Source organism: Hippoglossus hippoglossus, chromosome 8, assembly GCF_009819705.1.
Source record: "Hippoglossus hippoglossus isolate fHipHip1 chromosome 8, fHipHip1.pri, whole genome shotgun sequence".
NCBI classification, from domain to species: Eukaryota; Metazoa; Chordata; class Actinopteri; order Pleuronectiformes; family Pleuronectidae; genus Hippoglossus; species Hippoglossus hippoglossus.
The window spans coordinates 211,817-481,749 of record NC_047158.1 but is presented as its reverse complement, the minus strand read 5'-3'; the positions used below and the strand labels follow the sequence as shown (position 1 = coordinate 481,749).

Genomic DNA, 269,933 nt, shown 5'->3' with positions numbered 1-269,933 from the left:
TTAGTCTGGATATGAAAAAATGAAACCACACCTGACCTCCTGAATGTGGGCCGTGATGAAGTTGCATGTGTTCTACATTGTATCATTATTGTTATTATCATTATTATTATAGGAATATATTCATGACTTGAGTGTCTGTACACACACTTTTATTGTAAATTTACAAGTCATTTATGAACTTCCAAGGTGTCTGACTCACTGTACAGACAGGATATGAGAAAATGATGATTTCACATATGTTTACATATATAATGAATTGAAAATAATGTGTATGTTTCTGTAAATCAGTTTTTTCTTTAAATTCTTTTATATAAAAGCATCTTCAAAAACTAGCTGATGTAACTGTTTGCTATTGTGCTTTTGGTTGAGGTGTTTCTCATTATAGTTAAGATTTTGTCATGTCAGTTTTCAAAGCAGTTTGGTCAACCTTTAAAAAAGATGCAGTCTTAAGCAACAAAGCTTCACATACACCATACACACTGAATTAACATTAAAGGTAGACATCTGTGATGGAAATCTGGAAATACAAGAGGCTGGAAACACCAAAGTTATCTACGTGTATTTTAATAGGGGCTTTCTGCAGAAAGGATCAACACAGAGAGTCACAAGGATCTCAGAGTGAGGATGGAGAACAGTCAAATACAAGGATCTTATATAGGAGGACTAATGCTGTCTCTCAGAACCAGTTCAGACTGGTTCTGTAGGCGCAGTTTGAGACAGGAATTAATGCACAGGAAACTGATTTGCATACATTTCCATTGGGTTCTTTGGACAGTCAATAAGTAATGGAAAGGTCAAACAGGTATATGGAAAGGTCATACAGGTTCCAGGTCATAAACATTTCAGGTCATGGAATCTTAGACAGGTATGCAAAAAGTTACTCTTCAACTATAAAATAGGTTTCAACCACACTTAGTTAATTTTTCCAATACATTTCCCTCCTGTTTGTCATTTATGACAATATAGGAGAATGCACTACTACAGTAAAACATCAAATACATCAATTCACAAGGATTCAAAATGCATCATCATCAATACTGTTGGGCAAAGCAAACTGCCATTGTTGTGGATACAGGTATATCGTCGCAGAAGGGAGTAAGGACTAATAAGAGCAGACTAAACAGCCAATACAACAACATCACATTCTTCATCACTATCAAAAAGGGCTCTGGGGAGGGAACCAGTCAGGGAGGGGAAACACATCTCTGGGCTCATTAGCAAGGTCATCACGGGACAGTTGCATATATGCACCAACGTGGCCGGTCACCGTATCACCAACCCACCTATACATAAGGGCCTTCATGCATGTAAGGGTGCACGAACAAAAGCATAAAATAATGCCAAAGGTAAGTAGTACAGGAATTAACAGTTGAACTAGCATCGCACCCCAGGGTCCAAGTTTGTCAGCCAACCATCTGTTGAATGAAAATCCTGCAGAGTCAGAGGGGTTAAAGGCATCTCATAATCTTCTCTAGTGAATCGATTACAGAGGTGAGGTTGTCAGAGTTATCAGGGATCAAGGTTACACAAGCATCTTTCGTAAAATTTAGACTGGCACAAAGGCCACCTGTTTTGGCCAGAATATAATCAAGTGCCATTTCATGCTTCAAGAGTGTTAGACGATGTGATTTGTAATTTGAAGAAAGATACTTGAAACCCCTAATTGTTTTCGTTTGCGAACATGGATAAAGAATAGTAAATTATGCCATGTCACGTTTAGATCTAGGATTGGAGGATTTTGTGGCCATAACAATAATATTGGAGATTGAGATATTCACTAGGGCACAACAACCTGACCAATATTTAGGCAGATAAGGATATAGTGAGCCTTTCCCACATTGCCATGCAAAATTAGTGAGCACGGAGCTACTGTTGTAATTGATTACCCTTCCATTTGAGGAGACACCTTTATTGTACAAATAAATGTCACAAGAAGCATTTCCTAGGGATTGGCCTGTAGAAACTTGGCAATAACACATCTTGTAATGTCGTGACTGTAGATCTAATTGGTGTGTCATCGGGTATGCGGATACATTTACTGGCTTATCATTAAAAAAGGTGGATCTCGCGGAACAAACTAAAGAGACGCAGCTGGCACGTTCATACGAGCAAACACTCTCTGTAGCTTCTAAGGAAAACAAATCATCATATCGCACAGGATGCCTGAAACCCAACAAAACAGACTGGCCTGGGAGATTGGCTTGAACGGTCCAAAGAAGAAATCCGTACCAAGAGTTATCAGTCAGTGGGAGATCGCTGTCATCATTATTCCAGCTCCAAGGTTCCCAGGGGGTTCTTACGAACAATTCTCTTTTCTTAACATTAGTGGTAAGCGTGCCATTCTCAAGATTACAGAACATGAGCCAAATGATAGGAAGAACAAATATTACAGTCATCAATAAAAGAACAGTTCCTCTACTGCCACTCAGGCCCAGCTGACTGAAGGGATGCCACGGAGGTCGGCGTTCCATCGTCGTCTTCTCGGCGGTATGTGTATTATGTGATTCCCCGAAGCACCTCTTACCAACAGCTGTGCTGGTCAACACTGCCCCCTCTTCACTGATCCTATGTTTTAAATATTCAGTGTGGGTGCAGCAGGTGGATGGTCTGGTTCTGGGACTCTCTTGCAGTGACTGGCATGAATCCACGTTGTCCTTTCAGCGACCTTCACTGCCGTGTGGGTTGTTAACAGGATCTGGAACGGTCCTGTCCAGCGTCTGTGTCGCCAACTTTTCCGCCTTAGGTCTTTCACTGCCACCCAGTCGCCGGGCTTCAGGTTATGAAGTGGTCCAGTCGCTGGGGTAGGGAGTGCGTCTTTAACCCCATCTGTGTATGTGCAGCCGTTTTTCCTCCAATGTGCACGCTCATCCGCTGTTGCTCTAAGTTGGAGTTCCTGCAGGTCAGCCGTGGGGGTGGTGGGGTCGACCTGTAAGAGGATGTGTGAAGCAGGTAGTGGCTGGCGAGCAGCTGCTTTCGCTGCTGCATCCGCCCTGGCATTACCTTGTGATACTGGGTCATTATTAGAAGTGTGAGCATCACATTTACATACTGCAACCTGTTTGGGGAGGAGGACAGCATCAAGCATCTGAGACACTAGAGCATGATGTGCAATTGGTTTGCCTGATGATGTAAGGAATTCTCTGTGTTTCCAAATCGTGCCAAAATCATGGACTACACCAAATGCATATCTACTGTCAGTGTAGATTTTCACCCCTTTCCCCTTAGCCAATTTGCATGCTTCAATGAGAGCAGTGAGCTCTGCTGCTTGTGCAGACAGAGAAGCAGGGAGAGGTCGTGCAATCAATGTATCATGTGCTGTTACCACAGAGAAACCAACTTGATTTGCTCCCGTGTCTGAATTGCGAGACGCTGATCCATCCACAAACAGTTCAAAGTCTGGATTCTGCAAAGGTGTTTCCTGTAAGTCTGGTCTGGGGGAACAAACTTCAGTTATTGTTACTACACAGTTATGTTGTTCACCATCTCCTTCTGTTGGAAGAAGAGTAGCTAACATTACAGCTTTTCACAGTGATGTTAAGCATTTCCAACAGAACAGCATGTTATCGATAGCATCATAGACACAGCATTTGGGGTCAGCAGGGTGAGTGAGGAGTATCCTGCTAAATCCCTGGATGCCATGACAGTCTTATCTGAAGCTCTAAGACAAGTAATGAGGCCTGTATCAACAGGATCAAGTTTTGCTGAGAAAAATGCCACAGGTCTCTGTTTGCCCCCATGGTCTGGGAGTAGCACTGATAGTAGCCCCCCTTCTCGTCAACTGCCTGTGTGAAAGGTCGGTCAGGGTTGGGTAGTCCTAAAGTCGGGGTCGATTGTAAGGTCAGTTTCAAGTCAGTGAAAGCTTTCTCTGTGTCATCAGTCCATGTCACCTTACTATATGCTTGTTTCTTTGTAACAGGTTTAGGAATATTTAAAATTGGTGTTACTCTCTTAGGGGAGAGGGATTTGCCCTCTGCTGTGACCACATGCCCTAAAAATTAAACTTGTACTTTTACAAACTACAGTTTTTCAGGCTTGCCTTATGTCCTTCTGCAGCTAGATGTTTCAATTTGAGCCACAGAATCCTTTTCACATTGTTCTTTAGTTGGAGCACAAATCATTAAATCATCAAATCATGGGCGGCTGTAGCTGAGGGGTAGAGCGGTTGTCCTCCAACCTGAAGGTCGGCAGTTCGATCCCCAGTCTTCCCCATCTGCATGCCGAAGTGTCCTTGGGCAAGATGCTGAACCCCGAATTGCCCCTCATAGAACAACAAAGTGCTGCTAATAGATGCACTGTATGAATGTGTGTGTGAATGGGTGAATGTAAAACTGTACTGTAAAGAGCTTTGAGTGGTCATCAAGACTAGAAAAGCTCTATATAAATACAAAACCATTTACCATCAACATATTGTAAAAGTGCACTTCCTGGTGTTATCTCTAATGATCTTAAGCTTTCTTTTAGTGCCTGGTTGTAAATAGTCGGTGATTCACAATAGCCTTAACGAAGGCATGTGAATGTATAACTTTCTCTGTTAGACTCAACCGCAAACCAGTATTGTCTGTCTTTATCAATTTGAACGCTGAAAAATGCAGTTGCCAGATCAACAACAGAGAACAATTTACTATCCTGCAGAACTTGCTAAAGGATTGTTTAAGAATTTGGAACAGACGGAGCGCTTTGTTGTACTGCGGCGTTGACAACTTACAAATCTCGGATGAATCGCAAATCATCAGGTTGTTTTATCAAAAATATTCTTCACCGGAAAAATCGAAGTGTGCACTAGTGAATCCTTGCAAGGAACAATTACACCTGCCCTCAATAGAGAGTTGAAAACTGGTGTAATACCATCGATGGCTTTCTGTTTCAGTGGATATTGTCAGATCTTGGTCTGACAACCACAGGTTCCATGTTTTAAATTAAACCCACATCATGATTACCTCTGAGCCCTTAAAATGTTGTTTGTATAATGTAAATATACATATGCATATTAGGCATCTGTATGTGTGTCTGGTACCAGTTAAACAGCCTGAATCTGTGAACAACAGATGTAAATCATTTTCTAAACACTTTCAAAAATGGATTATACTGAACCACAGGATCTGATGTCTTTTCCCAAACGTCAGCATTGTTACATTTTTGTATCCACGGTCCCAAGTCTTGCCATTCATCATTTTTGTGTTTTGACAGCAAGACATGTTAGGATGTGTGTCAAACATATCATTCTTGATGACTGAATGTGTTGCTCCTACATCTAAAAGGAATATAATCTCTTTCCCTAGCACTGTGAGTGAGTGCGTTGGCATATTAGCATATACATCTCATTGATATTTAACATATGTTCCTATCAGTAGTTTATCTTTCTTTTCTGAAAAATCTTTTACGTCTGTGACAAGTGTTTGTGTTGGTGTGGTGCATTCACCCTCTAGATGTGTGAGGTTTTCCTCACGGTCCTGTTCTCTGTTCAAAGTTGCTGGTTCCTCCCTCTCCTCCATCCACGCCTCGGTTCAATCAGCCTTGTAAAGTTGCTGTGTCTTCTGCAATTTTTTGCCCAATGTCCCTTCTCTCCACAGTGAAAACAAATGTCCCAATCATCATTCCACACGCGTCTCCCCTCCTTCCTTGAAATCCTCTTCTTTTGCATCCGTGATGTACCTCTGAACATTGTCACTGAGCCTTTATGCAGATCAGTCTCTCTTTTCTTCTTCTTCTTCTTCATGTTTAATTATCTTCTTCGCATCAACGGCATGTGTTTTTATTAAGTTCTTCCCGAGTCCCACTTGATGCCTGTACGTTTTAACAGGCTGGCAACATCAGGTCACTTCAACCATCGCGATTTGGGCTGGATCCTGTCCCAGTCCATATTGCCCGCTTGTCTGGTGTGAGGGAAGAGAGGAGTTGCGGGTCTGGAACTTTATTAGGTGGAAAAGGTTGTTGTGGAGCCTGGGCTCCTGCCTGTGGAACAAACGCTTCTAGTGGAGCTTGGTGTTGTTCTGGTTGTCGTCTTCTCAGCGGGGAAGAGTCGAGGTCAGAAACCTGCATTTTGAGACACTGAGACATTTGTGAGGTGTTATCTGTCCCTGCCAGTGTGTGTTTTCTGTCCCTTTGATGCAATTCTTCTAACCACATTCCACAAATGTAAGATTTACTTTTTCTGGCCTGACTTACTTTTTCTTTCTCCTCTAGCTTCAGTCTCAGCTGCTTTAGCTGCCTTATACTAAAACTCCCCCTAGTTGGAAACCCACATTCTTTCATTCACACTTGTATCAGACTTAGTGCTGTGTCACCATAGTTCCTCCACATGAAGTTCATATTAGGATTACTCAGATCAGTTCCATTATCCAAATCATCCAATTTTTCATTTACCTATGTAAAGAAAAAAAAATATTTTAAGTATTAGTTACCTTAAGTCTTCAATCAATCTCCAAAACGCTTTCGTAAGGTACAAAATAGGAAACTCAGTACTATTAATATCCTCAAAATATTGTAATATCCCCTATATAATATAACCAATAGTAATTTCCTTTTACTTACTTGGTCTTTGGTAATTTCTCAATTTTATCTCTTTTTTTTATTTTTTTTTTTATTTTTTAAAATTTAATACACATTCAAATATCCTGCCTTTATCTGAACATGAACCATAGTGCCTTAAAGAAGTTCTCTACAGTTCTCTGCGCTTTTGGAGTCTTGTTTCAACAATGCAAATACAACTCAGTATTATGTCCTTTTCTGTGGTTGTGCTCTTAACAAACTCTTTAAGGTACCTCGTCAGTCTACCTTCCAGGTTTCTTCTAAACCTTGGTTAAAAATGTACGGGGCTTTCAACCGTCTGGAGATCCAATCCCCTTAGACCAACTTCTTCGTAACACTATGTTTGCTGGTAAAAAATAATAAATAAAAATACACTTGAAATCTCAGATCCTCACCAGATAGATCGCAGCGCTGAGACGATCCGGGCTCGGGTCTCGGTCCCTGCATCTCACCCGTCCTAATGGGGAGGTTAAGGTTGGAAACTTTTTTCCCAAGAAGATCACTCAACCGTAAACACCGAGTCAAGATGCGTCCAGTCGTGCGATCCCACTTCTGACACCAAATTGTGATGGAAATCTGGAAATACAAGAGGCTGGAAACACCAAAGTTATCTACGTGTATTTTAATAGGGGCTTTCTGCAGAAAGGATCAACACAGAGAGTCACAAGGATCTCAGAGTGAGGATGGAGAACAGTCAAATACAAGGATCTTATATAGGAGGACTAAGGCTGTCTCTCAGAACCAGTTCAGACTGGTTCTGTAGGTGCAGTTTGAGACAGGATTTGCTTACATTTCCATTGGGTTCTTTGGATAGTCAATAAGTAATGGAAAGGTCAAACAGGTATATTGAAAGGTCATACAGGTTCCAGGTCATAAACATTTCAGGTCATGGAATCTTAGACAGGTATGCAAAAAGTTACTCTTCAACTATAAAATAGGTTTCAACCACACTTAGTTAATTTTTCCAATACACATCCAAGAAAAATGACAAAAGCAAAGCCGTAAAACAATTATTATATATATTTGAATAGAATGTTTTTGTAATGTTCCAAACAAACAATACTTTCAATACACTCCATTTTAGTTCAGTTGTTTTCCAAAAAATGAGCATTAAGGTCATGGTCCAAAAAGTATATATTTGGGCCATTTACATGTTAACCATTTTAATACAGGGCCAACTAAAAGATTTCCTGCTATAATATTCAAAATTGTCATTGTTAGTTAGTTGTCATTACTATTATAAATAGTCTATTTGCCTATTTTCAGTTTCTGACCCTGTTCAGACCTGGTATAAGGTCCATCCTTGGTGATCTGTAGTGAACAGCTATAAATAAACTGTGAACGCACCCAAGATGTCCTCTGACCCTTTACAGTTTGATGATGAACCAAAAGTATTTTGAAACTTGAGTTTTCATACAATAATTAATTTGCGGACACAGCCACAATATTAACTGGACTGCCACACATTTTTCTATTTTTTTCTTTTCTGTTTTACTGTGAAGCTTCGAGTCGCTCAGACCCTTCTGCCTCCATTCTACATTTCTCTCTCTCTTCTCACACCAACACAGACACATCAGAATAGTCAGACTTGCTAAAAAAACATAATATGGTCTTTGCAAACAGAAATGATGATGTGTTGCGATATAAACCTATTCATACATCTAATCCTCAGAACAGTGTCTCATAACGGATCTGGTGTTGCCCATTTAAATTTATTTTTCATTGCCCTCTTGTGAAGGCAGCAGGTTATTGTCTCTGGAGGCTAGCTTGACTTCAAGCCATTCCATCCATCATTTCTGTCATTTTGAATAGAAAGCTGGTCCAAAACGTGAATTTGTAACACACAACATAACAATGTTTTATTTTAAGATGTTTACAGGTCGATTTTTCATGTGACATAATATGACATGTAATCTCAGATGTAAATTTTGCATGTATTTAAACCATTTGGCCACTTGGCCAGTTTGAATTGGGGATTGGCTCAAGGTCTCATTGGCTGCTGAGGACTCACGTTAAACCATTTTTGTAAGCACAGGGAAACTTCCTTTTTGGTAATCAAACACATTAGGAGATATTCTAGCTTCAACAGCATTCATCAAACAACATCTTTAGTTTAAAAGACTAACAATTTTGAAGCGAAAAATTACAGCAGTAATAGGATATTCATTCAATTATGGTTTAGATGCTTTATTATACAGATCATTGAAAAAATATGAACATGTTGTTACCTTCAACATTAATTGTTTGTAGCTTTTTAAATCTCCAGCAAACTAGCAGAGGGCATACTTGTTAATACTGATGAAACAGCAAAAATAATTCCAGTTTAACAAATGATCAGATTGTAAGTAGGTGCTGGGTAAAATGAAATCCCATGGTCTTACAAATAATTTAGATATTCTTCCCAATTATCAAAACATCTCTTGAAGCTGCTTTCAAGTGCATTTTTCACAACATTCATGGATAGCATGTAACAATAATGCTTTTGTAATAAATTGCATTAATTTAAAGCAGATATTTCTGTTATTTCTGTAAACCAAAGTTAATCTTTCTGGTAATTATTCTATGAATACCCTTATTTAAATAATTGTTTGATTTAAGTTGTTCTGTTTATTAAGCAAAGTTTCAATATATTGACACCAATATTAAAAGAAAAAGTCTATCTTTCTGAATTGTAATTCATTCTTGAAATTTACTGATGTTTTCAAACTTACCTGTCTTGTAGGCAAATATCACATCCAAGTATGAAAATACTTAAATAAAATACTTCAGACCACATGTAATATCCATATATTCTATGATGAACAACAGTATCGTTTTGATGCAGCCTCTAAAATGAATAATAAAAAAAGATATTATTACTTCTCAAATATTCAGAAAAATACTTGGTCATAAAGATAAGTTATAAGTTACCCTTACAACTGTGCATCACAATGATTGCACTAGCGAGTAACCTGGATTGTTACTGACAGTGGCAGCTGGTGATAAAGTGTATTGGGGGGCGGGGGGGACAAACAAATTGAAGCCAGACTCAACAAAAACAACACAACACACAATATGCCAATCATGTAGCCTTCATCAAGCTATTGAGCAATGCTGAGCCTGCCGAAAAAATGTGGCCTAATTGGGCCTCATTAACAAACAGTGCATATGCACAAATCTGTGCTTAAACCGTGCATACGAATGTTTGACAAATCTGGGATTCATCAATATGTTCTCACCTAAATTTATTTGTACTCTGCGAACAAATTTAGAACTTCGTCAGACCATGCGTACACTCAAATGATGAAGGCCCGACTGTCCCAGAAAATGTAAGCACACCCCTTTTTAACTAAATTCATAGTATATTAAAATTCCATTTATTTAAATAAAAAAGATAATAATAGTTTAATTTACTATTACATAGTATAACATAACACAATACATTTCAAGGGAAAATACTGTCTTGATGTAAGTCATTAACTGGGGAAGTTCTGTGGTGATGTTTTAGTAAATGTTTTTATCTTATTCACCGCAGTGACAGTTGGCAAATGTATAGAAATGTGTGCATTTTAATTAGTTAATACCTAATTTGCAGTGAATTAGTGAATGAGGCCCATTGTGTGTAAGTCAATCAATCAATCCAATTTTATTTGTATAGCCCATATTCACAAATCACAATTTGTCTCATAGGGCTTTAACAAGGTGTGACATCCTCTGCCCTTAACCCTCAACAAGAGTAAGGAAAAACTACTAAAAACCCTTTTAACAGGGTAAAAAGAAGGTAGAAACCTCAGAGAGAGCCACATGTGAGGGATCCCTCTCCCAGGACGGACAGAAGTGCAATAGATGTCACGTGTAAAGGAGAACATCAGAAAGATAAGGGTTTTAGCAGCATTGATAAGAATAAACATTTTGAAGCATAACTGAAGGTCAATGAATTGATGGATTATTATATACAATTATATAATAAATATGAGAACTGTTTACAACAGTGGTGTGTGGAGATTATAATCTTATCTAAACTGTCTAATTCACTGTAAATTCCATAACAGGCTAAATAAACAAGGTGGCAATAGTAATGGTGGTTATACCAGCATGTATCACAACATTTGTGAAACATATAGTTACTATCACATGCAACTTACACATGTAGCGTATTGATATTAACTTATTAACTTATTAAAATTAAAATCAAGTCACAACCAAACACACGACTCTGTAGTAGTGTAGTTAATTTGCTTCAATCTGTTCATTACACGTGTTAAATAAACGGTTACTTTTATAACAATTACATATTAAAAACCCCTTGAGGCATGTAAGCATATGGTTATGATAATAGATAAAGCAATGGGTTTTGTTGTTGTGTAGTTTCAAGGTTACTTACCTCTAGTGAGTTCGTTGTAAACATCGCGACCATCGCGGGTAGCATGTAGCCTAGCTCCTTAGCCTGAGCTAACCAGGTAAATTGAGCTCTGCGGGCGTGGCTCAGCTGTCAGTCTTCACTCGCGCTCCTCCTCTTTGCCCATTCATTGGTTAGCCAGGAACTAGGAGGAGTCAGAACCGGCAAGATGGCGCCGGGTGAACGCCTACTACTAGCCTCATTTTCACTCTTCAGAAACCAACGGGTGACGTCACGGACCCTACGTCCATCTATATATACAGTCTATGGTACACACCAGAGAGAACACTGTTGCGTCAAAGAGAACACACACATCCAAGATAACTAAGCAGCTAGTCTGACATCATAGCACCAGGCTTTCCAACAAGCCACGCCCCCAAATATTGACTGTTGCTATAGCAGCGGTAGCTACCTTGGGAAGCCATGGGTTCTTTTGACTTCATGCGACTCTGCACCGCACTGATTTAACGTGATGCATGCTGGTTAGAAATTTTGTCTGACTTTTACCAGCGCTGCAAAACATCACCATGTCACATGACCTTAAAATATTGTGGGAGCGAGTCAGCTGCAATCAGACCGTGCAGTTGTTCTCCTTCAGCTGCAGCACCTGGGTGCATAAAAAAGTACATAAAATGACGGAAACTATCATTGTTAAACTTTATTCAACATTCAACGGCCGCAGTAAACACCAGAACATGTGCAAACTGCATCATCATTATAACATCTGTCAAAACCACGCATGTTCACAGTAAGACAAGCTGGAGGGTTTTACTTTACATTTCTTCTTCACCCCTTTAAAAGTCCTCTCATAATTTCTCATTAGGGTACAGATTTTATTGCTGCAGCCGGAGGAACTGTACTGTGATCACTCTGCAAGGACTCGGCAAGGAGCTGCCTTTGGGCAATCAAAAACACACATTCATTTTTTAACATCTGCTGTGGAGAAAGAGTCACTTTGCTGAAAATCTTTGTTCAAAAGCCTTCAAATGTCGCAGGCAACGACAATTAAAATGGAAATGGGAATCTGTGGGGGACTAAAGACTAAAACTTATCCAAGTTACACACTTTCATTCTGGTAATCTGGTAACAAGATTCTTGATTAAAAAGGTTTGGAGAAGGCGTTGCACAGTCTGGAGAAGAACCTGCTGATGGCGCTGGATCTTGATGGTGGTGTCACAAGCAGATCTTTGACGACAGAGACAATATATTTGTCCAGTGTTGGGTCTTCCATTTCCAATTCTAACAGCACACTTACAACTCCGTGCCACTTTTTGCAGATTTTTTTGAAAACGGCTTTGTCAAGTTGTTTCATCATTTTTGGGGTGATCTCAAAATCGTCATCCTTGATTTCGACCCATATGTTTTCGAGTAGACGCTCGATGATGGTGTTTGGTGATCTGAGAGTGTTCGACAACTTTGCTTTAGCAAAGATCCTCGAAACCAGCTTCAGAACAATTATCCTGATGGGTAATTTCCTTCCTTCCACTGTTGGTTCTTGCTCTTCTCTGTATTCTTCATTGAATTCAGGAGTGGTCACCTTGCTTTCTGAGCCAGACCCTTTACCAGGTGCCGAAGGCAGACTGGCCCCACCGATCGGGCCCTCTGACACAGCTTTTTCTAAACTATGTGTTATCACCGTGGAAGTGAGAGTTTCTGACTGTGTGTGAAGCCACCACCTCATTACTCCAAGGAAACACCACACAATGGCAAGGATGTCAGCTGATATTATAGCACGTGGCGGACAAACCGTTATGCTTGTGCACCGTGGTTGTGAGGCTTTTGGTCGTGAGGTAATCTTAAATCTCATCCGATCTATGTGATTGCTGAGGATATTATTCAGCTCGTTGGTTAACTCGAGGGTTTCACCACTGAAAATATCATCCATCCATTGAGACCCATTCTGCCCCTGCTGTATCTCACCAACTGCTGTTGGAAGCAGAGCGTCAATATCACTCATGACAGATTGCATTGACTGCCTACTTAAAACCTTGTCAAAGGCTGGGTTGTAAAGGCTGTCAAAGTACTTGTTATTCAGTCTGCCCACAATACGACAAATGGACGCTTGGGCAAACTGCTTTGCAGCGATTGTCCTAATCCTTTCAGATACTTTCTTCAGAGAGGGTGTGCTCTGGGCTGTTTCTGGATCATCTTTGTTTTGCGACATGATTTCATCCACAATCACCTCAGCAACGTCATCTGCAACATTCTTAATCTCCAGAGTGGAGCCAGATTCCAACTGATCATAATCATAGTCGGATATTTCATCGTTAGTAGATTCTGTGTATTGAGAGACCTCCTCCTTAATGATCTCCTGGACAGTTGTGGATGTTGCAGACAGAAGACTTTCCCTGTCTTCTGAGATTGTCTTCTGGGATGAGGATGATGACTGACACTTGTCATCTTCATTGACCAGTTGGTAGACCTTCTTTTTGCTCTTAGAAGGTGCACACATACGTTTCAGATTCCTCATGAGTCCCTTGATCATTTTGCCGGCCTGTTGAATCATACCTTGTAGTCTTTTTGGAGGTGTGACACGAGGAGTAGTTGCCTTCACACTGTCCACGCCCATGGAAAGGACAGAGTTGACACACTCTGCAATCTCTTTAGCAGTCAACTGGGTCAAATTCTCTGAACTTACAAGATTGATTTCATCTGGAACGTCAAGAGCCTGAGCAAAAACCTGAGGAAGTGTGTTGCCCAAAGAGCAAATCACACTCTTCTCAGACACAGGCACAGCTGTGCTCTCAAGATCCTTTAGGATGGATTGTGTCATCAAAATGACAATTTCCAGCAGTTTCTCTCCGAGTATGGTCATTGTGGCCACATCAGGTTTGCCTTTTTTCGAAAGATTCCATTGTTCTGATGTCATGCCTTGGAAAAAGGACGTCACAATGGGCAGAATGCTGTCGATGTCCATCTTCATGTTTCTGATATTGTTTTTCAATACTTCTCTTATTGGCTTAGTTTTTAAAAATCGTACTATTCCTGTCGGAAGTGCTCTCTCTGTTATCCGTGTACTACCCCTACCATACACTGATCAACTAGGACAAAGGAGATATCAGAAATGAGATTATAGCACACACCAAAGGGAACACACACACCAAAGAGAACTTGGTGCTAAAGCCTGGTGCTATGATGTCAGACTAGCTGCTCAGTTCTCTTTGGTGTGTGTACACACCATAGACTGTATATATAATGGACGTAGGGTCCGTGACGTCACCCGTTGGTTTCTGAAGAGTGAAAATTAGGCTAGTCCACCCCCATTATCAGATGCCAGCACGATACTGGATCCACCATTACGATCTCTGATACGCGATCCACAGATCATAATCCACGATGTGGCCGCAGCCGCGGCCCTGGATCTGCGGACGATAAGGCAAAGGGACTCCGGGGAAGAAGTCGAGTCAGTAACATGTATTGATGAGATATTAATTTCTTTGATGTGATAAGGAGGGAGAAGAGGAAGGAGAAGCTGGGAAGAGAAGCTCCATGTGTCATGTGTCCCCCGACATTCTAGACCTATAGCAGCATAACTAAGAGCAGGTCTAAGACTGGACCGGCTCTAACTATAAGATTTATCTTAAAGGAAGGTTTTAAGCCTACTCTTAAACATACAGATGGTGTCTGCCTCCCGAACTGGGAGATGATTCCACAGGAGAAATGACCTACTGTCAGTATGAAATGAGACTGATGTGAGTACACTATAAGTGCCTCAAGACTCGACATGAGAGGGAAACATTGCAAAACAGGTGAATATAAAAAATTAATGGATATTATGAATGATTATAATTATACTTCTGCGGCACGGTAAAGCAGTGGTTAAGTATTGTTTCCTCAAATCACGGCAACAATGTTCTGGGTTCAAACCTGATGGCCGACTGGGTCCTTTCTGTGTGGAATTTCTCTGTGTACTACGGTTTCCTCCTACATTCAAAAGGCAAGCAGGTTGATTGGACACTCTGAATGGCTATATCTCTGTGTGTTGGCCCTATATAACCTGCCCAGGGTCTCTGGCCACTCACCCAATGTCGCCTAGGAATGGCTCTACCCCTCCTTTCCGTGGCCCTAAAAGGACAAGTGTGATAGATAATAAATTTGGAATGCTGAATAATCATAGATTTTTATTTTTTATTTATAGCAGCAGACTTCTTTAATTCTCTTAGACTTCTCTTAAACTGTTATTTTTCAACAATAGATGTTTTTGTTAATCAAAAAGGCAGTGGATGAGCATCTATCTTGATGAAAGATGTAGTAAAAGTGCAATCCAATATTTTATTTTGTATCAGCTACACAAAAATGGGCAGAAAGCACAAAGAAATAAGAGGACCCATTATAGGCTATATTTAGTTGAAACTCCTTGGGCTTAAAAAAATGGTTTGACCTTCGTGCTCAGCTACTTATAAGACCATGAGATCATCCCCCATTTAAACTCAGCGAGTCGCCAAATGGCTGAGACACATGTGAAGTTGAAGTCTGACGCTACATACACATAACTACGTTTTCATTTGAAAACACATGCCATGGATATGCCTGGCATCCACACGACTCTGGAGGTTTAGACCTGCAAAAATGGAGATGTTTGGAAACTGTGACAATGATGCAACTGCTTGCATGCGTAGGAGACCAGCTATTATGAGCAATCTGCGACAATTCCTGTGTCCAGTTAGGAACTGAGCAGGAAACGCTTGCCTTCCTGTTGACACCAGCATGCGCATGCCCAGTGTACGCAAGTGGTCATGTGATATGCATTTTCAGGCATGTTAGTATGGATGGGGATTAAAGTTGACACAGATTAAATAATGCTTGTTTAGACGGAGATCGTTTTAGTTTGACAATGCCATTTACAAATTAAAATGTGGTATGGATGTAGTGTGCGATTACATTAATTCATTACTTTACTCTTTTAATGACAGGGACAGTGCATATTAATAAGATTTCTGAAAATATGCCAGAGTAAGCCACAGAGTCTAATTTCATCTGTGGTCCTTATAAAAGGGACTGAACTTATTTTTTTCACTTATAATTGTGATTAAAATGTCTTTTAAATGCATATGTGGCAAATTGGATGGCTTAGAAAGAGATCTTACTTGACTGATTGTTAACCAACACCGACAACGCCACCTTGGTACTTTCACCCAAAGAATAAGCAATACTACCAGGATAAACCTGATTGATCCCCACAATTATACTAATCTCTTACAAGAGGGTTCCCCATAAATACACAGATCAGTCCCTCAGTGAACCCTAACCCTTTCAATACCAGATATACACCTTAAAACACAGATTTTACTGAGCAGAGCTACACCAGCTACTGTATTTCAAAGAAAAACCAATAATAATAACTAATAACCAACTATAAGGCAAGACAGGAGTGGTAGCATTTCATCACACAACTGCTGAACCAAGGCACTCTCAAAGCTCCTTCCCTGGTCAGAATGGATGCGGGCTGGGACCACATAGCAGTAAAACCACTCTCTGACCAGCACCTCTGCCACAGTAGTTGCTCTCTGATCCGGTTGGTATGGCTTGGGTGAACTTCGAAAAGACATCGGTCATGACCAACAAACACTCCTTAGCGTCTAGGGATGGTACCAACAGGGTGAAGTCGATAGCAAGCACTTGGTTTGGCTCTGCAGCCAACAGGTGCCAACATGGGTGCCTGGACCTTGGGTTGAGTACATTTGGCCAGGGTACATCGCTGACACTGCTGACACCAATCTTTTATCTCTTGGTCCACCCTTGGCCAATAGCACCTCTGCCTTACTAACTCAGTAGTCCATTCGATGCCCTGGAGACCATGGTTCTGGTGCAGCTGATGCAGAACTTCCTCCTTCAGAGCCTTTGGAAGGAGCAGTTGGTAGACCTCCTCCCCCCCATCTGGATGGATCAGCTGGTGATAAAGGAGGCCCTTAGCTTGCACGATGCGGTTCCACTGCCGCAGCAACCCATGCACCTGGGGATCCAACTCCAACCTCTCAGCCTGACCTGGCACCCTCTGCTCGTACCAGAAGTGAAGGAAGGTCCCAATAGCCGGATCCGCTTGCTAAAGTGCCTGAAGGTCAGCAGGAGAATGGGATGGGAAGGCAGTTACAGCAGCCTGTACTACAGCTTGGCGCCTACCTCCTCTCATATTCAGCTAAAGAGCTGCAGGTACAGCAGTTCCAGGGAGAACTGGTCCCAAGGTCTGGAGAACTTTCATCATTGACTGTCTGGAAAGGGCATTAGCGTTCTTATTAGTACGGCCTGATCGATACCGGACACTGTACTCAAGGCGAACAATTCCGCAACCCAGCACTGCTCTGTAGCACCCAGCTTGGCAGAGTCCAAATGGCTCAAGGGATTGTTATCAGTCCAAGCGACACATGGTTGGCCCCATAAGAACTTCTCAGTCATTGCCCATTTCATGGCAAGGAACTCCTGCTTCATGGAGCTATAGGTTTTCCCAGCTGGGTGTAAACTGGCTGGCATATGCAACAGGCCTTACTCTTCCATCCTGCTCCTGCGACAGGACTGCTCCCAAGCCGCAATGACTGGCATTGACCTCAAGAATGAAAGGGAGAGAGAAATTAGCAAATGCCAGAGTAGGTGCACTTACTAAGCAGGCCCAACACTGGACCTTGTCCTTTTCTGGGTCTTTCCACCAGCCAGCTCAGCCACCAACCGATGCAGCGGAGCAACCAGTTTAACAAAACCTTCCACGAACCGTTTGTACTAGCTAGCGAAGACTAGGAAAGACCTGAGTTCAGGGACATTAGTGGGATGAGGCAAGTCAGCAACTGCTGCGACCTTATCGGGATCTGTGGAGACACCTTGTAACAATTCACCTTGCTTAGGATGTAAGGGGAAAATTACATACGCTATTTTAAAGGAGCACGGGTGGATCTGTCACACTGTGTACGGGCGGCGCCGCCTGACCATCTTACAATAAATGAATAATACTTCATAGGACCGATAACCTTGTCATCTGGCCCCACCACATATGACATAATATATATAATAACGAAATTAACCCAGAACGTTGCATTCAATTATCTGTATTTTCAATAAACCTAATCATACACACGTAGCACCTGGATGTGTGCCCGCAAACAAAGATGATCTAAGACCACTGAGTGACTTTGAGCTCTTCGGCACCCTCAACGCCGTTGTTCTGTCCCTCAAATGTGTATTCTGTTTAGTTATACAACAGCACCCCCTTGGGGCAGTTCAGGTACATAACATTGCCAGGGATCAAGGTGTGAATCTCCCGGAAGTAATTCAGGGTTAGTTTATTTGCGTTATTTATAGACGTCAGCTCTACACATAAATTGTGTTATTCTTCTGCGGGCTAACGCATCTCCTGTAAGTATTGTTGTTTACAAATTGTGTCTTTACAACCAGAAGGTCATCTTGCCACACAGTATTATGTTTACAGCGGCAGTTTTGCCGAGCGACTACGCTAAGCTAACGGGTATCGCCGTGTCTTTTAAGATACGAGTCGCCGTGTGATGTTTATTATTGAAGTAGCTCTGAGAGCCAGATGGTAATCTGTCATGTCTGTATTGTTTTTACAGTTTCACCAATTCATTAAACTTCGTGAAAGTTGACATCTCTGACGTGGAGTTTTTTGAGAGCGTTAAGCTGGTTGGATAGCTAGCGCCACCCCTCATCAAAGTAAACCACAAATAAACAATAAAGATGATGATGTTAAGCCAACATTGCATTACCCACACAAAGGTTTTTCCCAAACACAAGCTGCTGCTTCTGCCTACACTACGCCTCATCACACATCACAGGCTCCTCAGGATCGTGGATCAGCACCGCAACAGAACATTTATGATCATTCCCTATTTCCTGATCAGAGAACGCCTTATGGATCTAGTTATAATCAGCCCCAAACAACTAACGATCTGGCTAAATATCTTGCACGCAGCAACCTAGTAACCTCAGGCCTCACCACATTTGATGACCAACCAATGAACTATTGGGCGTGGAAAACATCTTTTCTATCTTTGCTATTGCTGGTTTAGACCTATCTGCTGGAGAGGAACTCGACCTGCTATCCAAGTATCTGGGTAAAGAGTCAGCAGAACAGGTGAGAAGAATCAAAGCAGTCAACATCAGACATCCAAATGCTGGACTGTTAATGGCATGGGAGAGACTTGAGGAAATATATGGCTCACCAGAGGCTATTGAACAAGCCCTCTTTTACAAGCTGGAAAGCTTCCCCAAGTTTACCACAAAAGAGCCACAGAGACTCAGAGAACTAGCAGACCTGCTGTTAGAGCTTTCGCTTTCTTTAGACCTTTCTCTGTATTGGTAGACTTTGTTCGTACAGAAGCAAAAGCTCGCACTGATCCCAGCTTTAATCTCTTCACGCCAGTCTCTATGGAGAGAAAGAATAAGTGGGACAGACCTGTGAAAATGCCTGTATCTGTGCACAAGACACAAGTTTCATCTACAGAAAGATCTGAGTTCAGAGAGGATAAGAAATCAGCAGACCCAAACAAATATTGTCCCCTGCATAAAAAACCACATCCTCTAAGGAAATGCAGAGGCTTTAGAGAGAAGAGTCTAGAGGAACGCAAACAGCTTTTGAAGGAACACTCCTTATGCTTCCGCTGCTGCTCCTCTACAGATCATCTCACCAGGAACTGCTCAGCTGAAGTCAAATGTATGGAATGTGGGAGCACCGGTCATGTGACAGCGCTCCACCCAGGACCACCTCTCTGGAAACCTAAGCCGTCCCCTCCCTCTTCAGAGCATGGCGGGGAGGAAGACAAAGCGGACATCCAGGAGGTCACATCAAGGTGCACACAAGTGTGTGGTGAAGGAGTAAGCTCAAGAGCATGCTCCAAGATACAGGGGCGGCTCCTGGCATAGGCGACATAGGCGGTTGCCTAGGGCGCAAAATGCCGAGAGGGCGGCACAAGAGACAGATTTACACCATCATCCTCTAACCCCGGGGACGCACCGGAGGTAGAAGCGCCGCGAAGTGCCACGAAAAGCTGTCCGCCTCCTTTCCGCGCCCATGTTAAATAATTGGGCTGTTCGCACCGGCAGCGTAGTGCCGGGAAGCACCGGGAAGCGCCACGGCCTGCTCGCGATCTGCAGCCATGGTTTCGGGGTCTGTTCTATTTTTTTCGCTCCCGGCGAGCAAAAAACACACTGAAAATCGATTTCTAAATGATATAAGTGATATATTATATATTATATAAATGATTTAAGATGCATCCCATACTTTCGATTTCCCCGCTGTTCTCCTGGAGTTTCAATTTCGAGAACTGGCGCTTCCGCCTCAGGTTCTCCCCGACGTTCAGGCTGCGGTGTTAGACTGCAGTTAGAGGCAAAGATGAGTCAAAAAAGGATTAAATTATCAGGTGCACAATTCAGAAAGCGCCGCAAAGTAGAGGAGGAGAAGAAAGAACAATATAGAGGTAAGAATCACCCCGATTGTGGACATCATTAATGTTTATTTTTGTCGACATGACATGATATGCTGTCAGTACAGCAGATTTCAGACTCTCTTTATATTTTTTTGTATATATTTTTATTATTTTTTATAACCTACAATTTTGTCTGCCTGTGTGTGCATCTGTATACAGTCCAAAAGTTATTGGGGATGCATGACAATTTGCGTGTGTATGTTGGGGGGCGCCAATCTGAAATCTTGCATAGGGCACAAACATCAAGCATCTGCATTTGGGGGGACGAAGGCTGCCAAGATATGCCTCGTAAGCGTGTATCCAGCCGGACACAGAGGGGAGGCCAAGAAAATGTATGCAATGCTGGATGAGCAAAGCAACCGCTCCTTGGCACGCTCCAAGTTCTTTGACTTTTTCAAAATCTCAGGGTCCTCTTACCCATACACATTGAAAACATGTGCTGGACAAATAGAGACAACCGGGAGGAGAGCCTGTGGGTTCACCGTGGAGTCAGCAGACAAGGGAGTGAGCTTTCCTCTACCCACACTTCTAGAGTGCAACCAAATTCCCAATAACCTCTCTGAGATACCTACCCCGACCGCAGCTTGCCATCATACTCACCTGAAGCACATCGCCGACGTAATACCACCCCTCGATCCGGACACCGACATACTCCTTCTACTGGGCAGAGACATTCTCAGGGTCCACAAGGTCTGTGAACAGATAAGTGGTCCAGGAAATGCTCCGTTCGCTCAAAGGCTGGACCTGGGATGGGTTGTTGTTGGTGACGTGTGCCTTGGAGGAGCCCACAGACCACTAGAGGTGAGCAGTTACAAGACATCCATTTTAGAGAATGGTCGTGCCAGCCATCTGCAGCCATGCAACAGCCAAATCAAGGTAAAAGAGATCTTCAGTCAAGCACCTAAGCATTCACATCATGCTGCACTGACCCCCACGTACTGCTCAACGACACATGGTGGTGACAGCTTAGGACAAACGATCTTCACTCGAACTGCTGATGACCATAAACTTGCGCCATCAGTGGAGGACATGATGTTTCTCCAGATCATGGAAGCTGAGTTCCATCAAGACAGCTCGAACAGCTGGGTGGGACCACTACCTTTCAGGTCACCAAGAAAGAGACTGCCTAATAATAAGAAACAGGCGCGTCCACCTCTTTGGATACAGTCCCTCCCCTGCTGTGGCCCTTTATGGTCTACGAAGAGCAGCCAAGGAAGCAGAGGCAGACTATGGCAGCGACGCAAGAAACCTTGTCGACCGTGAGTTTTATGTTGATGATGCTCTAAAGTCCTTCGATACTGAGAAAAAGGCCATCAGTGTTCTCGGGCGAGCACAGAAAATGCTTGCAGCTTCCAACCTCAGGTTGCACAAGATTGCGTCAAATGCGCCTAGGGTCATCGAGGGATTCCCACCTGAGGATCGTTCCAAGGATGTAGAGGGCCTAGACCTCTTTGCTGATGAGCTACCAACTCAACGTAGCCTTGGCTTGTCTTGGAACATGCGCACAGATGCGTTCATGTTTCAGATCGCAGACGATCAGAAGCCGTAGTATTGTCTATGGTAAACAGTCTTTACGACCCCCTTGGATTCCTTGCACCGGTCTCAGTGCGTGGAAGGCTGATACTCAGAGACCTAACCATGCAAGCAGAAGACTGGGACACGCCACTCCCTAAAGACATGGAAATCGACTGGAGTAGGTGGAAAGAGTCACTCCAAGATTTACAGGAAATCCAGATACCACGCCCCTATGCATCTTTTTCTACTGCAGGTCTTCGCAGATGCGTCAGTGAAAGCAATTGCAGCTGTGGCCTACATTAAGGTGACTAGCCATGCAGGACAAACTAAAGTTGGCTTTGTCTTAGGGAAAACAAAGTTGGCTCCCCAGCCTGGACTTACAATCCCGAGACTGGAACTGTGTGCGGCTGTACTCGCAGTGGAGATCTCCGAGCTGATAGTCGCTGAAATGGATGTAGCATTCGACAACATCACATACTACATGGATAGCAAGGTCATGCTAGGATACATCCACAATCAGTCAAGGACGTTTTATGTTTTTGTGCACAATAGGACCCAACGCATCTGTCAGTCACCATGTCCTGGCCAATGGAAGTACATCCATACGGACCTAAACCCAGCGGATGTTGGATCAAGATCTGTGCCACCAGCTCTCTTGAAAAGTACGTCATGGCTCACAGGACCAGCCTTTTTTAAGAACGTGTCCCTAAACCCATCTAAGTCTGAAGAGACTTACGACCTCATCGAACCTGCCTTCGAGGTACAACCTGAAGTGACAACGAGTCTCACACATGTTACCAAGCATGTGGTGCACCCTCAACGCTTCATACGCTTCTCAAAGTATAACATTCTTGTCACAGCAATGGCACACTTGATCCACATAGCTCACTCCTTCTCCAACTCTGTCAACAACAAGTGTCATGGGTGGCACATCTGTCGCCCAACAGAGGAAGAACTGACAAAAGCCAAAGTGTGCATTGTGAGAAGCGTCCAGAACGAGTGTTATACAGAGGAACTCAAATGTGTAACCTTAGGATCCAACATTCCATCCTCAAGCAGCCTGTGGAAGTTGCACCCTGTCATGGGTAATGACGGACTTCTGAGAGTAGGAGGTCGCATAGGTCTCTCAAATCTGAGCACAGATGAAACTCACCCCATCATCATCCCTGCCCGGCACCATCTGGCAACCCTGTTGGTCTATCACCATCACGAGGAAGTGAAACATCAGGGAAGGCATCTCACCGAAGGTGCTATACGAGCTGCAGGATTCTGGTTGGTAGGAGCAAAACGCGGCATCAGCAGTCTGCTCTTCAAATGCGTCACTTGCAGGAAGCTAAGGGGAAAGACAGAACATCAACAGATGTCCGACCTACCAGCAGAACGATTGCAGGTAGCACCTCCCTTCACGTACGTCGGTGTTGATGTCTTCAGACCATGGGAGGTTGTCTCACGACGCACAAGAGGCGGACATTCCAACTCTAAAAGATGGGCAGTAATGTTCTCATGCATGTGTTCAAGGGCAGTGCATATCAAAGTTATTGAGGCAATGAGTGCCAGCAGCTTCATCAATGCCTTCGCAGTCAGGGGTCCAGCGAAACAAATACGGTCAGACTGTGGCACAAACTTTGTATGCGCCTCTCGAGAGTTAGAGATGAACACTACAAATCGGAGCTTCAAGAATGTGGAGAAGTACTTGAGTACGCAGAACTGCACCTGGGTGTTCAACCCGCCACATGCGTCCCACATGGGTGGCGTATGGGAACGGATGATTGGAATCGCCCCTTGCATTCTGAACTGCATGCTGCTTGAACACAAAAAGTCATGTCTGACGTATGAAGTCCTGGTAACACTCATGGCCAAGGTGGCAGCGATCATGAATGCAAGACCACTCATTCCAGTATCATCGGATCCAGAATCACCTCTCATCCTCACCCCAGCAATGCTTCTGACCCTCAAACCGGTCTCTACACCACCTCCTCCAGGTGATTTTAAAGGAGCGGACCTCTTTAAAGAGCAGTGGAAGCAAGTTCAAAAGCTGGCCGACACCTTTTGGAGTAGGTGGAGACGTGAATACCTCAAGACCCTGCAGTTTCATCACAAGTGGCAGTCGGAAAGGTCAAACCTTCAAGACGGGGACGTTGTTCTCTTGAAAGACAATCAGGCTCGGAGAAACGAATGGCCCATGGCCATCGTCACGAAGACTTTTCCAGGCAGGGATGGACTAGTTTGGAGAGTAGAGGTTGAGGTCTTCAAGGTAGGAACTAAAAAGATTTTTTCTCGTCCCGTTACAGAAGTGGTTCTGCTTCTGTCTCCAAAAACGGACTCTTGTTAAATGATATGGGATCTTTAAAGACCCCAGACGGGGAGTGTTCTGTCCCTCAAATGTGTATTCTGTTTAGTTATACAACAGCACCCCCTTGAGGCAGTTCAGATACATAACATTGCCAGGGGTCAAGGTGTGAATCTCCCGGAAGTAATTCAGGGTTAGTTTATTTGCGTTATTTATAGACGTCAGCTCTACACATAAGTTGTGTTATTCTTCTGCGGGCTAACGCATCGTCTGTAAGTATTGTTGTTTATAAATCAGAGCATGCAATCCGATGCTGGCCAGTGGCTTACGTGGCATTGTGTCCACGGTCGACCAGCTGGTTAAGGTGGGGTCCTTGATAGAGAAAGACTGGAGCAACTCCAAAGACTATTGGAACCGCGTACAGCAGTCCAACTCTTCGGACCGTACTTGCAAAAAATCCAGCAGGAAACCTGAACATGGGCAGGGCCATGGACATGGTGCAGATGTGATCATCAATCAAGGGAATATCATGGGAGATCCAATTGGTACAGCCGAGGTCACCCTCAAATGCAGAAAACACTGGCTCATGTTCCAGCAAGAGTGACCTAACCTTAAACTGCTCTGCCTCTGGAAGCACAGATAGATCAAGGGCCCTAATATGCTCCTGCACTGAGCCAACTTCTCCTACTTGGGAGTTAACTGTAACAGTACCACCCTCCTGCTCAGGCCCAACCTCACTAACCCCCATTGGTAGACTGACTACCTCAGCTTGTGACAGGAGTCCTACTGGACAGCGGGGCCTAAGCATTACTGCAGAAGCTCCGACATTAACAACTGGGATGTAAACAGTGCCTTGGGCAACACAAACCAGGGCAGGGGACACCAATAACCCTTCAGGTAGACTATGCTCATAACTCAATGGCTCAACAAAGGCAGACCCAGAAGACCCAAACTGCGCAGAACAGGTAGCAGCAACAATCTTAGTAGTACCTCCTGGTAAATAGTCAGACCTCCTTCCCCGAACTCCTGCCAAGGCTGCCTGAGAACTGGGGGGTTTGATTTCAGCCTGATGGCACAACTGAATTGCTCGCTGCCAGTGCTCTGGAGCCTCCATTACGGCAGGAAGGTCAAACAACTTGGGGCCATACTGGGAAAAGAGCTCATGGTAACAACCCTTAATGATGTTCATACCCAAAATACCTGGTACCTCAGGTGGTGCTGTCTGTTCGGGGGGGTCTCTCACTACCAGAACACCTCGTATACCCATTAGCGGCCTGCAGCTGTAACCAATGACAAGACTTCAACTTAGCCTGAAAGTTTTGCCTGAAAAAACTCTCTAATAGTGGATACCATTGACCCTGTATCGAGCACACACTTGACCTCTACACCTAACAATTTAATGGTTACCTGGGGCAAGGGGCAACTAATCGAGCTGCTACTGTCTCATCCACCAAATGATTGTCTTTTGAGCCTTGAATGTCCCCACCTAATGTTTGACTCTGCACACTACGGGGAACTAGTTTCCCGCCGGCTGACAGGTAGTGGCTTCTGCAACCTGGGGAGCTCAAGCAGGGTGACTGGGCCTAGTAGGGACCCGCTCATTATCACACTCCTGGGCATAATGACCTGTTTGTTGACACCACCTGCATATCACACTACTAGGGCGACTAGGCCTGGGGCATGGGGGTGTCTGCATAGCCATAACAGCACGAGTGAGCTGACCAAGCTGCTCCTGCTGCTTTTGGACCAAGACAGTCAAAGCTGCAAGCTGCTCAGTGGTAGAGCTGTTAGGTGCACAGTCAACCTGACACTGGACACTAGAGCTTTGCATAGCACAAAATGAAGGAACAGAATGGGATTTACTTTTATTAGACGGCCTACCCTCCCGGTCCCATCTGATGGCCTCAGCCCGAACATCAAGGAGGGAGAGCCCGTGGGAGTCACGGACCAACCTCTTTAATTCCCTCCGAAGCTCAGAGTCAAGAACCTTCTCCACAAACTGATCGCGCAACAAGATAGTCATTCGATGTGGGGAGCTTGCAATAACCTTTTCCATTAGGCAATACAGGGCATGATAATATTCCTGCAGTGATTTCCCCTCTAACTGCCTCCTAGAGAAAAAATCATCCTGCAAGGACACATAAGACTTTGGACACCCATATAGCTCCTGCAAAATAGCAAAAACACAGTCTGGGTCTTCCCGCTCTGCGAGGGGTCTGTACTTTATCTCATCCCTGGCTTCCCCCTCTAAATGGTCAAAGATAAAATGTGCTTGATCGTTGGGCCCCAAATGTCTAGCCCTCATGCTAGCCCTTACCTCATCCACCCACTCATCTACACCGATACTATGAGCACCCCTGAACATAGGGCACTTCCTTTCTCTAGGACGGTAGAATATACGTTCAGAGTTTTCAACAACTGGCCAAGAGGTACTAGGACCGGCCTGTCCGCGTGCCTATTCCTGTAGGCGATCCTTTTCTGCCTGCAGCTGTTGCACCCTCTCCCTGAGGTCCTCTAGTTCCTGTTCCATGGTGGATTAGTATTTCCCACATACTGCCAACTCTTGCCTTGCCTTAAATTAATGAAAAAAAAACCTATGTGCTATGCTCAGTGTACAACACTCCGCTCTGCTCAGTAGACAAAGATAACAGAAAAAAACTACAACTTAAAAAGCAAACAACACACGCCTCTGATTGTGGGATCCTGCCGAGAACTCCAGATTATTGTGGCGAATTGGACGACTTATAAAGAGATCTTACTTGACTGATTGTTAACCAACACCGACCACGCCACCTTGGGACTTTCACCCAAAGAATAAGCAATACTGATTGATCCCCACAATTATACTAGGGTTCCCCATAAATTCACAGATCAGTCCACAAGTGAATACAGAGACGTGCGCTTGAATTATAAAATATAACAAAGTTTATTTGGTCAGAAGTTCATTTTTTAAGACAATTCTTTATTAATCCTTTTCTATAAATATAGATATTTCAATACCAGATATTTTGCGTGCATGCAGTTCAACTGCCACACACAACACAAAACAAGATGTGACCCACACAGCCAGGAGAACAGGGTTAAAGTGACTGGAATGATCCGGATTCATGATCCGACACTATTCATTAATAACTAAATACATGTGATGATCAGTATGTATGAAGAGTGACTGAGTCGAGCAGACACACACACACGCAAACACAAACACTCCTGCAGACAGGAGAGAAGTTCTTTCCGCAGATTATGAGGCAATGCTATGTTAACTTCATTTTTACAGAAGAAGCGACGCCTCGTTTATCCAGGAACATAAATATGAATTCAGCAAGTTATTATGTAAGGTACTAGCCTTTATGTGCCACAGGGTAGCGCTGTTGGGCTGTGTACCCTCTAGAGAATCCAGCCTTTTTGCTGCAGGGACAAACAGTGCAAAACTAAAACCACCCATGTTCTTAACCTGGTAGTATATTGTGTTTATAAAGATGTTAGGCCACACTGCACTGTTGTTTTTAATAGTGAACACTCGTGTTTAGCCCTTGAATATTGTGTGTGATTTTGGCTAGTTTGCTGTGTATTGATCGGGCACTGTAAGTGCGCAGGATGTAGCAGTGGTCTGTACAGTTCAGGTGGTATTGTACCGTGACAGTCAATAATTTGTTGAGGTCTCTGCCGTTAATTTAAATGCAGAGTAACCTTTATTTTTGTAAACATATGTTGTATTTTTTTATATATTTTTTTATCATTATGTTCTGTTGCACTGAAATATGTTTTATGTTCTAAAAAGAGTTTACTTTTGCTGTCCTGCAAGGTGTTGGGCAATAAATGGCTAAACAGGTCTCAGCTGCAATTTAGAACCCCTGTGTCCGGTGCTTCCTTCTCCCCACACAACACCCAACCCCCATAAGAAACACAATGCAGAGTCCTGTGCTATGCGGAGAGGTGCCTCCAGGCAGCGGACAGCGAGAGAGGGCGTGGGTTACAATTAGAAAGATCAGTTGAGTGATTAGAAAAGAACAGAGGAGTCACTTGTTGACCAGCAGAGCCACTCGGATACTTCAGCCCCCAATTGCCACTGTGTATTTTGCACACTACTTTCACATTTCTTCTTCCTCTTAAATCTTTTCTTCCTCAGTGTTGAGAGGCAGCAGTGGGTAAACAAGCAAATGGCACTGAGTTATCATCTCAGTGTAAGATCCTGAGAAAGTTTAAAGGGCCCATATTGTGTAAAATACTTTTTCTGGGCTTTTACTATCCGTAATTACTTGAAGGGGGTCAGTAGGTACCCTCAAAGTATGAAAACAGTCACTCCGCTGACTTTTTTACTAGTCCGTTCTAAGAAATATGTTATTGAAACGTCGCGTTTCGTACTTCCTCCCCCGTATGATGTCATTTGGGATCACACTCGTCTCTCAGCCCCACCCAGCCGTTACCAGTCCAGCCTCCGAACCCAACACCCCTGCTCTCCACCACCACCCCTCCACACCAAACGCGACACAAAGCAGACATGTTACTGAGCTAGCAGCTTGTTAGCTACCACAAGCTAACCACAACAAACAACACTGAAGAAACACTGCACGTAGACGTTACTCCGTACTGAAACTCCGTTGTGAAACGCCGTACTGTAACTTGGGACGTTACTCCTACATTGGCCGACTGTCCTGCTAAAATTTGAACAAACATGAAGACGGTGTAACTTACCATTCAGAAACTTCCTGTTGTAACAGACTGTGAATATGTGGCTGGTGTCGTGTTCTTTTGTCCCGAGATATGAGAAGAGCTGGTCTCGGTTTGGTTCAACAAGTATTTATTCAGAAGCAATGAAAAGGTACAGCATAGCTATGTGCACATAGCTATGGGCACTCAATGCACAGCCTCGGCTATCTAGCAGCACGGGGTAGTCAAGAGTCGCGCCGAACGGACGGCGGGTGCAATACTTATAATAGTAGGTAGAACTTCATTGGTCAATAACGAGGGGGAGTCACTGTGGCTTAGCCCTGGCTCTCCCTTGCTGGTGCACAGGCGTGGTCCCAGCCTCTTGGTACTGGAATCCGCCAATGATGAGGAGCCGCTCCCAGTTTCGCCCCTCCTTTGACATTTGTGGGCAAATCTTCACATTTCTGACAGTGTTTGGTTTTGTGTTTTAAAAACAAGATTTGACCCGGCTGAAGCTTTGTGAGTCTTCAGTAGTGTTTTTGTTCATTGGAGTGAGGAACACTGTGTTCCTGCTTTATCGGCTGTATGTTCTGTGTGCGTAAGCATGCGCATTTTTTCAGACAAGACAACGCCTTTCCTATCTGCCCTTCAGAACCTGGGGCAGCTGCTTGAATTCTTTCTAAGGCATAGGTCACAGTTTTTTATGAGCACAGTGCATTCATGTATGTGTGATGTTGAATAAAGCTAAGGGAATACTGTAATATATATATAGGTTAGGTATGAGAACAAGTTAAAATACAGTGTATTGTATGCCACGGATTACAGTCCTAATACTGGTCTTCTATAGCGGTATCCAAACATACCAATGTGACTTTCAGCTGTGTTTACCAGAGTGAATGCGCCAGAATGAGACCGGTGATAGGCCTGGTTGCGTGTCACTCAAAGTGCAGTCAGCCAATCAGAGGAGGGGCTCAAGAGGCAGGCGAAAAACAGCCTGTTCTGTCTGCAGCTCCAGAGAGAGGCAGCAGAGAGGACATGGAAATACACATTGCAGCAGTTTTGTCGACTTTAAACCACTGATATATCATCTTAGGGGTACCAATACCTCAAATTAAATCCCAGAAAGGTGTAAAATATGGGCCCTTTAAGTGTGGAGTTGTGCAGATAGTGTAGTATTGTGTGTAAAAAGTGGGCGATAGGGAGAGACAGCGGGTTTGTGACCTGAGACTATAGCGACTGGAACAGAGAATTAGAAGTTAACAGTTTAGCTGTAAACTTGTTGTGAAATGTACAGTTCTGCCCATTTGTCTATTAATAAATGCTACATCTCCTCAAAACCCAGTACTCTCACTGCTCTCAAACGGTTGAGGAAGAGCTTTCACATACTCTGGTGAACCATCATCAACAAGATGAGAAGTTTCAGTGTATTTCACTCATTTTCTCACTAGCTTTCAACCCATATGATGAAAGCACTTATTTTGAACCACTATCACACACTGGTCGGCCTCACATCTGTGAGATACCCCTGTCAGTAACTGCACTCATGTGGACTGGTCCACCATACAATAGAAAGATAACTCGACTTTGGTGTTTCCTATTTATTACATTTACAAAACAGTGGTTAAAAATAGACAACCCCACCCCCACTAACACATTACATTACATATCATTTAGCTGACGCTTTTATCCAATGCGACTTCAAATAAGTGCATTCAACACATGTGCAAACACAAACACACACACACACACACACACACACACAGATACACACACAGGAGACTGGATTGGAGGGTGTCGCTTTATTGGTGTAAATTTACCAGGTCACACCCAACACTCGCTTGTATCGGACTCCCTGAAGCCAGACGCAGAACAACACAGTCGAAAAACAAGGCCGCTATATCACAAAGACAGTGAGAAAATGGTCAGAGGAGCCTGTGAGGCACTGCAGGCCTGTTTTGAGGTAACTGACTTGGATGCACTCTGTGAGCCGCACGGACAGGACATTGATGGGCTTAGAGTGTTCCTCTAAGTGTTTCTCTAAGAGAAACTAGAGTGCATCACAGATTATATAAACTTCTGTGTGGACTGCACTGTCCCAACAAGGACTGTCTGCTTTTACCCAAATAACAAGCCATAGGTAACCACAGACATCAAAGCCATCCTTAATGAGAAGAAGTGGACTTTCAGAGGTGACAACAGGGAGGAAATGAGGACTATTCAGAGGGACCTGAAAATCAAGATTAAGGATGCAAAAGACAGCTACAGCAGGAAGCTGGAGGGGAAACTCCAGCAGAACAACATGAGGGAGGTCTGGTGTGGAATGAAGACCATCACCGACTTCAGACCAGCTAGCGGCAGAGGAGTGGCTAGTGATGCTGACAACACGAGTGTGTCACCATCAACTTCAGAGAAAGCAAACTCATGTTACTCTGTTCCTCCAATGATTACGGATGTATGCAAGTATGCAAGTATCAGTTTCTCTGTACACATTAGTTAATCACGTACAAATGATTAGTTAATGATCAGTGTATAATTTGTTGATGTATCATTAATGGCTTGTAAGTGTAGTACACCACAAAAATGTGCAATCACTTTTGTGTTTATTTAATTGTATGAGCAGTATTTTTTATATAATGTTTAGGTCTTTATATAATGCCTAATAAAGTGAGAGACTGTCATGTGTTATGGAAAGGAACAAGCTAATTGTAAGCAGCATTCAGGCGGAACTTTTGTCCCAGGAACAGTTGCGCCCAGGAGGTCTTTGGGGGTAACTTCCGCCCACGCCTCCGACGCAACCTGGATGACGAACGGTATAACTCGTCTTCCCACTGCTGCTGCACTTTATTTGTATTTTATAGGACAGTAGTCAGTTAAACTGGTCAACCTCCGACACCCTAACGTTACTGTTACGAGTGTATTAGAGACACTGTAATCGTGTTTTGGGAATATCCGTTGAGGGTTTAAAAACGTAAAAGTCCGCCACTCTCTTGGCAGCAGGTTCAGACAAGTACCCCTGACTGCAGTGTTCACAATGTAGTGTGACGTACTTCCGCTTTCCACACTGCCCGTGGTTAGCTAGTTAGCCTAGCTATGAAGAAAGACACTGTCAAGTTTATGAGGAGGGAAGTCAGCTCTACAGAGCAGCAAGTCTGCAATGAACAGCTATTGCTCAGTCCCTCTTTGCTCTTCATCAGCTAAATTCTCCTCCGTGAGCTTCCACTCTTTTCCAGCTCATGCTGATCTTAGAAAAAATAATTAAGCACCTATAACCCCAGAATGTGTTTAATGTCAATTGCAAAAATTACATTGTTATAATCAGTCCTGATACCAATGGGAGAAGTTTGAAGAGGCCTAATAATAACAATTTTCAATAAAGTGACTTCAATTGCCTTATACAAAAAAAGGTTGATGTCCATTTGAAATACAAAAATTGCTATTTGTACTCTGGTTTGTTTAACATTTTACTTATATCAGAATATTTTCCTCATGAGAAATTGGACAGACTATATAATCTAGAGATACTGACAAGTCCAGTAAAGAGATCAGACAACAATCCGTGTATAATAACAAAAAACAAGGTTATTATTTCACAACTGCTCCTTAAATTAAGCAACGACTCTCAAATTATTTTTGTTACACACAAAACCTCTTAGTCCTTTTGGAACTGAAACGTGAATTTGAAAGGTTCCATGAGGATAGTGGTTACCTCTTCCTCCTGGCCATCATAAGACCGCAGTTGTTGGAGCGTTGTGATGCCATCTTCCCCATTCATCCCAATGAGTCTGGGAAGGGAGAGCCTGCCTCGAAAGGTCTGTGACACCACTCTGCTGCCTTTAGAGTGTCTCTTAAAAGATCATCTGCACTTGTCCAAAATTCTGCAGCACGTGTCCTGACAAGAACCGGGAAAAGAGACCACATTTCTCCTGTATTAGCTTCACTATCAGAAATACTTTATTGATCCCAGGGGGAAATTGTGTTTGTTACAATTGCTCCATGCAAGAGTAGAAATATAAGCATATAAAGATTACATTTTTTTTTTGAATGAAATATGAAATATATATAATATATGAGTTCTGTGGATCGCGTATCAGAAATCGTAATGGTGGATCCAGTATGGCAGATCCTGTATCTAGCTGGCTGATTGTGATAATAATGGCGGATCCTGTATCGTGTTGGCATCTGATAATGGTGGTGGACCACGACCGAGGTGGCAGCTGATGGAAGATCCTAATGGCGGCAGTGGACAATGACTGTGGACTATAGTGGCATCCGATCTTGATGGTGGATCATGATCGTGGTGGCTGCTGACCATAGACTATGATTGCAGCAGGACTGCTCGATACATAGTATTTCTCCTCAGATACTTGACTCAGATACTCATATTACTGACAATAATCCATCAATTCATTGACCTTCAGTTATGCTTCAAAATGTTTATTCTTATCAATGCTCCAAATACCCTTATCTTGATGATGTTCTCCTTTACACTTGACATCTATTGCACTTCTGTCCGTCCTGGGAGAGGGATCCCTCACATGTGGCTCTCTCTGAGGTTTCTACATTCTTTTTACCCTGTTAAAAGGGTTTTTTAGTAGTTTTTCCTTACTCTTGTTGAGGGTTAAGGGCAGAGGATGTCACACCTTGTTATAGCCCTATGAGACAAATTGTGATTTGTGAATATGGGCTATACAAATAAAATGTTATTGTTGACTGAGGTCCTTCAACAACTGCTGGACTATGCTCTCTCCATGACTTGCTGGTCAAACACAGGAGCACGTTCAGTGCAAGACTGAGACCAGCGAAATGCACCACAGCAAGTCATTCCTGCCTCAATGTAGGACCCCCGACGTCGGAACAGGAGTGGCGTCTGCCGGGACCCTCCGGCGCAGAACAGGGACTGGCGTGGTTGCTGCCGGGACCCCCGACGCCGGAACAGGAGTGGTGTCTGCCGGGACCGTCCGGCGCAGAACAGACACCGGAGGAATCAGTACCGGGACCCCCGACGCTGGAACTGGAGCGGCGTCTGCCGGGACCCTCCGGCGCTGGACAGGAGGAGACTGGGGCCCAGCCAGGACTGGGGGCTGGTGCCTGTGAGCCCGCTGCAGAGAAGAGAGGCTCCCGCTGTGGACGCCCCCTCTCCAACCTCCGCCACCCACAGCAGAAACCTTTTGGAGGCTGCGGGGTCCTCCATAAGCCCAACAGCCCCCCAGGTACGGGTCAGTGGATGGGGCTGGAGGGTTGAGGAAGTTCTTCAGCCTGTCCTGCACCGCCACAAGGTGCGGGACAAAATGGCTCACCCAAGGATGGTTCTTCAGCCATGCCTGAAGAACTGAGATCTCTTTCAGGGTCTCAGCTTGGTGCTGGTTGCCCGGTGAACAAAGCTGATAAACCAGGGCATCCAAAGAAAAAACCTGTTTACAAAAAAAACGAATCTCTGCTGGGTCCATATTCTTGGTCGGATTGTTCTGCCAGGATTTGTGAGGCAGATGGATCCAGATGCAGAGTTTGAACTAAAGTATTTTTAATAAACAGTCTTTAACAGAAAAATAAGAATAAACGCAGGAATCTCAAAGTGTAAAACTGAAGAAACAAAAGCACAAAGAAAACACAGGAGGCTTACACAGGTGAACAGGACTGGAGCTCAGGAGACACGGGATACAGAAACACAGGAGGACAGGACATCACAGCACTTAGACAACAATGATAGACAACAATCCAACAAGGACAAAGGGAAGCACAGAGGCTTAAATACAGACACAGGGAAGGCAGGGGCAATGGGACACAGGTGTAACACATGAGGACTGGTGCAGACAATCACAGACAGGAAGTAAAACTAGACACGAGACACGAGAACCCAGACTACAAAATAAAACAGGAAACAGAACCCGGAGTGTGAAACATGAAACACAGGGATGTAAACAGAAAACACAAAAAGAGGTGGAACCCAAACCCTTACAGTAAGCCCCTGTGAGCATTAAATATAAGTTGTATTCAAATTGTATTTGGTTAATTTTTGTCTAAATACATGTACTTATGGGTGTGGGGCAACGGCCAAGTGGATGTGAATGCGGGTCCTGAAGGTTTCGGCAACCATGCGACCTCAGCTTGCTCTTTAATCGGTTGTTTAAATTTTTATTTACAGCCAATAGGTATTGATTTACGTTTTGTAAACCTGATGTGATTGGTCGACCCTCGTTGTCTTAGGTACGTTCGGCATCACTAAGACATTTCCGCTGTGAGCTGACTGATTTCAGGGGAACTGCGGCGAATCCGTTGATTTCTTTACAAAAACACTCCAACAAGAAAAAAAGAGGATAAAGGAGCTTGGTCCAGATCAAACTGATATACAGATTCAGCAGCAAGTGATGAGGATGAACTTAGACCCAGAGCTCCTCCTGCTCTTTTTATGAGAAACAGAGGTGACTGGATGTGGTGTAAGTAATGTCTTTTACTGCTTCACCAGTTTTTTGCGAGACCTAAAACATCTCTCTGAAAAATGCAAATGGAATGAACGTTGCAACAGTCACATTGAGGCTACATTATCGTTGCAGGCTACAGGATTGGCATATTGTGTGTTGTGTTGTTTTTGTTGAGTATGGCTTCAGTTTGTCCCCCCCCCCCCCCCCATACGACACATAACGGAGCCCTGGTGCATTGATATGTTCCTTTATTATTTTGAACATTTATTAATCTCAGCTGATCATCAACAAAGCAAAATCAGTAAATACAGACCTATTCATGGCATAGTTTTACAAAGCTCTTGACGGGTCTATGTTGATCACGAAGAATGAACATGCCAGTCAGTGCAGCTGTATCCTTCTCTATATTTATCCCTTTTTGCTAGTGGCACAGAGAAACAAGCTTCTTTAGGCTGTGGTCATTTTTAAGCCTTACCGCTCTTCCAGAAGTGGTTTATTTTCTTAAATCAACCAAACTGAATAAAACAGCCAATTTAGTTCACAAGAAGACAGGGCCAGCCTAAATCATTCCACTGCTAGGAAGTGTCAATCCATTCTGGCTATTTTTTGTCATTGTGCCACGCACCGTCATGCACATTTTGAACAGGCATGCAACATCGTTACTAGTCTATAATACAATACTACTGCCATATCTGGCTGTTGAGCCTTAACAGATAATCTATATGTATATGCTCCAATGAAAAATATAAGGTTCGATAGACTTATATGGTAAATACGGACAATAAAGGATAATGGTTAGATAAATTAGATTGAAATAAGAGTGGCTGTAGAGTCACTAAAGCAGACACATTCAAAGTGCATAAGATGCAAGGCCTGAAATTATTAACAAAGTGCTCCATAAACTATTTTCTCTTCTTTCAGTGTTTTCTCTCTGTCTGTTTTGTTTTACAGTGGTGCCTGCTTTTCAAAAAGCATTTCCCCCATCATAATGCTTGCCCTAACACACAACCAGATGATTCAGGTTTACTCTCTTTCACTCTTGACATCCGGTTGGGGTTAATGATTAGGTTAATCTTATTGCATGTCCTAAAAAAGAAACAAGATGCTGTAAAACAAGAAGAGGCAGATATTTGTTTTGTTAAGTATTAAGAGGACATTGGAGCCGCGTTTCCCTGGAGGAGCAATGCATTTAGGTAATTGTGACTTGTTATGGCTGGCAGCTGAAGGATGACACAGATAAAACAAAACATCATTGTTGAGCTGTGGTGAGGTGCATGATATTAAATTCATATGACTGGTATAAAGACAACCAGCATTGCTCATCATTTTCTGTCAACTCTTCTTCCTCAGTCTGTTGCTGGCTTTGTTTATACTGCCCCATGTCTATTACGTGTTTTGAGGGGATTTGAGGGGAATCCTACAGGGAATTTGTAACCCAAATTTAGATCCTTGAGGAGATTGTGATAATACAGGAGAGCGAACATCTGGTCTGCACTTAGTCCAAGTGCTTCTCTGCACACAGAATTTGACAGTACATCAGCATGGAGAACCCCAGAGCCAATATCTGACAAGAGAAAAGGAGGTTTAGGGCAAATAAAATTTGAATCTTTGTCCACACAATCAGAGATCATAAAATTAAAAACACAAACACACACATGCACGCACACAAATAGGACAGCTCTGGGGTTAATTTTGCATCCTTGTCAAACAAATACTACAGAATGTAATGTGTGTGAATAAATGTGTTGAGCTTAATAAAATATGTTTATATTATAATTTGCTGCATTTGAGGTTTTATGGGCCTACGAGATGGAAAAACAATAACTTTCAGAAGAAATACAAGGTTTTCAATTGACAATTACATGAATATGTGGAAAACTTTAAAAAATATAAAATAAAGTAAGTATTGGTGACAAGTACCTGTACAACACCAATACAGACTCCAAACACCAGGACTGAGGGGATGTTAATAAGCAGCCACTGCCTGGCCTTCTGATAGCACGGCTGCAGGGGACAAACAGAGATTGAGTGCATGAGGGAGGTGAGCCACAAGGCAAGGAAGCTCACACAGAAAGGAATAGGTATTGCAGAAGAAGAATAACATGAACAGATGAAATGCACAGATAAGTGAGGGGTAGAATGATTGCAAGTAATCATAGAAAATCATAGTAAAGGATAACAGGTTGACGCACTGAGGGACTCTTTAAATTCAATTCAATAAGCTTTATTGGCATGACATTTACAAAACACAAATACAATATTGAAGACAATCAAAGAGTCATACTAAAACAACAAAGGCACTTTGCATAGTAAGGTCGAGACCTTACAATATTAGAGAAACCCAACAGATCCCACAATGAGCAAGCATTAGCAACTGTGGGGAGGAAGAACGACCTTTTAACATGAGTGGTACTTATAGATGTAATGATATATGATTATATATGATAATAATAATTCCTAATAAGTAGTTGTAGTAGTGACAGATCTGTATCCTGCTGCTCTAGAATCAGAGATACCTGCAGAATGAGGGGGGGACAATGTTAGTGACATGACATGATGGTAAATGATGGTAGGGCTCTGGGGAAGAGTTGCTGGAGGGGTAAGACAGCCATTCCTTTTATCCAGGCTGATAGTCCAGGGCCGGGGGTGCGGGTCCGGTCAGTGAGGCGCTGATTATGGGCCGTGGAGTGGAGCAAGGCAGCCTGTACCTCTTTCCAGACACCGCCACTTCTTCTTTCTGGGCTGGGAAAAGGGATGGTTGATATCCCAAAGAAGCCATGAATGAGTTGATGAGGGAGTTATGGACATACTCTATCCATGGTAGGTTGATGTGATGTGTGTGGGTGATTCAGCTCAAAGCCGCCTCAAGGTCCTGGTAAGCCCGCTCCGTCTGCCCATTTGTTTGCGGGTGGTATCCAGAGGAGAGGCTGGCTGTGAACCCCAGTGTCTCTGTCCAAAATAATAACCAGAGGGATGCGGTGGAGTTTGAACACATGTAATACCAGCTGCTTGGGGAGAGGGACAAAATACACAGCCTTGTGTATTGTGTATGAACAGTCAGTTTTGTGGTTCTTAGCAGTTCTCATTTTTCTACATTATAGTTTCGCTCCGCTGGTGAAAGGCACTTGGAGAAAAAGGCGCAGGGATGCAGTTTCTGATCCTGGGGAGACCCAGATAGGGCCAGATAGGATGGCCCCCACTCACGAATCTGAGTCACCTCCACCACAAACTGCAGCAAGGGGTCAGGATGCCGGAGCACAGGTGCTAAGAGCTGCTTAAGCGTGGTGAAGGCTGAGTTGGCCTCAGGAGTCCATGTAAAAGAGGTGGTGGTGGAGGTGAGCTGCATGAGAGGAGCCGCTACCTTGTTGTAGTCCCAAATGAAGCACTGCTAGAAATTGGTGAAGCCAAGGAAACATTGCAACTGCTTATGGATTGTGGCCACTCTGGCTGGATCTTTCTTAACCTGCCCCTGCTCAATGATAAAACCCAGGAAACTCACAGAAGACATGTTGAACTCACATTTTTCAGTTTTAACAAATAATTTGTTTTCTAGTAGTCGATGCAGCACTAACTTCACATGTTAAATGTGAATAAGGATGAGGATGTCATCCAGGTACACAAAGATGAACCAGTTCAGCATGTCCCGGAGGACATCGTTAAACAAGGCCTGGAAAATGGCTGGGGCCTGATGAGGTACCCAGGGGAGTATTGAACACCACTTTCTACTCATCCCCTTTACGGATCCTGATGAGGTGGTAGGCTTTATGGAGGTCCAGTTTAGAAAACATTGTAGCCTTATGTAGGGGCTCAAAGGCAGAGTCCATTAAAGGGATGAGGATTTATTTTTTATTGAATGTCGTTCACACCACAGAATTCAATACAGGGGCGAAGAGTGTGGTCTTTCTTGTCTACAAAGAAGAAACCCGCCGCCACAGGTGAAGAGGATGGTTGAATAATATTTTTTTCCATGTCCTCTTTCAGGCCAGAAGAGGTTGTAGAGGTGAGTAGAGGGAAGAGGGGCGCCGGGAAGCAGATCTATGGCACAGTCATAGGGTCTATGTGGAGGGAGACTGAGGGCTTGCTGTTTGTTAAACACTTCTCCCAAGTCATGGTACACAGGGGACTGAAGAAAGTTCGGGATGTTCAGGTGGGGGGTTATTAGTGACTTTCCTGAGAGTTAAAGCAAACTGGAGACAGTGAGAGTGATAGAATACACTTCAACTGACTATAGAGGTGGAGGACTTATTTATATGGGGGTTGTGGCATCAAAGTCAAGTCATCCCCAAGACCAGGGGGATCTGGGGTGGCAAGATGACATACAGAGTAATGGATTCCTGATGATTGCCAGATAGAATGAGATCTAGAGGGACGGTGTGGCGAGTTATGTGGGCCCACCACTTACCATCTACTGTGTTGACCAATTTAGGTTGGAAGGGGCTCAGTTGGGATCCCAGCTTGATACACGAAGGAAGAATCAATGTCATCATCCCCCAAGTCCACCAGGGCTTGCAGGGGAATGGAACTGTTGAATCCAGGGAGAGGTGCGTGAAACTGCATTCGTAGGTGAGGGGCTGATGAAGAGGAGGTGCGGCTCCTCACGGCCACCTCAGTCACTGACGAGCCTGATCTTTTGGCAGGTGGGGACAGGAGCCGAGGAAATGGCCGGCTAGTAAATCAAAAATAAGCAAAGGAATTCCACATAAAAACCTTAAAAATTAAATCAAGTTCTGCAAACATACAACAAAACAGGTACTGTAAACGTGGACTAACCCTGTAAAATGTAAGATCTCTCTTATCCAAGGCTGTCTAAGTAAATGAATTAACCTTTAAAGACAGAGGAGTCCTTTAAAACCTTAATTCAACTGAGATTGATGATCTTTTCAATAGTACTGCAGACTCAATACGAATAACACTAGCTCCTCTAAAAAAAAAGCTTCTAAAAGATAGGAAATTAGCTGCTTGGTACATGAATGAAATCTCATGCACAGAAATCTCAGAAGCAGCAAAGAAACCTATTGTATATCTATACAGCTTCTCTCAGATCAACCTTTATAAGCAAACTTGAATTATCTCATCTTCTAAACCAGCAACTTGTATTTTACCGATATGTAACATATTTCTAAAATCATTCTGAAATTTGTCACTTATCAGCTGTGGGACTCTCTCCAGAAGAATTGTTATGAGTGGTCCAGGAATTGGAACCAGATGATATCTCCAGTGACATAGACTGTTTCTGGTCCAATCCTTCTCTGCAAAGCACAAGTGATTGTGAATCAATTTCACCTGGTTCTACATGTGGTGGCCACAGACAATTGTTCTCTCCTTATCCTTCTTGACGGATTCTTCTCCAGTTTTGTGTTCTGCTAGTTTCCTTGTCACTACTAGTAACATGAGGCGGTACCTGCAGCCAAATCAGGTTGCACAGGTAGTCCAGGTCCTCTAGGATGGCACATCCATACGTGTGGTCACAAGAAGCTTTACTGTGTCTCCCAGCACAGTGTCAAGAGCATGGACGAGATACCAGGAGACTGGCTGTTACACAAGGAGAGCTGAACAGGGCCGTAGAAGGGCATCAACCCAGCAGCAGGACCGGTATCTGCTTCTCTGTGTGAGAAGGAACAGGGGCACTGCCAATGCCCTACAAAATGAACTCCAGCAGGCTACTGGTGTGCATGCTTCTGACCAAACTGTCAGAAACAGACTCCATTAGGTTGGTATGAGTGTCCGACGTTCTCTAGTGGGACCTTTGCTCACAGACTAGAGAACACCAGAATTGGCTGGGGCACCAATGGCACCCCATTCGCTTCACAGATAAGACCAGGTTCACACTGAGCACATGTTACAGGCGTGAAAGAGTCTGGAGATGCCGTAGTGAATGTTATGCTGCCTGTAACATCATCCAACATGACCGGTTTGGTTATGGGTCAGTGATGGTCCCTAACCCTACCCTGGATATTTCATTGTACAATACCAATTTTGCCTGGATATGAAAGAAATTCTCAAAGAACTAAAGCTGTAAATGGTGCAAAGAAACCTCTAAGTTGGTGCATTATTAAAAATATTAAGATAGGCCTGTCACAATAACAAATTTCGTTGGACAATATTTTGTGCCAGAAATTATTGTGATAAATTATATTATTGTCATAATTTTTAAAGCACTGATATAATGATAATATTATACTATAATCATGCAAGTACAACCTTTCAACAAGCAATGAACTTAATTCTGAAGAATATTTAGTCTGTCATCTGAATTAGAATTAAAAATATTAAAATAGCCTGAATAAATAAAACATAAATAAAACTAGACTTGCGAGCAAGTACATTGCGGTTAGGGGCGCTATGGAGACATTTTTGGATGCACAATCCCGAAGATTAAAATACGTTCATTTTCACCTGCAAATTTGGTGAGTTTTCAAGTATGTTAAGGCACCCAAAAAGGCACTTCTTTTGTCAGAATAAAAATAAAAATAAAAAATTTTGCGAAAAACAATAGGTCCTTGGGCTTGGGACCTAAAAAACCACACACAACTAAAACAATAAATAAAATAGAGTCTCTGGCTTTGTTCACAAAAATTGCTCTTGAATAAATATTAAACATTTGGAACAGAACATGTTACCAGCTCAGTAAACTGGATGGAATGGTTATGATTTAGATGAGCTTTTAGGTTTGTATTCCAGCTTTTCCTAGTGCTTTCCTAGATTTCATGTGTGTGTGTGTGTTTGTGTGTACACACACACAAACACACACACACACATGAAATCTAGGTACACACTTGGACCACTTTGAGCATAGACCTAATGGAGTGAGGACATTTTTGCAAAGTGAGGACATTTTGGCCGGTCCTCACTTTTTCAAAGGCTTGTTTGAGGGTTAAGACTTGGTTTAAGGGTTAGAATTAGGTTTAGGTTAGGATAAGGTTTAGGGTAAGGCATTTAATTGTGATGGTTAAGTTTAGGGTAAGGGGCTGGCAAATGCATTATGCCAGTGTCCTCACTGAGAGTGAAGTACAAGAATGTGTGTGTGTAAATTGTCTGTGGTAAATGGTCTGTATTTATATAGCGCTGTCCTAGTCTTGATGACCACTCAAAGTGCTTTACAGTACAGTTTATTGCCATTCACTCATTCACACACACATTCATAATGTGCATCTATGGGCAAGTCTTTTTCTCTGAGGGGTTCTTGCCCAAGGACACTTTGTCATGCAGATGGGGAAGACTGGGATCGAACTGCCGACCTTCTGGTTATAGAACGACCGCTCCACCCCTTCTACAGCCACCCTGTGTGTGTGTGTGTCTGCTTGTCTCTGTCACTCTTCACACACAAACAGACAATCTGTTGTAGTCTGGGCTACAGCTGTCCCTTCTCCCTGGTGTTCCTCCCTCCCTTGAGTTTCTTTTGTGTCCTGTCTGTTTGTGTGGGCAGAGCGACGAGGATCTCCCTGGCTGACGATCACACCATCTGCAACCTGCCACCCATTCACAATCAAGGTCCTGCAATATTTATACCCGGGCTCAACCTTCCAGTCTGCGCCAGTTCGTTCAGTTTACCTCAGCGGTCCAATCCTCACCAGCTTTCAGTGTTTTTTGCCTTGCCTTGTCTTGCTTTGTTTTTTGGTCCTCAGGTCCACTCCTAACCAGCCGGCCTCGTCCTCGCAACTTCATTTAACCAGCAAAGATTCAGAAAACCTGTCCAACCACCTGCCTTGCTCTCCACCAGCCTGACTCGCCACATCTACCTTAATTCCATCTGAGTTTGTAATAAATCACTTTAAATGACAAACTGTCTGTCTCTGAGTTCTGCCTTGAGTTCCATTATTCTGTGGAACCCAACAGAACGAACTGGCCACAGAATAGACTCGGAAGACTCAGATCCAGATCCATCATGCAAAAGCCTATCACCAATCAAGGAATATTGTTAGGACTTCACAAACAAATTCTCCGTACACTCTCGGACAGCAATCAAGCTATGATACACCAAGTCTCTCTGCATAATTATTGAATTAACTTGCTCTACCAACCACTCAACTATCCCCACCAGGAGAGACCAATAAAGGAATCTTAATCTGAATCTTAATCTTAATCAGCCGTTCAGTCTAGCCCTCCTACTCCAGCGGCCCCACTGCCTGTGCCACATCCAGTCAGAGAATCCTATGCTCCGGATCCCGAACCTTTCACCGGAGAATTGGATAAGTGCAGAGGCTTCTTTTTCAATGCTTTCTAGTGTTTTGTCAGCGCTCGCTGACTTTCCCCTCTGATTTGTCTCGGGTTCATTATGTTATGGGGTTATTAAGGGGTAGAGCTTCCTCAGTTATGATGAATTTGCTGCTAAAAGGAGTGTTTTTGATCATCCTGACCACTATGCAACTGCCTCTAAACATCTGATAAACAAACATCAAGGCTCTAGGAGTGCTGCTGATTTCTCTGTGGAGTTCAGAACTCTGGGTCCAGATGCTGGATTCAACGATAAGGCTCTAAAAACAGCATTTCTGAATGGAGTTAATGAACAGTTGAAAGATGAATTGGCCTCACGTGATGAACCTACTAATTTGAATTCTCTTGTCTCCCTAAATATCGGGTTAGATAACCGCCTGCGCGTACAACGTAGAGAGAGGTTTGGTAGTTCACCTTATTCTTGTTCTTCACCCACACTCGCTAGAGTGGCAGCTCAGATGCTAACAGGAGCCCACGCTTTGTCTCCTCCTCCCCCCACCAACTCTGAAGAGGAGCCTATGCAGTTAGGTCGGACTCGCCTTTCCCCTTCTGAGCAGTTCCACAGGAAGAGAGCGAGTGAGTGTCTGTATTTTGGACAATCAGGACACTTTGTAGCTGCATGCCCAGTTCGGTCAAAAGATTAGGCTCATCAGTAACAGTGAGCTGAACTTTGCCCGTCTTCCTCCCCTGCAGGAGCCGGGTTTTTCTTTGATTCTAAGAAAGACCAGTCTCTGCATCCCTGTGAAAACCAAGGACCCTTTGCCATTAATCACCTCTGCCTTTGGGCCCCTTCACGGTGCTACAGTTTTCACAAAACTGGACCTCTGGAATGCATACCATCTATGTGATGATTCTGTGTTGTTTTTTGTTGTAGGTTTTTGTGTGTTCTCTCTCCCCCTCCCCTTTCTGTTCTTTTCTCCTGAAGGGCATGTTTGTGGCAGGGGGCGTGGCTGGCTTCTCCTGCAGCAGACAAACCACACCTGCTTCCACTCAGATTATCAACCAGTCCATCAAAGCCTGGTCTTCACTCCACTGCTCTGCCAAATAATTCTGTCTAGTTCGGTAGTTGCTCTTTTTTGTTCTTTGCAAATCTTCGGTGTTCTTGTTTTTTGAAGAACCTTACCAGTGTTTTTTCTCCGTTTACTCAGGTTATCCTGTGTGCCTTGCTGTTAGCCTATATTGTTTCTCCAGTGCAGAGTTTTTCTTCCATGTGCTCAGCACTCGTGCCGTCCCTGGGATTCCACCAGCCAGCCTGCTCTCTGCCTCCACTGCTTGCTCTTCGTTGCTTTTTGTTGAGCAATAAGCTCTTTATTTATCTACTCGTATCAGTCTCAGCTTTTGGGGTCTGAACTTAACAATCTAGTCCAGAGGACTTCAACAGGGGGCCCACGACCCCTAGGGGGTCACGAAATTTTTGGTTGATAAGACAATTTTTTACATTTTTTTAATTTTTAATTTTTTTCCACAAATTTAAATGTCTTTAAATACACATTAACATGAATCCAACATATTGTAGCGAACGGATTAATGGAGGCAGAAGACGTTATCTTTCTGTGTATTATTTGAATAGCTTAGTATTGAATGCACAATAACAGGGTAGCTATGTTTATACATGGCACTAGGCCCAGTTTAATATAAAACACAATGTTATACAATATATATAGTAGGGGGTCCCTGCTCTATCTCTCCATCAGTTTGGGGGTCCTTGGCCTGAAAAACGTTGAAGACCCCTGATGTAGTCCATATCAGAGAAGGAGATGAATGGACGACCGCCTTCAATACACCCCTGGGACACTTCGAGTATCTGGTAATGCCTTTTGGTCTCATGAATGCTCCTGCAGTTTTCCAAGCCCTGGTAAACGATGTGTTAAGACACTTTCTCAACCGCTTTGCGTTTGTGTACCTGGATGACATCGTAATTTTTTCTAAGAAAATGTCAGATCACATCCCCGATGTCCGTCAGGTTCTTCAGAGGCTCCCAAAAAAACAAGCTCTATGTGAAGGTAGAGAAATGTGAGTTCCACGCCAGTACTGTAGGTTTCCTGGGTTAGATCATTGAGAGCGGGCAGGTTAAGGCTGACCCTGAAAAGGTCAAAGCAGTAGCAGAGTGGTCATTGTTTGGACTGATCATAAGAATTTAGCACATAGTCAGGCAGCCAAGTGGCTTAACTCTTGGAAGGCACGTTGAGCACTCAACTATCGTCCAGGCTCCAGAATTGTCAAACCCGATGCTCTTTCCTCCCAGCTATATGTGTTGTGGCTGCTGTTTCCTGGGAGATTGAATCTGTGGTGAGAGAGGTACAGCAGACTTAACCTGACCCAAGTAATGGACCTCCCAATTGTCTGTTTGTCCATGACTCTGCTCGTTCCCAGGTTCTTCAGTACGTTCATTCCTCCCATTTCCCGGGAATCAGTCGTACCTTGTCCCTGCTCAAGCATCATTTCTGTTGGCCCTGCAAGGAGACTAATACCTGTGCCTTTGTCTCTGCCTGCACAGTCTGTGCCCAAGGGAAATCTTCTCATCGTCCCCCTGCTGGTCTGCAGAAACTCTCCCTGTGCCAAGTCGCCCCTGGTCCCACATAGCCCTAGACTTTGTGACTGGTTTACAAGATACACACAGCCATTCTCACCATTGTGGACCGCACTACGCTGTGTGATATCCACTAACCCATCAACCTGGACTCCCCAGCCCCTTGGATTGAATATGTCCAAAACTCTTTGACCAGTGCTGGTACATGTTTGACACCATGACACAATGTTTAGTGCACCGATGCAACCAAGGACATTTTTCTGTCGTACTTCAGAGCTTTTTAGTCACACTAATGGATGCAATGCAAGTTATTAGGACATAAAAACATGGATGACCTGCAATTTAGTCCTGTTTAACTCAGACAAAACAGAAGTTGTAGTACTTGGCCCTAAACACCTCAGAGATTCAGTATCTATTGATATAGCTACTCTGGATGGCATCACCCTCAAGTGAAACCATCATTTATCTGGGAGTTATCGTTGATCCCGAATTGTCCTTTGATTCACATTAAAAACAAATTTCTAGGAATGTGATTTTTCACGTACGTAACATTGTAAACATCAGGCATGTCCTGTCTCAAAAAGATTGAGATGTGTCTGTCATTACCCCCAGACTTGTAATTCCCTTGTATCATGCTCCACCATTAAGTCTTAAAGACTCTGCAGCTTGTCCAAAATGTCTCCCGAGCACCCCTAAAAAGCGGCTAAACTTGCCTATGCTTTTAACATTGATATACCTCTCCATTTATGTTAGGCACCTTTTTTGTCTCATGAGTGTTGTGAATAATATTTTCTATATTTTTTATGAAGAGGAGAACAAAATACACTGGCATGTGTAGGCCTACTTTGAAATAAATTAAACACAGAACTATGCAGGCCAATTTGAGTCCGCCCCATATTTGTGGGAAATGTATAAAATAAGAGGTAGCCCACTTTGAAATAAATAAAAATATATAGCTGCAGCCTAATAGCTTAAAAAGATATATTTTATTTGACGAAATATGAAAACAAAAAGTGAGAGCAGGTCAGACTGGAGTAGGACACAGAAACTGAAGCTCCGTACAAACCAACTGCAGCTTCTGCTCTGATCAAGAAGCTGCGGCGCTGATCACTGAGCAGCTGTGACCAGAGAAACTCTGTATTTCACTGTTTCCAGTGTTAAGAAGCTTCACGTGAAAGAGCTCTGATCTCACTGTGTGTATCTCTCGGAGCGAGTGAGCGGGAGCGGAGGGGCGGAGCACACACACACAGACACACACACACAAACACTCGCCCGCTCCTGGTATTTCCTGATTTCCTGATACGATGATGATTTAAAAAATGAACATGACGTTCACTCACGTTCATCGTGACGTTCACTCACGTTCATTGTGACGTTCACTCACGTTCACGTTCATCATATGATAACTGATTCATTAAGTTCACCGTTCGCGCAAAATATGCGCGACATGCAGAACACTGTACAGGGAGCCACTGCAGAGGGGCTGAAGAGCCGCGGGTTGCCGACCCCTGGTCTAAGGCCATGAAGGTCGTTGTTTATTTTCAACAATGCTGTTTCTATGCTATGATGAATTCAAAATCCAGATTGAAAGTCTTCTCACAGTCCAGTACTGTGCAAAAAATAACATAACTGGTTAACAGCTTATAGGATTTTATAAATGAAGGGAAGGTCTGATATGGGTCTATAATTAGATAAAACATCTAGGTCAAGAGTAGGCAAAGATTTAAAAGCCTGCGGTACGTAGCCGGATAATAAAGATTTATTAATCTGATTTAATTCGGACGGCTGTCGCTCGAGAGGTAGAGCAGGTTGTCCTTGGGCAATACTGAACCCCATGCCGGCAGTGTATGAATGTATGTAATAGAGAAAGCATAGATGCACTGTAAGAATGTGTGTATGAATGGCTGGATGGCAAAACTGTACTGTAAAGCGCTTTCAGTGGTCATCAAGACTAGAAAAGCGCTATATACTGTGTATATATATATATATATATATATATATATACTTACTAAAAGGCCTATTTTGAACGGGATGTAATTGACAAATTGATGGTTTAGATTAAGATATTAGTGAAGTTACTTTGGACTGATCTTTAAAAGAATAATTCCTCTCAAATGTGTCTACATTTTTTACATTGCCAAAAATGTTATATTTCGTGCTCCCTCATCATATTAGGAGCACAGCTTGTCCTCTGTGGGCAGCTGCTTGTGTCTGCCCTTCTCTTTTTACAGACTGCGGTCACTCAGTCTGTACATTGTCAATGTCACTCTTAAATTGGTATCAGCTACTGTGGTCAGGTAATCAGCCACATTTACTGTCTGTTAGAGCAAAATATGTTTCTAATTTGTGTTGTGAGCGTTCCATACCATTCCAGCAAGTTGTGTATTTTTTTTTGTTATAATTTAGTTAGGTTTAATCCTCAGGACCAATTGTCTGAGAGGACTTTGTTCTGGTCAAGCCAAGTCAGGTCTGATTTATCTAAATAGCACATTCAAAACAACTGTGTGAGAGGTGTCATTCTATGTTAAACTCTTGGTAGACAAGTGCCCTATAATGATGGCAGGCAGGGTCACTTTTCTATATATGGGTCCAGAATTTGATGGACCTTTTTAGAATGCTTAATAGTAAAGGGTATTTGGCCTAGTTCAGCCTTAAATGCAGACTTTGGGGTAGCAATGAAACGGTTATTGGTTTCACAATTAACCACGGAGAAATTCCCAATGGTTAGTATTACCATGTGAAATTTTAATTATCATAAAAGCTGCGGTTGATTACTACATTGTGAAGCTCATGGTAAAACTGTCCAGCATCAACTAAAGTGAGCAATGGGGACTCAGACACAGGCCTGCTGGCGCAGCATGCAACATGGGTTTGTTATGTGCATGTGTGAAGTTTACTTTATGTTTGTTTGATTCGCTTAAGAGTTTGAGGCACTATTGACATCGACACATTGACAAAAAGTACATTTTGCGATCACGCAGTTCATTTTTCACATAAAAAAATTGAAATTACTGTAAATTGTGTACCAGTTTACCATTTACAGCACATTTAAACAATCCCACGATAATACTGATTACAGGGACGTTTTTGGTCACTATAATCGTGATACAAAATTTTCACCTCGTTTATCTCTAATTTGGGGGGGTTATACCAGAGAGTACATCTGAAAATCTCTGCATACAGATTTTACTAGTAAATGGTCTGTATTTATATCGTACTTTTCTATTCTTGATGACCAATCAAAGTACTTTACAGTGTGTGAAATACACACACTTTCATACAGTGCATTTATGAGCAGCACTTTCTCTACACACATCAAAAACACACTGTCTGGCTGGTTGTTATAACGAAAATGGTAAGAGTGATATTTTTAGATGTAATGATTATCATTATAATAATTGTTGTCATGACGCTGGTAAAAATGACCCTGGGCAGGACCAGAAAAAAGTTTGGGTCCTGCTCCAACATTGTGTCTAAGTACTGCTGTTACATAGCTTACAGGAGTCAAAATAGGCACTCAAAGAAAAGCCACTGGAGCCATCCAAAGTCCATTGCAAGTAGAGTTCATTTAGTTCTATCAAACAGCAACCAGAATAACTGTCATGCGACCTACACAGAAGGGGGGCCTCAGGCAGATGGGAGGGACATCCCTTCTCTAGCCCCAAAAGTATAGCATTTTCACATACACAACAAAGGAAAAAGCCGCTACCATGGTCCTATATGAACACAGAGGGCTCAGCCTGAGATTTTGCAGTATAGAATCAGAATCAGAAATATTTGATTGATTCCAGGGAGAAATTGTGCATTGTACAGGACCTGTCCCTCTTCAGCATGATCTCATATGGCACAGTACAGGAAATGTACCTCTTGAGTTTGAGCTTTATCAAAGACAAATGTTTTAAGTCTAACTTTAAATGTAGAGATGGTGTCTGCTTCCAGAACCCAGATGGGAGCTGGTTCCACAGGAACTGTAAAACGCTTTGAGTGGTCATCAAGAGAGATACAGAACATTAGCCATTAACCATTCTCTGTCAGTCACAATTCCATGGAACCAAAACTTTTGATGCATCCATCTGAAACCATGACACTGACCAGATGTTTCCAGTTGTTGTTCAATGAAGGTTGCCACTTCAGCAGCATTGGTTTTATTATTTCTACTCCAGAGCTGCTTCTTGCTTAAAATCTTTTAAGCAAGGGGTGTGGGAAAAAAAAGGTGTTTGCTTAGTACAATCCCATGTGAATCAGCAAGAAAATGAAGTATTTAATCCGTTGTAAAGTATAGTCCTCAATGTACTCGCAGAATTAAATACAGAACTAAGGTCATTAGCCTTAGTTGTTTACAGTGCTTAGCACGATGATGGATCCCAATAATGTCAGTGGATCATGACGATGGATTGTGGATTATGGCGGCACCCGATCATGGCATCCATTGCATTTCTGTCCATCCTGAAAAAGGGATCCCTCTTCCTGAGGGTTCTATGTTTTTCCCTGTCAAAAGATTTTTTGTAGTTTTTCCTTACGCTTGTTGAGGGTTAAGGGCAGAGGATGTCGCACTTAGCGAAGTCCAATAGGACAATGCTCATGAATATGGGCCATCCAAACAACCGATTGACTGATGAACCACCACCAGTGTCTAGACCCCGGGGGGTATTCCTGTTTGACGCTCTGCTCCACCCCCTTCTAATCCTGATGACATCACACAGGGGTCTAAATGCCAAATATTCACATTACTTCTGTGCATTTGTCAAAATAAACTTTGTTAAATTGTGAATCAAGTCTCTCCTGATTGAAATTAATCGATGGTGTCTGTATGCGTGTCACTCCTGTCACTTTAACACTGAGTCCCGACTGTGCGTCACGTCTGACGTCAAAATGTTGATGAGTCATTTTTCTTGATGTTTAAATGCAGCCTCATAAACTCTGGAGCAAATCAAACAAACATTAAGTCACTTCATGTACTGATCAGGTCCTGATAACTAGTGATGAGTGTTTATTAGTTAAAGTGAGAGCAGAGTGGAGGAGGACACAGAAACTCCAGTTCGGCAAACCAGCTGCAGCTTCTGCTCTGATCAATGAGCAGTGGCGCTGATCATTGAGCAGATGTGGACCATAGAGAAACTCTGTATTTTCACTTTTTGTTTCAACTGTTCTTCAACAAAGACACTGACCGGCTGCTTCACGGGAATGAGCTCTGATCTCACTGTGTGTGTCACTCTGAGTGTGTGAGTGGGGACGGCGCCCCGGGGCCTGTGTGTGTGTGTGTGCTGTCTGAGAGCACACACACACACATTTTTGCCAGCTCCTGGTATTTCACATGATGGCCTGATACGATGATGATCGAAAAATGAATGTTCACGTTTATCATATGTAAGCTGATTCGTTCAGTTTATCGTTCACAAAAAATATGAATGCCGTTCATTGAATGCGTTCATGCACAACACTGGTTTATATATGATATTGTAACGTTGACTGCTCTTGTAGAAGCGCAGCGAAGTGCAGCGAAGCGTGTATGACTGCATCAGTTCCTCCTCGTCTCAACTCTGGACCGTCATGGTTTTGACTGTCTAATAAACTTCATAAGTTTTTTGTTATTTTATAGTTTTTCCTTACTCTTTTTGAGGGTAAAGGGCAGAGGATGTCACACCTTGTTAAAGCCCTATGAGACAAATTGTGATTTGTGAATATGGGCTATACAAATAAAATTTGATTGATTGGTTGATTGATCAGTCATAAACGTTTGTGGCATATTTTTTCTGAGTCGATTTTTGTAAATCATCATGTGTGCAGGCATTCAGATATACTAGCTAAACAACAAACTAACCTCACTCCATCCGTCAATGCACTTTTCCATCCCAACAGAGCAGCAGGATGAGGGTAGCGTTCCATTCAGCACATCATACCAGTCTGTTTTGTTTGTTACTCCACAGCATTTGAACTGGAAGAGACAGTAAGATACAAGGAAAAGAAATTAAGCTTGAAGCGAAAGTTTAGTCAGGAAGACTGTTTTCTTGCATATGCCTCCAAAGTCACATGCACATTTCCCTATCTGAGCTCCACCAGCTCATTCTCTGTTTACATCCAATCACAACCTGACACTCTCGCCTTGAGCCATTCAAAAATGTAAATGTTCTGTCTCCCACCTGTCATTCAGCTGTCGGTTCACTACCACAATCACTGACTGACCCACCTCCACCCCTGTACCACCTCAGTTCTGGATACCCAGTCGTCCCAACTTCTTGCTCCATTCTTCATTATCACCACCCATAGGCGAGTCTAACCTCTTTTTAGGGGTCAGATAGGCCAGATATTTAAATATATCTATATATATTCTGTTTTGAATGGTTTTAAACTATTTTAAATAGCCAATAGCTTGGTGGCTGAAACTCTATTGTCTATAAAAACATTTTTCTTTTGTTTGTGCTGTTTAATAGCCATGGAATTTTACTGCTTATTTTGCTCATGACATCTTGTATTATATAAAAATAACATAGGAAGTTGTTAACAAGGTTAAAAACAAGATTTTCACCGTAGGTGGATTTGAACTGGCATGCACATACCATAACAGCCATCTGAAGGTTATCACCCTCTTATTTTCTCATTTGTTTGTTCGTGCCAACCCCGCACTTAATGCATTTCACATGCTAAAAGGGGCTGAGCAACCCTTAAAGTCTGATCCTAGAATTGCCCCTGCAGTGTCTAGGCCACCGGGGAGATTTGGTCTTCCTACAGGACTGCTTCCATGATGTTCAACTTCTTTCATTCTAATTAACTCAATCTGATTTGTTTCTTTATGAGTCATACCAGACATATTACGTGGACAGTCAAAATGGAAAACTGGTAGATCAGGATAGAAGGTACACACTAACATCACCTTTTCAATACTTTCACTGAGTGTAGTGTTGCACAGTATACAGAAATGTAGGTACTTTTCCAAGACATTTTGTTAAAAACTGTTTTGTACTAGAATTTCCCAACATTGACTACTAGAGAGAAGCTCCACTGGCTGGCAGTACCAGAAAAATCCGGTGTATGATTAATCAGGGGGCATTCGCCTGTGATAGTGTGAGCAACAGCTTCGACTGAGACAGAGAAAGATTCCTCAACATGTCTACTGAGGGTAAAATCACTGACATAATTAAGTGTGCATGCAAAACAGTGTCTTACACGCAAACCTTGTCTAACACTTTAGTGACATACACCATGACCTCTTCTCAGAGTATTGCCATGACAGGTTAGCCAATAAGCTAGCTTACTAGTGAGCTCTAAGATGGTGACGAGCTGTTTTAATTTTTTTTTAATTATATAGCATAAGAGTAATGTTGCATATCAATGTCAGGTGATAAGCATATTAGAAACTGTAAGTTCCAAAACGAAATAGCTTAATTGCATAGTTGCTAGCTACCACACTTTTTAACAAGGGAGTTAACGAATATACTACTAGTGAGAGTGGGGTTGGTAAAGGATATCCTCAAATGTGAAATGTAGCCAGTTTAATATGGTGTTGTAACAAACACCAGAGACATAAAGGGAGACTCCACGTCCATCTCACCTCCTGCAATTTGCCATATGAGCACACAAGGTGCAGCGAAAAACAAATTAGTTTGAGACTTGTTGAGCAATCTCAGTGTTACAAAGTTGATAATAAACATTGAATAACTGTGAATTTGAACTCTTGCGGATATTGTGTTTCTGATCCAACAATAAGGTATTGACTTATCAGATGCTAAACTTGGTATTGGTATCAAAGTCAACATTGGTAGGCTATTGGGACAGCACGACCTTACTGTCCAAATAATTCAGCAAGTAAATACTGTATGAACGAAGTACACAATGCACAATACACAATGGTAGCGAACTGTTTGCTCACCATTTTCTGCACATTGTCCCAGGATTTCTTCAGTCCAGGTTTTGATTTATAAATCTTCATACCTTCCTTTAATTCACGTTGTGCTTTGGAATCCAGCTAAAACAGAGAGAATGGTTGAACAGTATTTATTCTAAGTGTAAATTAAACAATTAAAACTTACTCTCAGATTTCCTACCGGCCGTAGATGTACTATGTCGTATCCTGCGACAATGACGTACTTACCAGCGCAGAGAAAATGCGCCAAAAGTGTTTTTTTCTTTTGTTGATGAGGTGACTATATAGTCTTCCACATAGAAGACCCTATACTGTATGGTAAAGTAGGTGTTAGTGAATGAGTGATTTCGGACAAAGCCTTAGTTTGAGGTGCTACTCTGCAGTAGCCTACAGTTGAACCACCCGTTGTTTTCCTGTGTGTGTGCGTCTAAAGAAAAGTACGTTTGTTGGTCATTTGTCCGCAACATTGTCACTGCATCTTTGCTTAGTTCTGTATCCTTGTGTCTAGGATGTTTTATTCTCTTGTTATCTTGTGTATGTATTATTAACGCTAATAATACACAAAAGAATAAAACATCCTATACATTGTACTGCCATGCATTGTAGCTTGGCTAAAGGCTACTGGATAGCTGTGGCTGATGATCAGGTTTGTCATGCTGGTAATTATTTTGATCATAATCGATCTGGTATTAATAGTTGCATTGTTTGTTATATTTTGCAGAACCACACACACACACACACACACACACAAACACTGTATACATGTTCATTCAAACTCTGCGGGATTAAAGAGCAGAAAATGTATCAATTATCTCAGGAGTTATCATTTACATTTAGTTTACGGGGAACATGGAGAGTGCATTCTAACCGATGCACACTCCACAGTTATAACTGAGAGTGGCCAGCCTGTAAATATTGAATCTCTGCAACAATGTTCACACAACTAGGCAATTTAGAGTTTGCAATTAACCTGCATGTCTAATAGTGGTAGGAAAGTAGAGCATGAAGGACAACTCTAACTTTTAACCCATGAAGACATAGGAAGGACTTTCTGTTTGGCCCGTTTCCCCTGTACTGGCAAAAATCCAATCATTATCCAAACAAGCAGTTTGGATGGAAAAAATATAGGTTCATCATCATGCATATTTAATGGTGTATCTATCTGTATACTGTACTGTATGCAATTGCATCTGTATAGTGTACTGTAACTGCTGAAATCAAACCCTAATAAATCAATATCTGATTTAGTATTCTCAAGGTGCTTTACATTACAGTTTGCATTCACCAATACAAACACCCATTCATATAACACTTGTTGCTCATTCCAGTTCACACACTGAAATTTGGGGCAGTGTCTTGCCCAAGGACACATTGACATGTGGACTGGAGGAGCTTGTAAAGGTGGGCGTAGACTCGATTGAGCAGGTAGATGATGGCGTCCTCAACTCCTAGCCGGGGCTGGTAGGCGAACTGGAGGGGATCAAAGTGTGGCCTGACCATGGGCCTGAGCTGCTCCAGGACGAGTCTCTCCAGGGTCTTCATGATGTGGGATGTCAGCGCCACCGGTCTGTAGTCCTTGGAGCCACTGGGACGTGGCGTCTTCGGCACAGGAATGAGGCAGGACGTCTTCCACAGCACAGGGACCCTCTGAAGACTCAGACTCATGTTGAAGACACAGTGAAGCACTCCACAGAGCTGGGGGGCACAGGCTTTGAGCACCTTGGGGCTGACACCATTGGGGCCCGCAGCCAGAGTGGAATTTCCTCAGCTTTCTTCTAACATAGTGAGGTGTGAAGGATACTGTAGGGCAGTGGTCGCCAACCCGTTGATCGCAAACTACCGGTCGATCTCGCAGTCTTCACTGTCGATCCCCCAACTCTCTGGACTCACTGGCTGTCGTCGCGCCGCAGATCAACTGTGTGTCGGTTGTCTGTTTTTCACAGGCGTGTGTGTCTGCTACTGGCGGTGGAGTTGCAGGTTTATCTCCGTCATTTCCTTCAAGAACAAGTTGGTTTATGTACTAAAGTAAATGTCAGGACTCTACGGTATGAAGACGCGCATTTTCCGGTCTGTCGATAACAATCAAAGCCCCGTTGGAACAAATGAGTGGATTCAGAAGGTGAAACGCTGGAGTGCTTTTACTTTGAAACGGGTTCGGAAAGTGTTGTAAATACATTTGTGTCATAGACAGATAAACATTGTGGTTCACAGCAGAATAAACAGAGAATATGATCTTTCACCTGAGTTTTAATGTTTATCTGATGAATTTATGTCACAAACAAATGGTTGCAACACTTTCTGTATGCCTTTTCAAAATAAAAGCACTCCAGCGTTTCTGTTGATGGAATCCCTTGTTTAAAAGTTTTTTTTATTGTGAAATATTTGCAGGAGCGGGAGATGCACGGCTTCATACTGTGTAGTACTTGTATTTATTTGAGTACAAAGGACTTCTTTCATACAGGGCAATAATCATATTTGTGGCCATATTCAAATCAAAGCCTATATGTAAAAAAATTGTGCTGCAGTAGCAGCTCCTCTGCAGAACATGTTTTGGAACTGAGAAGCTACATATTGTGCATTGTAAATATGAATTGATATTAATTTGAATATTGTGCATTGAATAGAAAAAGTTGCACAACTGCCTTTCTTTGTGTATATTTATTTATTGTGCATTCAGCCCTTAACAGAAATTGCAAAAAATAATAAATAGGACCCTCCTAAGTGGGTTTCTTGGAAGATATCAGGGTGGTAGATCTCGGCTTCCGTTTGGAATTAAAAAGTGATCTTGGGCTCGAAAAGGTTGGTGACCACTGCTGTAGGGGATGCAGGCTGGGGAGGAGGGGGGTTGAAGTCATCAGGAAAAAGACAATCAGCTTGTGAGCCAGAAGAGGTGTAAGGAGGAGGGGGACCCTCACAGCAATTTGAGGGACAGTCAGGGGGAGGGCGGAGGAGTTGTGTTTGGAGACAGACGCAGAAGAGTTAGGGGGGCAGGGGCCGCTTTATCAAATCTGTAAAAAATAGATTATATTGGTGGAGTATGCCTGACTAGTGCTGCCACTTGTGCGGACTCATTTGAACACAGCTTTGAGTTACCAACCCCCTTTGTCCTGTCTTAGGGGTGGATATGGCTCAGGGGGTAGAGGGGGTCGTTGGCAGTTCGATGTCCATCCCCCCTATTCCTTTTGCCAAAGTGTCCTTGAGCATACTAAACCCCAAATTGCCCCTACTGCTTTGCCGACAGTGTATGATTGACCTATGATAGAGAAAGTGCTGCGCATAGATGCACTGTATGAATGAGTGTGTGAATGGGTAAATGGCAAAACGGGTAACCAGGACTGTAAAGCACTTTGAGTGGTCATCAAGACTAGAGACTAAAGTGCTCTAGAAATACAGACCATTTACAATTTGTTTGATACATACAGTGTAATCAACCGCTCTACCCTCAGGATAAAAACTTACATGGTCCATGAGAATTCAACCCACATCCCAATTCATCCAATCAAACTCCAAACGCAACTTCCTGATCAGTGCATTGAATTAATCAAAGTTTCCTTGTGCCACAGGCAATTCCCGGGCTACCTTTCTGTCTGCTTAGCTCTGTTCCTGTATGCTCACTGCTCAGCTCACCACCTCAAAACCTCCTCTCCACCAGCCTCCATCTTCCCTCAAGCCCCTGCCTCATTTGCCAGCTCTTCCATCCTCCCGATTCAACTGGGATCAGCTTTTCACCATACCATTTTCTGAATAAATTTTAAAAAATCATAAAATATGACCTGATCTTCATCTAAGTCCTAAGTACAGACAAACAAAATGTGTTTAAGCTAAACAAATACTGTCTTTAGGGATGCTGATGGAACAAGAAGGTGAACCCTTGGAATTATATCAAAGAAGATCAGACCTGCACATGTTAAGGAGGTTATTCTTTCTATAGAGCTGCTTAAGCCTCAGACGAGTGGGTTAAGGTCTGGGCTCTGACTGGGCAGTCCAGGAGGTGGATTTTCTTTGTTTGAAGTTATTCTGTAGTATGTTTAAGATCGAACTGCATCACCCAACTTCTACTGAGCTTCAGCTGGTGAACAGCCACCCTTACATTATGCGGTGAGATACACTGACAAACTTGAAAAGTCAAGTTGTTCTAGACCCAGAGGCAGCAAAGCCCCAAATAATGAGGCTCCCTCCACCACACTTCACCACTGGGATCATGTTTTCATGTTTGTATGCAGTGTGTATCTTCTTCAAAATGTTGTGAATAAAAGTAAACTGAGTGTTGTTTATGATTCAAAGCAGCTCTAATAAACACATCTGGTTTCATTGATTCATTCCCAGGTTTACTAGCTTTAGTTAGCTTATGTCGATTGCATACTTTTCCACCCTAGATTGTAGATTATAATATGAATTTTATCTGACCATATATTAAGACAGGTTTATGAGTATATGTTAAAAGGGTTTACTTATGGTTTATTGCCACTGTATATGATCAGCAAAAGGAATTTTTGCTATGTTCCCTTTTCAGTTCAATGTCTGTGATTTCCAAATAGCAAAGCAGACAGACAGGCATCCTTTCTTGTGTGTAAATAGAATAACAAATTGACTCAACAGTAATGATCCCAGTCGCAACTCCAGGTACACAGGTCGTCCACTTACTAACATTTTCTATTTTCAGTTATTCTATGTTCTTTGCAAATTTTTAGATTATCTTTTGTCTTAGTAATTTATTTTACAGTTGTGGGGTTGTTAAGATCTATAATTTGTATGCCTCTGCGCTGGCGACAGCCAGTGGCCGGAGGCCAAGGTCAAAGATCAAAGTCATGATGACCTCACAAAGTACAGTCTATTTATGTTTTCCTTGAGAGTGATATCTTAATACCAGCTTCAGGGAATGTCTTCAAATTTGGTACACACATTTACTAGGACTCAAAGATGAACTGGAGATCAAAGGTCAAGGTCATAGTGGCCTCACGTTCCTGTGAATGTGATATATCAGGACTGCCCATAGGGGATTTCATTACATCTGGCAGAATTCACTTTGAATCATGGATGACCTGATTAGAATTGGGTGGTCAAAGGTCAAAGGTCTCTGTGCCCTCTCAAACGTATGTTTTGCTTTGTGAATGTAATATCTCAGTGACATCTTAAGGGATTTCTTTCAAATTTGTCACCAATGTTCACTTGGACTCACTGATTAACTGATTCGATTTCAGTGGTCAAAGGTCAACGTCATGGTGGCCTCAAAAGTTTCTGTCCTCTTGAATGTGATATCTCAACACCGACTTGAGTGAATATCTTTAACTTTTGATCAAACTTGACTCAAAGATGAAGTGATTACATTTCAGGGGTCAAAGGTAAATGTCACAGTGGCCTAATATCAATCTGGAAGAAGAAAATATTACGAAATATGTCGACAGAAACTGCTCTGGTTGGTGGAGGCATACAAGCACAGTGCGGTAATTCTAGTTTTCAGATTTTATTCTTATTCAGTCTTATTTAATTAATTGCTTATTCTTATTGACCCTTATTTATTTGACCACGGTCAGGGGTTAGGGATTTTACTATCTCATCCCTGTGTACATTACCCTGGAACATGTATATATACAGGTATATAACAACCATTGAACCCTAACCTTTTAGATGGTGAGCTCACCTTGTCATGGAAGATGTGTATAACCAACACTAGAGTCACCTCTGTCAGGACAAGGAGCAAAAGGATCACAAAGAACTGCAAAACAGAGAAAAGCTGTTGAACACTGGCACTATAGTACAAGACAAAACCGTTTAGATTATCTATACGCTGAGATGTTATACTGAAATTATAATATCTGAATTTGAACCACAGCAATCATCTCTGACCACCTTTGCTGCAAGTCATTCCTTATCTCTCTCTTTCCTTGTTCCATGGAATCTCTCTACTGTTGGCTATTCAATAAATCCCCAAAAATGCCTCACAAATTACAACTAAAAGAAAGAATTATGTAATGTAGACTTCTCACCATGAACAACAGGCAGCGCTGCTCCTTGAGGGCTCCAAGACAACCCAGGAAGCCAGTGACCATGGTTATGCCACCAGCAACTAGCAGCAGATTGGCAGCTGAGAGGGATGGAAAGGACAGAGGAAGAGAGGAAAACTCTGCCTGTGTGAAGGACAGCCATACTCCAACTCCAAATAGGCCACATCCTCCTAGCTTTTCAGGGAGTGTAAAATCAAACCAGTGTCAAAATGCAGCATTATTCACAATGCAGTGATGAAAATAATGTGTGGCAAGAATAGCTTGGTAAATCACATGAACACATATGGCAACTATGGGGGATTGACTTGTGCAAATACTAACCCAGAAGATAAGGTTTAAGACAAACATCAAATATTTGACACAGCACAAACACCTCTGAGACACCGACATCCTGCAAAAGAAAGAGTGAAACAAACCATTAAACAACCTATATATTTAAAAAATATAGTTACGATCAATTAAACAACTTTATGGATTTGCTGTGTTGTGTTTTGGGTTTCCTTAGCGAGGGGGAGCAAGTCACAAAAAGATTGAAAATGAGTATCATCATAGATCATAGATATTCAAGTCCAAAATGACAACTTTGTCCCAGGGAGCTGTACGAGAGCTCCTTCTGTTCTTTATGTTTCCCTACTTTCTTTAGGTGCATAAATGTGTTCTGGTCTTGCATGTTGGTTTGTAACATAATAGTGAAAATCAACAGGCTACCGAGCAATGCTGAAGCAACTTGATGATGTCTCTTTGCACAGGAAGAAGACTGTAGATGTTAGGAAGTGGTAAATTCACAGACACAGTGGAGGAATTATTACAGCAACTAACAGTATGTCCATGTAAACATTGTTTTAAGAAATACTCCAGAAACCTTCATCACACAATCAATATTGTAATGAAAACATCCTAGATCTTATGTATTCTGCTGATTTAATGTGACCAAACCTATCTTGCTATCTTCTTTGAAAATTTAAATATAAACACATTAAATTCCCAATGCCTCAGGCTGCCCCACGCTGTCCTCACCTTGAGATGCATCATGTAGGTTTGCATTACTTTAGAATTTCTAAAACATTTGACTGGTAGGTATAAAACTGACATTTCCTTTGCACATCTCATGTATTTTTATATGTTGTGAGTCTGTCTACAAATGCTGGGTTGACTTCCTACACAAATTGACAGAACAAATTGGGGGGGGCTGACACCTGCGAATCAAAGCCCACTCACCACTGGGATCCAATCAGGGTTTAAGTTATGTGGGAGCCGTTGGAAGCTGAGTCACTTAAAGGGGGGTAAATGGTTTTGTATTTATATAGAGCTTTTCTAGTCTTGATGACCACTCAAAGCTCTTTACAGTACAGTTTTACATTCACCCATTCACACACACATTCATACAGTGCATCTATTAGCAGCACTTCGTTTTTCTATGAGGGGCAAGGACACTTCGGCATGCAGATGGGAAAGACTGGGGATTGAACTGCCGACCTTCAGGTTGGAGGACGACCGCTCTACCTCAGCCACAGGCACCCAATCAAGCAGTAAAATCCCACATCTGTAGGGCTCGCTAAAACATTCCGAACAAACATGATTTTAATCACAAATAATGCAGTTAATGAGTATTATTTGCCTAAAGATAAATGGAAACAAATTCCAACAGAACTACACATGCCTGATCTACTAAAGGCTTGCACGTGTAAAATCGTCTGCAAACTTGATTTCACCCGCAAAAAAACTTGCAAGCTGATCTACTACTTGCAGAATAACACACGCTGTCCATTTAGTATGTTTGCCTTAATGAATATGCAATATCGCGCGTTTCTACCCAAGTGCGCAAAATATTGGGGGGAGTAGATGCAAACACTTTAATTTAGCACACGCATTGTGATTTACAAAGCCTGAAAATAATTGCAGGGATTGTGACTGCGTCCATATTTAATATGTTAGAGAGGTAGGTCGGCACAGCGTTACACACAGATGGCAGCAGCCAAACAAAACTGAGCATTCACACCCACTAAAGAACAGAATATGTACCTCAAGCCTAAAGAAAAATTAACATTGACATTCATTATGTCTTCCTATTTCCCTCTTTTTGCCAACATTACATTTTTAACTGTTAACGGTTTTCAAGTGGCACTTGTCTCCAGTGCGTTCATCTCCTCCGGTGCACTCTACTCCCTCTCCATTCCCCGGCTGCTCTTTAATCCAGAACTGGATTAAATTTAGCAAAAACAGTCTCAGAAAGTATTATCAACAAATATGTCACAAGACCAAAAGCAAATTCCACTTTGTTCATCAAGACAATCTAAAAAGATCTCAACAAAGGACAAGATGGATGCACAAAACACCAGCTGTACCTGATGACACGAAGTCTGAACTTGCCAGCATTAAAAGTTGTTCGCTCTTATGGACCAGATTTATAGTGTTGCATCTTAGCAGATGCAATAAGCAGGTAGATTGTATTTGGGTTTATATTAGGGCTGTCAAAATTAACGCGTTAACGTGGGATGATTAATTTGTGGAATTAACGCGTACATTTTTTTAACGCATTAGCGCATGCGCAGAATGACCCTCTCCTCTACCCATAACCGCCCCCACTCACTCACTCTGAGCGACACACGCAGTGAGATCAGAGCGTTTCTCTGGTCTCAGCTGATCAGTGATCAGCTGCATCATGATCAGAGCAGAAGCTGCAGTTGGTTTGTACCGAGCTGGAGTTTCTGTGTCCCCCTCCACTCTGCTCTCACTTGAACTAATAAACACTCATCACTAGTTATCAGGACCTGATCAGTACATGAAGTAACTTAGTGTTTGTTTGATTGGCTCCAGAGTTTATGAGGCTGCATTTAAACATCATGAAAATGACTCGTCAACATTCTGAGCTCAGTACAACACGAGACGTGACGCTCACAGTCAGGACTCAGTGTTAAAGTGAGCGGAGCCACAAGCAGACATGATCCGACACCAGTGATTCATAACCAAACACATGACCGAACGTTTGTCACCTAAATCATCCCCATAAAAAATGAACTATGAATGTGAACTAGTTCATTTTCATCTGCATGGAACTCGTTTATTTTTCAATCTTAATAACTCTGTCATTTGGACTTGTCATCAATTAAAAAACAAATGTTAAATGTATATATCTGCCTTCTGTCATTTATCTTTCCGTTCCCAAACAATATACATAGAAAATGGGGATTTTTCGGACATTTAGAAATGGTGATTAATCGTGATTAGTCACAGCTAACCTGTGATTAATCTGATTAAAAATTTTAATCATTTGACAGCCCTAGTTCATATGTATGTGTATGTGTGTATGTGTGTATGTATGTGTTTATTCATGCTTTTTTTGTTATTATTATTATTATCATTATTATTTTCTTCTGGAAGACACAATAATATTTAGTTGTGGCTGACAAAATGAAAGTTGAGGGTGGGGATGGGGAGTTAAGGCAAGCCACGTTCGTATTTAGTTCATAGCTGTTCTTTCTTTCTGTTGTGTTTATGTATTGTTAAAAAGTGTTTGGTTATGTATAAGAACAGGGCATGAGCTCTTAAAGAATTTTCTGGTAGATATCTCTAATTATCTGGCTAATTATACATTTAGTGACATATTATGGGTGAACTGGTTAGACTGACATCATCAAATGTGAAGGATGCAAACTCAGCCATTAAAAGGAGGAAGATTCTATTATATTTGAAACAAAAAAATTCTGATCTGGTTTTGCCTGCAGGAGACTCCTGTGGAAAAGGGGACTCGTTACTATTGCAAAGAGGTTGGGTTGGGAAAGTTCTCTATAGTGTCTTCTAGTCAGAGGAAAGTTGCCATTTTAATACGGAAAAATCTTAATATCAAAATACTTAAACAACAATCAGATAAAGAAGGGAGATAGGTAGCTATGAATGTTGAACTATTTGGTATTAGATGTACTTCTATAAACATATATGCTCCAACAGCGGACCTACCTGGTTTCTTTGTAGACGTTAGCAATGTAAACACACAGTTTGGAAACTGATAAATAGTATTAGGTGAGACTTTAACAAGGTTAGGGACCCTACAGTTGATAAAACTTGTACATCGGGTATTACAAGAACTTCACAGGCAAGGGAAGCAATTGATACATTGGAAGGGGAGCAAGATTTAGTAGATTCCTCAGACAAGGAATACATTTTTTACTTTCACCCACATACTTCTTATTCAAGGATAGATTATTTTCTTATCTCAAAATCGCTTATCTCTATTACTGAACAAACCTCTATAGGTACCATATTATTATCACATAACACACCAGTGGGAATGGTTCTATGTTTTGGCCAATTACTAAGATTTTGACCCCCTAGGTTGAGATTTAACTCATCCCTTCTCAAGAATGAGAAATCCCTGGAATTTATTAAAAATGTAATTTGTATTACAGGCTGAACAATGAAGACTCAGCATCAAATTCAGCCATGGAGTGGTATGCGTTTAAGTCCGTCATTAGAGGTTGACTTATTCAACACTGTTCATATCTGAAAAAGAGATCCGTTCAACGTCTCCATGAACTGGAGGTGGACATTCAAAAAAATGGAAAACATACACCCTATCCAATCTGACCACTCCACTCTTCTTGAACTAAAAAGATTTAAATCAGAATATTGCAGAAGAAAGTTGAATATAAATTATGGAGAACTAAACACAAATATTATGATCAAGGGGAGAGAACAGGGAGATTTCTGGCACAGAGAGAAAAGAAGCAGTACACCCAATCAATTATACCAGCGATACAGAATGATAGAGGTGAACTGAAGACAGACGTGACAAACATAAATGCCATTTTTGCCATTTTATCAAAATCTTTATAAATCAGACAACTAGGTGCTCTCAAGATATTAGATCCTTTTTATCTAGTGTACGATTCCCAACCTTGTCAGAAGAGGAAAAGTGTGAAATTGGAGCTGACATTACACTGGAAAATCTCCAGGGGAGGACAGCCGCCGAATTTTATAATCTCTTCCAGATAGAATGCAAACTGCTATAATAACTTTGATTTATAGCTAAACTGTTTACCAAGATTTTGGCGTCTAGACAGTTGTTGTTTTTTACCAAAACTTATCCACCAAGATCAAGTGGGTTTCATAAAAACAGAAAATCCTCTGATAATCTCTGCAGGCTGCCTGATTTTAGCAAGGTGGAAACGAGTCAGATATAACTGAATCCTTCTCTCTTGATGCTGAGAAAGCATTCGACAGGATTGAATGGGCATACCTTTTTCAATCACTAGAAAATGTTGGCCTTGGTCCCTCTTTTATTAACAGGGTTAGATTATTATATCACAATCCTAAGGTATCTGTTGTAACAAACGGCAGAAGGTATCCCCCTCTTCAGCTTCACAGAGGAACAAGGCCGGGCTGTCCTATATTCCCCTTAATATTTGCACTGATGCTTGAACCATTAGAAATCGCTATTAGGCAAAATGATAACATAGTGGGCATTAAGGGTGGTGGAGAGGAGCATAAACTTCTCTTGTACCTCACATCCTCACCTTGATCGACTATTTTTCGGTCAAAGTGAGGATGGTGAGTCATTGTTCGAAGTCTGAGGCAATGCCCCTATAGAGTCTCTCTCCTCTATCCTCCATAATAATCCAGTCCTCAGCTTCTCACAGCAGACATGGCAAACTTCACACAAGATCACAGGCTTGAATCTGAATTTTACAAAAACTGGGCTGGATCGATGAAATCAGGCATTGTTAATATTCAGGACCTATTTGACGGAGAACACTTAATGTCTTTTGAACAATTAAGGACAAAGTAAAAACTCCCAAATAGGGATTTACGGAAGTACCTGCAATTATGGGAGCTGTATTCTGGCATACCTTAGACAACTACTGGAACTGAAATACAGGACAAATTGGAACAGGGTTGGCAATTTAAAAGGAAAACATCATGTTTTTATAACTTTTTGAGGGGATCTCAGCAACCCAGTTTTGAAGAGTCTTGAGAGATGCTGGGAGAGTTATAATGGGGGCAAAGATATCTGGTGAAACATGGGGGGAAATTTGAGATAATGGTTTAAATTATCAAGGGAAATGCAGACACTCCTGATTAATTATAAAATTGTCAAAAGAACTTACTGGACCCCTAGTAAATTGGCACAGTTAGGACTTAGAAACTCTGACTTGTGTTGGAGATGATATACCACTTGTGGCACCCTCTTAGAAATATTATATTTATGCCACATGATATGGTCTAAAATTATCTCCTTCATCAATTCAGTGATGTCCTCTGCACTGGTACAGCAACTGCTGCTTTGTCTATTAGGAGTGTTACCAAAAGGAAGTGGTTTAAATGTCCATCAGACTACATGGTGCAGAATAGCACTCATCACTGGATGCAGGTTAGTGCTCCAACATTGGAAAACTAAAGGAAATATATCAGTGAAGGAGTGGTTTGATTAAATGGAGAAAATCTCCTATGAAAGACCAAGCCTCATCTCTAATATGTTTCAGGAGACAGATAGAACAGCTAAACTCTGCCCTCCTGACACTGAACTGTTAGCTGTGGAATTGAGGCCATACTATCTGCCTTGGGAGTTTTGGGCCACCATTGTCGTTACTGTTTACACTCCACCATCTGCAGTGGGTGATTTGCTGGGTGTCATCGGCATTGCAATGGAAATTGATGTTAAATTTTACGGACGATATGGCCAAAGGCAGTAAATAGATGAAAAACAATTTATTATTGACTAATACACAGCCACACTATACAGGTATAATAATAGAACCAGGTACTTGAGTGTTCTAACATTCATGCGCCCACACACACACGCAGCAAAAAAACAGCAGCGAAACAAAGAAGTATACTAATCTGAAAAGGCCATATGCAATGCTTACACACAATCTTTAATCAAGGACCGTACTCAAAAACCTCACTCACTCACTCACACACACATGAAGTAGGGCATTATTAGGCCCAATAACAGAATTCATTAAAGACTGCACTCCAAAACGCAACTCCTCACTACAGAGACAGAAACATGTTAAACTGTAAGACATGTAACCTGTACCTGAAAAAGGAAAAACTGTCTATTAGCACCATCACACCAAGTTTAAAACAATACACAAGCACACTCAGCACCCCTACTTCCATCATCTCTGGGGGAAATTGCAGCTCACCGAAACCAAGACCAAAAAGGCCAGAGGAATTAAGACCCATGGCTTTAATGTCACAGGTCAGGAAAACCTTCAATAGGCTCGTCTTACAGCCCCTCAGGCCCCTGGTACGTGATCACATGGATCCGCTACAGTTTGCATACTAGACACTTGTCAACGATGCCATCATCTACCTGCCTAACAGAGCATACACACAACCAGAGGAGCCACAAAACACCTTGAGGATCATGTTCTTTGACTTCTCCAGCGCATTTGGCACTCTTCAGCCACTAAGGCTCTCTACAGGAAGGGACAGGGCAGGCTGTTCTATCTGAGGTGGCCCATCACTAGGCTGCTATGAGTCTGTTAGGCAAAATGACAACATAGTGGGCAGTTCAATCTCTTTTGCCATTGTATGCTGGGGAGGTGTCATAGCGACCTGTTGCACCAACAAACCTGAACAAGCTGCTGAGGAAGGTCAGCTATGTAGTAGGTATGGAACTGCACAGTGTTGAGGCAGTGATAGAGAAGAAGATGAGAGGAAAAATAAAAGCCATCATGGACAACCCATCTCATCCCTTTTTGCTGGACTGAGGCAGCTCAGGATCACGTTAAGCCACAGACTCATTCAGGATTTTGCCTCAAAGTGCTTGGCGGCTCCATTGTGCCATCAGCCCTCAGACTGCATAACACCAGAGTAAGACTAAAATCCCAGAATCCATGAAAGACTGCTACACATATATATTATCTTCATATGGCACAGCCTACTATTGTATATTGTATATTGTATTTCTATTTTTATCTTATTTATTGTAAATTCTGTCTCTCTTCTCAAGAAATGCGCGAGAGGGACCTGGCTGCAGAGAAGATGGAGGACCGTGAGCACATGCGGAATAGACATCTCCGCACTTCACAGGAAATAATGCGATCCTAGCAGCGGAAGTTGGTCTTCTGTCGTTTTTTTCCCCGTGAAGTGGCATTCGGTGTATTTTGATATGCCTGGTTGCAATGACTTAATGAATGAATGAACCCTAAATTTCCCTCCAGTGGTTCAATAATATAATCTATAGATACATCTATCTATAGCCTATATTCACATTTTTTAGATATTATGTGTTTATAAGAAAGTGTTTGTAACTAAATTTGATTTCAACAGTCTTTTTAAAGACTTGTATAACAACTTTATATTGGCCCATTCAAAAAATCTCTATAAATGAGAGTGTACCAACTGCAAAGTTCCCAACTATGCACCCTTCAATAGTGTCAGTTGACTTTTAAAAACACATTTATAATCAACAAAGTTTGTATATTTCGTTAAATCTTTGTTACTCATGGGTAATATGGATGTGCTCATGGAAGACGGAGGTTTGTCATCTTGTCTGCTGCCAGATACTTTTGAGTCCATCATTGGCTCTCCTTTTTTTTATTATTCTATTTTGCGTATATAAAGGACTGCCTCCTCAAGAATTCATTCAGCTGTAAAATGATTGACCTATGATCTGGCATTATTTTTTATATTATACTATTTCTATTGATTCTTTCATTCCAGCCTGAGTCCACTCACTCACTTTTCTCTTTTGCTGAAATGGAGACACACACCAACTCAGCTGATGTCCTTTGACCTGCTACAGTTTAAACATATTTTGTAAGCTTCTCATTGTCCATATGTCAATTTGTTTGTAGCCAGTGTCACAATATCAACACTGACCACCACATAAATGGTAAATGGTCTGTATTTATATAGCGCTTTTCTAGTCTTGATGACCACTCAAAGCGCTTTACAGTACAGTTTTTTGTCATTCACCCATTCACACACACATTCATACAGTGCATCTAAGGGCAGCCCTTTTTTCTATGAGGGGCAATTCAGGGTTCAGTATCCCAAGGACACTTCAGCTTGCAGACTGGGATCAAACCACTGACCTTCTGGTTAGAGGACAACCGCTCTACCCCCTCAGCCACACAAAGTGCAATTACATATTATTGTGTAGGAGTATGTTACTGTTTTGAGGTGCAAGTTGTTCATTGACACAAGCACCTTCATATCTAGCTGGTTGGCAGCCATCCCTTCCCTGTCACCGCCGACAAGTCATTTTCTATGTAATTCTTCATGACTTGCAACATATGTCCATTTGCAGGTTGTGTCCCAAACCACACATTGTTCTTCATTGTTTGGCTTGTATGTCTTCTTTCCTCCCTGAGATGAAGCCAAAAGGACTCTCAGTTCAGCAGTTTTGGGGAGAATTTGTTTACAAAACCCCTTCATTTTGATTCATCAGGTTTTATCAGGTTTTAACTTGCTGGATATGGAGTTTACCTGCAGTTTGCACAACACAGCCGGAGGTTGTCTGCACAGATGCGTCCACAAAAACAACAAATCCTCCTGTATTTTTTAGGTGAGAGGTGCAGCAGCCGGGTGCAACAGACAGAGGCAGGAAGTGACGTATTAACTCCGCCGTGGAGATCACGTAATTTTCCTGACAACACACCGACACCAGTGTCAGCTCTTATCACAAAACTCTCTAGACATCTTCATCGGTGTCTTCTACGTATGACACCACTTTTTCACCTGGAGATATTTGTTTTCTTTTTGAATCTGTCGAGGTTCAGAGGTGTCATCACCCCCTCCCACTCACTCATGGTGATTCACTCATGTCAACTCATGGAAATTATACTAGGAGGCCAGGCAGCGTCTCACTCTGACATTTTAGTTAAAACACACCATCAAATAAAATCTCTGTAATTCAGCTGGATATAAAGCATTGCAGCATCAAAACAAACTTTGTACTTTTACTTTGTAGACAAATTGCTATGAATGTTGTTGGAGATAGGCACATGCTACTCCCATGAATGTCTGCGTAAGTCTGATGTGGGGAAATAAAAATAATCATATTATCAAAATGATCTGGCAGCAATTTTGACCCACGGTTTGACCAATTTCTAAACCACTGCTGTAGTTCATCCAAGGACTTAGAAGAAGACACATTCAAGTCGCTCCGCAAACTGAAGTGAGCGGCTGTGGCTGAGGGGGAAGATCAGTCGTCCTTCAACCAGAAGATCAGCAGTTCGATCCTCAGCCTTCCCCATCTGCATGCCCTTGGGTTAGATACTGAACCCCTATATGGCCCCTTGTTGAATGCACTAATTGCTTTGGATTGCTTTGGATAAAAGCATCTGTCAAATGTAATGTGATGCTGCCTTCCCCTTAATAACTGCTACAATTTTTAACATTGAATTGTATCACATGTCCAAATCGGACCAAATATGACGCTTGGGGCCTTAAGAATACAATACCAAGTGTGAAGCTGGTAAGATAAATGCTTCATGAGATATGCGTTCCACAAACAGACAAAAACACAGACATACCTTTGTGGAATTAGATCAATGGGGAACCAACCAGCAGGTATAAAACACTGTTATTTCCTTTTCCATGTGCTCATTTGTGGATCTTGAGTATTTGAATGTGTTGTGACTCCAACCCCAGAGTTGTTTTTCTTCTTTATTCAACAGAAATTGCCATCTCAGTATACATGCTCACTGTGGAAGTCTGATTTGTCTCTGATTGAATGGCCTCACACTACTGACCCCACAGAGGAAGTCAAACTGCTGACAGGAAGGAAGTTCCCTTCCCTCCTTACTAAACATAATTATACTGGTGAAGGCATTTCCCATGACTACAGCAAACCTGTGACGTGCAGAAGAGCAAACATCTTTTCCCAACAAAGCAGAGCCACATATTGTTGATATAGCTACAATGATTAATGTTATTCATTTGACAAGACATGTCAGATATAAGACTTTGAGTATGTACGGTAAACATGAGAATTTCAAATGTAGGCAGTAAAACATGATACTCAGAATGACAAGAACTACATTATGGATTCTGTAGTAATTCAATAAAAGTAAAACAAAAAGTGAAAAAGTCCTTTGTCTTATTTGCATGTTTCTATGACCTACTCTTATATGATTACCGTAAATGGTCTGTATTTATATCGCACTTTTCTAGTCTTGATGACCACTCAGAGTGCTTTACAGTATAGTTTTACAATACACACACACATTCATACAGTGCATCTATGGGCAGCAATTTTCCATGGGGTGCCATTCGGGGTTCAGTATCTTGCCTAAGGACACTTTAGCATGCAGATGGGGAAGACTGGGATCGAACCTGGTTGGAGGACGACCGCTCTACCCCTCAGCCAAAGCTGCCCCTAGTAGTCGAAGGACATGATAAGTAACCTTTTGACACTACCACAGTAATTAATAAATCATTACTTTTCAGTTTCTTTTATCAACATTTCATCATAACATTTCCTTTGCTACTGCAAAGACTGCCTGAGGGCTGGGTCATATTTAAAGCCTATGCCCTTTTCAGTCTTTTTAGACAGTTTATGCTGGCAATATTTTACAATAAATTCTTTCATATTTCATACTTTGGCTTATTTATATAAACTGATAATAAACATAGGAAGAGGGGGGAAGTCCTTGAAAATAAGGGACAAAATATCGAATTTTCCATTTAAGTTTTTTACTATCCTCATTCATCGATTGTTTGGCTCACTTTCTAAGGTGGACTACTAAGCTCATACTGCATGAATCAGAAAGAAAGAAAGAAAGAAAGACTTTATTAAGAACTGCCAAGTATCCACAGTCCTTTATATTATTATAGAGAATTGTGATACAGTACAATACAATGTAGATTTCACTGGTTTATAAACTTTACAAAGTTTATGTTCTTATTGTATTATTTGCTCCCTGTTTCTCTCACAAATTATTTTAACCCTTTGATGCCACGTCTTCTTTTTTTATGTAAAGAAATGACCTGAGAAATGAGACAGATGATTTGCACAGGGAAACTTCATTAAAGTCGAGATTCTTTGTCCGCAATTCAAAAAAACCTTACCTGAGGATGAGTGTCAGTTGTCTTGTATTGTCCAAGCTCCTCTTTGTAACTACTGCTTCCTTCAATCCCTGGGTTTGATCTTTGCTTTCAGATCTCCTTTGTATTGTACTGTGAACTAGGCTTTATCTTCTTTTTCTACTCTTCTATATTATTCGTAACTGGTAGACTGTGTCGCGTGCTTTCTCCAGTTGTCTCCATCCCCAATTCTGACACTTACATGTAAGTCCAGAATTTGTTTTGTTCCCTTTTGTAAACAGATCTCTCTCCCTCCCTCCCCCCTACTCTCCCCAATTATTTCCAGATGTCTGTGTTGTTGCCCGCCTCTCTGTGTGTTCCTCCCTCTTGTCCCTCCTCCAGCCCACAGCCACGAAAGCTCAGCCTGTTTCACATTACACTTTTTGTCTCTTTGTTCTAAAAACTTTGAATACTATGACCTATGTCTTGGTGATTTTCACTTTCGTGGCTGAAAAAGCACATATGCAAGCAACTACACATATAACGACAGAAACGTTCTTTCCTGACAAAATGGTGGATTTTACAGAGCCCCTCTGGGGACATTTGGGAAAAAAATATTGCAATTTTTTAAGTTGTGGGGACGAGATAATAGGTCATGGCCATGAGCTATTAATTTGTGGGAACAAGATTTATAACTAGTAGCCACAAGTTATGAAGTCGTGTGAACGAGATAAATAACTCATGGCAACACAACGACACCAGTGTCGGCTCTCTCGAGACATCTTCATCTGTGTCTTCTACGTATGACAGGGAGGATGAGGTGAGGGGTATTCAGCTGCAACATGCAGGGGCACTTTGACAAGGTAAATCTGTACACTATCTATCCCCCATTCCAAGTGAAAGTAAAAAATTATGTGTGGTTATCCCGACACTAATACATAATATGTTAACTTGTTTATTATCAAAACATTAAACTAATAAATTAAAAGAAATGTACACTAGTTCAAATTGCAAAACATAAATCAAGTTCATAATATACTGCCAAGTAATGAGCAATGGTCATGTGTCACAGAATTTTACTCTTAAATGATTTACGGTAACAGTACAAATAGCATTTTAAGTATACTGTCATCGTGTAGCAAACTTACAGCAACAGGAATGCTGATACATGGACCAAACTGGTAGCTTGAGTGTCCGAAGCTATCAGGTTAGGGCATCCGCACTGCACTCTCGAGGTCTTGCCTATTGTCCTCGCTTACCGTACATGGTTTGCAGCAAAATAGATAGTGAAAGTGATCTTTCACCACAGTTTAAATGTCCATCTGTCGCATATGACACAAACATAAATATTTGCCATACTTCCTGTACCCGTTTCAAAGTAAAAGCACTCTTTCTGTTGACTGATCCATTCCATTGTTTTAACAAGGTTTTATAGAGGACGGGAAGATGCATGGCTTCATACCATAGTGTGGCATTAGTTGCGTATATAGCTGTGCTTTTATTCGAGGAAATACAGTAGTCAGTCAACAGAAACTTCATGTAGCAGCTCCGCTGGAGACACACTACAAATCCGCAGTGCAGCCGTCACATGCGCATTGTGTAGCCCAGGGTTGTGAGAGTCACCAAAACCTTTTAAATTCAATTCAATTTTATTTGCATTGCACCAAATCACAATATTATCTCAAGGCACTTTAGATAGTAAACGGTAGATTTTTGCATAGCGCTTTTATAGTACAACTGTGGACTTTTGCACTCACCCATTCATACAGTGCATCTATGTGCAGCACTTTCTCTATGAGAAGGGAAATAATTTGTGGTTCAGTATCTTGCCCATGCGGACTAGTAAAGGCTGGGATCAAACTGCCGACCTTTTGGTTAGAGGAACCCCTGAGCAGCACCAGACCTTACAAGCAAGGAAGCACTTTGGTGGATGTGCAGAGAAAAACAGGGGAGGGGTGGGTGGAAAAGATGGGAGTGAAGACAGTTGGGGGTGGGGAGTGGAGAGACTATAGGAACAGTTGTTTAACTGTAATTGAATCACTGTCTGATTGTTTGTTATAGTCAAAATGATAATGATACTTACTAGATGTAAGTCTAAGTCATTAATGACAGCTGCACCAGTTATAATAATAATAATAATAATATATTAATAGCCATCCCTTCATATGGTCAATTTGAATTCAAATAACAAATCTAAAGTTAGCTAGGTTCAACTGGTGAAAGAATGATCAGATGGGCCAATGGTCCAATATTCTTCTTCTCCTTACATGTGACCTCCACAGTTGGGGTCCTTCCATTATGACTGTGTATGATGTGTGACAGTTTACCTACAGGCCATAGACCTCTTGGTAGCTGGGTGTCCGTTACCAGTACCATCAGGGACATGCACAGACATTTTGGGGGGCAGGGGCTCAATTGAGAAAAAGGGCACTTCTCCTAATTATAATTTTTAAATATAGTAGAACATCTCTGACTTACTTACCAATTTATTTTAATACCCTCACTCACACAATTGTTAAAAACTCAACAGTTCACACAGAGACAATGGTCTTATTTAGTATTCACTAGGCTTATCACAAGAGCAACAACAAAGTAAACTATGCCACAATGTGCATAGTGGCAGTAACTATGCTACTAGTTTCTAGTATATATTTAGAAGAACACACACACAATGACTGATGATGACAAGGGCGAGAGGGAGAAAGGGAGGGAGAGAGAGAAAAGACTGTGGAAAGCCTATAACTTATCCCCAACCTTAAAGATGATCAATGAATGTCTTATCCTATCCATTTTACCACTAACCAGGACCTCAGAAATTATGTTTTGCCTCATTAGGACGATATCCTCCCCATAAGGTTTACTGGTCCTGACAAAGTGCTTATGCTGTAAAAAGTCCTAAAGAGGTAACAAACACACACACACAAAAACACATTCCAGTGCACAGCTACACAATGTAGAGTAGCATTAAAGTAGTAGCATTGTGGTCAGCTTCTGTAGTCTTTCTGTAATACAAGTAAACTGCTGTGATTAACAACAAACACAGGTTACAGTATGTGAATGACGTGCAGACATTCCCCTGACTTAAATTGTACACACATGCACTTGTCTATACTGGCCTGTCAAGTTGCAAAAGGTGAAGAAAATAATGGGAGCTTTATGTTATTGTTACTTCATTTATTGCATTAAACCATTATTCTCTATGAATAAATTGTCCATTTTCCCCCCAACTCAAAACGACCCTGCAAATGCAATACAGTTGTGAGGGGAAACCGCAAAACATGTTCCTCACCCTCTCCACATCTCATTCTACCTTTTAAGAAGAGTTAATTCTGGGACTGTTACCTAACTTCACGCATAAGCACAATGTGTACGCACACACACACACATTCAAAAGGTAGACTCAAATCTTTCCCACTAGCCATTTGAAGAAGCTCTGTCAACCCTCTTATTCGTTGTCTCCAGGATCAGCGGGCTCTGACGGCGCACCCCTGTGGTCAAAGACAGGAAGAATCTTTGTGAGCGTTCTTTTACACAGGTGCTTCAAAAAGTTATGTTATGTGAGATTAGCTGCTGTAGTGTAGTATGAATTCAAAAGAAGACAATGAACAAAATACATCACACACCTTATAACAGATAATATTGGCTGAGCAATGACAAAGTATAACTTCTCACAACAAGAGAAGTTTGGAAAAGTCTCTGATTTTGTGTTTTATATAACTGTAATACTTCATCTCATGTTTTGGTTTCCTGAATGACCAATAGACTCCAACTGGGGTTCTGATGGTTTAATGCAGGGGTCTTCAACGTTTTTCAGGCCAAGGACCCCCCAACTGATGGAGAGATAGAGCAGGGACCCCCTACTATATATATTGTATAACATTGTGTTTTATAGTTAAACTGGGCCTAGTGCCATGTATAAACATAGCTACCCTGTTATTGTGCATTCAATACTAACCTATTCAAATAATACACAGAAAGATAACGTCTTCTGCCTCCATTAATCCGTTCGCTACACTATGTTGGATTCATGTTAATGTGTATTTAAAGACATTTAAATTTGTGGAAAAAAATTGGTTGAAAAAAAAAATTACAAATTAAAAAAATATAAAAACTTGTCTAATCAACCAAAAATTTCGCGACCCCCATGCAGTACTTCTGCGGACCCCCTGTTGAAGACCTCTGGTTTAATGGAATTGCCACTCTGAAGTTCAGAAGAAGTCAGCCTGTTTTGTTCAATTCACCACTCTTAAAGGTTTGACGTCTTCCATTTTTTATAATGATGTCATATAAAGATTAAAAAAAAAAAAAAGATAGACTTTATTGTCCCAGTGGGAAAATTGCCTTGAACATCACAGTCTCTGCAGTATTAAAGCACAATTAAATGCATTCATCCATCAAGCATTAATCTACATAAACAAAATTTACATATAGTGCAATACAAAACAGCGATCAACAATAACATATACATATTTCAGCCTTGGCGGTGCCTGCTTAGGGGAACCCTGTAACATCTGCCTGAGGGGAGGAGCTGGTACTCAGAATGGAGAACATCGTTGGGTCTGATTTTGTTGTAAAATTACCTGGGATTTGGGATGTTCAGGAACTCAGGAACTTTCAGGGCTGTGTTTAATAGTCAGTTGATCTGAGCCTTTGTATGTAGGGTCAGGGATTGCTGGTGATAACCATATATCTGTGAGGAGCATTATACAGGACTCACAAAGCAGGCTTTTGACAGTTGTTGGAATTTGTCCATCCTATTCCTTAGTGATCTTGCGTTACACACAATCATAGATGGTAGTGAGAGCCAGTGTCCTTTCCTTCTTGCTCGCTGTCGACTGACTCATCTCAGGCTTCTTTTCTTCATTCTCTGTCACCATGATATCTCTTTTGGCAGATTTTCAATCAAAGATTCCTGGAGATATGTATGTTTGCGAAGGGACAGAAGCATGTCTTGTGTATACCCAAGATCATGACTACGACAAAGAGTCCAAAAACACTCATTCTTCTTTTGACATTTATGCACATACTAATGCACACAAAATTAAACGTCTCAAGCGTCCGACTGTCACTGAAGCAGGAAAATGATCACATAACTGCCAAAATGCTGCAGCTCACACTGTTCATGTCATGTGCAGAGCAGTGCCAGCGCCATGTCTTTCTGTTTTGCGCACGGATATTTTGTAACTGACAAACAAAAGCACTTTAAAAAGCAAGAAAATGTTATTTTGGTTAAGTGTTGATGAGATGCAGTATATTTGTTTATTCTTTATTCATTTAGAGGAAGAGATGTAGCTATTTATTTCATCTGTTGTAAAATGTGTGTATGTATCCCTGTTTGTAAGATTTGGTTATGTAAAATGGTGTGCAGACGATTGTGGTGTGGAAAAGTGTTATATATTTAGGTGCTTCTTTTCAAATGAAATAATTTCCTGTGACTTGGGAAAATCTACCTGCCATGAAATGTGTTTCTTTGTCAGAAATTGGTTATAAAAGGTACATTTTAAACACATTTTGTAAATGATGCATATTTGTCTTAATTATTTTTTGTCTGTGGATCTTGGAATACTATAAACATTTGCCTGGATTCCAGTAAGGCACATGTCCTTAGTGGAACACTCACTTACCCTGAATAAGGTGGTGGTGGGGCATCATGCTGCCCACAGCGGTTCAGAGCCTCATTGTAGCTGGGTAGACCTGGAGCAGTGATCCCAGCAAGGGGCACCATCTCTGGGGCTGGACGGCCATCTGCTGCCATCCTCACTGGAGCTCTGTTGAACAAACAGCAAGCAGCAGGCATCCAAATCAGAAAAATTCAACAAACCTTCAATCAATCATCAAATTGTATTTGTATAGCCCATATTCACAAATCACAATTTGTCTTATATGGCTTTAGAAGGTGCGACATCCTCTGCCCTTAAACATAAACAAGAGTAAGGAAAAACTAGTAGAAACCTCAGAGAGAGCCACATGTGAGGGATCCCTCTCCCAGGACATATAGAAGTGCAATAGATGCCACGTGTAATGGAGAAGATCAGAAAAATAACAGTATTTACAACATTGATTAGAAGAAACAGTTTTGTAAGATAATGGAAAATGTGTCTATGTTCAAAGTATTTGTGCATAAGAAATATGTCTGATTCAAGTCCAAAGCAAACATGAATGGTGTCAGTAAATGTGATAGCAAATTTGTTTGATTGTGTTGATAACGTGCTTTCCCAGATTGTGTGGTGTACAATTGAATATTTTGGTGGTGATGGTGGTGCTGGAGAAAAGATCAGGGGTCTCATTTATAAAACAGTGCGTGGGATTCATACTAAAAGTGTACGTGCGCACAAAAGCCGGAAATGGCGTACGCAAAAGAAAATTCTGATTTAGAAAACCGTGCGCACGCACACCTGAACGCGATGTTCACTTTATAAATCACAGTCCACCTGGAAACATTCGTACGTGGATCTGCCTCCAAATCCAGTGTTTCCCCGACCATTATATTAGGGGGGTAATGGTCGCGCGTTTAGATTTCTCCTCTGCTCTCTGTATCGCGCACGGCGGAGTTCCATCCCGATGCGCACACACACACACACTGACACGTGCGCGCACACACAGGTGAGCACACTCCCACCAGCGGACAGAGAGCATCCATCGGAAAACATGTCGCATCAACCACCTGAAAAGCAGATAAAAATATCCGCGTTTTTTAAACGCTCCCAGGGTGGTGAAGACGGCAACACTCACTCTCCTGCGAGTAGCAGCCGGAGTAGCTCTCCTGCTCCGGGTCCAAGTACAGAAAAGAGCCCAAGTGTTGCACACCCTGCCCCAGACAAGCATCAGTCCAGTCACCACCGGATGACAGGTTTTGACCCAGCTTGGCTGTCAGAGGGGAAATACTCCCCCTGGCTGTACAAGACTGATCTTGGTAAGTAAGTAAGGGCCCGTCCACACGTAACCTGGATTGCCTGAATCTGGAAAGAAATGTTGTCGGATCTGCCTTCCCTCCACACGAACCCGCCTGCGGATCCGTGTTCGCACATTTTCTAACCCGATGACGTGAACGCACCACGCCTCGCCTCGCAACCTCAGCCTGAACCCTTATAAATGTTCTTCCAGAAGCCCAGAAAAATACACTGCAGTGACAAAAGCTGCACACTTTGTGGATAATTCCGTTCATGTTTAGTTCAATGTACAGTTCAAAAATTGTTCAGATGTTATATTGACTGCTGTCATTAAAAGAAACACATGAACATCATGATTCCTTTAAGTTTTTGTGTCCGTGTTCGCCGCCCGCCCCCCCCAAGCTGTAAACCTAGGGGAAACACTGAAGTCCGCCCTCCACACGCCCACTTTCAACCATAAATGGTCAATGCAAAGCACGTCATGAATATTAAATTATCCTGCTGACCAATGGGTTTCCACCGTGAGTCATGACAGAGTCACGGCATCAAGCGATGAGAAGAGGAAGCAAAACTTTCTGACACTGACATCAAGGTGTTTGTTAGTGAGGTGGAGGTGAACAGCGATTTTATGGGACAGCAGTGATGTCACTAATAAAGAAAATACACTGATACTCTGCTGCTGCAGTGGATAACACAATGTGTGAGAGTGAGTATGATAGAAAGAATAGAGCCTGAAATGAAAAAAGATCCAATTCAAAGGTGGAGGCAAAAAAACAAAACACCCTCTCAGAATTTGAGGGAACTTGTTGTATTGTCTGTTCATATGTGGGACCCTGTGACTGTCCATGGCGGCAGGGGGAGACGGCCGTTGTCAGTGCCGCAGCGGTTAAACGGCAACAAAGCTCCCACCTGTGTTTTTACCATGCACGATTTGGTTCCAAAGCTAAAAGGTGTCGCTCCCCATGCAGTTTCAACGGGACGGGAAAGCGCTCGGCCGGCGCCCACTAGCTGCCATGCGCGCCGGCCGGACATGCAGGCTGCTGTTTATTCAAGATACAATATATGGGCGGCGCTTTCTGTGGGACACGGGAGCGCAGAAGAGCATTTTGCCTGCATCGCGGGTGGACATGCTGACTGAGACACGGCCCCCGCTGCAAGCTGCCAACGGCAGCCCCATCCGCACTTACGGAATAAGGTACGTGGAGCTGTGTTTTGGGCACCAACGTTTCAGCTGGGACTTTATGACAGCAAAAGTTACTGTTCCCCTGCTACATGCAGATTTCCTGTTTGCTTATGGGTTGTTAGTGGATATCAAGAGCCACCGCCTGATTGATGCAGTGACTTTTTGTTCATATGCCTGCTCACTATGCCTGTATCGGACTTTGTGGGACTGTCCAGCATTGTGACTTGATTCGGTTCAACTACAAACACCACCAAACATGGGGTGGAACATCATATGTCTACTGCTGGCCCACCAGTTCACGCTCGGAGCCGGTGCCTAGACCCAGTAAAGCTAGTTGTTGCTAAGGCTGAGTTTGAGAACATGGAGAGCCTTGGAATTATTCGTCCTTCCAGCAGTCCATGGTCTTCACCGCTGTATATTGTGGCAAAGCAAGGCGGCGGATGGAGCACATGCGGCGATTACCGCCGGCTCAATGACACCCTATCGTTATCCAGTCCCACACATCCAGGACTTTTCTGCCCGCTTAGCTGGTAAAGTCATATTTTCCAAGTTGGACCTAGTCCGTGGCAATCACCAGGTGCCTGTGCACCCACTGGACGTACCAAGACAGCGGTTATCACAGCATTTGGCCTTTTCAAATTCCTTCGGATGCCATTCGGCCTTAAAAAAACGACTGATGGATACAGTACTGAGGGACCTGCCTTTTTTATTTGTTTATCTGGATGATATACTGTTGGCTAGTACTTCTAAGACAGAACACACGTCTCACCTATTGACAATCTTTGAGCGACTCAGTCAGCATGGCCTGATTATAAACCCATGTCAGTGCACTCTTTAAGAAGGGCCAGAGCAGACTGTATCTGCTCAGGAGACTGAGGTCTTTCGGAGTGCAGGGGGCGCTCCTGAAGACTTTTTATGACTCTGTGGTGGCATCCGCCATCTTCTTTGGAATAGCTTGATGGGGCAGCAGCATTTCAACTGCTGACAGGAAGAGACTGGACCGACTTATTAGGAGGGCCAGCTCGGTCCTGGGATACCCGCTTGACCCAGTGGAGGTGGTGGGACAGAGGAGGATGATGGCGAAGCTGCCTTCTCTCATGGACAACCAGTCCCACCCCCTGCAGGACACCATCACAGCACTGGGCAGCTCCTTCAGCAACAGACTGATCCACCCTAAGTGTCTGAAGGAGAGGTATTGCAGGTCGTTCCTTCTTGCAGCAGTAAGACTTTACAACCAGCTCTGCTCCAAGTAAAACTACATGCACCACCACTATGGACTGTCACTTTAACACTTCTCAACTGTGCAATATTCACTGTACTATATTCATTTGTAAAAAATTCTGTGCAATATAAGCTGTATGTGCAATCAATTTACTGTACATATTCTGACACACAATATATTTCTTTACACTGCATATACCGGTTTAATAATATTTATATTTTTTCTGTATATTGTTGTATATTTCTATTTCTTTATATTCCTTCACCCAAGTACTGCATGCTACTTATGTGAGGTCTTCTGCCGCTGTAACATTGCAAATTTCCCCATTGCGGGACTAATAAAGAACTTCTTATCTTATATGCGAGCCAGATAAATGGAGAACAAGCGAAATGAGCCACCCACAAAGTAAAATCCAAATCTGGCCTGATGCTTACAGACTTGAGAAATTTCAAAAATCAATTTCATGAGTTCTATTCAGAAATTTACACATCCAAATCAACAGCTACACAGGAAGACTTTGATTGTTTCTGTGATTCAGTTCAAATACCACAATTGTATGTTGCTTTTAGGGAAAATTTGGACTTGTATTTCCCGTCGTCTGAGGTACAAGAAGCAATTAAAGCATTTCCTACCGGAAAGACGGTGGGACCTAATAGCTTTGGGCCAGAGTTTTACAAGGCTTTTGAAAATTCTCTCATACATCATTGTTGAGAATGATTTGCGACCCTTATAAAAACAGGAGGATCCAAGCCTCCCTCAGCGCAAAATCCTAAATGTTATGTATGCTGTTCATGACAAAGATGATAACCATGTGTGGAGGTGAGGGGGCTGGGAGAGCACCCTCACCTGCTATAGAGGATCAATCAGCGCAGGTGAGAGCTGTTAGCTGATTGGTCCTCATGCTTAAAAGGCAGCGTCTGCGCTGCCTCAGGACGAACCCAGGAGGAACTCAGAGACTGGAGAGACTGGAGAGACGCCCTGACTGAGCTGGAAAGCCAGTCTGATTTATGTTTGATTGAAGTTTATGTTGGTAGTTTAATAAAGATGCGTAAAAGCAACCCGTGTGTCTCTGGCTGTTTGTGGGAGAACCCCGTGGCAAGGTGAATTGCCACACCATGCTATACTGTCTTTAGATGCGCACAAGGTGTTTAACATCATAGAGTTGCCCTATCTAATTGAGACTCTCAGGAAGTTTGGATTTGGGGAGACATTTATAGAATGGGTCAAAATATTATATAATGATCCTTCATCCTTCATCCTCACAAATGGGGACAAATGCAAGCCATTCCCTTTGCAATTTTGCGTTCGCCACGGGGACCCATCGTCCCCCTTGCTATTTAACATTTCACTGGAGCCCCTGGGGATGGGAATTAGAGGGCATCAAGACATTAAAGGTATTAAACTGGGAGGTATTCAGACCCGTGTGACCCTGTATGCTGATGACCTTGTCGTCTGTCTAGGCGACCCAGCAGCCTCCATTCCCATTCTTCTAGAATATATAAACTCCTTCGGGAGTATTTCTGGTTAAACTAGGAAAAGATAGTTTCACGTATCTTGGCCTTAATGGTTCAATGTGTACGATTTTGTGACATCTAGTGGTAAAGTTGCATGTTGCAGCTGAATACCCTTCACCTCACCCTCCCCTTCCAGACATGAAGGAGAACCTGTGGTAGCCTTCAGTTGTCATAAATACTCAAGGTGTTTAGCTTGTCCATTCTGGGCTACTGTAAAAACATGGCTGCCTCCGTAGAGAGGACCCGCTCCCCATTTAAATATGAAGTATTTAAATATAAAGGGCCCATTCTAGAGTAAAGAAAACAACAATTTGTTCAATTTAGATGAAACACACAAGTGAAAACATTCAACTCAATTTCTATTCAATTTCTGCAAATAGATCTCTATCGCATAAATCTTACACACTGGACCTTTAAAGGGGACATATCATGCAAATTCCACTTTGTTAGTGCTTCTACAGGTTAATGTGGGTATCTGGCATGTCTACCAACCCAAAAACTCTGGAAAAAAAACACTTGCGCGTTTTGTTATGGTTCCTCTAAGTCAGAAACGTCATGCTTGAGTGACTGGAATAAGCTTCCTGTGTATTGTGTCGTCACAATACACTGTCTCCCTACATGGCCTTGGCCCACCCCCTGCCCCCCCACACTCGTTACGCCGGGTTTACACCGGACGCAGCAAGGCTGCGAGGCAGCTCAGCGCCGTTTTCAAGCGCGCAGCCGGGCTGTTCACACGGGACGAGCATTTCTCCGCTGGTCAGCCCGCGATTCACTCACATGTGGCATTTGTCTGGATCGTTGGGACTGGGAGGCTGCAGCAGTTGCTCGGGCGCGACCGCTCGCTCTACCATGCGTGAGCTGGAATTTGTGTCAGCGCCACACAGCCAGCAGTGTGGAAGACTTCCGCAGTGTTCAGCACTACTGTAACACTGGCACAAACACACAGAGCCCCCACACTCGTTACGCCGGGTTTACACTAGACGCAGCGAGGCTGCGAGGCTGCGAGGCAGCGCAGCGCCGTTCTCAAGCGCGCAGCCGCCTGGCTGTTCACACGGGACGCGCATTTCTCCGCGCTGGTCAGCCCGCGATTCTGCTTTCTCCGCTTGTTGTTGTACCCGTTGAATGTCGGGGTTCGGGGGTAAATGATGGTCTTCATAGCCCCCCCCACCCCTCTCTTTCTCTCTCTGTCTATTGTGTGCTTGTAGTGGATGGGCAGAGGAGGACATTTAATTATGTCATTGGGAAAATTAAAACTCCAGGACAACAGAAGGGGAATACAAAGTATGGGATGCATATTTGATAATTTATATCATATAAAATATGTAATTTATATCGTTTAAAATCATGGGGGGAGAGGGGGGAGGGGGGAGCTGGCTCATTAGCATTTAAAGGAACAGGCACTCAAAACAGGTCACTCTGTGGAGGGCTGTTTTATACAGGGTAAAAAGGGTGCTGTTTTAAATGATCCTTGTGGTATTTTGACCAAAGTATGTTACAGACATTTCATTAAGACCCCAAGGAACCATATCAACTTGTGGTAAAATGGGCATACAATGTCCCCTTTAAGCTCATGACAGATCAAATGCATCTTTTTAAATGTAACTTTACAGAATCAATAGAAAATCTCGAAGAGTATATTGAGTCCTGGAGAATATCCATGATAGGACAGGTAAATGCAGTCAAATGGTAAGCCCACCTAGGTTTCTATATCTTTTTCTACCCATATATTTAAATAAATACTTTTTTAAGAAGCTCGATTCTATCATTGTCTCCTTCATATGTATGGAATGCCGTTCTAAAATGCTGAGTCAACATTAATAAAATAAATAAATAGGTAAATAAATAAATAGATAAATAAATAGATATATGGCTATGAAATAAACTGTTACGTCTGCCTTGGGATATGTATTGCTGTGTGTTTATGTTAAGTAGGCTGTGTGGCCCCCAGTGCAGGATTGGCTCCCACGGGTGTAAGCATGGCCTGCCCTCACTCAGCAGCACTTGCTGTCGTCCCTTCCCTTTCCGCCCGATTGGCGGATTCCCAGACCGCCCTACCAATCACCGGAGAGCATCTGCCCTACATAACCTCCCGCTGAATCTTCAATCATGGCAGTTGATTAGCAGCACGCCTTAGATCCTTTGTGAGATGTCATTTTTGACTAGTCCTGGAGTTTGTTCGTGTAGGATTTGGATGTTAGAAATTGTTTGAGTGCACCACTTACAGTGTTTTGTATAGCCTCAAGTGAGTTTCGGGGTGTTGGTTATTTTGTGTGTTGTTAACAGATTTAAATTTTATTAGCTGAGGAGTTTATTTTTGTATGTTTTTTTTTGTAACATCATGGACTCTAGGTTAGAGACTTATTTAATTTGATTGAACTTTCATCTAAAAGCTCTGCAAATAAATGACTTTAATTTAAACTGCCAATTCCAACCTGGTATATGTACTTCCCTTACCCCCCACGAGCTAGGGTCATAACATAAAAAATGGAAATAAAAATATATGGCAATAGATATATAAATATAGCATAATATAAATATATAACTGATCCATTTACTTAAATAAATAAATAAATACAATTTACTGATTTCAAAATGATGTTATTTCATAATGCCACATTTATTTATTTCCTCGGACTGTTATTTCATAATGCCACATTTATTTATTTCATGGGACTTTTATTTCATAATGCCACATTTATTTCACTGCTCTATTTATTTCCATTTCTAATATGCAAATACAGGGGGCCTGGTTATCTTCAGACCAGAGCAACTGCACCAGATCATAGGCAGATACCTTGTGGGGCGCCTGGATTCGTGAGATCAGAAGGTCATGCGAGAAAAACAAGCTTTAGTGTAGATAAGATGGATTAATGGTGTCAGAGACAGCATGCTGGCCTTATCTGTTCAAATTGATCAACATGGCTTGTCAGGGGACATCATTTGGCACGCACTGAAGATTTAGGCCCAATCCCATTTAACCCTACCCCAACCCCCTGTTTGAGGGTTATCTTGCCCCTTGAAACGGAGTCACAAGGGGCAGTGGTTGAAATCTTCCCCTACGAATTGGGACAGCCCTTCAAGAAGCCGTTACATCATCAGTAGTCATCTCGAAAAGGTGAAATGGGATTGGGCCTTTGTAGAAGTACTTGGGCAGATAATTGCTCTACAGAACAGAGACATGGATGACAAAATCTTAAATTGTTTGAGACTAATCGAGCATCATGTTCGTGTGCAAGATGTCCAGGAAGTAACCTCTAGCACAGGTGCGGGACGCCCGGCTTTAGATATTCCAGGCGATATGCTCGCTACCTTTGTGTTGTCGGGCCTATCAAAACGAAAAATCGCTAATCTGTTTGGTGTGTCACCCAGCACAATTCAGAGGAATTGGGGGGTGCCCACTCTGGCAGCTGTAGGGGGTGGCTGCCGCGTCGCCATCCATTCTAGGCGGATTGAAGCCTCTCTCTCTAATTCTGAGATGGTCTTCTCTGAGTCAGACATTGCTCCTTGCACCCGCCTGAAGTTTTATTGCATTACTGCCACGTTCAGGTGTTATTCTCCCTCCCATTCAGTCTTGACCCAGTGCTGTTCTGGTGCAGTTGCTTTGGTCTGAAGATAACCATACCCCCTGCATTTGCATATTAGGATGGAAATAAATAGAGCAGTGAAATAAATGTGGCATTATTAGGGTTGCAAAAGGGCGGAAAATTCCGGAAACTTTCCATGGGAAGTTAAGCTTGGGAATCTTTGAAATTTTTACACTTTTTTTGCAAATGTTAGCTTATAACAGGTAACTTAAATGTAGTTGAAAACAAGACTAGGCAAGCCTAGCTCAGCTGGAACCTGGATGCAGCTAGTTGGGAACATTGTCTGCCAGAAACGTAAACCTATGACTTTCTGTTGTTTTTGTACGTCTTTGTCATTACCTAGCATATTGATTACTTGTTACACTGAAGCCATGTTCATTTTAATACCAAGTTTAGTTGTATACAGTAGGCTAACTTTTTACAGCAGTGAGAGTAGGATGTATGTATGTCCACACAAAAGTACACCATCACCTCGATTACTCGCGGCTGTTGCGGTCCATCAAAAAAGCGCGAGTTGGGCTACTTATCAAAAATAAAAGTAATTACCGCAAATTAAAGGCTGAGCAATAAAAACGTCATTCAAAACTCTATTTTAAAGATGTATGGAATGCAGCACACGCTGTGTTTCTTTGAAAAGGATGTAGCTAGCTATTGTAAACCAAATTGACTGTTTTATTTTTCTCTCAACCCGACATGATCAAATGCGTCAAATGAAAGTCCGAAGTCCTCTTGTCCGAGAAAGCATGCAGTATCCATTATTGATTGACAACGTAAACAGGTGACTGTATTTATAGTCCACAGGAACAAAATTGTCTTGCTGGCAAGTGGCTAACGTTAGCAATTCTAGATCTTGCAGCATGATCTTGGTTAAAACAACCAAGATCATGGTTGATCATGGTCGATGACGTCATCAGTATCGCTTTCTCCTCCGCTGAGCCACAGGAGACATTTAACACCTGTGAACTACTTCCCATTAACTGACGTTTATGTGTAAAACTACTTCCCCTTTGCACTTTACATCCATTTCCTCTAAAGTAAAAATATATTCAGAAACCACCAATACTCATCTCCAACATACTGTCACATAGAGGAAACTGCTGAGGTCAGATTTTCTTATTTAAGTCCATCGTTCCTGCAAGTTTTCACTGACTGGGTTCTATCCTGAGATCCACATAGAGACGGTAGAGTTCTACTCACAAATGGATTAAGTCAAAAATGTCATTTTTCTAATTTGTATTAGAAATGTTTGCATGGATGTCTGCTTATGACAAAACAAAATGTTTATATTTATGTCTGTATATGAAAAGGTAAATACAGTTAGTATAAATTACCCCAAAGTTTCCAGTTTATTCCCATTAATTCCCGTATATTCCCGTTAATTCCCATGGAAAGTTTCCAACTTTGAATATTCCCGGAATTTTGCAACCCTAGGCATTATGAAATAAAAGTCCCATGAAATAAATAAATGTGGCATTGTGAAATAAAAGTACCGTGAAATAAATAAATGTCTTTTGAAAAACATTATTTTGAATTAAGTAATTGAATTTATTTATTTATTTAAGTAAATGGATTCAGTTATATATTTTTATTATGCTATATTCATTGCCATATTGTTTTATTTCAGTGTTTATTTCATAGCTTTATTTATTTATCTATTTATTTATTTAATTTTGACTCAAACGGCATTCCATACATATGGGGTTACAAATCACACAGGATATCCAAGTCTCACCTACATAAGCCCACTAAAAAGGGTGGTCTTGGTTTGCCAATTCTAAAACACTACTATTGGGCAGCTAACTCCAGGGCTCTTACCTACTGGAATTGCAGAGGTGCAGAGGCGGAGAGGGGCCCTTTGTGGCTACAACTTGAGGCCTCTGCTGTTAAAAATTCCTCACTTCCTGCACTTTTGTTTTCCAGCTCTGCCCTCATAGACAAGTCAATCCGATTGAACTTTACCCTAATGAATTCTTGAGAACATTAAATCAGATAAAGGTGGCTCGCTGGGCCCCTAGTGTCTCTATACACATACCAATTTTCCAAAATCACAGATTCAAGCCTAGCTCTTTGCACTTTGGAGAGAGAGGGACATCAGAACTTTCCTATATTTGTATATTGATAGCCAATTCGCTTTATTTAGTCAACTGAGTACGAATTTTAATCTTCCCAACTCACATTTCTTTTTAGATATTTTCAAGCTAGGCATTACGTTTAGTGAGAGTGCCAAGACTTTACGTCCCCCACCACCACTAACTCTCTCCATGGAAATTTCTTGCTCCCTCCGGGCTCCAAGCATCTAATATCAACATTTGTAGAATGTCTGGCTGGTCAGGTTTCTTCTGACCTCATTAGGGAGGCCTGGGCTAGGGACTTGAACTCGGATATATCAGCGGAGCTCTGGGAAGTGGCAATGACTTGGATTCATTGTTGTTCTATAAATTCACCCTACAGATTAATCCAGTACAAAGTGATGCATAGACTGCACTACTCAAAAACAAAGCTGAACCGCATTTTCCCATCGGTCTCTTCTCAATGTGATTAATGTGGCTCTGCTGAGGGTTCACTGGCGCACTACTCTGTATAACCTTTGGACTACAATTTTTCATCGGCTCTCAAAAGCCTATTCTAATCCTTAAGGGACTATGAGTATCATAAATCTGATTTTAATTTGCAATTTGTTTTCAAATGTTACACATCTGGGTAAACTTACTGGGCTGACGTCTGCCCATCCTTCTTTTTAGCTTTGTAGAAGTAGATTCCCAGGACAGTGGCAATAACAGCAGACACTAGGACAGCCAGGATACCTGCCACCAGCCCCGACACATCCAATCTGGGTGCATACGCTTAAAAAAACAAACATAATTACCATCAAAACATTGTTTTTTTTAAACTGTTGTTTAGTGTTGTAAACTCTTGCTCTTAAACTGTTTTCAGATACACTCTTTGGTAGGTAGTATGCCAACTTCCCTCAGTAATTCGTCAGTGGACAGTATAACCAAGCAGTTCAAATAAGTCTAATATAAGCAATGCAATAATAATAATAATAATGGTCATGGATAGTATTAATCCTTTAAAGCATTACCTTGACTGTTGACATAGTTGGTCCAAAATTCTTCCTAAAAATGGATGCAAAAGAAAATTGAATGATATAGTTTCAATAGAACTGAAGAAAAGACACATTAGGAGTTATTAATCAGTTACATGCATAAACAGTTCTCTCTACTCAGATTGCAGTGATAATTGAAAACCATTCAAAGATGCTTCATTAGAGGAGAAGTAAATTCAATTGAAAGCTTACAATTATTTCTGATTCCCTTTAAAATATTCTTGGTACTGTTCACACAGTTGTCACACAAATGTTCAGGCAATGTTCACCACCCTAAACTGTAAGCTGAGTCTTCAGCTGGGCAACTTTGAAAAAAGCTGTCTAGTTTCAATTGGTATGGAGAAGGGAGTCAGTGACAACCAGCAGCATTACCGTTAGAGCGTCGTCCTCAAACACCTCTCTGGCCTCCTCACGGCTGCACATCTCCTCGTGACACTCCCTCTCCAAGTCGCCAGACACCAACAGCTCAAAGTCCCAGCTGTTATAAAGCAGTGTGCGCGACAAGTAGGAGGTTGCTGACTGCTCATCCAACAACACAGGCTCTCCTGAAAGACACAGGCCTCATACACTTACAGAGTACATACTAACTGAAAGCAATACAACCCCCATGCCCCCTAAGCCTATACTAAAATGCCCTTAAGGAATATTATTTTTGAGACACATATCGTAAGTTTTCAGATGAGACAATTGCTGAGGTTAAAGTGGATTGACATCAGCTTTAGTGTATTAATGCTAACAACATCCCCAAAAATTATCCTAAACTAAAAGTATTCCCCCACAAATGCACTGTTCCCACTGGAGACAAAAAAACATGTCTCCAGTGGGAACAGACCCGTAGCCAGTAATGCTCCTAGGAAGCATCAGCCTGCCCACATAATTCACTGGCCCACATACGCAATATGCTCAAATACGCATCACTTTCTCATACTACTCCCCCTTACTGATTACACCCGGTCTGGTCTGCTGACCAGCTGGCCCCCACTGTTGTGATTGGTCAACAGATTCCAACATATTTAGGAAATGTCTCTGCTCTTGCTTTGCCTGGGTTTGTTAGTGGGTTTGCCAGACTAGCTGCTGGACGGAGAGGAACTCATTTTACTGCAGATTTAGAGTTAGACTGATTGAGCATATTAAGAGAATAACACTGATGACATATCATCCAGAGGGTGAACATCTCGAGGTTTATGGGACTAATAAAATAGAGAAAGAAGTGGAATGAAGGTGTTATTTTTTAAATGACCACATTAATTCAAATTAGAGAGAAAAAGGTATGTGACTTAAAGGAGTGATGTGAAAATAATATGAAATACTAAAATAGTTTCAAAATTAAAATGAATTTTTGAAAGATAAGCTAAATTAACCTAGACCTCTATTGTTATACTGAGAGCGAGACATATTTTTTCTTCTTCTCATCCTCAATGTAAGAAGACTAAATACAAATAAAAACAGATGGATGAATTATATGTTACTTCTGCTTTTGAGGTATTAACCTCTTGAAGTGCAACGGCCCAAAGTGCCTCTTGAAGTGCTAACTCAGGCTAAATGTCCATGATCATAAACACAAAGAGCTTCATCAGAGTATCTGCCGATTACATTCCCTTTCTTATGTCCTGAAATTATATCTCATAAAAGTGAGGTATCTTTCTGATTCCATGATAAATAATTAAGAGACTCACAAGCTACATAAATGTGTCAGTAAGTTCAGAGTGCCTTTCTACAAGCTGAGCAGCTCTGAGAGCAGACGTGTTGTCTACCTTGAGCATGCCTGGAGGTGACAGCACAGTGGGCCAGCTGCAGTAGGGACAATGCCGGGATCCACATCTCTGGTATGGCTGCCATTGTAGCAAACAACTACATGGAAAACAACAAGAAACAGCCACTGTGGATTGGATTCCAACACTTGTAGTCTGAAGGATAAGCCTCTAACACTTACCTGTCCACTGCAGTTTACTCTGTCTGTCCGGGTTTCTGGGAGAACAATATTGCTGGTTCTGCTATATTTTCAGTAACATGTAGGCACACTGTGGACTTCACACTAAGGTCTGTGTTGAAACTGTCTGCTTTCCCAAACCTGTTGAACAGCATACCAGCTGGGTGGGAGGAACCTCCACAAACCTGTCTATTTACTCACTGGCTTTGAGTGCATGCTTGCCTTATCCACACCTGTGTGTGTGTGTGTGTGTGTGTGTGTGTGTGTGGGTGTGTGTGTGGTTGTGTGGTGTTGTCTGTGGTGGTGTGTGGTGTTGTGTGTGTGTGTGTGGTGTGTGTGTGTGTGTGTTAGACCCACATTGCTAAAATTGACACAGGTTGTAATTTACCTCAAATTAAATAGAAATAATAGACAGAGAATATGTCAAGGTTTCTTGTGTTGCCTATTTCACTAATTGTGTTTGTGTAGTTTAATGACATGTCTGTGAAGTTGCCACTACTTTACTTAAAGACAATAAGTAATAACTAATAAAAACATTTTTGACTTGCGATGCAAACTTTTGATAAAATCCAAAGCTGGTTTACCAACCGGGCAAAGTGAGCAATCTGCAACAGCTCCAAAGACTTCTAGGTTCACTGCCTTACAAATGCGTTTAGTTTTAAATTGTAAATCAGTCAATTAAATGAGTTCTACAATTTGAGTCACTGATATAAAATATCAAAAATATTAGGGGATCAGAAGATGGAGTGGATCGATGGTTTGATCCCAGTCACCAAGTCACAGTTACTGTGTGCCAAAGTATCCTTGAGCAAGATACTGAACCCAAATTGCCCCTGACTGCTGTGCCAGTAGGGTGTCAGTGATGTAATAGACAAAGTGCTGAACATAGATGCACTGTGTGAAAGCACTGTACTGTACAGCGCTTTGAGTGGTCATCATGACTAGAAAAGCCCTATATAAATAAAGGGCCATTTACCATTTATCATTTGTTTCACACAGGCATATTATGCGCTGGCCCACACTATGTATCATTTCCTGTTAATTACTTAACAATAATACCTAATACTAAACTGTAACTACTTAACAGTAAAATACATCTACCCTAGTGTAGAGTTGGAACTGGTACCCAATGATCATATGACCAAACTATCACCTACAACTCCAATGCATTAGGGAAACTGGATGTTGGAGAGGAATCTTGTTCATGGACCAGTTCTGATACAACAAAGTTACCAGATTTAGGGATCAGCTCCAAAAGTTTGAAAAGTCATTAAAAAATGTCACTGATAAATGTTTAATTACATATAAATTTACATATTGAAACCAAACTGTCAAACACATTACAAATGGAAAAAAACCCTACTGATATTTTTTCTTTCTTGGTGTACATAATCATGAGTTATTCTTTTCTTGCAAATAAAGAGCAGAGAAAAACCTGCTTCAAGAGTTTACAATGTAGTCCAAAATAGTGGCAGCCACACAAAGAAACCCTCCTGTATTTGTATTCCAGCCTATTATGAAGGACCTCTTATACAAACTCTCAACGTCAAAACTTTCAATTTCACCTTACCTTCATTAGTGAATGTAGAAGGCCAAGTTGTCATTATTTAAAATTTTCAAGTAACCTCGGTTATGTGATAACAGTTGGTCTGACATTGACACCGTTGACATTAATCCAGTTTCTAATTGAAAACTTCTTCCTCTTCTAGCTTGTTAAGGCTGGACCAGGAGCTTAACCGAAGTACAACCTGTTATGCCCCTTGAAATGTTTTGCCAATCTGGCACATTTGCGTATTCGCAGGGTCTGGCACATTAAGTTCCATTCCAAACCAATTAGTGGGGAGTGGAAGTGTGTTATAAAATCCTCCAATGATGAGTCTGCATTGATGCTGCCTTCCTGAGTATATGTGACACTAGCCGTTTTCAGACATGACCTGCAGATAAAATCTGGGGGGTCCGGAATTTACCTGTTCACACATGCACACTAGACATCTTGTCAGTGTCTTCTACAAGTATGACACCACTTTTTAAACATTTTTCTCCTAATTTTTGCGTCGGCCACATGTTAAAAGCATCACCAACCCCCCCTCTTGCTCGCTGTGAATTAAGATTAAGAAGTCCTTTATTAGTCCCGCAATGGGGAAATTTGCAATGTTACAGCAGCAGAAAGGCATCACATAAGTAGCATGCAGTACATTGGGTGAAAGAATATACAGAAATAGAAATATACAACAATATATAGAAAAAATATAAATGTAATTAAACCGGGGGGGATCTCCTTCTGTGTTCGTGCATTGGTTTCTCGCGACGTTTTGCAGATTTTAGACTAGGAGGTGAGGCGGAGAAAGTCTGCAGATAATCCGGATGCTCTCACTCGGACACCTGCGTTCACACATGCACCTCCTCTGCAGTAAGTGCAGAGAATCCGGAGTTCAGTGCATGTCTGAAAGCAGCTACTGTGTCATGTCCGTCACTTACAAATACTAGTTCCATGCGACTAACTTAACAAATATCTACTGGTGAACTGTTCAAACTATTTAATATTGTTACATAGACATGGGCAACTTAAAGGTTACACCATTTAGTAAGAAATGTGTCCTTCTCTGGTCTACAAAATGGTAGCTCTATTCATTTGATTGTTGAGTATTTGGTTTTACTGGAGCTGTTGCAAAATACAAGCAGCTTATATAAACATCAGAGTTAAAAATGAGAAGAAGAAAGGGAGGTCCTTTCTTTAGCTTGTCACTGTATCTATACTCTCCACCAGTGACTAAAAGCAATTACACTCTGTGATGGAGTGGGAGACTGGGATAGGGAAGAGTTCAGCCTGACAAATGCCAACACCATTAAGAAACACTGCTTTGTTTCCTCCCCTTCTTTTCAAACTCGCTGCTGCCCCTTGCAGGAAAGCAGGGAATTCATCCCACACAGTTGTTCTGCATGGTCTTTTGGCATGCAGAACATGTGCATGCATTTGAACTATTGAGAGTACTAGAAATAAACTCTTGGTGTGTGGTGTGATCTTCCTGACAGTCCATCACGTACTCATGTTTTCACTGCTGACATCTGTACCCCTCTAACAGTAGTTTGGTCATTTCTAGCACACATGACGTTGCAATGATATTTCTATTTGTGGGCACTGAGTCTGTTCATTAAATTCATTCAGGTAGGGTTAGGGTTAGGGTTACAGGTACTGTAGTTGCCAAAGTATTGACTTCCTGAGTCTAACCAGACTCACTCTGCTGCTAATGAAAGAGAGGATGTTAGCCGCAGCGCCTTTAGATCCTCTTATTAAAAGAAAAGATTAAACTGATTTGTTTTCAAAAGTTGCCTTTGGCAAAGATGCATATGAAAGCAAAGATAATGATGCACTAACCACCTGCAGACACAAATAGGCACAAAACATTGAAGGATTAAAGTATACAATATATGGAGACAATCTGACTACAGTAAAGTTAGCAAAGGTTATATATTTCTTATATTGCATTTTTGGAAGCCAAGAAGTTTAAACCTAAGTCCCTGATGACACACTCTGCAGGCTGTTGCCTGGTCCATCAATTGTAAAAGGAAAGGGGTTCCTTGTATGGGCACATGCTCAGTCCGACACAAATGACTGTATATTAACATATATCATGCATTTGATACTGTAATTTTATACAGGTGAGTGCCGGGAGGTACCAGCCCCAGAGACAAGAGGATCTATATTTGTAGATCATTGTGAATACATGTAGTAAAATGCTAATCAACGTCTCAAACAAGTTTTAGTTCTATATGTGAGCTAAACACCTGAGCATCCTCTCTGGTGATCCGTTGACGAAATAAACAATATCCAGTTTGGACTCCAGAGAGATCCTCTACTGTCAACTGTAAAACTCAAGTTCAGTTATACAATGAATGGTGCACCTATACATCACTCTGCTGCGTGGAGATGACCCCAGATAACTGATCAAAGCTTTCATTACAAATCCAGGGGAGAGTGAATTTGTCTAGGACTGGGTTTGCTACCCATTGCAAACAGAAAAATAACTCAATAAAATCCCAAGAACCAAGTAGATTCATTGTTGTATAAAATATATTTTCCTTTTGCAGGTAAATAAATTGAATTTGGTGTTTATTTTCAGGGCAATACTTTTCAGAGTGATTTGCTGCAAAGCTGCAGTTTTCCAGCCCTTCCCCACACACAGCTGTGGCTCACTTTTGCCGTTCAGTGATATGCTGCTCCTCTGATAAATTAGAATGCGAAACACAGCTAATCATATTAATATGTGTAATAACTGTGTTCACTTCAATCCATAAACCCAGAGTTTCAAAATGTCACTGATAACTCCAACCCTTGGATGAAAATTTAGAGTTTATCTGTCTGTACTCAGTGACATTACAGAAATCAGGCAGCATGGGAAAGCAAACTGATACCAGAGATCCGAGAGAGTGTTATTCACCACTCTTTGCTGTTAAAAGGTCAGTCTTGTTGTTCCAACAAGTACCATGGGGAAGTTATCTTGGTCCTTGACTCTCAGGATCTGGGTGTGGAATTTCTGGACCTCATGGTAGTTGATGGAAGGATGTAGGGAAAGCACTAGTCAACAAGCCAAATCATATTCTGAGTGACAGGGAATGAAAGGGTGAGATGATTGTAAAGGTATCCATGATATTGAGTCCACTTACTGGACCTATCTTAATAAGAACTGGACAGCACATAAAATTCGTTCTCTATAGCTGTGAGAACTAGGGATGGGCATAATTAATCGACGATCGATTAATTGATCATTAAGAATTTCGTCGATGACATTATTTTTTCATCGATAAAAACTAATGCATGTTCTGTTGCGTAGTGTGAGTCTTGAAGGAATGCAATGGATTTCGCTATGTGACAGCAATTAAACATTTTACCACACGGGGCAATGTTTGAAAAAAACGCCACAGGCCTACTCAGTTACCTGCGAGTTTCCGTGTATTTCAAAAGTAAACATGAAGAGGTCACGGCGAAGTGTAGCGTGGGACCATTTTGATTTAAAAAATGACTTAGTTCACTGCCAACACTGCTATGACACAACTCCTTGGAGAGCACTATACCACTCAATGCGAGTCTGGCATCGAAGCAGAACTTCAGAACTTTCTGAGGGAAGCTCCCCCACCCCTGGATTGCACCCCTACAGACTGGTGGAAAGTGAATGGAATAAGGTTCCCCAGGCTTGCCAAGTTAGCATGGAGGTACCTGTGTATCACGGCGACGTCAGTCCCCTCAGAGCGGGTGTTTTCGGCGGCTGGACTGACAGTCACCAGGCTGCGTTCGCGTCTGACACCAGAGCATGTTAACATGCTCATCTTTCTCAACAAAAATCAGTAGGCTGGTGCTGAAGTTGTATGTGAGTTACTGGTTATTTTTATGAAGCTTTGTTAATTAGCCTAATTCATTGTTAGGTAGGCTAATCTCTCTCTCACCCTCTTTCTCGACTCTGTGCCTTTTTTGATAGTTTTGAGTTACATTTGGCAAAACCTGTCAGACCTAAGTATTATATATTTTTGGTTAAGTTATTGTTTAACATGATTGTTTTTTATATTATTATTATTATTATTTTAGGTCAGTTGTGTTTATGAGCACCGGCTTCTAGCTGTCGGCTCCGCTGCTTAAGAGTACAGCAGCGCATATTTTCAAGTGTAACCATTGAACGGATCCCGTTTAACTGCCACAAGAGTTGTTCATCTTGTAATAAAGATCTCAATGAGGAAACACGCTGTGTTTTTTCTATTTTCACTGCATTTTAATATAGCCTATAAATAGTGAATTTTAATATAAAAATATTAATGATTAATCGAAAATCGATCGTTAATTCTCCCGACGATCGATTAAGACATTTTAATCGAATGCCCATCCCTAGTGAGAACACTCATTGAGATAATGCATTACCTAAACCCTTACCATCACAAGTAAATACCTAATCCCATCCCTAACATAAATGTAATTCTACTTATAACCCTGACAATAAAGCTGATTTCAGATATGCACTGAACACTCCTCTTTTCGACGTAAAAGGTGTGTATATGAATCCAAGTGAGAGCCTCTGGAACTTCTCTCCCTGCCTCTCTACCACAGAATGTTAGCAGAATCCAATGGGAGCACACAGCAGGAGATCCCCCACAGCAATCACTGTGAGTGAGTGGGGGTTGATGACGTTTCTAAAAATAAAGGAAATATAAATGTCTTCGGGTTGAAAAAGCAGTCTCACACACGTAAAACACAGACGGATGTCAGTAGAGTTTGTAGGGATAAGAGCCAATGCCATTGGAATGCTGTGAACAAAATCACGTGATCTCTGCAATGGAATTAATACGTTACATCCTGCCTGCTGCACCAGCCCTTACCTGAATCCTGCGGAAAATGTGTTGCTTTTGTCAACGCGTTTCAGCATAGAACCCCCGCTGCACTGTGCATGTCTGAAAGGCAAACTGCGTAGAAAAGTCTGAAAAGTCTTAACCTTCAAACAGGTGTATAAGAAAGTGGTCAGCCAAATAAGCACTATTAAGCTGCTTTCAGGCATGCACTGAACTCTGGAGATGCCCCAAGTGAGAGCCTCCAGAGTTTCTGCGGACAAAAAAAAGGGGGCGAGACTAGACGAAAAAATTTAAATCTTACACTTGTAGAAGACACAAACGTAGATGTCAAGTGAGATTGTAGTGAAAGAGCCGACACCCGTGTTGATAATATAATAATAACTAGAATTACCGCACTGCAGTTGTATGCCTCTGCCAACCAGTGCAGTTTCCATATACATATTTCTATACAATTTTTTTTCAGGATTGATCTTAAGATATCATGTTCGAGAAAAACATTAACATACTTAAGAGGCCACCTTGACCTTTGGCTACCCAAATCAAATCCAAGTTCAGGTGAATGTTTGTCTCCGGAGAGATCGCATTCAAAAGGCAAAACCTGTGAGGTCAGTCAATCAATCAATCAGATTTTATTTGTAAAGCCCATATTCACAAATAACAAGTTGTGTCATAGGGCTTTAACAAGGTGTGACATCCTCTGCCCTTAACAAGCGTAAGGAAAAACTACAAAAAAAAACTTAACGGGGGAAAAACGTAGAAACCTCAGAGAGCCACATGTGAGGGATCCCTCTCCCAGGACTGACAGAAGTGCAATAGATGCCACGTGTAATGGAGAACAACAGAAACATTTTATTTACAGTATTGATTAGAACAAAAGGTTTGTGACATAATGGAAGATAAATTAATTGAGGAATTATTGTCAGTAATGGTAGAGTATCTGAGTAGACATATTGTATATCAAGCAGTCTTGTAATCATAGTCCATGATCCTCAGCCACCACGATCAGGATCCACCATAAATCAAATGCCACCATAGTCCACAATCAATTGTCATGATCCACTGCCGCCGTTAGGATCCTCCATCAGCTGCCAACACGATCATGGTCCACCACCACTATCCACGATCAGATGCCAACACGATACAGGATCCGCCATTATAATCACGATCTCTGTTTCGCGATCCACCATCATAATCCACGATGTGGCAACAGCTGTGCCCCTGGATCTGCAAATGATAAAGCATAGGGACTCCGGGGAAGAAGTCAAGTCAGTAACATGTATTGATGAGACAGTAATGTCTTTAATGTGATAAGGAGGGAGAAGAGGAAAGACATGTGTCCCCCGACATTCTATACCTTTAGCAGCATAACTAAGAGCAGGTCCAAGACAAGCCTGGACCAGCTCTAACTATAAGCTTTATCATAAAGGAAGGTTTTAAGCCTACTCTTAAACGTACAGATGGTGTCTGCCTCCCGAACTGAAACTAGGAGATTATTCCACTGGAGAGGAGCTTGATAGCTGGAAGCTCTGGCTCCTACTCTACTTTTAGAGACTTTAGGGACGACAAGTGAGCCTGAATTCTGGGAGCGCCGTGCTCTAGAAAAGTGGGGGATCAGAGGAATTATAGGGGGGAAGGTGACAAATGTGAGGGAAAAGTAAGGGGTGTGTGTGTGTGTGTGTGTGTGTGTGTGTGTGTGTGTGCAGAAGGTTTTAATGTAGTCTTGATGTATCAAGGAGACCAAAAGGTGAAACAATATACAAACGTCAACAGAGTAACATGAGCAATTGTCACCCCCAAGTCTGAAGATGACTTCCACAGCATCCCCATATATCTATAATTTCAGTAATGTGTGTGTTTGTTTGTGTGTGTGTTTTAAAGGTGTGAAGTACTACTCCACTGCTGAGCACTTTCCTTTGGACCACACTGAACTGTGGAGAAGAGATGGTGTAAGTATGATGAAGTAACTTGTTTTTAGAGGTCCACCTTAGTGATCGTGAAGGCATGGGGTTTCTAGTACAGTTACTGTGAGCTGCTGCCTATCAGGAACTACAGCCACCTGCACCATAGCCACAGGTTTCCCCAAGGGCATCATCTTCTTCTTTTTCCAGCATCGTTCCAAGACTGATTGTGAAGGGGGAGGTCTCTGTTCCACCTAGACCAAACCCTTTTGAATGGACGATTCTTGTGAATGGCAGCAAGGTAATAATTTACCCATTGTAGAGACTATATTTCCTAAGCAGTTTCTTAGTAATCATCAGATTTTTTGATGATAATAATAATAATAATAATAATAATAATAATATTTCTCATTACAGAGGCACCAACCTGGACAACCTGAGTAGTCCAGTCGTGCAATGAAGAGGAAGCGCGGGATGGATGAGCAGCAGGTTGGATCATGGTTAACTGTAGCTGTTTATTGATTTGTATGTGTATGGTTTGCCTTTTAATAAGATGCAATTTCCCTGATAGGCTTTCTGCATTTCATTTCACAGGTGGACACTACTTCAGGTGTTGGATCATGTTGTTCCATCTCATCTTTCCAGCCCTTCCTGTACTGATGTTCCACCATGTACAAAGGTAAATTGCAGGCAAATCTAGTCTGTGGTTAAAATGTCCATAAGAGGTTTGTTAACTTTATATTTCTTTTATTTTTCATCCATTAGAAGCCAAAAGTGACACATTGCAGAGCCATTACCTCCAAGAAGAGAGTTGCATTGCGGCAGGTTTGTTTAATTTAATGCAATATTTGACTTATTTTTTTATAGTTTTTACAGCTTGATGACAGGTAGCCACAAAGTCTCACGTTTGTAGTATTTAGTGTGATAATGTTTTGGTTGATGATTCAGTTTTTTTTTGCTGTTCTAGGCGGAGGCAAGTGTTGTGGAGGTGTTGAAGGCGACCGGGTTAGTGTTTTTTAATGGAATGGTGAATGCAAAGCTATTTCATTATCTTGAATTCAGAAATGTTTATAAGGTTTGAGACTTGCATATGTCATTGTAGTAATTTGTGAAATCATGGAAAAAAATTAACATTTTAATTGGTTGTGCAGTTCATTTAATTATAATTTTTTTCTTATAGATGGCAGTAACACCAAGTCTGGTGGTGTCTGTGGAGCCGGAGCATGCGTCTGCCGAACCGGAGGGTGCGTCTGCTGAGGCAGCCCCTGTGTCTGCCCTTGCCCCTGCTGTGGAGGATGAGGTGAGTGCGGGATGAGGTTGCAGGAAGTGTGTTTTTTTTTCAATGCAGTTTTATTGCCATGCATTTATTTAAAGTCTGTGTAAAGCAATAACATATATTGTTTTCAGTTTATTACACTATTGATGTGTTGGGAACCTAGAATATAAGTTCAATTAAAAATAATGTTTCTTTGAATATCAAAATTTAAATTTTAGTATGCTAAAGGGGACACTGGCCAAAAATGCACCTTGTTGTGTGTAGATTTAAATGAGTATAGCTAATGATTCATCTGTCTGATCATTTCTTTCCTTTCATGTTATGTAAGTGCACCATGTATATATGTATGAAATCAAGTTATTATTTTTTTTTATTTATTTCACATGCTTTGAATGAAATATTCTGTCTCACCTGATTATATCCCTTATTTTTATATTTGATTGTATACGAGCAAATGCCTACTTTCTATGTTGACTTCTTTCTTTTTGGGGGGGGGGGGGTTAATTTATACAGGGTAATGATACATCAGTTTCACAATGTTGTGTCTCCTGATTCCTCACAATGAACTTAATGTTTTCAGTTTCTTTCGCAATGAGCTGAACAGTTTTAGAATGTATTTTGCAGTCTTTTTAAACTAATAGCTTACCTTCCTGATTAACAATCAATGAATCAATTGATGTCTAATTTTTACATAAATTCTTGATATTGACTCATTAACCATATTTAGAAGATTATTATTAAACTTATAAGCAATCAGTCAGTCTTCACTTTTTTAAAACTCATCTGTACTTTTACACCACTTGAAAAAAAAATGTTATAGACACTTCAAATGATAGAATTTACTTTCTAATTAACAAAAATAGTCTCCCTTAATTATAAGTATAAATGTCTGTGTAACAGACCGCTCTGTTGCCACGGGTATCTCGTCAGGAACACTCAGGACCACAGGCATGATTTTCGTAATGGTTACTTTTATTCTTTTATCTACACACATAAATATATACACGCTGGCTCTCTCGCCAGCCGTTGCCTTCCTGCTCTGGGGGCCACCCATCCCAGTGCGCTACTGCTGATAAAGAGGAGAGTCATTAGTTGACCTGACCTAAAATATGCAGGACATCAGTGTATGGCTATGAGTTTGGTAGGACTAGCAAAACATACACTTGACAGCGTGTTTTCATGGACGTCTAAGAATCTCGACAAGGTTGTGGTTTTAGTTGACCAGCTGTATACTTATTTGAGGGATGGCATGTTGATAAGTGGTCAGTCCAAACTGTTGTGTGTTCCAGATCTGCCCACACAGTCTGTTATTAATGGACACAACTTTTTGTTTGTACATGGTGACTATGTAGCTGGATATGTTGATGTGGTTGAGGGAGAGCTTATTGAGGCAGGTGTGCACACCAGTTTAAAATTTGGACTAGAAAAGATGTCTGAAAAATGGCACATGCTTTTTGACATTAAGTAGTACATGTGCAATCATTGGTCACGATTGACATTATGCAGTGTTTGATTCCCATGCACGCAGTGTGGATGGGATGGTAGATGAGAATGGGCAGAGTGTTGTCGTATACTTTAGTTGCCTTGATCATGTGTTTGATCACATATGTAAATTTTCAAAAGTTAGAACCAAAACACAAAAGCTGTTTGAAATTGCAGGTGTTTGTGTAAGTCATGAAGGCTCAACTGAAGAGGGCCATTTGTCCTTGGGTCCAAGACTTAATCTTGAAACCACAGGGAATGAGTTGGCTTGTAGTTTATCTCAGAAGCCAACAGTTGGCTCCAGTAGGATAAGGAAAAGGTCAAAGCAAAGGATTACGGGGAAAAGTTGTGTTTCCACCGTAAGATGACATTCAGCGATGATAGTGCTGTTAATAAAGATGTTGTTTTTGTCAGTGATGTTATAAATAAAAGATTGCAGTTTTAACCCGTATATAGTGAGGTTGCATAAGGTCTTTGCAAAAAGTTGAACATAGAATCAGAGAAGGTTGATGTAGTATCTCTACAAGTTGGTGAGTTAGGGGTTCCATGTAGAAATTTTTTAAATAGTTGTTGATAGAAATCGTTTCTTTAGGGCAGTCAGTCAAGCTGTGTGTGCTACACAGCAGTATCACAGAAAAAAATTACTTTCTGTGGTCAAGCAGTTGGAAAGAAATTTGGGGAATAACGAGGAATGACAGTATCATGAGAAGCGAGTATTCCTCAATGTCAGAATACCTCAGTATCTCAAAAATGCGGTATGTTGGTAGTTGGGCAACAGAAATAGAGATTCAAGCAGCAGCAGATTGTTTCGGAGTAAATATTTACACATACTACGATGGTCGCTGGCTTGAATATAGTTGCAGGAATAATCGGTTGTCAAATCAGGAATTTATTTGGAAAATTGTGAAGGTAATCATTATGAGACAGTTGTTTGTGCTTGACAGCCTCACCTGCCAAGTTGTTATGGTTATTGCAAAGTGGACATGTCTTGTTACAGAGGGTATAATGTTAGACAGCAGGGTAAAGATAAAAGTGTTTTTCTTGGTGGTGAGAGTTTGAGTGTAGTTGCATCTTCAAGTAGTATAGTTAAAGAAGCAATGGATAGTGAGGATGGTACTGTTGTGCCATAATGCATTAAACGTGATACCATAAAATGGTGTGCCTTTCGGCATTCAATAAATTTGGTTATCAAAATAAAATATTAAATATTAATATTTTATTATTAATATTAAATAATAACTTTAATTGATTAAAGTTACCTCGGGGCACCACCCTTCAAAGGAAGGGAAAAGATGTATTTATTGATTAAGTCTCATAAAGGTACTAACTACAAATTTGGAACTCTGATTAACAAATTAAATTAATAACTATAACCAAAATTACCATATAGATAGTTAGCTAAGTTGAAGGATATGGAGTTCTTGACAGTGTAGAGGTTGGCAAAATTCACTTATGCAACATTAATGACAAAACATTTGTGAAAGAAAAACATTTATTATGAATATAATAAAGTATAAAAACACAAATTACTAATGGTGTACTTACTAAACAAAGACAGGTATGTGAGTATGCATGTGTGTGTGTCTGTGTGAGTCAGCGTGCTCTCAAAATGGTGGCTGGCCAATTGAATATAACACCCTCCCACCTATTGGAATGTTTACGACCTGTAGTGCTAATGAGGTGAAGAGTTATGCGTGTGTCTGTGTGTGTGCCAAATTAGAGAAGGTTGCTAGATGTATGCAAGGAAGGACTGAAGAGCATAACTAGCATTAACTTTCTCAACAACTTGTAACCACAATATCACAACACAAATCAAACTTATAAACATCATACAGAATCGAATAAACAGTCTTGCTTAGCCTAGTATAATTATTAAGCCCAGTTGTATTACCCGTCCGTGGAAAGGGGAAAAAGGAAGTTGCTGTGCAGTTCGCAGTTTTGTGTCGTTTTGCAAGTCTGTGGCTCTTGCCTTGGTGATTCTGTTGAGCTGTGTAGCTCAGTTGCTGGTTGAAGTTTTCCTGCAGGACATCGCATCGCTGCTAGGAGGGTTGGTAGAGCTTGGAGTATGAGGAGGTTTCCTTGGTGAGATGAGCTGGAAGCTGCACCTTTGTGCTCCTCTCGAAGAGTTGGATGGAAAAAGAGGATGTGAGCTGGAGAAGAGGCTCGACAGCCTTCCCTCCTGTGGAAGGATTGTAGGAAGAGGCAGAAGAGGGGGAGACCAGGCCTTATATTGGCCTGGTGACCTCACAGGTCATGGGGTCCAGAGTGACCAATGGGAGTTGAAACCTGTGTCCCTGGGGGGGTTTTCACACCTCTGTGTGACGTTGATGCCCTCTGGGAGACTGAGTTCCTTGCTCTGGTTTTTGATGGCCCCTGGGAGACTGAGTCCTGGGGGAACATGCGGCTTCAGGCTTTTGACTGAACATGTGATACCGAAGTGTTGTCTCACAAAAAACCAGGTCCCAACATCCCCCCTTCGTTCTCAGGATCGCATCTGACGTGGGTTCCTGAGGGCAAACTTGAACATGTTTAGTCCAAAGCTGGAAAAGTCAATTGTCAGTTCATTTGGATTCTGGGCATTTGTGTATACTATCTAGTTTGGCTAAGCAAGATTCAAATTAGACAAATACTTCAGATTACAATGACAGTACAATATGAATAACCTGTGCTCTTCACTAGGTTAGGGAGAAAAAGGAACAATTAGACATTGTAAATTGTAAGATAAGATGTAGAGAGAGTGGCACGTACAATGATAAGGTCATTTTTGGAATGTCCAAGAGTTTTGTTCACTCCTTGGATCCTACTCATGTATACTCAGTCTGATCTGTTAGAACTTAACAATTTTAATCTTCAGCAGGTTTTTCTGCGGAGGGTTGTTCATAATTTTTCAAAGTCTCAAAATCCCAAATGACTGTAATCATTGTTTCTGTAATAATATGCTAATGTCCCTAACATGTGTGGTATGGACTTTATTAGTATGAAATGGAAAGTAGTTCGATCCAAAACATATTTACAAAGTTGGCAGTGGTATATAAGTTCAATCAGAATTTAGGTTTTGAAGTTTGCTGCTGTTGCTAACAAAACATTTTCCTATTAACTGGAAGAAACTTAATACTGACTGTCAGTACAGGGGTTAACTGTGTTGGTTATGGCCGTGAGAAACGAGCTCTGGATCGCCTGTGTCGTGGCTCAGGGCTGTAACACTCTGGGGAGCCAGAGTCCAGGAGGACTTCAGAGGCGCTGTCACTGTGTGCTCGGTCATAACCATATTTTAAACTGTACTCAGAGACGCTGTCGTCATCTTCTGAGTAGTGGTAAGTTGTCTGGGCCAGAATTTCAGAGTATGGTTTCCTACAGCTTCTACTGTGGGAATGCCTATCTCTGGGAAGTGGGTGGACATGGCGGATACGCTCAGTGTCCCTACGCTGCCTTCTGTCACCCCCCTTCATTTTGTTTTGAGGGTGACGTTTTGAGGCGGCGGATAAATTTGACACCGTGCTGTTTGTTTTGACGGGCTCGGTTGCACCTACTGTAGCCTTGAAAGTGATAACAGTTTCCCAAGCCACCTGTGTCATCTTCCTGATCTGCTGCATTGAAGGTTTTCCTTGCTGTGTCATCAGTACAACATGTGTGCGTATACATGGATGTAAGTTACGTAAGAACAAGGACTTGAAGGTGGGATTTTCTTCTAGGCCTGGTGCGTTCTTTCCCTGAAAATAAACATGCCTCAAACGTCGAAAAATAATCCTTGGGATTTTCGCGACGTGAATGTTTAATTTGGGATGCTGTAACGATGGATGTTATCTCGTCAGCAGTAGAAGAGAATTCCTCGACTAGTGCTTGACGGAGCTCTGTGTAGTTACTTGTGACACTCGAAGGAAGTGACTGAATAAACTTGTGAACAGCTGTAGAGCTGGTTTTTAACACGAGTCTAACCTTCTCTCTTTCTGTTGCATTTGGCACATCACTTAAGCTGAGATCTAGTTCTCTAAAGTAATTATCAATATTGTTATCACAGTTGTCTGGATCAAATTGTTCAATATCTTTAGCTAGAAACTCAAGCAAATCAAAGCGCGGACACTGTGAGGTCCGGGCACGTGCATCACCTGCTCCAGGTTTCTCTGGTTGAGGGGGAGGTGCTAAAACATCTTCAAATGTTAAAGTCCCCCCTTTGGAGAGTTGTGCACGGAAAAATGTGTCATGCATCAGTGGACGAGAAGTATATGAGGCAAAATGTGTTCTTGAGGGTAAACTACATATGTCATCAATGTCAGTGTCAGAGTCAGAGAGATGGGAAGTTAGGAAGCGGTTTCCTCTTCCTGTCAGTGGAGGATCAGGAGGTGACTTAATTCCCAAAGACTTGGGGTCGGATGGGATTCTGTCCCATCTTGGGAGTGAACCGTACACTATCGGAGGAGTGTGAATCGGAATAACCAGAATCACATTGGTTCAAAAACTGATGTGAGGCCGGGCCTTCTAATCTAAGTTTTAACAATTCCTCCTTGTGTGAATAGAGATCTGACTCTGCTGAGTGCAGGTCTTCTAAATAGTGCAGGGCTTTCTTACTAGCAGTTTGAACCTCCTCGAAAAGAAAAGCATTTTGCGCTCTTAGGGCATTTACCTCCTGTTCCATGGCTGCTTTGCTCTGACAGGCAAGGTTGATTTGCCTGTGGAAATTTAAAATCATGGATCTCAACAATGGACCCTTTGATGCTGTTTGTGCATCACACCTGTCATTAAGTAGAGAATCTATTTCTTTATTACACTCACTGAAGTTCAACTTGCTGATGAATTCAGGATAGCCAGGGGTCAGGCTCTGTGCTATGGAAGAAACAAATTGTTCTACACAGGGGTTCTCCATTGTTGGGTCTGAAATTGAAAGATTAGATTTACAAGTTTATAAATCAAAAAGCAGTGTGGTTGGCTTTGGTGTTGCACTGGCAGACACCTTGTAGTGTGGATTTGATTGTACACTAGCCTAACCAAAACTATGGTGGGTAAAACAGTTCACCAAACTTTTAATCACTAACTGATATGCAGGGCAGTAACAGTTAGGTTCTATAAATTCACAGGGCTGGAAGCACGCTGTGGCTCTTTCTCAGGTTCTCTTATCCAACTTTGGCTGAAATGCTTGGCAGTAACAGCCAGGTACAAGCTCTGTTACATAGGGCCGATGGCGCGCTATGTCTTAATTCAAAAGCACTTAACAGTTACAGAAAAATTCACAGCTTGACCAGTTAACATTGAATATGTGATATTCAAATGTTAAAAGAAATTCTTAAAATTTCAACAACGAATATTCAACTGGAGTTATTAGCAATGATAGCAATCTTTTAGCGTAACACTATGAGGACCTAAAATGGTAGTTATGAATAATTAATTATTAATAAACATTTAATTTATGAATAAATTAAATTTCACCACAATGCACTTGTATTACTGTTTGTAAATATGGTTGAATGTCTACTCCTGTGGCAGACTAGTGGAATTGAATTCAAACCTTTGGCTTGACTGAAAATTCAAAATTCCACTTATTTCTGGCGTTGGCCAAAAATGAAAACAAATGAATATTGCATAATTATGATTTTTTTCAACTGTACTCTGCCTCACGCGGTGGGGCACCATTTATGTTAGCCAAAAATGGAAGAGGATTTTTTTTTTAAATTTTGCATAATTATGAATTTTTGCCAACTGTACTCTGCCTCACACGGGGCACCATTTATGTTGTGCCATAATGCATTAAACGTGATACCATAAAATGGTGTGCATTCAATAAATTTGGTTATCAAAATAAAATATTATATATTAATATTTTATTATTAATATTAAATAATAACTTTAATTGATTAAAGTTACCTCGGGGCACCACCCTTCAAAGGAAGGGAAAAGATAGCCAATTTATTGATTAAGTCTCATAAAGGTACTAACTACAAATTTGGAACTCTGATTAACAATTGACAGTGTAGAGGTTGGCAAAATTCACTTATGCAACATTAATGACAAAACATTTGTGAAAGAAAAACATTTATTATGAATATAATAAAGTATAAAAACACAAATTACTAATGGTGTACTTACTAAACAAAGACAGGTATGTGAGTATGCATGTGTGTGTGTCTGTGTGAGTCAGCATGCTCTCAAAATGGCGGCTGGCCAATTGACTATAACACCCTCCCCCCTATTGGAATGTTTACGACCTGTAGAGCTAATGAGGTGAAGAGTTATGCGTGTGTGCCAAATTAGAGAAGGTTGCTAGATGTATGCAAGGAAGGACTGAAGAGCATAACTAGCATTAACTTTCTCAACAACTTGTAACCACAATATCACAACACAAATCAAACTTATAAACATCATACAGAATCGAATAAACAGTCTTGCTTAGCCTAGTATAATTATTAAGCCCAGTTGTATTACCCGTCCGTGGAAAGGGGAAAAAGGAAGTTGCTGTGCAGTTCGCAGTTTTGTGTCGTTTTGCAAGTCTGTGGCTCTTGCCTTGGTGATTCTGTTTAGCTGTGTAGCTCAGTTGCTGGTTGAAGTTTTCCTGCAGGACATCGCATCGCTGCTAGGAGGGTTGGTAGAGCTTGGAGTATGAGGAGGTTTCCTTGGTGAGATGAGCTGGAAGCTGGACCTTTGTGCTCCTCTCGAAGAGTTGGATGGAAAAAGAGGATATGAGCTGGAGAAGAGGCTCGACAGCCTTCCCTCCTGTGGAAGGATTGTTGGAAGAGGCAGAAGAGACAGAAGAGGGGGAGACCAGGCCTTATATTGGTTGATGCCCTCTGGGAGACTGAGTTCCTTGCTCTGGTTTTTGATGGCCCCTGGGAGACTGAGTCCTGGGGGAACATGCGGCTTCAGGCTTTTGACTGACCATGTGATACCGAAGTGTTGTCTCACAAAAAACCAGGTCCCAACAGTACAGATCAGCAGCAGCATGGTACATTGTCTACTATGACAATATCGTATTGAAAGGTAACCCCCAAAAGTTGCAAAAAAATTATGCAGCAAGTGTAATATTAACTTTGAATAGCAGGATGTACAAGGACCCACAGTGTCTGGGTATTTAGATGTTGTTTGTAAGACAGAGAATATTTTTAAGGATGGAAAAACCTTCGTACTAGTATTTTGAGACATGAAGGTAGAACAGAAACGGTCAAAGAATTAGAGCAGGCGGACAGGTGTGAACTTTTACGTCGCAATCCTGTCACTGCGGCGAAACTGTTTGATTTTCGGTGGCATTGTTTTTTGAGGGAGGTTTTGATGTCTCCATGTTATCCAATCGGTAAAATAAAAGACTCTTTCTATCATGTGGAATTCCAACAACGTGGCTCAGCACATGTTCATAGCTTGTTTTGGATAGAGCAGTGGCAACCTTTACTATCAAAAGAGCCATTTTGCCCCCTCTTCCCCCAAATAAAATTTGTCTGGAGCCGCAAAACATATTTGATAACACAGCTTATAAAGTTTTATATATAGTTATACTGTATATATTAAAACTATAGTTGCATTCATGAAATTATAGAACGACAATAAAGAAAACTGTTGACATTTTATTGCTATTTTTAACTGTTACAACAAAGGAAAACACCAAACTCTTATGAAGAGGAGAACAAAAGACACTGGCATGTGTAGGCCTACTTTGAAATAAATTAAACACAGAACTATGCAGGTGTAACAGTGTAAATAATTCACTTGTGTTTATTGTTAAATTCCTCTTAAACTTGGGACTGCAACCATACTTTTACTGTATGGGTTTTATTTTGAAAACCCACAGCGGAAGTTCGTGTTGTACTAAATGCGCCGCATTTTGCTTATCTCTCAGTAGCAAACAGTGTTGACAACTTGGCGACTTTCTCGCTAAATCTGGCGACTTTCCAACTCCTCTTGGCGACTTTTTTTGTCAAAAGCGACTAGCGACAAATCTAGCGACTTTTTCTGGTGTTTTGGAGACTCTGACGTGAAAGCACGTATCGTTCTGCAGTTGCTGTCCTCAACGAGCAGCGGTGCTGCCGTGAGCCCCTCCGCCGGCCCAAAGCACTCACAGGCGGTCAGCCTCACAGGAGCCTCGCGCAGCAGTCCCAACTGCAGTCAGAGCAGAGCGGAGACCCGCGCTCCGCGTCCTCCACACTGCAAATGAATTGCGCATGCGCAAAGCCACCGCTGATCCCGCCCTGTCTTACAGAGCGGGATGTAAACGTCAATGTTTCTTCACTGACACACTAAAATAAATCACTGCATTTGACTCACACAGCCTCAGTCACTTACTCACCTCGTCCACTGTGTGTGTGCCTCTCTGTGACATAAGCTAATCATCTAGCTAGCTAGCTCATCATGTCTCAGTCTAAACTGTACGCTCAAAAATACAGAAAGGAGTGGGAATCAAACCCTGAATTCAAAGGCTGGTTGAAGCCGTTTATTGGCGATGATACACGGGCATACTGCCTGTATTGTAAGGCTGATTTCTACGCCAAACTTTGTGATATAAGAAAACACATGACAACTCAAAAACATACTCAAAAGGCAAAGCCTTATAACAGTAAACTAAACCAAACTTAAGAAAACTTTAATAAAATAAAAACGTACAAAAAAAACCTAAGTAACTCTGCCAGAGTGTCTCTTTTGGGTCACTTTGCCGGTCCCAAGCCCGGATAAAGGAGGAGGGTTGGACGTAGAGCTAGCAATTCCACCCCACATAAGTCTTTTGATTAAATTTGATATTCTAACATTTAACAATACAGGACCAAATTGATTTATGTAATGTGGGTCTAGACAAAGCATTCAAGTCATGAAGTTATTTTGAGAAGTGATGGCCTATTTCAATGGCAAAATAAAAAATAAAAAGAACAAGAATCAACAGAAGAAAGCTCATTTGTAGTTCTAAACATATCTAGGGTGTTTTTTACTCACCTTTTGTGTCTCCCACGACGTTATTCCTCTCTCCTACAGCGTCCATTACAATTATGCAAATTATTGCCAAATTATTGTCATACGATGACGTCATTTAGCGACTTCTAGCTCTTAGGACAGCCAATAGCTACTTTCCTTACTGAGGAGTTGGCAACACTGGTAGCAAACGATCTCACGCTGTGGGTAAGTTGCCGCTCTGTTCGCTCGGACAAAAACTAAGTAATTACTGTAAGCTACGTTTCATATGATGTGTAAAATCAACTCAACGGAGTGTACGTGACATGTATGTGTACTAATATGGAACTCCTTTGTAGTTCAAGCGGGAACAGACTCAATCAACTTTTCAGTAATTCACAACTGTGGTTGTGTGTTTGTCCCATGTATTGCAGGTATGTTTATTAAGAGTTGTTAAATATTTTATTGAAGTGTAGCTTGCTAGTTAAACTGGCTGAAGTTAATGTGCATTTCAGATGTTATATTTAGTTGTCACCACAAGATGGCAGCATTGCCTTCATTTCGGTGCTGTTATTACAAAAAAGATCTTTGGCCTGTGTGAATATTCTTATTCAATGTGTAATGTAATATGAGCTATTTTTAGATACTGTCAGTATAAAAGTGAGAGCAGGTCAGACTGGAGGAGGACACAGAAACTGAAGCTCCGTACAAACCAACTGCAGCTTCTGCTCTGATCAAGAAGCTGCGGCGCTGATCACTGAGCAGCTGTGACCAGAGAAACTGTATTTCACTGTTTCCAGTGTTAAGAAGCTTCACGTGAAAGAGCTCTGATCTCACTGTGTGTATCTCTCGGAGCGAGTGAGCGGGGGCGGAGGGGCGGAGCCCCGGGGCCTGTGTGTGTGAGTGCGCTATCTGGGAGCACACAGACACAGACACACGCACACAAACACTCGCCCGCTCCAGGTATTTCATGATATCCTGATACGATGATGATTTAAAAAATGAACGTGAACGTGACGTTCACTCACGTTCATCATATGAAAACTGATTCATTAAGTTCACAGTTCGCGCAAAATATGCGCGACATGCAGAACACTGTACAGGGAGCCACTGCAGAGGGGCTGAAGAGCCTCATGCGGCTCCAGAGCCGCGGGTTGCCGACCCCTGGGATAGAGGATGTGCCTGTCATTGACAAAAACACAGATGAGGAAGTAGTTGAATTCATTGATAAGTATGTGACGTGTGAATTACCGTCACAGGATGAGACATTATTAGAGATTGTTACATCTGTGAAAGCGACATTCCAACTTGTGTAAAAAGTGTTGTTTCAGTTTTCCTAGGGCGCCATCTGCCAAAACATTTATATACCTTAGCATGCAGATGATGGAAAAAAGACTTGTACATGTCAGGTAAATAGGTTGGAATCTTGTGCACACAAGAATCAGGGGATGTCTGATATGATGATAAAGGAGATTGCAGTGAAAATCCTAGCTGAGGTTAAGGAGGCTATTTTTGATGGGAAAGCTGATGATGAAACCGTAGAACAGTTGTTTGAGCGTTTAGGTATAAATCAAATACTTTTTCAAGCTGCATTTAATCGTTGTGGTAGGAAAACAGGTGGTTTTGAAAAGGCAGGTTAATGCGATTTGGATAAATCAGTACAGCAAAGCACTGATAAAATTATGGAATGCTAATATTGACCTCCAATTTGTTTGTGACGTATATGCTTGTGTTGTGTACATAATTTCGTATATTTCTAAAGGAGAAAGAGAGATGGGACTATTGTTCGGAAATGCGCAAAGGGAAGCTGCCAAGGAGGGAAATGTTAGTGCAAAAGATGCATTAAAAAAAATCTAGGGAGTGTGTATATACACAACAGAGATGTGTGTGCTCAGGAGACTTTATATAGGTTAACACATATGCATCTGAAGGAATGTTCAAGGAAAGTTGTATTTGTGCCAGTAGGGGATAATGTAATTAATATGAGTTTGCCTTTAAGTGTTTTTAAACAGAAGGCATCATCAAAGGACCTTACCACAGAAGAGATTTGGATGACTCGCTTGGTTGAAAGATATAAGAAAAGGCCAAAAGATAGTGCTTTTAATGATATGTGTATGGCAACATTTGCGTCGGAGTATCGTGTTTTGTCTAAGAATGAAATCTCTCCAAATAGAATAGCACTGAGTAATGATTGTCGGTTTATTTTGAGAAGAACACGAACAGAACCGGCAGTTGTTCGTTATGTGCGGTTTTCTGAGACAAAGAGTCAAGAGTTGTTTTATCACATTATTCTGCAATTGTTTTTGCCTTATTGGAATGATGTGCAGCTAAGACCAGAAGGTTTTGTGACATTTGAGCAGTATTAAAGTAGTGGTCATGTGACATAAGATGATGGATTGGTGCATTTAGTTAAAGGGGACATAGCATGCAAATTCCACTTTGTTAGTGCTTCTACAGGTTAATGTGGGTATCTGGCATGTCTACCAACCCAAAAAGTCTGGGGAAAAAAACACTCGCGCGTTTTGTTATAGTTCCTCTAAGTCAGAAACGTCATGCTTGAGCGACTCGATTGCGCTTCCTGGGTATTGTGTCGTAACAAGGAACTGGAAGTCTCCCTACATGGTCTTGGCCCACCCCCCCCCCGTCCCCCCACACTCGTTACTTCCGGGTTTACACCGGAGGCAGCGAGGCTGCGAGGCAGCGCAGCGCCGTTCCCAAGCACGCAGCCGGGCTGTTCACACGGGACAAGCATTTCTCCGCTGGTCAGCCCGCGATTCACTCACATGTGGCATTTGTCTGGATCGTTGGGACTGGGAGGCTGCAGCAGCTGCTCGGGAGCGACCGCTCGCTCTCCCGTGCGTGAGCTGGAATTTGTGTCAGTGCCACACAGCCAGCAGTGTGGAGGACTTCCGCAGTGTTCAGCGCTACTGTAACCCCCGAACCCCGACATTCAACGGGTACAACAACAAGCGGAGAAAGCAGAATCGCGGGCTGACCTTATATATACAGTCTATGGGGCTGACCAGCGCGGAGAAATGCTCGTCCCGTGTGAACAGCCAGGCGGCTGCGCGCTTGAGAACGGCGCTGCGCTGCCTCGCAGCGGTCTTCCACACTGCCAGCTGTGTGGAAGACTTCCGCAGTGTTCAGCACTACTGTACGCCGGGTTACAGTAGTTACGCCGGGTTACAGTAGTTACGCCGGGGTACACCGGACGCGGAAGCGCCGCTGCGAGGCAGCGCAGCGCCGTTCTCCAGCACGCAGCCGCCTGGCTGTTCACACGGGACGAGCATTTCTCCGCTGGTCAGCCCCATAGACTGTATATATAAGGTCAGCCCGCGATTCTGCTTTCTCCGCTTGTTGTTGTACCCGTTGAATGTCGGGGTTCGGGGGTAAATGATGGTCTTCATAGCCCCCCCCCACCTCTCTTTCTCTCTCTGTCTGTCTGCTTGTGTGCTTGTAGTGGATGGGCAGAGGGGGACATTTAATTATGTGATTGGGAAAATTAAAACTCCAGGACAACAAGGGGAATACAAAGTATGGGATGCATATTTGATAATTTATATCATATAAAATATGTAATTTATATGGTTTAAAATCATGGGGGGAGAGGGGGGAGGGGGGAGCTGGCTCATTAGCATTTAAAGGAACAGGCACTCAAAACAGGTCACTCTGTGGAGGGCTGTTTTATACAGGGTAAAAAGGGTGCTGTTTTATATGATCCTTGTGGTATTTTGACCAAAGTATGTTACAGACATTTCATTAAGACCCCAAGGAACCATATCAACTTGTGGTAAAATGGGCATGCTATGTCCCCTTTAAGTCAGTTGTTGATGAAAATAGAAGGAAATTTGAAATGGAATAAGATGAGTTTGATAACATCCAAAACACAATTGATAGGGATGGTATTTTAGAAGATGCCTGGTGCGAATTGTGCCCAGAGCAAGAATTGGATCGTTTAGAGAGTGAACAGCAGAGATGATAATCAAGTAGTGGATGAGCATGTCGATATTATTCCAGATTTAGCAGCGAGTAGGGAGCAAGTAGCACATTTGGAAGAGAGAAATAATGTCATGTGCAGAAACGATGGTGTGGCTTTAATACGATCTCTGAATGAGACACAGATGTGTATTTTTTATCAGATTAGGCAGTGGTGCTTAGATAAGGTAATGGGGAAAAAGCCAGACCCATTACATTCATTACAGGTGGTGCAGGTACAGGTAAAAGCCATATAATAAAGGCTATTCAGTATGAAGCAATGAGGTTAATGTTGACAGTGTCTCGTCATCCGGACAACATTTGTGTTTTGTTAACAGCTCCTACCGGGATAGCTGCCCACAATTTACATGCTAGTAACATTCACAGTGCCTTAAGCATTGAGAAGGATGTTCGCTTACCATACATACCTTTAGGTGAAGAAAATGTGAACTCGTTGCGCGCTAAATACAGTAGTTTTTGTTTGATTTTCTAGAGTTTATGAGACACATGTTTAAACCTGCAACAGACGTAACGTGACGCGCAGTCAGGACATCAGGGTAAAAGTGACCGGAACGATCCGGAGTTATGATCCCACATCGTCGATTAATAACTAAATAGGGACAGAGAGTTGAACACACACACTCACTCACTCACGGAGACAGAAGAGTTCTTCCCGCAGATTACGACTTAACGCAGTGTTTTAACTTCATTGTTGCAGAAAAAGTGATGCCCCCTTTATCCAGGAGCATAAATATGAATTCAGCAGGTTATTATAGGGATGATGAGGGTGTCAATTTCAAAGTTATTTAATACATTTGGTCAATGCATTAGTGAATTAAATTATTGTTGTCTATCTACTATTTTTATTTTAATATACTATGCATTATACACTATACATTTTCTAGGACAGCCGAGCCTTCATCATTTGTGCATACACATGGTCTGAGGAAGTTCTAAATTAGTTTGCAGAGTACAAAAAAATTTAGGTTAGAACATATTGATGAATCAAATGTTTGCACGCACGGTTTAAGCACAGATGTGTGCGTACTCACTGTTTTTGAATGAGGCCCATTGAGATTTTGAAACGTTGTAAACAAGTTAATGAGCATATTAATGTCCAGCTTGTAAATACTGAAGATGTTGAGATAGAGGCTCAAGATTTTGTATATTGTAAGAAAACAGGCAAGTTGAAGTTGATAAGTGGGCATCATACGTGAATACAGAATACGTGTTTGGATGAAACAATGGCTTTGGGGAAAAATGGAAAGAGTTATGATTTGTAAGAATGTACGGGTAGCAGACGGCTTGGTAAATGGAGTATGTGGCACTGTTACACATATAGTTTACTCGAGTGACAATAATACATTTCCTGCTATGTGTATGTCAGGTTTGATGACAATGAAGTCGGTGCAGAGAAAAGGAAACGCTGTGCGTATTCTGTAGCAGTTGAAATGGGTTCTACTGGTATTCAACCAGAGGAAGAAAGGGTTACCAATTAGGGTGGAATGCACCGGCAATTTCCACTGAAACTTGCTTGGGCTTAAGTACAGGGTATTATTATTGATGAGGCTGTAGTGTCTCTCACAAAAATCTTTGCACCTGGACAGGCATATAGTGGCATTAAGCCACGTTAGAAGTTTATCAGGGTTGGTGATTCAGGATTTTGAAGACAGGGTTATATATTGCAAGGATGATGTTAAAGCTGCAATTGAAAAAATGCCTCCCTTCTTGGTCGAAAATATTATAAGACAAAAATGTACACAATAGTTTCACGATGTTTTTGTTGAATGTGCAAAATTTAAGTCGACATGTTGCATCAGTTGTTGAGTGTGCTGTGAGTGCATAGCCTTTGATTACATCTGTTCAGTCCCAGTATGTGCATGTTGTTCTGTGTTATATTTTGTGAATGTCTTTGCATGATTTGGTTTTGATAACAATTATATTATATGCACGTTTGCTAAGTTCTTGCATGTGAATGCATTGTGTTGGGGGAAAAAAACTGCATTGCAACAGCATTCATAACTGAAGCATGTACTGAAATACAATTGTCATATTGAAAACTTAAATTAATAATTGTTCAATGTCCAAATTGAAAAAGTATGAAATGCTTTCATTTATATGCTATGTAGTTTTATAGTGTTTAGATTATATAATTATATTCATATTTTCCACACTAGTTCTTGCATGTCGTTTTAATGTGTTAAAAGGTTATTTTTCCTGCATCACAACAGCATTTTCTAACATTTATTGACTAACAATTATCTCATATTTAAAACTGCACTAAGCATGCAGCTAAATCTGTTGAACCAAATTTTGTACATTTATTGTAATAAAAAATGTTTACACAGAAATGCAGGTTTTGCTTTACCTTGTTTGTAGTGTCAAAAGGCAAAAGATTCCGGATGGAATTCCCAGTCTACTGGAGACAGGGTTCGATTGCCTGCGGTGTCTTGACTTGGCATTTACACGAAAGGGCATTGTATTTTTACTGAGTTAACTAATTACTGTAACTTACTGAACATAATAATGTTTTTTACTAAATAAATTCAGCAATAAAGGTAGTTTATTAGTTACAAATACAATGTACACTGTCATATTAAATGCATAATAAAATGAAGTGTCTTTGTGCTTTGCGAGCAGCAGAGCATTTCTCTAATCCTATGTTCTTTTTCTTCCCTCATGTCCATTTCTCCTTCCCTCTCTTGCTAGCTCTCTCTGTCTTCATGGGGGCAGGTCTTCATGGTGATGAGGTCGTATACCTTGGGTCTGGGGTTGTTCAACGGCAACCTGAATCATCATTTTATATATATATATATATGGGGTTGTTTTTTATTAGTTAAATAGCAGAGGGTGTCAATTGTAAATCTTACTGAGGCAAATGTGATTTAGGTTGTCAGATGTCCTGTATCTACATTCTGTAGATTGATTTTGTACTACACAAGTGTAAGAAGGTTTTCATCCAAATTTGTGTTGTAAGTGATGTATTATGTGATTTTTTTTTTTCTTAAAAAAATGTATACATATAAATATACTATAAACCCCACTGAGGCAAATGTAAAATTTGATTGACTGACTTGATAATGGATGAAGTATTGTCATCAGAAGTATGGAGTAGATTTGACCATGTATGTACGAGATACAACAACTTACTGTTTCATGGGGAATCAGTAGGTGGTGCTATGACCCAGAGTTATTTTTGACACATTGAGCTGTTTAATCCAGGATTCTGATCATAGGTGAGTATTTTGGTGCTGATTGGACAATGCATAGTGGAGTTAAAAAAAACTTCCTGTTTCACAGTGAATCAGTGGGTGGCGCTATTACTGTCACTACATATAAACTAATAGATCTGTTCAGGTCGGGGCTCTGATGAAGCCTAACAAATTTGGGACTGATTGGACAATGCATAGTTGAGTTACAACAGCTTAATTTCCACACTGATCCGTAGGTGGTGCTATCACTATTCCTACATACAGATTAATAGATCTCTTCAGGCCGGGACTCTGATCATAGGTGAGTATTTTGGTGCTGATTGGACAACGCACAGTGGAGTTTAAAAAAATAACTTCCTGTTTCATGGCAGATCAGTAGGTGGCGTGATGACCCTCAGTTAATATTGACATATGGAGCCGTTCAGGCCGTGACTCTGATAATGTGCCAACATTTTGGGGATGATTGGACAATGCACAGTGGAGTTAAAACTTCCTGCTTCATTGTGAATCAGTAGTTGACGCTATCACTGTCACGACATTTAGACTAATGGATCTGTTCAGGTCGGGGCTCTGATGAAGCCTGACAAACTTGGGGCTGATTGGACAATTTGTGACGTACATAACATCAAGAGAGTTTTTAGTTCGTTATGAAAAGACACGTCCCTACCGATTTTTTTACATGTCTGTCAATCATGGTGCCTGGGCTGCACTTTAGGGGCGCTATTCAGCTATTTTGCCACGCACATTTCTTAAAACCATATGAATGTCTTCAGGGAGGGGCTGTTGTTACACAAATGTAGTTTGAGGGAGATTAAAGAATGGAAACTGAAGTTACAGCAATTTCACGTGTCATGACTTGCTGAAATTTGACGCCACGCCACTAACATGGCGTTTTGACGAAAACTCAGTTTCCATATGCCTACATCATTAATATTTTGAGACCCTTCTGACAGAGTTTGACATGGTTGCGGTTAATGGACGAGGAGGAATTAATCGTAAGGTGTAAGACGTGCAAAAAAGAAGACATTTCCTGTTGCCACCAGGGGTGATAGTTTTAATCTCAATCGTCTGGTCATGATACACGTGTGTACCAATTTTCGTGAAGATCGGTGAAAGCAAACTCAGGGGCTTTGTTCTGTTCAGCCATTTTGCCATGCCCAGTTAAAATTACTCCAGAATATGTAAATTTTCACCACTTTTGAAGTTTCTGAAAAGTTTTATGAGTTTTCGAGTATGTTTAAGCCCTCAAAAAGGCAATTCATTTGCCCGATAAATTATAATCATTTCAATAGGGTCGGTGCTCTGGCCCTTAAAAATCGGACCAATTTCAATAGGATAAAAGCGTCAGCTAAATGAAATGTAATGTAAAGTAATGTAATAGGGCCTTCGCACGGTGTCCCAGCCCTAATAATAATCATATCAATTACCAAGACATACTTAATTATAACAACCAGTCTGACGGAGCTTAAATATGAACGTTACTCAACTGTTCCTGGGCTCTCTCTCCCCTATTTTTCTCCACCCACCCCAACCAGACGTTGCAGATGGCTGCCCAGAGCATCCAAATAAAAGGGAGGTTTTTTTTCACCCCGCAGTCACCAAGTGCTTGCTCATTGTTGAAAATGTAGGGTTTCTCTATAATATTGTAAGGTTGTATCCTTACTATATAAAGTGCCTTGAGATATTGCATTTTGTAATGTGTCCATTTTAGTTTGTCTTTATCTGGAACACTTAGTTCCACTGTGTTGCAGTCATAGACTGGCTGCAGTCTCTAATAGCAGAGCTGCTATGGCGTTGCTGGCAAGTTTTCTCTATGAAACACAGAAGGAACTTGTTCTTGTCTATTGATTGCTGTTTGGAGTTAACCTAAAGTTCAAAAAGCCATGCTTTGCTTGGTACTGAAGTGGCACTGATGGTTCTTTTGTTTGGAAGATGTCTCTGTTATTGCGTTGCATGGCCTCTGGTTTGTAAAAGCCAGCCACTTCTTTTCAGGTGTGGTGATCCTCATGTGTTTGGTTATTAAATATCCTCTGTTCAGCTCTGTCTGCAACAGACTGGAGCTGCACATTTTAAAATAAGTTACTACATATATTCTATATATTACAGGAATATATCTTGTCAGCTGTGACAGACAATGCATACTTCAATTGTTGTTTTTCTGAGAAATAATCCTATTAATATTGTTCAGTAACTTAGGAACCACCTCCCATGCCAACATGAGCTCCCTCATGGACATAACAGAAATTGACTGGATTGATCATGCCACTGCACTTTGTAAGAAGGGTAAGAGCAGACTGTGTCTGCTCAGGAGACTGAGGTGTTTTGAAGTAAAGGGGGTACTCCTGAAGACCCTTTCTTACTCTGTGGTAGCATTAGCAATCTTCTTTGGTGTGGTTGGGGCAGCAGCATCTCAACTGCCGACAGCTGGATAGACAGACTAGGAGGGCCAGCTCAGTCCTAGGATTCCCCCTTGACCCAGTGGATGTGGGACAAAGGAGAATGATGGCAAAGCTGTCCATCTCTGACGGAGAACCAGTTTCATCCCCTGCAGCACAGCACTGGGCAGCTTCTTCAGCGACAGACTGATCCACCCAAAGTGTCTTAAGGAGGAGTATCGCAGGTTGTTTCTTTCTGTAACAGTTAAGACTGTACAACCAGCACTGCTACCAGTAGACGATGCAACAAATTAGTGGACTGCACTTAAAGGGGACATAGCATGCAAATTCCACTTTGTTAGTGCTTCTACAGGTTAATGTGGGTATCTGACATGTCTACCAACCCAAAAACTCTGGGGAAAAAACACTCGCGCGTTTTGTTATAGTTCCTCTAAGTCAGAAACGTCATGCTTGAGCGACTCGATTGCGCTTCCTGGGTTTTGTGTCGTAACAAGGAACTGGAAGTCTCCCTACATGGTCTTGGCCCACCCCCCCTCCCTCAACCCCCGTCCCCCCACACTCGTCACACCAGGTTTACACCGGAGGCAGCGAGGCAGCGCAGCGCCGTTCCCAAGCGTGCAGCCGCCTGGCTGTTCACACGGGACGAGCATTTCTCCGCTGGTCAGCCCGCGATTCACTCACATGTGGCATTTGTCTGGATCGTTGGGACTGGGAGGCTGCAGCAGCTGCTCGGGAGCGACCGCTCGCTCTCCCATGCGTGAGCTGGAATTTGTGTCAGCGCCACACAGCCAGCAGTGTGGAGGACTTCCGCAGTGTTCAGCGCTACTGTAACCCCCGAACCCCGACATTCAACGGGTACAACAACAAGCGGAGAAAGCAGAATCGCGGCTGCGCGCTTGAGAACGGCGCTGCGCTGCCTCGCAGCGGTCTTCCACACTGCCAGCTGTGTGGAAGACTTCCGCAGTGTTCAGCACTACTGTACGCCGGGTTACAGTAGTTACGCCGGGTTACAGTAGTTACGCCGGGGTACAGTAGTTACGCCGGGGTACACCGGACGCGGAAGCGCCGCTGCAAGGCAGCGCAGCGCCGTTCTCAAGCGCGCAGCCGCCTGGCTGTTCACACGGGACGTGCATTTCTCCGCGCTGGTCAGCCCCATAGACTGTATATATAAGGTCAGCCCGCGATTCTGCTTTCTCCGCTTGTTGTTGTACCCGTTGAATGTCGGGGTTCGGGGGTAAATGATGGTCTTCATAGCCCCCCCCCCCCACCTCTCTTTCTCTCTCTGTCTGTCTGCTTGTGTGCTTGTAGTGGATGGGCAGAGGGGGACATTTAATTATGTGATTGGGAAAATTAAAACTCCAGGACAACAGAAGGGGAATACAAAGTATGGGATGCATATTTGATAATTTATATCATATAAAATATGTAATTTATATCGTTTAAAATCATGGGGGGGGGAGGGGGGAGCTGGCTCATTAGCATTTAAAGGAACAGGCACTCAAAACAGGTCACTCTGTGGAGGGCTGTTTTATACAGGGTAAAAAGGGTGCTGTTTTAAATGATCCTTGTGGTATTTTGACCAAAGTATGTTACAGACATTTCATTAAGACCCCAAGGAACCATATCAACTTGTGGTAAAATGGGCATGCTATGTCCCCTTTAAGACTCAGGTGTCACCAACTGTGCAATATTAATTTCTGCCTTTGCAATTCGTTTCACTGTACATATTCTGTTTAAACTGTATATATTATTTCTTTACCATTTATATATTTGATATTTTCTTGCATTTGTATATATAGCATGTTTACTTATTGCTTTACTAATGTCTATTCTTTGAGTGTTCTCTTTGATAATGTAACACTGCAAATTTCCCCGTTTTGGGACAAATAAAGAATTATCTTATCTAATCTTTACATACCTCAGTGTGACTCTTGCTGCCAAACTGTAAAACTGTCAAAAGTTACAGAACTGTTTGTTTTATTTAGTCCTGTTGGCAGCTCCTCTACATGTGCTGTACCTTGAATCACTGTGACAAAAGACAGGAGGCACAATGTTGGATATATAGCATAGTTTTACTTTCACTTTTTTCATTACACAGTAAATTTTTTAATTCTAACACAGGTATTAGAGAGGTTCTTAACACCGATACATGAAGCTGTATTAGCAAGTTGATACTGCATAGACAGACACACACACACGTCTAACTCACATACACACGCTCACAAAATGACTATTTTCCACTACAAGTTGAATGTCCTGTGATTTCCAAGCAGCCACAGAATGGAATGTGACCATGTATTAGAAACAGCTTTAGGCTTTTTTAAAATGTGCTAACAACTAGCTCACACATGCACACACACACACCAAGTCACTGGTAGTTGTCATGGGCATCATTAAGTCTTCATCCTTTGAGTCTTCATCCTTCACACATCAATTTAAAGATTTTGTGGTTGCTGAACATCTTTGTTGTCTAAACATTTACTGCAGTGGTTGTGTACACATCTGACTGGTTGCATTGATCTATTTTCTATATGCGTGGCTGGAGATAATATGAATCTGTGTGTGTACCAGTGATGTCGCTGTCATAAATTATGCTATAGATTCAGCTCCTGCACCCTCTGTAAAGATTATAAAGCCGTGCTATATAGTAATAGCGTCCTCTGTAGCCATGATTTTGTTCCTGTTTGGGTCTATCTTCTCCACATTCCCAGCTTCTGATTCAGAAACTTGGGGAAGCAGCTGTGCACTGCTCCTTATCAGAGGCGGGGAACTTACACAGGCTTACATTTGTCAAACAATTAGTTAGTCTTTAGACAAGCCACAAGATTTAGGTTTACTCATACATGTGTTCAAAATGGGTGTTCCAGTTTTACGAGACAAAAGATAACAGTGATAAGAACCCTGTGGTTGGATTGTCAAGTTTATGTCCGATAAATGTCCTCACTTCCATGCAGACACAGACTAAAACACTCAGACACTTCCCTAATCTTTTCAATGTCAAGCACCCAAAACCATTTCCCAGGCAATAGATGAGACAGACTCAAACCGGTTCTCAAATCTGTTTTAACACTGCAGGTTTTATCCCTGTACCAGTCATCTACAGTGTCCAATCTGTGCCACCGCTTTCCTTGGATGGCTTGGGTTAGAGAACCACAGGCCTTCTTAAAAAAGAATAATGGAAATGTCTCAGAAAGCAGTAAAGTAATCTGCTAGCACATATTATAAACAAATCAACAACATCAATCAGTGAGAGTACTAGTTTAATGAAATTATCATTACAGGACTTCTGGTCAGAAAATGTCAAGCTCATGCTGGAATGGATCAAAACACCTTAAAGACATCTTGACTGGGAATGCTAGACAGAAATGAGCTGATCTGTGCTGCAGAGATTAGAGAACTGATTTCATTAGTTGGTCCCACCAGAACCATGAGACATGGAGAGTTTATACTAGTGTGTTATGTGTATGTGTGTGTGTGGGACGAGAGGGGTGAGTGCATGTGTGCGAATTAAAAGCCTCTCCCTTTTTACTTCACGGAATGTCAGCATCAGTGTTAAAGTGCAGGGAGGATGAAGCAGACCCCAGCACAACCATGACGCACACGCACGCACGCGCACGCACGCACACACCACGCATATTTGTCTCTATAGTTATGAGGACACTCATTGGCATAACACATTCCCTTGCCCATTACCTTAACCATCACAACTAAATGCTTAACCCTAACCTAAACCTAATTGTAACCCAAATCAGATAACCAAGTCTTAACCCTCAAAAAGCCCTTTAATTTGTGAGGACCAGCCAAAATGTCCTCACAAAGTCAAAATGTCCTCACAACGTTGGCATTGAACCAAAATTGTCCCTCCTAACTATAGATAGACATACGCGTGCACGCACACACACACGCACGCACACACACACACACACACACACACACAGGTAAACACCAACAAAACAAGAATGTAGCATCATGTTAATACACAAGTTAAGGATTAACTGGAATCAGAATCTGGGACAAAAATAACAATAATAATGTTGCCGTTGCTGCTTAGCAGTGGCTGCTTTTTCCCTTATGTCAGTTACACATTTTGTACTTAACGATTCTTTGTTGAAGGGAGGAGGAGAGGTGTGGCAGCAGGGCTCAAGAGAGAGGTCGCTGGTGGGGATGATGGGAGCACTGGTCATGGTAGAAGTGTGAAAACTAGAACTGATGGGCCAGCAGCTCGCAGAGACGCATGGACACAGAGTCCTTGCTGCAGCGCAGAGTCAGACGGTACATCTGCAGACACACACACACACGTTGTGAGAGTTATTCAATCACGGCAAATAATATAAGTCTAATTGTAAAAAATACATAATAGAGCACAGTAGGTCTGACCATCTTCCTCTATAATCCCATTCCTTAATATTTTTAATATTCAAATAATATTCAGATTTTTAATAGAATTAAAACCTCACAGCAAAATAGACAGCAAAAATAATCTGATGACAATCTTTTTAACATCATATAAGCAACAGTACATCTTTAAATTAATCAATAAATCAATACATTTTAATTTGCATAGGCCATATTCACAAATCACAGTTTGTCTTATAGGGCTAAGGTGTGGCCCTTAGTTCTCAGTTAGAGTAAGGAGAAACTACAGAGCAACCCACAATAAACAGGGTGGAAAATACATGGAACCCAATGAGAGCCACATGAGAGGTATCTCTCTCCCAGGACGGACAGAAGTGAAGAATAATATATATAATGTATATATATCATACAACATTGATGAGAAAGGGCAGTGTCTAACATAAATGGTGAGGTGGATCATGTTTCATGAGAGGTGCAATGTCTACATCTGTAGAGTGTCACAGTGACGTAAAATAGAGTTGAAGGGTAGTTTTTTTTCTGGTGCATACACTCTAGTTCTCTGTGTGTGTCTGTCTTTCTCTCTGTCTAGAAACAATGGTAAAAAATACAACATTATTAAATATAGAAAGACTAGGCTTTCAGCAGCAGTGCTGCAGTAAGCATGCTCCCTGTGTGGACACACATACAGAGGGGATGAGCAATGGAAGCAGAGGCAGAGGCCGAACCGACAAGCAAACACATTTACGAAATAAAAAAGCACATTCAAATAATGATTACAGCATTTGAATAGTATTTTAATCCTGAAGTTTGTTCCAACAGCCCTAGAGCACGTGTAATTTCCCAAAATGTCCACCAGTTGAGTGTCTTTATGTACAATAATAGTATATGATTCTGGATTGCGGCCGTAGCTTGTCAGCCAAGATAACAAGCGCAAGCATTTGCTTTTATCGCACTAAAACTACTGGGCTTCAAGCAAGGAAAATTTCTGTTCCCGAAATGTGCATGCATATCTGTATAACCTCGGTAGTCAGTCTGAATATCATCAGGTAAAGTATTAAAAACTATAAACTTCACTACAAATGTTTGAATATATTTATTTACATCTATTTAAACATAATGTCTCTTTGACCCACTGCTTATATACTGAGCCCAGACATTTGTCTTAGTGGCAAAGCTTGCAGCCTTGATTTGCAAGTTCATAAATTCAACATGACATGTTGAAGTTTTATTTATAATATCAATTCCAGTACAAATGATCAATTTGTGCACCAAAGTTATGGAGTTCCTCACGGTTCTGTGTTTGGCTCAATTCTAGTTACCCTATATATGTTTCCATATAGTTAAATAATTATCAATGAAACCAGAGGAAACAAATCAGCCAACTAACCTCCATGTTTAAAGCATGTTTTAGGACGGATAACCCACTTCTCCAAAATGCTGCAGAAGGTGTACTGACTGTTCAGAGCAGGCCCAGAGCTAGACTGCTCCGATTGGGGGGAGGGGGAATTAGAAACTTTGGGTGGGAATTAGAAACTTTGGGTGGGTATCATTTCACTCAGTGGACTTGGTGTTCAACGTTTTCTAGATTTTAAAGAACGCGTCACAATAGGTAATTCAACCAAGCCGTGGTATAACAGTAATACTAATTATTATTATTATTTCAATTAGAGAGATAACTATGACTATAAGAACAGAGCCTAATGTACAATTCACAAATAGTTCAAACATGAAATATGAAAATGCCCATGTGTGAAATTGTTCAAAGTCAGAATTTTGAGTAGTGTAGTGCTAGTGCTGCTCACACCTCTGCTAGGCTTACTTCTTTATTAAACTCTTAACCTATTACTCATGTGCAAATAATTTTGAATAATTTGGAGTGCACTTCTATTCTAGTGGTAATGTTTAAGAATTGACATAGTAGTATATTAAATGTCAATTAACTACGTAAATGGACAAACTGTGCACACCGGGAGACTTAGCTTGGTTGTCCTTTGTGTAATGTTTTGGTTTTTCGAGGTGAAGGCAGCACCAAAAACAAACTTATTTCCCCCCCGGGGTTTTCATATTTTTATGAAAACAATGGGGTCACATAGGAGAAAAGGTTTATATTAAAAGATCTATCCATCCTTTTTTTGTATGGATTTTGGATCATTCAAATGAAGATCAATTCTAATCAGAGAATTGTTTAAACCCAGCCCTATGTCCAACAAGCTATTCAGAAAGGAACATTCTGAAGGGGAATAAATGTAAAATCAATGTGATTAGCAGATTCAAATGGCACAGATTATAGTTGACTAATTGTCGTAAAGTAGGAACCAGAGCCTTCAGCTATCAAGCTCCTCTCCTGTGGAATCACCTCCTGAAATACTTTACGACACTATATGTTTAACAATAGGCTAAAAACTTTTCTTTTTGATAAAGCTTATAGTTAGGGCTGGCTCAGTCCAGCCTTGGACCAGCTCTTAGTCATGCTGCTATTGGCATAAATTGCCAGGGGACATATGGAGCTAGGGCCGGGCGATATGGAAACAAGTCTTATCCCGATAACTTTTTCCACATTAGTCAATATCGATATATATCACAATATAAATCCAATCACTATTTCTGTGATTTCTGCTTCAGTAAGAAAGAAAAGTGGTATTACCTGTATTTGTGGGAACATTCTTTTGACACAATTTGCACTGTACGTTACTCTGCTGTTTGTCGGATTTGTAATTGCCAAAATATCTCCACACTACTGAATTCCTCTGACCCTTCTTTACAACAATGTTCTCGTCTTTTGAGCCTTAGGCTGTGTCTGTTGTGGTGTCATCTTCTGTAACGCTGTTGCTCAAGTATGGGCAAGTATGGGCATATGGGCACAGTAAATTAGGTTAACCTCATAGTGAAAATGTAGTGGGTCAGAGAACGTTAGCTGAGTAGGCGGTCCTTCATATTTGGGCCACCGCACCGAATGCGGTCTGCTGTGATCAGATCACAAAATGATCTGAGTGCGTTCGCAGCTGTACTTAGAACTGTCCACTTGTGATGGGATCACAAAAAGAGAGTCAGTAGGGACTTAATTGTGCAGCTCTACTGCTTCCGGTTATCACTTAAGGTGGAAATTCTGTACTACCTTGGGGGTGTGCGGGGTAGGTGGGGGCGATTAAAGACCCACCAGCTCACGTTTCAAACAGATTCTCGCCACTCAACGACGCACACGTTGAGAAGCAAACTCTGGTCATAGGTGACTCGGTCCTGAGAAACATGAGGTTAGCGACACCAGCGACTATAGTCAATTGCATGCCAGGGGCCAGAGCAGGTGACATCGAATCCAAACTGAAGCTGCTGGCTAAAACTAAACGTAAATACAGTAAGATTGTAATTCACGTCGACAGCAACGACTCCCGGCTTCGTATGTCGGAGGTCACTAAAGTTAATGTTGAGTCGGTGTGTGCTTTTGCAAAAACGATGTCGGACACTGTAGTTTTCTCTGGACCTCTTCCTAACACGACGGGTGATGACATGTTTAGCCGCATGTTGTCTTTTAACCGCTGGCTGTCGAGGTGGTGTCCTGTAAATGGTGTGGGCTTTGTAGATAATTGGCAAACTTTTTGGAGGAAACCTGGTCTTGTTAGGAGAGATGGCGTCCATCCCACTTGGGATGGGGCAGCTCTCTTATCTAGGAATATTACTCAGTCCAGAGGTCTTCAACAGGGGGTCCGCGAAATATTTGGTTGATTAGACAATTTTTTATATATATTTTTTTTCAACCAATTTTTTCCCCACAAATTTAAATGTCTTTAAATACACATCAACATGAATCCAACATATTGTAGCGAATGGTTAAATGGAGGCAGAAGACGTTATCTTTCAGTCAGCAATGCACACATTCAGCGACACACAGGAGCTCTCTCAAGCTGGGCACCGGTTCACTCACAGCAGGAGACTAGCCTAGACCAGTCCCTCCAAGCCTCCTGTACACAAAGAGGAGGACCCGCCCCAATCGCTGCTGTGCCAATCACGAGGCCGCATGTTACACGCTGGCTCTGTCAGGTTCCCCTTGATTGACCGAGAGCCTATTCAGTCCCCAGCTGACTAAGATCCCAGACACTAGAACGCACACTGCAATATTATTGAAAAGAAGATACCTTTGTAAAAAATAAAATAAAAAAACGACGACATTTAGTTCACCCACGAATCCTTTTGCAATCATTTTTGTAAGATATTCCTGGTCTAAAACACTGCAGCTCCTATCCACAACAGCCAGTACTGAAGCCAGTATATTATTATGCCAAGTGTATGGACATTGTTATGAGTGAAAATGGATCGTTTTGTAACGCGACCAAAAAACTCCACATGCACAAGAGAGATACTCTCCACCTCAGAAACCACCGGTGAAAATGCAAGTGGCGAGGCAGCACCTGCTGCTGATGAAGCAGCTGATAAGGGTAAGCGCAAACAAGAGAAGACCCGAAAATATACAGATAATTATCTGAAGTTTGGATTTACCTTCAAGGAGACAGATGGCATTGAATTACCAATGTGTGTCATTTGCTCTACTGTGCTGTCAAACAAATCTATGAAGCCATCAAAGCTGCAGCGTCACTTGGAGACAACCCACAGCCACTTAAAAGACAAACCTGTTGAATACTTCCAAACTAGTCTCAAATCCCTCCAAGGTCAACAGACATTGATGAGAAAATCAGCCAAAGTTGGTGAGCTAGCTTTGAAATGCTCTTATCAAGTTGCTCTTCGGATTGCCCTGAAGAAACTGCCATACACACTTGGAGAGGATTTAATATTGCCTTCAGCAACTGACATGTGTAAAACAATGTATGGGAATGATATTGACATTAATAAACTGAAAACTATTCCAGTGTCGGACACAACCATTGCTCGCCGTATTGACGAGATGGCATCTGATGTGAGGGTGCAACTGATAGAGAAGCTGATAATGGTGGTGGACCACGATCGAGGTGGCAGCTGATGGTGGATCCTGATGGCGGTAGTGGACAATGTCCATGGACTACAGTGGCATCCGATCTTGATGGTGGATCATGATCGTGGTGGCTGCTGACCATGGACTATGATAACAACAAGACTGCTTGATATATATATTTCTCCTCAGATACTCGACCATTACTGACAATAATCCATCAATTAATTGACCTTCAGTTATGCTACAATAACTGTTTTTTTGTAGTTTTTCCTTACTCTTGTTGAGGGTTAAGGGCAGAGGATGTCACACCTTGTTAAAGCCCTATGAGACAAATTGTGATTTGTGAATATGGGCTATACAAATACAATTTGATTGATTGATTGATTCATTTATCTGAATTCACAAGTATTTCCATCATTAAAGTACAGCACCGCAAGAGACAGGCCAACAGTCATTGCAGTTCAAAACATGGTTCAAAAAGATTCATAGTCATGGAGCATAGCAGCTGAAGGCTCTGGCATCCACAAAGTACTCATTTGTACTACAATTCCTCTACGAAATTCTCAAGATAACAATATAATCAGACCAAAGAGAAATTTATAAAATTTCCCAGCCACGGTTTATATAAAGGCACTACACATATGGAAGATTTTTACATTTAACCTGCTACTCTCCATCCTCAGAGGTACATGATGTTAAACAATAGTTATGGGAGAAAGAGAAGTTATTTTCATCTTGAGGCATAACAACATGGTTTCTGGTTAGCAGACACTTGTGCGTGTGGCTCTAGAGGTAGAGCCGAGAGTCCATTAAGTCAGTGTTTCAATCCTTGGTTCCTTTAGTCTGTATGTTGAAGTGTCCTTGGGCAAAAAACTGAATCCCAAAATGCCCCACTGTCAACAGAGGCAGTTTGTGAATGATGTGTTAAAGAAAAGTGCTGTATGAATGTCTGTGAATGGCTGTATATGACTCTATATTGTAAAGCACTTTGAGTGGTTGTTAAAATTGGAAAAGCACTAACTAAATGTTGTCCTTTTACCATTTGTTTAACTTAACATAATGTATATGCTGCACATGAGGTATCTCTAGTGTATAAGGTGGTACCCTTGAGCCAAATTTATATCTTGATTTATCTATTCCAAACATTTAGCAGTGACGTTTCAGTGAGCTCTGTGTTCTACCTGTGCCTGGGCATTCGGCTCCAATCTTAGCAGACAGCCAACCTGCTGACTCTTGGTCTGGATCACTCCAGCACACACATAGTTCTCTGGGTTGGGATCAACGTTGTCCAGCAGGGCTGTTCCTAGTCCAAGTAGCTACACAAATGCATCACAACACCACCACAAAGGAAGAAGAGACAGTAATTAAACACTACATAAAAGCAGAAGAATAACATTCTCGAAACCACCAAGTACTGATGGTTTCAAGTTAGCTTTTCTTTTGGTCAGTATATTTGGAACAAAAAGGTTCTGGTTTGTCTCAAACAGATGTTAAGTGTATAACATTCTGCCACATTTAAAGATTTTTTGGTTAACGAAGAAAGATTTAGCAATTAGCTTAACAAGCGTCAGGAGTCAGGCTAAGGATATATTGTAAATAAGTACAGGACTTTTGTTAATGTTATGATTCATGTTGTTCTGAGGGGAGGAGGGAGAGTTTATCACTCCAAATTAATTCAGCATAACAACTATTATCATTACCATTATTATTATTATAACTAACTATTCCATCATTTCAATTCAACAAAGATAATTTTAGTCTCACAGTGTTGGTACTTTTAATTTTTTACTGTTTAATATTCCCAATGCTAATAAATAATTTCATCAGTTAGTTCATCACACATCAACTACCTCTCTATCCTTTCAGCTTTGTCAGCAAAAACCATCTGACATCACTTCAACTTTTTTTATCTACACAAAATGTTCACAATAGTTCTCCATCATCAGACAAAAGAGCAAAAATACTAATTTTCATTTACAGTATATACTGTACTCAGCATCAAAATCAGCAGTTTTTCAATACGATTCAATTTTATTTGTATAGCACCCAATCATCTCACGGCACTTTACATAGTAAGGTCGAGATCTTAAAAATTATAGAGAAACCATAGAGTTCCCACAACGAGCAAGCATTTAGGCAACTGTGAAGAGAAAGAACTCCCATATAACTAAAAGAAACCTCTGGCATGCCAGACTCTAGGTCAGGGGTGGGCAACCTTTACTATCAAAAGAGCCATTTTGCCCCCTCTTCCCCCAAATAAAATTTGTCTGGAGCCGCAAAACATATTTGATACTATATATATTAAAACTATAGTTTGTTGCATTTATGAAATTATAGAACGACAATAAAGAAAACTGTTGACATTTTATTGCTATTTTTAACTGTTACAACAAAGGAAAACACCAAACTCTTATGAAGAGGAGAACAAAATACACTGGCATGTGTAGGCCTACTTTGAAATAAATTAAACACAGAACTATGCAGGCCTATTTGAGTCCTCCCCATATTTGTGGGAAATGTATAAAATAAGAGGTAGCCCACTTTTAAATAAACATATAGCTACAGCCTAATAGCTTAAAAAGATATATTTTAGTTGACGAAATATGAAAACAAAAAGTGAGAGCAGGTCAGACTGGAGGAGGACACAGAAACTGAAGCTCTGTACAAACCAACTGCAGCTTCTGCTCTGATCAAGAAGCTGCGGCACTGATCACTGAGCAGCTGTGACCAGAGAAACTGTATTTCACTGTTTCCAGTGTTAAGAAGCTTCACGTGAAAGAGCTCTGATCTCACTGTGTGTATCTCTCTGAGCGAGTGAGCGGGGGCGGAGGGGCGGAGGGGCGGCGCCCCGGGGCCTGTGTGTGCGCTATCTGTGAGCGCACACATGCACACACACGACCCCTGCTCTAGGTGGACAGCCTTGTTGAACATCATATTCATGCCATCACTACAAAGTCAACCTGCAGATATCAACAGTTCTTCTGATATAATTCCGAACTTTATTCAAGGTTCTGGCAATTACAATTAACAGCGATTTATGGTATGTGAACCCAGAGTAAACTGGAAGAGCTGATAACAAGTTTCGTAGTACAGGTTATCCATGATGGAACAACGTTGGGCTCAGTAAAGCTAGATAATGACAACATATCCCGGGTATATTCAATTACTTCATAGTGCCCGCTCAGAACCCTGCAGGTTTGATGAGATGATCTCTTCTGATGTGACTTGTGGAAGCACACCCACCTTGACTCCCGAACCCCTTGTTCTTTTCAGACATACACTTAAATGTCATATGTTGAAAGCAAATTGCGAATTATAAATCCTGAGGGAATAAGTATTTTAAACTCCTCTTCCACATATTTAAACTTATTTTAAAATTTGATCAAGGATGAGAAACAAACCAAAAAAAAAAATTATATATATATATATATATATATACATATTAGGGGTTTCAAAATTAACGCGTTAACACAGGATGATTAATTTATGGAATTAACACGTTAATTTTTGTAATGCATTACCACATGTGCAGAATGACCCGCTCCATGTACCCATACCCGCCCCCACTCACTCGCTCAGAGCGACACATGCAGTGAGATCAGAGCTCGTTCACGTGAAGCAGCCGGTCAGTGACTTTGTAGAAGAACAGTGAAATACAGAGTTTCTCTGGTCACAGCTGATCAGTGATCAGCTGCGTCATGATCAGAGCAGAAGCTGCAGTTGGTTTGTACCGAGCTGGAGTTTCTGTGTCCTCCTCCACTCTGCTCTCACTTGAACTAATAAACACGCATCACTAGTTATCAGGACCTGATCAGTACATGAAGTAACTTAGTGTTTGTTTGATTGGCTCCAGAGTTTATGAGGCTGCATTTAAACATCATGAAAATGACTCGTCAACATTTTGTGCTCAGTACAACACGAGACGTGACGCTCACAGTCTGGACTCAGTGTTAAAGTGAGCGGAGCCACAAGCAGACATGATCCGACACCAGTGATTAATAACCAAACACATGACCGAACGTTTGTCACCTAAATCATCCCAATAAAAAATGAACTATGAACTAGTTCATTTTCATCTGCATGAACTGAACATGGAACTCCTTCTTTTTAAGTGTGAACTGGCTCAACACTGCTTCTACACGGCTCAGATTCAGATTTCACATTTAATTGTGTAAAGGTTTGGTTGTTTGTTTGATTTAAAAAAGAAAAGAAACAAGTTTTATTCAACCATCCTATATTTGCTAAAAAAAAGAAAAAAAAAGAGCAAAGGCTTAGATGCCCCAATTGTTTAGGATAAAGGTTATCTTTGAGTTTAATAAAAAAAAAAAAAGTTCTAAATAACATCCTCCTATGTTTGCTCAGAGGCATAGCAAAGAGACAGCCACATTTAATTATGGTCTGGTATGTTTTAGTTTGATTTTATTTTTCAATCTTAATACCTATCATTTGGACTTGTCATCAATAAAAAAAACAAATGTTAAATGTATATATCCGCCTTCTGTCATTTATCTTTCCGTTCCCACAATATACATAGAAAATGGGGATTTTTCAGGCATTTAGAGATGGTGATTAATCATGATTAACCCTGTGATTAATCTGATTAAAAATTGTAATCGTTTGACAGCCCTAATATATACACACACACACACACACACACACACACACACACACACACACACACACACACACACACACACACACACACACACACACACACACACAGGCCACTTTATTAGGCACACCTGTTCAATTGCTTGTTAACACAAATAGCTAATCAGCCAATCACATGGCAGCAACTCAATGCATTTAGGCATCTAGACGTGGTGAAGACGACTTGCTGTAGTTCAAACCGAGCATCAGAATGGGGAAGAAAGGGGATTTAAGTGACTTTGAACGTGGCATGGTTGTTGGTGCCAGACGGGCTGTCTGAGTATTTCAAAAACTGCTGATCTACTGGGATTGTCACGCACAACCATCTCTAGGGTTTACAGAGAATGGTCCGAAAAAGAGACAATATCCAGTGAGCAGCAGTTGTGTGGACGAAAATGCCTTGTTGATGTCAGAGGTCAGAGGAGAATGGGCAGAGTGGTTCGAGATGTTAGAAAGACAACAGTAACTCAAATAACCACTCGTTACAACCAAGGTATGCAGAATACCATCCCTGAACGCACAACACGTCGAGCAGCAGAAGACCACACCGGGTGCCACTCCTGTCAGCTAAGAACAGGAAACTGAGGCTACAATACGCACAGGCTCACCAAAATTGGACAATAGAAGATTGGAAAAACGTTGCCTGCTCTGATGAGTCTCGATTTCAGCTGCGACATTCAGATGTCAGAATTCAGAATTTGGCGTAAACAACAGGAAAGCATGGATCCATCCTGCCTTGTATCAACGGTTCAGGCTGGTGGTGGTGGTGGAATGGTGTGGGGTATATTTTCTTGGCACACTTAATTGGCCCCTGAGTATCAATTGAGCATCATTTAAACACCACGCCTTGTTGAATCTATGCTACGAAGAATTAAGGCAGTTCTGAAGGCAAAAGGGGGTCCAACCCGGTACTAGCAAGGTGTACCTAATAAAGTGGCCGGTGAGTGTTTATTATATTATTGACAATTACAAACAAATCCTAGAAATTAAGAGTACAGTACTGCTAGTTCAACAAAGAGCCTGTGTTATGTAGGCATTTGGTTTACAAGATTTCATAAGAGGGTTCAGGATAAGAAATGTGGACATACCTTTGCCTTAAGTACTTCAGTGTCCATACTGTGGTTGGCCTTGAATATCTTTTGTGCTTCTTGCTGAGGCCTGAAGAGAGTTCAAACAGCAAACTTCAGCTTTACCAGAGACTTGGACTGGCCGTGACAGTGCAATTGTTTTTCCAAAAACATTTAAGTAATTTACCTTAAAGGGATAGTACACCGAAAAATTAAAATGCACTCATTATCTACTCACTACTATGCTGAGGCTTAAAACACGGTGTAAATGACCTTGTTTTGAGTCAAATATGAATGTCGGGGCTTGCGGACATTTGGATGCCACCACACGAGCAGTGTGGAGTCATGTTATGTTTTTTCTGTTGTTTTATTATGTCTGAAGAAGTGGACACAATTGGCATAGTGGTGAGTAGAAAAGGAATACATTTTCATTTTTCTGTTAACTATCCCTTTAATGATAAGGCTGTGTGGGATATGACCAAAACCTCATATCCTGACAGTGCTCATTTCATATCCCAATGACAACACATTTCTTTTTAGTAAAACCTTTTCTCGACCATGTAAGTTGGAGCCATCTTCATGATTTGTTTCCATAACATCTGAACCCCCCCCCCCCCCCTCCTTACTGGCTAAGCTGTTTCCAGCGCTGGAAGAAGTCATGTGAGGCCATTTCAGTTGGCTGGAAGAACTTGTTGATGGTGACAGGCAGCTTGAGTGTAAGGTTCTGCAAAGCTCCTCCATACCTGAAAATGAAAACATATGCATACACACTGCTGTTTGATACACTGCATGTGTTGTCAGCTTAATTTAAACAGGACTGTTTTGCGAAAACAAATTGAAAAAAACCATCCTGGTATTCATTAAATACCAGGGATGCCAAAAAATACTGAACATTTCAAATGATACTCAGTCCTCCATATGTCTTATTTGTGAATCCATACAGTGAAGGAAAGTTACAGATTTTAAGTCAGTTTACAAAATAATTCTCACTAAACTGAGTCCCAATTTCTAGTTTGTCACAACTCACTGTTGAGGATGGGTCAGTTGTATGAGCTCACCTGAACTTGATGTTGAGCAGGGGGGCATCAGAGAAGTCAGTCAGACACTCAATATTGAGGACCTGCTGGATCTGGGCTCCCCCTTCCACTAGCGGTTCCACTGGTTTGGTCTGAACGTTGAGCTGTGCCCATTTGTCAAGGACCATCAAGATATCACACAGACTAACTTCTTAACACGCAGAATCAGTGTACACCCAAGTTTTGTGTACCTTTTGTGTTTTTTTTATGCATCATCTCTACTTTACATAATGTATGTTTTAGGTTATATATATATATATATATATATATATATATATATATATATATATATATATATATATATATATATATATTTTCTTCTTTTTATGTGTTTATGTAACAAAATAAAACCAAACCAAGTTTTAGGTCAGTAAGACTTAAAGCAGCATTACAACATTACATTGCACATTGCATTACAACTGAGATTAGGGGCTCATGTTAGCTGCTAACATTGTTGGTCAGCTAACAACTTTAGAGATGCCCCTAATTATTTTAGTTAAAGTAATCACAATATGTCTTGTTATTCCAGAAGTAAACTGAAGCATTAGAACTTTACAAATCTGTTTTGTTTAAAATGCAAAATGAACTTGTAAGGCAGTATAGATTTTAGCTGTGGCAAAAAGCCTTTAAAAGAAACTTATTTTTATCTGGTTTTTCCACAGATGGATATGTGAATTTTTTTTTTCTAGAAAACAGCCAGGTTCAGGTGAGAGAGTGAGGTCAAAATTATGTTACCTGACTGCATTGAGCATTGAAAAACGCTGAAGATTGGCATAGATTCGCCTCATCTTCCCTCCTCATATCATATTATAAATTATTTGGTTGTTATGTTTGCCATCTGGTTGACAGCACAAAGAGGGAGAGAGAATGATAGAGAGACAGTAGGAGAAAGAGCAGGATGGACAGAGGGAGAGAGCAAGAACCAGTTGAGAAAATGGACAGGTAGTCAAGACCACATACTGTAGTTATAAATCCATGTTAGCCATTAATTTGCCCAGTCATTACAGTGGACTTTTCAATGATTTTATGTTACTAAACACTGTGTTTGCTTTATTTATGACCAGACTACCGGTATATATTTTTTCTATTTCCATACAATATGTTTATGTTATTATTGTCAGTGCAAAGAGGGAGAGAGGAAGATGGAGAGGGAGATAAGCGAGAGCAGGATGGACAGAGACAAAGGGAGCATGAAGAAATTGGACAAGTAGTCAATACCACATAGTTATAAAGCCACATTAGCTACTGTTTCCCCTACATTCTTTGCAGTGGACATCACAATGATTTAGTAGTGTATTGATGTACTGTCAGCAAATGTGGATTATCCCCAAATACTTGTATATTTACTTTATTAATGCTCTCTTTGTTTGCTTCGTTCATTATCACAGTATATGTTGTTTTGTAGCTCCGTACATTATAATAATGTATTACTGTCATAATGTGCAAAGAGGGCAAGAGGAGGATGGAGATGGAGAGAAGAGAGAGAGTGAGCAGGAAGAACCAGGTGGACAGCTGTGAAGTTAAAATTGTAACTGTGGCAAGAATGTACATTATGTCAGTGGACTTCATTGTAAACATCATATCTTCATTAAAACACTTTCCTAATTAACATCATATGCTTTTTGTTTATTTTCAAAATTCAAGGAGTAAGAGAAGAACATGGTGATTCTCTGAAAGATGATGGAGTGAAAGGGCAGACCAGAGAGACAAATGAATTGACAAAAAGAGAGCTCCATACCAGCAACCAAGCTGAAGCAGAGAGGTCTCAAGATGACTTTTTTGATTTAGGGGATAAGAACACAGGTTCCAAAACAGTTAAAGCTGTCTAAGTACCCACACGCTCAGTTTGGTACCCAAAAACAGCCTTCCAACAAAAACATTGTTTATTTGTTTCTGCTGTTTGTTAGCCATAGCATTTTACTGCTTATCTCGCTGGTGACATGTCTTGTATGATATAAAAACAACATACGAAGTTGTTAACAAGGTTAAAAACTAAACTTTCAACAAAGGTGGACTTGAATAGACATACACATAAAATTACAGCCATCTGAGGGTTGTCACCACCTTATTTGTTTGTGCCAACCCTGCACTTAATGTGTATTACATTCTCATAGGGACTGAGCACACCTAAAAGCTGATTGCCCCTGAATGTACCCAAGCATTCTGTGACATATATACACATCTGACAATTGTAACAAAGCAAACAGCTTGAAAATTGTTTGAGAATTCACTGAGTTATGAACATTTTATTGTGGATAGACCTCCTGCCTCACGTGTGCATTAGAAGACACAGCTGCACGAACCAACGTGGCCCGGGTTAGATTCAAGATTTAATTGTGAGGTAAAACAAAAAATATGCAGCTTCTGGTACGATACGTCAACATTTCCCATCTGGCAAGGCTGGTTTCCCATAGCAAAGGGGATTTTGAAAATGTTAATAAGCCTAAGTGGAAGGGGAGGAGAAGGCAAACTGAAATTGCCATTGAATGGCAGGCTCATACCAACAATCTACATCTGGTGAGTCAGACTTACCAAAAATATATTGTTCCCTAATGGATGGCATCAGAGACAAGGCCCATCTTAAAAAAATTATAAATATATAATTTCCATCATTTCTGTGCTTTTTGAGAAAGATTTATTGTATGATTATGATGAAAATGTGATGATTGTGAACCTACAGAAATTGCTTTTAAATTATTGAATACTTCAATGTGTCCCAGTTTTCTCATTTGAAGCTTTGGTGGTTTCAGAATACACTGAAACAGAAAGGATATGAGACTGCAGCTCCCCAGGACAGCTGACTGTGGTGGTAAAACTGGCAAATTGCACTGAAGTCTTGTTGCCATAGAATAAGTACATTCTCCCTGAGACAGACACACACACACACATACACACGCACATGCAAACACAGTTAAAAGCACATTTCCTTTATGAATACAGCTATAAAACATGACAGACCAGGAAACTGTACCATAAAGAGAGATCAGTGACATATCCAGCTCTTCCTTAACTCAGATTTTCCTTTATCTTAAGGCTGTGTCACTTTAAACTGGGATCTCTGTAACTAGTCCTTCATCCCAACACTTGCAGAAGTTCCAATAAATGTCTTGCAGGTTAATTCCAAACCAGCTCCATAGGGTTTAAGTCTGGAGAAGCCACTGTGTAGAGCTCTTATCACCCCAAACTCTCTTGGCATATTTGGCGGTGTCTTCTACGTGTCTTTTTCACTGGGAGATATTTGTTTTCTTCTTATTTTTTCATGTCTGCGTTTGTTGCGTTAGAACCCCCTCACTCGCTTGTGAAGAATCCAGTGTGAGATCACCTGCTGTGTTCACGCATCGAATTCCCCTAACTTTCTACAGACTTTATACTTAGAGGCCAGGCGGAGAGAAAGTCTGCAGATAATCATGAGCCTCTCACTCGGACACTTGTGTTCACACATGCACATCCTCCTGAGAAAATATGGAGGATCTGTGGAGTTAGGTGCATGTCTGAAAGCAGCTTAGGTGTTTTCTTCTAATGTGGCTCATGAAATTGCTGTAGGATCATCCACTGACTAACCGATCTGTCTTCCAACATCGTCTGAATAATGCTTCAGAAGGTGTAGTAATAGTTCTAACACAGATGGTTTGTAAGACAAAAGTTGGGACACAGGAATTTTTTGCATGAACTTTTAAGGCTTCATTTACCTCCATTTGTTGCAGGAAAACTGGAAATTAAACCCTAACTTGATTCCAGAAAAGGGCCTGTTTATATTTTATTTCTTGTTGATTTTGGTGACCTAAAGTTGTTTTGTTTTCTAACCTTTCTTACCTAATTAATCGCTTACCTAACATGGGGGTGTTCTAAAATTTTCGCCTTGACTTGTGTGCAATCTCTATCACCTGATAACAAAAATGTGGTAAAGATAATTTGCACATCAATCAATTAAATCTGTCATTTGTCTATTAAAAACCATCAAACCACCTGATGACTGATCCCACTAAGTAACAAAATCATACGGATACAGCCAATGACCATTTATAAATGAAAGAAAAAACAAAAAACATAGCAATTTCCAAACAAAAATATACAAAACCACAGCCACATGTCCACCAGCCCACAACTGTTTGGTAATAAAAATTCTGCCAAACTATGTGCATGTGATGATTAACACTGTCAGGCTGCACCCTCTTTTCTGGGAGGACAACTCACCCAGATTCTGACGATATTCTGACTTGATGCCAATCTGTAGCAGCTGATTCTCAAACAGAACTCCATTGTTCTTGCACACAAACCTGTAGAATTAAGCCATTTAAATGGTTAGTAAAAAGAAATGTAAATTTGACAGTTACTCTTCTCTCAAAAAGACCTGAATGAAAAACATAAAAATTAATTTGATATTAATAATTTTGTTTGTTCTCGTCTCCATAGGTCATTGGTGCTCCTGGTGTAAATGGCAGCAGATTGTCTACAATCTTTAATCAAGAGACTTTACAGTATTAAGAACACTGCTTTTTCCACAGTGTTATGATTCAATTTTCAAGTAGCCCAATCCCCACAGCAGTAATAAAATGCAACAATTTCAGAGTAAAGAGACATGTTGTCGATTGCCCTGTAAAAAAGCCAAATAGTCAATAGTTACTGTATAGCTTGAGGCAAGAGGGAGAACCAAAGTCTGGCAAAATGTTGGCACTTTTAGCCAGTGACCCAGTTATGTCTATTAGATAAGAGCATTCTACCTTAGACACCAGTCAGCTGAAAGTATTGACCTACGGTTTCATAATGTAGAAATGCCCAAAATCCACAGATTTCAGCTTATTGACTACTAAGAGTTGTACTTTTCTTTTTTTGACATTTTGTTTTACTTCAATGTCAATACAATATAGTATGGTTTTGGAATATAATTTAACAAAAAAACTATGAATCAAAAAATAAAAGCTATCATTGATAGATCTCTCCATTTACGCTAGACACTGTCTTTTATCATCAATGTTGTAAATATTGTTATTTTGTTGATGTACACTGCTACTCTCGTTATCTACTGTACTTCTGTCTGTCCTGGGAGAGGGATCCGTGACCTGTGGCTATCTCTCTGAGGTTTCTACAGTTTTTTCCCCTGTTAACAGGGTTATTTTGGTCGTTTTTCCTTACTCTTGCTAAGGGTTAACAGCAGAGGATGTCACACCTTGTTAAGCCCTATGAGACAAACTATGATTTTATGAATATGGGCTTTACAATTTAAATTTGATTGATTGATTGATTATAAAACATAGCCCTCCTCAGAATGGAGCAAAAACAGAACACAGTGAGACTCGAAAAAACAAGTCCGCTGCTGCGTCAGTAAGGCAAGGTGGGTTAGTAACAATGGTAACTGCTATGCCTTGATTCTACTACTAATAAGTGTCTGAAAGAGTTGTGAAGTTTGGAAAAGTACAGCAGATAATCTGATTGATATGGCTTTTGGTGGAAAAAGAATGGCTTATTCACAGTTTACTGTGAGGGCTTCTCTTTTGCCCTTTCGTCAACCCCTTTTATAGTAAACATGCAAAGCTAGGCAGAAACACAAAATTTACAGAGAAAAACCTTACTTGTTAAGAAGTTCGTCTGCCTCAGACAGAGGAGGGGCAGGATCCTCAGAGGGAGTAGCAGAGCTGAGAGACCACAAGACAGCAAAGGGATGAAGAGACAGCCCACAGGATAGGAAGGATGATACAGATAGGTAACAGGACAAATAAGGAATAAATGGATAGAGCAGAAATAGGACATGAGAAAAAACACCGTTCAACAATGTATGGTGGTAAATTGGTTAAAAGAAAGAGGTAAGAAATATAAAAGAATAAAATGCAGGGGTGGTTAGTAAACAAATGATTACACAATTTAAAAATCCAGGGCAGTCAGCATACACTGTATGTGGACAATTACTGGTAATTTGGTTCTGTACTCAAGCCTACTGAATAAGAAATTAAACAATAGTCATGAGTAAAGTACAGATGTCCAGGTTTGATTTCACTGTGTTTCTTTCCAAACTGTGTGAACACAAAATTGTTCGATTGTTGAAAAATTGGGCAACAGCATGCAAAAGGGAAACAATTCCTAGTATTATAGATACTAGAGGCCTTAATTCACTTGAACCCGTCTCTAGTTCATGTGAAGTGTTTGCTAAAATACAGAGCCAAAACAACAGGGATTTATCAACTGCACTCTACTTAAGACAGTTTTCACATGTTTAAAGCGCATACATAGCTTAAACACAAGGTTTGGTGCCTCTTTTTAGTCTTAGGCCTCATCTCGTGCTACAAATCAAATTTTCTCCCAAGTTCAATGGGGCTAATGTTGCTCTTCATGGCAATGTAATTAACTCCCAATGTCTATGCAATAGTCAATAAAACAGACACTCATATACTAAAATCTTTGGTGATTTTTTAAAAATAAAAAATGAATGGATTCAGTCAACAAAACCACAGAAGGCTTTTAATTTTCAAAGCAGGGCTTCAGACCAACTTTTTTTTTTACTAGGAGCACTGTTGCCCCTCCCTGAAATCTTTAGGAGCGCAAGCAGAACATTTAGGGGTACATGTTAAATCGACCTGCAATGCAATTCACATTTTCCCAGATACATAGACAACTTACAGAAATTACAATGTCAGGGCTCCAGACTAACTTTTTCCACTAGTAGCACTGTTTTCGGGGCACCAGCACGAAATTTAGACCCACAAATTAAAGCGACATGCAAAGCAACACATTCATACTTTTTCCCCATCTCAACTGTTTTACTGATTAATGGTTTGGTAATAAATAGAAAATTTACCAACTAACAAACACAACAAAAGAAGTAAACATGGAACGTCTTCTTACAGAATGCCTCTCCTTCTCCTCCCTTTAGAGCACACCCCCATGAAGACTACAAGGGCCTGGCACCTCTGAAGGCCAACCCTTGTAGTTAGGCCTTCTAGCTCTTTTTGCCTGACTGAACCTCATCTGTACAGCCCTCCTGGCATTAACCTCCTCCAAGCTAGTTCCCTTAAGACTCATTTTAATCAGGTCCTCCACTGTGTATACATGCAGGGACCCTCTGGCATCAGATTTAATCTTCTCCTGTGCTGAGAATCCTGTCATATATTATTCTGAAATTGGCATGCTGATTAGGGCTGGGTATCGCCACTGATTTCCCAAATCGATTTGATTCCGATTCACAAAGTTTTGATTCAATATCGATTCAGCTAGGGATATGTCAGTCTACAATACCAATTTTGCTTGGATATGAAATAAATTCTCTGAGAACTAAAGCTGTAAACTGTGCAAGAAAACCTCTAACTTGGTGCATTATTGAAAATAAGGTAGGCCGGTCATGATAACAAATTTTGTTGGATAATATATTGTCACGGGAATGATTGTGATAAATGATGTTGTCATCATTTTAAGACAATATCATAACACGGAAATAATATATCATAATCCTGCAAGTACAGCTTTTCAAAGAGCATGAACTTTTACTTCTTAAGAATTCAGTCTGACATTTGAATTAGAATTAAAAATATTATAATATCCTCAATAAATAAACAATGAATAAAATAGTCTCAAAAATGTCGCAAATGCAACTAATTGGTCGCCGTCTGGAGCCCTGAAACGGGTACAGGAGCTGTTGCAAATAATTTTGTTTGTGACATATACAACAGATAGACATTTAAACTGTGGTGAAAGATCATTGTCACTGCCAATCCTGCAGTGAACCACGTGCGGCAAGTGGAGAAAAAAGGTGAGACCTCGAATCCCTTAAGGAGCAGCATGTCTCACAGCCCTGAGCTGAGGTGCTCACGCAGGCACTGTGGACACTGTTATCTGATAACATGAGCGCAGAAATGAAAAGCAAGACATTCTGCGTCGTACACCCACCACTCACACAGCCAGTATGGCCCTGGGGTTATATTCAGTGAACATAAAAAAAAAAAAACACCGTAATAATAATTACTTTAAAATAATTTTGATGATACACAAACTCATACTAGAATGACATATCTGCCATTGCCACAGTGCCCCTGGAAGGCCTGGATTTGCACTTTGCAACTCTGGTGTGTTGTGCAGGAACACTTGCGACATGCTTTACAGCATACGCCACACATACTATCAGAGTTAGAAGCCAGCTATAAGAATGAGCAACTAGCAACAGGACACATGCCTCAACATGATGTGACATTTAACTCCATCATGCACTGTGCAAACGCATAATTCAATACCAAGCCGTATCAACCAACCTCCAGCCACTACACTGCAGCCACAGCACACCCTGACGCGCACAGACTGTGAGGGCCAGACCAAAAATGTATTTAGATTGTCATTGTTTATCTTCAGGCAGTTGGACTCAAACGTGAGAACAACATTATATTGACAGTAGGATAGTCATAAGCCATTTTCAGACATGACCTGCGGGTAAAATCAAGAGAATTGGCTATGGAGTTTACCCAGAGTTTGCTTTTCAAACATGCACAACTCAGTGGAAGGTTCTCTGCATTCACAACAGCAACAAATCCTCCGCCTTATTCAGGTGAGCGGTGGAGCAGCTGGATGCAGCAGACAGAGGTAGGAAGTGACTTATTCACCACGCTGCAGAGATCATTTGATTGTCTTGAAAACACACAGACTCGTGTCTGCAGTGTCAGTGTCACAGTGTCGGCTCTTATCACCACAAACTTTCTAAAATCTTCGTCTGATTCTTCTACATTTATGACACCACCTTCTCAGCTATAAAATCAGCTACCAAGGATGCATTCAGGGTTTCCACTCTTTTTAGGAAATCTTTGTCAAGAAGCTTTACAGGACATTTTTTATGAGTTTTACCTGACAATACAGGAAGACTGGTAACAAGGTCATATATTTAACTGTAGGTCTAGTATTTACACATGTAACACCATTTTCGTTCCTTCTTTGGAGGTGCAGGGTTCATGATTAAGTGCCTCAAAACAGTCAAAGCTAACTGTACAATTAGGTCGTCTGAGCTCTTTTTTTCAGTCATAAACAGGTTTTTGTTTTAACCAACAAAGCTTTCCTCAACAAATAAACATGTTCTGCAGATCACTGTAAGGTGCAAGGTATTGTTAGAACATTACAATAATTTTTAAATATCATAATACTGGTGTCTTTGGGAGTTTAAAGTGGAGTTGAGAAGGCTCAATTGATAATACTGCTTGCGGCTAGTTGACAGACTATATCATCAAGTAAGTGAAAGGATCCAGATTTTAGTCTATTTACATAAGGTACTAGGTAGAAAATACATTGGCCCTCATTCACCTACTTTGTACACCTACAATTTTTTTGTGCAGTTTTAACTCATCTCCCTTTCTGTGCATCCATGAGCACAAGTAAGTGGTATTTTGTAGGGATGTGCGAGTACACCATTATATGCATCTGTTAAATCAACTCAAAACCAATTATTAAACCAATTATCCGTATCCGTACTCGGACGGGGCGTGGCTTAAACCGGAAATTGGTATTTTAAGCCTGACATGGATATGGGTTGTTCAGAAGTTGCTATATTTATTGTTTATTAGAAAGCTATTTACAGAACAGCCTTAGAATTGAGCTTCAGATCAATGTTTTTGATCACAAGTGTAAGAGAACTATTCAGAATTTTTTTTTATAAACTTCAGTGAATAAACTTCAGTGAAACACATGTAGTATTAAGAAGTATTAAGTAAAATGCAGGTTTTCATAATCAACATTTTCTTTTTTATTGATAATTTTTTTACTTTTTAAAAATTACATTGTGTGTGAGTGTGTGCGAGAGAGGAGTGCTCGCTCCGTGTGCGTCTATCCGGGCATGGCGCACTCTGACTCGGCCAGTGAAGCTTGTGTGAGCAGCCTGGCCCTCACTCACTCACTCACTCACTAGGCTTGTGAGGAGGAGTGCTGGCTCTGTGTGCGTCTAGCCGGGCTTGGTGCACTCTGATTCGGCCAGTTGAGCCGCCGCATGGCTCTCACTCACTCACACGGCTGGTGGAGAGGAGCGCTCACACTGTGTGCGTCTAGCCGGGCTTTGTGCTCCGCGGCTCGGCCTGTGGAGCCCGTGTATGCCGCCTGGCTCTCACTCGGCTAGAGGAGAGGAGCACTCCGTGTGCGTCTACCCGGGCTGGGTGCACTCTGACTCGGCCAGTGGACGCTGAGAATATATGATTATAGATAATGATGTTACACGTTAGTATCCCTGTGGACAGAGTGGCTGTGACAATGACATGATTGTAATGTGTGGCGCTGCTGGCACTGCAGCAGTGAACTTTGCTCTGTGTGTGGCTGGCCTATCAAGGAATGATGTGGACACAACTATCCAATGAGGATTTTCATTCATCACAAGTACTGGTACTCATTCTCGTAAAAGTACTGTAGCGGTCGGTGAGCCGGTCGTCCTGATTGGACAGCATGTTGCAAAGGCTCATGGGACTGTTATGTGTTTGGCGATGTTTAGCCGTTTTGACTGATATTTGGTTGATGTTTAGACTTGGTTGATGTGGGTTTTGTGTGTTTGTTGGGTGGTAATGTTGTGTTTATTTAAGTTCACTTGTGCAACCACCATGACTGTGAAATATAGTGTCTCTGATGGGGTCCAGTCACTGTTCATGAGAATTTTAATGTTAAGTGTAAATAAACCATTCAACTTGCTGTCGTGCGGTGTATGGGACGCATGTCAAGGGCTTTGAAGAAAGTTCCCTGTGCAGCCTTTTCATCCTCACACGCACTCGCCACATTGGTGTCAGAAGGGGGATGGAGAAAGAAATCAAAGAATTAGAAGAGGCCATTCAGCTGAACTTTTCCTTGCTTCAAAACTTAGCACAGACCCAAATGGCTTCGCCTAGAGACAAACATTATCCTACACTTCCTGATGGTTCCAGTGCACCACCGCTCTATCGCCCCCTAGAGGGGAGGACTGCCACTGCTCGCACACTGCTGCCCGCCACTGATGGTGAGCCATCACAATACTACAATGTTGCTCCTGCTAAAGAACCTCCGACGCTGATGATCCATCCAAACCAATCACACCCTGCTGCTACACCTAAGTAACCAGCCAAGCTGCCCAAGTACAACGGGGTGACACCGCTAGAACCGTACTCTCCCAAGTTCGACTAGCAGCATCGCACAGCGGCTGGGGCAACGAAGAGGCTGCCACACACTTGGCCCTGGCATTGGAAGGAAAGGCATTACAAGTGCTCCTCGATATCACCCCAGCAGAACAGCAGGACCTCCATGCCCTGACCACAGCACTGCAGAGGTATTTTGGGCGGCGGCCCCTCACCGATCAGAGCAGAGAGCAACTGGCCAGCCGCCACCGTCAGTTTGGAGAGGGCCTGGGTGCTTTCGCCGCAGATGGGCAGCTGTATGCCCATCATGGTTACCCCCAATATGATGCCACTGCCCAAGAGGAGCTGGCTCTTCACGCCTTCCTCACACCTGAGAGGTTACGCCAGCATGTCCGCCTTGCAATGCCCCCGTGCTCTTGGCGAGGCCCTTCATGAAGCTGAATGACAAGAAGGGGTGCTCTCCACACAGTCTACACAGCAGAGAGCCCCTCCTCCCAGACTACATGTCAGGGCGGCCATCATTGATGCTGAAGAGGAAGAACCTGAGGAGGTTTGTCATGTCCAGCCTCAACCGCAGCAGCCCCCGCAATGGCCCTGCACCTTCAGGCGACGTCCACGGCGTATGACTGATCGCTGTTATCGGTGTGATGAGCCTGGCCACATTGCCCACAACTGCCCAGCCCCTGCACCAAAAGCCAGAATCAGCCAGCTGGAGGGAAGCAACAGCAGAGCGGTGTAGTGGGGGGGATCACCACTCCAGTCTCCAACCCCTCTCCAAGGCCGATGCACGCTGGTTGGTCGTCTGAATTACACCAAAGGACTTTATCTGACCTGTCAACTCGATTGGTCAACCCTGCCTGGCGCTGGTGGACACTGGGTCTACCATTTCCCTGGTGCAACCCAGCATGCTCCTAGAAACCACACGGCCGCTTTCTGTGGCATGGACTCCGACGCACATCCAGCTGATGACAGTGACAGGAGAAAAAGCTGGTATGAGGGCCAAGAAGTTGCTGACAGCTCGGGTTTGAGTCTAGGAGCTGAAGAGTGAGTTCTGGCTTGCCAACATCCAAGACCCCTGCATCACCGGCCTTGACCTGCTTACCCGCTGGAGAGCTTGGGTTGACGTGACGGGGAAAACCATAACCCTCGGCACAGAGAATGTGGCACTCAAGTCTGGTCATAAGAGAAAGAACCTGTCAAGAGTCCATCAACCAACCCCTCAAGCAGCCACTGCACGGCAGGCACTGAGTTCCTGTACCCCGCTGGCCACCATCAGCCCTGCACAACCACAACCTGCTTCAACATCAATCACACAGCTTGCCGTCGTTCCACCACCTGAAACACCCATGGCCATTCAGAACTTGACATGACAGTTCAGCAGTGGCGGCCTCGACCCCCAACAGTGCCACAAGTTGAAATGCCTTCTAAATGACTACATGGACATCTTCGCTGTGAGAGACGAAGACTGCAGGCAGACAGGGCTGGTCCAGCTGGCCCAGCCCATCCGCCTACGCCCCCATAGGCTGGCCCTTGCTAAACGACAGGCAGCGGAGGACAAAATCTGTGAGATGACTGCTGCTGGGGTGATTGAGCCTACCAACAGCCCATGGGCAGCTTCGGCAGTCGTGGTGAAGAAGAACGGTGGCAGCTGGCGTTTCTGTGTGGATTATCGTCGGTTGAATGCTGTCACAAAGAAGGACTCTTATCCACTCCCTCGCTTAGATGATGCCCTTGACTACATCTCGGGGTCCAGCTGGTTCAGTTCCCTTGACCTGCAAAGTGGCTACTGGCAGGTGGAGTTGGTTCCCGACACAAGACCAAAGACTGCCTTCACCATCGGACAGGGGCTGTGGCAGTTCCGTGTCATGCCATTTGGGCTCTGCAATGCCCCAGCAACTTTTGAGAGGTTAACGGAGAGGGTCCTGGTGGATGTACCCAGGAGCCATTGTGTTGTGTACCTTGATGACCTGCTGGTGCATGCCAGCAACTTCAAAAGAGCCCTGGCCACCTGCACAAAGTCCTGAGTGCCATCCGCCGGGCTGGGCTGCAGCTGAACCCTACAAAGTGTCACCTGCTGACGAGGGAGACAGAGTTGCTGGGACATGTTGTCAGTGCTCAAGGCGTGGCGACCAACACCTTCAGCCTTCATCCGACTAAAGGTAACCCTCACTGAAGCCCTGGTCTTAGCCTACCGATGCCCAAAAGCCTTTCATAGTGGATACTGATCCCAGTAATGTGGGGTTCGGGCCTGTCCTCGCCCAGGAGGGAGGGGATGGGGAGCACGCCGTGGCCTACTTCACTCGCGCACTGAGTCGGGCAGAGAGGAAGGCCTAGTGGCCTGCTGGCTGGAGGTCCTCCAGGGGTATGACTCCAGCAGCGAGCCGGAAGGCATCATGGCAATGCTGACGCACTCTCACGGCGTCCCTGTGCCACCCTTGAGTGCCACCACTACCAGCGGCAGGAGGAGCGAGGTCAGATAACACCAACGGTTGAAACTGTCCAGACCCCTTGACCATCGAACAACTGAGGCAACAGCAGGAGACATATGTGACCCTGGGATTGGTGAGAGGCTGGTTGGAGACAGGGCTGCTCCACAAGTACCCAGAGATGTCGGCACTGGGGCCCGAGGTGAAAGCCTACCACTCTCAATGGGGTAATTTAGAGATCCGTAATGGGGTGATGTACCGGAGGTGGCAGGCCCCTTGGAGAGGGAACGACTTCCTACAGCTACTTGTGCCCCAGGGACTTCGCCCCCCAGGTTCTCCAGGTGGTTCATGGCTCGGTGGGGGTGGGGCACTACAGACTCTCCACTGCGTCACGGTGCGGTTCTATTGGCTGGGTTGTCGACGGGATGTGGAATTGCATGTGCACTGCTGCGACTCCTGCACTGCTCAGAAAGGACCAACCCAGCGCTCTCACACCCTGCTGCAGCAGTACTTGGTGGGAGCCCCATTGGAGCGAGTAGGGGTGGACGTCCTTGGGCCTTTTCCACTCACAGATTCTGGACATCGCTATGTCCTTGTGGCTTTGGATTACTTCAAAAAGTGGCCTGAGGTGTATGCGGTTCCGGATCAGAGCGCGACGACAATGGCAGAACGGCTGGTGGAGGAGATGTTTGCCTGCTTCGGGGTGCCTGACGAGCTCCACAGTGATCAGGGGAGGAACTTTGAGTCCCAGGTCTTTGGAGAGATCTGCCGAAGGTTAGGGGTTAACAAGATGCGGACAACTCTGCTTCACCCTCAAAGTGATGGACTGGTGGAGCGATTTCATCAATCATCGATCTTGCTGATGTTCTCCTTTACACTTGATTGTTTTTCCTTACTCTTGTTGAGGGTTAAGGGCAGAGGATGTCACACCTTGTTAAAGCCCTATGACGACCCTCTCATTCTGCCTGCCGGTGTGCCTTGCTCTGTGCTGGTGGGTGGAGCTACTGCCACCTACCTGCCCATAGGGGTGGGCCTTTCCAGAATGCATATAAGTCTGCTCTTCTGGGAGTGTCTCTCTCTCTCAGCAGGGCCTGCTGCACCAGCCTGAACCTGGATCCTTTGTTTGGTTTGCTGCACTAACAAACACGCATCACACGATATTCTCACTCATCCACACACTTCTGACACCACTGATGCCCTTCATACTAACACACCTCACAAGTTAGGAAATATGATGTTTGAGTTCAGTTGAATAAACTACTTTTGACTGGTCGATCTGTGTGTGATCTCACTTTTTGTTGCCAGCCTTGAGTCAGGTGGTAACAAATGGGGGCTCGTCTGGGATCGGAAAGGAGTAGTATTGTAAAGTGGTAAATGTAACTTTTGTTAAAGGGAGTTTTTCCACACAGATGTTTGGTTAAATTGTAGGTTCCTGAAACTGCTGGCAGAGGTAAGGGCTGCTAAGTTATTTGGAACCCTTATTTCCTGTTAGGCATAAGCAATGAGGGGCACTAGTTGTCTCTCATTGATCCTTTTTTTGTTTTAGTTTGTTGTTTTTGTGCAGTAAGTGGTTAGAGCAGTTGCTCGGGGGCACTACCATGACTGACTAGGTGATTTTCAGCGTGCTGAAGGTTAACCGGGTTACTGGGCTTTGTGCTTAATCTATCCTGCCACTAACCTGCATGAAGTCTAGGGATGAGTTACTCAGCTAGAACTGGTTAGGCAGCTAGTCAGAGGGATGGGGTTCCTTATTTAAAGCAGCCTGTCACCCTGTTAGTTAGTAGTGGAACACTTTGTATTAGTTTGTAGTAATTGCTTGTTTGATAAGTGCCTCTAGGTGGCAGGGGAACTGGTGAAATGGCTTCCATTGAAGACTTTGTTCAGTCTCCAAGCGATGAGTTGCTAAACTCTTTCAAAAAAGATCAGCTCGTGAAAGTAGCTGAGCATTACGATGTTGAACTTCCAAAAAAGTTAAATAAAGATGAATTGTTGGCCACATTGAAGCACAAATTAGTGGAGAAAGAGGTTCTGCCTGTCTTAGTGGGGAGTTTAAAAGCACCGGAAGAAAGGGATAGTGTTTCAGATGTAGCCTCCCCCAGGGTAACTGGGCCAGTTAGGATGTCCAAAATGGCTCCTGTTTTGACTGGACTTGGGTTTACATTTGAGCAACAAAAAGAGCTTATCTTGCTACAACAGCAACAGGAACATCAAAATACCCTGGCATTAGAAAGGTTAAGACAAGATGCCCATCTTCGGGAGGCTGAACTAGCCCATGTTCAGGCAAGACAACAGTTAGAGTTGGAGCGATATAAGTTGGAGCTTATAAGTGAAGGAAAGCTTCCGGCTAAGCCACAGAAGTTTGGAGAGTCAGATTCGTTTATTCCTCATATTCCGGCATTTGATGTTGCTGTCAACTTACGGTTAGTTCCTAAGTTTAATGAAAGGGACCCTGACATTTTCTTTGTGTTGTTTGAACGTTTGGCAGAGGCACGAAATTGGTCGGACGCGGAGCGTACACTATTGCTTCAATGTGTGCTCACTGGCAAGGCCCAGGAGGCTTTCTCAGCCTTGAGTGTTACTGATAGTGGTATCTACCAGTTGGTTAAAGCTGCGGTACTTAGGACATATGAATTGGTACCGGAAGCTTATCGGCAGCGATTCAGATTACTCAGAAAAGAGAAGCAGTCTCACACTGAGTTTGCTCGCGAGTTATCCACTCACTTTAATCGCTGGTGTGCTGCTTCTCAGGTTAATACTATGGAGGATCTTCAAGAACTAATCTTGCTGGAACAGTTCAAAAATACTTTGCCTGACCGTGTTGTTACCTACATTCAGGAAAAGCAAGTAAGCAGAGTTACAGATGCTGCTAGATTGGCAGATGAGTTTGTCCTGACCCATAAAGGTTTTTTTGGTGACAACCGTGGTCGTGGAGATTCTGGCTCCCGAGGGAGCATTGTTAGAGCTAACTCCGGTAAGTTTTGGTTAGAAGGGACAGAAAGGTTTTCAGGTAAAGCAGAGCATGGTTTACGGGGAAAGCTGGACCCAAATCAGGTCTGTAATTACTGTCATGGAAAGGGTCACTGGCGAAATGAGTGTCCAATGCTGAGGAAAATATCAAAGCCTGTTTATTTTCCGGGAAAACCATCTGCGGCTGCTGTGTCTCTTCGTGCCGAAGAAAGGAGCCGTGTCATTGCCGCCGTGCAGGCACACACTAAACCGCCTTCATTAAAGTCAAAAATTGAGGTTCCGGGTTGGGCTCAAGAACAGACAAGTTCCTCAGCTAATGAAGACGTTGATCCTGGTTATGCTGCATTTGTGTCTAATGGTTATGTCTCACTGGTCGGGAGTGAGAGGAAAGTACCTGTCAAGATATTAAGAGATTCAGGGGCTCTGGACTCATTTATTGTGGAATCTGTGTTGCCATTCTCTCCTGAGACCAACATTGGTTCCAGTGTTGAGGTCAGAGGGATGGGTTTAACGGTCTTCTCTGCTCCTCAGCATAAACTGACACTAGTGTCAAATCTGGTGCAAGGTGATGTGATCATGGGAGTGCGTCCTTCTTTGCCTATGGGGGGAGTGCAGGTCATCTTAGGAAATGACCTGGCTGGCAGTCGAGTGTGGCCTGATGTGCCAGTGGACACTATATCCTCCCAGGTAGGAAATTCTGAGTCCCTCAAAACCCCTTCGGTGGTACTTCCCACCTGTGCAGTGACACGCGCTACGAGCCGTGCCAGTGGGGATTCCTGTTTTGAAAATTCTGATAAGAAAAGAGAGTCCGTATCTTTTGTGCCTGCTTTCCCCTTGCCTGTGTCTTGCAGTGACCTGGTGAAAGAGCAAAAAGATGACCCAACACTTCATGCTCTGTACAACCAGCTTCTTCCTGATGATGAGGTGGAGAGTGCAGCCCATGGTTATTTTCTCCAAGACGGCCTGTTGGTGAGAAAATGGGTTCCCCAGGGGGAATGTTTTATGGGGGAGGAAACGTTACAAATTGTTCTGCCCTCTAGTGTAAGACTCACTGTACTTCAGACTGCTCATGATGGCATTGCAGGTCATTTAGGGGTAAGAAAAACCTATGATAGAGTTAGGAGACATTTTTACTGGCCTCTTTTGAAAAGAGACATTTCTGCTTTCATAAAAACTTGCCATGTATGTCAATTGACTGGAAAACCAAATCAAATAATTAAGCCTGCCCCTCTGCACCCCATTCCAGTTGCGGAACAACCATTTGAGCATCTGATCATTGACTGCGTTGGTCCCTTGCCACGATCCAAAGTTGGTAGTAACTTTTTGTTCACAGTGATGTGTCAGGCTACACGCTATCCGGCTGCCTATCCCCTCAGAAACATTACCACCAAGTCTATTTTGAAAGCTCTGACACAGTTTATGTCTATTTTTGGTATCCCAAAAATTATTCAATCCGATCAAGGGTCTAACTTCACTTCAAAGTTGTTTGCAGAAGTGCTGAACCAGTTAAAAGTCGAACATTCTCAGTCCAGCGCATACCATGCCCAGAGCCAGGGAGCTCTAGAAAGGTTTCATCAAACGTTGAAGTCCCTACTCCGTGCTTATTGCACTGAGTTGGACCGTGACTGGGAGGAGGGATTACCTTGGCTGATGTTAGCTGCCAGGGAGGTGTCCCAAGAGAGCTTGGGATTTAGTCCCAATGACCTGGTTTTTGGTCACACAGTGCGAGGCCCTTTAGCCTCCCTGCACAGTGACTGGCAAGCCAAGGAGGCCCCCAAAAACATAATAGATCATGTAAATGGTTTCAAACTGCGGCTTTATCAGGCTAATAAAATGGCGAGAGAGAACTTACAGGCAGTTCAAAATAAAATGAAGAGTCTGCATGATCGGCGTGCGGAACGCCGGGAATTTAGTACTGGGGATCAAGTTCTGGCACTTCTGCCTTTAGTTGGCTCTCCTTTCCAGGCTAAGTTCTCTGGCCCTTATACCGTGACCCGAAAAGTGTCGGACCTTAATTATTTAATCTCGACCCCTGACCGGAAGAAGGCGGTGCAGTTGTGTCACATTAATTTGTTAAAACCCTACTTTGCTCGCTCCCCTGTGCCAGGTCCTGGGTCGTCGTGTTCATCTGTTGCTGCAGCAGTTCCAGTGGGTCCTTCAGCTCCACCTCTTGATCCGACAGGAGAATTGGAGGATGAGTGTTATACACCAGATGATGGCATGTTGAAAGGGCGTCTTAAAAACTCGGAGTCACTTTCCAATCTTGATGCAATATTGAATCATTTACCTGAACCAAAGCGAACAGAGTTGGTAAATATTATTAAGGGTTATCCCTGCCTGTTTGCAGATGCACCTTCTCGTACTCATCTTCTTGAGCATGATATTGACGTGGGAGAGGCCCAGCCAGTCAGACAACGCTTTTATCGTATGTCTCCAGATAAAAGAGAGCATTTAGAAGCAGAGGTCAAATATATGCTGGAAAATAACATTGCTGAGCCATGTGCATCTAGTTGGTCTTCCCCATGCTTACTTGTAAAGAAGCCAGATGGTACGTTTAGACCATGTACGGATCTCCGAAAGGTGAATCAGGTGACTAAGCCAGACTCATTTCCACTCCCACGTATGGAGGACTGTGTGGACCAGGTGGGCTCTGCGAAGTTTGTCAGTAAGTTTGACCTACTTAAAGGCTACTGGCAAGTTCCTTTAACTTCCAGAGCTAGGGAGATTGCCACCTTCATTACATCCAGTGGTTTGTATTCCTATACAGTTATGCCGTTTGGGTTACGTAATGCCCCAGCCACCTTCCAGCGCCTAATGAACAAGGTGGTGTCAGGATTGGTGGGCTGCGCTGTGTATTTGGATGACGTGGTGATTTACAGTGACACATGGGAGAATCATCTTCAGCGCATTCGGGCACTGTTTGACCGTCTGACCTGGGCTCGTCTGACCATTAATCTGGCAAAATGTGAGTTTGCTAAGGCAACAGTAACGTACCTGGGAAAGGTAGTTGGCCAAGGGCAGGTGCGCCCACTAAGAGCAAAAGTATTGGCAGTTGATCAGTTTCCTGTTCCGACAACCAAGAAAGAACTCTCTCGTTTCTTGGGTATGTTGGGGTACTATCGTGGGTTTTGTAAAGATTTTTCCACAGTGGTTGCCCCACTCACTTCTCTTCTTAGCCCAAAGGTTAAGTTTGAGTGGTCTTTCGCTTGTCAGGAAGCTTTCGAGTCTGCCAAGACGTTGTTGTGTTCTGCCCCTGTCCTTGCAGCCCCGCAGATGGACCAGCCGTTCTCGCTGTATACTGATGCTAGTAAGGTGGGAGCTGGTGCGGTATTGATGCAGGCTAATGAAAGCGGCGTTGGCTGCCCGGTGAGTTTCTTTTCTAAAAAGTTCAATTCACACCAGTTAAACTACTCAATTATCGAAAAGGAGGCACTGGCACTCATCTGGGCATTGAAACACTTTGAGGTTTATGTGGGGGGTGGAGTAAGACCTTTAGTGGTGTACACGGATCATAATCCCCTAACCTTTCTCCACTCACTCCAAAACCCAAATCAAAGGCTTATGCGTTGGTGTCTTTTCCTACAGCCATTTCATTTAGATATACGACATGTAAAAGGAACTGAAAATACGGTGGCCGATGCCATGTCCCGAGCTATGATTGTAAGTTAACTTGTGTTTTTGGTCCCTGCAGGGTCTCCTTCTGTCTGTTCTGGTTTTCTTCTCTCTTAAATTGCTTCTTAAGGTACCAAAGTTGCAGAGGGGGGGGAGTCACAATGCTCAGGGGTGAGATTGCTTGCAGGGGGTACAGACATTCACAGGTTAACAGTAATATGCCTAATTGTGTTTAATTAAAATCTGTAGTATTATATGTTGGTTTAGTTATTGAACAGGTAGTCGTTAGTATTTGCCAACTTTTGGGGATCCAAAGGAGGACCCCCATCTTAAGGGAGGGGGTGTGACGACCCTCTCATTCTGCCTGCTGGTGTGCCTTGCTCTGTGCTGGTGGGTGGAGCTACTGCCACCTACCTGCCCATAGGGGTGGGCCTTTCCAGAATGCATATAAGTCTGCTCTTCTGGGAGTGTCTCTCTCTCTCAGCAGGGCCTGCTGCACCAGCCTGAACCTGGATCCTTTGTTTGGTTTGCTGCACTAACAAACACGCATCACACGATATTCTCACTCATCCACACACTTCTGACACCACTGATGCCCTTCATACTAACACACCTCACAAGTTAGGAAATATGATGTTTGAGTTCAGTTGAATAAACTACTTTTGACTGGTCGATCTGTGTGTGATCTCACTTTTTGTTGCCAGCCTTGAGTCAGGTGGTAACAAATTGTGATTTGTGAATATGGGCTATACAAATAAAATTTGATTGATTGATTGATTGATTGAATCGTTCTCTGGCCACCCAGCTTGCTATCCTCACAAGCCAACATCAGCAGGACTGGGACCGTCACCTGCCCCTGGTCCTTTGGTCCTACAGGTCTGCTGTCCAGGCGACCAGCCAGTGCACGCCTGCTGCCCTCATGTTTGGGCGTGAGCTCCGGATGCCGGTGGACTTGGGGAGGGGGTTGACAGCAGCATCCATCGCAACATTCAGTGTGATTCTCCACAGAGCGTACCCTCAGCGAGCCCAAGGCAGCCTGCTCGCTGCCGCCGGGACATTTGAGGGACTTGGTGCTGGGTGATGGGGTCGCCGGGGACGTCTGACCCCTCAGGTGGGAGCAATGTAGCTGTCGGTGAGCCGGCCGCTCTGATTGGACAGCATGTTGCAAAGGCTCATGGGACTGTTATGTGTTTAGCGATGTTTAGCCGTTTTGACTGATATTTGGTTGATGTTTAGACTTGGTTGATGTGGGTTTTTGTCAATAACGTGGATTTTGGTCGGTCTCACGTTCGTATAGACAAGGTCGTGTACTGTAGTGTGTGTCTTGAAGCAAGGAAGGAACAACTGATTCTATTTTTAGATGTATTTTAGATAAGAGCTGGATGTTACATAACTTTTAACAGCTCGACCTGGACATTGCGATGCACCATAACCAGGCTCATAGAAATCCCCTACAAAGAAATAAAGCAGAAGCTTTTAAAAAAGCAAGCCAGAGTTGGCAGTGTTACTCTAACCACAGACTTTAAAATCACCTACCAACTACCTTTCCGATGACTGGCGAATGAACTCTCCGGGCTTGGTCAATGAAACCTCCCAGGCCAGCATGCAGGTTAGCTTCTCACTGCCATGATGAATGACGTACAGCAGTGGGGATTTAAGGGCTGGTATTACATGTGTCCACGACAACAGCACCGTTCTCTGACTCTAAGCTAGTCCCAGGTCCATAACGATTAAACTTCTAAATTTCCAGGATAAGATGAAAATCCTTCGACTTGCCAGGCAGACAAAGACTCGACTGCACTGAGGGAATGTTAAAGCTTGTGAAAATGTTGATGATACTTGAGCCTCATGTTGCTGTCATATGTTTATGCTATTAAGTTGCTTCAATTGTAGTATGTTTTGTTTACATTTTACTTTTCCTCTTCTTGCTTGGTGATTTTAACAGACTGGTAAGATAAATCATATGATAATGAAAAAAAAATCTATTTTAAATGTTACCCAACTTATTAATGAGCCTACTTGAATTACTTCAAAAAAAAATCTTTGTTTGATTCGATCCTAGTTTAAAATCCTAACCAAATATAAAATTCTAGTGTTGTCTGATTGCTTCAGTGATCATTCAATTGTATACTGTGTATGGAAAATCCATCTACCCAAATCACCACCAAGACTAATCAAGATTAGGCATTTCAAGAAAATGAACTTAGATTTATTTATTAATGATCTGATTGCTATTAACTGGGACAGAATTTAATCAATACCTAATGTGTAAGCTGCTTGGAATTTTCTCTACGCTGATTTTATTTATGTTGTTGACAAACAAGCTCCAAGGAAAACTGTAAAGGTCAAGGATCAACATCTTAGCTTATAAATGTGTTTAGGCAGAGGGACAAATCGTGGTCTTCATTTCGCCAGAAGAAGGATAATGCTGATTGGGAAGTATATAGGCACCAACACCAAGTTAGTTAAATTTCAGGGATATGAAGCTGTCCATTTAGGAAGCACAAGTGATTGTCAATCAATTTCACCTGCTTTGGTGCAAATGAAAGTGACAACAGGTGCAATGGAGAGGCAAAAGCAAGAAAACACCCCAAAAGGGAATGGTTTTGCATCTGGTGGCCACAGACAATTCCTCTCTTCTTATCCTTCCTGACTGATTCTTCTCTCGTTCAAGAGAGAACACCTGAATTGGATGGTCCAACACTGGCGCTGCCTTCTCTTCACAGATGTGAGCAAGTTCACAGTGAGCACACGTGACAGGTGTGAAAGAGTCTAGAGACGTCATTGTAAATGTTATGCTGCCTATTACATCATCCAGCATGACCGATTTGGGGGTGGGTCAGTGATGATCTGGGAGGCATATCCTTGGAGGGTACCCTGCCTGTTTCTCAGAGAGATTGTTGGTCCTTACGCTAGTGCAGTGGGCCCTGGGTTCCTCCTAGTGCAGGACAATGGCCTCATGTGGAGTGTCATTGTCATTATATTGTTCCTGGATGATTGAGGCATTAATGCCATTGACTGGCCCTCCCTGACCTAAATCCAAGTGAGCACCTATGGGACATTATGTATTGTGCATCCGACACATCATGCCACAGACTCTCCAGGAGCTCACTGATACCATGATCCAGGTCTGGGAGGAGATCTCCCAGGACACCATCCACCGACTCATCAGGAGCATACAATTTTTTTGAGCAGTGTATGTTGGACCCCCTCGAAAACGAGATGATGCATCTCAAGGGGTTATCCTCATAAACAAACTTTACCGATATTCCTCAGGGAGTGATAGTTTACTCAACAAAACCCTGGCATCAGGACAGAAGGACCAGAGCTTTCTTAGGGGGACTCCCCTACCCCTTGATTGCACCTCTACAGATGGATGGAAAGTGAATAAAGTGAGATTCCCCAGGCTGGAATAGTTAGAGTGTCAATACCTCTGCATCCCCACATCTTTAGTCCCTTCAGTTTATAGCTGTTTGACTGACTGTCACTAGGTTGTGTTCAGTTCTCACCCTTGAGCTTGTTTACATGCTCATCTTTCTCTACAAGAATCTTGTAAAAAGTTTGAATGTAAAATTCGGTGGGATTTTTCGGCTCACATTGAAGGATTAAAAATATATTTTTTAATTTTTTTCGAGGGACAGGAAGTCCATAATTTTGCTTTTTGTGCATCACTTTACATTTTATAAACACATCTTGCTTTTTTAGCATGCATGAAAACCCACGAAATTGTGCACAAAGGTTTTAACCAGCAATTTTTTTATTGGTTATCAAAATTGGCATGGCCATGGCCGTTGCACGGCAGCTCAATAGTGTCCCCTAATTATGCATTATTAAATGGCTAGTGAAATTCGAAAACTCTAGAAAGTTAGCATATTCATCAAGAGTGGCTCAACTTAACTCATATGGTTGTTGAGCCAAATGTGTGGCCAAATGACTGGGGCCTGATCAGTCACTATATACACATTTCCCCTGTGTCTCAGTTGAGGTCAGTTTTTGCTGTTAAGTTCACTTCAGTTTGTGCTTGAGTTTAGTTCTGTTAGGCTGACCTTTTTATTGGCCCAACTTTATTGTTAAGATTATTCCTGCCTTTTTGTAAAGAAACATTTTTAGTGTCTCTCTCTGGTCTACCATCCCAAACACCACCAAAGTGTTTGCTATGTAAACGAGAAATCACTTTGCTGCTCTGGCTGATAAATCTGAAAAAGAGCCAATATCAACACCAACTGGGAGTCCATTAAAAAGACCTATGTCCACACAGCCATAAAAATCTTACGATACAGATAGGAAGATAACAAAGAATGGAGAACACCTGGCACCTGGCAGATAATCAAAGAAAGAAAAGATGCTGAGCAATAAATCACAATGGCTTCAACAAAAGGTCCAAGAAGCCTACAAAAACAAAAGGAGGGTTAAGAAGAACGCCAGGAGGACAAAAAATAATTTTTTGAGTTGTCAGTCAGATTGAGTGCAGTGTAACAATCGATGGAAACCTTAGATTGGTTTCCTGTAGCAACTAGTGTACGACAGGGATATATCATCCAATCCTCTTTCTGATCGCCATCAACTGGATCGTGTGAAAGGCAACAGCTGATAAGCCGAGAGGCAGAGACCTGCACTTTTTCAATGCCCTAGCTGCTCTCTCCTTGAAAACACAACAATTGCAGAAGAAAACTGACAAGCTGAACACCTTCACCAAGCAATCCTGCCTAAGTTTAGCACCTTGAAAACCAAATTGGTGTGCATAGTAAAAGGAGACATGAGCAAGATCAACTCCTTCCCCAATGGATGACTCAGGAAAATATGCCACATTCATGTAGATGTTGACAATGACAGTCTTAGTTCAGCATGCAATTCATTAATAGAATCAATTGGTTTTAATCAACATGTGAATAAACTCACTCCCTGTTTAAAGCACACTCTTGATCTTGTTCTGACATATGGCATTGAGATATATATATATATAGACGTTGAAAATGTAATAACATTTCCCAAAAACCCTATAAAATTCTTAATCAAGGCTGTCTATGACATTCTACCAAGCCCATCCAACTTGTTTTGCTGGGGGAAGGTGGAGTTACCAGCTTGCCCTCTGTGCCTGAAGAGCCTGGAGCACATCCTCAGCTGCTGTTTGAAAGCCCTGGGCCAGGGGCGCTACCGCTGGCACCATGACCAAGTCCTGATGGCCAACACCATCTGCAAAGGGATTAGCCACTGCAAGAGCCTCCGCCCAGTGAAAAAGACCATTGCTTTCGCCAGGGCTTGGGAGAAGCCAACATCAACTGCCAAGACCACCTCCTCGGGCCTGCTGGCGACGGCACAAGACTGGAAGCTGAAAGTTGACCTGGGGAAGCAACTAAAGTTCCCAGAAGCTGTTGCCACAACAACATTAAGGCCAGACATGGTGCTGATCTCGGAAGCCTCCAAGCAGATCATTCTCCTGGAACTCACTGTTCCCTGGGAGGACCGTATCGAGGAGGCCAAGAGAGGAAGAGGGCAAAGTATGCTGAGCTAGTAGAAGAATGCCGAAGCAACGGGTGGCGGGCGAGGTGCGAGCCAATTGAGGTGGGATGCAGAGGGTTCGCGGGCCAGTCTCTCTGCAGGGCCTACAACATGCTGGGCATTACAGGAGCCAGTAGGCGAAGGGCCATCAAGGTGGCCACCGAGGCAGCAGAAGTTGCATCAAGGTGGATGTGGATCAGGAGAGGAGAGCCGTGGGTGGGGTAGCGCTACCTGGACACAAGCCGGGGCTTGATCAACCCCGGTTGGGATGCCTGGGTGAGGGTGTCTGATTGTTGAAAGACCCGAAACACCCAATGACCCCAGGTAACCTCACTGACGATGTGTCCAGGTGTATTTCACAAACTACACTGACTCTGGACAGAAATTCTATTAAAGTCGGTGTTTATCTGATAAAACTTTAAACAAATTTAAAGAATTGCTTCATTTTACATTAACCTCACAGCAATGTGTCAGTACAATACAGGAAAGTTATCAAAACTTCACTCCCACACTAGTTGATAACTTTGTTAATAGTACAGCAGTCTCATTAAAAACAACCCTTGACACTTTCGCCCGCTGAAAAAGAAGAAAGTAAATCAGAGGAGATTAGCTCCATGGTAGAATTCTCAAACACGTGTTTTAAAACACACATCACGGACGCTGGAGAGGAACGGGCATTCCACCAGCTAAGATGATTTTCACCTAGCCTTATAAATTACAAGAAAGCACTCAGAAATGCCAGAACCTCCTATTATTCATTATTTATAGAAGAAAATAAGAACAACCCCAAGTTCCTCTTCAGAACTGTAGCCAGGCTGACAGAATCATAGCTCTACTGATTTATCTATTCCTCTTACTCTGAGAAGCAATGATTTCATGAGGTTCTTTACATACAAAATTATAATCATCTGGGATAAAATTCACCACCACCTCCTCCCCTTAATAGCAAAGATACCTTGTCTAGTACAGAAACCAAAGAACCACCTGGAGCAACAGATTTATTATTGGACCACTTTTCTTCAATAGATCTTTCTGAGCTGACTTCACTAGTTTCTTCTTCTCAACCATCAACTTGTCTATCAGACTCTGTCCCAACTAGAATTTTTAAGGAAGTTTTCCCTCTAATTGACAGTTCCATATTAAATCAGATTAACATGTCTTTGTTAACTGGCTACGTACCACAGGCTTTTAAGGTAGCAGTAATAAACCTCTGCTTAAAAAGCCTACTCCAGATCCAGATGTTTTAACTAATTATAGACCTAATTATAGATCAAACCTGCCATTCATTTCCAAAATCATTGAAAAAGCTGTAACTAAGCAGCTATGTGATTACTTAGATAGTAATGGTTTGTTGGAAGACTTTCAGCCAGGATTTAGAATCCATCACAGCACAGAAACAGCACTGTTAAAAGTTACTAATGACCTTTTCATGGCATCAGAAAATGGACTTGTCTCAATACTTGTCCTGCTGGATCTTAGTGCAGCATTTGACACCAGAGACCATAAGATTATGTTACAGACTGGAACAACATGTAGGGATAAAAGGAACGGCATTAGGCTGATTTAAGTCATATTAATCAAATAGATTTCAATTTGTTAATGTTAACAATGACTCCTCCATGCACAAACAAGTTAATCATGGAGTTCCACAAGATTCTGTTCTTGAACCGATACTCTACACCTTATATATGCTCCCTTTAGGCAACATCATCAGAAAGTACCATGTACACTTCCATTGTTACGCAGATGACAGCCAGCTGTACATATCTATGAAGCCTAATGAATAATCACTTAGTTCAAATTCAGGAATGCCTCCAGAACATCAAGGCCTGAATGTACCGGAACTTCTTACTTCTAAATCCAGACAAAACTGAGGTAATTGTAATTGGCCCTAAACATCTTAGAGAAACACTGTCTGACCAGATAGTCACCTTGGATGGTCCCCAGCGCTACTGTGAAGAACCTTGGAGTTATGTTTGACCCACATATGAAACAAGTCTCTAGGAAAGCTTTCTTCCACCTGCGCAATATTGTGAAAATTAGGAACATCTTGTCTCAGAAGGATGCTGAGAAACTAGTCCATGCATTTGTTACCTCCAGACTGGATTACTGTAATTCATTATTATATGGATGTCCCAGTAAGTCTGTGAAAAGCCTCCAGTTGGTCCAAAATGCTGCAGCACGAGTGCTGACAGGAACTAGAAGGAGAGATCATATTACTTCTGTCTTAGCTTCTCTGCATTGGCTCCCTGTAAAATTCAGAATAGAATTCAAGATCCTGCTCCTCACATACAAATCCCTTAACAATCAAGCCCCTTCAAATATCAAAGAACTCATAACACCATATTAGCCAAATAGATCACTCTGCTCCCAAAAACAGACTTTCTTGTTGTTCCAAGAATCTGTAAGAGTAGAATGTGAGGTAGAGCCTTCAGCTACCAGGCTCCTCTCCTGTGGAACCAGCTCCCACTCTGGGTTCAGGAGGCAGACACCATCTCTACCTTTAAGGTTAAACTTAAAACATTCCTATTTGATAAAGCCTATAGTTAGGGCTGGATCAGGTGATTCCTGAGCCAACCCTTAGTTATCCTGCTATAGGTCTAGACAGCTGGGGGAATTCCCATAATGCATTGAGCACTTCTCCCCTTATTTCTGTCTCTCTGCCCCCCATTTATTTATTTATTTTACTACATGTTTCTCTCTCTCTCTCTCTCTCTCTCTCTCTCTCTCTCTCTCTCTCTAGAGCTGCAGGATTCAGACAACAACTATTATTATTACCATTATACGAATTGTGAATAATAACATCTTTACATCCATAATTATCACTCCTATTGTTTTCATAATAACAAATAGTCAAAGCTGAAACCTGATGCTGTTCCTGGTCCCTCTCTTCTCCTCCCCCTCCCCCCATCTCTCTCTCTCTCTTCTCTCCCCTCTTTTCCACCCATCTCCCCTCTCCTCCCCATTTTTATATGCTCACCCCAACTGCCCACATTGAGTCTGGTTCTGCTAGAGGTTTCTTCCAGTTAATGAGGACGTTTTTTCTCTCCACAGTCGCCAAAGTGCTTGCTCATTGTGGACACTGTTGGGTTGACCTTCCATGTAAAGTGCCTTGAGATAATGTATATTATGATTTGGCGCTATACAAATCAAATTTAATGGAATTTCATTGAATTAAAATCTTGTGGCCTAAAAAGATATTACCAGCAGAGTAAGAGCCACCAGTGTGGTGCTAGAGATCAGATATCAGCGGATACAGGGGCTTAAGCATGTCCTCAAAGTGGACAAGAACAGCATACCAAAGATTGCCTTGAGATGGACACCACCTGAATAACACAAACAAGGTCACCCCAAAACAACATGGCAGCAAACTGTGACAGCTGTGCTACAACAGTAAGTCTATGACAGTGGTCAGTGCTCTCCACACTGATTTCACTGTCATTCAATTTAGACTTGTGTGCTGCACAAGTCTTAACAAACTCTGAGTATAGCCTTTACTGTATCAAAGTGGCCCCCGTCTGGACCCCCCTTGGTAGCACCACTGCACTGAGGTGCATTACTCCACAGGTCAACAAGTGACTGCTACTTTGATGTTTTCTAATAACTCAAACTCACAGAACTGATCTGACTGCATGTTAAATAGTACTGTATGTGTTGTTAAAGACTGTAGGCATCTAATACATTTCAGGCGTCTGATAATTAATAACAGTATCCTTTAAATCTCATTGTTCACATTGGTTTCTGTGTAGAAATAACCTAAATTATTTCTTTGAAGTCTAGAAATAAGACCAATTGTGTTTACTGTTAGATTAAAGAACTATAATTTTCATAAACTATTGAGGGAGATGGGAGTTCAGCACCAGGTTAAGGACATTTCTTTACATGCCCATTTCTAGTCTTTAATACCTATTTAACTGTGCTGTTCCTGATCTTGTAGAAGTTGTAAGTCCCACTTGTGAGAAAAAAGTTAATTATAGAGATAGTATAGCCCCAAAAAAATAACTTTAATGCATTTTATTTCCTAATTTTAAGACCACACTGCTTACCAATAGTACAAGAGTGCAATAAATACATAACTACGGTGTCCTGACTTAACACCCCATATCACCTACTACATCTCCTAACCACCAGAGCTTCAATACAACTGGAAAGGTTGCTGCCTGCAGTTGGACATTTGGTTCATTGCAGCAAGAGCATTGCAGAAAATGAAGAGCTAGAGAGCAAAAAGCTCTATGGAGCTGCTAAGTGTGTTGGTAGTTCTCCCATGCTTTATGCAGTTAATCTGATTATAATGGAAGGCAAAACAGCTGATTGTGAGTAGAGCAGTTCAGTGCTTTTATGTAAACATAAATGGCTCAAGTGCCTCAACTTCCTACTTATTTTTTGTGTATCAGCAATGGCGTGCTTAGCTACAGATTAAAAGGCATGTCCTAGAAAAACAATATGGTTGTGCCTTAATTGTATTTTTCTAGAGATTCTGTAGTTTGCAACTGGGCCCTTACTCCAAGTCACCAGAACCCTCCACCAATAGGGAATCGGAGGTCTCGGTAGGCTGTTCCAGATCTCTGTCAATGTCCAATCATGGTAGAGAATAGGACACACACACACACACACACACACACACACACACACACACACACACACACACACACACACACACACACACACACACACACACACACACACACACACACACACACACACACACACACACACACACACACACACAGAGAGAGAGAGAGAGAGAGCGAGCGAGAAGAAAGGGTAGGAGAAAAAGGCGAAAGACAGTCACATATACAACAAGATAAAAAGAACAGTAGCAGACCTGCCAACCTGGAGAAATGTCCACAGCACCTGCTGCTTTCATGGTCAGACTGTTGGGCAACTGGACAGTGTGTGTGCATGTGGGTGCACGTGTGTGCATCACCAACCCAACACTCTCCTGCTTAGTTTTTTACCATGCTATGACTCAGCCTTACCCAAGCCTAACAACACCAGATAACCGAATATTACATAATTAAACTTCAGAGACCATATACCCCAGCCAAGCCACATACCAGACATCCAGACACCAAATTGTACAGACTTAAAGATATCAGAACCCTAAATATGTCAGAGTTTTTTCTTTGAGATCCATACATTATTCAGAGCTCCAGAGTAACTTTTTACATTGGGATGCATAACTTATTTATTTAGGTGCACTAGTACATAATGTAGGTGCACCTGCCATTTATTTCCCAAGTCGATTTGATTCTTATTCACAAGGTCTCGAATGGATAAGGTTTCCCATTCTACTTGATTAATCATTTTTTCAGTTTAGGATATTTCATTGTACAATACCAATTTTGCTTGGAAGACAATTCTCAGAATAAATCTGTAATTTGTGCAAGAATACCTCTAACTTGTTGCATTGTTAGAAATATTAAGGAAAGCCTGTCACGATAAGATATTTTGTTGGACAATATATTGACCCAGAAGCTAGAGTTGGTCATCCACTAATCAGAAGGTTGGTGTTGTGTAATTGATGTGTGATAGAAAAAGTTGGGTTGGTGTGCTGTGGTTGCCTCCCGACTTATGGTTGCATTATTCCGTCAAAGTGATTATTTAATTTACTTTAATACAAGCTGATATTTTCAAGATATCTAGGCAAGATTCTTTAATATACATGTTTGTTCATATTTTAGTGGGATAAAGAGCAGGATTTTTGGTCTAATTTCGCATTTTTCAATTATTGTTAACTGGTAAACTGGCGGCAATCGTGTGTGGTAGTGGGGTGTGGTCAGCGTTGGTTGCAGGAGTGAGAGATTGTTATGTGTTGGCTAATCACTCTCTCCCCTTTATCAGCAGTAGCATGCTGGTGCCGGACTCAGAGAGACTGTTCTAAAGACGGCCAGAGGATAGACGAACAGTGTGTGTGTGTGTGTGTGTGTGTGTGTGTGTGTGTGTCTGTAAAGATAAAATAAAAAGTGAAATTGCAACTTACGAGTCCTGTGGTTCACTGACGAGGGACCCATTGTTAAAATGCGAAAGCTGTTACAATAGCATGTGCGATTTTTCCCTTGTTTTTTAATTAAGGTTAAAGAATTAAAGTGTCCTGGGCATTTATTTGCTTATATAGCTTTGCTTTTATTGGAGGAAATTCGGTGATCATAGATCAGAAATCTCACGAAGCAGCTCCACTGAAGGCATTGTGACCTGGGTGGGAAGTGTAATGTTACCATATTATTACAAGTAGAGGTGGAGGGGAATGTTCATGCGGGTGTGGATCTCTAAATTGGGAAAAAAAAGATCCTATTATCATTTGCCATGGCACTGCAGGTGAATAGGATAAACATTTTTACTAAAACATGAAAACAGAATTTCCCCAGTTAATGACTCACATCAAGACTGTAGGCACCTCATCTAATAACTATTCATTCCACTAGTTTGTTGTATGCTGATAGATCTTTATCAATACATGATACAGATGGCCCTCCCTCGAATGTGAAAGGAGGGAATTGTATATACACTGAAACATAGTTTCCTTTGTTGTTGCTCTAGTGGTAAACCTATTGAATACTAAAGAAGACCATTGTCTCTGTGTGAACTGTTGAGTATTTAACAATTGTGTGAGAGTGAGGGTATTACAATAAATTGGTAAGTAAGTCAGAGATTGTGCTTCTATATTTAACTTTTTATTAATAATTATGAAAAGTGCCCTTTTCTCACTTGAGCCTCTGCCCCCCAAAATGTCTGTGCACATCCCTTCTTTGTTTGCCTTTCACACATGCACAACGCAGTGGGAGGTTCTCTGCTCAGACGCGTTCAAAACAGCGACAAATCCTCCAGAAGATTCAGGCGAGGGGTGGTGCAACAGGCACAGGCAGGATTTAATGTATAAATTATGCTCAGGTCAAATTCGGAGAATTGGCTACGGAGTCTGAAAATGGCTTAACACTGAGACTGTAACTTCTTGAAACTGGGTAAAAGAAACAGAACAAAAATTGTGACTGGCGGCTAGTCAATATGGGGCGCTGGTGTGCAGACCCTCCAACATTCTGATACAAAAAAGCCTATAAAATTTTTTTTAATATAATTTTATTATATAATAATATTTTACTATTTACTTGTATTTGGTTCATTTCTGACTAAACACGTTTACTTCCTGGTGTGGGATGCCAGCTAAATGAGAGTAAATGGGGGTCCTTAATGTTTTGGGAACTACGGGATGTGAGTCTGCTCATTAATTGGTTGTTGCAGTTTTTCCAAGGGACGCAGCTCCACTCACTAATATGGTCGACCATCGACGCTTTCTCAGGTACATCCGCCGTTGCCGAGTTACTTCCGCTGCAAGCTGACCGGCAAAGAAATGGCGTCTTCAAGTTAAACTTGTAATTTCTTTACAAAAACACCCCAACAAGAAAAAAAGAGGATAAAGGTGCTTCACCAGGCGGCAAGTGATTCAAAGTTGGGTTCAAAGTTGGTACCTCTGTGGCGACACTTTGAAACACTGTATGAATGTGTGTGTATGGGTGAATGTAAAATTGTACTGAAAAGTGCTTTCAGTACAGCTTTAAGAGTGGTCATCAAGACTAGAAAAGCACTATATAAATAGACAATTTACCAATCGAACATTAAAGCTAGCCAGCACTCGTGAGCTAACTTTAGCATCTGTGCGCTGCCTGCATCAGGCTCGGCAGATCTCTTTTTCTCCCGTGTAACAGTGGTGTTTTCTCTAAAACTGCAGTATAGCCTAAAGGAATATAAATGATACATTACTGTGTCTAACTGCTTCACACTGCTTCTTTCTTAAATTTGCAGTCGTTTGATTGTGTTAAGAAACTACGCTGTTGAATGGTAAACACACTACAACTGACATGGATAGACATTACGGTCAGGCATTACAGGGCTCATTGCAGCTCCATAGCTGATCTCTGATTTGCAAGACTAGGAACTGTGGCGCTGTGTCGTGCTCTATCAACACCCATCACTCTTTTGCGATTAGAAAGGCAGTGTCTCAGTAATGAAGTTTTAAAGACGTTTTTATGGTAGCCTTAAATGCACCACCCGCAAATGTAATACAAATGCAGCGAATTTATGGTCCATTTAAGACCCTAATCTAGTGGATTTTAATTGAAGATTGTTTTTTGACTTTTGAGGAGCCATGGGAACCCCTGCACTGTCTAAGGGTTTGGTATACTTTTAATTTGATCAATTCCAATTCTTCTTATTGATTCCAGTTCTTATCAAATCAGATTTTCGATTCCAATATGGTAAAAAATTAAATAATAATAATAGTAAATATATATATATATATATATTATATATATATATATATATATATATATATATATATATTATGACTATAACTGTATCTAAAGGACAAAACACTTCTGGAGTCTCAGGTGTGAACTTTGTTAGAGCAGAATCCAATACAATTGAAGTCAACAGTTGCCTCTTCAGATGTAATAAATCAAAAAGAAAAAACATAACATGCCTTCGTACTGCTCGTGTGGTGTCATCCAGCCTCGACATTCATATTCGATGCGAACAAGGTCATTTACACCATGTTTTTAGCTAAAAAGTCGGAAGTGGCTAAGCTAGCGGATGTTAGCACGTCCGACGGTCCGTGAATACACCTCGTAGGAAGATATCAGTGGACATTTAGGCTTAAAACATGGTGTAAATGACCTTGTTTCGAGTTGAATACAAATGTCGGGTCTTGCGGACACTTGGATGACACCACACGAGTGGTTTGGATGGACGTTATGTTTTTTTCTGTTGTTTTATTACGTCTGAAGAAGGACTCACCATTGACTTTAATTGTATTGGATTCTGCTGCAATAAAGCTTACCCCATAAACTCCAGAAGTGTTTTGTGGCCTCAAATACTTCACCCACCCCTCCATCGGCATAGTGTTAGATTTAGTAAGTAGATGTAACATCAGCATAAAGTATTTGCCTATGAATGTCTCCAGGTTGACAGGTCAAAGAAAGACAGAGCCAACAGAACAACAACAAACATGGGCAACTAGTAAGTCCTAGTAGATTGACAGCACAAACATCACAACTATTTACATTAACAGTTTACAACTGGAAATAAAACTACATGACCAATTCAGGGTGCTTCCTCATTAAGGTCCAAAACCAGTTGCACGCAGTCTAGTCTAGCCACTCTTGGAACAGTGTGTTCTCAAGGGGATCATCGATTTCACTACATTGTGAAAACAGGTTTTTAAATTGCCCTCTAACTGATACATCTGCAAATGACAAAAACTGCAGACAAAAAAACAACTCAGCAATGAATAAAAGGACATATCATTATAATGCAGTGGGATGTGTTCTCATATGTAAGTTAAGATAAAGTCCTATTGACACAAACCATAAAGTATCCTCTACCCAAAACAACGAGTTACTTCCCCACCTCTGAAAACTATCTAACTAAGTGTAGCGATTATTTTTATTGTAACTAGTATGACAGTGTTTGAATACAACAGTTTAGGGCCGCAACTAAAAACTATTTTGATAATGTGACAATAATCTGTCAATCATTATTTCAATTGATCGATTATTAAATCTGATAAAAAGAGAAAGGCTGCATTTTATCCTTTCCAACAATTTATTCAAAAAGCAACTTGTTTCCTTATACAATGCTCTTTGTATATGTACTTTACATATTTGCGACAGCAATTCCAGTTTCATTTATCTACAATTCAATTCTGACAAGTCATTATTCAAATTAAAGATATCTTTAATTTACCTCAGTTCAAGATACCTTGAATTAAGTTTGAATTCAATTGCAGATATCACAAACTTGAATTATGACTAGTCAGAATTACATTTTAGATATCTAAAACTGGAATAAAAGATAGTAATAATTCAACTGAATTGTAGATATCTATAATTAGAAACCCTACACATTTTCAGTAACCAGGTTACTGCAGTTACCTCAGGTGTAAATTGGTAACGTCACTCACTAACCTACTCAAGAAGACTATGTCCTGAGTTAGTCCCAAGGATCTGTCTCGGGGACGATCTGTCCATGCTTAACGGAACAATACTGGTTAGAATGAAGCCAATCAAGTTCTGGGCCTTTCTTATCTTTCTCTCTCCTCTGAGAGCGACAGAATTATCAATGAGCTTTGTTGTAACCACTAATACTGGACTGTGCCTTATAGTGAATACTACATCTGCTCATCAAAGGATGACTTTTTACCTTAAGAAGCCGTCGTCATTCACAGCAGCAGAAGGTGCAGCAGGCCCTGTCTCAGAGAACACATCTACCAATAAGCTGCCAGCACTGGCTGGAGCAGCACTAATGGGAGCAGCAGAACGAATCCCAAGGAGGTCTGCAGATGGTGACGGGGTTGACTGAAAAATAAAGGAAAGTTGCACTAGGGTCACAAAAAAAAAACAAAAGTGTATTTTTGCTTGAGCTGCCAGTACTAAAGCAAGAGAAAACCAACAATTATGTTTTTTTGTGAATAAAACATACAGAGAGACACTCACAGCATTGGAGGCAGCCATGGCAGTTGTTTCTGGACCCCGGTCACCCCCTCCATTCAACTCCCCACCCTCCCTTTTGCCGTCTTCCAGCTCTGTTACTGACACAGCACCAGGTCCCTTCTTCTTCTTCAGCTTAGCCAGGATTGATGACTCCCTTTCTGGGAAGGGAGGCATCTCCTCCAGGACAGTGGCCTGAGGAACAGAAAGGAAAACCATACTGTAGGTTTGGGCAAAAAGAGTTTTCAGCATCTGACTAAACATTAATATCACCATAAATGGACAACATATTCAGTAGAAAGACTACAAGGCTCTAGATTCTGACCAGAAATGGAAACAATGTATTAATAACTATGCACACCAGTGCTTCCTGCAAACGCTTTTCATTCAGTCATTACTGGGCCTGAGCTGAGTTTAGTCTAACACAGTCATCAGTACTAACCAGGACATCAGTGCTGGCAATGGAAGAAAGCTTCAGATACTCGACAGCACGCTGCTGGAGCTCCACATCCGAGTTGCGGATCTGGCTGTCACAGCGGAGCACTTCTTGAATCGTGGCTTTGGTCTCTGGGAAAAGGTTGATAAACTTGATGTAGGCTGAGAGGAGCAGGGCTCGAGTCGGCACGGAGCACAGATGGAACTTTGAGTGAAGAAGGTTGAACTGGACCAAAGGGCTGGATGACAGGACAGAGAAGTTACTGTTTGTCATTTCAAGCATTAACTTAGGGCCTTGCCATTCAAAAACCCAACATACCTGGAACGTGGGTCCCCAGCAATTAGGTTACCAAACTCTCCCAAAATGTAGCCTCCAACTTTCACCATGTTCTCATGGCAAGCAGGGGCCTGCAAGGCCTGGAGGAGACAATGATTATGTAACCCACATTGATGTAGCCCACATTAAAAAAAGAGTAATAAAATAAATAAATGTGAAATTAAATAGATATAAATATGCATTCAAATGTGTAAATAGATAGTCAATTAAAATTCATAAATAGGTGAAACTGAGTTTTTTGATCTGGTGAAACTTTCAAGGAGACACCTCTGTGTGTGGGGAGAGATACACACGCAGGACAAGACAAGATGGCGAGCCAGACCCACAGAATCTGCATGTAACGGCAAGATTCTTCATCCCTTTCACGCCGGACTGAACTTTGGTTGCTAGATTGGTAGGAGTATCGATATCTTTTCCTTTGTTTGAACTGGACTGAATGAGAAATTCATACAGAACTAAATTGGAAACAAACTGATTTGCACTAAACTGAAGTGTGACATTTTATGCTGTACTTTATGTTCACAATTGTCAACATTGTGTGTATAACCTAAGGTATAGTGGTGTTTCACTTGGGTTTATTTGAAACTGTGATATTATTTTCTCTTTAGGGAGAAGGAAAAAGAGTTGACTCAGGAAAAAATAGATAGTCTATTGACCTAAAATAAGACACCAGACCGGTCTAATATAAACACTGGTCTAATATAAACGTAAAAAAAGAACTAAACTAACATAGGTGAAGATACAAACTGAAAAAAGGGAAAAGAGTGAGCTCCACTCATCTTTTGACACTTCTTTACTGACTTAAAGTATATGTATACATGTTCAGTGCCAGCTATATATTTAAAGTACATGGCCTCTGGCTTGTTTTATGTTTTCACCCCATAGAGAATATTACTTATATTATCTCCATATAGTTCTGTTGCAGTCTCCTCTCATTCGAGTCTTTAGCCCTCCTTAGCTCCCTCTTCAGTTCACTCTGGATTAGTGCTGGGCGATATGACTTCATATGATTATTTATATTTTTTACCTTAAATTACGATTAAAAAAAAAAGATTATTCTTATTCCTCATTGTACCCCTCCATGAAAAACTTCTTGTTCCTGTTCAGCAGGGCTTTAATGTCCCTGTTGATCCAAGGTTTATTGTTGGGGAAGCTCCCTTTTCATTTCATAAATAATGTGATATATTTTTGGCTTGCTTCTGAGCTGCATCTTGGTGAATTACTGGATCTCTCAGATTAAAGTTGGTGTTAATTTTTACCTAAAAAAAAATAGAACCAAAAGGATAAAAATAATACAAAATTAGGGCTGCACAATATTAGGAAAACATGCGATAACGTTGTTGAATATCGTCATGATGATATGACTTGCGATAAATAAAAAAACAGTCCCTGGCTACGGACGGCTCCACATCCGGGAGAAGGCTCACAGCCCAGCCGCAGCGCCTCCAAGTCGGGATCAGACATCCAGGGGGCCATACACAGCACATTTTTTTACAGTCTTTCAGGGCTCTGTCAGTAATTTACTGCTCCTCTGTGTCTCTATCATTCGTGCACCCCGCCACCTTATACATGTGCCCGATCACACTGTTAGTTTGTGAGTATGTGTGTGTGAGAAATTAAAAGAGTAATTTACTGCTCCTCTGTGTCTCTATCATTCGAGAGAGAGAGAGAGAGAGCGAGAGAGATCACAGTAGAATTTTGTCGGAGGAGGCGGAGCGAGATTTGACGGAGCCCCGCGGCTCTTTCAAATTTTGTTTTCTCTCTATTCTCTTCTTATTATCTTCTTCCGACAATGATTCACTGACGGAAAAACGCATCAATGATCTGAATGTCTTTCATTTATTCATCTAAAGCAGCCAAATATATTGACATGCAGAGCGTGAATGCGTGGCGCATGGATCATCATTATTGATAACACTCGATAACGTGAGCTCGCACATCGTTAAAACAACAATTACGATATTATCGTAGACGATATATATCGCACACCCCTAGAGTCGGGTATGTTGGATTGGTCTGCATTAAGCTGTGGTTTATCAATACCGTTGAGGAGGGAGTTGATATTTTCTGTACTTGGGTTCTTTTCTGAATTTCGTTTAATTTGCCAGGTACTTGCAAGATTTATTGCTATGGTGGAAAGTTGTTGTCTTTGTCTGTGAATCAGGAATTGTGTTTGTTTATTCATAGTTGGTTGAGATTTATATTTCCTTAGGTCATTCTGAGTTTTTCTGTTGGGTTACTTGCGTTGATGTTTTCTAATTGTTTGATTTTTTGTTCCAGTTCGGTTTCTTTTATGGACATAGAATGAACAAGATATTTGTAGATGACTCCAGGGAATCATGGACCAATCCCATGGATATTCCATGTCACAAAATTCAGTGATAACATAACATTTTATTATACAAAAGTATGCATTAATGTTGGTGTATGTGTGTGCGCAAGTGTGTGTGTGTTTGGTAGTATGTAGCTGCGGAGTACATGGAACAGGGATATACAAGCACAGAGATACAAATGGGAAGGGAACAAATTGCACAAAATGAGACAAAACATAGAAAGAGAGATAGAAAAAACTAAAAACAGACAATAAACAAAGAAAGAAGAAACCAAGCACTGTGTAAAAATGTCTCTTGAGTATTGGTCGAAAGTGTACAACAGGCCTGTTCAACTAGCGGTCCACAGGCCATATAGGGCCCTTTTGAACTTTTCTATGGCCCACAAGGCTGGCTGGAAATCAGGCATTACATGTGTAATTTGATCAAACTAAGGTATATCTCTGAGCAGTCTTGTTATATTTGCTCCTGTGCAAAGATACTATTTGCCTGAAGTCACTGCAAATTACCAACTCATTCACACATTCACCTTGTGCTCCTTGTGAAAATAGTTTGCATTGACATCTAATCAAATATCTAATTAAATGCAAATTTATCAGAAACATTACAAGTAAATATACATTACTTTGAAAAGCAATGGTAAATGCTCTGTATTTATATAGCGTGTTGATGTCCACTCAAAAATGTGTGAAGGTAAATGTTGGAGTGAGAGCCTCTAGACTTTCTGTTGACTTTCTCTGGCCAGTTCCCTGGTAAAAAGTGTCCGGAGTAGCTGATTTAAGAAAACAGCAGGATATCTTCAACAGCATTTACCACAGTGTTGTTGATGATATTTCTAACACGTGACAAACACAAAAAAAAACTAAAAGAGAACAATATCTCTTTGTTATTGTTAAAACGGTGCCGTAAACGTAGAAGACACTGACGAAGACGTCAAGACAGATTTTAGTGATAAGGGCCGACGTGCTTTAAACAAAACACATGATACTCGCACTGGAATTCACACGTTACATCCTGCCTCTGTCTGCTACACCTCCCCTCGACAGAACGCTCCAGAGATTGTGCTGTCGTAAACTCGTCTGAGCAGAAAATCTCCTGCTGCGTTGTGTATGTGTGAAAGGCAAAGACGAACCGAATTCTGCAGATATCCTCTGGAGGTCATGTCTGAAAACAGTTTAAGTCCTAGTCAGCCATTCTCTCTCACACTCACAATCACACCTACACATTCATACAGCACTTCCATCTCTTGCCCAAGGACACTTTTGCATCTGGACAGGATGAGCCAGGAACCAGGCTACCTATCTAGTGTGTACATCCAGCTCTAACATCATCTTTGTTACATTTTAAGATTTTATAAAGCAATACCTCAAAGACCGTTTTGGCTGCGTAGCCCTGCACATCATCTCGGTTGATGACGATCTGAATGACGCGATACCACACCTCTTCACTCACGTAGTCACCAGCAATGCGAATGAGATTGAGAATGGTATCCACATACCAGGAGTAATCCACAGCATACTTCTCTGCAAGTATGGCCACTTTCAGCACCTGAAAGAGTAAGGCACAGCTTAATCAGATAATATGAATTTTTTGAAAATTGTCAAAAATAAATCAATGATTAATTTTGGACACTATCGAGTGCACGTGTACATTTGAGTATGTAAATAAAAATACATTTTCTAAAGAATGATTTGATGTTGATGAATCACCTGACATTAAGACACTGACATTTAGAGATATCTCTAAAAAATACATATTTTGTACAAAATCTCTCACACCTACCATCTCTTCTCTGATGGAGTAGTCTGCTGTCTCAAGGTAGCTGAGCATCTCGGCTACAATCTGCTTGGCGTTACTGCGATCACACATGGCATACAGTAGATCAGCTGCCCTCTGTCGAACGCTCACATCCCTCTCAGTCTACAGAGACAAACAACACAAAACGAAAAAGACGAGAATGACCTACAGACAATTGGATAACATTGTGTGGAGTGTGGACTGACAAATATACCACATTTAAAAGATAGAGTATGTTTTTGTGAAGTCGACATATGTAAGATGACTGGTTCATAGATCTTGGTAAGATTAGTACAAGTCTGTTATCAAAATATTGCTCAGACATGCTTAGTGACTGTATTTAGTTATTAGTGCAAGGCACCACCTTGAGGGCATTGATGACGGTTTCGATGTGTGTTTTGACAGCTTCATGGGAAAACTCAGAGCTGGCCAGAGTACACATGCTCTCCAGAGCCAGGTAGCGCAGGTTGGTCTCTCTGTGCTGCAGGAACTGGCCCAGTTGGTTACAGGCTCGCACCAACAGATTTGGTTCACTGTCAAAGAGAGACCAAAACTTAATTAACAGCTGTTCAGGTCAAACTCAGATTGGGAAAAAGCTCATCAGTAGATCACTTTATTACTTAGTAAGACTCTAAGACTCATTAAACAAGACAAAAAACGTATTTAAAGACAGATGTATAAATAACTAGAAAATGAATTAATATGGTGTCCATGTTGGTCATACTTAACAATATCCTACAATAAACTTTATTAATCTAAGTGTGAACATGCATTTGGGTTAAAGCCACCTCAATACCATCTACATTAAAGGTTCAGTGTGTAGAATTTAGTGACATCTAGTGGTAAAGTTGCATGTTGCAGCTGAATACCCCTCACCTTACCCTCCCTTTAGAAACATGAAAGAGAACCTGTGGTAGCCTTTAGTTGTCATAAAAACTCTAAAAGGTGTTTAGTTTTTCCAGTCTGGGCTACTGTAAAAAAACATGGCAGCCTCCGTAGAAAGGACCCGCTCCTGATGTAAATATAAAGTATTGAAATACAAAGGGTCCATTCTAGGCTAAAGAAAACAACATTTCGTACAATTTAGATGATTAGACACAAGTGAAAAACATCACAAGAATTATTTTATATTCAATTTCTGACAATAGATCCCTTTCATCAAAATTTGACACACTGGACCTTTAAAATAACCGTGTCTATTTTCCTCTTAAATTGGAAATTTCTTACATCAGTCCTCCATGTAGCCAATCAGAACATTTAGGGTTTTTAAATATAATAGTAACAATAGTGATAAAAATAGCAGTAATCATACCTTAATTAATTTCAAGCTCCAGATATTACACTGCTGATTTAATGGCTGAAATACTATGACTATGTGTAAGCCACTTTACTGTGTATATTTTGTTGAAGTGCAGAGTCATGTTGTTGATCAGAATGCTCACCTGTCATAGTGGATGATAAGTGAGATAGCTTCAAACAAGATTGCATTCTTGGCATTGGAGTGCTGGACTTTTTTGGATTTGGGTGGCTCCTGGGCCTTGTTAAGGATAGTCTCCAGGCACTCTACTAGACGACCCTTGACAGCACCATCTTCTGGTGGAGGGTAGCACTGCAGCAGTCGCAGCAACTTGCAGGAGAGCCATGGTGCTGGCACAAAGTAGTAAGTGTAATCCTGCAGGTCAGTGGAGGCTGAAGACACAATCTAGAAAACCAACAGAAACTTTCTTTATATGTACTATAATAGTTATATACTATAATTTTCTCAGTAAACTGCTGCTTACTATATACAGCAAGCCCAGAAATGACCATTATCTATTACCATGCAAGGTATCAGCTTTCAAATGTTATATAACTTAAAAGTTAAATGTTCCAAAATGCTCAAGGCTCGGGAGATAGGCCGGGTTCTCCATTTATTACAGGTTGGTGGTTTAATCCCAAGAATGTGTGTGTTAAAGAAACACTGCAAGAATATCTATGTAATGAGTGATTCTGAATTGTAACGTAAAGGTGCTTTGAGAGGTCATTAAGATAAAAACTAGAAATACCGCACTGCAGTTGTATGCCTCCATCAACCCAGGGTTTTTTCTGCATAAACAATTGCGAGGCGGCCACGTTGAAATACAAATGCTGTTCAAATACTTTATATTTATTAAAGGGGACATAGCATGCAAATTCCACTTTGTTAGTGCTTCTACACGTTAATGTGGGTATCTGGCATGTCTACCAACCCAAAAACTCTGGGAAAAAAACACTCGCGCGTTTTGTTATGGTTCCTCTAAGTCGTTATGCCGGGTTAACACCGGACGCGGAAGTGCCGCTGCGAGGCAGCGCAGCGCCGTTCTCAAGCGCGCAGCCGCCTGGCTGTTCACACGGGACGTGCATTTCTCCGCGCTGGTCAGCCCCATAGACTGTATATATAAGGTCAGCCCGCGATTCTGCTTCCTCCGCTTGTTGTTGTACCCGTTGAATGTCGGGGTTCGGGGGTAAATGATGGTCTTCATAGCCCCCCCCCCCCACCCCTCTCTTTCTCTCTCTGTCTGTCTGCTTGTGTGCTTGTAGTGGATGGGCAGAGAGGGACATTTAATTATGTGATTGGGAAAATTAAAACTCCAGGACAACAGAAGGGGAATACAAAGTATGGGATGCATATTTGATAATTTATATCATATAAAATATGTAATTTATATCGTTTAAAATCATGGGGGGAGGGGGGAGCTGGCTCATTAGCATTTAAAGGAACAGGCACTCAAAACAGGTCACTCTGTGGAGGGCTGTTTTATACAGGGTAAAAAGGGTGCTGTTTTAAATGATCCTATTGGTATTTTGACCAAAGTATGTTACAGACATTTCATTAAGACCCCACGGAACCATATCAACTTGTGGTAAAATGGGCATGCTATGTCCCCTTTAAGTAATCAGCTTAGAGTGTTAATTTGGGGTCTTTTTGTAGGTGTTTTTTTCAGTTTTTACCGGCAATGTCAGTTGCCGGTAAAACTTTACTGTTCCTCTCTTGGTCTCTATCATTCTCTGTCATCTCCTCCGGGTCTTCATACATTATCTAAGTTGACAAGTTCTGTTGTTTTTATCCAGTCTGACATTAGAAATGTGTCTGATGACACTGTTTGTGTGACTGCGTGCGTGCTTGTCAGCGAAAGACAGCAAGCAGAGTCAGGAATGAATTAATGCACGCAGCTATGAAGAAAGGTTTTACTCATTTAAGAAAAATATTGATTATTGTGGGTTTTTTTAAATCACTGTTTAAACTGTAGCGGGTCAGAGACATCAGCTGAGTCGTTGAGTATGCGTGTGTGTGTCTCTTTGTGTGTGTCTGCCAGTCAGCGCAAGACAGGGGGAGAGAGCTAGCGAGAGACAGACAGAGAAAGTGAGTGCGTGTGTGTTTTTGAGTGCGCAATGTGATATCACCCTTATCTTAAAATCCACCATTACCTTTCCCTCAAGTTCTGGGACTAGACACACACAGCCACACAATTCAGTTATAGAAATCAACCGATTACCTTGTTTAATTTGGCCCAGACAAACATGATCACTGTAAATGATTTCCACTTTATAAGAAAAACTGTTATATGTTGATAATTTAGTTTGTTGTGTTTTAATGAATACACTGTGAAATGACTGTACTTGTTTGTTCATTAAATACATTTTTAAGTGACATAATTGACATTTTCTTACTGACAGTACCACCCCTGCATAATCTTCGGCCAGGAAAAACCCTGCAACCAGTGCAGTTTCTTTCTACATATTTCTACTTTTTTCTTTCCTGATCACCGTGACCTTTGACCACTGAAATCAAGTCAGTTCATCTTTGAGTCCAAGTGACAAATCATCAAAACTAGAGAAATTCCCTCAACCAATCTTGATTGTTTTTTGAGGCCATGTGACCTTGAACTTTGGCCACCAAATTCAAATCATGGCATCTATGAGTCTAATTAATTATTATATAGCGCTTTTCTAGTCCTGATGACCACTCAAAGTGTTTTACAGTACAGTTTTACATTCACCTATTCACAGACATATTCATACAGTGCATCTATGTGCAACACTCTCTATGAGAAGGGGCAATTTGTAGTTCAGTATCTTGCCCAAGGACACTTTGGCATGCAGACTCGGGAGGACTGGGATCTGTGGGAGGGATCCCTCTCCCCCAAGATGCAGACAACTCTACTTCACCCTCAAAGTGATGGACTGGTGGAGAGATTTCATCAATCATCGATCTTGCTGATGTTCTCCTTTACACTTGACATCTATTGCACTTCTGTCCGTCCTGGGAGAGGGATCCCTCACATGTGGCTCTCTCTGAGGTTTCTACCTTCTTTTTACCCTGTTAAAAGGGTTTTTAGTAGTTTTTCCTTACTCTTGTTGAGGGTTAAGGGCAGAGGATGTCACACCTTGTTAAAGCCCTATGAGACAAATTGTGATTTGTGAATATGGGCTATACAAATAAAATTTGATTGATTGACCTTCTGGTTAGAGGACGACTGCTCTAATTCCTGAGCCACAGTTGCCCGTGACCTAGACCTTTGACCTCCAGACACAAGTGAATGTTTCTACCAAATTTGAAGAAATTTCCTTCAAGCTGATCTTAAAGATATTATGTTTAAGAAAAACAAACATACTTTTTTGGTTGTTTTTGTGCTTTAGAATGTAACCGCTGTGAAACAATCAAATAATTACATTTTGTATTTTTACTTCACTGCTTTTTGTTCACTATCTGCACTCGCTCTCTTCACTCAGCTTAAAGCTCTCTCTCCTCTCTCTCCGAGTCAGGGAAGTGACAACTGTGTGAGCATTTAACATTGAAGTCTTAAAAAAAACTGCGGTATAAACCTACAGCTGTTTACGATCCACCAGTAAACTCGGGGAAGAAGAAGAGCTCCAATATGTTTTATCTTCAGGTTCATACCACAGTGATGTTGTGCTGCTCTTCCATGTGAAATCAGCTTAAAACAATTTATAGCTAACGGCCTCTGAAGGATTTTATATTAAGTGTAATTATTAAATTATTATCTTAATAGAGCCTTAATTAATGTGATTAGAAACACCTGTGTTAATCTACCATTTCAAAATAGCTGCTGTGAAAATGGTGCATTAATGCATGAATGAACATTTGGAGGGGACTGGCCATTTCTCCCTTAAAATAGGTCGCAAAGAAAGGGTTCTCATATCGTTCAATGATTCTTTTCTAGCTCCAACTGAATTCCAATATTACATTTGGTGTTAGCTTGTAATTTCATCAAGATTTCCTGAAAGTTTGGTCTGTGGTTTTTGCTGATACTAGGGGTGCAAATAAAAATATTTTGACAATCGATTCATCTGTCATTTAATTTTTTTAATTAATCAATTCTTAATCAGATACAAAAACAAAAGTTAATTTTTTTTCTTTCAAGCTGTTTATTCGTGAAGCAACTTCCTTGTCTTCTTTTACAATGCTCTTTCTATGCGTTACAGATATCTGCAACTTAATTACATTCAATAGATTAATATATCTTTAATATGCCTCAATTCAAGATCATTCAATATTGAACTGGTCAGAATTAAATTGTAGATATATGAAAGTAATAATTCAACTGAGCTGTAGATATCTATAATGACAAAACCCACACACGAATAACAAAAGTAGTTTGAATCTTACCAGTGAAAATGTAATTACAGATGTTGAAAATTAGACTTTCAAGTAGTCAAAACAGAATCAAAGATAAAGTGTGAGTGTTTATGAAAGTACGACTATAATCTAAATTACGTTGTTGATATCAATAAAGTTAATTCTGGATAATCAAATTTGGTTAACTAATGTTAAAACAGCTTGACCTGCTGAATGTACCTCTCTGTGACAGGGTGTCTGTCTGTGTCACTCACAGCAGACAAGCTGCTCTTGGCTAAATTAATGTCTGTCAATACACAAAACCTGGACACTTCGGCATGCAGACTAGGGAAGACTAGGATCGAACCACTACCCTTCTAGTTAAAGGACGACCATTCTAACCCCTGAGCCACAGCCGCCTAGACCTTCGACCTCCAGACACAAGTGAATGTTTCTACTGAATTTAAGAAATTTCCTTCAATCTGATTTTAAGAAATTATGTTCAAGAAAAAAAAATTATGTTTTGTATCTTTTTTTCACTGTTTTGTTTTCACTATCGGCACTCGTTCTCTTCATTTAGTCTATAGGTGTCTCGACCACTGCAGTTTTCTCTCTCCTCGTCGAGCCAGGGAAACAACAGTTGTCATAGATGTGGGGACATTTCACATTAAAGCTTTCAAAGAAAACCTGTGCAAAGCTGATTTCACATGGTACAACAGCACAACATCATGTGGTATGACCAGTCAGTAAACCGAGAGAAGACGACTCTAACATGCTTTCTCTTCAGGGGAATACCTAAGTTATGTTGTGCCATGTGAGATCAGCTTTGCACATTTTGCAGCTTACGGTCTTCCCACACTTTTGAAGACTTGGGTCGTACACTTGTCTCCACTGTATCGTTAGCAGTGTTTGCCTCCACCATTTTTCAAATGTTTACTCCAGAGAGGTGACACCATAGTCACATGAGATACACAAGGCACAGCATTGGCTGGTTTACCACCCCCACCTCAGGAATGTGTGTTGTGCATTAAACAGACACTAATTGTAACTCGATAATGAAATTAGATGTTAACCATTTTTATATATAAATGTTAATCAATTTAATAGATTAGTTGTTGCAGGCCTAGCTGAGACATAATTACGTATTTAAAAGGGCATCACATCACTAGATCAGTGAAAGGTCAGGCACATGCAAAACACCAATGCCCTTGACGTAATAAACTAACCTAATCTAAGATTTGACTTTAACTATTATATCACTCATACGGCTGTTATATTTTATATTATCTCAAACCCTCCCCACCCCAACATTCACAAAACATACCTAACCCCAAACAATTCTAACAATGTCCTCACAAAGATGGTTTCACAGCAAAATTTGTTCACAAAATCACAGAAAGGCAAGTATTCTCACACACTCACCCTGCTGAGTCGGGAAACAGCCAGGGAAACGCAAGTCTTGAACTCATCTGGATTCTTCTGGCTCAGACAAGTTATGAGAGAGATGGCGGCTGTCACCACACCCTAAACCACAGAGACACAGACACACACACACACGGCAGAAGATGAATAAACTCACTGATTCATCACGGCCCAGTAGTGACCAGTCCTGCAGTTACTTTCTTGATTATCAACCAAGTGAAAATGTGTTAGCTTATCCAAAAGAGACTTTGATAGATTGAACTATTTAATCTCTTATGAAAACAATGTAAGATTCATAGCACATAAATATTCACAACAAAGCTGTATCGTATCGTGTACTTCAGGAAATTTTGGTGCCAAAGGCAAGATTTCCACCGGCAACACTGATGCAACTTCATAAAAACTACTCCCTGTCATGTCTTACATTGGTTTTAACCATATTGATTTAATAACTTTATTAATATCCCTGTTTAATAAAAAAAAAACATGTACTGTTAAACTCCCTTTGACCTCCACAACACAAGACAGCCAAACAGTTCTTAAAAAACGTCGACTTTGGTTTGTATATTTGTCTTGACAACGTTTTTTGATCTAACACAATTACCTGCGCCAACGAGGTTATATTTTCATCAGCTTTTGTTTGTTTGTTAGTGGGATACGCACATGGATATTCAGGGATGTACCACTGCCCCAAAATCGAAACGGTTCTATTTAATCTTGTGTGTCATCCTTCCACCACGTTTTGTGGGAAATCGTTCAGTAGTTATTGCCTGCTGACAAACAAAACTGTCCTGTATCTAGAGGTCTGAACTGTGCTCTCACCATGTGTTGATCGTTGAGCAGGTGCACCACACGCGACGTCCACTCACCCATCAGCACCAAGTCAGGGGAAGTCTTGTAAAGCCGCAGAAGACACAGGGCAGCGGACTGTTTCACACTGTCCATTGTGTCACTGCAGTGCATCACAGTCACATATCAGCAGTTAAGGCACAGTGACAGTAAGTGACCTGATGTAAACCTATAATTGTATTCATCAAACACATAAGAAAAAGTGACACTTACCCAGCAACCAGGATGCGAGGGATCTCACTTGCAAAGGCTTCAGCCATCTCACGGCTGCCAACGTTTGCGATACAGTGAAGTGCCAGGCACATAAAGGTGGGGTTGCGACTGGACAGGTCATTCTTGATGGCGTTGTTAATCAGACGGATCAGCTCACTGTTGCTGTTTACCAGCACTGAGATGAACAGGTAGCCCTGAAATAATGAAAATGATGAAAGAAGACTAAGGAGGTCCTAAAATACAAACACAAACAAAAACAAAATACAGTGCACATTGGTGTGCCATATCAAATTTTCCTGATGATAGTGTACATTTGATTAGGTACCCTATAGCTAAACTAATTCAGCTTGATCCAACAGGTCTGTGATACATATTGCATTCATGAAGGTTTTTTTAAGGCCCACCAAATGTATTGGCCAATATTGGCCTATGACAAATATATAAGTAACAGCACATATGTTGTCGAATGTGCACCAGTTGACCACCATGATGACTCCATAGTTCACAATACTTATAGCGCTGACGTGTAGCAGAGAATGCATCACAGCTGAGTTGACAGTTGTGTACAATTAAAAGAGCAGTGTGTAGAATTTCTCAGGATCTCTTTGCCAAAATGGGATATAATTCTCATATTTGTGTAACTGTAAAAATGTTAGTGTTGTTACAGTAGAATGAGCCATATATATTATTATATATTTGCATATACCGCGGATCGCGCTCCCACAGACATCGACATGTTGCATCCCCATATTGCTACAGTCAGTAGCCAGTTTGGGCCCCTAATGCTCCTACTACGATGCATTGCATTTTACCCTCCACATTTGTTCTAGTTGCTCTTTCAGCCCTTGGTACTTCGATTTTCTCATGATCTTTTTTCCTAATGTTTCTGGACACTATGATTGCCAAATCTATCACTACTGCCCTCTTCTGGTCATTGCCACCATCACTTAGTCCATTTGGTTAGCCAGCAGCTGTTCGTCAGTCTGGAATCTGAAGTCCCACAGGATCTTAGCTCTGTTGTTCTCAAGCACCTTAGGTGGTATGTCCCATCGGGACTTGCGTACCTCTAATCCATTCTTCGCACAATTATTCCTGTACACTATCCCAGCCACCTGGTTATGTCTCTCAGTGTACGCTGTCCCAGCCTGCATCTTACACCGTGCTACTTTGCACAGCCTGCACCTTGGGTCTTGTCTGTTGTGGTAGGCCTGTATGGATCTTGTGCTTAAGGCCTGCTTTGTGCTGCCATGATTAGTGCCACTATGTGGTCTGTCAGACAGGCCTTTTCCAGCCACTTGTAGGATTCTTTGATATCAGCCATAGCCTCTATCTGTCAGTGGTACATGCCGTGCAGGAGCTTGTCCATCCATGATGGTTCCTCTTCCTCCTCGTCATTCGGTTTCTGCTGTCTGAGGTATTCACTTGATGTTGTGTTTTCACTTTAAAGTACTTCTCATACACCCACAGTTGCAACTTACGTGATCTACCAACATTACAATGTGGGTTTGCATGTAATTTTTGTTTTTAATCTGACTTTGTGTACTTTATTCGGACCCCCGTCCTGGCGTAGGTGCGGAGGTGCATCCAGGGGTCCATTGTTTACTCCAGAGTTCAGCTGATGAGCGTTCGACAAAGCGACATGGCATACCGCACGTATCTTCCCTTTATTTTTATGTGGAACGTAAGATCACTTGCAAATAAGATGGACGATTTAACATCACTCACAAGGAGCGAGTGTTTTGTTGTGCTTCACGGAGACATGGCTTCACTAAAACATACCGGACTATATTGTGTGTTTAGTCGGCTTTCAGTGAGTTCGGATGGACAGGAGTCACAGCCAGAGGCAAAAAGAACAACAGGTGGTGCAACCCTGTAATTATCACAGTAAAAGTACATGGAAAGTTAGCTCTGTCCTGGGAGTGGAACTTGAATCACTGGTGGAGGTAACAGAGAGGAGGATGCTGAGGAAACTACTCAGTATAATGGACAATGCCGCTCATCTCATGCATGCCACATTAGTGTCATACTGTAGCACCTTTAGCGGAAGACTAAGACCGCCAGGGAGCACGAGAGAGCGCCATAGGAAGTCTTTTCTTCCTGTGTAATTTATTGTAACAGGCTATAAAACAAGGAAGTAATAGTAATGACAGTTAAACAAGTCCCTATCAAAACATTTGTAAAACACTACACAGCTACCATCAAATTAAACTTACACATGCTCAGGCCAACAGTCTTTGACACTGCTGGCCAATGACAGAATACATGCCTTTAAACATGCTGTTTTGCAGCCCTTGTTAAAGAGAGAAAAGCTTTATCCCTCTGTTCTTTCTAACTTCTGGCCCATTTCTAAACGGCTTTTCCTGTCCAAAGTCCTATAGAAAGTAGCTCTCACCCGGCTGCAAACATTTCTCGTCAACAATAATGTATATAAAAAGTTCCAGTCTGGTTTTAAACCTTGTCATCGCACTGAAACAGCTCTTTTAAGACTTTTAACAATCTGATTTTAACTGTTGATTCAGGAGACTCTGCCGTCCTTGTGCTCTTAGACCTGATGGCTGCTTTTGACAGCGTTGATCACTCAATCCTGTTGTCATGTTTGAAAAACTCTGTAGGAGTTAAAGGTGCCGCACTCAGGTGGTTTTTGACGTACTTAAAAGATAGGAGTTTCTCTGTCTACCTGGGTGACTATTCCTCTGGGGCGGCCCCACTGACATGTTGTGTCCCTCAAAAATCGGTTCTAGGCCACATCCTATTCCATTTTGCGAAATATGATGTCTCTTTCCACTGCTTTGCGGATTATAATCAAATAAACTTGCCCTTGAATCTTAAAACTAAGAGTTCACTGCAGCCCCTGTTTGACTGCCAAAATGACATAAAATCATGGATGAACTTAAATTTCGTCAAACTAAATAAAAACAAGACTGAGGTTATTGTGTTTGGACACCCCAAACTGCTGGATGTGGGCACCCTTGGCCCTCTAGCTCCTAATATTCACTTCTTTGTGAAGAGTCTTGGTGTTCATTTTGACAGTGTTTTTAAATTTGACAAGCAGATTTCCTCTGTTGTCAGGTCTAGATTCTTTCAGTTGAGACTTATAGCCAAGGTAAAGGCCTATCTCCCACTCAAAGATCTAGAGAGGGTGATCCATGCCTTCCTAACCTCTCGACTTGACTACTGCAATTCTCTGTATATGGGCTTAGACCAGTCGTCTATTCAACGCCTGCAGCTCGTCCAAAATGCTGCTGCTCGTCTCCTGACAGGAAAGAAAAAGAGGGACCATATTACACTTGTTTGCGCTCCCTCCACTGGCTTCCTGTTCATCACAGGATCGATGTAAAAACATTTTTGTTAACTTTTAAAACTCTTAATGGACTGGCACAGCCTTACCTAGCTGAACTCTATATTTACACTCCATTTAGAGACCTGAGATCAGCCACTCAGCTGCTCCTCAACTTAACTAAAACAAGACTCATAACCAGAGTTGATCGAGCCTTTGCAGTAGCCCCCCCAAACTTGTGGAACAGCTTACCACTCCATATTAGATCTCTAGCACACTTCAGATCATTGTTTAAAAGCCATCTCTTCTCTTTGGCCTTGTTCTCGAGTTGAATGAGACGGGGGTTCAATCTTTCAAAACTGTTTCACTGTCTTAGTGTCTTGCATGTCTCACTAGCATCATTATCTTTTGCTTACAGTTACATATTATCTCAGACTGTGTCCAGAGGCAGAGACACTGAAGGAACTGGTATGAGGGGTACTTCTGCGGTCTTTACTGGTACGGCAGTCAACTCTCAAACAACTTGTATCCTGATTCAATATAATTCTGCTTATTCAACATTTCCTGTTCCTGAAAAACAGTCCATCACAGTATCAGGAAAGAGTTTAATGCTGTAAATGTTAAAGCAGAGTGTTCCTTCTGCTTTAACATTTACAGCATCTTATTTATCAGCATTGATCTGTGGAGGACGTTCTTATACTGTTCAACATTATCATGGTTCTGCCATTTTGATTTTACTGTTGCATTTTGTTTTCTCAAAATGTTTTGCCATTTGGAGGAGTTGTACTTAAGCAGACTCATCCAAGAGAATTAATCAGATTCTTGACAAGCAATTTTGAGGTTTGTCATACGCTGTGTCCGTGTTGGCATTTCAAATTTCAAAGTTTCTCCATGAAAACAGAAGTTGTTATAAATTCTCATCTAAATTGTTGAATCTTTGTGTGTCTCTTTGTTTGATAACATCCTGGCCTGAAGACATCTACACTGCTCATTTTTACAGTAGTACAAACAAAAAAAATATTTTTGAGTTTTTATGACAACTTCTCCACACCAGCAGCCACACACTGATCCTCAGCAACATGGTGGTAACCCTCCGTTTATTTGGTTATTTGCTGGCAATCAAAAGGAGGTCAAGCTGCAGCAGACAGCCTAAAATGATCTTGATTACTAATGCACCATGTTCCTCATAATGATGGGGAGGGACATTTTTTTCGTTATTTAGATTTTTGGTTGTAAATTTTGGACTATTATTTTGATATTTGATTATTTTTCCTTGGTTAATATAAGATGTTTTTCGTTAAAATGTTAGTATGTCTTAGTCTATCCCCCTCTGTGTATGAGTGGCCTGATCAGCCACTATATACAGTGCCTTGCATAAGTATTCACCCTCCTTGGACCTTTTCCCATTTTGTACTGTTACAAACTGGAATTCAAATAGACTTAAATAGACTTTTTCCCATTTGATCAACACAACATGTATAGTACTTTGAAGGTGCAAAATACCTTTTATTGTGACACAAACAATAATAAGAACAATTACAGCTGCAAGTCTTTTGGGGTATGTCTCTACCAGCTTTGCACATCTAGAGATGGAAATGTTTGTCCATTCTTCTTGGCAAAAAAGCTGAAGCTCAGTCAGATTGGATGGAGACTGTCTGTGAACAGCAATTTTCAAGTCTTGCCATAGATTCTCAATTGGATTTAGGTATGGGCTTTGACTGGGCTATTTTAAAGGGGACATAGCATGCCCATTTTACCACAAGTTGATATGGTTCCTTGGGGTCTTAATGAAATGTCTGTAACATACTTTGGTCAAAATACCACAAGGATAATTTAAAACAGCACCCTTTTTACCCTGTATAAAACAGCCCTCCACAGAGTGACCCGTTTTGAGTGCCTGTTCCTTTAAATGCTAATGAGCCAGCTCCCCCCCCATGATTTTAAACGATATAAATTACATACTTTATATGATATAAATTATCAAATATGCATCCCATACTTTGTATTCCCCTTCTGTTGTCCTGGAGTTTTAATTTTCCCAATCACATAATTAAATGTCCCCCTCTGCCCATCCACTACAAGCACACAAGCAGACAGACAGAGAGAGAAAGAGAGGGGTGGGGGGGGGGGGCTAGGAAGACCATCATTTACCCCCGAACCCCGACATTCAACGGGTACAACAACAAGCGGAGAAAGCAGAATCGCGGGCTGACCTTATATATACAGTCTATGGGGCTGACCAGCGGAGAAATGCTCGTCCCGTGTGAACAGCCAGGCGGCTGCGCGCTTGAGAACGGCGCTGCGCTGCCTCGCAGCCTCGCTGCAGCGCTTCCGCGTCCGGTGTAAACCCGGCGTAACGAGTGGGGGGGCTCTGTGTGTTTGTGCCAGTGTTACAGTAGTGCTGAACACTGCAGAAGTCTTCCACACTGCTGGCTGTGTGGCGTTGACACAAATTCCAGCTCACGCATGGGAGAGCGAGCGGTCGCGCCCGAGCAACTGCTGCAGCCTCCCAGTCCCAACGATCCAGACAAATGCCACATGTGAGTGAATCGCGGGCTGACCAGCGCGGAGAAATGCTCGTCCCGTGTGAACAGCCAGGCGGCTGCGCGCTTAGGAACGGCGCTGCGCTGCCTCGCAGCCTCGCTGCCTCCGGTGTAAACCCGGCGTAACGAGTGTGGTGGCGGGGACGGGGGGGGGGGGGGGGGGGGGGGATGAGGTGGGGGGTGGGCCAAGGCCATGTAGGGAGACTTCCAGTGCCTTGTTACGACACAAAACCCAGGAAGCTCAATCGAGTCACTCAAGCATGACGTTTCTGACTTAGAGGAACCATAACAAAACGCGCGAGTGTTTTTTTCCCCAGAGTTTTGGGTTGGTAGACATGCCAGATACCCACATTAACGTGTAGAAGCACTAACAAAGTGGAATTTGCATGCTATGTCCCCTTTAAGACATTAACATGCTTTGATCTAAACCATTCCATTGTAGCTCTGGCTGTATGTTTAGGGTCATTGTCCTGCTGGAAGATGAACCTCCGCCCAAGTCTCAAGTCTTTTGCAGACTGCATCAGATTTTCTTTAAGGATTGCCCTGTATTTGTCTCCATCCATCTTTCCCTCAATTCTGACCAGTTTCCCTGTACCTGCGGAAGAGAAGCATCCCCACAGCATGATGCTACCACCACCATGTTTCAGTGTTGGGATGGTGTGCTCAGGGTGATGGGCAGTGTTGGGTTTCCGCCACACATAGCGTTTTGCATCAGTTCAATTTTGGGCTCATCTGACCAGAGCACCTTCTTCCACATGTTTGCTGTGTCTCCCACATGGCTTGTGGCAAACTCCAAACGGGATTTCTTATGGTTCACTTTCAACAACGGCTTTCTTCTTGCCACTCTTCCATATAGGCCAGATTTGTGGAGTACACGACTAATGGTTGTCCTGTGGACAGATTCTCCCACCTCAGCTGTGGATCTTTGCAGCTCCACTAGAGTTACCATGGGCCTCTTGGTTGCTTCTCTGATTAATTTTCTCCTTGTCCGGCTTGTCAGTTTGGGTGGACGGCCTTGTCTTGGTAGGTTTGCGGTTGTGCCATATTCTTTCCATTTTCTGATGATGGATTTTATGGTGCTCCGTGAGATGTTCAAGGCTTGGGATATGTTTTTATAACCTAACCCTGCTTCATACTTCTCCACAACTTTATCCCTGACCTGTTTGGTGAGCTCCTTGGTCTTCATGATGCTGTTTGTTCAGTAATGATCTCTAACAAACTCTGAGGTCTTCACAGAACAGGTGTATTTATACTGAGATAAAATTGCAGACAGGTGGACCCTATTTACTAATTATGTGACTTGTGAAGGCAATTGGTCGCACCAGATCTTTGTTAGGGGTTTCACAGTAAAGGGGGTGAATACATATGCACTCAACACTTAGGTTGAACTTTTATTGGCCCAAAGTTTATTTTTGCCTTTTTGGAAATAAAGACAAAAACTTATTTGTTGTATCTACTTGTGTCTCTCTGGTCTACGGGATTCTACGTGAGACATCTTCAGACTTGGGGGGGGACAATTGCTCATGTTACTCTGTTAGCGTTGGTATATTGTTTCTCCTTCTGGTGTCCTTGATGCATCAAGTCTACATTATACTTTTCTGCATAAGCCATCAGCTGCTACCTGAGTTCTCCTTTCACCAGCTTCCAGAAAACTTCCATCAGAATTGTCACAGTATAACACCATGTCAGTTAAACTTCAGGAATATCAATCTGTCCATTTAGGAAGCACAAGTGATTGTGAATCAATTGCACTTGCTTTGGTGCAAATGAAAGTTGTCCCTTTCATTTTGCACCCAAAGCAAAATGTTGGACTTTTTTTTTCTGTGTTTTTAAATACATGTCTCCTAAACTTTAGAGAAAATCAAACAACAAAGTAAACTTCAAGTCCTGTAGACTACATGTCCTAATAACTTCTGATTAGTGTTGGTGTATATTGTTACCATGTAATGTTAGAGCAGGTCAACGGGGGAGTGAAGAGGGAGGACATGCAGCAGGCTGATACAGCACAGAACATAGCAGAAACCTGACAGTTCGTGATTGGGGAAAGCATTATCGATTTAACTGAGATGAGCAAAATTAGGTCAGTTAGAGGTTATAAATGTATGTTTTGATTCATTTTCATTTAATTGCCCAGCCCTACATTTAAGGCAGCATGGCATTGATTTGGAGCAACATACAGTGCCTTGCAGTCTCCGAGTTTGAGAGACAAAGACGACGCAGAGAAACAGTTTTTTCAACCACACGCTCCTAGGTTTGTTGATTATCGTTAATAACCGTTATATTGCTACTTTGAACTTGCACATAATTTAGTTACTATACGTTAAGCTATCAGTTGACTTGAACTAGACGTCAGGCCACCTCATACACATTCAAACCACACGCAAGCATTCATCCACCTCGTCTCTGCAACGGGACCCGCAAGCACTTCAACTCACATTAAGAAGACAATAAATATGTGCGTGTTGGAAGTCTTGTATGGCGTCTGACTGGCTTTAATATGAAGAGGAGGAACGAAAGCCAGAACACATGTCTTTAGGCATTGCTAACACATAATTTTGCGCACATGCAACAAAAAAAAATTTGTGAAGTGCAACTAAAAAAATGTCCTTGGCCGAACATTTAGCTGGTGTGGGGTTAGGGCGCTTCCTTATCTCATCTCCTCTGCAGAGTATACACTCAGACACAAAGGCTCCAGGCTTGCCCCGCCCCTACTTACTCACACACTTGACACAGAGTGAAGCAGAGATGAGAGAGGAGAGGCAGTGATCAAGCTAGTAAAAGTCTTGCAGTGGCGACAAAAAGTGTGGATACATACTTTCCACGATGGCCCACCATTACAAAACAGTTAGTGCTACTCATTCAGGATCAGAGCAGAAGCAGCGGTCGGTTTGTACCGTGTCAGAGTCTCCTGTGTGAGTGTGCTCCCTTCACACTCCCCCACTGACCTGTGCTCACTTTACACTTTCTAATCTGGCCTTCTTAGATCAGTTGGTAGAGCAACAGCCTTGCAGCCTTGAGACCCAGGGTTTGGGACCCCTTTAAGTAACCCCAAACTTCCTTACCGATAACCTTCTAATAACCCAATAATTGGGATATCTTCTTAGGCCATAATATAACCCTATATAAAAATGACAGATACCCTAAAGTTACCCTAGTCCTAATCCGATATTTTAATATTTTTAAATTCAATTCAAATGTCAGACTGAATATTCTTAAAATTAAGTTCATTGCACTTTGAAAGAGTGTACTTGCATGATTATGCTATAATATTATCATATCAGTGATATAAAATGGTTGACAATTATATCATTGCAACGGTGCAACCAATGTTAAAAGTTAGTCTGGAGCCCTGCTTTAAAAGAATATTATATAGCCAACTTGAACATTTTTGAACACATTTTTGATTGAATTACTGTAAATAGTCAATTAAAAACTTATCTTGGTGTCAGCAGATCTTCAAACTGTCCTTTGGACATCATAAAATACACCCTTAAGTGGCTTTGGAATAGTTGGTAAGGTATTTCGTATTTTTTTCATTTCATGAAGTAAAAGGACCAGATCACCATCACTTGATGAAGATTCCACCTTTCTTTTCCTGAGGCGCAATTTTTTTCCGACCCCTATAATTTATTTGTAGATAGCAGTTAATGTGAATATTCAGGTGCGTCGAATTTCGTTTGAAAATATTTGCTATTTCTTGCCTGGTATTTATGTCGCTGTTCATCTGCAAAGGCCTTTAGACTGAAACATCTGCCTGCACTGAATCAGAGATTTTTAATGTGTATTTTGCGTATTTGTGTATAATGTGTATTTTGTTTTTAGAACACTGATCTTTATTGATCAAACTCCAATACTGTAAAAAACAAGACAAACAAACAGTGGCCAACTTACTATCTGTTTCTCTGTGTACTTGTTGGAGCTCAACAGGTTGACTGCCTCCATGTGTCCAAAGTCAATGTCATGGCCAAGCAGGAAGATGAAGAGCAGCTTGCAGACATATTTCTTCTTGCTGTAGCCGTCCAGAGCCTTGTCACCTTTAAACTTGGAGCGGATGTTGGCCAGCTCTTTATTGATCCGTTTGATCTCTGCTTCTTTGCTCTTACCTAACAAGGGAAAAAGAGTAGCAAAATGTCAGCGTTTAAAATATGAAAATGTTGGATCTGTCTCTATGAAACTTTTGAGTTCAAGAATCCGAAAGGTCACCATCTCTGGAAACCTAGTGCACGGGAAAGAAGACTTTCTTTTCTTATCTTTAAGATATTGTGGGAAAAAAATCGGGTGTTTTTGTCTAGTCAATTTTATTATAGCTTCACAACACTGCAACAAAACCCCCAAATTTAATGTGAGTGTGCTAAAACACAAAATAAGTCCCAGTGCAAAGGTTATTTAAATGGTCAGAATTTATATATCGCTTTTCTGGTATTGATGACCACTCAAAGTGCTTTACAGTAAAAAAAAAAAAATGTCTTGCCATTCACCCACACATTCATACAGTGCATCTATGGGCAGCACTTTTTCTATGAGAATGGCACAGCAGTCAGGGGCTACTTGGGGTTCAGTATTGAAGGACACAATTCAGTGGGATTGAAAACGCACACCTTCTGGTTTAAGGGCAACCCGCCCAATCCCCTGAGCCACAGCCACCCCATTTATCTAACTGGCTCTCAAGTACAATTATTAAAGACTTTAGTATTAATATTCATGATCATAATCATGATCTACTGTAAAACTTTGGAAAATTGAGTTCCGATTTCCTACATTCCTATTGCTACATTAAAGTCATCTTTCACATTTTATTGCAGCAACTCTGATTCTGATCATGTGTTAGGGCCAGCTCTCTCTTACACACTAGGGTGGGTGAGTTATTTTTTTAAACGTCATTGTTGCAGAAGAAGCAGCGCCCCGTTTATCCAGGAACATGAATCCAGCAGGTTTTATATAAAGATCAGCTCTAAGTGTTAGTGATTAGAAAAGAACAAAGGAGCAGAATTTCTTGTTGACCAGCGGCGTAATGCACCTTAATGCTGCCAAGGGGGGCCAGGCGTGGCCACCCTGATACAGTAAAGGCTCAAGATGCAGCACACACGTCTAAACTGGATGAAGGTCAAATCAATGTGGAGAGCACTGACCACTGCTTTTAGTCATATTTTTTAATTGAAAAGCATATTTGTAAAATTACAGCAACTTGTAATAACAGTTACCATCTAAATTTTTAAAGGACAAATCATTCATTGCAGTTCAGACAGCGTGATTGTTGTGAATGCATCCATGCAGAAAACCTCCCGGTGTGCTGTGCATGTGTGAAAGGCAGACTCTGGGTCAACTCCGAAGCCAATTTTCTAATGTCTGAGAGATTTGGTTGTTTGTGCCTGCATTGTTTTAACCTTACACACAAAATTTTATTCAAGGAGTTTGAATATAGTGGTGTCTATTAGGGTTGAGCCGAATACTCGGATTAAACGAGTATCCGGTAATCCTCATTAGATAGCTGTCTCCACATCATTCCTTGATAGGCCAGCCACACACAGAGCTCTTCCCCTACAGAGCCTATACAAAATTCACTGCTGCTGCGCCTGCAGCGCCACACATTACAATTATGTCATTGTCACAGCCACTCTGTCCACAGGGATACTAACGTGTAACATCGTTATCTATGATCATATATTCTCAGCGTCCACTGGCCGAGTCAGAGTGCACTCAGCCCAGCTAGACGAACATGGAGCCAGCACTCCTCTCCACCAGCCGAGTGAGTGAGAGCCAGGCGGCATGCAGGGCCTCCACTGGTCAAGTGAGAGTGCACCATGCCCTGCTAGACGCACACAGACGCACACGGGGGGGGGGGGGGGGGGGGGCTATGAAGACCATCATTTACCCCCGAACCCCGACATTCAACGGGTACAACAACAAGCGGAGAAAGCCGAATCGCGGGCTGACCTTATATATACAGTCTATGGGGCTGACCAGCGCGGAGAAATGCTCGTCCCGTGTGAACAGCCAGGCGGCTGCGCGCTTGAGAACGGCGCTGCGCTGCCTCGCAGCGGCGCTTCCGCGTCCGGTGTTAACCCGGCGTAACTACTGTAACCCGGCGTACAGTAGTGCTGAACACTGCGAAAGTCTTCCACACAGCCAGCAGTGTGGAAGACTTCCGCAGTGTTACAGTAGTGCTGAACACTGCGGAAGTCTTCCACACTGCTGGCTGTGTGGCGCTGACACAAATTCCAGCTCACGCACGGGAGAGCGAGCGGTCGCGCCCGAGCAACTGCTGCAGCCTCCCAGTCCCAACGATCCAGACAAATGCCACATGTGAGTGAATCGCGGGCTGACCAGCGGAGAAATGCTCGTCCCGTGTGAACAGCCAGGCGGCTGCGTGCTTGGGAACGGCGCTGCGCTGCATCGCAGCCTCGCTGCCTCCGGTGTAAACCCGGCGTAACGAGTGTGGGGGGACGGGGGGGGTGGGGGGGGGGTGGGGGGTGGGCCAAGACCATGTAGGGAGACTTCCAGTACCTTGATACGACACAAAACCCAGGAAGCTCAATCGAGTCGCTCAAGCATGACGTTTCTGACTTAGAGGAACTATAACAAAATGCGCAAGTGTTTTTTTCCCAGAGTTTTTGGGTTGGTAGACATGCCAGATACCCACATTAACCTGTAGAAGCACTAACAAAGTGGAATTTGCATGCTATGTCCCCTTTAATACTGCATGTGTTGTCTTCATTTATTCACTTAAGTTTATTTACTGAAGTTTATAAAAAAATTGTTCTGAATAGTAATCTTACTATTGTGATCAAAAACTTGATCTGAAGCTCAATTCTAAGGCTGTTCTGTAAATAGTTTTATAATAAACAATAAATATAGCAACTTCTGATCAACCCATATCCATGTCAAGCTTAAAAGTTAAACTTCCGGTTTAAGTCCTGCCCACTTCCGGTGTCATGTCCGAGTAAGGATACGGATAATTTTGTTGGTTGAACAGATAATGGTGTACTCGCTCAGCCCTAGTGTCTATATACCGATTTTCATACATGCCAGCGAAACATGCTGCTGGGCAAAACCCATATTGGATGTAAATATTTGTCATTTCAGACGTGTGTCACAAGTTTCGTGACCTTTCAAGTATGTTTAGCCCCCCAAAAATGTGATCAATTAGAAAACTAAACATCCAATTCGGCAAGCTGCCACAGCAAGAGCATTCAATGACGGACAACATTTACAGGATGCGGTCATTACACTCTTAAGGTTCTTTGGAACAAATTTCAGCAGGATCTGGTCTGGTGAAGTTTGGTGCAGATTGGACAATCTATAGTGAAATTGGAATGACTTCCTGTTTCACGCCACGGCATTCAACGAAACCTCATGAAGACTACAACTTTTCTTCTTGAAGGTGTTTAGATTACCTTGACCCAATGTTCAAGGGAATTTTGTAGGGGGCACTTTTAAGCCATTTTGCCACACCCACAAGCAAACCCTATACCGGAAGTAAATGTTTGTCATTTCCGACATGTGTGCTGTGTTTCGTGACTTTTCAAGCATGTTTAGGCCCCCAAAATCTAATCAAATGTTTTGGAGTGTAAGGGTGATAGCTCTGTAACACCATCAACATTCAGTTGGAGTAAAGGATTGATTGATGGATTTGGGTAGCCAAAGGTCATGGTGCAAACATTCACTTAAACATAAGTATGAGCTGATTATATTTTAGTGGTTGATGGTCAAAGGTCAAGGTCATGTGACATTACGTTGTTTTGAATGCAATATATCAGAAATGCCGAAAGGTCATTTCACCACATCTGGCAGAAACATTCACTTAGACTTCTTCTACTTCAGGATGACCTGAATAGAATTTGGTGGTCCAAGGTCAGGAGTCAAGGTCACTGTGACCTCCCAAAGCTAATTTTTTGCCTTTTAAGTGTGATATCTCTGGAACGCCTCAATGGAATTGTCTGTGGCATTCATTTGAACTTGGATTTCATTTTGGTGGCCAAAGGTCAAGGTCACAGTGACCTCACGTTCCTGTGAAATATACCAGGACTGCCTGTAGGGAATTTTATTACATCTGGCACAATTCACTTTGACTCATGGATGACCTTCATGGTCAAAGGTCACATGTTTGGCCTTGTGAATGTACTATCTCAGGAACATTTTGAGAGAATTCTTCAAAGATATATAATTTGAGGAAATCGGCTTTCATCCAAGATTTGATTTCAGTGAGGCAGTTGTGGTATTATACTGTGGTGGTTCTGCTACTAAAGCACAACACTGCTTGCAATGTACTAAGGCTGGGCGATATGGCCTGAAACAAATATCGCAATATTTTTAGGCTATATCGCGATACACGATATATATCTCGTCCCTGAATGCACCTCGTCAGAAGATATCTGCGGACATTTAGGCTTAAAACACAGTGTAAATCAGTGGTTCTCAACTGGTCTGGCTTCGGGACCCACCATCACCCCTTAATGACAAGCCGCAACCCAAATCGAGGAAAATTTTCAACTTCTCAAATTTATTTAATGAAAAGATGGTGCAGTTTGAACCTGAGATAGTACAGAATATCACAGTATGCCAATACAAAAAAAAAAGAATGATAAACCAAAACGACCAGCAGGTGTCGAAATATTCCCTTTTACAGTCAATTAGCTGCATTTTAATTCAAAATCAAAAAGTGCATCTTAAGGACACAAGGTAATACAACATACATAACAATTCAGTAACTTCAGCCTTTTTTAACAGACTCAACAGTGCTTTCATGCACAAACTTGAAATAAAAAAGTCCAACTACTGAGAAGTGCTTTCAAAAAGACCCAAATTATGTAGCTTTAGCTGAGAATACTCACTCACTGAATCTATGACAACCAACAAAACTGATCCTATTCACACTCCTTAACAAATACTGTTAAGGAGTGTGAATAGAAGGCACTCCGCTGCATAAAGAAATCCCCTTCAAAATAAAAGCACAGGATTTGTTTCTTAACATAATTGGCCCGGGACCCACTGAAAACGGGACCCACCAGTTGAGAATCACTGGTGTAAATAACCTTGTTGGAGTCGAATATAAATGTTTGGGCTTGCCTTCTGATCATTTAGCAGCTGTGGATCATAGAGGGAACTCTGTGTTTTCACCGTTTGTTTCCACTGTTCTTCAACAAAGTCACTGACGGCTATTTCACGTGAACTCACCACACACACACACACCCACACCCACACACACACCCACACCCACACCCACACCCACACAATTATCGCTGGAGTGAATGCGCTCACGTTCATCATTTGTAAACTGATTAGTTCAGTTCAACGTTCACAAAGAATATGAACAAACTGTCAATAACCAGCTCTGAACTCTCGTCAACTCGCTGGGACTCTTCACTTTCGCTCTCTTGTGCTGCCTGAGTCTCTTCCCTCCTGATACAAAAAGGTTCTGCATTCTGCTGTGAGAGGGGCATGATAAGAGAGCGGGAGAAGCGAAACAAAGAGAATTTCATGCTGCTTAAAACATTCCGGTGACAATTTATACTCGATAGTCATTTTAATACACGATAGTCATTTTATACACTGCACGTGATACATCAAATATATTCGATACATCGCCCACCCCTACAATGTACATTGTTTTGACTTTGTCTTTCACTGACCTGCTGCAGTTTTAACATGAATCTCAAATATTTTTTGACTTGTCAGTGTCCAAATAAAAATATTTTTTTTGATGTCTGTCAATATGAAAGATGTATCGCAATATAAATCAAAAAACATTTGTGTTTATGTACAATGTTCGTCTTATGTAAGTTTTTCTTATGCACAAAACCGATTTTACTTGCTCGTACAATCATCCTGTGCCACTGCACTTTACTTATAACATTTTATACAAACCACTACAGGGAAAAGGTGTATATAATGTACATACTCAGTATTTTTTTTAAATAACATTTTAAGTTTTTATTTTATTCTATTACCTTTTAATATTACTATATTCTCTGCTGCAGTAACAACTGAATTTCCTCAGTGTGTGGATCAATAAAGTTTTATCTTATCTTAAATCAGCGCCACTCCGCAGGTCAATAAGAGACTCTGCTCCTATGATGTTTTCTAATCACTCACACATAATCTTGGGGGTAAACTTTCTCTCTGCAGGAGTGTGTGTGCGTGCATCTCTGTCCTTCTTCACACACAAACCGATAATCACATGTTTTTAGTTATTATTCCATGATGTTGGATCATGACTCCGGATCGTTCCAGTCACTTTAACTCTGAGGTCCTGACTGTGCCCATCACAGGATTGAGGTATAAATTACTGAAGTTGATTGGTTTACAATGGCCTATTCCACTGCTTTTCAAAGTAGGGGTCGCCAGGGGGCGCCAGGGGGGTCACGGAAACTGTAAGGGAAAAGGGGGGTCAATGTGACAATAAAATTTAAATTATTAATTATTAAATTAAATATGTTTTTTAGATGTTATTAATCACTGCATACCGAAATCTATGTGTCCTTGGATGCCAATCTTTTAATAAAAAAATTAAAAACCGCTCAAGCCAATCCGAATCGAGCAGCCGCTGCGTCACAAAGTTGCTGTGTGACTGAAAAATAGCTAGCTACCTCCTGCTAAAGGCAAAAATTGACACATTTTTAAAAAGACAAAGACCATCCGACAACCAGACTGAAGAGGACTCAGCTGCAAAACTGCCACAACCACGAAATACCACCTTGACATCTAAAACTTGGAGGTATGAATCTTTTCTTCCATTTGACACCACATACCTCTGCGAGTCTGGCTGTTCTACATTGAAGGTATTGAAAACAAAGCACATTACAGCATGTCTGCAAGTGGAGAATGACATTCGTCTGGCACTGACAGCCATAAATCCTAGGATAGATAAACTGTGTAGGAGCCACCAAGCCCACCCCTCCCACTAGTGAGGGACCAGGTATACACACAGAGACAAACATACTTAAATGACAAGCACTGTTTATAACGGAAGAGAGACACTGAATGTAATGAATAAATATATATTTGTTTTCGGTTAATATTACTGTACAGAAATGACAAGGAATGTTTGTAACAGAAAAAAGATAATTATTAGTTATTAATAAAAATAAGGGAAATATATTAAGAAGCTGTGTTTGATTTTTGATATTTGCCATCATATTGCACACATAATTTTTTTTAAGTTTGCAACTGGGGGGTCCCCGCCAGAGGCTTATGCTAAATGGGGGTCCTTGGCATGGAAAAGTTTGGGAACCCCTGGGGTCTCATTTATAACCCTTGCGTACGCACAAAACGGGGCCTGAAACGTACTTACGCCACTTCTCACGCAAACGTTGGGATTTATAAAAACAAACTTGACGGGAAAATTGGTGTAATTCCACGCAAACTCTGACCCACGCGTACGAACATTTTGGCGACGGGAAAGTGCCAATGCAGACGTGAGGTGGTGAACTGAAGCCAGATTAATGATCCACTTCATCATATACATTAAAACAGCTTTAGTTGTGCTCACGCGACCCTTTTAATTGAAAAATATATACAACTTACAGCAAATTACATTCAGATTCCATTAAACAGCAGCGTTGCTGAGTCATCAACAGTTTTTAACAATATCTTCTAACACTGTGCGTGTATCATCAAATCACTGCAGTGAACGTGACGGTGCCATCAGGCGCACAGAGCGCACTTAAAAGACATGAAGAAAAACTATTCACTTTCCAAATAATATCCCAGAGTGGAGGTGAGGATCCACTGATGTGAGGTAATCGATCTGGATGCTTTAAATAAATAAATAAATAAATAAATACTGCGTGATGGATGCATGCGAATGGAAGGATGAGAAGGAAACAAGGGTTCAGCGATGTCTGATCAGCTGATATAGATTCTATTGATCTGTGATCTTTGTGCTGAACTGAGTCCAGTATCACACAGATCGACCAACGGAACCGAACCATCCCAGTACAAACACAACATATAATAATAATTCTGTTAAATTCTATAGATCCGGGACATCAAAGCTTTCTCTGAATTTAATAATCCTGCAGTTTTGGATGATTAAAATACAAACAGACAATAAAACAAGTTCCCTCACATTCTGAGTTGTTGTTTTTTTTTGCCTCCACCTTTGAATTGGATCTTTTTTCATTTCAGGCTCTATTCTTTCTATCGTACTCACTCTCTCACATTGTGTTATCCACAGCAGCAGCAGAGTATCGGTGTATTTTCTTTATTAGCTCTTCACCTCCACCTCACTAACAATCACCTTGGTGTCAGTGTCAGAAATTTTCGCTTCCTCTTCTCATCGCTTGATGCCGTGACAATGTCATGACTCACGGTGGAAACCCAATGGTCAGCAGCACAATTTAATATTCATGAGGTGCTTTGCATTGACCATTTATGGTTGAAAGTGGACTGGTGGTGGGCGGACTTGGAGGCAGATCCACGTACGAACGTTTCCAGATGGACTGTGATTTATTTAGTGAACATTGCGTTCAAGTGTGCGTACGCATGGTTTTATAAATCGGAATTTTCTTTTGCGTACGCCATTTCCGGCTTTTGTGCGCACGTCCACTTTTAGTATGAATCCCACGCACTGTTTTATAAATGAGACCCCTGGCCTTTTCTATTGTCAGGAGGAGTGTATAGTGTAGAAAAGCTCTTCAATGCACAACAAACATATTTATACAGGCTTTGCTTAGCCCCACAAAATGATAAGGTTTACAAGGAGGTGGCACTCAAGAGTCTTATGTGGTGAAAGAATCAGAATTCATGCAACAGTTGCAGTCAAAATATATAACGTTTTTATTGTGCAAACTTTGCAATCTACATTGTCAACAATTTGATCACTGTTTCCTTTTAAAAACAACGTATTTTGACTTAATGTCTCAGTTGTGCGCTGGTGCTTTTTGGCAGGCCCAGTTCAGCCTGAGCAAGGGCCAGGTCCCTCTTCTTTTTCCAGGAGTATGAGAAGGCAGCAACAATTTTTTGCACACACCAACTGCACGTTGTATGCTACTATCTTTTACACTTCTCTCTGTAAAAAACAACAAACAATAATATTAATTTCAATTTTTCTTTTACATAAACATTATCCTGCTAATCCAAATGTTAATTACAAGGAATGCATTAATGGATAGCCCCAAAAGACTAATTTACTAACCCATCCACAAATTATTCCCATAGACCCACACAAAATAAGTTTAAAGTAGATACCACGTCATGACATATAACGCATAATTATAATAATATTGATAATACTAATAACAGAGAAAACAGCAAACTGAGAAGACACACACAAACCATTATATATTTATTATTAATATTATTTGAAATGGTTATTAATTACCTATGGCAAGATGAATCCTGTGTCCAATTATTCAGCTCGACAGTCTTCTTGATGTTGGCCCCACTGTCTGTTGTGATGGCCACCTGCCTCTCCTCTGCCAGCCCCCAGGAATCAAGTGCCTCTCGCAAGCCTGGTGCGAGGAATTTGCCGGTGTGAATTTCAGGGAAATACGTTGTTTTAAGACAATGTTGTGCAATTCCCAGTCCTCATTCATGAAATTAACTGTTAGGCTTAGGTATGGCTCCCTTCACTGTTTGCTTTTCTTCTCGTAGGCAGTCCCTAGAGCAAAGCGTCTTCAAGCGACATCTGACTCGGCTTTGATTTTACTTTTTCACCAGCGTTTCTTGATGTTGTGGAAGCCGATCGTAATCTCTTACATTCTTGGTACAGTATTCCAAGACATGCTTTCGGTTTAGGTGGCAGAGTGAATTGCTAGTGTTGCCTCCTCCTGCAACAACTTAAGCTCGACAACATTTGCAGTAAATAGTTGTTTGGTCCAGGTGAGACTTTTTAAAACCGAAAAACCTCCAAACAACAGATACAGCTCTTCTATTCGGCACAATTTCTTCGAATGTGTCATCATGGTCTATAGCTTCATTTTCTGAAACTTTATACTCCAACCTGTCAGCTGAAGACCTAATACTTCTAGCACTGTGCCGCAGTGAAAAGGGCCCCCTCTCAAACAGCGCTCTGCATCACCATGTTCTAAACATTGTTTAAGCTATTCATTGGTTTTGCGGTATATTAACATTCATATCATACGATAAATAAACACCGGTCTTCGGTAAAAAACGGTATACTGCCAAGAACTACAACCCACGTTGTGGGATCACTTCATAGAAGCCTTCAAAGAAGACCATTAGCCGCAAAATGTGCAATGCTGATCTCGCGTGTCACAGCAGCAAATCACTGCAAAATGCACCTAAAGAGAAAGCATGTTCCACGAGTCATGAGTGAAGGGGACTTCTTCATCTTCTCTTGGTTTATCTCGGATCGTAAAGGTGCATACAGTGGTGATGTTGCACATTTTGTAGCCAAGACCCTCCATTCTTGAGAAATGAAGGCTCCAACCGGTGGCACCTTCTTGACCCAACCTATCCCAGCATTTATTGTGCTTCAGTGACGAACCGATTTGCAAAGAAGTAATGGCGATGACAGGCGACCAGATGTCCAATGCATCAGAGTATTATGCTTCAAATCAACCACGGCATAAATATAAAAAAATGCCAAAAAAATTGAACTCTGTTACTAGGTAAGTGCAATGGGGGCAGAACCAGCTGGTCACTCTGATCATGGAAAGACCAGACAGTCTAGCTTTTGTCTTTGCCGTCTTGCTGGCCGACAAAGGAGGCGGTCTTCGAGAGCCAGGTACAGAACTCCCCATCTCACGGCTCGCCAGCACACTTGTAATTTTGAGTTCCTCCAACATCTCTCTCATCCTACACACCACACTTGAATGCACCCACTCTCAACACAGACTTTATTGAAGCGCGCACGCGCACGCGCACGCGCACACGCACGCGCGCGCACGCGCACGCACGCACACACACGCACACACATTATTAGGTTCCGAGCACAACAGTGCATGGTGTTCCATGGTCTTGATCCTCAACACCAAAAATATCAAGAAACTCATTATTGATTTAAGGAATAACAAAGACTGAACACCGCACACTTGGTCAGGAAAGAAAGCTTAACAACACCTGTTCTTCCTGAGGACCATAAGGTGCAATAACTCCCCCAAACTGCTGATCAATTTCTACCGCTGTACTATTGAGAACATTCTTACATACTGTTGCACAGTATGGTTCCCATGCTTCCCTGCAGAGAAGAAGAAGCACAAACTTGTTTAAACACATTAAAAAACAAACACGAGGAAGAGATGCCTCAGCAGCACCCATGGCAGCACTCAATGGCAGTCTTTTCAGAAAGTCAGAATATCCAGGTACTAAAATAACATTATAGTCAAACTGTAATTGGTCATCATTTGCTATTACTTCAGCAGACGCTATTCTGGAGGCCATTTCTAGCGGCTGCAAAGGAAATTGAGACTCACGTCACATCATGTAGTTTGAAAACTTAAACTACACTTACTTCCAAAAAAAATTGTATCCAATAGGATAGGAAATGTATCCAATGTTTTCAACAGTTGAGTCTCCATATCTTGGCTGTTTAGTCTTGATATGTCTTTTAAGCCATTGGTATGTATGTTGTGCATGTTCAGATATTATAATGTTGGGGTAAAGGTAAAAAAAATACAGATACCTTAAAAAAACAAATCGACTTAAATATAGTAACAAAGTATTCGTACTTTGTTAAAATATACCTCCCAACCAGAAATATGAAAATGGCTTAATATAATATTATATTTAACATTAATTTAATATTGTCACTGATATAACACACTGCTTACAACGCTCAATATTTAACAACAGCTGTGCTCAGAAAAATGAGAAGCTGTAACTTTTATCTGTAAAGTTTTATACACTGACTTGCTGATGATTATTAGCAATTGAGCTTAGTGAACCAACCTCAGCATCTAAACGCACTTGCCGCTCTAGCCAAAAGTCTCAGGCAAGGAGTTTGTCTTTTCATTGCCATGCGTTTGTCTCTTTGTGGATTAAAAAAAATGAATGACCAGATTTTATTCAATCTTGGTGGAGGGGTGAGGTATGGGCCAAGGAAGAACCTATTAATTTTTGAACGAGTCGTTTAGGGCTGGAACAACTGATCGATTTAATCGATCATAATCCATTACAAAAACAGTTGGCAAATAATTAGTCGTTGATGTCAGGTCTTTTACAATACACAGCACAGCAAATCCTGTACCTTGTGTAGCTCACGTGACAACACAATCTAATCTCTTGAGTAAATATTTGAAAAATGGCAGACACAAACACCGCTAACAATACAGTGGGGACAAGTCATCACAAGTGTGGGAACACTTTACAATTAAGCCTTTAGATAAGACCGTTAGCTGCAAAATGTACAAAACTGATATAAAATGGCACAGCAGCACAACATCACCACGGTATGAACCTGAAGAGAAAACATGTTTGTGCCGTTCTTTCTTCTTGCTTTATATTTTGATTGTAAACAACATTATGTTCATACTGCAGTGATGTTGTGCTGCTGTGTCATGTGAAATCAGCTTTAACAAGTTCTTTGAGGCTTTAATGTAAAATGTTCTTTAACGACTGTCCCTTCCCCCATTAAGTGAGGAGAGGGACAGAGATTTGCAATTACATAGTAAGATTCAAATTACTTCGCCTATTCTTGTGTGTGGTTTCTCATTATAGATATCTACAATTCTGTTCAATTACCTAGCAAGCATTGCTAACGTGGCTAAGATGAGCCGCGATAGCAGTCTGAAAGACTGTACAGTGTTTAATGTCCTGCGGTCTCCGAGCCCAAGTGTGTCATCTTCAGCTAGCACTAGTAGCACCTCGCTAACACCTCCACTAGAGCTAGGGAGAACCAGCCACGACGGCAACGACACACCGTTTTTGCTGGCATTCAATGGAAAGCTGACTAACACGACTTGAACGTCAGTAGGTTTCCTATAAATAAGATGTACAACAAGTGGCTCAAAACCTATTATCCACAAATGGTTCAACTGCTACTGATTTCCACTGTGTTGTTATGGAATATATGAGAGATTAATATTCATCACAGATCTTAAAGTTGACAATTATTGATGTAACATTCGTTTACAGGAACAATCAGAACATTTTCTTCATGTGTTGTTTGGTTAATTTAAACACCAGTATTTTCAAGGCAAAAAGTTTCAACATTGCCTCCATCTCAGTAACTACTAATTTACACAGTTGGGTTAAAGACATTGAGCATGTCTGATAAGTCTGAAATGAGTTGTGTGGGTTTTCTTTTGTAATGTTGCCCGTCTACCACAATGCGTTACCACTGCTGCCCTGGTGTAACATGAAGCAGAGCTACTGTGCATTGGTCCAGTCCAATAAAGACATTTTTGTTATCTAAAATTCTTTTACCGATTAGAACTGGAATCGAAAAGCAGAATTGGAATCGACCAAATTGAAACGATACCCAACCCTAATAATGACTAGTCTGACTTAAAATTGTAGTTATATGAAACTAGAATTACCATCATAATTAAATTGCAGATGTCTGTAATACATTTAGAAAAAGCATTGTACAAGAAGATTAAGTTTATTTTCTAATAAACTGCTGGAAAGGGTAAAAGTATTTTTTTTATCAAAATAATAATCCATGAAAAAAAAATGATCGATACATTAATTGATTATCAAAATAACCATTAGTTGCAGCCCTAGACTAGTTTAAGGGGATGGATCCAGGATTTTTGCTTTAATAAGGACCTTTAATACTCTAAATACTTGTACATAAAACTTATAAACAATTCAAGGCAATAATGTTCAAAGCTTTTCCGGTGAATAAAACCTTGAGTAGCAAAGACCCGGCCAAGAGGTGGCCATTGCTGCCTCTCACCTGTTACCCAAACTGCAATGAAAAGTGACGGAATAAAATCCAAGAGAAATGGCTTGTAGAAATACAATTTTAAAAATAAATATATATCCAATACCACTTTGTTTCAGGGCTAAAAGCAGTTGCAAGTGTGGTTACACTTGCCAAAAGTCAACACAGACAACACACACCACAAAATTGAATGCAAAATGCATGACTGGGCAGCTCAACATGTCTAACCTGAGGAAAAACCTTGTCAAACACAAAATATATCTAAAAGCTGGGAGTGTACCATGACTGAGGCCAAGTACCTGGCACCAGCCATGGAGAGCAAAACATTGGGTGAGGTTTAATCCACAACTTCAGATAATATATTAGACAGGTGGACTATTGTGCTGTTGAAGATAAATGGGCTCTTTTAACTGTCTTGGTTGACATTAACTCAGCATTTCTGGTAGAGTTAGTAAACACTCAACCCCTAGTTGCATGCAAAATTCCTTGTCTTCATGCCATTTAGTATGCTAAGTCAGTTGCAAGATTGCATTTCGGTTGTGGAGTGAACCATTATTTTCTCAATTGTTGTTAAGTTGTTTTTATTTATTATGGTAAAACAATCATGACGATTGCAACATACTGAATTATATTGGATTGTATACCCACATTCTTGAGTAACCCGCCCCAGATCGGTAGAAGATCAACTAATAATACTGGTTTTACGAGGCACACATTTGCAATTGCAATAAAAGAAAAATATACTTACAGTTTCTAATGTCCGAAATGAAAACGGCTAATCCGCGCATTCCATCTCCTTTCGACACAGCCGGCATGTTCACAAGTTCCTGTCCTCACTCCGGCCTTATCCGAAAAAACGACCTGACGCTGGTCAGCCTGTCACACTGAACAGGAGTGGAAGATGGCCAACTTGACGTTTGGTGGGATTTAGCTTCTTCACGATTCCGGTCGTTCGCTACTATTTGGGGGGATCTACCCAGCGGTGTGCCTGTGATTGGCTAGTTCGGATAGCGTGTGCTTTATTAGCTAGATGGTGGTGGATCAGTCAGCAGTAGTTTAATTCAACGTTATCCTTGTTAACTGGTTCGTTTCAGCTGCCTGAGGCAAGCTAACGTTATTTCATTCAATCCGTACTTGCTAGGATAGAAGCGACAGGCACGACATCTACAGCATTACATAACTGAGGTCAAAACTACCAACTGTTTGGATGTATCTCGGGTGTACGCAGTCAGGTGTATTATACAAAATACGTCCGAAAATGTAACGTTAACTTACTCCGACTCAGGCACCGTAGCGCTAGCTCAACCACTAGCTAGCTAGCTTGCAAAAATAAATGCTGGAATGCATCACAGGTTGACCGGAATGACTCGATCGAAAGACTTAACGGCAAGGTTGTCGTGTGAAGTACTACCCTTTCGCCCTTTCGCCCCTCTCTCTCTCTTTCTTTCTTTCTTAAGCAGCAGATAAGATGTATGGTTATGTCCGCTCTAATTCTTTAGCCTCGCTCCGTGGCTCGAATAAGGCTCGTGACAGCTCAACCAGCCGTGAACGCGCACGGTCGTCTCCACAGGCAAGAGCGCAGCGCGACGCTGATTGGTCAAGCGGACAGCGCTTCTGCTGCCATTTTATAGGTTTATACCTATGGTTTATTCCTATGGTTTATAAACATTGGGAATTTAGACCTTTGTACGAAATACGAGTAAGATACCCAGGATATTTCTTTACCCAGGATATTTCAGCTTGCAGGTATCAGCTGAACAGCTGATACCTGGAAATTCTGTTTAAGGGATAGTGATGTGAGATGAGAAGCCTCTTTCCTTGTGTGTGTCTCTCTTACTTTACTTTCTGTCTTTGTCTATTTTCCTGCTTGGCAGTTCATTTTATTGTAAAGATTATTTCTCAGTGACCACAACTCCAGATATCCTCCGCATTTTCTTCAGAGGCGGTGTATGTTTGACAGCAAATGTCCCAGTGAAAGCCTTCGGACTAAATAAAATAAATAAAAGTTTAAATGTCAGCAGAAAGTCCCTGCTTAATCTCTCTCTCTCTCTCTCTCTCTCTCTCTCTCTCTCTCTGTCTGTCTGTCTGTCTGTCTGTCTGTCTCTCTCTCTCTCTCTCTCTCTCTCTCTCCTCCTCCTCCTTCTTCTTCTTCTTCTTCTTCTTCTTCTTCTTCTTGTTTTAAGGCGGTTTGCATCCAGCTTGTAAGTGCATTACCGCCACCTTCTGCTCCGGAGTGTGGGTCAGAAAATAGACACACAATCTAAGTCCCTCCATTATAATTATTATTTAAAACACACACACACACACACACACACACACACACAAACACCTACTTTATCCACAATCCCACTTTACACCCTACTCCTACTATAAAATACCTATAATTCTAACATTCTAACATCTATTCCTATTTACCATCATACCCTTTGAAAAAACCCTGTATCCCTTAGAATGCTATTAGTACCCTCACCTGTTTTCTTTCCTCCGTACTTAGTATTCCTTTTATTGTGAGATCCTGCAACCATTATTCCCTCAGGCTATTCCTCATTATCTCCGACAATGCCCACATGCTCCGACAATTCCTCTTCCTGACACCCCTCACACAAGCTTGTCCCATGAGTAAGTCTTGAACGTGGTACCGCTTGCAGGCCTTGTTCAGATGATCTGAGGTGCCAAGCAGAGGTATAAGGAATTAGTAATTCGTCAATATACCCTGGAGCAAGACCACTCAAAGCCTTATAGTTGAGGATCTTGAATTGTATTCTAAATTTAACCGGAAGCCAATGTAGAGACATGAGAGGGTGATAAGAGGTCTTAGTGAGTAATCCGGCTGCAGAGTTTTGGACTAACTGTAACTGGCTAACAGAATTTTGGCTTGGGCAGGAATAAAGTGCGTTACAGTAAATAACCCATGCTTTCACGGACACCATCAATACATATGGGTGAACTGTCTGAGGTGCTGCCCAGTTGGTGGGCACAACATAAATATGATGTCAGGCTCATGAAAAGAGCCACACATCTTGTAGTTCATTCTAAATCTGATTACAGGCCCAGCCATTTTTTTATTGTGATATCGTGGTGGTGTCTGATTGTGGTGGCAGATGATCGTAGTGGCAGCTGATCGTGGACTATGATTACAACAAGACTGCATGTCATACAATACACCTACTCACATATTCTACCATTACTGACATTACCTCCTTAATTAATTTGTCAATGCTGCTCCGTTCATCTCTAACAGACATTTTCTTATGTACAAATACTTTTAACATTGACACACTTTTCCATTATGTTATGAATTGTTTCTTCGAATCAATGTTGTAAATATAGTTATTTTGTTGATGTGTTCAGTTACACATGACATCTATTTCACTGTGCGGGCCCACTGATGAGGCTGTGCCGAGAAAGCCGCGTACCCCCCATCCCCCCCACTAAGAGGCACTCACTTGGGACTCAATAAGAAGGATGTTAGAGCGTTTTCCTGTGTCCATCAGGTGGGGCTGGAGAATGCTTTTTCGGTGGATCAAATGAAACACCTATGATTTGTTTTCTCCGTCATGTTTCTTGTATTTTGTCTTCCTGTTTTATTTTGCCGTAGTAGCCTCCTGTCTCGTTTCAGGTGCCTCCCGTCCTGCCCTCCTGTGATTCCTGCTACGGTGAGTGAATGAGTTGCACTCGTGTCCTATTGTCTCCCCGCCCTTGTGTATTTAAACCCTGTGTTCTCCTACTTCTGTGCCAGATCATCTGTTTCCTAAGAGTCAGTATTCCAGCATTATCTCCCAGTGTATGCCCTTGTGTTACGACCAGTTGTCAGAACTTTTTGACCTAAGTTTGCCTAGCGGATTTTTGCATCCTGCATGATTACTTGGACTGCCTTTTGTGTACTGTAATGGAAAATTATACCCTTTTATTATACCCATTAGACGCATACTATATATTAACCACACTAAACATTAGCTCTGCTAAAGCATACCATGTGTAACCACACGATATACTATCCCTGTATCGGTCTCTGAAAGGTCCGGACTTCAGAGTCACTGAGACTCATTGTGCTCGTCGTCTCCCCCACAAAGACCTTGAAGAGGCCCTTAGCTTGTGTCTGTGTCTTAGTGCCTTATCGCCTGGGAGTTTATATCGCTCACTCTATACACACATTTTACCTCTTCACTAAATCTGCCTAAAAACACACACCTGCCAATCTTTCTGAACCCTGCCTGAACCAGTAAAGCCTTTGTACATACCTGTGAGCATGTTGAATCATGCTTTTGTGTCCTATTTGTGTCATTGTGATACTGATAGCTTGAAGCAGAGCATTTATAACGACTCTAGTAGCTACCATGCAAATGGGGGTGTCATTAAGAATTAGAAGAGTAAAACTCATGTTATCATACTGGGTTACACAAGTACGTAAGTTTTGGTTTGGTAGGAAATGGTGGCCCCTCGCAGTCCCCCATCCCTCATCAGGGTGTGTTGCAGCTGCGGTGTAGTTGCTGGAGGTTGGTTGACACAGCTTGGTATTTTGCTCTGCGTTTAGGACAGTGCATTAGTTTAAATCACATCTCACATCCTGTTGAGGCCTGCACCCTGTTGCTAGTCGGTGGTGCTATGATTATGTTCAGTTTTGACATGTAAATGTGGTCATGCCAGGTCATCAAATATGTTAAATCTTGTGCAGATTGGACAAAGTATAGTCAAATTAGTGGAACTTCCTGTTTCATCGCGATATGGCCACTGGCATGCTGTTGAATGAAAACTTACAATTAGCACAACTTTTATGAATGAAACATTCAGCATTTGAAGTTTGGGCAATTTAAGCATGTACACTCAAATTACAACTTCCTATTTCAAAGCAAAACTTAAAAAACACATATTACTGTATGCTACAAACATCTTCAATATCTTTTCTTTGCACTACCCAAATGAAGTTGATATGATTATTCTGTAGGAGGAGTTCATTACAATAGAATACCTGCAAATAGCAAAAACCAAGCAAACATTTAAGTTACAATCAACATCGCCAACTTCCTGTTCACTTTAGCTAATGAGTCCAATACACTTTTTTGTTAGTCTGGCGATGATACATATACCTACCGATTTTCATACTTGTCGGTGAAACGTGCCGAAGGGGCTGCTTCGTTGAAATTTGTTAGGGGGCGCTATTGAGCTATTTTACCACATCAACTGGAAAAAATAAACATCAACAGTCACCATGTTGCCATGGCAACAAAGTTCAACATAAGTAGACTACATTCACAAGATGTCTTCATCACACTCTTAAGGGTCTTTGGACCAAATTTCAGCTGAATCTGGTCTTTTGAAGTTTGGCGCAATTTGGACCATATATAGTCAAGTTGAAAGAACTTCCTGTTTCAAGGCTAAACATTAAACTTTGATGTCACGCCACAGACACACTGTTTAACAAAATCTTATAAAGAGAAGAACCTTTATCTTGAGGTGTTTATATTACACATGAATCCTGTTGGAGAACATTGTTAAAGTACGATGCATGGAAATGGCAAAAAACGAGCAAAAATTGTACATTAGATTGAAAATGGCCACATTCCTGTTGGGTTTAGGGTATTGGTCCAAGAGGCTTTTTTGTAAGTCTGGACTTGGTACATACACCTTCAAATTTTCAAACATGTTGGTGAAATGTGGGGCCTTTTTTTAGGGGCGCTATCGAGACATTTTGCCACAACCATATGCAAGACCCATATTGGAAGTAAATGTTTGTCTTTTCCGAAGTGCTTGATGAGTATCTTGACTTTTGGAGCATGTTTAGCCTCCCAAAAATGTGATCAGCTGTAAAAAGTAAGTTCAACTTTCGACTCATTGCCACGGCAAGAGCTTTAAATGAAAATGCACAACATTCATAAGATGTATTCATCAGACTCTTAAGGGTCTTTGGACCAAATTCCAGCTGGATCTGGTTGTGTGAAGTTTGGTGCGGATTGGATAAGATATGGTTTAGTTGGAAGAACCGAAGAAAGCGCCTTTGGTGACACACCCTGACACCGTTCAACAAAACCTTAATGAAGTGTTCAACTTTTCATCTTGTAGGTGTTTAGATTATACTGACCCAATATGAAGGTGGTCTGATTAATCTTCTAGAAGGAGTTTGTTAAAGTACAATGCATGGAAATGGCAAAAATTGTACATGGGCGACTTTCTGTTAGGTTTAGAATATGGGTCCAAGAGGAATTTTTGTAAGTCTGGACATGGAACATAGACCAACCGATTTGGGGCTGCTTCGTAGAAATGTTGTAGGGGGCGCAATCGAGCCATTTTGCCACATCTGTATGCAAGACCCATATTGGAAGTATATGATTGTCATTTCCTACATGTGTGATTAGTTTAGCAACTTTTCAAGCATGTTTAACCCCTCGAAAAATGTGATCATGTGAAACATCAACTTTCAGTGCGTTGCCATGGCAACAGCGTTCAACAAAAACACACAACTTTCATAAGCTATTATCTAATAATAATAAATACAAAACATATGGCAAAAATACTGGGACATAAATGATACAGGAAGACATCTCTATGAATATAAGTCATTACCCTTCTAAGGATTGGACATACAAGGCTCATTCTTACGCTTCATAAAGTAGGTGAACACACCACTGGTAAATGCTCACTCTGTGTTCATGCTGAATCAGTTTTTCCTGCCAATCTACAGTTCCACACTCCAGTCGAGTGGATGGCGTATGGTTTATCAACTAAAACATCATCCAAGAAGTTGGAGAATGTGCAAGCTCAAGCTTCTGAGACTTGATGTGGTGCTTTCAAAACAATTCCTGTGTCTGCTCTTCAGGTTCAGGTGGGTGAAATGCCTTTGCATCTTCGACGGAATCTGTTCATTATGAATTACTGGGGATTCTGAAGATAGACATCCAACAACAAAGGTACTTCCTCCGTGTTGAAAGAGTGAAAGGGCCAAGAGTGAGTGTTTGGCGTGGAGCAGTGTAAAAGTAGCAGACATGGCATTAAGTCAGAAAAGCTATATACCCACTGTACCATTGTCAGTAACACCACACCTGGCTCTGTGCCTACTGATTTCTTATTCTGGAAAAAGTGTAAGGGACTAAAGGTTTGCAGTTTTGGTGGAAGATAGTTTGCAACATTATATGAAAGATTTATACCACAAGAGTTTAAAGGGGACATAGCATGCAAATCCACTTTGTTAGTGCTTCTACAGGTTAATGTGGGTATCTGGCATGTCTACCAACCCAAAAACTCTGGGAAAAAAACACTGGCGCGTTTTGTTATGGTTCCTCTAAGTCAGAAACGTCATGCTTGAGCGACTCGATTGAGCTTCCTGGGTTTTGTGTCGTAACAATCAATCAATCATCAATCAAATTTTATTTGTATAGCCCATATTCACAAATCACAATTTGTCTCATAGGGCTTTAACATGGTGTGACATCCTCTGCCCTTAACCCTCAACAAGAGTAAGGAAAAACTACTTAAAAACCCTTTTAACAGGGAAAAAAGAACAAGGCACTGGAAGTCTCCCTACATGGTCTTGGCCCACCCCCCACCTTATCCCCCCCCCTCGTTATGCCGGGTTTACACCGGAGGCAGCGAGGCTGCGAGGCAGCGCAGCGCCGTTCCCCAAGCGCGCAGCCGCCTGGCTGTTCCACACGGGACGAGCATTTCTCCGCTGGTCAGACCCGCGATTCACTCACATGTGGCATTTGTCTGGATCGTTGGGACTGGGAGGCTGCAGCAGTTGCTCGGGCGCGACCGCTCGCTCTCCCATGCGTGAGCTGGAATTTGTGTCAGCGCCACACAGCCAGCAGTGTGGAAGACTTCCGCAGTGTTCAGCACTACTGTACCACTGTCACACACAGAGCCCCCCCACTCGTTACGCCGGGATACACCGGACGCGGAAGCGCCGCTGCGAGGCAGCGCAGCGCCGTTCTCCAGCACGCAGCCGCCTGGCTGTTCACACGGGACGAGCATTTCTCCGCGCTGGTCAGCCCCATAGACTGTATATATAAGGTCAGCCCGCGATTCTGCTTTCTCCGCTTGTTGTTGTACCCGTTGAATGTCGGGGTTCGGGGGTAAATGATGGTCTTCATAGCCCCCCCCCCCCACGCCTCTCTTTCTCTCTCTGTCTGTCTGCTTGTGTGCTTGTAGTGGATGGGCAGAGGGGGACATTTAATTATGTGATTGGGAAAATTAAAACTCCAGGACAACAGAAGGGGAATACAAAGTATGGGATGCATATTTGATAATTTATATCATATAAAATATGTAATTTATATCGTTTAAAATCATGGGGTAGAGGGGGGAGGGGGGAGCTGGCTCATTAGCATTTAAAGGAACAGGCACTCAAAACAGGTCACTCTGTGGAGGGCTGTTTTATACAGGGTAAAAAGGGTGCTGTTTTAAATGATCCTTGTGGTATTTTGACCAAAGTATGTTACAGACATTTCATTAAGACCCCAAGGAACCATATCAACTTGTGGTAAAATGGGCATGCTATGTCCCCTTTAAGATTAAGATTCCTTTACAGTATATACAGATGGATCCAAAGCTCCTATTACAGGAAGAACAGGTTTTGGGTATTCTAGACTTGAAAGTTTCAGGGAAAAGCAGAACCTCAGATCATTATCAGTTTACACAGTACAGATGGTTGCAATTGCTACATTATTAAAATGGATAGAAGAATTACAACTTAAAAAGGTTGTTTTGTGTACAGATTTGTGTTCAGCATTAATGTCAACAGTGATTTCCATCTAGCAATAGGCAAGACATAGACAAAGACATAGGCAATGAGACATTTGAGACTCTGTACAGATTACAAAGTATGAATTTTGTGACAACCTTGTGGATAGCGCACAGAGGGATAAAGTGCAATGAAAGGCTGGATTTATTAGCAAAGTAGGAACTCAAACGCAAAGAGGTCATGGACATTTCACGTAGTAAATCGGAACCATATCAACAATCAAAAGAAAGTTAAAGAATGGCCGCTCTAGAGGAGGCTCATCAGAGCACTTCCAGGTGAACCAGCTAGAGTTAATTGGTTAGTTGGCCAATTAACTCGCCCTGGATTTAAAAGGCGGCAGGAGAGCTTCCAGGGCTACCTGAGAAACACAGAGGAAAACAAAGGAGAAAGATTGAGATGGGAGGGAAGAACCTGTGCCAGAGCTCAGCTGCCATGAAGTCAGAAGAAACCGCTGGACAATTTGAGTTTCATTTAAATTTATGTTTGCTCCTGATTAACAATAAAGATGCCAGAAAGTGAATGGTTTGACTTTAGCTGTTGTTTGGAGACCCCGGTGGCACCGTCGTTTAACACAGTGGCGCACAAATGGGGCCCAACACAGCCAGAGAGACTGATCGGCAGACGGAGACGGCCGATTATGAATGGTGGAGGAGTACTTGGCCATGTACAAGGAGCAGGCGGCAGCTGGAGGCGGAGAGGTGCTCCTCTGGGTCTCCAGACGGCTGCGATGTCGGGACCACGGACAGCTCCACAGCCCAAGGGAAATGGTGCACAGCCCGGCATCAGCGCAACAAAGTCCGCTTAGTTTTAATTTGGGGTCTTTTCATACATGTTTGGACCGTGAAGTTCTTTTATTTTATTTTTTACAGTTTTCACTGTCTGTAATTTACTGCTCCTCTCTGTGCCACAATCATTCGCCACTGCGCCAACCGCATCAAGCCAAATGAGCGCGCCCCGACATCTCCTCAATACACCCTAAGTTTACAACGTCAGTTGTTTTTACCCAGTCTGAGTTACATGCGTTTGATGTGAGAGCGAGTGAGAGAGAGGGGAAAGAGAGAGGGACGGCTGATGAATGCTAGCGCTGCCCTGAAGATTGAACTCATTAAGAAATGTATTGATCATTATGTGATGAATCAGTATTGATATTGTGGCGTCAATTCAAACAAATCAACATTTAAACTGTAGCGAGTCGTAGACGTCAGCCAAGTCAGACAGAGAGAGAGAGAGAGAGGAGAGAGAGAGAGAGAGAGAGAGAAAGAGAGAGAGAGAGAGAGAGAGAGAGAGAGAGAGAGAGAGAGCGCGCAGCGGAGTCAGTGTGTGTCCGTAGTTACTTTTCCCTAAGGTTCTGGGCCTATCATATGTAAGCTACGCAATTATTTATATAATCAACCTCTCATATGAATTTGACCTGAGACAAACATAACTAGAAGTTTCCACAGTAACATTTTGTCGGGAGGAGGCATACGATTTGACAGAGCTGCCTCACAATTCTCTGTTCTCTCTATTCTCTTTTTGGAAAAACATGTCAATGATCTGAATATCTTTAATTTGTTATCTAGGGAAGCAGGGCTCCATCTGATTCTGGCAAATATATTGACATGTAGAGCGTGAAGGCATGGCACATAGAACATCATTTATCGCAGTTCAAGAAGTCTTTCTATATGTATATTGCACATGTTATCACGATGACAATAAATCTTAGATATATCCTCCAGGCCTACCCTATAGAATGGGTGGACTGGTGGCAATGCCACTGCTGACAGCTCCAGCCAAAAAGGATCCACAATTAACTACTTCAGTCTATTTTGATGTTTCGTACTAAATAACTGGCATTCAGTCAGTGCTGGCTGACCAAATGCACACAAGAACACATTCCTGGGGTGAGATCAGGAAGCCTCAGGTGTGTATGCAGTTTAACTTCTGAGTTTGTACTGATCCTCACATTGAAAAAGGACCTCCACATTTACACAAACATAACCCTGTGTGATATTCTCTTTTTTCAAAGACATTCATTTTAGGTCAAACAAAACCCGAGGCATCTGCTGACAGTTTTTAATGGTAGTTTTTGTGTAACTATAACTGACAGTACAAAAGTTGAGGAGGCGGGGTTTCTTGATCATCCAAAAAAATTAAGGATACTCTGATCGGCATTGGCCAATATTCCCTCTAATTAGTTTGATTCGCTATCTCTATAAACACCAGAGGAACCGATCAGATGAGGCACAACTAACAGCTGTCACTCATGAAGTGTTACTCAACATAGATAAGGGATTGAGATGGCTCACTCGTCATTTTTTTCAGTAAAACCTTTGTATCCCAATTTGGGTAGTTATTTGATGCTTTTTCACTTAGTTCCCGGAGCTGATGGTGGAATAGCAAATGAGTGAGGCATCTTGCATCTCTTCTCCAGTTACCAGGTACCTGATCACAATTTGTCTCTGTGATGCAAATGACGCGTTTGTGCTCTCGTTTAAGTTGCAGACATTTGTGTACATCACCAGATTCCCTTTAAAATATTGCACTTAATAGAGAAGTGAAGAGAAACTTTATGAAAGGCTGTCTGAGACTAATTCTTAATTATTTGAGCCATAAATTATGCAAATGTTATACATTAAGTTATTTCTTTGTGTAACAAACGTTCGAGTGTTGCAGTCAGATTTGGTCTTTGTTCGAAACACATTTCATCTTTGCACATCAATGGTGATGTACGTGTTTATTTGAAAAAAAGAAAGTAACAACTTGAGTAATAATGGACATTTACTGACAAAATTCTGGTTAGCATTCATTTGCATATAGAGCAAGGAGGAGAAAACCGATCATAAGAGGGGACTATTATGTGATTATGATCGGCCGATACTACTGCAAACGATCAGTGATCAGCTTTCGGGGCCCAAAGCTCCTTATTGGAACACCCTTAAAAAAAACAAAAAAAAAAAAAATAATAATAATAATAATAATAATAATAATACGCACATGAAGAGCTTCAACAGATGCCAAGGGCAAAGCAGTAGCTAATTCATGTAATGACGATAGAGAAGGCCAAATGATAAGACAGTTAAACTATACAGATATGTATGTTATCCAGGCTGTTGAGTCTGTCTACATGATTTCAACTGTGCAATGAAACGCCAAAGTAAAAACAAGAAAATGTTGCCTCACAAACACTGAAGCACATGTCAATCAGCTGAGTGTTGAAGAGAACGACTGCACAATGAATTACTGAATCAATGCACTCTTGACTGTAAGAATGTGAAAACCTCTTAATACTGGTAATGTTTGAACAGTAAAATGAAAAGAAACTACAAAAAAAAAGGATCTTTAGAAATGTTGCTGCATGGGAGCTTCAAACTATTGAACAGACTTCCAGTCAACTGAATCACTGTCCCGAGCCAAAGGAACACAGGGGAGGGAGGGGAACTCCTAACGCATCCTGTACTCCGACGTCTTCGATATCTCACACAGCTGACCCTTGAAGTCGATGTCTACGTTGAAGTCCAGGTCTCTCTGAAAACCCATACAGCAATGAGTCAGCAAAGATGCAAACAGTAACTAGATACAGTGTTGATGCTACTCAAATATACTTTATACATGTGGTTTGATTTAAAGAAGATAAGACCTTCCAGAGCTCTGCTTACATTGTTCTTGACATTTGGCTTCATGCTGATGGTGCCAAAGATCTCCTCACCAGTCTTGACAGTCAGGTAGTCATCCAGGTAGAAGACTGTCTGTTTCCAGTGGGTGTAGGGAGACTCTGGGCCTGAGAAATAGAGTGAATGAATGTAGTGTCAAATGCTAAATGTGTTCATTTGAAACATGTCAACGATCAACGCAAATCCCCATGATAGAGACAGTGCTGTGCTTTTAGCTGTAACCACAACCTGTAAATGTAGCAAATGATTTACAACAGTGGAAAATCAATAACTGCATAATCTGGATATCCAAGTGTGAATCTTCACTAGCCTCTCAATTCAAGTACGATCTTCTGATAACTATTAAAATGCAGTGATACGTAGGTACTTCATCAATCAATAGTCAGCCAGATACATTTAAGTTCAATATATTTAGAAAATGCTGTCAAAAAGTATTATATAGACCGGTATTGTACTATCTATACATGTGCTATAATTTACATATAACAGTTTTCAATTAAAAGAAAAAAAACAGTCAAGTCTGTAACAGTGGTCAGCAACTGATATACTATTGCTGTGAGACCAAAACTGGCAGAAATAATACAGAACATTTTCATAATTTTATTTCACCACATAAGATAATATCAGACTGACACAGCGATTCCCAGGTGCCGTGGGTGCAGATTTGTCATAGCAGTACACTGCTCAACAGACAAGACATGAGGTGTGGGCATAACCAAGTGGCTAGAATTGTATAAAGGAACATCTGTGCCAAGGAGGCATCTTATTGGTAAAAAGCAAAATTTGAAATTACAGACAGTAAGAGCTCTTGCTAATCAGAAACCTTGATTTTCGGTCTCTTGGTTGTTGCCTCGACAGTAAATCTAACAAAGAAAATAACCCTTATATTCAAAGAAAAAAAGGACAACACTCAAACCACAAATTTAAATGTCCCTGGATACCACTGCTCTAGAAGATACAAAAAAGTACATCTATCTGAGCCTAAACATCAGTGCCAAAAGTGCCAAAGCTGTGAAGTACAAGAGGGTTTTTTGGTAGCATCATAAGTAATGGGGGGGGGGGGGGGGGGGGGGGGGGGGGGGGGGGTTCACTTGACTACCAAGACTTTACAAAATGAAGGGCATCCAATGTAATAAAATGCAGCCATGATGGTGACAGTCAATTACCTGTTTGCATTGACAATTTGCTTATCTCCCTGGCTTACAAGAATCCCCGAACTTTCATGCAAAACAGTATCTTACTGGTTGTAAGAGAACTAAGAACTTATCAATGTTACTTTGTTCATCTGTCCAAGCAGTGGCTCCAGTATGAATGACATCACATGAAGCCTGACCAATTGCCACTGTGTAAAAACTAGGTGGACTGTGTGTAAGAGCAGACTGACTTGTAGAGAAGCCGGTCCTCTTGTGACAGCGGGTGAACTCTATGTTGAAGTAGGTCACAAGAGCATGGATGTAGTCATTCCTCTTCACCTGCAGGCAGAATGGTGAGGTGAAGGTCAGGTCCTCTGCCTTCACTGTGTAAATGTCCACCTCCTGAATAAACAACCACAACACAATCTGAGTTAATACCTCTGCAGCAAAGTAAAGAGATACTTCTTAGGCCTGTACAACAAAGCAGGTTCAACATATCATCATCTGGCTTAAATGCATATTTAAGGGAATTAATATATTTTAAATGACACATTTAATCTGCTGTCTTTGATTTTGTATGCCATTTGCTCTATTTGCTTTTAAATTACATTTTATTAGTTTGCTTCTCGTCTTTGATGTTTTGTATTTCAGGATGCTTTTTTTATTATCCTCGTTTTTTTCAGAGCTGCAGTTAAAGAGAGTTAAAGCATCAACACTGTAAGAAATCAGAGTAAAATGAAGCTATGACAGCTCTGATGCATTTAATATGGACACAGTTTGGAACAACAAAACAATTCCACTCATCTATAAAAAAACAAATCTGGTGCTCTTCATCACTTTTCACTTCATTGTAAACTTGTGTGCCTGACAGAATCATTTATATTTTTTTACTCTGGTTTTCCAGTGATCAGATTGATCAGTAGTTTGATCGTTGACAGGTTTTGATCTGTAATCACAAACTCAACCTGCTCAGGTTAGCTGTTCAGCATAAGTAAGATCAGAGGCAGTTTCGTAGGTCGGAAAATGATTAAAGTTAAACTTACATTAACTAGATATTCACAAAACCAGCTTAGTTGTAAAGGACCCTGTTAAGTATCAATCTATCATTGATTGACCCACCTTGATGAGACAAGCATTGCTGACCAACTGCTTAGGGTCCACCACGTCAACCAAGGGTTCCTTAATCGCCACCTCCTTGATGCACGACATGTCAAACCCATACACATTCTCCCACCCTGACAGAGCACAAACAGTTAACTTAAAACACAAAATGTTGATTACAGACAGTGGGGGCCAGTACATTCGTCTTTCCATTCCTAACAGTAATGATCTGAGGGTTGAATAATTAGTCAAATGTTTAGAACAAAAAATGCTTTGCCATTGTTGGGTCTCCTCTAACCAAGGAACCACAGACGACTTCCAACCTAAAGGGAACACTGCAACTCAAAGGCTTAGGTTGGGTCAGGAGAAAAGACTACTTACAGTGGATTTTGTAGTCCTTGTACTGCCTGTCCTCAATGGCAGTGACATAAAGTGTTGCCCTGTCTGGGAAAATCATTCCATCTGGCTTCTGTGAAGGGGTGAGAAGTGAAAAAAAAAAAAAACTCAGGAGCAGAACTTGAGCAGGTTATCCAGAGTGCAGACTAGGGCTGGGACGACTCGACGCAATCGATTGCATAAATATGTCTGCGCAATGTGTGTCGGCGAGTCGTATGAAAGAAGGCAATTCAAGGCATGGATTCACCGTAAGGGCAAGCAGAAATGAAAAAATATTGGCTTTGGTATAATTTTGAAAATGAAATAATTTAAATTTACAGTGTACTGTTACCAGTATAAGCAAACACTATTGGATCAAAAAAGGTATTCATTTTTAGATTTTAGTGTGTTCACTAGAAAAACAGACATACTTGTGTTGAACATTGGAGGGAAAATATGACATTGGAAAGTAGAGCATAAAACAAAGCTCTTTCCTTCTTACACACATACACAAACATACATACCAGCCATTTGTCTCTGGCATAAATGACTGTATTGAGCATGGACTCATAGAAGAGACAATAACCCATCCACTCGGATATGATGATGTCTACTCCTTCCACGGGCAAGACCACCTCTTCCACTTTCCCCTTGATGATAGTCACAACTGCATACACAAGAGTAGGTCAGGAGGCACAACAAAAATTGTATGACCCTGATCCACACAAAGAAACCCTACATGTGTCACCACAGATCATTAACTCACCATCATCCAACTTGTTGGCCTTGACGATTTTCACAGCATAGTCTGAGATGCTACTGCACTCTATCTATGAAGACAAAACATTTTAATTCACATCTTCTCTACTTATGCCCACTCTAAAAGATAATTTCCATTGGTCAATCTGGGATATGTTCAGTCAATCTAGAAAACTACACAAATGGATGATTTCTGATTAACCTAATACATACCCCTATAACCTTCTTGGCTCCAGCTTTGGCAGCAAACATGCAGAGGATGCCTGTCCCGCTGCCCACATCCAGCACCACTTTGTCCTTAAACAGATGCTTGTTGTGGAACATGGAATTGCGGTAGGTCAGCGTTCGAACCTCATCTTTGAGCATCTCCTATAGTGTCATTACAAGGCCCCAAAGGGCATAAAGGTCAATATCTGTTAAGAAAGGCTTGAACTTTAGAAATTTGCACAATAGTTTCTTACCTCGTGGATGCCAAAGTGGGCGTATGAGTCAAAGTAGTAGTCTTTTGAGGTCATATCCTCAGCAGCAGGCTTGGCTGAGCTCTCCCCCTGAGAAACCTCAAAAGATATACACAGTTACAGTCTAGGAGAGGCTTAGCTCCGATGTTCTATTGCTTTAATGATCTGATATTTGTTGCATTTATGAGTTCATGATACAGCTCTTTACATCTCTTAAAAACCTGAAGTTTGCAGCCATAAAGCAAACGGCAAAGCTTACCATCACCATAATGATTTTAGAGTCAACTTTACTGCGCAATGTTTTGTCAAAAGTCCAGCAGTTTCTGTAATTGTGAGAGTGAAGGGTTTGTCACTGCTTTTGCGTTTATGAGCACCTCACGTTTTTCTACACTATGCACCTTAGGTATTTTGATAAATGTTACCACCAGGCCTAAGAACGTCGTGGGGAATCATTGTGGAGGAAATCCCTTCTGAAGTTGTCGGGCTTTTTTAGTTCAACAGAAAAAATTTCAGGCAGGGTTTGAACACCAAACTCATGAATGCAGGGACTCTCTTGAGTTGACCATCACATCACGATGGAACCACCCGAACACGTTCCCCTCCAAAACTGAATAACTATAATAAATATATTTTGCTGCAGTCTAAACAAGTAGCTGGTAAACCGTAGTGTTTTCGTCCCTTCTTTTCTCTAAGTGTGGTGGGCTGGCAACTTTCTCAGCTACTAGTCCTCTAATAATTAGCGCGCCACATGGTTGCGATCCAGGCCATCCAAAGACCAGGTCTAAACCAAAATCGACCATGTCTAAACCCATCACTCACCAATAATCTTAGAGTCACAGATGCTGTCAGATGTGAACATCCCCGTCCTCTAATCTATGTAATGCAGACTAAGGACTGTGGACAAACTGGGTTGCTTAAACTCGCTGTGCGACTACCGAAAAATCACCATACAAAATAATGTAATTGCCACAAATGAACGAAATCAGACAGGGAAACCATCTTGGCCCAGGCGCGGCACGTGCCCATTAAATGCTGGTTTAAGTAATCCAGCGGGAGACAGAGGCAGCGCCCACGCCTGCTAACTAGCTCTGCAGCTAACAGATACCATGCGGTTCGGCACAATGGTCAAACGCGGCCGGCCAACAACGTTTTCTGCTCACGTCACTCACTTCGGCTCGCGTGGTTTGCCACAAGCTTAAACTGTCAACCCATTAAACGGTTAGATCAAATGTATGAATCAGACCTCTGTTTGAAAAACGACGCGAATAAATGAACGGCAACGGCAGAGTCACGTTGGCCAAGTTAAAATGGATGCATCCTCGGCCCCCACCACCCATGCCTATAAAAATTTAAACGGACGTTTAAACACCCTAATACACAGTTTATCTGATTGACTAATATAGCCTAAATACAAGAGATAAAGGTATGGAAAAACTAAAGAAATCGGTGTATATTTTGTAGTGAGACCTTACCTCCATCCTCTCTGCTAATGCCGCCATTTCGATTTCGTGACTCAGGCAACAGTCAGTCTTATCTTTCTTTTTCTTCTTCTTCTTCTTCTTCTTCTTCTTCTGGTGTTTATTGGCGGTTGGTAAACCAGCTTTTAGGTGCATTACCGCCACCCTCTGGACTGGAGTGTAGAGCAGTAGATTGGCAGCAATCAAAACAAAACAAGAATTACATACATTTTTAAGTCTCGTTTCTCTTAAGAAGTTCATTAGAAGGTGATGTATATTATTTCTTTGATGTCTTTCGTATTTTGGATGTGATATTTTGAGTTTCGTCTTTTAAACCTGATATTAATTCCCTTCTTTGTTCATTATATTTTTTACATTCTATCAATACATGAGGGACAGTTTCTGGTTGTTTGCAGTGTTCGCAGATTCCAGTTGGGTGCTTGCCTATTTTATGAAGTGTATCATTTAATCTTGTATGACCAATTCTCAGACGGGCAATGATTTTCTCTCCTCTGCTCATCTCACCGGGCAGTGCCTACATATTTTAGAGTTTTGTACAAATGTCTTCCTGTGTCATTTAAATCCAAGTATTCTTGACATGTTTTGTGACTGTATTCGTTAATGATAGTTTTTATTTCTGCTTTGCATAATGGTACCTGTATGTCAATTGTAGTTCGTTTTAATGACTGTTTTGCTAATATGTCTGCCTTCTCATCGCGTTGCACTCCCACGTGAGCTAGAACCCATAGGTTTGAGATATTCAACCCTCTCTGATGTAATCTGAGTAGCACATAAACACTTTAATATGCAATATCTTGTCTGCATGATGATTTGATTGATTTAAGCCTGGCAATTGCTGACATGCTGTCAGACGCAATGACAGTCTCATTGGCCTGGTCATTTTCCTCCGCCTACTGTAATGCAAACAGAATACCCAGTAGTTCAGCTGTATAAACTAACAGATGATCTGAGACTCGTCTTTTAACTGCTATGTCAAACTGCGGAATAAAGAATGCAACACCTGTATGCCCATTTTCTGGCTCTTTGGAAGCATCTGTGAATATATATATCTTATGCCAATACTGCTCTATATGGTTTTGCACTATTGCACATTTTGGTACCTTCTTGGCTTTATCTTTTAATTTTAGTTGCAGACTGGTATCTATGGATGGTATCACAAATTTCCATTGTGGTATCGCTGACATTGGAACAGTGGGGCTCATGTCAATGTTGTCTAATCTTACTTCTACTACTTCTGTAATCGTTAATGATAGTTCTTATGGGGGGTGAGAATATGTCCCCTTTTTACTCAGAAGGCGGTGCAGGTTCTGGTCCAGGCTCTGGTCATCTCACGCCTAGACTATTGCAACTCCCTCCTGGCAGGTCTACCTGCTAGTGCCATCCGACCTCTGCAGCTCATTCAGAATGCAGCAGCTCAACTGGTCTTTAACCAACCTAAATTCACTCACACTACTCCGCTCCTCCGCTCCCTTCACCGGTTACCAGTGGCTGCACGCATCCGTTTTAAAACACTAGCACTTGCGTACCGTGCTGTGAACGGATCGGGTCCAGTCTACATCCAGGGCTTCCAGGGCATGGTCAAACCTTACACCCCAGCCCGTTCACTCCGCTCTGCATCTGCCAATCGGCTTACTGCTCCCTCACTGCAAGGTAGCCACAAAACATGCAGGGGGGGTTATGTGAATGCATTGTTCTGTGTCTGGAACATATAGTCTGTAAAGGCGTGACTTATGGGCTGCATCCTAAATGTGTTGGAGAGGAAATAGTGTTATGTATGGTAAGGATGTTTGTCAGTCAGCTGAGTTCTTCGAACAAAGGATAAACACAGTTCAACCAGAGTGCATCAAAGGTCACTATAGAGTTCAAGTGACCTCAGGATCATTTTCTGCAAGACATTCTAGACAATGGGCTCACATTCTAGACAGTGGGTGCACCATAAAGTTTGTGTAAATGGAAATGTCTGCTGTAAGCATAAACTAAGAAGTTATTTAGTAAGTAAGTATTTATTAAGTGCATTTCCATTACACAACACTCCTATAATACATCTTTTGTAGGGTGTAAATTATTGTGTCCTTGGAGATTCACACAATATGCCAACATACTCTTGACTCTTCTGATCCTTTAGGCAGCTCCCCCAGGCGGTTTGATCCTCAGTCTCCTCCACCTGCATGTCGAAGTGGCCTTGGGCAAGATACTGAACCCCTAAATGGCCCCTCATAGATCTTGAATGCTCTAATTGTAAGTCGCTTTGGATAAAATGACAAAATGCCAAATGACATGTAATTTAATCTATATGTGAGCACCAGGTAAGTTTTTCATCAAAGTGAACTTGACCTGATCAACCTGTTCCAGTAGCTGTCCATATCATTTGATTTGTACTGATTTGTGGCGTTTAACGAAACATATGACCTGTGATTTTTCTATTGACATTGTTAAAACCTTATTTGTTTGACCATTCCTCCACTTTATTTACTGCAGTTTGCATTTTATTTTTTAAGTACTATAAGTTTCGACCCCTGACCCAGATTGCTCCATCATCTGCATAAAGCGATTTTCCTCTGCTTTGCTCAACCTGTTTAAAAATATCATTAATCATTAGATTAAAGAATATTGGAATACACACACTATTCTGTGGGGTTCTATTTTTTACTGAATATTTGTTAGGATATTCTCTCATATTATCACTCACATTAAAGCAGCTGACATCATTTAAACCGAGTCACGTGGCAGAAACAAAACAAACACCGTCATGTTAATGTTGGTTAAATTTTCCTTTTTATTTAGCTTAACTTTAACACCTGGTTAACAAAGGTTAGTAGCCCTGAGGGAACTGGTAGGCCTAGTGTTGCAAAGCTATCGGCTAACTAGCTATCTTAGTTAGCGTCGTAATCCACATTCACTGGGACAGTAACTAGCATGTTAACAGTTCCTCTTCACGTTTGTGCTGTGACTGCAACTTGACCCTCCTCACTTCACAGTAGACAAAACAACAGTGGTAAATGGTAAATGGTCTGTATTTATATAGCGCTTTTCTAGTCTTGGTGACCACTCAAAGCACTTTACTGTACAGTTTAGTGGCATTCACACACACATTTATACAGTGCATCTATGGGTGGAAGACCGACTTCTTCTGCTACGATTGCATTGCTTCCTTTCAAGTGCGGAAATGTCTGATGCGCATGCTCCTGCTGAGGTGTTTCTGCTCATATACGTTTGCGGAGTTTCTTCTGCACATCCGCTCGCAGAGGTGCTTCTGCACCTGCTCGTGGAAGTGCTTCTGCACATGCACTCACGGAGGTCCACCATCTTGGATGCAGCTGGGTTCTCTTTGATGTGAGAGAGAAGAAACCAGGAGCCCAGACAAATGTGAGAATTTAAATAATTTCTGGATTGTGTCTGGGAATAAAATAGCTGTTCTGTTTTTTTTTGTATTTACCTGTGTCTGTCCAGGTTTAACTAGGGTGTTGTGTCACTTTGGTTGTTATGTTGCTGTCACAAAGAATTGTGTAGCGACATTTTCTTACCTTTCGTAAAGGATGGTCTGGTGTTTCCTATGCTAAAATAGAAGTTAGGAAGGCTTGAGGTTCTTTTCCTGATCATTTACTGAATTTGTGCAGCTCTTGTTATGGCGGCCGAATAGTTATTAGTTATTGATCTGTAAAGTCAGAATCTGTGACTATCTGTTCAACTTTACAGTCAACATTACTACCTCTTGTACTGTCTATTACTACCTCTTGTACTGTCAATTCCACAAAGAAACAAAACAAGCCAAAATGCACTGTGGTCTGGCAGATACCACGTGCGCACCAGAAACTTTCTCGTGCTAGTTTCTCGTTGTTATATATGGCCATTTTCACGGCAATCCTATGAAAAAAACATAGTGCTGGCAGTAGCAGCTCCACTGCAGAAACGCAGCAGTCCCGCTGCCAGTGTGAAAAACAGAACCACGACATGCAGCAGAACCGCGGCACAGCCAATCCGCGGAGCAACCACAGTCAGAAGTATTCCTTTATGCAACAGTACGGCTTTACTCTATACATCAAAAGAACCTAATGAGTTTCGAAATTGATGTTCTGCTCTCAGAGATCCAGATAAGAAAGTTGATTTTGTCAGGGAAACTAAAAGATAGATGAAAGCAGTGTTGCTAATGCTGTGTCACTGTGCACTTTCTCTGAAATAACCAAGAAATTGTTTGATATGAAAGAAGCTTAAAAAACATCTCACCACACTTACTGTTTCTCTCTCTCTCTCTGTTACTGATATTGATGAAAAAATATATGCAATAATAGATGATGATATGGATGAAAAAATATGTTCAGTAATAAATTATGTTGCACTGGCATGTTTTCTGAAGGTGCTTAGTACACCTTTGTTCATTGTAATTTTATACCATATATATACAAAAATATATAAAAATGTATAGAGCAACTTGCCACCAGCAGTGTTAAGGCACATCCACCATCTGCTATGGCACAAGTGTGCACAGGAAACTCATTGTACAATCTGATATGTCTGTTAAGCCTGCATAAAATAGTGAATATGAGTTAAACAGATTAATGTCAACATAATTATGAAGTGTAACTCATATATTTATCTATAATTGATAAACAAACTACTGGAATATACTATCAGTGAAAAACTTGTTTTGAATGTCAGTGGACTAATTTCATGAGACTCCTGCGACAGGTCAGAACCACTTGCAAATTCTGTTCGTACGTGTTATATTACTCAAAACATGAGAAAAACAGAGGAGGAGGCGAGGAAAATAAGGAAATGATACATATCTTCTCCTATCCTAAATAAAGCAAAAGAAGTAATATTCAAAATTTTGAATGACATTTATCAAACCAGTAATTTCCTACATGAAATAATTATTTGGAATAACAACTCATATCAGTTCTGTTAAGGAGACCCCTGAGACTGTGGAACACTGTTTTCTTCCAGTGTGATCCCGTACAAGAATTTTGGTCTTCATTTCAGGGATGGCTCTAACCTAAGATATAAGGATACCTCCTCTGAATATGGTGGGAGTCAGTGCGAGTATGAAGGATACAAAAATAAATAACCTGATTGTGTTAGGTAAACACTTTATTCACAGTTGAAAATATCTCAAAGTCAAGCTCGATATCATTGGACGAAAGAATGAACAAATGACATTTGCAAAATCTCTTCAATACATGACAGTTACTGGTTTATGCTGATTGAGTAAGGCCCCTCAGTTTATTTATTTTATTTACTGTATGTGTTTTACTTTTGCTCTACTTTAGTTGATGTTTTTTGTTTTGTTTACTTTAATACTGTATCAACACCAGTGTGAACATTGAAACGTTGATATATGCCTTCAAGGTTTGTATTTATAGCTATTGTTTTCAATAAAAAAAAAAAAGTGTGTCGGCTGTGGTTTACTTTACGACAACGGTCATCCCTATACGGCAACCCGCCATTTTAATCCAAGACAACAGCAGTCGTTCGTACTCCTCAAAACTAATGTGCGGCCTTCCTGAGTGTGCCTGCACTAGTGGACCGTTTCTACTCGTTATTAACCAGATCTTAACCGCGTGTTGGTCGAGGAGACCTGCATACAGCGTGCGCTTCTTAGTACGGTCCATGGTGTGACATTTGTCCAACATCGGAGGAGAGAGAAGGTAAGAGTCACAATCGAGGCTCATTGTTAGCATAGTTAGCCAAATGGCTGTTGAAGAGCACTTCACGAGTGCACATTTAAGGGACCAAAGTGATTGTGATTGTCTATATAATACAGACTATTTACCGCAAGAGTGGTGATGTAGGTGTATAAATGTGCTGTTTGGCTGCTTAAAGGGGTCCGCAGCGGCCACGTGGCAGCACTACTGGGGTGGACAAACATTTGCACATGAATGTATCCTTCCGTTGCTAGTTTTGGCCCATCGTGTACTTGAATGCGGTCAAGTCAGCCGTTGTTTGTCTCTACGTTGTCAAACCGGCCGTACTGATGTACATTTGGAGTGCGCCCGACGCTGTATTCAGACCATTATGTTACACGATTAAGCGTCTTAGAGCAGCTGACGAGAGCGACTTTATCGGTAATTTTTTTTACTGTCTTAAGACGAGAGTAACAGTATCACTATACACCCTCCTGAAAAGAGCATCTGATATATGTACGGTCCCCAAACATGAACACAATTTAAATGAATTATGCTTGAGTCGGATTTAGCGCGAGAATGAGGCAGCGATTACTCCGATTTTTTTTGGTACAATATAACGTTGAATAGAGTCATAATGCATACTATGAAAGTAAGATTGGATTATATTCACATGAACGTTAACATGTTGACAGTATCTCAAACACACTAAACTTAACCAGTCATTCCATTCAGAGAAATTTCAGCTTAGACGTCCCACACCTGTAACTAAAAAATGTAAGTCTGATAGTATCTACTCTGATAGTACCCTTTCTTCCATAAGTAATTTCTTTTCACAAATGCATCTTAAACTAATTGTATATATAGAATCAAGTACTTGTAATGTGTTTGAGTATTTACTGCCAAAGACCTTTCTATTTATCTAACATCAGCCTGTTCTAACTTTGATGTGGGATAAAAACAAATTCTTAGTTAATGAGCATTATACCTTTTCACAAAGTGCTTCTTAAACTAGTTTGGGGTTTGTCGTCTGCACATAACAAGTCTTCAGTGATAAAATATATATTATTTTAATATACAACGTGGTGAAATTACTATAGTTTGTCTATTAACAATGTTTTTACATTTGCAGCCCATTTTAATGTGCAGCCCATATTACTGATAATTTTGGTCACTGTAATAATCGTTATACAGAATTTTGACACTGAATCTCTGATTTTACACTACCTGTGAGTGTTAAGTCACACTCTGGAGCCCTGAAACAGCATTTGTATAGTGGCGATTCTGTCCCGAGCTTTTGCGATCCATTTAAACGATTGATGATCTGGTTTCCACTGTATTTTTCTACATTTTAGTGGAGACTGAAATAGGGCTGCTCGATAATGGCAAAAATCATAATCATGGCTGTCAGTATCTGCATTGTTCATCAGCCCAACCGTAGTGTATTATTGTGGAGCCAAAAGGTTCAGTGAAAATTTTCACCAATGCAACCAATGTTAAAACTTTGTTTGGAGCCCTGTACCTTTTCTGGACAGTTTCCGATATACATTGGTAATTTCTTAACTAGGGCTGGGTATTGGCCACTGATTTCCCAAATTGATACACAAGGTTTTGATTCGATTTCCCATTCAATATTGAAGTAACTGGTGACCAAATCTTCAGACGTAATAAAACAGAGGAATTAAAAAACATGCCTCCATACTGCTGGTGTGGTGTAATCCAAGTGTCCACAAGCCCTGATGTTCTTGTTTGAAAAAACACACTGTACACGACCTTTCATTTCGAGTCGAATATGAATGTCAGGGCTTGCTATCAACACACGAATAGTATGGAGGCATGTTTTGATTTTTCAGTTTTATTACGTCTGAAGTTTTGGTCACCAGTTACTTAAATTGTATTGGATTCTGCTCTAACACTATTTACCCCTGAGACTTCTGAATTTTTTGTGGACTCAAACATTTAACCCACCCTTCATCAGCATAGTGGTGAGAAGATAATGAGTGAATTTTAATTTCTGGGTGAACTATCCCTTTAATTTGTTCTCTTGTAGGTATTTTGGCAGTGGATTACTCAAACTCTACACAGTTAAAGTACTTCATAGTATTTGTACAAGTAGTTTAAGATGTACCTAATTAATATATGTAAGGTTCATAAACTACATATGGAAGATGTAGAAATGGTTTTTATTCATGGTTTGACTACAGAGATGAAAACAACGGCTTGCTTGACTTCAATTGTACTTGTAGCAGTCTGCAGCGTATTTGATGCTATTGACACAAGTTACTGCTAAATCAGGTGAAAGATGACTCAGTTTCTTCCGCCAAACCTGCTGGCTCTCTTTGCGCCGCGGGATCCCATTCCATTTCTGCCTCAACTGGAGAAGTTGCCTCACGAGAAACATCACAACCAGCCTTACAGTGGCATTGCTCCATTCATCAGGCACTTTGAGGTGAACATTTAATCCTCTGCAATATTCTGATTGTGTGCCAGCCTTCCTCTGTGCAACAACTGTGTTTATCTTCCCTTTGTGATTAGGACCCGAGAGATGCTCCTCCACCAACAAGGGCAGAGACCCGTGACGAGCGGCTGGAGAGAAAGGTGAGATTTGTGATAAATGGTCTGTATTTATATGGCGCTTTTCTAGTCTTGATAACTACTCGAAAGAGCTTTACAGTAAAGTTTTACATTCACCCATTCATACAAAAATTTGTACAATGCATCTGTATGCAGCACTTTTCTCTATGAGAAGGAGCAATTTGTGGTTCAGTATCTTGCCCAAGGACACTTTGGCATTCAGGTTAGAGGACGATCACTCTAACCCCTTGAGCCACATCGGACACATAGACATGTATGTGTCTGTGTGTAGGGCCATTGGCTGGCTGCCTGTTAGACTGTGCACCCTGCGCTGTATTTAGCCGTTTTCAGACATGAACTCTGGAGAATATCTGAACATTGGGTCTTGACCTTCTCCAGAATTTGACTTTCACACAGAAACCATGCAGTAGGAGATTACTGTGCTTCAGTTGTCACAGGTAGAGGTTACAGTTACCTTTTTGTAATAAAAAAAAAAGTCGAAATTTGTCAACAGAAACTGCACTGCACAGATGGAAGATGAAAATGAAACGCATTCAGATCATTGACGGGCTTTTCTGTCAGTGAATCATTGTCGGAAGAAGAGAATAGAGAGAAAAAAGAGATTTGATGGAGCGTCGCGGTGCCGTCAAATCTCGCTCCGCCTCCTCTGACTAAATTCTACTGTGGAAACCTCTAGTGATCACGTTTGTCCTGGGTCAGATTCATCAATATGAGCGGTTGATTATATAAAAGAATTATTAATCTCTCGCTCTCTCTCTCTGCTGTGGAGCTGTCCATAGTCAGGGAATGTTTAAGACATGTCGATAGAACCCATCCAATCCATGTCCAGCAGCACACGTGTTAATGTTTGGGCTCCTGCACAGAGGTGGTCAACTCTGCATTGATGTGAATGTTTTCCGCAACATTCAGAGTTTTAGCAGGTTTCCACGGCTGAATAATTATAACCAGTGCTGCTTCAGGACAGACGCTCATTAAAAGTCCAGTCGTCCTGTGTCAGAGTCTCTGTCGGAGTCTGCTTCCTCCTCACTCCCACTCTGACCTGCGCTCACTTTACACTTTAACAATAAACACCAGCACTGATCACAAGTTATTAGGACACATGTAGGACTGAGGTTTACTTTGTGTTGGCTCGATTCGCTTTAGAGTTTATGAGACATGTTTAAACCCGCTACACAACATGAGACATAAATAGATATTCTGACCTGCCTGCTGCTGTAACAACTGAATTTCCCCGGTGTGGTTCAATAAAATTTTATCTTATCTTTAATCTGCACTAAGGCGCATTACTCTGCTGGTCTGATGTTTTCTAATCATCACACTTACAACTGATCTTTATAAAAACCCGCTGAATTCATATATACACTCACCGGCCACTTTATTAGGTACACCTTGCTAGTACCGGGTTGGACCCCCTTTTGCCTTCAGAACTGCCTTAATTCTTCGTAGCATAGATTCAACAAGGCGTGGTGTTTAAATGATGCTCAATTGGTACTAAGGGGCCCAAAGTGTGCCAACAAAATATCCCCCACACCATTACACCACCACCACCAGCCTGAACCGTTGATACAAGTTGTTCATTCATGTTGTTTACGCCAAATTCTGACCCTACCATCTGAATGTCGCAGCTGAAATCGAGACTCATCAGACCAGGCAACGTTTTTCCAATCTTCTATTGTCCAATTTTGGTGAGCCTGTGCGAATTGTAGCCTCAGTTTCCTGTTCTTAGCTGACAGGAGTGGCACCCGGTGTGGTCTTCTGCTGCTGTAGCCCATCTGCTTCAAGGTTCGACGTGTTGTGCGTTCAGGGATGGTATTCTGCATACCTTGGTTGTAACGAGTGGTTATTTGAGTTACTGTTGTCTTTCTAACATCTCGAACCACTCTGCCCATTCTCCTGACCTCTGACATCAACAAGGCATTTTCGTCCACACAACTGCTGCTCACTGGATATTTTCTCTTTTTCGGACCATTCTCTGTAAACCCTAGAGATGGTTGTGCGTGACAATCCCAGTAGATCAGCAGTTTTTGACAACCATTCCACATTCAAAGTCACTTAAATCCCCTTCGGTTTGAACTACAGCAAGTCGTCTTCACCACGTCTAGATGCCTAAATGCATTGAGTTGCTGCCATGTGATTGGCTGATTAGCTATTTGTGTTAATAAGCAATTGAAAAGGTGTGCCTAATAATAAAGTGGCCGGTGAGTATGTTCCTGGATAAACGAGGTGTCGCTTCTTCTGCAACAATGAAGTTAAAACACTGCACTTCATCATAATCTGCAAAAGGAAACATCTGTCTGCAGGAGTGTGTGTGTGTATGTGTGTGCTTGTCTCTGTCCCTCTTCACACACATACTGATAATCACATGTATTTAGTTATTAATCGATGTCGGATCATGTCTCTGGATCGTTCCGTTCCCTTTAACTCTAATGTCCTGTTTGTATGTTACGTCTCTTGTTGTGTAGTAGTTTTAAACATGCGTCTCAAACTCTAAAACGAATTAAACAAACCCAAAGTATACGTCAGTCCTGTATAGGGCTGCAACTAACGACTATTCTGATAGTCGATTAATTTATCGAGTATTGAAACGACTAATCGGATTAGGAATCACACAATACTCAATGGCTCTTATTTAGCCATCAGCTTTAAAATTTTGCTTGAGGTTGTTCGGGGCATGTGATGACTGACAATAAAGACAATAAACATCGATAGTTCCTTCAAAAATGTATTTTAATAAACTTTGCTGCATATTAGGGTACTATTGATACAAAAATAAAGACAAATCAAGTTTTTGTCCATTTAAAACCAAGAACAGGCAAAGTGCTAATATAAAAAAATAAAATTTAAATTCAAGTTTCTCTTTTTCCTGTGAACCAAGAAAAGGCAAAGTGCCGATGCTTAAAATAAATAAAAAATCAAGTATCCATTTTTTCTGTGAACAAAAGGACAGGGAAAGTAGCAGCAATAAAAACAAACAAAACTACACTTTCCCTTGACAAAAGGAAAGTAAAAGTGCCTTTTGTGTCCGGCATTCTGTGGTCTACAAAGTCTGTTGCAAGTTGCAACTAGATGAGGATACATGTCCATCACAGTTTAATCAAACTGAGGAAAGTTAGCATCTCAACATGGTCTCGTGTGAGGCTTGCTCTCTTCTGAGAGCAGATATTCATTATTCATTAAGGATAACATTACGCTTTTAAACTCATTAAAAAAAAGTTTATAAAATCTACATTCAAACCATATTTTTGTAATGGATTCTAGAATCCTGCACACAGGTATTGAGGGAGTTGCCAAGACAACTCCGTGTATATATAGCAAGCTAGATAACAGGCTATCTTACCGAGGCGAGTCTGCATCGTCTACGTTATGATGTCCAACGTGCCTCCTCTTCAAATGTTCGTGCATAACGGACGTGCTCCCATGGAAAGCAAGGTCCGCCTTACAAATATTGCAGGTAGTTTTTTTTCGGCCTATGTTAAGGGTGAAGTTATCCCATACTTTTGACTTTCTGGTGCGCGATGGTGTTGCAACGGACGCCGCCATTGTGCTATGTTTTGTCGCTATTGCACATGCGTGACTTTCAGAGATGGGAAGGGAGCGAGATGGCTCACTCCTCACCTATTTCCATCAGCCGGTAAAACGATGTTTAGTTTAGCTGCACGGCACGAAAAACACGCACTATGACGTAACCAACGAATCATCGACTATTAAATTCGTCGGCAACTATTTTTGCCAACGTTTTTGGTCGACTATGTCGATTAATCATTGCACCCTTAGTCCTGTACGTGTAACTTGTGATCAGTGTTGGTGTTTATTGTTAAAGTGTAAAATGAGTGCAGGTCTGAGGGGGAGTAAGGAGGTAGCCGACTCTGACACAGGACTACCGGACCTTTTAATGAGCATCTGTCCTGGTCCCGAAGCAGTGCTGGTTATAATTATTCAGCGGTGGAAACACGCTAAAAATATTTCCACTGCTGAATAATTAAAATAAAAACAGTTTATCAATACACCCCCTGGCGTGTTCCGCACGCGGTTCACAGCTGAACAGACACAGAAAATTATCTTTCAGCACAGTTTCTGTGTTTATCTATCCAATATGTCACAAACATTATTGTTTGCAAAACTTCCTATAGCATACCCTTTTAAAATTTATGCATTTATGTTTATTGAATCCATTCATTTGTTTTTAAGAGTTTTATTTTGAAATATTTGCAGGAGTGGAAGGTGTATGGCTTCATACTGTATAGTACTGGTACTTGTTTGAGTACATAGGACTACTTTTAAACAAGGAAATCCTTTAGTTATACCAGAAACCTCAGAAAAGGCTGTAAAAACTTAACATAAATTACTTCAGGTGATGGGCAATAGTCTCTCTCTCTGTCTCTCACACACATTCACTCACACATTTGTGGTAATTTTCAAGGTAAACATTGTGTAAGAACATAGCGCTTGCAGTAGCAGCTCCGCTGCAGAACCGAGGCTAAACCACAGGCGGTGTGAACTGACAACCGCGACCCGCAGCCTACCACAGCGCAGATGTTCTGCGGAGTAGATGTTCCACGGCCGGTGTGTCCCGGTTTAAACGGCTGGGTAATGCGATAGCTTTCTAGTTTCAGTATACCGTGCAACACTATGCAGAACGTACGGTCGGTGTTCCCCGGGCATTATTCATAAAGTACCGATTATAAACAAATTCAGACATGCTATGGATTGATTGCGGTTTTGGGCTTCATCTGCATGATTTCATTCGGGATACTCAATTTAAAGTTGTTCTTTTGGGTGTTCCATCTTCTTAACTCTAAGAAGTAGAAGCTGAGCAAACTAATGTGCTGTGTACAGCTCTACAATGAGCCAATGGCGTAGAACACCAGGTCAGAGAAGATGTTATGACAAATTTGTTCATTATTAAATTGGTGGGACACCAAAGTCTAGGTCAGGGGTCTTTCAATGTTTTTCAGGCCAAGGACCCCCAAACTGATGGAGAGATGGAGCAGGGACCCCCCCCCCTCTACTATATATATTGTATAAAATTCTGTTTTATATTAAACTGGGCCTAGTGCCATGTATAAACATAGCTACCCTGTTATTGTGCATTCAATACTAAGTTATTCAAATAATACACAGGTTCATATATTCATGTTTTTATTATTGTGTCGCTGAATGTGTGCATTGCTGACCGAAAGAACGTCTTCTGCCTCCATTTATCCGTTTGCTACAATATGTTGGATTCATGTTAATGTGTATTTAAAGACATTTAAATTTGTGGGGACAAAATTGGTTGGAAAAAAAACTTTGAAAAAAATTGTCTAATCAACCAAAAATGTCGCCCCCCCACCCCCCCCACCCCCCGTTATGGGCAACCTAAATTTTTACACAAAATTAACCAGGGACAACATTTTAAAAGTAATCCGTTACAGTAGAGGATACAGTGTCTAAAATGGGGCTTAAGAAAGGTGTATCTGATAATGAAATTGTTGAAGCTTTAATTCATGCAAATCTTTTGTTTTTGCAGAGGCGAGAGAAAATTGAGAGAAGGCAAGCAGTGGTGGAGACAGAACTCAAGCTTTGTAAGTTGTCACTGTAATTTACAGTACATCCCTTTTTCATTATGTAAGGTCTTGTAGAAGAGCAAGTTCCTGCTTTTCTCTATGACCTCAGGCTCTGTGTTGAGACAGACTCTACAGATACTTGAGTAAAACTCTGGTTCTACTTTCCCATGAAGATGAACTTTTTAAGCTTTCTAACTTAAATGTGAATACAATTTACCACTGTATAGGGGATTGGCCAAATGGGTAATTGAACATATGAGCCTCATGCAAGAAATGTTTGTACCAACAGATTTTTCACATTCATCAATTTTCTCACATTGAGTTTTTTTACAGGTATGAACAGAATTTACTAGTGGTCCAGACCTGTCGCAACAGTCACAAGAAATTTGCATGCTTGTATCCAGATCACGTTTTTCCTAATGATTATATATTTAATTACTTTGAATCAAATATAATACTTAATATATTTATGTACCCTTTAAATGTTGCAGTGTCCAGGGGAGATGCTGTAAATAATTCAGGTGGCATATGAGATGGCTGGCAGGACTTAACTTTCACCATGATAGCTGTAGTGGCCGCATTACCAAAGGCCACTTAAGTCTGCGGAGTGTTTGTTAAGTCTGACTCGTGTCCAACATATATACCTTGCTTTGTTGTGAAAACCCAATGTCGACACACTTCCAGGAGGCAGGTAAATCTGGAAAAGGGTTTATTTTCCAGTTCCAGCACAATTTACAGACACACCTTATATCGATCCTTTACCATATTGGCGATGCTGTCTTTTCAGGACTCTTTTCACGTTGTCACGATGTCAAACAGTTATTGCGATCCACTCCTCAGACTTCGTACTCACCACGATGTTCATGCGCACAATAACAACAACACGCATGTGCAATGAACTGCATTACGGCATCCTCAACTGTCACAACCAACAAACCCAAAACAGTGCCCAAAACAGAATATAATTAAATACAGCAGACACACTATACAAAATATATTTTAACTGTATAAAACTACAAACCTGGATAATTTAAGAACATATCAAACCAACATTCTCTTACAATGGCTATTGTTTGATAATTTACTTTTTTCTCTAGGTGACTGGTGTTATGCTTAAACTCTATCTCATGACAACTCGTCAACCTGTAGACAAGACAGTGCACATATAACATGCGTCATATTATGACACAAGTTTGCACTTGTGCCGTGGCAGAGCACGCATTTGGTGTAGTGAAGGTCAGGTGGATGTGCCCTGACACAACTAGTGGCTGCTCTAGACGCCCGAGACGACATGTCATATTATTTTAACGTGCTGCATATTGTATTGTATTATGCAAGGGTTGAGGCTGATCCAGACTAGTAGAAAACATGCTGGTGTAACACTTATAATTACCTGTATTTTTTCATCAATATCAGTTACGGAGACTCTACCATCACCATGTCCAGCTGCAATCATTTGTCACCTTACTGTGACAAGATGTTTTTTTAAAGCCATTTTCATATCAAATATTTTCTACTTTATTTTAGTGATTGTGAAAACTGTGACATGACAACAGCTGCTTAAGTCTGTCTTAATTCCACTGTTGATCTAGACCAGTGGTCACCAACCTTTTCAAGCCCAAGATCACTTTTTTATTCTAAATGTAAGCCGAGATCTACCACCCTGAAATCTTCCCAAAAACCCAATTAAGAGGGTCATATTATTTTTTGGGCAATTTCTGTTAAAGGCTCAATGTGCGAGCATAAATATACACAAAGAAAGGCAGTTATGCAACTTTATCTATTCAATTCACAATATTCACATTAATATCAATTCATATTTTAAGCATCTGTTCAAGGCACAATATTTAGCCTCAGTTTATCTCGTTCTGCTACTGCAGCACAATGTTTTTTACATAGGCTTTGCTTTGAATATGGCCATACATTTGAATATTATCTTGTATAAAAGTAGTCCTGTGTACTCAAATAAATACAAGTACTATACAGTATGAAGCCGTGCATAACCAATAAACAATAACCCCCCCTCCCCCCCTTTATTTTTTTTAAACAAATGAACAGATTGCTTTTGAAATGCAAACAGGAAGTGTTGCAACCCTTTATGTTTGTGACAAATTAATCAGATAAACATTAAAACTCAAGTGAAAGATAATTTCTCTGTTTATACAGCTGTGTCTGTCACAAACATACGTATTTCGCCAAAATTCCCGAACCCCTTTCAAATTAAAAGCACTCCAGCGTTTTACTTTCTGAATCCATTCATTTGTTCTAATGGGGCTTTGATTGTTATCGGCAGAGGGAAAGATGCACGTCTTCATACTGTAATATCTTGACCTTTAGTTTAGTACATAATCCGACTTGTATTGAAGGAAATGGAGTAGATAAACCAGCAGCTCCTCTGCACGTAGCAGACACGCTGCCCTTGTGAACAACAGACAATCAACACACAGCTGATCTGCGCTGCAACAGCAGCCAGTGATCAACCAGTTGATCGCAATCAACGGGTTGGCAACCACTGATCTAGACTGTCCGCTTTACATCTCTGAAATAGGAATTCAATCTCTGAACTCGTTTGTCGTTTTGCTCATTGATGTTATTTTCATGAATGAACACTTTTGGCATTAGGCAGAAAACATGGCCTTATATGGTATTATTGGGGCCTTTATTATGCTAATCTGCTATCATTGTGCACTCAAATTCCCACAGGTGGCATTCTTAATTTTTCTGCATGTCATTTACTTTCTGAAGATGGAAGCATTGGTTGAATCTAACGTGGCATGTTCAAACAAACTCACCATACGTACAAATGTAGGACAAATTTAGGAAAATAATACAAACATGTTCTTGCATGAAGCCGATTGTATTGTAAATAAGCCTGCACAGGACTTCCTAATTTGCTTTCGCCTCCTGTTGTCACAATGACCCCTTTACTGACAAACTGTTTTTCGACTTGCCTAGATGTAATGATATAAAGTCTTAAATCTGAATGTGAAGCATCTGACAGAATTGTACTGCCTTTCTGTGATCTTCTGTCTCCAATGTGCAGTGAATTAATCTAATCCTGCCACAGAATTGGACCTGAATGAATTTTTATTCTTTGGGTCTTGTGATTTAGACTAATCCTGCTGTTATTTGCATTATATCAGGGGACCCACATAATGACCCTAATGCACAAGGGGATGCCTTCAAGACTTTGTTTGTTGCACGAGTGGTGAGTATGTTCAAATCACACATACATTTTTTGGATTCAGCAAATGTGATAATTTTTTTATGTTCTGTCATTTTCGTCTTTTTTCTAGAACTATGATACCACAGAGTCCAAGCTTCGACGTGAGTTTGAGGTATATGGCCCCGTCAAACGGGTAAGTTTAGCTGCCGTTTCTCACATTTTTGTAACAAGTGTACAAATTACACTTAAGCTGAAACCTGATGGAATCCTGCACAGAAAAAGGCACTGATCAAAAAAATTAAGGGAACACTTAAATCACACACAGGATGTCAATGAACCCCTTCAGGGTTGGATTCAAAATCACCTAAATCAAAGTGAAAATTGAAAATCGCAGGCTTATCCAACTTTCGAATTTTCATCACGCTAACTCCATAACATGGCATGCAATCTCAACGACACCTGTGCATGCTCCTGACGTGTCGGCGAAAGGTTCATCTCAATCAGATGAATCGTGTGGGCCAAGTGACGGCCAGGAACTGCCTACATACTCTGGCCACATTAGGCAGGGTATTGTCCTGCACCAGAAGGGGACCCAGGGCCCACTGTACCAGCACTGGTAATCTCAAGATCTGACAGTAGGCCTGAGGATTTCATCCCATTTCCGAACAGCAGTCAGGGTGCTGTTGACTAGCACATGGAGGTCTGTGCTACCCTCTAAGGAAATGCGTCCCCTGAGCATCATTGACATACTGCCAAACTAGTGATCCTGGATGACGTCCAGTGGCAGTTGCAGCGCTCCTCCGGTTCCTCCTACTTACACCATTTCACTGCTGGGTTGTTGCCTTTCTTCTGCCCTGTCCAGCTCTTCTTGTGTAATGGCCTGTGTCTCCATGTTCTTGAGACTGTGCTGGGAAACACAGCAAATGCAATGGCACGCATTGATGTGTCATTCTACAGGAGCAGGATGATCTGTGCAACCTGAGTATGTCATGCTACCGGACGTAAGAATGGCACTACCAATATCCCAAACTAGATTTAAATCAATCAGGATAAGGAATGAAAAAAATATCTGTGGCAACTGCCTGCAAAACAATCCCCTTTTGGGGTTTGCCCTGCTGTTACCTCTCCAGTCCATCTCTTGTCACTTTGCACCAAAGCAGCTGAAGTTGATTCACAATCTCTTACATTTCCTAAATTTACAATTTGCTGCCCCAGATGTTTATTGGCTTGGTGTTATACTGTGACAATAAGTGTTCCCATAATTTTTTGGAGCGGTGTATATGAAGCAGATCTCTGTGATGAAACATATGATTTGTACACCATGATTATATATATATATGATCTTAAGATTTCTATTGTGGCAAGTCTGTAATATATTTATTTATTGGGGTGTGGTAGGTCTGTGTATAATTATGTCTCCATCTGCTTCTTCCAGATTTACATAGTCTACAACAAGAGGACAGGGAAGCCTCGCGGCTATGCATTCATTGAGTATGAGCATGAACGAGACATGCACTGTGAGTACCAACGTGGAACACTGAGCCAAAACCATTAATCACATGTTGACGAGGACTGATCTCTGTGACCTGCAGGGTGGTTCTTCAGGTGAACCCTCTATCCCAAACCTTTGTTGTACATCCATGTTATTGTAATGATATGGGGGTGGCAGGTTTCAACACCTTGGGAAGGTGACTATTATAGCTAATAAGAGAATTGATAAGTTGTCATCAAAGGAGTCAGAGCACTTGTTACAGATGTATATGCTACGGTTTGCATGTTGAAAACGCCTTGTCGTGTGATGTGTGTGTCTGTGTTTGATGCTTGTCATCAGCCAACTAATAGTCTTGCAGAGGAAGGTAATTTCTTGATTCAGTGGGGCATCATTGGAAAAGTGGGAGAACTAAGAGGTAGAAGTGTGTTTCCTCGGTGACCCTGACCCATCATTGTCTGTCAAGGGGCACATTGTCTTAACAGTTAGATGTTGTAGCTCTGTGGAGGAGCAGTTCTCCTGGTTGGACTTTAACGGTAAGCAAATGGTCAGACTGGTCACTGAGTATTGAATGGGGTTTCAGACGTATGTGACAACGATTTTATGGAAACCCATTATTTTTATTACTTGGTTTTGAGCTTGTTTGTCTTAATTGGTGGTCCTCAACCCTGGTCATGGTGAGAATGGTTCATCTTCACTGCACTAGTGAGATATTTTAAGCTGGTGGCGATGCCACAGTGAATAATGCCACAATACTGTCTCATTAGACAAGTATATGGTGCATCCAACACTGACACCATTTTGGGTTATTGGTGCGATTTGCTCTTCAAGACCAGAGTTGCTGAATCACAGCTATGCTGTCACAGCAGGGGTGAACTGCGGGGGGATGTGGGGCTAAACAGTATATTAACTGTGTGTTGTTCTCATTGCCACTGCAGCCGCCAATCTGTGATGGCTATTGGCCAGAGCTGGCTGGCAGATGATGATGGTTATGATACATCTACACCCTACTACCACAGCTCAGTATATGGTTGGTATAATGGGTTTGTATGATGGGTAAGATTTCTTTCCACCCTCCATCTCCTTTATAGGGAAGAATGAGCGATGTTCAATGGGTAAAGCATCTTTGCAAACCCTATAGAGCTTTCAGTGCTATGAATGCTAATTGGATGTTAGGCTTTGACCATTGAACGCACCCACTAGTGAATTATTTGTTGCCAAATGATTCTGCCTTTTGTGTTAAAGCCACCTCTGGTTATCGAATGCTTTTACAATAGTTATTAACTAGCTGTATGGAGGCACTAATGGTCATTGAGCAAGAAAGAGAAATGTTGTTACACAGCTGTTAGTTCCACCATTTTCTTGTGGAGTTTGATTTATGCAGTGACTGAATTTCTAGGAGCTTCTCATCCAGTTTTGAGTCTTATTTGGTATGCAGCAAATTATGCATTCTCGTGTAAATATAGGTCGAAAGGAAAGGCATTTATATATAGATATAGATATATAGAATTTACAGCTGGTAAAATTGGAAAACAACCTCCACAATATACATTTCCGTAGTGCCAGATAGGGCTGCAATAACTTAAACCTATAAAAGTAGTTGTCTACTAATTTCATTATCGATTTACTCTTTATAAAAAATAGTTGTCTACTGATTTCATTGTCGATTTAATCGCTTATTAAAAATAGTTGCCTACTGATTTCATTGTCGATTTAATAGCTTATAAAAAATAGTTGTCTACTAAACAGCACACACTGGGAATGTCACCCGAGTTGGGGACAGTAAAACGGCAAATGTTGTGCCTTGTTGAGCTCACGTGACAATATTGTATCGTCTCCTTGCTGGAGTAAGCATTTGAAAAATGGTGGAGGCAAACGCCGCTAACGATGCAATGGAGACAAGTCATCAAGTGTCGGAACACTTTACAATAGAGACTTCCAAAAAGATTGTTAGCTGCAAAAGGTGTTAAGCTGATCATGCATGGCACAGCAGCACATCATCACTTTGGGATCACCTAAATGGAAACAATGTAGGAGCCTTCCTTCTCTCAATGTACTGGCAAATCTAAAACACCTTTTATATAGCGATAGTTCACCCGAAAAATGAAAATTCACTCATCTACTCACCACTATGCTGATGGAGAGGTCAGTGAAGTGTTTGAGTCCACAAAACACTTTTGCAGTCTCAGGGGTAAAGAGTGTTGCAGCAAAATACAATTGAAGTTACTGGTGACTCGTTCTTCAGACGTAATAAAAAAGACAAAAGTGTGGTGTCATCCAAGTGTCAGGAAGCCCCGACTTTCAAATTTTACTCGAAACGGCATCATTTACACTGTTTTAAGCCTAAAAGTCCACTACTGGAAGTAGCGATGCTAGCGTAGTATTGCTAACGCACACCCAATGTGTGCCCTTGGGCAAGAACGTGTGTGTGTGTGTGTGTGTGTGTGTGTGTGTGTGTGTGTGTGTGTGTGTGTGTGTGTGTGTGTGTGTGTGTGTGTGTGTGTGTGTGTGTGTGTGTGTGTGTGTGTGTGTGTGTGTGTGTGTGTGTGTGTGTGTGTGTGTGTGTGTGTGTGTGTGTGCGCGCGCGCAAACGTGAAGTATGGAGGCATGTTATGTTTTTTTTTCTGTTTTAAGTATGAAGAAGTAGTCACCACTATCTTCAATTTTATTGGATTTGGCTGCAACACTGTTTACCCCTGAGACTACAAAAGTCTATTGTGGACTCAAACACTTCACCCACCCCTCCATCGGCATAGTGGTGAGTAGATAGAGTGAATTTTCATTTTTCAGTGAACTATCCATTTAAAGTGCATACCACAGTGATGCTGTGCCATGTGAAATCAGCTTTGCACATTTTGCAGCCAACGGTTTTGTTTGAAGGCTTTAATGTTCAGTGTTCCCACACTTTTGAAGACTGTTTCTTCCCCAGCTCAAAGACATAGCAGCTGTCTCAAGCAACAACGTAATTTTGACAAGTCGTACTTTCATTGTGACTATTAAGATGTCTACAATTTAATTCTGACTACTAATAATTCAAGTTCATGATGTCTGCAATGCCATTTTGTTGAGTTCAAACTGTATTTACGGTATTTTGAATCTAGGGGATATATTATACCTTAAAATATTGGAGAGAAACCCAACAGTTCAAAAAACGATTAATGCATCGAGAAAATGCTATCTAAACTAATGAAGTTTGTGCTGGCTTTAATAGAAAAGGCAGATGAGGGGGGATTATCTTGGATATCCTACCTCGTGGGCTATTAATACATGTATTCATTACATACCTTAAGGCAGATAGTTGATATACAGATAAAAGAATAGATCAAAGGAATTTATTTAGTTTCAACTGAAGACATGTTCTTTAAATACATTTGGACATTGGACACACTAAATTAGTTTGACAGCCCAATTCATATGCAAAACATATCATTGTAGGAACATGTCTAAATTGAGTTCAGATAAAAACTAAGTATTTTGTTACTTTCTCATTAGTTGGTTGAGTAACTCCTCCCCCTACTTTTATGTTTGTTTAAGTTGGTCGGATTGTTGGGGGTTTGGTAAGGCCCTATCATTGGATAGGGAGTTGAAATCCTTAGTGAACACAGGAAGTCTTGGGGTTCTGGTAAGGCCCCTAAAAGAGATGTTGTGACAGTACGTGTATTTTGGTGCTGAAGGATTTTGCTCAAGCCCCACAACAGGGGCAGGAACTGTCAAGCGGCCCGTCATTGAGGGATTATGGTAAGACCATTAACAGTATAGTTAGTTATTGATGGGTTATGGTAAGGACCTCTTCTTGGACAGACAAGTTATCCCCTCAGTGATCATCACCACATCAGACCAGTCTAGCAGCCACCATGACCAGGCTGGATTTCGCCGCATCCTTCGATCATGCAAGATGGATTGAAAGGCTGTTGTGTGGTATAATGGGTGTGGGGCAAAATGTACACAAAGTTGCAAGTATGCCAAATGCCTTGTTGAATCCTTGTTGATAAATGTTCTTCACTGTTAGATTCCATCCTTTTTTCCTCTATTGATGTTTCTAATTAACAGTTAAGCCGTTAACCAACTATATGAATTTGAGTGTGTGTGTGTGTGTATATATAGATATATATCTATATATATCTATCTATATCTGTGTGTGTGTGTGTGTGTGTGTGTGTGTCAATAGCCAGTCCAACTGTGACGAATGGGTCAACGTGTCAAAGCAAATGATGCACAAAGCTCTACCAAGAAGCAATTGTACAAAACTCAATGTTTAGAGACATTACGTTTTTATGAGATGTGTAAAGAAAAACAGATCTTTATGAAACTATGGTGGCTCGCCACAGTCAAGGTAATTGGAAAACGGTGGAGCTATAGGTTTGTTTCTATTTTCTTCATTGCATTGCTGATAGTGTGTGTGACTCCATGTTGTATTGTTTACACTGGGGCTGCAACAAACAACAATTTTGATAATCGATTTATCTCTTGATTGCTTGAATTGAGTATTAATCTGATAAAAGCAAAGAAGGAACCTTAAACTTTAAATTTTTTCTAGCATTTAATTTTAAAAGCAACCTACGTTTAATACAATGCTCTTTTTATCTGCATAACAGATATTGGTCAAAATTAAATTATTGATATGTACACTGGAATTCAAAATTGTATTTCAAGAGAAATGTAGCTCTAATGACAAAACTTAAAACATTGAGTAGAAAAAGTTTGAATCTTACTAGTCAGAATGTAAGTTAAGATGTTAAAGATTTGAGCTTTTACTACTCAAAACAGTTACAGATATTGCTTTCCCTAGTTAAAATGATGCTATAGTTCTTACAAAAAAAAAATCTTATCAGTCACAATAAAAGTGACAAGTTAAAATAACCTATCTAAGATTGCCTGTTAAACCTGGTTACACATGAGTTGGCACCTTGTCACCATCAAAAGACATTGTGTTTTTAAACAATTAGAACAGATTTCTTGTTTGCTGAGTAATTGGACGTAATCACACATGCAAATTTTTTCTTAATCTGTGTCTGGTCCCAGATTATTTCTTAATGTGTCTGGTCCCATCAGGCCTGGGTCGGGTAGTCAAATGAAGTCGTCTACTCCCTCCAAAATGTGTAACACTTGCTGTGCTTTTATTTAACAAAAGTACTGCTCCTTATAGCCTATGCCTCGGCCCCTTTCTCCTCTGTGTAGTTTGCAGTGTTTGCCTCTGCCATTTTTCTAACAGTTTCTCCAGAGAAGAGACAGAGCTGTCATTTGAACTATGCAACCCCTTGAGTCGTTGCAACAGTGCTTACTGTGTGTCATAACATACTGCAAACCCAAATAATCAATGATGAAATTTGTTGCCAACTATTTTATAATCCATTTATATCGATTTAATCAAATAGTTGTTGCAGCCCTAGTTGAGATAAGATGACATAAAACTTTATTGATTCTACGCCGGGGAAATTCTTGTTACAGTAGCAGATCATCAAAATGAGGTAGACAAGGTAATAAAAAAAGGCAATATAATAAAGATTTAATAAAAAATCTGAATATGGACATACTGCTCAAATAAATTAAGGGAATACTTAAATCCCACATCAGATCTTGATGAACGAATTATGTTGAAAATCTTTACTGATGCACATTGTATAATTTCATGAGAACATAATTACTTTACGGCCAATGTAAGCCAAAATTATCAACCCATTGAAGGCTGGATTCAGAACCACACCGAAAATAAAAGTTAAAAATTGAAATCACAGGCTGATCCAAGTTGCGTGAACTTCATCACAGCAACTCATAATGTGACTCAGTAGTGTGTATGCACTATTGACAATGTCTGGGCATGCTCCTGATTAGGTGGCGGATGGTGTCCTGGGGCATCTCCTCCCAGGCCTGGATCAGGGCATCAGTGAACTCCTGGACAGTCTGTGGCCCATAGGTGCTCAATTTAGGTTAGTGAAACGTGAGGGCCAGTCGATGGCATCAATGACCTGAGTTCCTCCTTGTACAGGACAATGCCCAGCCTCATGTGGCCAGAGTGTGTAGGCGGTTCTTTGATGAGGAAGGCATTGATGCCAATGGCTGGGTCTCACATTCCCCAGACCAGAATACGTTTGAGAATGTCTGGGACATCATGCATCAGCGTATCCGTTCCTGCCAAATAGCACCACATACTGTCCAGTAGCTTGCTGATGCTCTGATCCAGGTCTGGGAGGATATCTCCCACGACACCATCCGCCGACTTTCATCAGGAGCAGGCACAGACATTGTTGTGATTGCATACATGCACGTGGTGGTCATACACAACAACCTAATTATTTGTTGTGATGACAATTCCCAAGTTGGATCAGTCTTTGATTTCAAATTTGCAGTTTGATTTTGGTGTGATTTTTAGTCCTGCCCTCAAGGGGTTAATAATTTTGGTGATCATTTACCAAATTATAAATATATTTTGTCTTAAATGGATTATATAAATTATATCTTAAGATTTTCAACATAAATTTTTTGTTCATTAAGATCCTAGGTGTGATTTAACTGTTGCCTTAATTTTTTGGAGCAGTATAAGAATGTATGGGTACAAATTCACCATAGAGTAGACTATAATATGAATATAAAAAGTCATGCCGGTATACACAAATGGGTGGAATTCATAAGAGGCATGTGAAATAATATATTATGATACAATTGGTATATGTTATACAGCTCACGTGCGAGAGGAACTAATGTGCAAAATTAAATTTGTTTAAATAGTGTGAGTAGTTGTGATGTAAAAACAAAACAAACGGGGACCGCATTTATTTAAAATTTTGAGTGGTGTTGAAGAGTGACCGCAATAGAAATGAAGGACCTGTTGAAGCGTTCCATCCTGCAATGTGGATGCTGCAGTTTTTTGCTGAAAGAGCTAATATGCTATCTTTATTCATCCATTTGAAATGGTATATGTTAATCGGTTATTGGTCAGTTAACAAGTGTTGCTATTGGTGAGGGGAAAAAAAATAAACATTCTTATTTTCTTCTCAAAGAGTTCAAAAGATTGATGTTTCCACATCAGAAGAAATTAGTCATACCATAGATTTTGGGTGAAAAGTCTATACTGCTTATAGTGAAAAATGCATTTTATATGTCTGACCACTGACAAGCTTTTGTTGACTGTCACTAATTCAAGAAATGCTAAAATTTTCATAGAAAAGACATTTCCCCGGTAAAGAAGTGGAAAGTTGAGTGTCAACTGTTCCAGAAGGCCTGGTTGGCTGTCCTCATCACCGTTAAACTTGAGATTGAGCATCCATCAAAATATAAGGTGGCACTTGTTAATCTTTAAATCAGTCTGGATTATATAAAATAGCTACAATGTAGACTTTACTCCACCTCAGTAATGTACACATTGCCACTGTAATTTAAACAATGTACAGTCAAGTTTGGTATTGAAGTAACAGTTATTTGGGTGTAAGGAAGTATACTCCCATTATCCTTCAGCTTTTACCCAGAGAGCAGCCATCTCGGCCTCGCCTGCTCCTGGTCAGTATAATGATGCACTGTTGGTTTCCTTGGCCATATTGATGAAGTCAAACTCTGATCTCACATCTGTATTCCCTCTCATATTCCTCTTCTCCAGCCGCCTACAAACATGCAGATGGGAAGAAGATTGATGGTAGAAGGGTGCTAGTGGACGTGGAACGAGGACGCACTGTCAAAGGATGGCATCCTCGCAGACTAGGTCAGCCCCCATTTTAATATTGCATCTTTGTTCTATTTAGTGGTAGGTTTTTGTTAAATATAGTTACTTCAGAAAGCATTAGCACCCCTTCATGTTTTGTGTATTTTGTTATGTTGTCAATTTTAGAGCCCAATTCTTTAGCTTTTACTGTAAATTACTGCCTTTTCCCTGCAAACTGGTTTTGATTTGAAATTTGTTCAATTTCTTGTTTGTATTTTTTAAATTGTTAAACATTAAAGCAAAGGTGATCTACAATCAACGCCATAGATGTAGGCTCTTTAATGTTTTTTTTTTTCATGTTTCTATCTGCCTCCGATGCTGAGAAATAAAGGTCTTGGTGACCTTGTAACAGTGTTGCAGCTTTGGGCATGTCAGTCTTTGCCTTTGACATGCAGTAATACTGGCTCTTGCTTGCCAAAATCCTCCTCCTTGTTCATTCGTCACCCACTGAGCTAGCATTATGCAAATGCTACACTAAAGCTTAGTGTTGAGAAATCTCAAGAGTATATACTTATTTTTTGCTTGTTTTCTTAATCAGGTGGTGGTTTGGGTGGCACTAGGAGAGGTGGAGCTGATGTCAACATAAAGCACTCTGGCCGAGATGATGCATCACGTTATGACGATCGCACCCTGGGGGGGTAAGTGCTTTAAGAGAAGACCTGTTTTGTATACAATTGTTTTCTGCTGTGTATAACAGTCTTTACTTTTTCCTGACTTTTCATAGTGATCGGGAACGTGTAGATCGGCGGGAACGAAGCCGGGAGCGTGACAGGGAAAAGGATAGAGACCGCCGGAGATCTAGATCACGGGATCGCCGTCGTCGCACACGCTCTCGAGAGCGTGAAAGAGAGAGAGAAAGACCGACTGGAGGAGGAGGAGGAGGAGGAGGAGAGGATGCTAGCAGTGGTAGTCGGCGTCGAGAGCGAGAGAGGGAGCGTGGGGGGACAATGGTAGGAGACAGCCGAAGCAGGGAGAGGAGTCGAGAACAGAAGAGAAGGAGCAGGAGCCGGGATCGTAAGAGGGACAGGGAGAGAGGCAAGGGGCTGGATGGGGAGGAGGTCAGCCAGGGAGATGTTGCCCCTGATGGTGAGGAGCGGATGCTGGAGGAACATGAAGGAGAAGTGGGTGAGGGCATGGAGGAGCGTAGAGACCGAGAAAGGGACAGAGACCGAAGGCGTAGCCACAGGGACAAAGAGAGGCGCAGGGGAGATCGGGACAGAGACAGGGAGCACAAAAGGGAGCGGGGTGAGAGAGATAAAGGGGATCGCAGGGAAGAACGGCATGGATCTCTGCGCGATGGCATGGGCCCGCAGGATGACATGGGCATTGAGGATGAGGGAGGAGCACCATCTCACATGGAGGACTACAGTCAGGATGGGATGATTGACCAGCAGTCAGTGCCATCTGCTGATGGCTATGGCTCCAGTGAGAATGGCTACAAGATGGAGGTACCAGGTGATGAATACTGAACTGGCCCCTCTCCCAGTAGACTACCACTCATAAATCAGTTTCCTACTATCCTTTAAATTGGCCCTCGATTTCTGCCAAGGATCAAAAAGCCTAAAAGAGGTCAGGGCTTCCTCAGTATCACACATTTAGCTAGCTGTCAATAATCTGTTGAAATATTCCATTTGATATTGTTGCACACAGTTCATGCATATACCTGATTTGATGTCACCAAAAGTTGCAGCTTTGTTGCATTGACCAACTAATCAGCCACTAAATGTTATCAGTGATTACTACAAATGATTGAACTCAACATGATTATTTTCTCCCATGGTAAACTTTGAAATTATCTATTCATTTTGAGATGGGTAGATTGTTTTTTGTTTCCTTATTCATAAACCTGTTACATTGTATGATAAATTGGACACAGTTACCAGTTTCTGCTCAATGTATGTGAAGTTGAAGGAAATGTGACTGTTCTTTTTTGTTTGTTCTTACTGGAATATCCCTGTCTCCTGTATGTATGTTAGTTTTGCAGGGTCATTTTAATAAAGTTGTGATTGACAGCCTGAGTTGCTACATTACACACACATTTGTATTGCTTTTCACTACACCACTACATTTAAAGGGGACATTGTATGCCCATTTTACCACAAGTTGATATGGTTCCTTGGGGTCTTAATGAAATGTCTGTAACATACTTTGGTCATGGCCACGGCCATGTAGGGAGACTTCCAGTGTATTGTGACGACACAGTACACAGGAAAGCTCATTCCAGTCACTCAAGCATGACGTTTCTGACTTAGAGGAACCATAACAAAACACGCAAGTGTTTTTTCCCCAGAGTTTTTGGGTTGGTAGACATGCCAGATACCCACATTAACGTGTAGAAGCACTAACAAAGTGGAATTTGCATGCTATGTCCCCTTTAAGGCAACCATTGCTTTCCTTTCTTTACCATTCATTATGAATAAAAGACAACTACTCCCAAATTGTTTTTGATATAGCTTTAATGATGTAGGTGTGAATTGTGTGGTAAACAAATAATTAATTTGCTTTAATGCATTAAATTGCTTTTTTAGTGTTTATTGTCTGTGAATGCTCACATTGTGCGTTGGCACCAGCTGAAGTCCTGCGGGCGCTCGTGGGCTAAACCAAAACCACAAAAGGTAGAGGGGGAGCACATGAACAGAATCAATCTTGCTCGCTGAGTAGTTGCATGTGCTTGCATTAAGACTAAAAAGGGAATGGTGCGTTAATGTCCGAGTTGGCATGCAGAACGTTACAAGGCAAACAGTTCTTCCACGTATTATGAAATGTAATCCTTGCAGCGCCTCCGGTGGACACAAGATAAGTCTTAATATCGCGCACATGATATTGAAATGACTACTGGCAAATACTTTTCGCCTCATTTTTATAACCCACTGCTCCAAAAAATGAAGGAAACACTTAATCGTCACAGTATAACAAGTCAGTTAAATTTCAGGGATATCAATCTCCATTTAGGAAGCACAAGTGTCTGAATCCATTTCACCTGCTTTGGTGCTGGTGCAAATGAAAGGGACAACGGGTGCAATGGAGAGGCTGTAATGGAAATTTGGCATTTTGTAAGTGATGATTGCATGAACAGACTTGTTTATCTAAAAGGGCAACTTTGGGTTAACGTTAGGTTTACGAATATTGCTCAGGGACTTTAACTTTCAGGCTTCTTGAAGCCTGAACTTTATGGTTTCTCTGAGCAAATGGTTCACTCCAGGAGTCTTGTCCAGAAATGAAGAGAGGATGTCTCTCACCCTAATAAAACATCAAAGAGGGTAATAAGATACCCAATGGGAGGGGGCAGTGGGTTATAAGAACACAACTCTCGTGCCTGTTCTTGGCTCATTGTGCATGTCCTTCTGGTGATGTGTACTTTGGGTCCATCTGCAGATGTTGGATTAAATTTACCGAAAGACAACTGTTTGACTTTGTGCTTGATTCACAGAAGATTGCCACTACAAGGCCAAGCTATGACAACTCCCAAAAAGGGAATGGCTTTGCATGTGGTGGCCACAGACAAATGTTCTCTCCTTATCCTACCTGCCTAATTCTTCTTTAGTTTTGTGTTCTGCTAGTGTCCTTTTCACCAAAATGAGGCAGTACTTACAGCCCAAGGTTGCACAGGTAGTCCAGGTCCTCCAGGAGGGCACATCCATATGTGCGGTCACAAGAAGGTTTACTGTGCCTCCCAGCACAATCTCAAGAGCATGGAGGAGATACCAGGAGACCAGTCGTTACACAAGGAGAGCTGGACAGGGCCTTAGAAGGGCATCAACCCAGCAGCAGGACCTGCATCTGCTCCTTTGTGAGAGGAGGAACAGGAGGAGCACTGCCAAAGCCCTACAAAATGACCTCCAGCAGGCTACTGTTGTGCATTTTTCTGACCAAACTGTCAGAAACGGACTCCATGAGAGTGGCATGAGGGCCCAACATCCTCTATTGAGACCTGTGCTCACAGTCCAGCACAGAGCAGCTCCATTCGCCAGAGCACACCAGAATATGCAGGTCCACCACTGGTGCTGTTCTCTTCAGAGATGAGAGCAGGTTCACACTGACCACATGGGACAGGCCTGAAAGAGTCTGGAGATGGCGTGGTGAACATTATGCTGCCTGTAACATTGGGTTGCACAGACCTTCATGTCATAGCCAACTGTATCCTCACTGCTGTCAGGTACCAGGATTAAGTCCTCAGAGGGATTGTCAGACCTTACGCTGGTGCAGTGGGCCTTGGGTTCCTCCTGGTGCAGGACAATGCCCAGCCTTGTGGCCACAGTGTAGACAGTTCCTGGATGACGAAGGCATTGATGCCATTGACTGGTCCTAACGTTTCCCTGACCTAAATCCAACTGAGCACCCATGGGACGTTATGTATCGTGCATCCGACCCTGCCAAGTACAGCCACAGACTGTCAGGAGCTCACTGATGCTCTGATCCAGTGCATACAGGCACGCAGGGACCATACACACTACTAAGTCACATTATGAGTTGCCGTGGTGAAATTCCTTCATGGATCATGGATCAGCTTGTGATTTCAATATTTTACTCTGATTTTCAGTGTGGTTTTGAATCCAGCTCAATGGTTTGATGATTTTGGTTTTCAATGACCGTTGTTAAATATGCTGAATCGGTTCTCTTAGAAATTGCTCACTAGAAACTGTACAGGTTGCCACGTCAGGTTGTTCCGCCTAGTCCAGGGTCTTGTATCAGAATCAGCTTTATTGGCCATGTATGCGTACACATACAAGGAATTTGACTCTAGTTTTTCCTTTGCTCTCGATGTACAGAAATAGGCAAAAAAACAAGGACAAGAAAGCAGAACAAGCTTAAGCAAACATTTAACTACTATGTACAAGTATGAATATAAATATATATGCAAAAGTATGTACTGTATATATGAACATAAAACACGACAATGAAATGGAGAAATAGTGCAATGATGCAGAGTGCAGAGATGCTAGAATAAATATGGGTAAGATTGTCACAGGATACTTTATATATATTTATGTATAAATAATTTAGAAGATAAAGGTACCGGATTATTGCACACAGATTGTTCCTGACACTGTATGACTAATTTAGAGGAAAGAAGCTGTTCTGGTGTCTGGTAGTTTTGGCCTTCAGTGCTCTGTAGTGCCTACCAGAGGGGAGGAGTTGGAACTGGTTGTGTCCAGGGTGTGATGGGTCTGCAGTGATGTCTCCTGCCCATTTCCTGACTCTGGAGATGTACAAGTCCTGGATGGAGGGCAGGCTTGCACCAATGATTTTTTCTGCAGACCTGACTGTCCGTTGTAGTCTGTGCCTGTCCTGTTTGGTGGCCAATCCAAACCAGACAGTGATAGATGTGCAGAGAACAGACTGGATGACAGTAGTGTAGAACTGGATCAGCAGCTCCTGAGGCAGGTTGAACTTCCTGAGCTGGCGCAGGAAGTACCTCCTCTGCTGGGCCTTTTTGGTGATGGTGTCGATGTTGGAGGCCCACTTTAGGTCCTGGAAGATTGTGGATCCCAGGAATCTGAAGGTCTCCACAATAGACACAGTGCTTTTGAGTATGGTGAGGCGGGGCTCCTCCTGAAGTCCAACGTCATCTCCACAGTTTTGAGCTTGTTCAGCTCCAGGTTGTTCTGACCACACCAGAGGTCCTGCAGGCCTCTCCACATTGACGTTGGGTCGTTTGCTGAGAACCTGTTTTCCATCTTTTCAGTGTAGCTCCTCTTTGCTACTCTGATCGCCTTTGTCAGTGTGTTTCTGGCCCGGTTGTACAGAATCCTGTACCCACTTCTGTAGGCGTCCTCCTTGGCCTGACGAAGCTGCCTGAGTTTTGCAGTGAACCAGGGTTTATTGTTGTATGTGCTTAAGGTTTTAGTCGGCACACACATGTCCTCACAGAAACTGATGTACGATGTCACAGTGTCAGTGAGCTCATCCAGGTTGGTTGCAGCAGTCTAAAAAACACTCCAATCAGAGCAGTCAAAGCAGGCCTGTAACTCCAGCTTTGCCTCGTTGGTCCATCTCCTCACAGTCTTGACCACAGGCTTTGTAGATTTTAGTTTCTGCCCTTAGGTCGGGAGAAGATGAACCAGACAATGATCAGAGAGTCCCAAAGCTGCACGGGGGACAGAGCGATAGGTGTCCTTTATTACAGTGTAGCAGTGGTCCAGAGTGTTTTTGTCCCTGGTGGGACACTTATTGTGCTGTCTCTATTTTGGCAGTTATTTACTGAGGTTTGCTCTGTTAAAGTCCCCAAGAACAATGAGCAGGGAGTCTGGATGTTTGTGTTCCATGTTAGTTATCTGGTCAGCCAGGTGTTGTAGCGCCTCGCTAACACAGGCCTGAGGTGGGATGTAAACACCTATCTCTACTATATCTCATTTTCCTCCATCCTAGAGTTTTTTTCTGAATCGCTTAAACACAACCTCATTTTCTAAACAAAACTGTCAACTGGCAAAACAACTTTGTTAAATCAAACACAAAACTCTAAACACACACTCATTCACTAAACACAGCAGTGTGGCACACTTTGACCAAGACTGACACACACAGGCCCCAAAGGTTAAACACAACTAACACCCTGTTGTCATCGTTAACACAACCCCAAAAAATTTAACACATACGTATCCAATCATGTTGCTTTAGGACCATACAAAACTGAACGTTTTCTAATATTTCTGAAGGTCTACGGGTTGATTTGCTCAGTCATGAAAAGAGAGGTTATGAGCAGGCAGAGCTTTCTGTTTTTGTTTTCATTTGGGGCGTGAGCTTTCACTTTGGTCAAAGAATAATTGAAAGGTTTATCAATAAACAGCATTTTCACAATATTTGCCTTCCGTAATAAATTCCCTTCGTAAACCCTTTAGAATACAAATTTTGATTCAGCATGAAAAGGGACTCTCCCGTTGTTCAGCAAGGGAAAGGATTGCCCATGATGTAGATGAAGGCCTGTGGCCTGACTCAGAGCAAAGGCATGATGCTGAGGCAGATGGATCTACATTGCTTACTGTAACATCATATAAACTATAACTTGTTCCTACAGACAAGATTGGCTATTAATTTAAATGTTTCACAAATACATACTTTCGTTATCACAGCATAATTGATGTTTATTTGCAAATTAAAACAGTTTGATTCAGATAAAAGCAGCTGTAGAGGCATATAAACAGGGCGATACAACTTAACAGACAGCGCGTGCGCTCTTGTGGATGGGGAGCAGTTTCTGGCAGACAATGGGCCTCATTCACAAATCTGTGCTTAAACCGTGCATACAAACGTTTGATGCACAAATCTGGGATTCATCAATATGAACTTCCTCAGACCTCAGACTGTCCTAGAAAATGTAAACACACACTCTTAACTAAATGCTTATGTTACGGGTCCCACGAAACAATATGTAAACTACAGTGTGGATGCAGCAGCAAGGAAGACACAGAGCAATTAGTTCATCATCCAGCATGCATCTTATTAAAATTCAATTTCAAATACAAACATTTTTCTTAGTGTCAGTTTATAACTGTGTTTTAAGTGCATAAAACATACATTAAATTGTCCTCCTTTGTCACGGAATGTATTGTGTAAGTGTTACTCACATTTCAATCAATCAATCAAATTGTATTTGTCTCATAGGGCTTTAACAAGGTGTGACATCCTCTGCCCTTAACCCTCAACAAGAGTAAGGAAAAACTACAAAAAAAAACTTTTAACAGGGTAAAAAGAAGGTAGAAACCTCAGAGAGAGCCACATGTGAGGGATCCCTCTCCCAGGACAGATAGAAGTGCAATAGATGTCAAGTGTAAAGGAGAACATCAGAAAGATAAGGGTATTTGCAGCATTGATTAGAATAAACACTTTGTAGCATAATGGAAGGTAAATTAATTGATGGATTATTGTCAGTAATGGTCGAGTATCTGAGGAGAAATATTGTATATCAAGCAGTCTTGTTGTAATCATAGTCCATGGTCCGCAGCCACCACGATCATGATCCACCATCAAGATCGGATGCCACTATAGTCCACAGTCATTGTCCACTGCCGCCATTAGGATCCATCATCAGCTGCCACCTCAGTTGTGGTCCACCACCATTATCAGATGCCAACACGATACAGGATCCGCCATTATTATCACAATCAGCCAGCACGATACAGGATCCGCCATTACGATCATGATCTCTGATACGCGATCCACCATCATAATCCACGATGTGGCCGCAGCTGCGGCCCTGGATCTGCGGATGATAACGCAAAGGGACTCCAGGGAAGAAGTCAAGTCAGTAACATGTATTGATGAGATATTAATTTATTTGATGTGATAAGGAGGGAGAAGAGGAAGGAGAAGCTGGGAAGAGAAGCTCTGTGTCCCCAACCTTCTAGACCTATAGCAGCAGAACTAAGAGCAGGTCTAAGACAAGCCTGGACCAGCTCTAACTATAAGCTTTATCGTAAAGGAAGGTTTTAAGCCTACTCTTAAACGTACAGATGGTGTCTGCCTCCTGAACTGAAAGTGGGAGATGATTCCACAGGAGAGGAGCTTGATAGCTGAAAGCTCTGGCTCCTACTCTACTTTTAGAGACTTTAGGGACGACAAGTGAGCCTGAATTCTGGGAGCGCCGTGCTCTAGTGGAGTGATATGGTACTATCAGCTCTTTGAGGTATAATGGTGCCATATTATTAAGGGCCTTGAAGGTGAGGAGGAGAATTTTAAATTCTATTTTAGATTTAACTGGAAGCCAGTGCAGTGAAGCTAACACAGGAGAAATGTGCTCTCTTTTCTCGGTTCTTGTCAGAACACGTGCTGCAGCATTTTGGACAAGCTGCAGTCTGAGTCTTTAACGACTTACTGCTGGAGCCTGATAGTAAGGAATTACAATAATCAAGTCTGGATGTAACAAAGACGTGGACTAGTTTTTCTGCATCCTTTTGAGAAAGGACCTGTCTGATTTTTGAGATGTTACGCAAGTGAAAGAAGGCGGTCCTAGAAATTAGTTTTAAGTGAGAATTAAAGGACAAATCGGGATCGAAGATCACTCCCAAGTTCCTGACTGTTTCATTGGAAGCAAGGGCAATGTCGTCTAGCGCAGCTATATCATTAGATAATGTATCTCTAAGGTGTTTAGGGCCAAGTATTAGAACCTCTGTCTTATCTGAGTTTAATAAGAGAAAATTACAGGTCATCCAGGTTTTTATGTCCTTGAGACATGCTTGGAGTTTAGTTAATTGATTACACTGTTCAGGTTTTATTGACAAGTATAACTGGGTGTCATCCGCATAGCAGTGGAAATTTACAGATTGTGTCCTGATAATGTTTCCGAGTGGAAGCATATATAATGAGAATAAAATTGGGCCAAGCACAGAGCCCTGTGGAACACCGTGGTTCACTTTGGTGCGCACAGATGAGACTAGTTCATTTACTAAAATAGCCTTTGATGATAGTGATCTTATGTTTAAAAGTCCACATTTAAAAGTCTTTGTTTGTTGAATTGTTGCAGAGGTTGTGTTAATTCTTATAATTTTTTGTGTAGAATTCTCCCTCTGTTAATGTTTGGTTTAAATAATTTAATGGGACGGTGGACAGACACAGTCTCTATGGGGTTGTGGTTGTTTGACTGATCCAGAGGGAGCGCAGAGAAGTGTGTAGCACTGCAGCTCTGCTTCCTGGTCCCAACTCTGGGTTGTCATTTTATAGACTGAGTAATATTCCTAGATAAGAGAGCTGCTCCATCCCAAGTGGGATGAACGCCGTCTCTCCTAACAAGACCAGGTTTCCTCCAAAAAGTTTGCCAATTATCTACAAAGCCCACACCATTTACAGGATGGCACATTTCTGGTGTACTTCTTATGTTTTCTTACTTCAAACAACATTTATACAATACATAATACACAGTATCACTCATATATAAGTAGGGCTACTATAAGGACAAAGTGCAGGTTACAGTGATAGTCAGCTGTACTGAAATCCGAAATGGTATTTCTGTAATTATCTAGACATACACACTTAATCACTATGCAGTTCTCACTTAGGAAGAAATACAAACATTTTCATTTTAAACCTAATAGGCTATAAACAATGGCGGCGCGTCCATATAGGAGAACTAGGTAATTGCCTAGGCTTTTGGCAAGGGTGAACTATGTGTGTGAACTAAGTGAATAGTAAAATCCCAGGAGATAAGACTAGACCCAGACACAGGTCTTGGTGGGGGGAGAGGAGCACAGTCTCGGATTTGTGGCTCTGATGTCATCTTGGCAGTTACACAAGCAGAAATAGTATGCATAAGCAGAGATAATATATAGTGTGGTATAATGGTATAATTTTCTATTACAGATGATACTGCAGCATGTCTAAATGACAGAAAATGATCTGGCTGCGAATATAAAAAGAAGCGACTATTGAAGGAGCAAGCATTCCAAAAACAGTACAACACGAGACATGACGCACACAGTCAGGACTCAGTGTTAAAGTGACTGGAGAGATCCAGATACATGATACGACACCACAGATTAATAACTAAATACATGATCGTTAGTTTGTCATCTACATCATAACCATCCCATTAAAAAACAAATGAATCAGAATCAGAAATACTTTATTGAACCCAGGGGTTTAAATTGTGTTTGTTACAATAGCTCCATGCAAGAGTAGAAATATAAGCATATAAAGATTTAAAGAAGAATAAAATGAGTCCAGTCTGTTGACTCAGTGTCTGACACTCAGAGGGAGGAGTTGTATAGTTTGATGTCCACAGGCAGGAATGACTTGCTGTGGCGCTCTGTGGTGCATTTCGCTGGTCTCAGTCTTGCACTGGACGTGCTCCTGTGTTTGACCAGCAAGTTATGGAGAGGGTGGGAGACATTGTCCAGGATGGCATGTAACTTAGACAGCATCCTCCTGTCTGACACCGCTGTCAGAGAGTCCAGCTCTACCCCCACAGCGTCACTGGCCCTGCGGATCAGTTTGTTGTGTCTGTTGGCGTCCGCAACCCTCAGTCTGCTGCCCCAGCACACACCAGCAAACAGGAGAGCACTGGCCACCACAGTCTCATATAACATCCTCAGCATAGTCAGCAGCAGATGTTGAAGGACCTCAGTCTCCTCAGGAAATAGAGGCGGCTCTGGCCCTTCTTGTAGAGGGCATAAATATTCTTAGCCCAGTTCAGTTTACGGTCTATAACGTGAACGTGAACTAGTTAATTTTTTGAACCGTGGACTTAGTTCAAAATTTTAAAAGATAAACAATGAACACTCCCGGGAGTGTAAGCTAGGATGATGAACCACCCTCGGTGACACTCCAGTAAGTAAGGCGTCATGTGTGAAAGCACGGTGAAAGCACGGTGAAGCCAGCTGCACCTTAGATTTTTGTTGTGCGTCTACTTGTGCCTTTACGGTAAGACGGGACGGATGGTTTGAGTGACAAAAAATGACAAAAACACAACTATATTTTAGTTATAGTCTCTCACTTGATATATATTCATCTTCATGGCGTTTCCGCTCATATCGAATTTCTAGTCCCTTTACTGCAAAATGACTGAGAAAATTAAAGGAAAAGTCTGTGAAAATGGCCTAATGTATTCATAATTTAGTCATATTTGGATGCTTGTTTAAAATATTCCATAAGAGGTTAAGAGTAATTTGCAGTGAATTCCTCTTCTTGATGTCTCTGACTATTCTCATATCAAATTCCATGTTTGTTTTACTGCAGAATGACTGAGAAAATTTAAGGGAAAGTCTGTGAAAATGCCCCAATGTATTTATAATGTAGTTATATTTGGATGCTTGTTAAAAATATTCCATAAATAATTTCCAGATAATTGAGAAGAAACCTCTGTTATCAATGTTTTCACAGAATCATTCCACTTCAAAATGATAGTAGACCACCTGAGTGTCACTGACATTATATCAGGAAAGACCAATCTCAATTTTCAAAATTAAACTCCTTTAAGCTGTGAAAAGGCATTTTCATCTTTTTGTAACAATTACATTTTTTTAAAATTGTTAATGAATATTATTTCAGTGTCTTACCTTCCTCCATGTTGTTTGACGTACTCTCAAAAAAGCAATTCCTAGTACACGTACAAGGATATGTATGGAGTGTGTCAACTTTGATTGCACTAGTTCAACTTGCTACCCACAGTAATTATCTGCATGATGAGCTACAGAGACAGAGTGGAATATATAAAATGCAAAAGAAACAATGGGGAAAAATGAAACCACTTAAAGAGGTTCAGTTTTTTAATCACACTTCAATTTTTGTTCCCATTTGAATTTCACACTGCTCTGTTTCTTTATCACGGTTAATAATAAAATAAATCCTAAAAAAAACAAACAAAAAAAACATTTTTCATATTGCACCTTTTATTAAAGAAACCTGCTTTACAAAATACACAAAAATAAACACAAATAAATAGAGCTAAAAATACAATTTAGATTTTGAACAACGGTGAGCATAACTACCTAGAGAGTCAAATATATACAAAAGGAACAATGAGGAAACATGAAATATCATGTGCACTCTAGATATTTAATAGATTGTTTTGATTGATGTTTTTTGAATATCAATGACAGTGTCACAAGACAAGCTGTTTTTAGGTTTTTCAAGGTGGAATAAAGGGTTAGGATCAAACTGGTATTAAGACTGAATGTCATTTTAGTTCCATTGCCTTGAAACTCTCATATAGTAGCATTTGTTGTAGCATTTTCAGGTGTTGTGGAAGTAGAAATTGAAGTTGAAATTCAATATAAATTGAAAACATATAAGCTGAGTATTTACACTGATCATCCATAACATTATGCCTACATTCCTTACCTGACTGGTTTGCGGCTACGCACCCCCATACGCGACAAACTACGATGCACTGTGTGTTCTGACTGAAAAAATGTTTACTTGCTGCCTAATATATCCTACCCACTGACAAATGCCATTGTACCGAGATAATCAATGTTATTCACTTCACCGGTCAGCGGTCATGTTATGGCTGATCAGTGTATATACACGGCATATTCACAGTTAACTCAAACTACATTGAGATTATATTGTAAATTATTTGAAAACTGATACTGTAGTTACTTATTTGGCAACATCAATGACCACTGTATATACATTTTTTCTTACTTTAAGTAATTATGTAGATAAGTATTAGTTAATTTTGATTGCATAATGCAATGGCTGTGGAAAAATGTGCCTGTTTTGACTATGCAACTCTATCTGCCACTGGGTCTGTGGCATCCCTTGGTGTCTCATAGACGCACAAGGCATGTTTGCCATATGTACAATCCCAACAGTTCTTATTCCCCCAGGTCATTAAACTGTGGAACATTTCTTTATTTCCACTTTAATGTGAGAGAACAATCTGAAAATCATATTTGAGATTTCCACCTTGTCATTTTATAGATTCAATGTGACAAGTGCAAACAATGGTTCCATGAACAGTGCCTGGAAATGGAAACCAAGGACCTGGAATAAGCCAGGGCTGAAAACTGGAGTTGCTGCATATGCTTTTAAATCCCTGAATGCTTTCTCAGCATAAATCTTCAACAATAATCATTCAAGTTTCCCAGTAATACAGTAACTGAACCGGAAAGCGTGTATTTTGAACTAAAAGTTCGACAGTCATTTCATCTTTCCTGATTGTTCCTTTTTTACTGTATATATTTGACTCTCTCTCTCGGTCATTATGCTCACCGTTAGCTCTATTTATTTTTGTGTATTTTGTAAAGCATGTTTCTTTAATCAAAGGTGTAATTTAAAAAAAATATATATTATTTACCGTGATAAAGAAACAGAGAGCAGTGTGAAATGCAAATTGGAACAAAATTTGAAGTGTAATTAAAAAAACTGAATCTCTCGAGTGCCAAACAAGTGGTTTCATTTTTCCCCAGCGGCAGTAAAAGGGCAAGAAATGTGATATGAGTGGAAACGCCATGAAGACAAATATATATCAAATGAAAGACTATATATAGATGCACAACAAAAATCCAAGCTGCGGCTGGCTTCAGTGCTTTCATACGACGGCTCACTTTAAAGCGGTTCAGTTACGGTAAAAGCTACCTCCGCAGCACAACGAAACAAGACTGTTTGTATGGTACGTTGCATTAGAGGGGCAGTATAATTATTTTTCGCCTAGAGCGGCAGTAGTACACCTGCTGGTCGGAAGTTCCAACTACACATTGGTTAAGAAGATGGTCTAATAATCAAAAAGTTAAAGTAGCACTTACATGCAGCACTTTGTAGTTTGGCATTTTTTTGAGATAATGTACATGATTCTTGCTGTTCTGGGTTTGTTTTGGTTGAATGCACTTATTGGAAGTTGCTTTGGATAAAAGATATGTGATATGTAATGTAATGTTGAGTTGACAATCATTTCACCATATCTGTGAAAGGAAAGTTGGAAAATCTCTAGTATTATATGTTTGTTTCCATAGCTAGCACCTGCAAGTCATTATTTACATGCACAGTCACTGTTCAAAGTTAACATGTACAGTATATCAGATATTGAATGGTTGAAAACTGTGATTTCAGCTTCAGAAAACTATAAAAAAAAGAATGCCTGAAAGAAACCTATGCATACACCTAAGAGTAAGAGATTTGAATCGCTGAATCACAATTGGAGTCGGGATGCCTCGAAGGAGGGGCCTTCGTCCAGATGACCCCAGAGGACGATGACTGGTATCCTCCAAACTTGCACTATCCACATCAGAATTGGTGCAGACCAAAGTCAGGAGACCTGGGGTCTCATTTATCACCGTTGCGTACGCACTAAACGGGACCTGAAACGTGCGTACGCCACTTCTCACGCAAACGTTGGGATTTATAAAAACAAACTTGACGTGAAAATTTGCGTATTTCCACGCAAACTCTGACCCATGCGTACGAACGTTTTGGAGACGGGAAAGTGGCGACGCAGATGTGAGGTGGTGAACTGAAGCAGGTTATTGATCCACTTCATCATTTACATTAAAACCAACAGCTTAGTTTTGCTCGCGCGACATATCTGTTCCACACGAACCTTTTCATTAAAAAATATATAAAACAACTTACAGCAAATTACCTTCAGATTCCATTTAACAGCGGAGTTACAGAGCCGAGTCATTAATAGGTTTTAATAATATCTTCTAACACTGTGCGTGTATCATCAAATCACTGCAGTGAACGTGACTGTGCCATCAGGCGCACAGAAGTGTCTTCTTACAAGAAGTGAAGACACTTTCCAAATAATATCGAAGAGTGGAGGTTAGGATCCACTGATGTGAGGGAATCGGTCCGACGCTCTAAATAAATAAATACTGCTGTGACACTGGTGCGTGATTCTGCTTGATGGATGGAAGGATGAGGAGGAAGCGAGGGTTCAGCGATGTCTGATCAGCTGATATAGATTCTATTGATCTGTGATGTTTTTTACTTCAGGCTCCGTTCTTTCTATCGTCTTCACTCTCACACATTGTGTTATCCACAGCAGCGGCAGAGTATCAGTGTATTTTCTTTATTAGTGACATCACTGCTGTCCCATAAAATGTCTGTTCACCTCCACCTCACTAACAAACACCTTGATGTCAGTGTCAGAAAGTTTCGCTTCCTCTTCTCATCGCTTGATGCCGTGACTCCGTCAGGACTCACCGTGGAAACCCATTGGTCAGCAGGATAATTTAATATTCATGCCGTGCTTTGCATTGACCATTTATGGTTGAAAGTGGGCGTGTGGATGGCGGACTTGGAGGCAGATCCACGTACGAACGTTTCCAGGTGGACTGTGATTTATAAAGCGAACATTGCGTTCAGGTGTGCGTGCGCACGGTTTTATAAATCGGAATTTCCTTTGGCGTACGCCATTTCCGGCTTTTGGGCGTACGTACACTTTTAGTATGAATCCTACGCAATGTTTGATAAATGAGACCCCAGTACTGTAGGTAATGTATTTTTTTTTGCCTTTCTTGTTGCATACAAAACCTGCAAGTCATACAAGCATTGCTTTTATAAAACTGGATAACATTTTTAATATTATTTTAATAAGTAATGCAACTGTTTTCAACAGGACCACTATTCCATGCAGCTGGTGATGTGGAACGATCCATATGGTAGATCACAATGCGTCCTTGAAAAGCACACCTGAATCATGATGCCTCATCTTTTTTATCAATGTAATGTAATGAATTAATTTCAGTGTTAACTCAATTAAACAAATATTTGATTGGGAATATGAATATATTCATTAAAAAATTAATAATTGCAAAGCAAATGTGTATAAAATAGTAACAGAAAAACAATTACATTAAAAACATACAACAGAAGTAGTAGTAGTAATAATAACTAATTATATCCTTGATATAGATGCAGGTGTGTGAATTATTGTGGTACTGTATGAAGCTAAGGGTGTGTCCCTACAGTTTATGAGAACACCTTGACTCCAGTAAAAAGTGGGTCACCATGCCTGCGGCTGTCAGCTCCCTGTGCTGCTCCACACTCATCTCTTGAATAAGTATCTGAAATCCTAAACAATGGAGAACACAGATAAGGCTTTATTATTAGCACTATATTATGTTGACTATATGATAATTTCAGTGCTTAGGGGTTGTAGGCTGTAACGTTTTTTTATCCCATATGTAAAACAATAACAGGTTTCACAAGTCAAAATATGCCAGTAACATACTATCCCTATAAAGTATTCATACAATTGTTCAGTGGTGTCGCTGACATTTTATAGTCAGTGACTGACATGCACTGCACAGCTAATGTTAGTTACATTACTCAGTAAGATGTATACACAGTTGTATTAAGTTGTATAAAAACACTATGCTGTATTGTTTTTGTTGCCATCATGCAGGC

General features: G+C 41.5%; 6 protein-coding genes and 3 long non-coding RNA genes across 15 annotated transcripts; 4 read left to right on the top strand and 5 right to left on the bottom strand.

Moving 5' to 3' along the window:
• The first annotated feature begins 19,198 nt into the window (after positions 1-19,198).
• Positions 19,199-24,016, top strand: LOC117767006. Of its 2 annotated transcripts, XR_004614805.1 has the most exons (4): positions 19,199-19,744; positions 20,611-21,437; positions 21,535-22,037; positions 23,870-24,016. XR_004614805.1 is itself a non-coding variant. In XM_034594512.1 (3 exons), the coding sequence occupies exons 1-3, from the start codon at positions 19,274-19,276 to the stop codon at positions 21,878-21,880; spliced, it is 1,644 nt and encodes a 547-aa protein (XP_034450403.1). In that variant the 5' UTR covers positions 19,199-19,273; the 3' UTR covers positions 21,881-22,053. The 2 variants fall into 2 exon arrangements, 1 of the variants encoding a protein (XP_034450403.1); XM_034594512.1 differs by lacking the exon at positions 23,870-24,016 and having other exon boundaries at positions 21,535-22,053.
• An 11,420-nt stretch (positions 24,017-35,436) lies between these two features.
• tspan4b (tetraspanin 4b) lies at positions 35,437-72,142 on the bottom strand. The gene is made up of 8 exons (XM_034594550.1): positions 71,840-72,142; positions 60,137-60,206; positions 59,798-59,989; positions 59,452-59,526; positions 53,817-53,912; positions 51,771-51,884; positions 37,126-37,209; positions 35,437-36,769 (listed from the first exon to the last, which is right to left on the bottom strand). The coding sequence occupies exons 2-8, from the start codon at positions 60,203-60,205 to the stop codon at positions 36,701-36,703; spliced, it is 699 nt and encodes a 232-aa protein (XP_034450441.1). The 5' UTR covers position 60,206; positions 71,840-72,142; the 3' UTR covers positions 35,437-36,700.
• Positions 72,143-74,955: 2,813 nt separating this feature from the next.
• prrg2 (proline rich Gla (G-carboxyglutamic acid) 2) lies at positions 74,956-91,347 on the bottom strand. 2 transcript variants are annotated; one of them, XR_004614811.1, is made up of 8 exons: positions 91,227-91,347; positions 91,048-91,144; positions 89,666-89,838; positions 89,270-89,303; positions 88,898-89,030; positions 77,419-77,562; positions 75,172-75,282; positions 74,956-75,140 (listed from the first exon to the last, which is right to left on the bottom strand). XR_004614811.1 is itself a non-coding variant. In XM_034594551.1 (7 exons), the coding sequence occupies exons 2-7, from the start codon at positions 91,130-91,132 to the stop codon at positions 75,240-75,242; spliced, it is 612 nt and encodes a 203-aa protein (XP_034450442.1). In that variant the 5' UTR covers positions 91,133-91,144; positions 91,227-91,347; the 3' UTR covers positions 74,956-75,239. The 2 variants fall into 2 exon arrangements, 1 of the variants encoding a protein (XP_034450442.1); XM_034594551.1 differs by having other exon boundaries at positions 74,956-75,282.
• Positions 91,348-96,674: 5,327 nt separating this feature from the next.
• Positions 96,675-126,048, top strand: LOC117767026. 2 transcript variants are annotated; one of them, XR_004614812.1, is made up of 4 exons: positions 96,675-97,101; positions 105,833-105,840; positions 116,189-116,206; positions 126,035-126,048. It is a non-coding gene; the product is annotated as an uncharacterized LOC117767026 (long non-coding RNA). The 2 variants fall into 2 exon arrangements; XR_004614813.1 differs by lacking the exons at positions 105,833-105,840; positions 116,189-116,206; positions 126,035-126,048 and adding exons at positions 106,300-106,309; positions 112,541-112,551.
• LOC117767027 lies at positions 110,042-111,074 on the bottom strand. The gene is made up of 3 exons (XR_004614814.1): positions 110,808-111,074; positions 110,456-110,458; positions 110,042-110,158 (listed from the first exon to the last, which is right to left on the bottom strand). It is a non-coding gene; the product is annotated as an uncharacterized LOC117767027 (long non-coding RNA).
• Positions 122,705-210,946, bottom strand: ap2a1 (adaptor related protein complex 2 subunit alpha 1). Of its 3 annotated transcripts, XM_034594503.1 has the most exons (22): positions 210,096-210,943; positions 195,448-195,659; positions 185,737-185,930; positions 185,497-185,626; positions 184,675-184,776; positions 179,096-179,355; positions 178,018-178,186; positions 177,639-177,776; positions 177,222-177,404; positions 173,509-173,606; positions 173,197-173,428; positions 172,761-172,949; positions 172,468-172,622; positions 166,776-166,838; positions 142,292-142,354; positions 140,916-140,998; positions 139,496-139,585; positions 136,704-136,827; positions 136,272-136,388; positions 135,667-135,736; positions 131,110-131,244; positions 122,705-124,929 (listed from the first exon to the last, which is right to left on the bottom strand). In XM_034594503.1, exons 1-22 carry the CDS (start codon positions 210,160-210,162, stop codon positions 124,852-124,854), a joined length of 2,952 nt encoding a protein of 983 aa, XP_034450394.1. In that variant the 5' UTR covers positions 210,163-210,943; the 3' UTR covers positions 122,705-124,851. The 3 variants fall into 3 exon arrangements, with proteins under 3 accessions (XP_034450394.1, XP_034450395.1, XP_034450396.1); XM_034594504.1 differs by lacking the exon at positions 166,776-166,838 and having other exon boundaries at positions 210,096-210,946; XM_034594505.1 differs by lacking the exons at positions 142,292-142,354; positions 166,776-166,838 and having other exon boundaries at positions 210,096-210,946.
• A 9,484-nt stretch (positions 210,947-220,430) lies between these two features.
• On the top strand, positions 220,431-221,478 carry LOC117767030. Its single transcript, XR_004614817.1, has 2 exons — positions 220,431-221,233; positions 221,282-221,478. It is a non-coding gene; the product is annotated as an uncharacterized LOC117767030 (long non-coding RNA).
• Positions 221,330-227,154, bottom strand: prmt1 (protein arginine methyltransferase 1). Of its 2 annotated transcripts, none has more exons than XM_034594537.1 (10): positions 227,033-227,154; positions 225,564-225,659; positions 225,316-225,471; positions 225,110-225,173; positions 224,868-225,010; positions 224,350-224,437; positions 223,987-224,102; positions 223,119-223,269; positions 221,720-221,841; positions 221,330-221,588 (listed from the first exon to the last, which is right to left on the bottom strand). In XM_034594537.1, exons 1-10 carry the CDS (start codon positions 227,057-227,059, stop codon positions 221,505-221,507), a joined length of 1,047 nt encoding a protein of 348 aa, XP_034450428.1. In that variant the 5' UTR covers positions 227,060-227,154; the 3' UTR covers positions 221,330-221,504. The 2 variants fall into 2 exon arrangements, with proteins under 2 accessions (XP_034450428.1, XP_034450429.1); XM_034594538.1 differs by having other exon boundaries at positions 225,564-225,650; positions 227,033-227,151.
• Positions 227,155-232,477: 5,323 nt separating this feature from the next.
• On the top strand, positions 232,478-255,180 carry snrnp70 (small nuclear ribonucleoprotein 70 (U1)). The gene is made up of 10 exons (XM_034594518.1): positions 232,478-232,683; positions 234,955-235,108; positions 235,195-235,257; positions 240,764-240,818; positions 243,944-244,008; positions 244,097-244,159; positions 245,402-245,483; positions 253,047-253,148; positions 253,687-253,786; positions 253,873-255,180. The coding sequence occupies exons 2-10, from the start codon at positions 234,962-234,964 to the stop codon at positions 254,615-254,617; spliced, it is 1,422 nt and encodes a 473-aa protein (XP_034450409.1). The 5' UTR covers positions 232,478-232,683; positions 234,955-234,961; the 3' UTR covers positions 254,618-255,180.
• The last annotated feature ends 14,753 nt before the right edge of the window (positions 255,181-269,933 follow it).

Coding starts and splice junctions, on each gene's coding strand:
- LOC117767006 (XM_034594512.1), top strand. CDS start 19,274: ATGGAGAGAAAGAATAAGTGGGACAGACCTGTGAAAATGCCTGTATCT. Junction 19,745..20,610: donor GCTCAAGAGCATGCTCCAAG/ATACAGGGGCGG, acceptor AAGGCTGCCAAG/ATATGCCTCGTAAGCGTGTA. Junction 21,438..21,534: donor GTGGGACCACTACCTTTCAG/GTCACCAAGAAA, acceptor TGGTCTACGAAG/AGCAGCCAAGGAAGCAGAGG.
- prmt1 (XM_034594537.1), bottom strand. CDS start 227,059: ATGGCGGCATTAGCAGAGAGGATGGAG. Junction 225,174..225,315: donor GAGCCAAGAAGGTTATAGGG/GTATGTATTAGG, acceptor TTGTCTTCATAG/ATAGAGTGCAGTAGCATCTC. Junction 223,270..223,986: donor GCAATGCTTGTCTCATCAAG/GTGGGTCAATCA, acceptor TTGTTTATTCAG/GAGGTGGACATTTACACAGT.
- tspan4b (XM_034594550.1), bottom strand. CDS start 60,205: ATGTCGGTGTCTCAGAGGTGTTTGTGCTGTGTCAAATATTTGATGTTT. Junction 51,885..53,816: donor GGGACAATGTGCAGAAAATG/GTGAGCAAACAG, acceptor TGTCTCTTCCAG/TTCAAATGCTGTGGAGTAAC. Junction 36,770..37,125: donor TCTGTATTGGTGTTGTACAG/GTACTTGTCACC, acceptor TTCTCTTGTCAG/ATATTGGCTCTGGGGTTCTC.
- ap2a1 (XM_034594503.1), bottom strand. CDS start 210,162: ATGCCGGCTGTGTCGAAAGGAGATGGAATGCGCGGATTAGCCGTTTTC. Junction 179,356..184,674: donor CTGTTTCCCGACTCAGCAGG/GTGAGTGTGTGA, acceptor TTGGTTTTCTAG/ATTGTGTCTTCAGCCTCCAC. Junction 142,355..166,775: donor GAGGGTTCTGGTGACTTGGA/GTAAGGGCCCAG, acceptor GTGGTCTCTCAG/CTCTGCTACTCCCTCTGAGG.
- snrnp70 (XM_034594518.1), top strand. CDS start 234,962: ATGACTCAGTTTCTTCCGCCAAACCTGCTGGCTCTCTTTGCGCCGCGG. Junction 240,819..243,943: donor GGAGACAGAACTCAAGCTTT/GTAAGTTGTCAC, acceptor GCATTATATCAG/GGGACCCACATAATGACCCT. Junction 253,149..253,686: donor ATGGCATCCTCGCAGACTAG/GTCAGCCCCCAT, acceptor TTTCTTAATCAG/GTGGTGGTTTGGGTGGCACT.
- prrg2 (XM_034594551.1), bottom strand. CDS start 91,132: ATGGCAGCCATACCAGAGATGTGGATCCCGGCATTGTCCCTACTGCAG. Junction 89,839..91,047: donor CACCTCCAGGCATGCTCAAG/GTAGACAACACG, acceptor TGTGTCTTTCAG/GAGAGCCTGTGTTGTTGGAT. Junction 77,563..88,897: donor GATGGGCAGACGTCAGCCCA/GTAAGTTTACCC, acceptor TTTGTTCAACAG/AGCTCCAGTGAGGATGGCAG.